The following is a 286,019-nucleotide window of genomic DNA, read 5'->3' as shown; positions in this document are numbered from 1 at the left end:
GAAAAGAAAACAACAGTGAACGGGTTAGTTAAACTTCCACAAATAAGCCTTATGGGTAAATTTTAGGTAAGAATAAAAAGTACATGTTAATTCAGTATTTTTGCTCTGCCTTTTTCTTCTCCAGTTCCTAAAGGATATGTTTAGGGTCTACTTTCAGTAGTGGCTCCGTGGCCTTGACCTTGAACTTTGGTGCATTCCCTCGCCCAGGAGTCCCTCCTCCAGGCATCTATCTGGCAGTCTGAAGTTCCTTAACCAGGACTAAAAAGGTTCCCTGAGATATCTACACGTCTATGCCAAATGGACTTTCTGCCAGCAGCTATTGAGAATTGGGGCCTCGGGGAGGGGGGATATGAGGAAGGCATGTTGCAATAAACTAGCTATTTACAGATTTGAAAGGTCAAGTTCTCACTGATTTGAAACATATCAATGACAACAGTAAAAAAAACAAAAAACAACCACGGAATTTTGCTTTGCAAAATCAACAACAGATGTCGTCTTGGAAAGTCAACCACAGCTGCCATTCCAAACGTATTTATTTCTGGTGGTAAATAGTGGTTTTCCAATATGAAAACATTCTTTGATAGAAGTCACACAGATTAAATAACTGCTATTAAAAGAAAATAGTAACAAGCTTTACCTTCCTTTGACCTGGATATTGAGAGAAAGGTAAAGAGCTAATCATATTATAAAAGATATTTGTCCCAAAAAGACGCTGCCATTTTGTTACATTGACCTATTTTTAACTTCTGGCTCTTTCCCCTCTCCTCCTGTAATAACCGGCATATAGATGTTTTCAAACACGTGGGTGACAACCACATTTTTTCGGGTCTAAATAAGGTTTTTAAATTTTTAGTATTTTAGAGAATTGTGTTATTAATATTTGTGTGGCTTGCCCAAAATTTATTCTTTCTTCAACCTTGGAACTTTGGGATTTCATATTTATACTATGGTAAATACATTGTATAACATTTTAAAATTATAAACCAATATTTGAATATGTACAGATTCAAATCCCCATCTACCAGAGTATTGCATACACCTTATTAGCTCTCACGGTGACATTGTTTTAAGTAAGTTTCTAATTTCCTAGGTAACCATTCACAAGGCTGTATTTGAAATACAAATGCTTATAAAATACTCATTTTTTAAAATAGCAAAGTGAATTTTTTATTACCTATCAGATAGTTCCTTATCAAAGTTAACCCAAAAGTTGCTGGCTAGTTTTTTTTTTTTTTTTTTTTTTTTTTTTAATTTTTTTTTTTTTTTTTTTATTTGACAGAGAGAGAAATCACAAGTAGGCAGAGAGGCAGGCAGATAGGAAGGGAGAAGCAGGCTCCCTGCTGAGCAGAGAGCCCGATGTGGGGCTCGATCCCAGGACCCTGGGATCATGACCTGAGCCGAAGGCAGAGGCTTAACCCACTGAGCCACCCAGGTGCCCCTTGCTGGCTAGTTTTTAACCTAAGCCTATAATTTCTTTAAAATTTTTTTCATTAGCCATGTGTTAAGTGTCAATCCTCAGTTTATGGGTTTTTAAGTTTAAAAATAATCTCATTTAAGCCATCTCAGCATTTCTAATTAAACTCTTTAATTTTTCCACAATTATATTCAAACTTTTAGTATATCTTGAAAACAATATAATCATACTTGCTAGCTAAAACAATATTGCTGAAATTCTTACCGTAGAATGATGTACACGGTTACCTTGCGTAACTTCTCCACAAATAAAAATAAATGTATTTAAGAATAAAAGTGAAGCTTGAGGAAGATACATCGTATTTTTCTTGGAGAAATGAAAAGCTTCTTCAAGTATCAGTCCGCTCTCTGTGGAAAGAGCTGCAGTGCATAGAGTCTGCAGTTAAAACCTTCTGGAAGGTGTTCAACAAAAATAGAAGCCAATACTTACTGGTTTCCATGCCCTCGTTTGAAACAACACCCTTCGTATGAAAAACAAGGTAGCCTGTTGGGATCCTGTCATTTTCAAGTTATACCACCTTTTTTTAATGACTGTATGCCTGCTGTTAGAATATAGGCAATAACTAGGTAAATAAGCAAATAGATAAAGCATGAATTTATAAGCCCACCTAATGTTTATGAGTTGGGTTTTGGGGGGGGGGGTTGGAAAAAAAACACCTTTGATAAAATATCCCTCAATAATTGTAAACCAGTTTGCATAAAATAGTAAGGAAGTAGACATGAATGATGGAGTAGGAAGAATGTTATATTGAAATTGTTTTTACAAAACACTAAGCAGAAATTTAATCAATGTGGACATCCAGGACACCTAATTCAGTATAAAGAAAGCTTCCCCCTGAATTTAGCTATCAGTGATGGTCATATTAATCACACAAATTCCAAATTTCTAGGACTCTGATTTGTATGTTTTATGTCTGTGTTAGTAAAACTTCAGAAACTCTGAATGTCAGGGAACTATCATTGAAAATTCCCACTCTCTGAGAGCTGATAGATCAATGAAGGTAATGAGTCCCCAAGAACCCCCTTTCATGATTCCTTCTTTTCATTATACACACATGCCTCAATATTCACTATACTAAAATAAAATAAAAGGATCCAAACCTTTCCTGAGTCTTGGTCCTTGTTCCAGATATTATGTTCGCCGCTCCCTTTCCCAGACGGAGAGCTGCTGGGCACCAACGGCACATGGTGTTTCTGGGGCTGATAATGCTGACGGGCACAGTAGGCACTCACATGCTGATTGATGAATTAAAATCTTCAAACAGTTATGTATTCTTTGATGGTCCTTCCTCACCACCCACTATTAGACCAAACGCTCTTCCTCTCACTCTCACAGTCTCTCCAGGGGACAGCATGGAGTGGCTGGGAGGATCGGCTCTGAGACCGACTGCCTGGGTTCCAATCTTGTTCCTGCCACGCCTTTGCTCTGGGATCTTGAGCAAAGATCTAATGTCACTATAGCTTAACTACTTCCTTTGTAGAATGAGGTTTATGCTGAGGATTCAGTGATTTAATATACATAAGCACTCAGCACGATGCCTGGAGAAAGCAAGGGTGACCATTATTACTACTATTTGACTTGATCTGTAATGAGGTTCTAACATTAATGACAATATCAATGACCTTTATAATCTGTATGAGGCGTTGATGAGCACTTAGCTTTAATCTGTGGTTGAAGTCTTACGAAACTAATGAAAATGGCAGGATTTTGTAATTTTAAATCAGCCAGATGTTAAAATTCTTTGTTCTTTCATAGCCTTCCCAGAAACAAATCCAGGAAATTCTTACTGGAGCAAGAAAATACTTCAGCAGAAGATGGAAAAAAATTGGTCTCAGCCAAGATGAAAGTGAAAGCTCAGAAAATGGTCCCTCACAGGCTGCTTTGCATAACTCACAAGGTTATCACGGTATTCAAGCTAGGTAAGTTATACGGACATGCTTTGTAACCACAAAGGGGTTATTACTGTTTCTTTTGTAAACAGAACATCGTTAACAATTTATGAGGCGTGTTAATGACGTGAGATGTCTACTAGGCATCTCCTCCCTAGCTCATGTCTGAAGCCCAAATCTTACTCCTTCCGCTTTCAACCTGTTCCTCCCCATCTCAGTACGTGGCAGTACCCATCGTCCAGTTGGTCCGGCCCCAAATCACAGAGTCACATTTAATTATTTTTTCACTCACATGAAACACAACCATTTCACCCCCTTGCCACAACCATTCATCAACACCTCTTACCAGCCCAAGGCTCAAAATTCTGAACACTTCTGGGGCGCCTGGGTGGCTCAGTCGGTTGTGTGACTGCCTTGGGCTCAGGTCATGATCCCACGGTCCTGGGATGGAGCCTCCCGTGGGCTCCTGGTTCAGTGGGGAGCCTGCTTCTCCTTCTTCCTCTGGCCCTCCCCCCACTTATGCTTGCTCTCTTTCCAATAAAAATAAAATCTCTAAAAATCTATAAAATTCTGAACACTTCTTAGCACCTCAGTTACCACCATCTTACTCCCAGCCTCCATTATCTCTCACCTACTATAACAACACTCAAACTAGCCTCATCGTGTGTAGTCTTATCATCTATGGTCTAAGCTTCCCTACAGTAGCTGGAGGGATTCTTTCTAAAGGTGAAGTTAGGTCATATTATGCTCCAGCTCAAAACTCTCCGATGGCTTCCTCTTCATCTGAGGTTGGATTTTACACCGATTCCTTGAATACCGTATCAGTCCCCGCTAAACCTGAGGTACATCCCCAAAGCAGTTCTCCAATCTCGTGTGTTAGCACACTTCCCTTCCCTCACCCTGTTCTAGCTGGTGTCTTCCTGCTGCTCTATGAATACAGTAAATATAATTCTGCCCTCGGAGCCTTTTGTGCCAACAGCATCCTCTGCCTGTAATATTCTACATCCGACTATCTGAATGGCAGCCTCCTTTCTTCATTTAGACTCTGCCCTAATTTCCTTTAATCAGAGGCTTTCCCTGAGCACCATAGCTAAAACAGAACTCTATCAGTCTCTAGCCCGCTACAGTTCTCCATTTTTCCTCAGAGCGCTTTTCACTACCTCATATATTCTGGGGGGAGAGGGGGGAGAAAAATGAATACAAGCTTCATGAGCATAGGGATTTTGAAGTTTTGTTCACCACTGTATCCCCAGCAGCTAGAAAGTCTTTGGCACATTCTAGATGCTCAATATACTTTTCCTTAATAGAAGAATGAATTATATATGTTATAAAAAATGAATAAAATATTTACAAAATAAAAATATTATTTAACATATGCATAGTGTTATACTGTGGTTTTAAAGTACAAAAGAATTAAGCATTATACTTAATTCAGATGTCTCTTCTGACAAAATAGAGATTTAGTGTAACATTCTTTTTTTATTGCTTGAATCATACTTGACTTTCCTATCAAGAGATGAAGTTTACAAATGCCTCAAATTATCTGTTGTCCAAATATCTAATCTTAAACCCTTTTTTTTTGAAAATCTAGGACTATACAACTAAAATAAATGTGGAAACTTGATTAATATTTTGAAGAAATAATTTAAAGGTTTAAAAGAAAACAGATCCTGTGATTTAAAAAAACGAACAATACTGTGTTTAAATTTTATCTTTTTCTTGGTCATCACTGCAAAGCAACATTTGAATGAAGAATAATTAGTATGAATGAACATTTCTAGGCACCTGAGAAACCAAGACATGCTTCCTAATGCTAACAGCCCATGCAACAAAGCAAGAAGGTGCCTAGTAATTACAAAATGCCCAACTAATAAGACAGTGAAAGGTGGACTTTGAGGAAGTCTAGGCATGCCTAACTACTCTCACCAGCAAATACGGTCTTCTCACTTTTGCGTGCACTTGGCCGTGCCAGCTTCTCTTACTCTGTTTGAACGAGGCCCTAGAGAAACAGACTTGTGATGACGGCAGTAGGAACAGAACCAAGGTCAACGCCACGGCTAGGCCGGTCTAAAATTTGCCAAGATAGCTAATGGTCTGTGTATACACGTTTAGCCTTTCTTTGCCAAAATTATATATTCCATCTTCTTGGCATTGTCCCGAGTATGTGCGTTAAATCAAAACTGGGTATGTCGTGGTACTTTACAATCTCTGTCACCAGATGACATTTCAATCTGGGTCACGGCATCCAACTTTGCAAAATCTGTCTTAAATAGTTCCAACGGGAAAGTTTATTTGGCCTCTAAAAATGAAATTAGTTCACAAAGGCAGCGGCATTTCCATGCTGGGGGAGTGATTTTTATTGGGTGTGTGCGTTCCGCTTCCAATCCGGGAGTCCCCCCCGCCATCTGGCTGAAGCACCGTCGGGATTGGTAGGTAACTTCCTACGGAGCTCCACCACAGTTTTCAGCCTTTTTTCAGATTTTCGCTTGCAAAGCCATTACGCGGACGGCTCCGAAGTCACCGGGTTTGCGCCCCTGCCGCAGCCGCGGAGCTCGGCGCAGCGCGTTGCCCCCACCGGGAGACCCCGACGCACGCGGACTCCCGACGCCACGACGGGCTGGTCCGAATCCCGCAGCCGCGGCAGGGCCCGTCGCGCCGGGGCCGGGTCAGGGCACGGGAGAGACCGCGGCGGGCCGGCGCGTGCGCAGAGCGAGGGAAGCGGCCCGTCAGGCGGGGGAGGGGCGGCGTCCGGGGAGCCGGACGCCCCCCAAGACCCCCAGCTCGAACCGCAGGCTTCGGTGGCCCCGCCGACAATCCCCGCCCTCCTGCCCTGAACGAGCCCCGCGGCAACCCTCCCACCGCTCGACACCCCCACGACGACGCCCTCGGGGCCAGGCAGGGAGGACCGAGCCCCCGGGGACCGGCGCGCCACGCCGCTCGGGGCTGCCGCGCAGACTCGTTCCCCTGGGCCGGGCCCCGCCCACGCCGCCTATTGGCCGCCCTGCGCTTGGCCCCGCCCCGCCCGCCCCGCCCCGCCCCGCCCCCGCGCCCGGGGTTCCGTCGCCAGGGACGCGGCGTCCGTTGGTCGCCAAGATGGCGGCGGCGTCGGCGCGGTCGCTGCCGCCCCCTCCGCCAGAGCCGGGCCGGGCCGCCGCCGCCGCCGCCCCCGCCGCCACCGCTGCTGCGCGGGAGCCGGGACCGGCGCGGCCAGCCCCTCCGCGCCCGTGACGCGACGCCTGAGGGACGGACTGGAGGGGGAGGAGGAGGACGCCGGGGCTGCCGCGAGGGAGGCGGCGCGGAGGTGGAGGATGCTGGCCTGGAGGCCCGGAGCCCGCAGCGTGGTGGCCGCACGCGGCCCCGAGTCGTCGGACGCCCGCGACGGAGCCCCCCGGAGCCCCCGCCTGGGCCGCGGGCGCTGCCGGCCTGCCGCCGACCTGTATCCTTCCCGGGGGTGGCGGCCGGGGTCGGGGCCTGGGCGGCGGACGCTCGCCCCGTGGGAGCCCGGACGTGGGGCAGGGCGGGCGGCGGGGTTCGCCGTTCCCCGCCGGCCGGGTCCGTCCGCCCCGTCCGCCCCCTCCCCCTCCCCGCCGCCGTCCGGGTCCGTGCGCGCGGGTCCCCAACCCCGACCCCGGCCGCGTCCGTGCGCCCCACCCCCAACCCAGACGCCGGGTCCGTCCGCCCCGTCCGCCCCCTCCCCCTCCCCGCCGCCGTCCGGGTCCGTGCGCGCGGGTCCCCAACCCCGACCCCGGCCGCGTCCGTGCGCCCCACCCCCAACCCAGACGCCGGGTCCGTCCGCCCCGTCCGCCCCCTCCCCCTCCCCGCCGCCGTCCGGGTCCGTGCGCGCGGGTCCCCAACCCCGACCCCGGCCGCGTCCGTGCGCCCCACCCCCAACCCAGACGCCGGGTCCGTCCGCCCCGTCCGCCCCCTCCCCCTCCCCCTCCCCGCCGCCGTCCGGGTCCGTGCGCGCGGGTCCCCAACCCCGACCCCGGCCGCGTCTGTGCGCCCCACCCCCAACCCAGACGCCGGGTCCGTCCGCCCCGTCCGCCCCCTCCCCCTCCTCCCCCTCCCCGCCGTCGGGGTCCGCCCAGCCCGGGGCCCCCCACCCATCCCGGCCGGGCCCGTGCGCGCCCCCGCCCCGCCCCGCCGTCCGGGTCCGTGCGCCCCGTCCCTCCCTCCCGACGGGTGTCCTCCCCGCGCCGGGCCCGCAGCTGGAGGTCCTGGAACGTCGGCGCGCGGACCGGCGTTGTGCTGCCGCGGTCTGTGCACCCCCGGCTCGCCGTGCCGCTGGGAGGGAAGACGCCCCAAGCGCGGGGTCTCCGCGTCCTCCGAGCGTCCCGGTGAGCAGGTGAAGCCAGCGCGGCCCGGGTCCCCTCGCGGAGCGGTCCATTCGCGGGCGGGTGTCCGGCTGTCGGGGGAGCGTCTTCCCCAGCACGAGTGCAGCCCCCTCGGAGCCGCCGTGGCTGCGCCGCAGAGGGCTCAGGACGAAAGGGTCGGGTGTGCGGGACGTGAGGGCGTGTGTCCCCCTTCTGAGGACGCTGGGACGGTGACACGTCGCGTGGGTGCTGGCGGGGCCGGGACGGGCGGGGACCGGCGGGGACTCCGCGCCCACTCCCGCCGCAGAATGCGGGGACTTCTGTCCCGGCTCTGCGGGTGCCCCTAACCAACCGCCTTCCCCGCAACCCGGCCCCCGCGCTCGGCCCGCGGGTCTGAGATGCTGCGCTTTCACTGCGGGGGAGCAGAGGCTCTGACAGCCGGTGCGGGCTCCGGCCGGCGCTGTGCTGGGTTCTGGGGTGCAGGCCCCGTGACAGTGAGGGCGGCAGGTGCGGTGGGAGCTTCCCCTGGCCATGCGGCTGCTGCCGCTGGCCTCCCGCCGAGCCTTCATTCATGCCGGCCCACGCGGGTCCCCGGAGCTGCGCGCTCAGACGTGTGTTCTGAAGTCAGTGGGATCCTTGCCTTTGCATTTGATCTTGTTCCCCTGACATTGTATTTTCGTGCACACGGAATCCCTGTTACACCGACCCTGATTTAGTCTGAATTGGAAAGGAGGGAAGCAGGGTCAATGGCTCATTGACAGTGTATCTTTCCATCATTTTCAGGAATGAAATGGTCATAGACTTCATTTTTGAAATTTATGTGGTAAGAACACTGGCTCAACATCAGAGAAAATATTTGTGAATAGAATTAGTAGTATCTCAAAGGAACAAAACCAAACATTAATTCCAGAATTGTAATCATAGTTTCTTGTAAAGAAATACATTACTAAAAATATACTTAAATACTACATCTATGGTTAAAATTAAGCAAGTTGTAAACGACTATTTCAATAGATGCCCCAGAGGTATTAATAAAATCCAACAAGTTATGCTAATACGTGTTTGTATATATAATATATGTAAATATGTACCTACATATCTATCTACTAGTTTATACATAAAATATATATATGGAAATTTAAATTGGGATAGAGGAATTCTTTTTGAACATAGAAAGGGCTATGACACTAAATCAAGAATATCATACTACCAATTGGAAAAACACTTAAGTACCTTTTGGAAGTATTTCAATGTTCTTAGTGTCTGTGATGTTTTCCACTGGATGCCTGTTACAGAGTAGGAGCTCAGATTTATTGGACAAATAACTAAATGGGGGGAGAAAAAATGAAAAAACTTTAGTCATGAAATAAGCAAGTGCCTTGGTAAAATTTCCACATGTAATTTCTGAATATGAATCCAATTTTCAGAGACCATCCAGCTTTCTGTTGAAAATGTTTTCTTTCTCGAGTCAGAATCCCCTGACTGTAAAGACTATGAAAGAACAAAACCCTATCAAGTTCGTCCACTTAAAATTAACTAAATTTCCATCGTTTCAATCTAGAATAGAAATAGAATAAATTTTTCTTTAACAATGTGAAAGATCTCTCATGTTCCCTTCACACTGGGCCTCTTTTTTCTCATAAATATCTCCTCTTCTCCCCTTCATTTTATTTGAGCGCACACCTTGCCTGTCCCTCTCTACCTGGTTTGTTCCCTATTTTTGATGACCTGCACATGTTCTCCCACCCACATCCTTGGTCCTTTGCACCCCTGTTCCTCTGCCTCAACCACCCAAAAACTACAGAGTCCTACTTCTCTGCTCCTTCACTCAAGTAATAAAAATGCTGTCAGAGAAAAACCACAAAACAATACAGACTGGCTTCACTCAGATGCATGGTTTCCAGCTTTCCCTGAACAGGAACAGGGATCTCTGCTGTGCCTCTTAATGCCCGTGCCAGATCTTTATCATTTCCTGCAGCTCTCAGTAGACTGTCTTACTGCGTCATGAGACAATGGACACCAGGAAGACTGTCAGGTCCCTCTTCACAAACAATACAAATCCACATACTACCAACCACCACTCCCTGCCGCCAACCACATCTTTTTTTCTAAGCTCACTGATGAGCTATCACTTTTACTATAGAAGATGAGTCTATTCCCCTGTGTCTTATTAATACAGCCTTTTTTCCCCTTCCTCTGTACCCCCAGATTATAAATTGTCCCACCTTATAATTTACTTTGAACTTGTAATGGCATTCTCTCCCTCCAGCCTAAAAACACACTGAGGTCTTGGCTATCCTTAAAATGAACTAAACTAACAGTCAAACCCTTTGATCATAAGAACCCTTTTAACTTTATTCTAGTATCTCCTGTCTCCATATTCAGAAAAAAGAGTAGTCTAGATTCACTACCTCTACTTTGAGTCACAGTCGGTACACGTTCCAAAATTAAGCTAATAAAATGTAAATATGAAATTGTAAAAGAATACTGACAGAAAATAGAATTTCATATTTTTCCTGTGTTCAAAGGTATAGTAAGTTTACCTTTTGAAAGGAGAGAAATTTTAAGGGAAAAATGTTTCAAAGGTGACTCATTAGTTTAAAACTTTAGTGGAAGGAGAAATTGTATAAATATAATGATCTGGGAAAAATGTTTAATACTATAACAGGATTAATACCTACACTATCTCTATTGAATTTATTAAAATTCATTTTAAAAATATCAAGTTCTCAGTAGATGAATGGCCAATGACTGAGCTAACAACTCACCAGAGAGGAAAATAAAAATTAGTAATCATACATGGAAAGTAGTCTGTTGTGCTAATACATGTATAATAAAACATGGTTTTCCACATGGTCTTTCTAGGAAAAAAAAATACTATCCTATGCTCATGAGGTTTTAAAACATATATGCATTTTTAATGACCTAAGTTTGTATAACCCTTTTAGAAATCTATTTTTGTCTATAAGGCACCAAAAGCTATTTAAAAAATGCATATATCTTTTGTCCTATGTATCTACTGCAAATTTTCTGCAAGGAAATTGTTCAGTGAGATTTTATTAAGCCATTATTCTATTTTAAGCACCGTGCCAGGCATTGGAGTTACAGAAATGTGGAGGAGACGTGTACTCATAAGATGTACTCATGAAGGTGTCGGGTCATCCAGTGAGGGTTTTCTCCTAGAAGAGAGGAGGGGAACTACTCCAGGTGGCCCTGAACCACGGGAGGAGTTGGCCAAGCTTGTGCTGGGAGATGATGGCATGATGTGCTGTGGCTGGTTCTGTTAGTGTCTTCGTGTGTGGGGCCGTAGGATTCATGCAGGGAAGTGCTGAGAATTGAAGTTGAAAATACAGACCAGATTATAGTGCTTTATGTACTAGGTCAGGAGATTTGGAATTTATCGTGAGTGTCACAGGGAGCTTTAAGAAAACAGCGAAGAATGAGAAATCCAATCAGATTTGCATTTAGCAGGTTTCGTGGAGGTTCATAATAAATGAGAAGATATATATGCAGTCTCCTTATCGGAGCTCATGATGTCCAAAAGTACAATTTTTTTTCCCCAGGGAAAGTGAGATAAATGTTCAGTTCTAATACCAAATCAGCTTTTTTTTTTACACAGAACATTTGCTGGTCACATACTAACATTACTGTGTACACCGATTAGTTGTTCCACAAAAAATCATCGCATCCTTAGTATGAGGCCATCATCATATTTATCAGGCAGCACTGACACTCATCCCCTGGAGGTCAAAGCCGGTGTCCTTAACTTCGTGCTATCATTAGAGATATGAAAATGCATCTGGAGAAAAACCTAGAAGAAGAGCGTCAAATATTACTGCAGCAACAAAAAATATGTCGAATTCGAGCACGTAAATATTTTGTGGAATCAAACCGGAGAAAAAAGTAAGTAATTGTATTTTCTTCAGAAGTGTAGAAATTCAGAGTCATTTTAAGTTAAGAGTTTCTCTACTTTGTAGCATTTTATGAACCTACGTCATGACATTGCTTTATCTGTAAAACACTGATCGAGATTTGTGTACCTTCATGAATTTTCTTACTGTGTCTCTGCCTAAAGCACGAAGGTGGTGGTGTGCTCATTCCACTGTGGGGGCCGTAGCAGTCTTTCTTGTCACAGAACTTCTTGTCGCACTGCCATAGGATGGCTGCAAAATGTGCTGTCTTCCTTGTTTTCTGTGTCCTTTCACGGTAAAGTAAAAGGTGACTAATTAGTGTTTAGTCTCTAATGCAATGTAATTTGATTTTAATTTACTATGCACTTCTGTATAATTTTTCTAGATAGCTATGCTCATTCATCCAATCAGAAAATGGGAGAAAATGTAAATAATGGTGGAAATAGGTTGCAAAGAATATCGTGACTACCATAAAAAAAAAAAAAAAGAAAGCAAGCTTTCTAAGCTGAAAGCCTAATAAAGTAGAAGTATGAACCATCCAGTCACTGCTCATGATTTTTCAAGATTTCTTTGAATAATTAGATTTTGTTTTTTAGACAGATTGTTAATAATGTTTTCGCTACCTTGTCCGGATTTCATCAGTACATCAATAGCACATCCCTAGAGTGTATAAACTACATCATTGGGCATGTGTTGCAAATCCCCTTTGGGGAATACAGAATTGTTTATCTGTAACTTTTTTCTGGCATTGTATTTCTCTTTAGGTTAACTCTTTCATTGTCTGCTGTAGCTGAAGTTACTTAATGAAGCTTGTGTTTTGTATTTGTGTCTTACTGTTTTTCTCCTACCTCTTATCTCTGGGGGCATATAAAAGGCACATGACAGGTGTTCAGTAAAGACACGTAGTCATATGTTGAATCAGTCATGTGCTCTGGAGTCAGAAATCTAGGTTTAAGTCCCCATTCCATGAGTTAGAGCAATTTAATCTCTTTGAGCCTCGGTTTCTCAGTTATGATTAGAATTAATAGCATCCATTTCAAGGGATTATTATGTAGAGCAAAAAGGTAGTATTAGGAATAGTTGAAAACATGTGGAAAATATTTATCACACTGACCAATAGTGCTTCTTCCTTATTTTGTTGAATAATAATTAATATTTGTCAATTGTGTGTTTTCTAATAATTGAGCTACTTTGTAAAATAGCACAAAGCTTCCTGTCTTCTCTCATCAAACACTTTTCTCTTTAAAAAAAGAAAATTCTAATGTAGAAAGAAGACAAATTTTGGTTTAAAATTCTAAGAGGCAGAACATTTTCCAATATAATTTATGTTTTATTTTTCTGTTACCCTACAGTGCTGTGTAAAGACACTTTAAAATTTCTTTTTAAAGCTAATCATTTTCCTTTTTAAAAGAGGGCCAAATTATTTGTGCACTTCCTAATTTCAGAATATGTCTATCATCATGGCCTTTTTGACCTTGCCAATATCTATCCATTTATGTTTTACATCATCTAAGCTTATGCTGTCCACTCACATTATGGTCACACTGTTTTTCTTTAAAAAACCATTTTTCTTACAAGCAGAAACGTTCTCCTTCCACTCTTAGTGAGTTATGTTTTGACATTAACAGTGCTGTGTCCCCTGTAGTTTTCAAAGGAAAATGTTCACAACATCAGCTTCTCTATTTATTGCCATCAATTGCTTAAAACTACACACATTGTAATTTTCTGGTTATTTGCTACTGCTTGGCCTTCCTATTTGCCAGTATTTTTCTTACATGTTTTTGTTACATTCTCAAGTTTTCTATTCTCTCATTCAGTATCTATAGAAGGGAGTCCCCTTTGCTTTACTCCCAAGACCTCTACCTTCACCCCTACCTTCAGTAGACACTGCCGCAGTATGTACGGATTATCTTTAGGCCTAATGCGTAACTGGCATTCCGGGACTTCCCTTTCTCGCTCTAGCCTCCACAGCATCCCTTTTGTTTTGTTTTACAAGATTAGTTCACTAGATCACGTCCTCCCAGAGTTCTCCAGAATGCTGTTGTGTATCTGTATGTCTATCTTCAGATAGACATACACGTAAAGAAATTAACTATTTCCTACATTTTTTAAATTTTCTATTTTGGAACTGTCGTTGGTCAGTAACTGAACGGGCATTTATGTACTGAATGAGCATAACTGGCTGAGTACCACCGATTAAGCATTGCATCAGGAAAAAAAATTGCTTATTCTATTATTAAACTTCAGAAATGGCAGTCTGATTTAATGTGATTTCATAAGGAAAAAAATTGAAATAAATTTTAAGAAGTATGCAAAAGGAGTCTCAGATAGTTTTTTTTAAGTTTGTTATAATTTTTTTTTCAATTTTTTTTTTTAAGATTTTATTGATTTAATTGCCAGAGCGGGAGAACACAAGCAGGGGCAGCAGCAGAGGGAGAGGGAGAAGCAGGCTCCCCGTGGAGTAGGGAGCCCGATGTGGGGCTCGATCCTAGGACCCTGGGATCATGACCTGGGCCGAAGTCAGATGTTTAACTGACTGAGCCACCCAGATGCCCCTAGATTTTGAGAAGTGTGCAAAAGGAGCTTCAGATAGTTTTAAGTTTGTTTTAATTTTGTTTCTTCAATTTGTTTTTTTCGATTTCAGATATGTGTGAAATCAGGTGGCATTTGTTTTTCTCCTTTTGGTTCATTTCACTTAACATAATACTCTGAGGTTTCATGCATGTTGTCACCAGTGGCAAGATTTCATTACAGTTTATGGCTGAGTAGTATTCCCATATATCATATCTTTTTCATTCATTCACCTACTGATAGGCACTCAATATGTTGACTATTTTAATTACTGCTGCAGTGAACGTAAGAATGCATATATTTTTTAAATTACTGTTTTTATGTTATTCAGACAAATATCTAGAAGCGGAATAGCTGGGTGGTACTGTAGCTCTACTCTTTATTTATTTATTTATTATTCTACTCTTGTTTATTGCGGAATCTACATGTGAGTTTCCATAGTGTTTGCACCAATTTGCAATCCCAGCGGTAGTGGGTGAGAGTTCCCCTTTCTGCGTATCCTCCCCAATGGCTGTGATTTCTCCTTGACGACAGCCATTCTTGCCGTGAGGTGGTTTCTTACAGGGGTTCTGACTTGAATCGCTCCAGTGATTAATGGTGCCGAGCATCTTATTCAGATGCCTGTCGACCATCTGTATGTCTTTGGAAAAATTTCTATTCAGATCCTCCGCCCATTTTTAACCAAGTTGTTCATTTTTTTGTTCTTGAGTTGCATGAATTCTTTACATATTTTAGATGTTAACCCCTTATTGGATATATGATTTGAGAGTCAGATAGATGGTGTGCAATTCAGCAGGCTGCCTTTTCATTTTGTTGACGGTTTCCTCTGCTGTGTGGAAGCATTTGGTTTGATGTGGTTCCATTTGTCGATTTTTGCTTTTTGTTGTAGTTGTTCCCTTTGCTTTTGTTCCCTTTGCTTTCAAAAAGCAATAGCTGTGACTGACATGAAGGAGCTTACTGCCTGTGTTTTCTTCTAGGAGTTTTATGGCTTCAGGTCTTACATTCAAGTATTTAATCCATTTTAAGTTAATTTGTGTGTATGGTGTAAGACAGTAGTCTAATTCCATTCTTTTGCATGAAGTTCTTCCGTTTCCTCAGCACCATTAATTGAAGAGACTGTCCTTTCTCCATTGTATGTTCTTGGCTTCTTTGTCATACATTAATTATCTGTATATGTGTAGGTGTATTTCTGGTTTCTCAATCCGGTTCCATTAATCTATGTGTCTCTTTTTATACCAATAACATACCGTTTTGATTACTATAGGTTTGTAGTATAGTGCAATATCAGGGGGTGTGGTACCTCCAGCTCTGTTCTTTCGCTATATTGTTTTGACTATTTGACATCTTTTGTGATTCCATACAAATTTTAGAATGATTCTGGTCCTGCAAAGTATGACATTGGTATTTTGATAGGGATTGCTTTGAATCTGTAGATTGCTTGATGTGGTGTGGACATTCTCCACACTCTATGTGGTATGGGATTCTTCTAATTCTTCTAATGTATGATCATAGAATACCTTTACATTTATTTGCGTCTTCCGTTTCTTTCACCAGTGTCTTAGAGCTTTCAGCGTAGAGGACTTTTATGCCCTTGGTTACATTTATTGCCAGATATCTTAGTCTTTTTGATGCAGTTGTGAATGGGATTATTTTCTTGATTTATCCTTCTGACACATCATTATTAGTGTATAGAAATGCAATCGATTTCTGTATATTGATTTTGTAACCTGCAACTTTACTGAATTTATTTATTCTAACAGTTTTTTTGGTAGATTCTTTAGGGTCTTCTGTATGTAGTATCATGTCATCTGACAATAGTGACAGTATTGTTTCTATCTTTGTGATTCGAATGCCTTGTTTTTTCCTTGCCTAATTGCCTTGACCGGGACTTCCAGTACTCTGTTGGATACTAGTGCCAAGAGTGAGCATCCGTATCTTCTCCTGTTCTTAGAGGATCACCATTATGATATTAGTAGTGGGATTATCGTATGTGGCTTTTATTATGCTTAGGTACTTTCCCTCTCTACCCACTTTGAGTTTTTATCATAAATGTTGAATTTTGTCAGATGCTGTTTCTGCATCTATTGAGATGATCATGTAATTTTTATCTTTCATTTTGTTAATGTAATGACTCTGTTTAACTGATTGCGGATGTTGAACCATCCTTACATCCCAGGAATACATCCCGTTTGATCCTGGTGTATAATCCTTTTAATGTATTATTGGATTTGGTTTTCTAAAATATGTTGATGATTCGTCCATCTATGTTCATCAAGGATATTGGCCTGTAGTTTTCCTTTTTTGTGATGTCTTTGTCTGGTTCTCTTATCAGGGCAATGCTGGCCTTGTAGAATTGTTTGGGCTTTCATTCCTCTTCAATTTTTTTGTAAGAGTTTGAGATGTATTCATAATAAATCTTCTTTGGATATTTGGTAGAGTATGCCAGTGAAGTCTTTTGGTCCTGGACTTTTGGAGGGAGATGTTTGATTATTGATTCATTCTCCTTACTAATAATTTGTCAGTTCTAATTTTTTATTTTGTTATGATTCAGTCTTGGAAGATTGTATGTTCATAGGAAATTATCTGTTTCTTCAGATTTTCCAGTTTATTGAAGTATAATTGCTCCTAATGATCTGGTATAATCGTTTGTATATCTGTAATGTCAGTTGTAATTTCTCCTCTTTCATTTCTAATTGTATTTATTTGGGTTCTCTCTCTCTTCTGTTCTTCGTTAGTCTAGCTAAGAGTTTGCTGATTTTGTTTATCTTTTCTAAGAACCAGCTCTTAGTAGTTTCATTGATCTTTTCTACTATCCTTTTAGTCTCTATGCATTTCTTTCCACTCTGAACCTATTTTCCTCCTTCTACTAGTTGGGACTTTGTTCTTTTTCTAGTTCCTTTAGATATAAAGTTAGAGTGTTTCACTTTTTTTTTGTATCTTGAGGAAGATCTGCCTTGCTATGAACTTTCCTCTTAGAATAGCTTTTGCTGTATATAGATTTTGGCATGTTATATTTCTGTTTTCATTTCTCCCTAGGTTTGTTGTTTTTTTTTTTAATTTCTTCTTTGATTTCTTCTATTACCCAGTAGCTGCTCAGTAACATGCTCTTTAATCTCCACATATCTGTAGTTTTCCCATTTGTCTTCTCGTAATTAACTTCTAGTTTTATACAATTATGTTTGGAAAAGATGTTTGATATGTTTTTAATCTTCTTGAATTTACTGAGATTGTTTTGTAGTCCAACATGTGATCTATCCTAGAGAATGTTTTATGTACACTTGAGAAGAATGTGTATTTTGCTGCTTTTGGATGGAATGTTCTGTATATATTAAGTCCATCTCCTCTAATGTGTTTTTGAAGGCTGATGTTTCCTTATTGATTATTTTGTCTGAATGATCTATCCATTAATGAAATGTGGGTATTGAAGTTTCCTGCTATTAGGGTATTGTTTTCAATTTCTCTCTTTAAGTCTGTTAATGTTCGCTTTATATATTTTGGTACTTCTATACTGGGTACATATATATTTATAAATGTTATATTTTTTGGTGGATTAACCCCTTTATCATTATACAGTGCCCTCTTTGCCTCAAGTTACAGTCTTAGTTTTAAAGTGTATTTTGTCTGATAATGAGTATAGCTACTCCAGCTTTCTTTTCATTTTCATTTACATGAAATGTCTTTTTCCATTCCTTTACTTTTCAGGTCCATGTGTGCTTATTTCTCAAGCTAGTCTCTCGTAGGCAGCATACAGATAAGTCTTGGTTTTTTTAATCTGTTCAGTTACTCTTTTGATTGGTGAATTTAGGCCATTTACATTTAAAATAATTATTGATAAGTGTGCACTTATTGCCATTTTGTTAATTGTTTTATGGCTATTTCTGTTGTTTCTCTTTGTTCCTTTCTTTTCTTGTCTTTTGTGGTGTGGCTTTCTGTAGTGTTATGTTTAGATTCCTTTTTTCTTTTCTTTTCTTTTTTTTTTTTTTTTTGGTATTTACTATACGTTGTTTCCTTGTGATTACTGTGAGATGCGTATTAAAATATCCTATGTAAATAGCAGTCTTTTTTTAGTTGATAGCAACTAAATCTTAAACACATTCCAAAGCTTTATCTTTTTATAACCCCCCAATGTTTTATATTTTCGATGACCTACTTTATGTCTTTTTATCTCATGTTTCCCTTAACTAATTATTGTACTTTTAATTAATTTTACTACTTTTGTCTTTTAACCTTCATGCTGGCTTTATAAGTGATTGATCTACTACCATTGTTGTATATTTACCTTTTCCAGTGAGGTTTTTACTTATCTGTGTTTCCATATTAATTAGTGCCATTTCTTTTCAGCTTAAAGAAGTCTCTCTAACATTTCTTATAGGGCTGGTTTAGTGGTGATGAACTCCTTTTACTCTAAAGCTGTCCTTCAAGTCTGAGTGATAACTTCGCTCTGTAGAGAACTATCAATTGAAAGGTGTTGTTTTGTTTGTTTGTTTGTTTGTTTGTTTGTTTAGCACCTTCAGTTTATGTCATGCCACTCTCTTCTGGCCTGTCATGTTTCTGCTGGAAGATCTCCTGAGAGTTTGTGGGGTTTCCCTTGTATATAACAAATTGTTTTTCCTTGCTGCTTTTAGGATTCTCTCTTTATATTTAACTTTTACCATTTTGATCATAATATGTCTTATATGGATTTCTTTGTGTTCATCTTATTTGGAACTCCCTGGGCTTCCTGGGTCTGGGTGTCTGATTCCTTCCCCAGGTTGAGGAAGGTTCTAGCCATTACTTCTCAAATATCTTTTCTGGCTCTTTCTATACGTTGTCATCTTCCAGGCTCTCTATAATATGAATGTTGTTCTGCCTGCTCTTGTCCCAAAGGTCCCTTACAGTGTCTTCACTGTTAATATTTTTTTAAATGATTTTATTTATTCATTGGCAAGAGATACAGAGACAGACAGAGGGAGCACAAGCAGGGGGAGAGGCAGAGGGAGAGGGAGAAGCAGACTCCCTGCTGAGCTGAGAGCCCCACATGGGGCTTGATCTCATGACCTGAGCCAAAGGCAGACGCTTAACCATCTGAGCCACCCAGGCACCCCTGTCTTCACCGTTCTTGATCCCTGTTTACTTTTACCGCTCAGTCTGTGTCGGTTCCCCTGCTCTGTCTTCTGGCTCATTGATTTGTTCAGCTTCATTCAGGCTGCTGTTGAGCCCCTCTGGCATAGTTTTCATTTCAGTTACAACTTCTGTTTGCTCCATGATGTTTATCCATTCTTCTCCCAAGTGTGGTGAACGTCTTTATAACCATTACTTTGAACTCTTTATCAGGTAGATTGCTTATTACCATTTCATTTAGCTTTTTCTAAGCTATTATCTTGTTCTTTCTTTTAGAACACATTCATCTTTCTCCTCATTTTTCCTAATGTTTTATGTTTGTTTCTATGTATTTATATAAGGCAGCAACCTCTCCCAGTCTTGAAGGGGTGGCCTCGTGTAAGAGATGTCCTATGAGGCCAAGAAGCACAGTCTCCCCTGGTCACCAGAGCAAGGCACTCAGGAACTATCTCCTGTGTGGCCTGTGTGCACTCTTACTGTGGTGAGACCATTGCTGTGCACCCTTGTGGACAGGGCTGAAGCTCAGTCTGGCTGCAGGAAGCACCTGAGACTATTGCCATGTTTCAGCAGGCTGGGATAGCCTCTGACCCCAGCTGTTACACATTCCTGACCATGCACATACTGTGGGCATGACTCTTGGGACACACCCACTGTTGCTAGCAGCAAGTTAGAGGGAGAATTCCAAAAGGCTGCTCCCTGGTGCTGGAGTTAGTGAGGTCAACTGAGACAGCAAAAATGGCCTTCTGCCATTGTCTCAGTCCCAGGGGAGGGTCTCTACTATTTCCCAACCCTCTGGCAGACACGTAAAGGTTCATAAATGGGTCACTCTTACCTCTTGTCTGTGCGCAGTCCAGATTGGTGTTTGAGTCCTTGCAAAAGCCTTTTAGAGTGAGTTTTCTCTCCCCTACAGTTTTATAGTTTTCCTGAACATAATCCCTGTTGATTTTCAACAACCGGTGTTTCGGGGCTCATCTCTCCTGTGCAGGATCTAAGGTTTGAGGCACCTGGTACATACGAAGCTGGAAGCTCTTATTCCTCAGGGAAACATTCCATACCTTTTATATCCCTTCTGATTATGACTCACAGCAACTGGGGTGCCGTTTTTCCCCTAGCAAATTTGTGTTTCTGCCTCTTTCCCTTACTGATGTTGTCCTTTTATCTTTAGTTGTGGAGGCTCCATTCATTCCATTTTCAGGTCCCTTTCAGAGGGAGTTATTCCATATGTAGTTGTAAATTTGTGTCCATGGGAGAAGGTGGTTCAGGATCTTGCTAGGGTTTTATCTTGAAACCAACTCAACTTTCAGATAGTTTTAAAATACTAAAGTAAGCATATAGATTTAAAAGTTCAGATGATGATCAGAAAAAATTTCTGTGTAACTAACCAGCAGAATAAGAGAGAAAAGGACAGAATGCAGAAAATTCCCCAAAGTTCCCCAAATTCCCCAAAACAAGTAAAGAGAAGAAAGACTACCAGGTAATAAGTGAGGGGCAAGGACTTGGGAAGACTCACTAAAATCTATGATAAAAAAAGATTCCTTAAATACCCTAAAGGCAGAAGGAAATTACCTAAAGAATCATGGAATGAATACCTGTTGATCATGAAATAATGGGGTATCTGCATTATCTATTTGTGAAAATGATGGAGTTTGAAGTTTCCCATGAAGCAGGAAATATGTACCCTTAGAATAAATAAGAAGGAATTATACTTTAAGCAATAAGTCATACTTATCACATTTATCACTTGGATATATATTGTAAGCTAAAAAATATACAGTGATTCAAATTAGGTCAGATGTCAGTATGTGTAAATGTCCCTGGGTGTATTATGCATAATATATTAATAGAAAATTAAAGGAATTTAGGATATTTACAAGTAATCTTTGGCCATTTAGCAATGTTCTAGAGGATAGCCATTTCCTCACCAAACTCAAACTCATATTTGCTGGGAGACTTAAAGATTTCATATACTAAAGAATAAAAAATAAAATGCATGATTCTTGCCCTGAAATTGCTACTAGTGAAGTAATAAAGGATGGCAACGCTGTGTATTAAATACTGTGACAGTCTCCTATGTGGTTCTGTGGGAGCACACTCACACGCTGCAGGACGAGAGAAGAACTCCGGGAAGAATAAAGTCTTATTGGATGACCAGGAGTTATCCAGGGTCCTGAGGGGTAAGCATGTTTAACACAAAGAGGACAATATGTGAAAAAGTTTAATGTTGTGAAATACAAGACAAAAATTTTATGTCATTTACACAGGAAAATGTGAAAAAGTATCAGGAGATGAGATTATAGAGTTGGTCGGAAACATTTCATAACATAACTCCTTTGCCAAGCTAAAGAAAGTAAACCCTGTCCTTAGTACTTGGGAGATGCTGTTGAAGGAGGAAAATCAGAGGGTGTCATAATCAGATTTATATTTTAGCTTGTCGCAGCAAAGGGTTGGAGGGTGAAATGAAAGCAACTGGTGGCAGAGAGAACAAGTTAGAAAGTTGTTTTAGTGACCTGGGGAGAACACGGGCGCAGAAGCAGGGTTGTGACTGAGTGGGTAGGGTCTGTAGGAGACCAAGGTCAGGTATGGGCGGTACATGGAGAGCATTGTCAGAAAGGGAATACTTACGGGTTATATTTTTATATTTTTCATATAAGTCTTTCTAAATTACAGTGCACATTTCTGTGATCTTTTATACAGATTATAATAAATATTGTTTGAGTTTTCCTTTATACCCTAGGATGATTATTATAAGCATCAAATATTCTTTGTTTTCTTGCTGTTTTTCCCTTGAGCTGTTAAGCTTTATTTAGTTCAAGATAGTGGCCTGACAGTAAGTTTGGTGCATTTATCTGTTAAAGATTTTCTCTTTCACTGTTAGCTGAAATTTCTCTTTTTTAAAGTCTTTATTTTAAGATAATTGTAGATTCACAAGCGGTTGTAAAAAATTAATAGAGATCCCATAGTACCCTTTACTCAGTTTCCCCCAGTGATAGAATCTTGAAAAATTATAGTTCAGTCTCACAACCCAAACCATGACATCTTCACAGTCAAGATACAGAACACCTGCGTCATCGCCAAGATTCCTCGCGCTGCCCTTTCATAGTGACACCCACTTCCCTCCCACTCCTGTCCCTGGAAATCACTAATATGTCCTGATTTCTATAGTTTTTTCATTTCAAGGGTGTTATATAAATGCCGTCATACTCTATGTAACCTTTTGGAATTGACTTTTTCCACTTGGCACAATACTCTGGAATTCATCCAGGTTGTCCTGTGCATCAGTAGTTCATCTTGTTTTATTGCTGTGTGTTTTCCGTGATACAGATGCACCAAAGTGTGCTTAGCCATTCCTTCATTGAAGGGCATCTGGCTGATTTCCAGTTTGGGTTACTATAAATAAAGCTGCTATAAACATTCATGTATAGGTTTTTATGTGACTATAAATTTTTATTTCTTTGGATGAATGACTGGAAGTACAACTGCTGGATCATATGGTGGTTGCATGTTACTGTGTTAAGAAATTGCCAGACTGTGTTTCACAGTGACTGTGCCCACTAACACTGACAGATTGATCCCAGTTTTCCACATCCTCACCAGCATTGATGGTGTTAATGTTTTTTTTTTATTTTAGCCATTTTTGTGAGTGTGTAGTAATATCTCACTGTATTTTTAATTTTCATTTCCCTAATGGCTAGTGATGTACCATATTTTTTCATGTACATATTTAGTATCTGCTTATCCTCTTTAATGACATTTCTGTTAGTGTCTTTTGTATGTTTTCTAATCAGATTACTTGCTTTTCCGCTGTTGAGTGTGAGAGGACTCTATACATTCTAGGTACTTTGACAGACATCTACTCTAGAGCTTCTCTTTTCATCTTCTTTACTGGGTCTTTCCTGGAGCGACTCTGACTATTTTTATAAAGTCTGGTTTATTCATTTTTCTTTTTATATATTGTGCTTTGGTGTCAAGTCTAAGAACTCTTTGCTTAACCCTAGATCTAGAACATTTTCTCCTGTTTTTTTCTAAAAATTTATATTTTTATATTTCATGGTTAAATCCATGATTCATTTTGAGTCAATTTCTGTATAAGGTGTAAGACTTGGGACCCCATCTTCAAAATTCAGTTGAGCATATTCATGTGGGTCTATTTCTGGGTTTTCTTTTCTGTTTATCTATATATTGTTGTGTCCACCAATACTTTAATTTTGATTGTGATTGTGTAGCTATATAATATGTAGTTACAGAATTGTGATTGTACTGCCATATCGTGTCTAGTTATGGAATTATGATTGTGCTGCCGTAGCGTGTGTGGTTATGGAATTGTATTGAGTGTAGTTATGGAATTGTATCGTGTGTAGTTATGGAATTGTGATTGTACCACCGTATCATGTGTAGTTATAGAATTGTATCGTGTGTAGTTATGGAATTGTGATTATACCACCGTATCATGTATAGTTATGGAATTGTGATTGTACCACCATATCATGTGTAGTTATGGAATTGTATTATGTGTAGTTATGGAATTATGATTGTGCTGCCATATCGTGTGTAGTTATGGAATTGTATCGTGTGTAGTTACAGAATTGTGATTGTGCCACCATATCGTGTGTAGGCATGGAATTGTGATTGTGTCGCCATCTCAAGTGTAGTTATGGAATTGTGATTGTGTACCTGTAAGGTCAGTCTCCAAATCATATAGACTGATTCCTCCCACTAGATTCTTTTTTAGAATTCTTTTAGGTATTCTAATTCCTTTGCCTTTATATGTAATATTTAGCATTCCTTTTCTGTATCTGTAAAAAATATTGATGAGATTTTTATAAATAGCCTTCTACCTTTATATCTACGTGGTGTGGGGAGAACTGACATGTTGTTTGTTGAGTTTCCTAATAAATTTACTGAGTTTTTTATTTCAGTTATTGCGTTTTTCAGTTCTAAAATTTTCAGTTGATTCTTCTTTATATTGATTCTTGATATCTTCTACTTTTTGAGACTTTGTATTTTTCCATTTGCGCACCTGTTCATCATTTCTCACTGAGCACCATTAGCGTGGCTGCTTTACAGTCTTTGTCAGATCATTCTAACATCTCTGTCATCTTGGTGTTGGCATCTGTTTTTTCACGCAGTTTGAGATCTTCCTGGTTCTTGGAATAAGTGGTTTTCTGTTAAAAAGCTGGGCGTTGTCCTATTAAGGAGTGTGGGGGCGGACACTGTGTCTGTGCTGACAGATGGAGGTGGACCCCCGGCTGCGGCAGGGTCCCCCTGACTGCAGCAGTAGTGGGCGCTGCACTGGCCCCTGCCGTGGTTCCCATGGACTCCCCAGTGCGAGTGGCCTTAGGACTCTTCCTGGGGAGGGCTGGGTGCCTCATGGCATCAGGACCCTGCAGGGGCCCGGGGGGCGAGGGGTGCGAGCCCACCACTCCAGCCGGAGTTCTGGGGGTGCAGGTCACAGCGGGCAAGTCCCAGCCCTGCACTCACCTGCCGTCTGCAGGCCTGGCTTCTCCTTGTCCCATCCAGGGGCACAAAGAGCAAGCTTCAGCTGCGGCTGGTTTGGGGGGCTGCGCCTGTTGACCAGTACCCACTGCCTGCTTCTTCCACTGATGGGCTATATGAAGTCCTTGGTCAGGCCCCACAGTCCCAAGTTGGTCTGCTTCCTACTTCCCCCCGTTTTAGTCGTCTTCTTTTTTCTTAAATCATGTCTAGGATTTGCATTTGCAGTTAGTAGGAAAACTAGCAAAAAGTAGCTCTACCTCCGTCTTACCTGGAGCAGAATTTGTTTCTTTTCGATGTCAGTATTTCTCTTTGAGAACTGGCTCCTCAGCCGGATGCCTGGGGAGCTTAGTGGGTTGAGCAGGGACTCTTGGTTTCTGCTCAGGTCCTGACCTGCGCTCAGCAAGGAGTCTGCTCCTCCCTCTCCCTCTGCTCCTTGCCCCTCCCCTGCTCACTGGTGCTCTCTCTCAAATAAATAAAATCTAATAAATAAATAAATAAATAAGAAAAGACTACGCTTTTCCTCTTTTATATTTCTAATACATTGTGGCCTAGTAAATAGAGGATCTTCTTAGAACTGAATCTGAGGTAAGAATATATGTGAATACTAATACGTGGAACATAAGAGATAGTGCGGAGGACCACAGGGGAAGGGAGGGGAGACTGCGTGGGAAGAAATCAGAGAGGGCGACAAACTGTGAGAGACCCTGGACTCCGGGAAACAGACTGGTTTTTGGAGGGGGGGAGAGTCAAGGGCTGGGGTAACCGGGTGATGGGCATGAAGGAGGGCATGGGATGCGATGAGCACTGGGTGTTACACACAACTGATGAATCACTGAACATTACTCTAAAAACTAATGGTGTACTGTATGTTGGCTAATTGAATTTAAATTTAAAAAGAAGGGGCGCCTGGGGGGCTCAGTGGGTTAAGCCTCTGCTCAGGTCATGGTCACAGTGTCCTGGGATTGAGCTCTGCATTGGGCTCTCTGCTCAGCAGGGAGCCTGCTTCCCCCCAGCCCCCGCCTGCCTCTCTGCCTACTTGTGATCTCTCTCTCTGTCAAATAAATAAAATCTTTTAAAAAAAGAGAAATATATGTGAATAAGAACCTAAGAGACTCTCTAATGATTAAAAGTTATAGCTCAGTCATTAAGCATCTGCTTTCGGCTAGGATCATGATCCCAGGGTCCTGGGGTTGAGCCCTGCATCAGGCTCCCTGTTCAGTGGGGAGCCTGCTGCTTCCTCTCCCGCTCCCCCAGCTTGTGTTGCCTCTCTCGCTGTGTCTCTCTCTGTCAAATAAATAAATAAACATTAAAAAAAGTTATTAACTTTAGTTAATTGGTACTGGCATGTTATTTTGGCTGACACATAAATCTGTAAAAGAAATGAGGTACTATTGTAGTAGTTTCCCTTTGTAGTATGTGCATTATTAGTTCTGTGTGGCAAATTGGAATATAGATGTTTGTCGTTTGGGTGTTTTTTCCTCCCGTAGTGTGTTAAAGGTTGTTTTAAAATTCTCACTTACTTTCTAGTCAAGGAAAAGATAATCAGTTGGAAATACAATTTGCAATATAGGTTTTTGGAATTTCAAATAATTTTAAGTGTTAGCAAGTATAGAATTAACAATCTGTGATACATGTTTCTTTGTCAAGCAGTGAAAAGTGAAAATATATTCTTGGGGTTAATTTTATTTCTTATAGGCTGTTGGCATTATTGTTTATTTAAAATGTTATGCTTTATTCCTGAAAACTATTTTTTCTCCAGTTGTATGTTTTTAATTGGAGTGATATTCTATTTTTAAAGGTCTTTAATTTCTAATTATCGCAAAATAGTTTTTAAACTTAAATATGATCGTATCTTTAAAAAAGATCATATGTCTAGAAATGTGTAACTACCTAAATCTGAAATATAGTTCCATCTAGGAAAAAAAATTATGTTACAAAAGGCCAGCTTTCCAGTTCTGCCTATGTCTCCTGTGGCCTCAGGAGCTCTTAATAGTATATGTCAGTTCTGTTGTTAAAGTTGTTGTCATTGACAGCTATTTCTTCACTTTTCAGCAGTATTTCCAGGAGATGAAAATGATATTGCATAACTCTGAATTCCTGGGAAAGCAAAACAAACAATTTGACATGTGCTGTCGTCGATGCGGGGCTCGCTTGGAGCCCAGGCGGCGTACAAGGTTAAGAGGCACAATTGCACGTGTTAAACACACCCTTCAAAATTTGCTAAGGAACATTATGCATAGTACGCAAGATTGGAAGGCAGTCGAAATGTCCATCACTATACCAAGAAAATGTGATAGGTACACACACCATGTAATGTGACTTCAGCCTTAAGGAGAGAGGGCTGTCCTGCCATTTGTGACACTGTGAATGAACTTGGAGGACATTAAGCTAAGTGAAATGAGCCAAAGACAGACAAATATCATAGGATCTCACTTACATGTGGAATCCAAAAAAAAGTTGAACTCATAGCAGCAGAGTGGAATGGTGGTCACTGGAGGCTGGGAGGAGGGCCTGGGGGAAAGAAGACGTGATGATCACAGGGTACAAACTTTCAGCTATAAGATGAGTAAGTTCCGGAAATCTACAGCGTGATGTACCAGCATGAGGTACAGTACGGCATGATGACTGTAGTTAATAACGTATTCTATGCCCGAAATTTGCAAGTTTTCTCACCACCAAAACAAACAAACAACTATGGGAAGAGAAGGATGTGTACACAACTTTGTTGTGGCAATCATTTCACAATGTATCCACATATAGACATATAGACATGTTGTACAACTTAAATATGTTGTTTTTATTTTTCAAAAATAAATGAGTTTTTTAAGTTGCAAAGACAGACCATTTTTCTTCTGCGAGAAAGGTTAATTCCAGGGTTAATGGGAAGCAGCAACATACTCTTCCAGCTCTGAATCCTGCAACGGCAGAGAAGCTGTCTTTCTTGTGTTTGTCACCAGGTATTTTGGTTCCTGTAGCACTTCCTGTATCGCCGGGCATATAACAGCATAAAGGGAACTCGGGAACTAGGGAAAGAACTCTATTCATCATCTCTACAGTTGCTTATTAAAACTTTTTTATTAGGTCCGTCATTGAGTTCAGGAGCAGAAACGTCTGCTTCTTGGTCATGTTCCATCCCTGGTTTAATTTTATTCAGTCTAGCACATGCTTTCTTTCCTATGGTCCTGGGAAGTACCGTGTGAAATTATTATTACGCTCTATATGCATTGGAGTTGAGAGAACAATATGAGGTAATAGTGATGATAACTTACTATCAAAACCACTCTCTGGTTATAGCAGGGAAAACATCACATGTTAGCTTTAGAGATTCATTATTCCTCATTACCAAACTTTGCTGAACTGGTATTATTTTCATTTTCTCAAAATGCTAGTTTCTCTCCTCCTCTCCCCCCCCCCCCCAAACTCAGGACCTCGACAATGCTGTTTCTTCTACCTAGAGCGCTTTTCCCTATCAACTTCTTTTCATGACTGGCCTTATTCTGAATTTTTAAACTTTTTAAATTGTTTCCAGAAATATTCCCTGTTTCACCTTAGATAAAGTGAGTTCCCTTGGCTCTCTGTCTTAGACTAGTGTTTTTCACTTCGCAGCACTTATGACAATCAGTAATTCGTTGTTCCTTGGTTTTGTTAGCTTGCTTCATTAGATTATGAATAACTGCACAGACCATATCTGTTACATCCCCAGCAGGTAATAGTAAGTCAGAATAATAGATAAGCACTGTTAAAGTGCTCTGATTATATTTGTAGTTGACATATGGTCAAGCGTCCATTCGGCAGTTATTTATTAAACATCTTTGAGGTGCAAGGCTTGGTGTTAGGCACAGAAATTCTAGAATTTAAAATTTTAGTCCCTGTACTCAATAAACTTATAGTCAGATGGAGGAGACAGTTAAAATGAATGACTTCTTTTACGCAGCAATTCTGTGTATTTCCAGATATGTTTGTTTCAAACACTATGTTTTGTACTGACACAGACATTATCCTTATGATACTTTGAGTCTAATAAGCAATACAGAAAAGTAAATAGTTACAATTGAGCGAGATAAACACTGTGATAAAGGTAAGCTTAGGGTCCCATGGGAAGGCGAAGTTGTGTTCTGTGTGGATGTTGGGGATAGAGATGCCTTAAAGAGAAGAGACGGGTTATGCAGTCTGAGTAAAGTCGTTAAAACCCAGGAAGAGTCAGAGTCAGTTCTATTTAGTGATTACGTGATCCTGAAAAACTAACCTTTCTAACTGCTTTTTCATTCATTCAACTCTCCGAACTGTTGTGGCCAAAGCAAGGTAGTCGGCATGAACTCTTTGTAGAGTGCCCGGCCGCAGTGAGCGCTTGTGAGAAATGAGTCCTGTTCTCACTGCGGCCCCACGGCTCACCCTCCGCCGCGAGGATCTGCGCTCGGCCAGCTGCCTTCTTTCTCCCTAGCTTTCCATCTAGATCGGTGCCAAGAATCCTGATTGCATCCCCTGTCCAGAAGATGGAAGTCAGCTATATAAACAGTGACCCATAAATATAGTGTCTTTGGAGAGAGAGCAGACATGGGAAGGGTTCACCCCCTAAAAAAGAAAAGTAAGGCCAAGCAGTTGAAGACATGTGGTTGTATCAGAAATTTACTAGAACTCAAATGGAGGTAAATATGGATGCAAGTAATTTTTAGGTGTGTAACGGATTCTTCACTTACAGCTTCTATTTTTGTCTATAATGAAGAATGTGAGGGGGGCACCTGCGTGGCTCAGTTGGTTGAGTGTCTGCCTGGGGCTCGGGTCATGATCTTGGGGTCCTGAGGTCCAGCCCTGTGTCGTGCTCCCTGCTCAAGAGAAGTCTGCTTCTCCCTCTCCCTCTGCTGCTCACCCGGCTCATTCATTCTCTCTCTCTCTTTCTCTCTCTCTCTGTCAAACAAATAAATAAAATCTTAAAAAAAAAAAAAAAAGAATGTGAGAGGGAAGTAGACGGTGGTATTGTGGAAACTGTGGTAAGACGGGCAGGTGTTTGACAGGTACGAAGGACGAAGCATGAAGAGTCATTACCGCTCGTCATTGTCACTTCTAACCATGGCTCGCTCTTCTTTAAAATCCATCACCTCTTTTATTTTTTAACATTCTTTTTACTGAAGTGTAGTGGACATATACAATGTTACATGAGTTTTAGGCATGCAACGTAATGATCGCACATCTCCATACCTTGTGTTCGCCACAACTCTGGCCACCATCTGTCCCCATAGGACCCTGTCACAGTGTCATTGACTCTTCCTATACTGTGCCTTCCCTCCCCTGCCTTACTCATTCCATAACTAGAATGCTGGGCCTCCCCCGCCCTCCACCCATTTTGCCCATCTGCCCGCTCCCTCCCCTTTGGCATCGACCAGTTTTTTCTCTTTATTTATGTATGTGTTTCTGCTTTGTTTGTTTCCTTTGTCTTTTAGATTCCACATATGGGTGAATTCATGTGGTATTTGTCCTTCTCAGTTGGACTTACTTCACTTAGCATAACACCTTCCAGTTCCATATGTTGTCGCCTATGGCAAGCTCATGCCTTTTTATGGTTAATGTCCCATGGTGTATGTGCGTGCGTGCGTGCGTGCGTGTGTGTCAGTAGACAGACAGAACGAACCCATCGTTATCCGTTCCTTTATTGATGCAGCTGAGGTTGCTTCCATGCCGAGGCTACTGTAAACATAGGGGTGCGTATATCTTTTTGAATTAGTGTTTTAGTTTCTTTTTTTATCTTTTTTTTTTAAGATTTTATTTATTTATTTGACAGACAGAGACCACAAGTAGGCAGAGAGGCAGGCAGAGAGAGAGGAGGAAGTAGGCTCCCTGCTCAGCAGAGAGCCCGATGCGGGGCTCGATCCCAGGACCCTGAGATCATGACCTGAGCCGAAGGCAGAGGCTTAACCCACGGAGCCACCCAGGCGCCCCTTTTATATCTTTTTGAATTAGTGTTTTATTTTCTTTTTTAAAGGATTTTGTTTATTTATTTTTTTTAAAGATTTTATTTATTTATTTGACAGACAAATCACAAGTAGGCAGAGAGGCAGGCAGAGAGAGAAGGGAGGAAGCAGGTTCCCCGCAGAGCAGAGAGCCCCATGCGGGGCTCGATCCCAGGACTCTGGGATCATGACCCGAGCCGAAGGCAGCGGCTTTAACCCACTGAGCCACCCAGGCTCCCCTAGGATTTTGTTTATTTATTAGAGAGAGACAGCAGACAGGGACAGAGGGAAATGGATGTGGGACTTAATCCTAGGACCGTGGGATCATGCCCTGAGCTGAATGCAGATGCTTAATCAGTTGAGCCACTCAGGCACCCCACGTGTTTTGTTTCCTTTAGGTATATATCCAGAAGTGGAATTACTAGATCATAGAATATTTCTATTTTTAACTTTTTGAGGAAACTCCGTACTGTTTTCCAGAGCGGCTGCACCAGCTGGCATTCCCACCAACAGTGCAGGAGGGTTCCCTTTTCTCCACATCCTCGCCAATACTTGTTTCTACGGTTTGGATTTTGGCCATTCTGACAGGTGTGAGGTGCTATCTCATTGGGGTTTTGGTTTTCATTTCCCTGATGATGAGTGATGTGGAGCATCTTTTCATGTACCTGTTGGCCATCTGTTTGTCCTCTGTGGGAAAATGTCTATGCAGCTCCTCCAACCATGTTTAATGGGATTGTTTATTTTCTTGGTGTTGAGTGGTATAAGTTCTTTGTTTATTTTGGATATTCACCCCTTATCAGATATATCATTTTGCAAATATCTTCTCCCATTCAGTAGATTGCCTTTTCATTTTGTCAGTGGTTTCCTTCACTGTGCCAAGGATTTTTACAAAAGATGTAGTCCCAATAGTTTATTTTTGTTTTTCTTTTTCTTGCCTAAGGAGACATATCTTGAAAAATGTTGCTATGGCTGACATCCTAGAGATTACTGCCTCTGTTTTCTTTCAGGAGTTTGATGGTTTCAAGTCTGACATTTAGGTCTTTAAACCATTTTGAGTTTATTTCTGTGTGTGATGTAAGAAAGTGGTCCAGTTTCATTCTTTTGCATGTAGCTGTTCAGTTTTCTGCCAGCTCTTTTGTTGTCGGGGAAGTCTCCTAAAGGTTCCCTCCCCTCCAGCAAACTTCTGGGGTTGGTCCGCAGGGCTCCTTCCTGTCTTCCCTGTCTTCGGGGCAGAGACTCCGGTCCCTATTGCCTTTGGGCTCTCCCAGAGCTAAACACACTGGTTTTAAAGTACCTGGAGTTAAGCCCCACTGATGGTAAAATCTCAAGAAGTTAAGCCCCACTGGTTTTCAAGGCCAAATGTTACAGGGATTTGTCTTCCCAGCACAGCACACACACACCCTCCCCCCGCCGTGTCTGGGTACCTGGTGGGGGGTCTTTTTTCCTCCCTTCTTTGTGGTGCTTGCGGTGTCCCTTCCATTTGTGGTTAATCTCCCTGGGAGTCTGGCTACTGACCACATCTCCACCCCTGCTGCCCTCTCTGATGGGGCCTCCTCTCTGCCATCAACTGTGGAGAGTCTGTTCTGCCCGTCTTGGGGCGGGTTTCTTGGTGGGTTCACTGACTGAGGTGGCTTGTTACCAAGGTGTATCTGTGGGATGAGGTGAGCCTAGGAGATCCTCCTCCTCCCCCATCTTCCCGGACTCCCACCTCGACTTCTATTATGAGGCTTGTCCTGGGTGACCGCAGGACAGCTCAGACGGTCTCTTCTGGTGTGTCTGACCACGCTCCCCTCCCCCCGCTGCTGCAGCCACACTGGCCAAGGCCTGCTTCTGAGCCCTGGAAAAGGACCAGTCTGAATGGAAATGTGTCTTCCTCAACTGGAGATGGTGAGGTCCGTCTGTCATCCCCAAGAACCCCAGGTCTCAAGTCCTTCGAGCTACACCCGCAGCTCAGCACTGATCACATGCTCTTGACACGGGGGGGGAGGGGAGATGGATCTCCACACAGGATCAAGCCTTCCCCCGTGGAAAAATTGGCCCCCACGGCACAAAGGGGAGGCCGTGAACCCTCACTCCCCAATCCTTGTTCTCTCTTGGAGACCCCCCTGTATCTTTTGATTGGAGCATTTAGACCATTTACATGTAATTATTGAAAGCTATGTACTTATTGCCATTTTGTTCATTGTTTTCTGGTTTTTACAGTTCTCTGTTCGTTTCTTCTTTTGCTTTCTTTCCAGTGATTGATGACTTTCTTTAGTGTTATGCTTGGCTTGCTTTCTCTATTTTTTGTGTCTATGATAGGTTTTTGGCTTATGGTTGCTGTGAGATTCATATATAACATCCTAAGTTTATAGAAGTCTGTATTAAGTTGATGTCACTTAAGTTCAAACACATTGTAAAAGAACTTTATTTTTACTGCCTTCTCCATGTTTTATGTAAATGTTGTCATATTTTACATCCTTTTTATTTTGAGTTCCCTTAATTTTTTAGACATAATAATTTTACCTCTTTTGTCTTTTAACTGTCAAACTAGCTTTGTGAGTGATTGCTCTATTACCTTTACTGTATGTTTTCTTTTACTCATTTTTTTCTTTTTATAATTTTCTTCTAGTTATGGCCTTCCCCTCCCCCAACCCCCGAAAGAAGTCCCTTTCACATTTCTTGTAAAGCTGGTTTGGTGGTGATGAACTCCTTTAATTTTTTTTTGGTCTGAGAAACTCCTATCTCTCATTCAGTTCTGAATGATAACCTTGCCAAGTAGAGTATTCTTAGTTCAAGGGTTGTTCCTTTTAGCACTTTAAATATATAATGTCACCCTCTTCTGGCCTACAAAGTCTCTGTTGAAAAAATCAGATGACAATTTCAGCTTATAGGGTTTCCCTTGTACCTAATTAGTTTCTTTTTTGCTGTTTTTAAAATTTTCTCTTCGTCTTTAATCTTTGACATCTTAATTATTGCATCATGGTGTAGACCTCTGTGGGTTCATCCTGTCTGGAACTCTCTGTGCTTCCTGAACCTGGATCTCTGTTTCCTTCCCCAGGTTAGGAAAGTTTTCTGCTATTATTTCTTCAAATAAGCTTTCTACCCCTTTTTTCCTCTCTCTTCTCCTTGTGAGATCCCTATGATGCAAATATTTGTTTGCTTGATGTCGTCCAAGAGATCCTTTAACCTGTCTTTTTTTTTCTTTTCATTTTGCTGTCCAGCTTGAGTGTTGTGTGTCCATTACCTCGTCTTCCAGGTCGCTGATCCATTCTCCTGCATCCTCTGATCTGCTGTTGATTCCTTCTAGTGTATTGTTTCACTTCAGTTATTGTATGCTTTGATTCTTGATTGGTTCTCTTTTATATTTTCTGTCTGTTTTTAAAGTTTCCACTGAGTTCATCCACTCTCCTCTCCAATGTGGTGAGCATCTTGAAAACCATTACTTTGAATTCTTTATCAGGTTATCTCCATTTCATTTCGTTCTTTTTCTGAGGATTTTGTCTTGTTATTTGAAGCATATTCCTTTGTCTTCATTTTGCTTGACTTTCTGTATTTGTTTCTATGAATTAGATGAAACATCGAATTCACCTAAATGTAAAGGAATCATCTTGTGTATCATTCATTGTCCCTTGTGTAGATTGGGCATGCCTGGTGACTTGGCTGGCTGACTAGAGTTATTATGGCTGACATAGACTGGGGACCCCGGGGCAACCTATGCTGTGGCGACCCTGGTGGGCTAGCCAGAGCTAAAATGGGTATGGGCCAGAGTGGGCAGAGGGTGCCCTGGTCCCCAGGATCTTTTAAAACATATGCTATCTAACTATACTGTTCACGACTATCTCTCATTATTACAGTGATCTATAGGTCCTCTGTGTCATTCCTTCAAAGTTTTAGCACCTGGCTCTTCTTACCTCCTTACCACCATTCCAGTGATCATTCTTGGTAATTTCAGTATCTTCATAGATCATCCGTCCGTCATAGTGACCCATCATTTTCTTGAACGTACCCCATTCAGTGGCATCTCACCTCATCTACTACCAATTATTCCTCCCCCTCCAAAATTTCAATTTCAGGAATCTCAGTCTGTGATCTGTACCTCCTATCTGTGTCACTTCTCTTAGTAACCTGAGTTTATCAATTCTAAGACCCCATCCCAGTCCATTTCTCTTATCATCTTAACTTTGTTGTCCTTATCTCATATTCTCACTTCTGTTCAAACTGAGCTTCTTACTCCGTGGTTTGCCGTTATCATTCCCTTGCATATACCTTCAAATCCCCTGTAGTTGTCTCCACCCCTCAGCAACCACTACTCTAATTTCTATCATCAGAATTTGTTTTGCCAGTTCCCGCACTTTTGTTAATGGTGTCTTTCACTAATATTGAAATTTATTCATGTCATTACATACATCAGTAGTTCATATTTTTTTTTATTACTGAGGGGTATTGCGTTGTAAGGATATACCATAATTTGTTTATCCATTCTCCTACTGATGGACTGTAAGTTGTTCTAATTGGAGGCTATTAATAAAGCTGCTGACTGAAAGATAATTCAAGCTGAAATTGTAAAGACATGAAAGAATCAGTAAGAGATCTTTTTAGGGACATATGTTTCATTTCCCCTGAGTAAAGGTAGAATTGCTAGATCCTAGGGCACATGTATGTGTCCCATATATGAACCTGTCAAAAAGCTTTCCGAAAGGACTGACCATTTTACCTACCAGCAGTGTACATGTGCATGAGCTCCTGTCACTTCATAACTTTCCCACTGAATCTTTTTAATTTTAGCTGTATAGTAAGTATGTAGTGGCTTTAATTTGCACTTCCCTTATTAGTGCTTTTTATGTGATTTTTGTGACATCTCTATTCAAATGTTTTGTCCATTTTTTCTTTCTTTTTTTTTATAAAGATTTTTATTTATTTGACAGATCACAAGTAGGCAGAGAGGCAGGCAGAGAGAGAGAGGAGGAGGCAGGCTCCCCACTGAGCAGAGAGCCCGATGCGAGGCTCGATTCCAGGACCCTGGGATCATGACCTGAGCCGAAGGCAGAGGCTTTAACCACTAAGCCACCCAGGTGCCCCTGTTTTGTCCATTTTTAATTGGACTCTTTGTCTTATTGCATTGTAAGATTTTTTTATGTACTCTGGATAGAGTTCCTTTGTCAGAGACACATATTGCAAGTATCTTCTTCCAATCTGTGGCCTGCCTTTTTATTTTCTTAATGAAATCTTTCAAAAAGCAGTTTTAAGTTTTGATGAAGTATAGTTTGTCAATTTTTTGTTCTGTAGCTAGTGCTTTTTCTGTATTCCCTAAGATGTTTTGCCTATCCCAAGATTATGAAGTGTTTTCTTGTTATTCTTCTGGAAAGTTCATACTTTTAGCTTTTGTGTATCGTCTATCTCAATTATTCGTATGTGGTGTTATGTAAGGTTGAGTTTCACTTTTTTAAGTTGAGTTAGTTGTTCCAGCCACATTTGTTTTAAAAAAAATCCATTCTACATTTAGAGGTTTTGTCACCTTTTTTAAAAAATCAGTGTACGTGAGGGTGTATTTCTGCGTTCCATATTATATTCCATTGGTCTGTTTATCTTATACCAATACTGCACTGCCTTGATTACTGTGGTGTTATGTCAGAAATTGTCAACAGTACTGTTGACATTTGGGGTAAGATTGTGTTTGTCATGGGGGACTACCTCCGTGTTGCAAGACGGTTAGCGGCATCCTGGCCTATACCGACTAGATATCACTAGCGCACCCCAGTGGCAGCAATTAAAACATTTCCAGACATTGCTCGATGTTTACTGAGAGGGAAAGGGACAAAATTGCCCCCAGTTGAGAACCACTGTTTTATAGGGAAATAATGTAGTGCACACTCTCCTGTTTTGTTTTAATTCAAGATTGTTTTGACTATTGTAAGTATTTTTGCTTTTCCATACACATAAACCTGCCTGGTTTTGAGTGGGATTGTGATGAACATACAGATCAATTTAGGGAGAACTGGTACAATATTGAGTATTGTAATACATGAAATTCATGAACATAGTATATTTCTCCACTTTCCTCCGTGTATGTGCGTGCAGTTTCTCACAGCTGTTTTTTCTCGGTATTATTGAAAAGTTCTTAACGTCTTTTGTTATGTAACTTAGCACTTCATATTCTGTGCTGCTGTTGTAAATTGATTGATTTAAATTTCATTTTCCATTGTTATGTAGAAATACAACTGATTTTTCTACGTTGACTTTGTATTCTGAGAACTTGTTAAATCCACTCATTAATTCTAAATTCCTTAGCATATTCCATTTGTATAATCGTGTCATCTGCAAATAAAAGGAATCTAACATCTGCCTTTCCAGTTGATGCCTTTTATTTTTATATTGGCCGTACTGAACTTTCTAGCACTCCAGTGTAATGAGCAGTCAAAGCGATCTGAGTGAGATTTTTTGCCATCTGTCCCTCTGGAGGGAAGTGTTAACTATTTTACTGTTAACCACCCTGCTTGCTACGGATTTGGGTAGATGCCCTTTATCAGAGTTTTGTTTCATTCCTAGTTTGCTAGGAATGTTCTTATTGTGAACATGCATTGAATATTATCATATACCTTTCTCCTTTATTCGGTCAGTGTGGTTAATTTCACTGATAAATTTTGCAGTGTCATGTCACCCTTGCCTTCCAGGGGTAGCTCTCATTTGGTAATGATATGGGAGTTTTTTAATAAACTGATGGATTTTATTTGCTAATATTTTGTGAATGATTTTTGTGTGATATTTGAGAGATGTTGACCTATAAATTCCTTATAATATCTTTGTCAGGTTTGGAAATCAGAGTTATTCAGGCCTTATGAAATATGTTGGGGAAGTGTTTCCACTACTTCGTATTTGGAAAAAGGTTGTATGATTGTTATTTCTCCTTTAAATGTTTGACAGAGATGATAATAAAATATGTGAACCTGGAGTTTTCTTTGTAGGAAGCTTACTAATTGTAGATTAATTTTACTAATAAGTACAGAGTTTTTCACATTTTATTTTTCTTTGTCAGTTTTGGTAAATTGACTTTTTCAAGAAATTGGTCCATTTTATCTAAGGTGTTAAATTTATTAGCATAAAGTTGTTCATATTATTCTTTTAATGTCTATGATACATATTTGTAGTGATATATCCGGTCTTTTATTCATGATAGTGATAATTTTTGTTTGCTATTTTTTCTTCATTATTCTTTTTTTTTTCATTCATCATTCTTGGTAGGAGCTTATCAATTTTACTAAAATTTTCATATACAACTTTAGTCTGTGTGGTCTCTATTTTTTAGTTAACTGTTTCATTAGTTTCTTCTTTATAAGTTCTTTTTACTTCAGGATAAATTTGTACATCTTCTAGCTTCTTAAGGTGGGAACTAAAATCATTGATTTTAAACTTCTCCTTTTCCACTATAGGCATTTAAGGTCATAAGTTTCCCTCTGAATAACTGCACTTAATAAATTTGGTATGCAGCATTTTCATTTTTGTGTAGCTTAAAAAGCTTTGCTACTTCCCTTTTGATTTCATTTTTGAACTGTAACTTATTTAGAAACTTCTTTTAAAATTTCCAATTATTGAGGTTTTCTAGATATTGTAATTGATTTCTGATGCAAATCTGTTTTGATCAGAGAAAATGCTTCTGTAAGATTTAAGTTTTAGGAAATTCATTGACATTTGTTTTATGGCCCAATATAAGATTTCTTATGTTGTACTTAAGAATATGTATTACAATTGTTGGTTGTAAATAGTTGTTCTGTAAATATCAATAAGGTCAAGGTAGTCGATACTTTTGTTCAAATCTTCTGTATTATGATCCTTTTTATCTGATTGGTCTGTCAATTACTGAGAGATGTTACGATATGCAACTATAATCGTGGATTCATCAGTTTCTCCCTTTAGTTCTGTGTTTGCTTCATGTATTTTGAAAGTCTCTTACTAGGTGTATACATACTTAAGATTTTTATGTCTTCCTGATGAATTGACTCTTCTATCATCATCAAATGTTGTTTTCATCTCTGGTAACAGCCTTTTCTTAAAGCCTGCCTTGATGTTAATATAGTCAAATACCTTCTACTGTTCGATCTTTTTGCTTTCAGAAACTACCTGTATTTGTGGAGGTCTTCCTGGGTCTTACTTTATATTCAGTCTAGCAAGAGCTGAATCGGAAACTGAAGAACTGTAAAGGATCTGAGATACCGACCTACATTCAAGATTTCATCTGTGCGGTGGCAGGCTGATAGAAAGCAAATCCCCTCATTCAGAGACAAAGACTGTATATTGTCTGGAAAAAGCAGCAGCCAAAGCTCTCCTGCATGGTTTCCTAAACTCCAGTCCCCAAAGGGCAGTGCAGTGTGGGTCAGATGGTTCCTGCACAGAGTAGGAACTGGTGCATTACAATATAGGAACCACAAAATGTGGAGACTCTGATCTTACATATCCAGAGAGAAAGAAACCTTATCTTTGCTCTGGGATACAAGCACTCTCTGAGCAGGGAAGGAGAGATCTTTTTCTTTACTCCCCCAGTCTCCAGGAAGGGAGAGCTCTCTAAGCTTTACTATCCTGGAATGTCTCTTTATACAAACACTTTTTTTTTAATTTAATTTTATTTTTTCAGTGTTCCAAGATTAATTGTTTATGCACCACACCCAGTGCTCCATGCAATACGTGCCCTCCTTAGCACCCACCGCCAGGCTCACCCAACCTTCCACCTCCCTCCCCCGCAAAACCCTCAGTGTGTATACAAACACTTTTAACTTGGCTGTGAGTGCCTTCATTTGGAGGATCTGGACTGGGTACAAACATGAAATATTTGTGGAGAATTGTCTCCCAAAAACAAGACTCTGCCTTGTAAATGGAGTGTTTAGTCCATTGACATCTAACAATTCCTAAAACTGTTTGATGTGGGTGTGTCATTTAGCTATTTGTTTTCTGTCCATTCTATATTTTTCCTCTTTTTCTGCCTCCCTTTCAGTTAGTTAAAAAAAAAAAAAAAAAATTTTACTTTTCTTTAGTGGCTCCTCTAGGGGTTACCGCATTCATTCTTAACTATTTAGAGTTATAATTGGACCATTTCACATAAATATAAAGGTCCTTCGACTTTACAATTCTGTCTGTCCCCCTCCCCCATCCTGATATCCTTTGTGCTAATGAATTTCTGTATATCTGCATGTTATAAAGTTCAAATACAGTGCTATAATTTCTGCATTAAACCCTCAGTTGTCTTTTGACCAGAGAGACAGACGGAAGAACTTGCTCTTTTCCATTCACCCGCGTATTTGTTGTTTCTGGTGGTGTTGGCTGCTGTCTGTAGGTCCGTGTTTCCGTCTTTGGCCCAAGAACTCCCTTGTGCACTTTTTGCAGGGCAGGATTGTGTCCATAAACACTCTGAGTTTTTACTTATCTAAACATAACTTTATTCTGCTTTTATTTTTGAAAGATAGTTGCACTGAATATGGAATTCTGAGTTCACAGCCATTGTCTTTAGCACCATCAAAATGCCATTCTGTCTGCTGACCTCCACCCTTCTTCTGAGAAGTTAGTAGTCGTTGGGAGTGCTGTTCTCCACATATAATATGTCTTTTCTATGACAACTTTGAAAGTACATTTTTTTTAATTTTATTTTTTTTCAGTGTTCCAAAATTCATTGTATTTGTACCACACCCAGTGCTCCATGCAGTCCGTGCCCTCCTTAATATCCACCACCAGACTCACACAACCCCCCACCCTGCTCCCCTCCAAGACCCTCAGTTTGTTTCTCAGAGTCCACAGTCTGTCATGGTTCGTCTCCCACTCCGATTCCCCCCAACTCACTTCTCCTCTCCATCTACCCATGTCCTCTGTGTTATTCCTTTTGCTCCACAAGTAAGTGAAACCATATGATAATTGGCTCTCTCTGCTTGACTTACTTCACTCAGCATAATCTCCTCCAGTCCCGTCCACGTTGATACAAAAGTTGGGTATTCATCCTTTCTGATGGAGGCATAATACTCCATTGTATATATAGACCCTGTCTTCTTTATCCATTCGTCTTTGAAGGGGATCTTGGCTTTTTCCACGGTTGGTGATTGCTGCTATGAACATTGGGGTACAGATGGCCCTTCTTTTCACTACATCTGTATCTTTGGGGTAAATACCCTGTAGTGCAATTGCAGGGTCATAGGGCAGCTCTATTTTTAATTTCTTAAGGAATCTCCACACTGTTTTCCAAAGTGGCTGCACCAACTTGCATTCTTACCAACAGTGCAAGAGGGTTCCCCTTTCTCCACATCCTCTCCAACACACATTGTTTCCTGTCTTGTTGATTTTGGCCGTTCAAACTGGTGCAAGATGGTATCTCAATGTGGTTTTGATTTGAATCTCCCTGATGGCTAATGATGATGAACATTTTTTCATGTGTCTGTTAACCATTTGCATGTCTTCTTTGGAGAAGTGTCTGTTCATGTCTTCTGCCTATTTTTTGACATGGTTATCTGTTTTGTGTGTGTTGAGTTTGAGGAGTTTGAGGAGTTCTTTATAGATCTTGGATATCAGCCCTTTGTCTGTAGTGTCATTTGTGAATATCTTCCCCCATTCTGTGGGTTGCCTCTTTGTTTTGTTGACTGTTTCCTTTGCTGTGCAGAAGCTTTTGATCTTGATGAAGTCCCAAAAGTTCATTTTCGCTTTTGTTTCCTTTGCCTTTGGAGACATATCTTGAAAGAAGTTGCTGTGGCCAATGTCGAAGAGGTTACTGCCTATGTTCTGCTCTAGGATTTTTTTTTTAATTTTATTTTTTTATTTGACAGACAGAGATCACAAGTAGGCAGAGAGACAGGCAGAGAGAGAGGAGGAAGCAGGCTCCCTGCTGAGCAGAGAGCCCGATGTGGGGCTCGATCCCAGGACCCTGAGACCATGACCTGAGCTGAAGGCAGAGGCTTAACCCACTGAGCCACCCAGGTGCCCCTGCTCTAGGATTTTTTTTTTAAGATTTTTATTTATTTATTTGACAGTCAGAAATCACAAGTAGGCAGAGAGGCAGGCAGAGAAAGAGAGGAGGAAGCAGGCTCCCCGCCGAGCAGAGATCCCGATGTGGGGCTCGATCCCAGGACCCTGGGATCATGACCTGAGCCGAAGGCAGAGGCTTTAACCCGCTGAGCCACCCAGGCGCCCCGCCCTGCTCTAGGATTTTGATAGATTCTTGACTCAACGTTGAGGTCTTTTATCCATTTCGAGTTTATCTTTGTGTATGGTGTAAGAGAATGGCTGGGTTTCTTTCTTCACATAGCTGTCCCAATTTTCCCAGCACCATTTATTGAAGAGACTGTCTTTTTTCCACTATATATTTTTTCCACTATATATTTTTCCTGCTTTATCGAAGATTATTTGGACCATAGAGTTGAGGGTCCCTATCTGGGCTCTCTACTCTATTCCACTGGTCTATGTGTCTATTTTTGTGTCAGTACCATGCTGTCTTGATGATCACAGCTTTGTAGTAAAGCTTGAAATCAGGCAACGTGAGGCCCCCAGTTTTGTTTTTCTTTTTCAACATTTCCTTAGTAATTCAGGGTCTCTTCTGGTTCCATACACATTTTAAGATTGTTTGTTCTAGCTCTTTGAAAAACGCCGGTAGAATTTTGATCAGGATGGCATTGAAAGTATAGATGGCTCAGTATAGACATTTTAACAATGTTTATTCTCCCGATCCATGAGCATGGAATGCTCCTCCATTTTTTTTGTCTTCTTCAATTTCTTTCATGAGTGTCCTGTCATTCTTCAACTACAGATCCTTTACCTCTTTGGTTAGGTTTATTCCCAGGTATCTTATAGTTCTTGGTGCTATAGTAAATGCAATCGATTCTCTAATTTCTCTTTCTATATTTTCATTGTTAGTGTATAAGAAAGCAACTGATTTCTGTACATTGACTTTGTATCCTGCCACATTACCAAATTGCTGTATGAGTTCTAATAGTTTGGGGGTGGAGTCTTTTGGGTTTTCCATATAAAGTATCATGTCATCTGTGAAGAGAGAGAGTTTGACTTCTTCTTTGCCAGTCCGAATACATTTTATTTCTTTTTGTTGTCTGATTGCTGTTGCTGGGACTTCTGGTACTATGTTGAATAACAGTGGCGAGAGTGGACATCCTTGTCGTGTTCCTGATCTCAAAGGGAAGGCTGTCAGCTTTTCCCCATTGAGGATGATATTCACTGTGGGCTTTTCATAGATAGATTTTATGAAGTTGAGGAATGTTCCCTCTATCCCTATACTTTGAAGCGTTTTAATCAGGAATGGATGCTGTATCTTGTCAAATGCTTTTTCTGCATCAATTGAGAGGACCATGTGGTTCTTCTCTCTTCTCTTAATTGATTTGTTCTATCACATTGATTGATTTGCAAATGTTGAACTACCCTTGCATCCCATGGATAAATCCCACCTAGTCATGGTGGATAATCTTTTTAATGTACTGTTGGATCCTGTTAGCTAGGATCTTGTTGAGAATCTTGGCATCCATATTCATCAGGGATATTGGTCTTAAATTCTTCTTTTTGGTGGGGTCTTTGCCTGGTTTGGGGGTCAGGGTAATGCTGGCTTCATAAAAAGAGTCTGGAAGTTTTCCTTCTGTTTCTATTTTTTTGAAATAGCTTCAGGAGAATAGGTATTATTTCTCTTATGAACGTTTGGTAGAATTCTCCAGGGAATCCGTCAAGTCCTGGGCCCAAAAACCTCTTTTTGGGAGGTTTTTGATCACTGCTTCAATCTCGTTACTAGATATTGGTCTATTCAGATTGTCAATTTCTTCCTGATTCAGTTTTGGAAGTTTATAGGATTCCATGAATGCATCCATTTTGTCTAGGTTGCTTAACTTATTGGCATATAGCTGCCGATGATAATTTCTGATGATTGTTTCTGTTTCCTTGGTGTTAGTCGTGATCTCCCCCTTTTCACTCATAATTTTATTAATTTGGGTCCTCTCTCTCTCTCTCTCTTTTGGGGGGGGATTAGTTTGGCCAATGGTTTATAGATCTTATTGATTCTTTAAAAAAAACCAGCTTCTAGTTTCGTTGGTGTGTTCTACTATATCTCTAGTTACTATCTCATTGATCTCTGCTCTAATCTTGATTATTTCCCTTCTTGTGTGTGGGGTTGACTTAATTTGTTATTGATTCTCTGGTTCTTTAAGGTGTAAAGAGAGCTGGTGTATTCTGGATTTTTCAGTTTCTTTGAGGGAGGCTTGGATTGCTATGTATTTCCCTCTTAGGACTGCCTGTGCCGTATCCCATAGGTTTTGGACTGAAATGTCTTCATTCTCATTGGTGTCCATGAATTGTTTAAGTTCTTTGATTTTCTGGTTGATCCAAACATTCTTAAGCAGGGCGATTTTTAGCTTCCAAGTGTTTGATTTCCTTCTAAGCTTTTTCTTGTGGTTCCAGTTTCAAAGCATTATGGTCTGAGAATATGCAGGGAGTAATCTCAGTCTTTTGGTATCAGTTGAGCCCTGATTTGTGACCCAGTTTGTGGTCTATTCTGGAGAAAGTTCCATGCGCACTCGAGAAGAATGAGTATTCTGTTGTTTTAAGGTGGAATGTTCTGTGTATATCTGTGAGGTCCATCTGGTCCAATGTATCATTCAGTGCTCTTGATTCTTTATTGATTTTCTGCTTGGATGATCTGTCTGTTACTGAGAGAGGCATGTTAAGATCCCCTAGTATTAATGTATTCATATCAATGTGACTCTTTATCTTCATTAATAGTTGTCTTATGTAGTTGGCTGCTCCCGTATTGGGGGCATAAGTATTTACAATTGTTAGATCTTCTTGGTGGATAGACCCTTTGAGAACGATGTAGTGTCCTTCTGTATCTCTGACTACAGTCTTTAGTTTAAAATCTAATTTATCTGATATGAGAATCGCTACCCCGGCCTTCTTTTGAGGCCTGTTGGCATGAAAGATGCTTCTCCATCCCTTCACTTTCAGTCTGGGTGTATCCTTACGTTCCAAATGGGTCTCTTGTAGACAACATATGGACAGGTCCTGTCGTTTTATCCAATCTGCCACCCTGTGCCATTTAATGGGAGCATTTAGGCCATTCACATTGAGAGTGATTATAGAAAGATACATTTTTACTGACATCATGTTGCCTGTGAAGTCCTTGTTTCTATAGATCGTCTCTGTAATTTTCTGTTCTATGACATTCTTGGGTTGGTTCTTCTTTTATAGAACCCCCCCTAATATTTCCTATAGTGCCAGCTTGGTGGTCACATACTCTTTTAAACCTTGCCAGTCTTGGAAGCTCTTTATCTCTCCATGCATTCTGAATGTCAGCCTTGCTGGATAAAGTATTCTTGGCTGCATGTTCTTCTCACTTAGTGCCCTGAATATGTCTTGTAAGCCATTTCTGGCTTGCCAGGTTTCTGTGGACAGGTCTGACGTTATTCTGATGGACCTTCTTCTGTACATAAGGAATCTCTTCCCCCTAGCTGCTCTCAAAAGCTCTTGTCTAAAATTATGATTCGTCAGTCTTCCAATCAGGTACCTCGAGGTCTTTCTAGATTCGTTGATCTTGGGGGGTGTTCTTTCTACCTCTAGGACATGAACGCTGGTTCCATTCCCCAGATTGGGAAAATTTTCATGGAGAATTTGTTCAACTATATCTTCTAGTCTTCTTTCTTTCTCCTCCCCCTCAGGGATCCCAAAAATCTGACGTTGGAACGTTTCATGGAGACATTTATTTCCTTAATTCTGTTTCTATGGCTTCTAAGCTGTTGGTTCCAGGCCTCCTCCTGATCCTTTTTCTCTATCAGTTTGTCCTCTAGATCACTAATTCTATATTCTGCCTCGGTTACCCTGGCTGTTAGAGTATTTAGATTAGATTGGATCTCATTGGTAGCATTTTTAACTTCTTCCCGGGCAGCTTTCACTTCTGCCCTAATTGATTCCATGCTGTCACTAATGGTTTTCTCCAACCTAGCCATTGCCTAGATAATGTTTATGTCCATACCCAATAGCTCTGATGGAGAGGGCACAGTCTCTGAATTTTTCCTCTGTTGGGTGTCCCTTCTAGTCATTTTGGTGAGAGGTGGTTGAGGGGATGTGTAGCTGAATGTATCAACCACGATCCAGGCAAGGTGCACCCTGGAATGCTTCTGAGCAATCAGAAGTCACCACCAAAAAGAAAGAAAAAAGAAAAAAAGAGAAAGAGACAAAAAAAAAAAAAAAGGGGAAGAAGAAGAAGAAGACCCAGCCAGAATGGGTCCCAAAGGTAAGATTCTTAAGGTATACAAACAAAAATGGACAAACAAAAAGACCGAATAAATGACAAGAAGAAAAAAAAAAGAACCCTGTCAAAATGACCCCAAGGATAAGATTTATATAATACCAGAACAAAAACAAATATAGAGAAACACTAACAGAAGACAAAGATGGGAGGAGGGTGGTTATAAATCCTCCGTGTGGGGAGGAAGCTTATTTCGGTGCTTCCTGGGTGTATCTTGATATCTTTGTTAAAGGACTCCACTTTCCAGAGATAAAGGGGGGCTAAAGCTGGTTTATATATAGGGGTAGTATTGATTAGGGAAAGAGGATTACCTTGAAGCTTATATCTATATGTATATTTAAAAAAATAGAAAAGAAAAAAAAACACAGGTATATGTATGCAAAAAGGTTATTATGGAATATGTTGTATTAAACCTCTAGTTGTAATGGTAAGTAAGTTAAAAAAATTAAAAAGAACAAGAATAGTGAGAACAAACTAAAATAAAAGTTGTATCTATGAAATATACAGGTTTTAGGGCAATACCGGGAGCTTCATATATTGTCTTCCCCTGATATTGGGGTTTTACAGCTTTATGGGGACCCTGTGGTAGTTGTCCTCTCGTTCTTTTGGCTGGCTTTGGTGCGGGGCGGGGGGGGGGAGCTGCCTCGTTGTTTTTCAGTCAGTCTTGGTTGGGTTGAGTCCTCTTGCCCCCCTATCAAGGGGCTGGGCTCTGGAATCCGGTTTTTCAGGCTTTTGTTCTCAGGAGGTTTTTGTTCTTTGGTGGCTTTTTATGGCTTTTCCGAGGTTGAGTGGAAAGCAAACTGCACCCAGACCTCTGTCTCAGAGAGAAGCCTCAGTCTGCTCCCCTCTGGGTGGTCCAGAACACACAGACTCCCCCTCTGTAAACTCTGCTGAGCCATGCAACCTCCCACAGGCAGTGCACATCCCCAGCCATCGTCACGGGGGTCGCCCAAAGCGCCTGCTTCTCTCTGCACCTGCCTGTCTCTGCTACTAAGACTGTGAGCGATATTGGTCCAGGGCACCTGCTTCTGTTGGCTGCCTTTGCCGCGGCTGCTGTGTGGGGTCCAGACCTCGGGGTTTCGCAGGTTGCCGCCCAGTGATCTTACGGAGTTCCTGGGAGCGTCCAGCCCCTCCGCTGGTCCTGCTGGCTAGTGCCCGCAAAGAGCCCTCTCGGGCGCGGGCGGGGGGCGCCGTGAGCGCAGAGTGCAAAAGGCTGTGGTTCTAGAGAGCACCCACCAGGCTCCCTCTTGGGGGGGCGCAACCCCGCCAAGCCCCAGCCAGTGAGGCAAGCTGCGCAACCCTGGGGGCTCCGGCCGGGGAGCTGGATGCTCTGCCGCCGCACTCTCTCTGGCACAGGTGGTCCCCGGCAGTGGCCATCCGAGGATCAGGGGCTTAGGCCCGTGCCCGTGACTGCCTGATTCCACCAGCTGCCCTTTAAGGTCTTTTGCTCTTTTTGAGTGCTTTTAACCAGACTGCAAGTTACTGCTGGTCCCCAACCACAGGGCACTTTCGCACCGCGGCATTACTTTCCAACGGGTCCCTCCCCGTTCTGTTTATCCTGTTATCAGCCCGAACTCACTCTGCTTTATCTCTCCACTGAGGTCTTCTGTCCTTGTAGAGATCCAGAAGTGTATAATCCTACATCTCGGGCTGATTTCACGGGTGTTCAGAGTGTTCTGGTGGATGACCAGCTCGCTTTAGGGGACCGGTTGAAACAGCCTCCGCTACTTCTCCGTCATCTTGCCCCTCCTCCCTGAAGATACTATTTTTATCTTTTGTTCCCAGGAGTTGGACTAAAATCTGCTTAGGCCTACGTTGTTGGTAATTATCGAGTAGTTCACTGAGATTCTCTCATCTGTGATTTAACATTTTTTCACCAGATTTGGGAAATTTTAGGCCAGAGTCTTCAAATGTTTTCTGCCCTACTCGCTTTTTCCTTAATTTCTGGGACTCCAGTGACACATATATTGTACACTTTACACAGAATAATGACCACTGATCATTCAGTGACCCATGGGTCACTAAACTGCTACATGTTCTTTTCTCCATCTTTTTTGTTCTGTTCTCAGTTTAGATAATTTCTGTGAATCTGTCCTCAAGTTTACATATTTTCCCCTGATATCCCCAATCTGCTGTTCACCTACTAGGCACATTTTTATTTCAGATTTTATAATTTCCATTGCAAAATTTTCATTTGGTTTTCTTCTTTTTTTTTTTTTTAGTAATTTTCATTTCTCTTCTATGTTTTTTGTCTTTTCAGTGCTCAAACTGTAACAAGTCCTCACAATTTACTGTTTTACATTTTCTAATATAAAACCATTGTGAATATCAATTACATCTCTCCTATTCTAATAATAATGGATAGTGTGTAACAAATTTTTTATTGTTATTCCTTCCTCACTGGAATCTTCTCAGGATCTCTTATCTTTACAATACCTATGGGATGGTTATTCATTCATTTTGCCAGTTTTGAGATACTAAACAATGAATAAGTTTTGCTTCTTTTATTGTGTGTCTGATACTCCACATAAATATTTAATGTCTTAATTTGATGACTCAGGTAAGAGATCTAACTGAACTAGTTCAGATACCTGAGATAGAGAAAAGTTTACATAACCATTATTTAACAAATTCCCTTAAGCATTTAGACAGCCCTGGATTTCTCAAGACAACTCACAGGTATATAATTTTTTCTAGAGTTAGATTCGTATCAGCTCTCAAAGAAAGCATTTTCCCCAGGGTTGGGGGAGAATCTAAAAGGATCACTGAGGCATCACTAAAATAAATCAGTAATATATACCAGCTAAGATTTCCTTCTTATCTAACTAGATAAATGTAAATTGTTCTTATTACCAGTGAAATGGTACTTTAGAAGAAAAATACAAAAATAAAAAGAAACCTGAAACAGACTTCTCTGTTTAAAAAAAAAAAAAGATGTGATAAGTGTAAGGAGTTTTGTACAGTTCCTTGCTGCACTCTCAATGGTGCGACATAAAGATGACAGCCGTCTGCATTGGTGGCTGTAGTTCACTGACACTCTGAAACTGAATTCATGACCTCGTGCTCTTTACTGAGAATACTCCACTATAAAAATACTAACTTCCTATATGCCCCCTAAATTTTCTTAGTCAGAAAAGTGTATATAGTAAGTGGATTAGTAAATCCTTTATAATTAGCATAAATAAGTTAAATAATTTTTATTAATAAAGATTTATCCCCATCCTCACTAAATAAATGTTAACTGGGGAAAAGAATTGGTTGAAAGTTATTATTCTGGTCATTTACTGCTGTATAACAACGCGCCCTGCAGTGGAGTGGCTTCCGATGACAGTTCATTACCGTCGTGTATGTACGCAGTGGCTCACTCGGAGGTCCGCTGCTGCCGCCCCGAGATCTGTGCTGTGAGCGATATTACCCGAAGGCCTGCTGAGCTGCGCACCTGAGATGGCTTCTGGTCATTTGCTCCTGGGCTTGGGTGCCAAGGACAGCTGGAGGATAGCGAGGCCTCTCTTTCCATGCTCCCTCTCCCTTTCGCTAGCGGGGCCTTACCAGCGTGGTGATGTCACGGTCGCCAAATTTCTTACAGGGTCTGGCTTTTCCTAGAACAAGCATGCCACAGACCAAGTTGGAAGCTGCAAAGTTTCGAAGCGAGCATCACTTCTATAAAGGTGTTTTGGTGAGCAGAGAGTCACAGGACCAGGCTGATTAGAGCAGAGAGGACTGCATGATCTTGGTTCTTTGGAGACTGTCTTTGGAGATGAGCTACCAGAGGGGTGCACTCACGTTGGAGTGCCCTTGACACTGCCGTCTTAGCCTCAAGGGAGAGCATATGAATTTAGAACATCCCGAGTTCACTCTGTTGGCTTCTGCCCAGAGCAGCTTAACCCTCTCTGCATAAAGGAAACTAGAATACTAGTTAATGCCTCCATTTAGTTGCCTCTGTTTTATCTCCTTTCAAAGGCTGCATCAAAACAAATGAATGGTCTGCCATATATTTTATTTTTCTTTTCTCAACTCCCAATTCTCTCTTTATAGTTACTTCCAATTTAGATGTTGTAAGATTCATGTGCGACTTGAACCTCTGCCTTTCTCCCTCAAAGGTTACCTTCATCTAATCTAGTGGAAATCAAGGGTGGGAGTAGGAAAGTAGGTTTTTGTCTTACCTCCCACCCTAATTGTTCATATGGTATCATTTCCCCACATTTCCCCAGCTGACCCTAGCTGTCCCCAGTGTTGTTGGGGCTTGCTGCTAGTTATTGCCCAGAATTTTTGGATTGGTTCCCTTGATAGTCTGCCTGTGTGGCAGCAGAAGTGTCAGGGTCTGGCAGGTCCCCTGGTTCCAGGATCCCCTCACACAAGGCTGTAGGGGAATGTCACACTTTATTGAAAGGGTTGAATGGAAGAAGCTTTAGTTTTCGGAGTGAAATAATTCCTTCTTGGGTGGACATGTCTCATGTGTTACGTAACACTCAGCATCCCTGGTCCTGGGGAACTGAAATCTGGTAGCCCACCCTAATTACTGTGATAGTCACAACTCTTCCGGACGTTCCCAGGCACTCCTGGTGAAGGGCAAATGTTCCAGATTTAAAGCTACCAGATTAGAGTCATTAAAGAAAACTCTATTTAAAAACAGAAAAATTTCATAAAATTGACAACTATATGTTTTCCTATAATCAAAGGGAAAACTATTTACGAAATTATGTGAATCCCTTTAAAGGCCTTCTTAGTTTTTAACCTGGTTTCCTTGTCTTTCCCTGTCTCTAAAATCCTTTCCGTCTTCACAAAACCATACTGCCTACCAGCAGATTCTAGTCTGCTAATACAGCCACTAACCTCATGTGTCTGCTGAGCAGTTAAAACGTGACTAATCCAAACTGAGATATGAAATACACTTAGTACAAAAAAGATAAAATATTCTAATAATTTTTATATTGATACATTTTGAAATATTTTTGATATAAGGTAAATAAAATGTTGAAATTAGTTTCTACCAGTTTTTTTAATGTGACTACCAGGAAATTTTAAATTACATATGTAGCTTACAGGTGTGTTTTTTTTTTAAAGGTTTTATTTATTTATTTGGCAGAGAGAGCACAAGCAAGGGGAGCAGCAGAGGGAGAGGGAGAAGCAGGCTCCCCACTGAGCAGGGACCTGGGGTCGTGACAGGAGCCAAAGGCAGATGCTTAACTTACTGAGCCACCCAGGCGCCCCTGGCTTATGTTCTGTTTCCAGTGGGCAGTGCTGATAAATTATGTCTCACTGTGGGGCCCAGGGGTTCAGTCTGGTTGGATAAAGGAGCTTAAAGCTGCACTTGCACTGTACATCATATAAAGTTGAGGAAGCACAGTCAGTCTGAAAGACCTGGGGGATTCTTATTTTATACTCTGATAAAACACACTAACACAACATTTACCATTTTTTTTAAAAGATTTATTTATTTATTTATTTGACAGAGAGAGAGAGATCACAAGTAGGCAGAGAGGCAGGCAGAGAGAGAGGAGGAAGCAGGCTCCCTGCTGAGCAGAGAGCCCGATGCGGGGCTCGATCCCAGGACCCTGGGATCATGACCTGAGCCGAAGGCAGAGGCTTTAACCCACTGAGCCACCCAGGCGCCCCAACATTTACCATTCTTAAGTAAGCCACTTAAGTGGTACTAAGTACATTCACATTGCTGTACAACTGTCACCATCATCTTCCCCACTAAATATACCCATTAGACACTTAACTCCCCACACCCTTTCACCCAGCCCCTGGCAGCCACCTTACTGCTTTCTGTCTTTGAATTTGACTAGTCTAGGTAATATGATTGTGGAGTAAGAGAATATTTGTCCTTCTGCCATTGGCTTATTTTACTTAGTGGAATGTATTCAGGGTTCATCCATGTTGTAGCATATGTCAGTCTTTCCTTCCTCTCTAATTCTGTTGTATGTGTATGCCACGTTTTGTTTATGCATCTGTCAAGGGACGCTTCAGTTGCTTCCACCTTCTGGCTATTGTGAACAATGCTGGTAGGAACATAAGTACACAAACATTTGTTTGAGCCTCTGCTCTCACTTCTTTGGGGTATGTTCCCAGGAGTGGAAATGCCAGATCATACTGTAATTCTCAGTAATTTTTTGAGGACTCACCATACCCTTTTTACAACAACTGCCTGTTTTGCATTCCCACCAGCTTACAAGGATTCCACTTTCTTCACATCCTCATAAGTACTTATAACTTTCTGGTTTTTGTTCTGTTTTATTTTTAACAGTGGCCATCCTAATGGGCATTGCAGTTTTGATTTGCATTTTCCTAATGATTAGTGAAGCTGAGCATCTTTTCATGTTCTTGTTGATATTTGTATATCTTCTTTGGAGAAATATGTGTTCCAGTCCTTTGCCTGTTGTTAAAGCAGATTATTTTTGTTGTTGTCCAAATGTGGGAGTTTTTTAATATATTCCTGAATCAATTGTTTATCAGATATATGATTTGTAAATATGTTTTTCCATTCTCTCAGTTGCCTTTTCACTTTTGATAGTGTTCTTTGATGCATAAAACCTTTTAATTTTGATATAGTCCAACTTACTTTTTCTTTTGTTGACTATGCTTTTGACATCATACCCAAGAAATCATTGCCAAATCCAATGAAGCTTTCTCCCTATGGTTTTCTCTAAGAGTTCATAGTTTTAGCTCTTATGTTTCAGTCTTTTATCTATTTTGAGTTAATTTTTGCATATGTTGTAAGATAAGGGTCCATTTTCATTCTTTTGCACATGGATATCCAGTTTTCCCACCATCATTTGTTGAAAAAGACTGCTTCTTCTTCATTGAATGGTTTTGGCACCCTTGTGGAAAATTATTTTACCACACAAGGGTTTATTTCCAGGCTCTCTAATCTATTCCACTGATATATCTGTCTTCATGCTGTGGCTGTACTACCTTGATTACCATAAATTTGAAGTAAGTTTTTAAATCAGAATGTTGTGGCTATTTGCGGGTCCCTTGAGATTTCATATAAATTTTAAGGTGACTTTTTTAATTAAGTCTACTAATCCATGAACATAGGATATCTTTCCATTTATATGTATTTTTTTAAAAATTTCAATATTTTGTATTTTTGGTGTCCAAGTCTTTTACCTCCTTGGCTAAGTTTATTCCCAAGCATTTTATTCTTTTTGATGCTACTGTAAATGGGATTGCTTTCTTAATTTCCTATCTAGATTATTAATTGTTAGTATATAGAAATGCAACTGATTCTTGTGTATTGATTTTATATCCTGCAACTTTGCTGAATTTATTTACTAGTCCTAACAGTGTTTTTGTGGAACGTTTAAAGTTTTCTGCGTATAATATGCCACCTGTGAACAGAGGTAATTTTGCCTTTTTTCTCTCCATTTTGGATGCCTTTTACTTACTCCTCTTGCTCTGACTAGGACTTCCGGTATTATGTTGAATCAAGTGCTGAAAGCAGGCTTCCTTGTCTTGACCTGCGGGGGCTCTTGACGGAGATTATGTGGGAGCGCCTCCCTGTGGCACTGCTTCGCTATCTCCTGCCTGCCACAGGGTAGGACTGTTTGCAGATTTGTAGCCCTACTTCCCAGAATTGTAGTTCCCTAAATCTCAGTTACTTGGACAATAATAATGCTCAGGCCAGTGAAGGTCTTTGGAAGGATGGTTACTAGTAATCCATGACACTAAAAATCTTGAAGAGTTTTTATCTACCACTTCTCAATCCCATACATTCCAAAGAGCAGAACCACTTGGCAGTTTCTTAACCAGTGAGTCACCAGCTTCCTTCTTCAATTTTCTCATTGTCCAGTAAATAATTACTGAAACACACATACACACGTTTTCCACAAACAAAATTAATTTTCTGAAACAGTTGAAACTAGAGAACATGAACTCAAATGCCCAGGCAATCAGAAATAAATGAAATAGGAAAGTTGAGAAAAATAGGGACTGATAAAGGTTATGGGCAGGTGTTTGTTGTCATGTCTGGGTAGGAGTTCAGGGTTGACAAATCTTGCAGATTTTCAAGAGAAGGTGGAGTCAAGATTTTTATGTAAGTTGTATGGATTTCTAGCATAGTTCAGACTTAATATGATAGTCAATTTTAAACTTTTGGTCTAAAAGAAGAAGAACAATCTATGGTATTATCTTTTTTTTCCCCAAAGATTTTATTTATTTATTTGACAGACAGAGCTCACAAACAGGCAAAGAGGCAGGCAGAGAGAGGGGGGGAAGCAGGCTCCCCGCTGAGCAGAGAGCCCGATGCGGGGCTCGATCCCAGGACCCTGGGATCATGACCGGAGCCGAAGGCAGAGGCTTTAACCCACGGAGCCCCCCAGGCACCCCTATGGTATTATCTTAATTGCCCTATGATTTGCAAGGCTGCTGCTTTCACCAATGGGTTTATTTTTCTCATTCCAGAAAATAGTGTAGCTTTTTAGTAAAGAATTCTTCCATAGCAGGCTTTCAGAGGTGAGAGTATGGATGCAGGTCTGCCAGAAATTAGAAATAAGAGCCTTCCCTTAGTTGCAAAAGGCCTGGATAAGGTTCTGGAATTGCTACATATAAAGATACCAAGATTGTTAGTGAAGAGCCTTTTTTTTTTTTTAATTTAAAAATGTGTTGTTTCTAAGTAAGTGGACTTTTGAAATATGAAAACACCATTACATAACAAATCATTAGTTTGAAACTATTTTCTGTGTTCAGATTTTTAAGACTTATTCCCTCATTGAGTTATCTACTTTGTGTTTCACATATAGAGCTTTTGAAGAAAAACGAAAAGAACAAGAAGAAAAAGAACAACAAATCAGAGAACAAATACTTCAACAAAGAAAAGAGAAGTTTGAAGAAGTCACTGAAAAATTCCAGCGTGCTCATATTCCTCTTTCACAACGGAGGAGAGCAGGTATCTGAACTTCTAGAACGATATGAGGATAAAAATGAAAATGAGGGGCTCCTGGGTGGCTCAGTTGGTTAAGCATATGCTTTCAGCTCAGGTCATGATCTCAGGGTCCTGGGCTCAAGCCCCACATGGGGCTCCCTGCTCAGTGGGGAATCTGTTTCTCTTTCTCCCTCTGTCTGCCTATTTGAACTCTCTCTCTGTCAAATTAAAAAAAAAAATCTTAAAAAAATGGAAATGTTATCATATTCAACTTGTGTAGACAACAAAATGGTAAATTGAGAAAAAAAAGTATAAATTCAAACTAAAAAGCATACCTTTTGAGCAATAAGACTTTAACCAAATGAAAAATTATAATTTGATTTAGGTTTAATTTGGAGAATATATTGTTGGCTCTATTAGTAAATTTTGAAAGTTGACAAGTGTGATTCTACTTCATACTGGCTTACAGTGTTTTGTCTTTTTTAAAATTGATGTAGTAAACAGAAAATTTAACATTTGGGTTTGGCGAATTAGCGTCACATTCATTCTGGCATTTTATTCACATTTTGGTTCAAATTCTTACCTAAGAGACTGACAAAAAGAAATTGTACAGAGTATTATAATCTAACAATCTAAGGCGAGGACAATTAAGAACTTAAATACGATTATAGTTGATTCTTTGGTACCATATCTACATTTTTTATACCTTAAATAGTAACACGGAATTAAGTACAAAATGTCAAAGCTTCAAAAAGAAAAGGACAGGGGCACCTGAGTGGCTCAGTTGGTTAGTATCTGACTCTTGATTTCAGCTCAGGTCATGATCTAAGGGTCATGAGATTGAGACCCATGTCAGGCTCTGCACACTGGGCATGGAACCTACCTAAGATTCTCTTCTCTCCCTCTGCCCCTTTCCTAACCCCTCCTTGCACACATGTGCTCTCTCTCAGAGAAAGGAAAGAAGGAAGGAAGGAAGGAAGGAAAGAGGGACAAGCAGAACCTTCATGTTCAGCAAACGTGTGTTGTACTGTACTGTGCTTAGCCCTGGGCTGAGATAGAAAGATAACCATTCTCTACCATTAAAGATCTCACAGCTTATTTTGGAGATGAAAGTAATGTAAACAATATCAATAAATATATTGAGAATCTCTGTGGTAACAGAATGTGTAAATTTCTGTACGAACACAGAAGGAAGAACGCTAAACCTATACAGGGACATCAAGGACACCATCCCTGGAAAAATGACTTAATTTGCATCTTGAAGAATGAGCATTTTGCCAAGCAAAGAGAAAAAAAAATTAAAATCCCCAACAGGGGGCGCCTGGGTGGCTCAGGGGCTTGAAGCCTCTGCCTTGGCTCAGGTCATGATCTCAGGGTCCTGGGATCGAGCCCCGCATTGGGCTCCCTGCTCAGCGGGGAGCCTGCTTCCCCCTCTCTCTCTCTCTGCCTGCCTCTCTGCCTACTTGTGATCTGTCTGTCAAATAAATAAAAAAAATCTTAAAAAAAAAAAAGCAACCTATTACTGTGTCAGTAAGAGTCCCTACTGTACTTGAAAAGCTTCTGATAACATTAAGTGAGGACGGTATGAGACAGCTAGTAATACCCCTAAAAATAACAATGGCTTAAATACGATATGGGTTTATTTTTCTCTTGTATAATGTGAAGTCCTGAGGTAGGCAGTCACAGCTGGTTTGAGGACTATGCTGTGTCTGTCACTGGGAGCTCGGATGCCTTCTGTCTCTCGGCTCAACTATCCTTAGTTTGTGATTTTTATCTTCACCGCCCTGGTCACATTTTAGCTACTGAAGCTCCAGCATCATGCCAATGTTGTAGGCAGGAAGAAGGGAGAATTGTAAAGAACAAAAGGTTGTACCTCTGAGCTCCTTTTAAATTATTTTCCTAACAGTGTCCATCTGTTTACTTACGTACAGTCGGCAACGCCACGTGCGGGGGAGACTGACAGAACAAAAGTGTTGAGTAATTCTGCATCACTGCCCTGACTGTGAGTGTGCGGTCTGTTGCCAAGGAAGGAAGGGAAGATGGAGAGTGGTAGGTGGGAAACTTGAGGGTCTCGACTACAATTAGATCTGTTTATGAGAAAGGTCATTACAGTGACAACATGGAGGTAGATGGAAGTGAAAACAAACTGAAGCAGACGGACTAGCACGAGACTGTGCCAGTACTTGCGGCAGGAGGGGGCGAGCTGTCCTGCACAGGGAGAAGAGTGGTCGCATATTCAAGAGGTGGGATCAGTAGACGTCAGTTACTAATTGATGGAGAGTGGGGAAAGTCTAGATGGAGAGCACTGCCCCTAGGACTTAGCAGAGAGTCTCACATATTTTTATACTTTTTAAGGAATTAATTATTTTGAGAGATGATGATAATATTCATCAAGATTATGGATAAAGAAGGAGAATCAGATTAGAGGTGTGAACGATCATTAAGTTTTAAATGCATTGATTTTGAGCCTTCTGTGGCTCCTCCAAATGGGGAAATCAAATCAGCAACTAGAAATATGGGTCTGTGGGGAACCTAGGGGACTCAGTCGGTTGGGCGTCTGCCTTCAGCTCAGGTCATGACTCCAGGGTCCTGGGATCAAATCCCTCATTGGGCTCCTTGCTCAGCAGGGAGCATGCTTCTCCCCCACCCTCTGCCTGCCGCTCCCCGTGCTTGTGCTCGCTCACACTCTCTTTTCTCTCTGTGTCAAGTAAATAAAGTCTTATTTAAAAAAAAAAAAGAAAGAAAAGAAATATGGGTCTGAAATTTAAGAAAAAGATGGAATAGAGATGTATATTTAAGAGTCACTAAGGGGGGCACCTGGGTGGCCCAGTTGGTTAAGCGACTGCCTTCGGCTCAGGTCATGATCCTGGAGTCCTGGGATCAAGTCCCGTCTCAGGCTCTCTGCTTGGCGGGGAATTTGCTTCTCCCTCTGACCCTCCCCTTTCTAATGCTCTCTCGCGCGCTCTCTCTCTCTCTCTCTCATTCTCTCTCTCTTTCAAATAAATAAATAAAATCTTTTAAAAAAAAGTCACTAATGAGTGATATATACTTGATAAATGAAGCCATGGGAGAGATACGCTAAACCACAGGGTATAGACCACAGATTGAGGGTAGGGCCTAACATAGAATCTTTTTTTTTTTTTTTCTAAAATAGAATCTTAACGTACTCTACTATTTACTGTAGGTAGACAAGAGAAACTAAAAGAGGTTTTGAGAAGTCCTTCTTAAGAATGCACAATGGCAAAGACAAAGAAAATAATGTATAAGAAGGCATAGGAGAAGGTAGTTTGAAGAAAGAGGATGTGGTCAGTTACTGTAAATGCCTGAGAAAATTACTTACCACTTATGGGAATTATTTGCCCCAAAGAGGGTGCCAACTACCAAAAGGTCTAGGTACAAAGAGTCAGGAGTTTTAGCAAAAACAAATGACACACTCACACAATGGAATAATATACAGTTATTGGAAGAAATGATGGAGAAACTTTGTGGACCGATATGGAAAGTTTTCCAGCAGGAGGAGGTTTACTGTGAAGTTACTGAGGCTTGAGTTTCATGAGCCCTCACTGTCACAGCCCCTACACCTAATTTTATATGAGTACTTTTGCATTCTTTTTTCTTTTTTTTTTAAGATTTTATTTATTTGACAGAGGTCACAAGTAGGCAGAGAGGCAGGCAGAGAGAGAGGAGGAAGCAGGCTCCCTGCTGAGCAGAGAGCCTGATGCGGGGCTGGATCCCAGGATCCTGAGATCATGACCTGAGCCAGAGGGAGAGGCTTCACTCACTGAGCCACCCAGGTGTCCTTGCATTATTTTTTCTTAACAAAGTCCCCCAAGTTGCATAAGCCCTATGCTCATATAAAACTTGTGTCTGTCCCTGATTTTCAGGACATATTGTTAGTCATAAAAAAACGGTCCAGATCACAAGATATAATATTCTGTCTTCCGGTGAGAAAAGGGGGAAATTAGAATACATATTTATATTTGCATAAAGAAACAGTTATTGTATATACAAATGATCAAGAACAAGACTTCCAAATGTGTATTATGTATATTTTTAACTTCTAATATGGATATATTATGCAAAATACCAAATTAATATTTTAAGGAAAATTCAATGCTGTGAATGCAGAGCAGAGACAGCTATGAGAGACAACTGTTAGGTCACTGTCTTACTCGTTTAGTTTATTCCCAGACCCGAAGGTTAACCGAGACGGTCGGGAGGGGTCGGTGCAGAGCTCGAGCGTCGGCGACCCCGCCTCCGCGCCTTGAGTTGTGTGCGGCCGGTGACTGCGGGGACCCGAGCCTCCGCTCGAGCAGCGGCCGCGCGGCCCCTGGAGCGGCGGGGCGGGAGGAGCCCCGGGCCGCGGAGCACGAGCCGGGCGCGGAGTGCGGGGCCCGCCGCAGGCTCGGGGGAAGCGGGCACGCGTGGGAAGGCGCGCTGGTTCGAGGATGTGCCGCGTGGACGCGGACAAACGTCCGCGGAATCTGTGACCCTGAACTGGGCCCCAGTCTCCTCCGTTGCAAAATGGACATTGAAATAGCGTCAGCTTCCTGGGCCGCAGTGAGGGTTCAATTAGTCACTAGAGCTTGAAAATAATGTCTAACAGTAAGCGCTCCGTGAACAGTAGTTGGTGGCTTTTACACTTCCCATTTTCTTCTTAAAAATATCCATAAAGTTGGGGGCACCTGGGTGGCTCGGCTGGTTGAGTGGCGACTCTCGATTTCGGCTCAGGTCACGGCCCCGGGGTCGAGGGATGCAGCCCGCCTCCGGCCCCGCTGCGCGCTCTGCAGGACGTCTGCGCGGGAGCCTCTCGCTCTCCCTCCCTCCGCCCTTTGCTGGTGCACTCTTGTTCTCTCCCCACCCCAGATGAATAAATCTTTAAAAAATAATAAAGAATATTCGTAAATTTTGTCAGAATCAAGCAGAGAGGGGTTTGCATGCCAGAATGAAGAGCCTGGACATTTCTCAATGTCTTTTCCAGTTAAATATTCTCAAAATTGGCCATGGAACCGTTTCTATGTGGGAAATTAGAGATCTAAACTTAAAATATTTACACTATTTTAAAAGATACTTTCTTTCTACAAAAGCTTTAAAGTACTATTTTATTATTGACCAATCTTATATAAGAAAGAGAGAATTGAAGATGAAGTGATTCTGTACTATTTGATTTTTCTCTATTATCCCTTTAGTTTTTCAAAAACGAGTTCCTCTGTTGGAAGAAGCCCTCAAGCAAATTCAAGAATCCAATTTAAAATCAGAAATAAACCTCCCTTCCTACAGACCAGCAATAAATTGGAGGTAAGTAATTTATTATTACAATGTATAATTATTAATATGTAACAATTATACAGCTTTCTGCTGAGTTTGTAGGCCTTTTCATCAGTTACTTCTCACCTTTGTTGTAGAGTTTACTATTTTATTTTCATAGATTAATTTGAGGTAGAGGAGAATATAAATTGCCCAAGAATAAGGCAAAATTCTCATTCATCTTTGGTATTACAGTGCTGCCTGTATTGAATAATTTTTTATGTAAGCCATCACTAAAGCCGTTTTAAAATACTGATGTTCATTATTTATCTTTACTGAGAGGAAAACGTGCTGAATTGTAGTAATATAAGTTGAGATGAAAGGAGTAAGTTATGGTAGAAATGGGTTTTTCCTCATGGAAAAATCTTTCTTGAATGTCTTGAAAAAGCTAATGTCTCCTGGTTCCTCTCCAGAGTAGCTTAAATGAATCATAAGGAGCAGTACGATGGATCAACCAGAGCGCCCTGGACCATCTTATATTTTCCATTTATTTATTATAAATGTTTATTGAAGCTACAACATGCATAGCACTAGATCAGGCATTGTAAAGGGGATGTGGGGAGTTTAGCCCTGCAAAATCCAATGCCTAGTACACAGTCTAGGAAAGAAGCGAAAGTGCTTCAAAAAGTATAGAAGGGTACGGGGGCGCCCGGGGGGCTCAGTGAGTTAAGCCTCTGCCTTCGGCTCAGGTCATGATCTCGGGGTCCTGGGATCGAGTCTAGATCAGCTTTTCTTTTTTAATATGTCATTCCAGTCTACTGCGAACAAATGTGAATAATGGATTGAAAGAGGACAAAACAGGAAGCTATTTCAATATATGTCATTGAAAATATGTGAGCTCAGAGCTCTAGAGAAAGAGGTGGGCTTCTGGTCACAGAACACCGCACAGTGGATGGGACACAGCCACGAGGGTGTGTACCGTGATGACAGATCTAGGACAGAGCTCCGAGAACAGTCACATTTAAGGAAGCAGAAGACAGAGGCCTCTAGATAAGAGCAGAAGGGTTGATGCAGGACTAGGAGAGGGTTGTATCACGGAAACTGAGGAAGGGTAGAGTTTCTTGGGGAAAAAAAGCAGTTTATAGAGATCAAATGCCTCTAGGGAGTCGGTAACATAGTTGTTATCCTGCCCTGGAACAGGTGGCACATTTAAGAGGGGTGATGGGAGAGGGGTTAATGAAGGAACTGGAAAGCCAGAACAGGTTGGAGGAGCTCCCCAAGAACTGACCACCACAGAATCAGTATCACCCCCACAGACCTGCTCTGGAGACATGTATCCCCACAGAAGAGGGCTGCCAGACAGACCCTTGTGTCCTCAGTGGAGGAGCCCAGCACAGTGCCAGCTAGAAGACTAATGATCAAAAACGTCTTTCTCCTGTCACCCTGGCTCTTTCTAGTGCCTTCCATTGGCCAAACCGAGCCATAAACCAAAAGACAAAGGATCATTTCATCTCTGCCAAGCAGAGACGAGTGGAGAAGCGTGGAAAGTGAATCTGGAAAAGAGGGTATCCAGGGCAGACGCAGTGTGTCCCCTCTGTTGCACAGGAAGCAGCAGCCTGGGACTGCTGTCAGAGGAGTGTCAGGGAGGGCATGAGGACAGAAAAGAGAGTGCCGTGGGTGGAAAAGAAACAGAGTGAGAAAGTAAAGATGGAAGTTTGTCTATGAAAGGAAGAGAGTGATAGAACAATAGCCCAAAAGGATGACATCAAACCGATGAGTCCCAGAACTGAGGCCAGAAAGACAGAGGAGGAGACCATGCTGAGTGCCTTACATTCCTCTCTTGAGCATGACAGTGACCGGCATGGTTGACCCTGTGAGTGAGCTGAGTGAGCCGCGGTTCTTCTCTCAGGACAGGTCTGCAGCTACCTTATAAAACACGTGTAATCCGTGTCAGGGGGTCTATTACAGGAATATTAGCAAAGCAATCGAGTATGAAATGTAAAGTTGGGAAGAAGCTTGAAGGGCGAGGACCAGGTGTCTAATGAGGGGGCGTAGGTTGGGTTGAGCACCTCCAGGCCCGCAGTGTGGTAGAAGACACGGACCCCTAAGGACGTAGAGCTTGTCCAGAGTGACAGGACTGTAGGGTATGTTGCTAGTGGGAGGAGATAATCTAGAAATGTAGATTGAGATACAATGTGAAATGTTTTAATGGCTAGCTGGGAAGTTTGAAGTTTGTTCTTTAACTGGTAGAGAAGCAGTGAAGGTTTTTAATCAGGGACTGATTTTTTTAAAACTTATTTGAGAGAGAGAGAGAGCAGGAGAAGAGTGTAGGGGAGGAGCAGAGGGAGAGGGAGAAGCGACTCCCCGCTGACCAGGGAGTCTGACTCAGGCTCTGTCCCAGGATCCTGGGATCATGACCCGAGCGGAAGGCAGACGCTTCACTGACTGAGCGCCCCCAGCATTCCCAATCAGGGACTGATAAAATCCTCTTTGTCATTGTAGAAAGATATTGGTGTGAATGTTGGGAAACGAAAGGATGGAAAGAAGCTGAAGGGGACGAGAGATTAATGGGATAATCCAAAGGATAGATCACTACTGCTTAAACTGGAATAGTACTGTTTTATATAGCGGGAAAATGATAGCTCTGTAAAGGAATAAAAATATTGTGAGTGGGTAGAAGGAAAGGATGAGAGAAGGAATGACACACATTTTCACAGCACAGAGAAGTGATGTGAGAAAGAGGATTTAAGAATGTTGACCAGGGGTGCCTGGGTGGCTCAGTGGGTTAAGCCTCTGCCTTCGGCTCAGGTCATGATCTCGGGGTCCTGGGATCAAGCCCCGCATCGGGCTCTCTGCTCAGCAGAGAGTATGCTTCCTCCCTCTCTCTGCCTGCCTCTCTGCCTACTTGTGAGCTCTGTCTGTCAAATAAATGAATAAAATCTTTAAAAAAAAAAAAAAAGAATGTTGACCAGATAGAAGGATAAAATGTGGAACATGGAGTGATTAATGGCAGGGAAATCAGGAAGTATCCAGCCATGAATTTAAAAGGACTTACTTTAGGGACGCCCAGGTGGCTCAAGCCTCTTTAGGGACGCCCGGGTGGGTTAAGCCTCTGCCTTCTGCTCAGGTCATGATCTCAGGGTCCTGGGGTCAAGCCCCGAATCGGGTTCTCTGCTCAGCGGGGAGCCTGCTTCCTCCCTCTCTCTCTGCCTGCTTCTCTGCCTACTTGTGATCTCTCTCTGTCCATGAATAAATAAAAATCTTTAAAAAATAAAAAAAAAATAAAAGGACTTACTTTAAAAGGATAGTAGTAGTGAAGTCGGGAAGAAGGATAGAAGGAAAATACATTTCATAGAAATAGATTATGGAGGGACACCTGGGTGGCTCAGTGGGTTAAAGCCTCTGCCTTCAGCTCAGGTCATGATCCCAGGGTCCTGGGATCGAGCCCCACATCGGGCTGTCTGCTCAGCGGGGAGCCTGCTTCCTTCTCTCCCTCTGCTGCCTCTCTGCCTACTTGTGATCTCCGTCTGTCAAATAAATAAATAAAATCTTAAAAAAAAAAAAAAAAAGAAATATTTTATGGAAGTTAAATGATGAGTTTGGTGTATGAGAGGATAAAGAAAATGAAAAAAAAAAAAAAAAATGATCCAAAGAAGCTGAAATTTTGAGTCTTGATGATTGAGAGAATTTGTTGACTTTAAAAATAAAAAGAAATGAAATGGTACAAGTTTGGCAAGATATTGCTACATTTCCTTGCAAGTGTCTGAATTGAGGGGGTACATAGCCAAGTACAAATGTATAAAAACAATTGGACCTAAAATGAAGTGAGAGACCCAGACTATGTAAATACAGTTGAAAGTCATGAATTGTTTATGTTGTTGCTTCGTTTTTATATGTGGTTATGTCCCCCCAGCCCGACTGTGATATTCTAGGGAACAGTGGCTAAATGGTACACAAGCAGGTACTCCCTGCGGCAGACCACAGAGCAGTCAGTCCTTGCTATGCCCCTCTCCCCACACGTGACAGCTCAGCTACGAGCAACAAGATCACGGGCGTGGGTGTGTAGCCACCTTCGCTAGAAACCCCATGTTCCAAACAGGAACCAGTATTCCTGGTGATGGCTCCATGTGGATAATGTCTAGGTCCATGGGAGAGACATGTCCAGTCGTGAGAATTCCCATACTTGGGCAAAACCAAAGCTGTAGCTTCGTATCAGTTCTCTGTGGTTGATGCAGTCCTCTGGGTTACACAGAGCGTGGGTGGATAAGCAAAGAGGAGGGTCCTATAACCCTCACAAATTTCAGCACAGTAATTAAAAGTGATTCTTCAGGTCGAGTGCACCTTGTAAAAACTCACCAAAATGTATAGTTGTTTTGTTAAGTTAGATGAAAGTTCAGAACTTTACGGATTTCAATACATTAGCCCTTTTTAAAAATTCTTTATTTATTTATTTGCGAGAGAGAGAATAAGCAGTGGGATGGGCAGAGGGAGAGGGAGAGAGAAGCAGACTCCCACCTGAGCAGGAAGACTGATGCAGGGTTTGATCCCAGGACTCCAAGATCACGACATGAGCCGAGGGCAGATGCTTCACCAACTGAGCCACCCAGGCACCCCAGTACATTTGCTTTTACACCAAAACTTTACAGATTAAAACTGCAGTTCAGTCAGTATCTTCTTAACAGAATTACCTGCAGTAAGGAGATAAAATAATTATGTCTCTTTTGACCTTTTGGAAGTTTTTTTTTTAGTTTTACAAGCATATTTAATAGATCATTTATAAAGCAAGGGTCCAATTCAATGTTTGGCTGCTCTCTGGATTTCGGGAGCAAAGCACCAAGTCTTCGTAAGATGGTGCCCATGTAGATGAGCTTCCCCTAAGGGCGTGGGGACCAACGGATTGAGTTCCTAATCTTGATGATGCTTGAGATTTGCCCTGCCGTGTTAGGTCAAGCAAATCACATTAATTTTCTTTGGAACTTAGTCCCCCAGCACTTAGTATGATTGCACAATATTTATCAGATGTTTAACGAGGTGCTCTGTTTGGGAAAAAACACCACTTATTCAAAAACACTATTGATGTGCAATACCAGATTATACTGTGTAGCTGTCAAGCCCCTTCAGGTTTAGTTTTGGTTTTTTTTTTTTCAATTGTGGGCCATTTTCTGATTCTCATTTTTGGGGTTCTTAAATCTTAGCAAACATCACCAATAATAAATACCAAGAGGCCATTTAAACTTTTTTTTTTAAGTTGCAGCAATTATCTGTTACGATAAAATAAAAGTGACCATCAGGGATGGGGCTCTGAGCGCCCAAAAGGAACCCGTGCAGGTCCTCAGTCCCCTTTGTCTTTCCGAGACCTGCAGCTTTCCCCCACCCTCAATAACCAAGATAAATAAGTTAGAATGTGGCCGTTTTGTCATGCATATGGGACTACAGTTCTCAATTTGGGGTTAAAGGTTTTGGCTGCTATAAAAATGTCGTTTTAAAATACATTTTGAATTGTAAGAACAAAAGAAATTTTTTGTATTTTTTTTTCATTTATTTGGAATAATTTTCAAGTTTCTACATATAGGGTAGTTATAAATTTAAAGCGTTAGGCATTTATTGGTGAATAATGTATATATCCCCATTCAAAGAAATATAAGTAAATGACATTGAAATAAAGTCTGGAGTTTACTATAAAAAAGAAATTCCAGGGATGCCTGGGTGACTCAGTTCATTAAGCAGCTGCCTCTGCTCAGGTCGTGATCCCAGCGATCGACCCTTGGGATCCAGTCCCACATCTGGCTCCCGATTTAGCAAGAAGCCTGCTTCTCCTTCCCACTCTGCCTGCTGCTCTCCCTGCTGGTACTCTCCCTCTCTGTTAAATGAATAAATAAAATCTTTAAAAAAGAAAAAAGAAAAAAGAAAGAAAGAAAGAAAGAAATTCCAGCATAGAAAGGACCTGCAAAGAAAGGAGCTCAAGAAAGAACCTGAGAAGCAACAACTAGAAAAGTAGGAAGATAACCAGGAAAGCATGGGGACATGCAAACCAAGGGGATTAAAGTCAGAAAGACAGCAGTGGTGCAGAAGTGTCTGTTTTTAGTTAATCTCCAGCAAAAGCAGTACCTCGGGCAGGGAGGAAGCCGGGCAGCAGTGGCTGAGGAAGCTGGGGGGTGAAGGCCGCATAGCTCTCGAGTACTCCGTGGGGAAGGCAAGATGACAGACATTGAGAGGGGGAGTTCAGAGTATTAAAATCCCACATCACTTTGTGTAAAAGCGTCGTGCGCTGCTGTGTACGGTTTTCCGTGCTCACAGGCTTCTTTCTCTGCGCCTCAGTTGTCAGCCTTCGTGTTGTCAGATATTTTCTTTTCTTTTTTTTTTTTAAGATTTTATTTATTTATTTGACAGAGATCACAAGTAGGCAGAGAGAGAGGAGGAAGCAGGTTCCCCACTGAGCAGAGAACCCGATGCGGGGCTCGATCCCAGGACCCTGAGATCATGACCTGAGCCGAAGGCAGAGGCTCAACCCACTGAGCCGCCCAGGTGCCCCCAGATATTTTCAGTTTAAAAAAAGGCTCTGTAGTGCTAGGAATGAAGGTATGGACATTTTCGCTCGACACTGTACATTTCCTTAAAGTCTTAGAAGAGATGAAGTGTCAGAACAACTCTGATTTCCCTGTAGCACCCAAACGTACAGTAGCATTATCCAAATCTGTGCTGGGGCCGCTGAGTAACATACATAGTTTTGTTTTCCGAGAGATGGCCTCCATTCTAAATTAGAGTACTTAGTTTTCACTTATTATTGTAATGTGCTATTTTGACTATGACAGTCTACACCTATCTGTATGTATACACAAACACATGAATGTTATATATTTGGAAAACAACAAACATATAGAATTTACAGAGAGAACACTATGACTAACTTATTAAAACATTGAATTTCTCTCCACAGATAACTAAGTGTTCAATCACGTGTATGAAAATGCTTTGTAAATTATAAAATGCTATACAAATATGAAATATTAGAATATTAAGGATCAGGTGTTAGGTTAATAGAAATACATTTTTTATTTATTGAAAATATGATTAAGGTACAATATTGATAAGCTATTGTCACATTAAAAATCCACTATATGTGGAATATAAACCTAAAATGTGCTAAGGAATAAAGTAATGGCAGGAAACAGGGAGCATCCAAAGTAGTTGATGCTATCAGTACTCGTAAACAATTGTTCCAATATGGAAAATACTAGTGGCAGATAAACATAATTTAAGATATCAGTAATACGATCATCTAAAGGCAAAAAATTGTATGAAAAACTAGAAGGCATTTAATGCTAAAGCCTCAAGAGCAGTCAGAGAATAGATCCAGACGAAGATAGAACCTGCCTCAGGAAGTAATGAGATGCGAGAATGTTAATAAAGAACTAACATTAAAAATGCAAGTAATCGGCCTTCCGTCACAGCCAAATCCTTATCACGTTTGTGTAATGTACTTCACCCTTCTGATAGATGCAAGGGAGAAGAAGCTGTATTTCCCCCATATTAAGTTTTTATACTTTAAAATGATGTTGTCAGATATCTATCTCCAATATCCATGTATGTGTGGCGACACAGCTGATCTGAGCCACAGGCAATCCTGAGAGATCTGGCCAGAGCTGAGCAGTGATCTCTTTGACCTCTGTTTCTCCTTTGTACCAGTAATTTAAACCAGATTTTCTAACCCACATGCATTACCTATATGACTACCAGACTTCTAAAAGGTGAAAATACTCTTGAGAGGAGTCAGAAAAAGGGAGTGTGAGCAAGCGGCACACATGACTCAGCATATGCGAGACGACACTGGTTGGTCAGAAGAACACACGCACGGACCCTCAGGACAAAAATATACTAGGAGTCAAAAGCCTAGAGGCAGCCTAAAGAGCGTCCACAACAAAAAGAACCTCTTAATAAGGCTTTCTCTCTACCTGCCCGTCCAAACGCTTTTCGACCTGTGCAGATCCATCCCTGCCTGTCCGGCTGTCTCCACGCCTTATCCCTACTTAACTGATCAGCTCCCTCCTCCACCGGCCCCGTTGCTATCTCACCATTCCCACATTCTTCCTAGCTGTCCAACTGTCTCTGCCCCCCACCCGCCCCAAACCTTGCCTGTCCGTCCATCTGTCCCCTCTGCTCTCCCCGCGACCTCTTTACCGGCCTCGGTGCTGTCCTACCCAGTCAAATATCTTCCTCACCCTCCAGCCCCGGGGACCCCCAGCTTCCCCAGCAGTTTCCCACATCTACCAGCCCCGGTTCCTTCTGGCCCACCCGACCGTCTGCCCCACCCACCCCGAAGTTCCGCAATCACCCCTCATCCTGACCCACAGAGCAAGTTATTTTACAAAACTTTCAGACCCAAACATTGCCCTCCGCAGCGTTCTACTGCAGCCACTCTAATGCCTGCCCTCATTCGTCGTTCCCTTCCAGCTCGACTGGTTGTTTCCCCAACCCCTTTGGAAGCTCTCCCCGTTCTGAAGCCTTCCTGTTTGTCCGCTCACCCCCCTCCTCAGCCGGTCCCCACTCTTCCTGATCTCGGCCCGTTGCCTGAACATCCCGCCACCTTAGATCCTCTTTGGTCCGTGCAGCGGTCTGTCCCGCAGACCCCCCCAGTGTCAGATCTGCCGCGGGCCTTCGGAGACCATCCGCTTGCCTCAGCTCGCTGCCACCCACCTCCCTGTCGCTCCCCAGGCTCTTCCTTGTCTTCATCACCTTCTGCTTCCACGCCTTCTTCGTCCCCTGTGCAGTCCTCTTCCTCTGTCCTTTCCTCTTCTTTACCCTCCTCTCCTGCCTCTCCACCCTTACCTCCTCCATCTGACTGTCTGTTTTCTTCTCCTCTGCGTTCAGCTCCCTCTCTAGTCCATCCTGTGTCTTCCTCCTTTCCCCCCACGCTTTACTCTCCCTCTCTTCCTACTTCCCCATCTTTTATTCCTGGTCATCCCCTCAACCTTCCTCACTGGGGGAAGAAAGTAGAGACGAGAAGAGAAGCAAGTGGAGTAGAGAAGAAAGAAATAGAGAAGAAAAAGTTGAGAGACGTCAACTTTAAAGGTAAATAAATTGGGTTTATTAGATATTTTGTAGATCTAGCAATATTTTGTTTGGGAAAGGTGACTGAAGGGGAAGAACTCTGTGAGAATAGGAAAACCTAAAAGGCAGAGAGAGAAACATACTCTCAGCGTTCAGGAATTTGTGTTAAATGCCTTCTTGCTCTCCATGACCTCCCTGTGGTCACAAAAAAAGATAGGCTGGAATCCAGTAACCATCGACCTTGACTATTCCCGTTTGTCCAAATAAAGATATATATGTGTATTGGAGATAGGTATATGTTACATGTGGCTATGTATCCTCCAGACGTTTTTATCCTCATTAAAACAGGAGTCACTGAAGTGAGCCGGGGCTGAGTGCTCTTGGGAACCCCGCGGCCGGTGCAGCGCAGCCGAGTCAGCTGTGTGACCCCCTTCCCCCCAGCCCCCGAAACAGTGCTGCTCGGCTCCTTGCTGCTCACTCTGTGCCTGTGCTGAAGTAGAACTTGCTAGACCTTTCCAGAAGACGCAGAATTCTGATAGAAGGTGGCGTCGCCCACTGACGTCCTGTGGGTGGTGGCACTTCAGCACACTACAGGCAGAGCCTGCGCTAAAGATACCCCTCGTGTGGCCTGAAAACCAGCTTGTCTTTGTGACACAGCTGAAAACAAATGTGATCATCCTCCTCTGTCAAGGACCATCCAGGCTTCCGAACCTAGTAAAGTAGGATGGAAATTCCTGTCTGCCCCAGACAGACAGTTTTCATATTTTCTATCTGCTTGACTCTTCAACCAACTTTAAGTTGCGGGAATACCTACCAGCGATAACATCAGCTCAGAACTAAGGGTAGTGCAGCACATTTTTATCCAGATAGGAATGCTCTTGCAGAACTAAGGAACGACTCTCCATATCTACAGGAGTTCCTTCTACATCTGGCCCAAACAGTAAGAGAAGCAGGACTTCGTAATCGAAGCCACGAATAATTGGGTATTCTTACGTGAAGGTTGGGTGCTTTATTGGCACTATAACCCCACAACCATTTTTATTCTACTAGTGACTGTCTTAAATTCCCTTTCCAATATCCTTAGATGTGATTATCTGAACACAGACCCCCCCACACACACACACCCATACAACATAAATGTGTCATTTGTATAGATAGGGAGAGGTTAACTTTATTTAAATGTACTAAATATTTTTTATGTGTGGTTCACAGAGCTATAGATAATGCCTTGCCTTCATCATTGTCAAAAAATGATCACAAGCATCAGAAACATCTCTTATCCAAAATCAATTGTGGTAAAGAATTGAAGGAAAACACCAGGGCACACTTGGCTCCTAACAAAGATGCGCTCCAGCTTAAACTGGAAGAGACGCAGAAACTCCTAGAAGATCAGCATCTAAGCAGTTTGCAAGTATGAAACTATAAATACGTTAATAATATTTTAGTATCTAGTGATCTGTCCCATCTCTGCAGTGATTTACACTAAAGAAAAGTATGCCATTCACCAAGGATAGGATGTGGATGAGTCAGCACAAATTCATCATGGATACTACAGAAATAATTGTTTAGATTCTCTACCTTTTCGATCCTTTCTCACTCTGCTTTCTCTATTCTTTTTCCATCTCTTATATTTGGAAAAATATGCTCTATGAATGTTATTTTCTGATGAAACATGAAAGCTATTTAAAACTACAATGTAGTATAAGTATCATTGTTAGAGACTGGATTATAAAAAGCATCCTGAAAATTATAATACTCGTGGACATTAGGTTCTTAATGAAAATATATCACAGTTAGCTAGAAATGGCATTTCTGTTCTATCTCTGGTCATGCCTTCACTTAGGTTTTTTTTCCCACAAAGTCTGGATTTCACCTGATTTTCCTGAAATGTTCATGTACTTTCTTTTTCATGAGTAATTACACACATTTATGAGATTCTTAGTAGGCTGATATCAAGATTAAACTCATAAACTTGGCCTGATTGATCCAGTAACTAAATAATAATGAAGGCTTTTTTAAAAAGGAAAGCAGGAGGCTACTTCTGGCTACGATGAAATGCCTTCCTGTCATAAACAGTGATAATTCTGAATAAAACATATGAAACAGCTGTTTTTAGACATTAGGCAATAGACAATATAGGACAGGATCTTGAAAAAAGGAAAACCAATGAGATAAGCCCTATAATCTCATAGGCTTTCTACCTGGACATAACCTTTGGCCAAGCCTCAGAAAAAATCCACACCCCCTGCAGAGGCACATGAACATTAAATTAAGCCACGCAGCACAGGGAGTGTGGTCGGTCAGTGGTATGGTGCAGGGACAGACACAGCCACACTTGGGGTGAGCAGAGCGTGGTGTGTGGGCCTGTCAAGTCCCTGTGTTGCACACCCGAAACTCAGGGAACATTGTGTGTCAGCCAATCTCAAGTCTAAAAAATTGAAAAATTTGAAAATTTATCTAGAGGGGAAAAGAAAGATCCATAGCACGTGAGTAAACAAAGATAAGACAGACCACATTAAGGTTGGGCCAGAATACAGTGAAGTATTTTTGAAGCTCTGAGATCCAAAAACTCCCGGCCTAAAATTCTATATCTAGCTGGCAATATCCTTCTGGAACGAAGGCAAAATGGGCCTCTTCCGACAAACAGAGCCTACCAGCCCGCACTCCCGGGCACTCGCCCAGTATCCGCACTATACGAAATGCCCCTGGAGGTTTTTCAGGCAGAAGGAAAATGGTATCAGATGAAAACTCAGATTCTGTCGTGATAGCGGGTTAGTGGTGGTTAGTGGTGGATAGGTGTGGACTTCCAGCAGATGGTTCTGGATTGTTTGATAAGGTGGGTGTGGGTGACCGATCTGTCAAAATCCATCAAACTATACATTTAAAATGGGTGCATTTGGTAGATAAGTCTACCTCAAGGACGTTGATTTTAAAAAACTGAAACAAAGACAAACTAAAAGTGTAAACCAGTACAGTTTGCGTATCAGTAACTTACAAAAGACACCAAAGCACCGAGGATGTGATAAGTAGGTGGTAGATGCTAGTAAAGTCAAACTCTCATTTCAAAACTTATTTTGTTTTAATATGTCAATAAGCATTAACTATAGAAACTAAAATGTTTTATTCTGGAATTGATTTACTGGGCTTCTTCATTTATTTAATGGGCTAGAAAAATAAGATATTTTTGTTTAATATCAGAATATTTAAATTTTCCAAAATTTGTAAACAAAAAAAAAGGGACAGTCATTTCCTTTCTTTTGAGTCCATTTAACTTTTTGACAAGATTTACAATCTGAAATCCTCTTGAATATATTTATTTATATGTGATACTAATTAATACATTCTAGGTGTATGTGAGAAATTAGAAATATCTTTAAACACATACCATACTTTGAAGTGATGATGAAATTTTATTAAAGACTGATAAGTTTCATGAAATTTCATTGAAATAGTGATGAGAATGTCTATGAAATTCATAGAAATTATTACCGTTCTAAGTCTCAAAAAAGGACTCATTAAAATCAATAATTGTCAATTCTACATCCTAATTAGAATTGCCTGGAGTACTTAAAAATACAAATATATGGATCCCATCCAGGTAATAAATCATTAGGACCCAGCGTAGTTTTTTCTACAAAGCTCTTCCCTGATTGTAACCTGCAGTCAGAGTCTAGAACCCCACAGTGTAGGCCACGAGAGTCCCTGCTCTCAGAGGATACGTCCCTACCAGCGGGAACCTCACACGGGGGTCACAGAGCTCTCCGAAGCCTCATGCAAGTGCAGTGAAGCTTTCAGGAGAAAAATTACCTTTGTAAATAACTATTTTTCACATGGTGTTATAAAACCTTCAAGAAATTCAGTACTCCCGATGGACTAGCTATATAGCAAAATTATTTTCTAAGCCATAAACATGGTTCGAATAAAGAGGTAGTTGCTTTAGGCACAGAAATTAGAGCAAACACAATTTATCCTAAGTCTTCGCTGGTTCCCTCCTCTTCCCTCTGAGGACTACGCCAGGAATACAGATCATTTAGACACTTACGCTGTTGATAGTCATAGTCCTTTATGGTTTCATGCCAAGGGCAGTAGGGCTCAGTACAGTGGTGTATCAGCTCATTAATTTGGGTTGTTTAAAAGTTCTAAGCTATAGAACAATGTTCTTTTTTTTTTTCCTCTTTCAGATATTTTGTGATGAAGTTAATCAAATAACAAATTCTGAAACCCTCTCAAGTATCGACAGTCTTGAGGCTGGGGAACATGAAGAAATACACTTAACTCTTGAGGAGGAGCTCGGCACGTCGCGCCCGGAGAACTCCGGTTCTCTCCGACCGGGGCGTCTGCAGTGCGCCGGTCGGCGCGGCGGGGATGCAGACGAGCTGCCGTTCTCCAAGACTCAGCGTGGGAACAACGGGCTCTTAAGCGTGAATGACCCGAAGACTGAGACCGTCACATCTGTCTCACATATTTTAAGTAAAGCGAATGTCCTGCCTTCTTGTGAATGTCCGGACGGTGAGGAACAAGATGCGCCTGCGGGGAGAGGGGCCGAGGGCGCTGAGCGTTCCGTAGCCCCCGTGTTCGGAAGGGACGGAAAACGCACGAAGGTCTCCGAAACGAGCGCTGGGAGGACAGCCGGCCCCTGTTCTGGCACATTCAAAAGGGGGAGACCCTTCGTGGCTGAGAGCCCAACCTTTAAGTTCAGCAGAGTCGGGACCGCTCCAGGTCTTCCCGCACGGGAGCCGGCGACGTCGGCGTTAGCCGCGGAGCGCGGAGCCGCTTCGTTGGTGCCCGCGGCGACCCGCACCGCTGTGCCCTGCGGCGGCCCGGCGGCGAGGCCCTCGCCAGAGCGCAGCCTGCGAAGCCCGGTCGGCCCGGCGCCGGGTTCGGACACGTCGGGAGGCCCGGCCGAGGCCGAAGATGACCCGTTACGGGGCGTCCGCCGCAATAAGGGAGACCCGGCCCCGTTCGCGGACGGCTTCCCCGTGGCCGGCACACCTCCCAGCGCTGCTTCGGCCGCGGGCGGACACGCACGAGCCCGAACGCCAGCCTCAGGGCGCCCCGTCATCTCGAAGTGCGGCGCGGTCGGACCGCGCAGGGCGGGGGAGCGCAGCGGGCGCGTCCGGAAGGGCATTTTGAAGAGAGACTCGAGGTGCGGGCGCGGCCGTGCGAAGGCGCTGGGGGCGGACCGCAGCGGCCCGTGCGGGAGCGCGCGAGCGGCTCTCCGGGACGGCGCCGAACTCACGAACGAGAAAGGTACAGAAGCCGCAAAGACGGCGAAAAAACTGAGGTGGTTTGACGAACCTGGAGGTGCCGCGGGCCAGGCGCTGAAGAGCAGGACGGAGCCGTGTCCACAGCGGGGTCCGCCCTTCCGCCCGCAGCCGCGCGGGGGAGCTGTGGGCCGGGGGGCAGCGCGGCCGCAGGAGGACGGCGTCCCGGGGACGGCCGCCGCCCCCCGAGCTCCTGCGGCAGCCCCGGTGCCTCGCCCCTGTTTCGTGCCTTCCGGCCGCGACGCGGCAGGACCAGCCCGGCCGGCCTCCGGAACGGGGGGACGGCCACCCCCGCGGCCCCGGGGGGGCTCCGAAGCTGAGACGGCGAGGCCGCGCGGTGCCGGGGCCCGCGGGAGGACGAGATCGGCCCCTGCGCAAGGCGCGCTGTCGTGCGCGCTTGGAAGGGACGCCGCGCCCCGGCCGCGCTCGGCGGGCAGAGCCCGCGGCCCCTGGGCAGCTCAGGGCGCACCGCCCGTGCCTCAGCCTCCGCCCCGCAGCACGAGCGGCGGGAGCCCGCCGGCGTTTGGCCGCCCTGCAGCGCCGCGTGGAGAGCCGCAGCCGGCGACGGCGCCGGGCTGCCCCCGCGCCAGCCCCGTGCTTCCCCCGGAGCGCGGCGGGCTCGGCCGGGGGGGTCGGGAAGGTGGCGGGCGGCCCAGCCACGTGCCTTCGGGGCCCGGGCCTGCGACGCCTTCTCCACCGCGTCGGTCGCGGCGCCAGACGCGCGCCGAAGCAGCCGGCTCGGTCGGCACCGGGGCTCGTCCTGCCCGCGGAGACGGCCCCCGCCCGCCGCCCCTCAGGGCCGTCCCGGAGGCGTCCGTTCCCCGGCGGGAGGCGCGCGGTGACGCGCGTGGCCACAGGGAGTCGGAAGGCGGTAAGCGCGCGTGTCCGCACCGAGCGCGCGCAGCCTTGGAAGTTCTGCGGGGCTTTCCGCGTGCAGCGGCGGCGCGGTGTCCCCTGCCGACCCCGCACGGAACGGGACCGGCCGCGCAGAAACGTGCCTCCGCACCGTCTGTCCTTGTCTCTGTCGGCGCCTTGCCTTTTCCCGTAAACGCGGGCCAGCTGCCTCGTTACCCGCTTGTGGGACGTGCGCCCAGCCCTCCCGCTCCTGCCCGAGCCCTTCTTTAATTAGACAGATTTTAAGGACGGGGGCTTTCCTTGTCATTCGTCGCTGTCTGCCCAGGTCCTGGCGGTTGGTAGTCACCCACACTTTTCTTAAATTGAGGGCACGGAAGTCATATTAGCAGATGGGAAGCTAAATGCAAAGACTGTAAAAATTTACAGTACTTGTCTGCAAAAATATTTTTTTTTTCATTTTTAAAAAATATTTTATTTGTTTGACAAAGAAAGACACAGCGAGAGAGGGAACACAAGCAGGGGGGGTGGGAGAGGGAGAAGCAGGCTTCCCGCTGAGCAGGGAGCCGGGTGCAGGGCTCTACCCCAGGACCCTGGAATCATGACCTGAGCCACCCAGGCGCCCCTTTTTTTTTTTCCGTTTTTCATCACAAGTGCCCTCCTTCTCCCCATCACCTGTTTCACCCATCCCCCACCCACCTTCCCTCTGACGACCCTCAGTTGTATTCTTTATAGTTAAGAATCTGTTTCTGGCAAAACCCGAGATTTTTAAAAATTATTTTTCTAAGGATTTTATTATCTTTTAATCTAGGATTTTACAATGTAACTTTAGTTTTCACACTACATCCAAAAAAAAAAAAAAGAGGGGGGGAAAGAAAGAAAGAAACCATATAGATTGAGTAAAAACCCTTGTGTACCTGTAGGTATGTCTGTATGTACCCCACGTCCCACCAGTTTGTTCTCTAGAGTTGAAGAGTCTGTTTTTTGGTTTGTCAACTTTTTTGTTTGCTGTGTTTCTTGAATTCTACATACGAGTCAGATCATATGGTATTTGTCTTCCTCTGACTGACTTATTTTGTTTAGCATTAAACTCTCCCGATCCACCCCTGTGGTTGCAAATGGCAAGATTTCATTCTTTATATGGCAGAGTAGTATTCCTCTGTGTGTGTGTGTGTGTGTGTGTGTGAGAGAGAGAGAGAGACATCCTCTTTATCCCCTCATCTATCAGTGGACACTTGGACTGCTTCCATAATTTATTGGATCACATGGTAGCTCTGTTTTTAATTTTTGAGGCATCTCCACACTGTTTTCCACCGGGGCTGCAGTAGCTTGCACTCCCCCCAGCAGAGCACCTGGGCACCTTTTTCTCCACATCCTCACTGGCACTTGTCCCTTGTGTTTAGTTTAGTCATTCTGTCAGGCGTGAGGTGGGATCTCGTTGTGGTTTTGATTGGCATCTCCCTGACGATGAGTGACGATGAGCGTCTTTTCATGTATCTGTTGCCATCTGGGTATCTTCTCTGGAGAAAATGTCTCTTCATGTCTCCTGCCCATTATTTAACTGGCTTATTTGGTTTTTGGGTGTTGAGTTGTATCAGTTCTTTATATATTTCGGATACTAACCCTTTCTTGGAAATGTCATCTGCTGATATCTTCTCCCATTCAGGGCTGTCTTTTAGTTTCATTGATTGTTTTCCTTTGCTCTGCAGAACCTTTCTATTTTAATGTTGTCCCAGTAGTTTATTCTTGCTCTTGTTTCCCTCACCTCAGGAGACAGATCTAGAAAAATGTTGCTGCAGCCAATATCAGAGAAAGTAGTGCCTGTGCTCTCTTCTAGGATTTTTGTGGTTTCAGGTTTCTCATTTAGGTCTTTAGTCCATATTGAGTTTATTTCTGTGTGCGGTGTGAGATGCTGGTCCAGTTTCATTGTTTTGCATGTGGCTGTCCAGTGTTCCCAGCACCGTTTGTTGATGAGACTTTTTTCCTATTGCATATTCTTGTCTATTTTGTTCAAGATTCATTGACCACAACATTGAGTTGTGGGTTTACTTCTGGGTTTTCTGTTCTGTTCCAGTGAGCTGGTTTTGTGCCTGTACCACACTGTTTTGATTACTGTAGCTCCCTAGTATATCTTGAAATCTGGGATTGTGATACCTCGAGCTTTACTTTTCTTTTTCAAGATTGCTTTGGCTGTTGGGGGTCTTTTGTGGTTCCCTGCACATTTTGGGATTGTTCTGGCTCTGTGAAAAATGCTGTTCTTATTTTGATAGCAATTGCATTAAATCTGTAGATTGCTTTAGGGAGTATGGACATTGTAGTAACATTTGTTCTTCCAGCCCATGAACACGGAATATCTTTCCATTCATTTCTGTCTTCAGTTTCTTCTATCAGTGTTTTATAGTTTTCAGAGTACAGGGCTTTCACCTCCTTTATTAAGTTTATTCCTAGATATTTTATTCTTTTCGGTGCAGTTGTAAGTGTGTTTTCTTCATCTCTCTCTCTGCTACTTCATTATTAGGATGTAGAAATGTAACAGATTTCTGTCTGTTGATTTTGTATCCTGCAACCTTAGTGAATTCATTTATCAGTTCTAGCAGTTTTCTGGGGGAGTCTTTAGAGTTTTCTATATGTAGTATTATGTCATCTGCAAATACTGGAAATTTTACTCCTTTCTTACTGATTTGGATGCCTTTTATTTCTTTCTGTTGTCTAATTGCTGCAGCAAGGACTTCCAGTACTGTGCTGAATGACAGTGGTGAAAGCAGACACCCTTGTCTTATTTCTGACCCTAGGGGAAAACCTCTGTTTTTCCCCACTGAGTAGATGTTAGCTGTGGGTTTTTCATATCAGGCCTTTATTATGTGGAGGTTCAATCCCTCTAAACCTACTTTGTTGAGGGTTTTTATCTTGAATGGATCTTGTACCTTGTCAAATGTACTTTTTCTGCATCTATTGAAACAGTTATATGGGTCTTACCCTTTATTAATGTGGTATATCACAGTGATTGATTTGTAAATATTGAACCACCTTGCAGTCTAGGAATAAATCCCACTCCATCTCAGTGAATGGTTTTTTTTAATGTATTGTTGGATTCAGTTTGCTTACGTTTTGGAAAGAAAAAAGATAACTGTGTTGACAATGTTTATTAAAAAAGAGGGAGAGAGAAAAAAAATCCACACAAAACTAAACCCCCCAAAAAGACGATGCCGTAGCTATTAAAAATTTAATATAATTTTAGGCAATAATGAACAGATCTTTGGAAGTACTGCTATAGTTTGCCTTATTTCTTATATTGTCTGTGTATTTCAGTGCTTATTTAAACAAACTGGGGTGACACAGAGCTCTGGAAACTGGGGTTACGTCCAGTGAAGGAGCACAAGCCTGAGAGATGTGATAGCTGTGTACAAATATTTGAAGGTTTACTGTATGAAAGAAAGAGAAAACAGAACTACATGAAGGGTAAAACTCGCAAGGATGTTTTCAGCTCAGTGTACGGAAGGGTTTGCGCTAAGACCACCAACCATGTGAGAGGCCGGGCCTCCCCGTTGCTGAACTGTTTGAGCAGCAGCTGAATGTCTGTGGGTGAGGAAGGTGGATCTCCAGGGAAAGGGGGACCTGTCAACTTCCAGGGTCTCTTCCAAAGCCATCATTCTCGGAACATCTCCAGAATTTGTCCTGATGTTTATAATTAAGAATACTATACATTTTAAATAAGTAATAATTAATGATTAATAGCTTTATTTTTAGTTTTGGTAGAAAATCTATTATGTGTAGAATTTTCACATGAGAAATTTGGCCAAAGATGCCAGTGTAAACTATATATTTATATTTTGCAAATATACCAAAGTTCTCAGCTACTATATTAATTATTAGATAGTATTTAACTGCATGTATATGAATGGAACAATACACAGTTTTAATCATATACTGTTTGTGTTCCCGGAATCAGTAATTTACAATCCACAAAGCTGAAATCTACACAAAGAACAATAAAGCTCACAAACAAATAATTATGCTACAAATCAAGAAAGTACAAAAGTGTTGGCAGCTCTTGACTCCAAAAGATTTACAAACAGGCTGAGGGAAGGGAAAAATTCTTGACACGGCAGTCATGTGGCCAAGAAAATGTTCACTTAAAGTGTTTTTAAAGCTCCTCAGAAATGGAAAGATAGGGACTGTCCAAGATCTTCTTATGCATAGAAAACAGTGTAGAGACTCTTTTGATGCCCGAATGATCTCGCTAGAAACTGTAATATTTAGCACACATAGCCTAGCGTAGTTAGCATCTAGCTTACCCACATGGGTGGGGATGAAATAATGCAGAGCTTCTTAAGCCGTAGGTTGTGTCTCATTAGTGGATTATGAAATCGACTTCATGAGTGGTGATCAGAATTTTTTAAATAAAATACAATTTTAGTATCAGAATGTTCTAAGATAGAAACTACCGGAGGGCATCATATATTGTAAAGGTGTATGTGTTCCACAGAACTGTGCATCCATCCTGGATCACAATGCAAAATGGATTTCTTTCTGTGAGCCCCAGTCAGATCTGAAGGAAAGTTACTAGCAGAGAGGGAAAGAGCTAGAATTTCAGAGTTCAAGATCAGCCGCTTGGAGGTAAATTCCAGCTTTGCCCTTTACTGACTCTGTGACTTCAGGAAAGTTACTCTTCCTTCCTCGTGCCTAATTTCTTTATCTGTAAAAATAGTGATGATAATAGTGCCTACAACTTTTAAAACAATGCCTGGGCAGTTACAGATGTTGAACTGATCTTAGCTGGAATTATGCCATTACTTCTTCTCTCAAAGGTCAGGTGTTCAGTTACTAGGCAACTTCCAAGAAAGTTGCAGATGTGTTTTTATATGGATGTACAGCTGTGGTTTTATATGGATTCTTACAGTGTATGTATATGTATGTATAAGTATACATATTATACATACGAATATGTGTACTTACGGTGTCTGCATTTAACTATATGTATATAGTCAGATATAGAACGTATACCACTATTAGTAAAAATTTTGAGCACACACATTCATGCCATACACATGTATTACTGTACTAATATATAACCTTAATCAGAAATAGAAATATTTGAAGAATGAGATAAAAATGAAATACAAACTTTTAAAATAATTAAAATTTTATATTTTGTAAGTAATACATTTTTAAATAATTTTTAAAGTAATTTTATGTATTCTCTAAAATACTTTTTCTCTAATGTATTATTAATAATGCTCTGAATGTTTAGTTTCAAATGTCTTACCAATTATGATGACTTCATTTCATACACCATTATTAGCTAATATCTCAACGTACAATGTGCATTTAGGTTAAGTTTATTTTTATAATTTAATAATTTTTCAATTTGTGACTCTAACTTTCTTAGAAATATAATTATACTGCCATTGTCATTATGTGGCAAAGAGTTTATAAGGAGAATAAGAGAGAAATCAGCTCTTGTCCTATTCACTGTGTTATCTTTGATCTATGGTTTTGCAAGAATAAGTTTTTTTGCAGAAAAATACTTGTTTTTATTGTGAGATAATTGACATGACATTGTGTGTAAGTTTAAGATGTACTATGTATTGATTTGATACATTTATGTATCACAATATGATTACTGCCGTAGCTAGCTAACACCTCGGTCAGTCACATAATTGTCATTTCCCTGTTGTGGTGAGGACATGTAAGGGCTGATCTCTCAGCGACTTTGAAGTGTGTGCTGCAGTGCTGCGGACTGTGAGCGTGGTGCGTGGGCCGGAGCTCCGGAGCTCATTCATCTTCTAACTGCAAGTTTGTACTTTGACCAGCGTCTCGATTCCCACACTCCCTAGCCTCTCTAACCACTCTTCAACAGTTTCTGCTAGTTCAGCTTTTTACATTTCTTGTTTTAAAGTAGGTACCGTGCACAACGTGGCGCTTGCACTCGGGACCCTGAGATTAAGAATCGCGTGTTCTACCACTGAGCCAGTCAGGTGCCCGTAGTTCAGCTTGCTAGGTGGTGATACTGTACAGTATTTGCCTTTATGTGACTTATTTCACTTAACGTAATACCCTCAAGGTCTCATCCATGTTGTCACAAATGGCAGGACCTCCTTCCTTCTCATGGTTGAATAACATTCTCTTTGTATAAACCATGTCTTCTTTAGTCATTCATCCATTGATGGACACTTAGGATGTTCTGTCTCTTAGCTGTTATTAATAACAGAGCAGGAAAATACTTACATACCCCACAAACTCCCATGTTTGACAGATGATTGAATAATCAATTTAACTTCCTAAAGAAATAGCATTGCTATTAAAACAAGTTAAATCATAAAATATTAACAGTCGAAGAAACTTCTACATCATCTAGTCTAGGGGTCTGCAAACTACAGTCTATGGGCCAAATCCAACTCGTCACCCATTTTTATAAATAAAGTTTTATTGGCACAAAGCCGCAATCATCTGTATACATATTGTCAGTTTTCACTCTTTAAGTTTTTATTCAAATTCCAGTTAGTTAACATACAGTGTAATACTGGTTTCAGGTGTAAAATACATTGATTCAACAGTTGCATACAACGCCCAGTGCTCATCACTACTACCTGTGTCGTCCTCCTCCAACCCCATCCCCCATCTAACCCATCTCCCAGCCTCCTCCCCTCTGGTCACCTGCAGTGTGTCCTCTGTAGTTGAGAGTCTGGTTCTTGCTTTTGCTTCTCTCTCTCTCTTAGAATAGGTTTTTGATTAGTCATACAAAAAGCGTAGAAAAAATAAATATCCATATGTGCACTGCTCACCTTAAATAATAAAATGTTGCACATACAGCGGAGGCACCACAGAAGTCTTCTTCGGGCTCTTCCATTTTGGGAGGACGCATCCAGATGAGATGACCACACGTCCCCTCAGCGGGCACACGTACCACTCACAGCACAGGAGGCAGGGGACCGCCGGCGACCGGTAGTAGCGCCCGTCTGTCCCGGGGAGCCCGTGCTCTTGTCCGAGAGAGCGTCGTTCAGGGGATGCGGCCCGCCGCCGCCCACCTTGCAGCCGAGCGAGGTGCCAGGGTCGAGCCCGTAGTCGCGCAGGGAGGTCGAGATTGACCAGAAAGCGGGACCGTCGTCGGTTCTTCCGGGCAGCGTGTGTTTGGCTGTCCTGGCCCTGCGGCTCCACACTCGGGAGGCCACCGGTGGGAACCAGGGACCCTTCAGAGCAGAGGTTTTGTGTGACTCGTGACTGTCACTCTGCCGTGCGTGGCACGCGTAACGGGAACTCAGCGTTTTATGACCAAACGAGTGAACGCATCGAGGGCGATTCGTAAGTTCGTGCTGTAACGTCCGTGGTTAATTTGGAATTTTTGTGGCATTGTCGAAGGCCCTCCTGTTGTAAGAAGAAAGCGGATTGTTGCAGATAAGCAGAGAAGCCTTTTAGAACAGAAAAGACAAAACCCTGGATCTGCAGGGAAGAAGTGTGACGAGCTCGCGGGTGGAAGTGTGGTGTCAGCAGCGGTGTCCGCTCGGTCGTGGAGAGTCGCCGGGAAGCCGTGTTCTCCGAGGACTGTGGTTTTGCTGTGAAGGGTGGACCGCGACGCAAATGTAACTCGGGCCGGGGTCGGTGGGAAGCAGCCCGGGGGTCTCCACCCCGGGGCGCAGCATGCGGGACCTGTTTGTCCTCCTCTCGCCGTCCGACCGGCCGTCACAAACCAGCCTTAGTCTTTCCTTTATTATTGATACGTGTTAGTCACAACCAAGTTTTTAAGGATACACGAAAGAAGGAAAACAGAAAAGCAAATGAGAGCCCCGGACGGAGGCAGTTAAGTGTGAATCATGAAGCCTAGGTCGTGTGTTAAATGTGCTCCGTGGACCGACCGGAGCTTCCCGCCCGACGCGGCGGTCAGCAGGGCGGGGAGTTGGCTTCTCGGGGGCCCCGACCGCGATGCTGTTTGAGGCGCCCTTAGGGAGACAGAGCTCCCCCGAGGCCCTGGGGACGCCTCTTCACGGTCCACGGCGGTCGAAGCAGGAGCTTCGTGTGGCTGTCTGAGACGGAGGGCTTCAAAGTCAGACGCTTAATAGAAGTCATTTTAAAATTAGTGGATGTCACCCTTTGAGAGCTAAGTAAATGTGCCCTAAATATGACATTTTCTGGGCATGTAACCTCATCCGAGAATTGAATTTAAAATATTAAAACAGGGGTGCCTGGGTGGCTCAGTCGGCTGAGTGTCTGCCTTCGGCTGGGGTCGCGATCCTGGGGTCCTGGGGTCGAGCCTGCAGCTCCCTCTCCCGTTTCTGCTCTCTGTCTTGCTCTGTCAAATAAATAAAATCTTAAGTAAATAAATAAGCTATTAAAACATCTAGATTTACTTATCCAAGTAAATAGCATTTCACTAGAATTTCTACTCTAAATAGCACTTCTGACGTTTGATAGCACTGGAATAGAGTGCCTTAGGAAGAATTTATATCTGGATTCGATTATTTGTATATTATAACAACTATTGTTTTATATATAAATGAGATGTTTACTGTGGAGGAAGATCAACCATGACGTGTTCTTTTTTTATTAATTATTTTTATTAACATATAATGTAGTATTTGCTCAGGGGTACAGGTCTGTGAATCATCAGGCTTACACACTTCACTCACCGTAGCACACACCCTCCCCAATGTCCATCACCCACCACCCTCTCCCTACCTGCCCCCAGCAACCCTCCGCTGGTTTCCTGAGATTAAGAGTCTCACATGGTTTGTCTCCCTCCCAATCCCTCTTGTTTCATTTTTGCATTCCCTACCCCCCAGATCCCCCACTTTGCCTCTCAAATTCCTCATATCAGATCATATGATAATTGTCTTTCTCTGATGGACTTATTTCACTCAGCATAATACCTTCTAGTTCCATCCATATCATTGCAAATGGCAAGATTTCATTTCCTCTGATGGCTGCATAGTATTCCATTGTGTATATATACCGTGTCTTCTTTATCCATTCATCTGTTGATGGACATCTAGGTCCTTTCCATAGTTTGGCTATTGTGGACATTGCTGCTGTAAACATTCAGGTGCACGTGCCCCTTCACGTCATTACATCTGTATCTTTAGGGTAAATACCCAGTAGTGCGATTGCTGGGTCATAGGGTAGCTCTATTTTCAACTTCTTGAGGAACCTCCACGCTGTTTTCCAGAGTGGCTGCACCAGCTTGCGTTCCCACCAAGAGTGGAGGAGGTTCCCTTCTCTCCGCATCCTCGCCAACATCTGTCATCTCCTGACTTGTTACTTTTAGCCATTCTGACTTGTGTGAGGTGGGATCTCATCGTGGCTTTGATTTGTATTTCCCTGATGCCGAGTGATGTGGAGCACTTTTTCACGTGTCTGTTGGCCGTCTGGATGTCTTCTTTGCCGAAATGTCTGTTCATGAACATGACGTATTCGTAACAGCAAGACAAATATCATTCAGTTCTGTACGATGTAGTAAAGTTGCATGTGACCATGCTATTCTGTTTTTTTTTTTTTCAGCATTGCAGAATTCATTGTTTATGCACCACACCCAGTACTCCATGCAATAGTGCTCTCCTTAATACCCACCACCAGGTCCTCCCAACGCCCCACTCCCCTCCCCTCCAAGACCCCCAGTTTATTTCTCAGAGTCCACAGTCTCTTATAGTTCGTCTCCCTGTCCGATTTCCCCCAACTTCCTTCTCCTCTCCATCTCCCAACGTCCTCCGTGTTACTCCTTATGCTCCACAAGTAAGTGAAACCATATGATACTTGACTCTCTCTGCTTGACTTATTTCACTCGGCATCATCTCTTCCAGTCCCGTCCTTGTTGATACAGCAGTTGGGTATTCATCCTTTCTGATGGAGGCATAATGCTCCACAGGATATATGGACCATATCTTCCTTATCCATTCGTCCATTGAAGGGCATCTTGGTTCTTTCCCCAGTTTGGCGACCATGGCCATTGGTGCAATGAACATTGGGGTACAGATGGCCCTTCTTTTCACTACATCTGTATCTTTGGGGCAAATATCCAGTAGTGCAACTGCAGGCTCATAGGGAAGCTCCATTTTTAATTTCTTAAGGAAAAACCATGCTATTCTTTTTTTTTAAGATTTTATTTTTTTATTTGACAGAGATCACAAGTAGGCAGAGCAGCAGGTGGGGGAGGGTGCGGCAGGAAGCAGGCTCCCCGCTGAGCAGAGAGCCCAATATGGGGCTCGATCCCAGGACCCCGAGATCATGACCTGAGCCGAAGGCAGAGGCTTACCCCACTGAGCCACTGAGTGCCCCAGTACCGTGCTATTCTTAATGCTTAGTGCCCCGGCACTTACTCACAGATCCGCCTCCTGGGAGTCAGTGCGGTACCGCCCGAGGAGGCCATCCTTCAGCCACCGTGTGGTTCACGTCAGACGTCTCAGAACCTGTCAAGTGAACGAGGGCTATTTGTGTAAATGGATTTTAAATGCTAAAGCAATATATAGTTGTCATAGCAACCACAAAAAACAGACTAAATTTGAAGTGCTCCGATGAGTGTGCTCCCTAAATTCATCTTTACCTTTTGGGTCTGACTCTGCCCTGTGTGTGCCCCTTGGCATGCTGGAGGCCTGCTTCCGAGCCCCTGTGTGTTCCTTCCAGAGGCCCCACGTCCGCCTTCCACTCACACACCTGCCTACGTTTTCCACAGCCTTGTTCGCTTCAGAGGAGGTCGGTGTCCCTGAATCAAAATCATCAAAATCGAGATTTGAAGGCTAATTTGTTTCAGCTCTCTTGTTCTGTTTTGATATTTGGTGTTTTGTTTTTTAACTGAAGAGCTGCCGCAGGCGTGCAGTCGCCTTGTAGCAGGAAATGTATTTAATCAAACTTCCGCGGGGAGGGAACCTGAGAGTGATCTGTGAAGGTGGGAGAAGCGCGTCCCGCTTGTGCCAGGACTGTGTCCGCACGGGGGACCTCCAGCCTCCAGGGGAGGCCAGGCGCGCCCGAGAGCGCGAGGACGGGGCTCTGGCAGACAGCTGCACCGGCGACTCGGCGACTCGGGATCCGGCCGCCGAGGACAGGCCAGGGACCGGGGGTAGCCAGGCCACCAGGCGAGCACAGGCGTGCGGCAGCCCGGCCGGCCGCGTCCAGCCCACACAGCACTGAGGAGCGTGCCCGCGGCCTGGCCTGCGAGGCTCCCCGCTCGCGGCTCTGTGCAAGTCTTGTCCTTGACACTAGTCCCCGTCGGAGCCTCTGCCCTTACAACGAAACACCGATTCGGTCATAAACCTTACGTTAATTGTTGCTGTTCCTTTAAGTAGCACCCCACTTCCCCTCTTCCAAAGACCCAAGATAACAGGGCAACCTGAAACTTTTCCAAAATTGACAGAAAACATTTTCTTAAACATTCAGGTATCCTAGAAAGGCCTTATCCCAGTAATTTTTGATTTCTGTTCCATGAAAAAGGAAATATACAGTTTACATGAGCAGCGATTACTGAAACTATATAGAGCGCATATGTTTCTTTTAATAAATGTATATGATGAGTATTTAAATATGGAAACCTATTCTGATATAATATTATATTTTGTAGAATTTGGAGCAAAGTGCCCAGCCAAGTTCAAGTGAGCCAAAACACACTACAAGGTGTACTTCTGATGTTGAAGAAGGTATGTTTCCGTTTAAAGGTGTTCCCTGAGCTTTGTTCCTAATGATTTCATTTTTTGTTATGTGTGTTTTCCCAAATACACACCATGTGACAGGTAAGCCACCATGTGGGTTTCAAGCCCTTTATCCTGCACATGTAGACTGTTGCCAGGTGTGTGCATTCTAAGTGATAATGTATTGAACATCTTTCTACATGAAGCTTTTCCCTGACTTTTCAATCATTTGCATAAGACAGAGATCCCAGGGATCACAATTACAGTATTTGACATGTTGTTGGCACCTGATAACTATTTGTTGAATGAATCTCTGTATTAAATGAATACTGGATCAGAAGAAATAAGCATTGTTACAGCTCCTTATGCAGATTCAAAAGTATTTTTCTGAGAAATAACATTTAAAACTTTTCTGGGATATATGCCAACTTGACGTAGAATTATTTCTATAATTTGCTTACAAAGAAATTTTGCATGTATCTTTACTTTTGGTGAATTGCTCCTTCATATGGTTTTCTCTATAGATATTGGAGTTTTGTTATTTCCTTACTGATTTTTGCAAATTCTTTAAATATTAAGGGTTCTATTATTCATATTAGTTGCAAATGTTTTTATTACTTTATTATTTGCATTTTATTCTATTTATGTGTTTATATTTAGAAGACTTCCTTTTTATTGTTTCATTCAACAAATGATTGAGAGCTAATTTCCTGCCGACAGCTACATATTGGGTATGGAATAATGCACAAAGCACACGGAAGTCTTGCCTTTCAGAAACTTCAAGTCTGCTAGGGAGGACCACCCGTTCAATAAACACGTCCTCTGGTTTGCACTTAGTGATCTCCCCATGGCTTTTAAGATCGAAGAAGCTTCCCGACCCAGAAGTCCGGAAGTGCTTCTTTGTTTCTCCTCTAGACTGCTCCTTGAGTTCTTTACTTTCCTTTGAATTTGTTTAAATGGATGATGTACAGGAAAACTGCAAATTGATTCTTTTATAAGCAGCAAACTAATTTGCTGAGTCATCCTTCCCTTTCCTCAAGGCTTGGAGTCTTCTTGGATCATACGTCAAATCCTCGTGTATTCGTGGGTCTGTTCGTAGGCAGGCAGTTCTGTTCAGCCCGTCATCTCATTTTCTAACTCTTCTTTGCTTTCCTTTTATTTTACTCTTTTATTCGTAACTTATCTTAATTGTTGCTCTAAAGACAATCTATTTCAACTTCTCTTTGAATTACCAATGGATAACAAAAACACAACACAAACATAATCTAAAGGTGATATGTTTTAGCTCAGATAACATGCGAGGGGTTTTTGTGGCCTCCCTGTCATCATCTTGAATTTCTGATTTTTTAATCAGGGATGAGAAAATGCTAGCTGCAGATAATCCCGATAAATAAAATGCAAAGTAACAGAAGATTTACTGGGTTTCTGTTTGTGAAATGAATACACACAGATGCATGTCAGTTAAGCAGGGATGTGGGAAGATCGCAAAGACAAAAAGGAATCAAAGAATACTTAATGTAAAGTTTCTGTAGTTTCAGATAGTACTTCTCAGTTTTTGACGGCTGAAAACCTAGTGAAAGCTTCAGTGCCTGAGGATGAAATTCTCACTGTCATGAACAGCAAGCAGCTACAGAAACCAAATCTGGCTTTAAATAAGACCCAGCCATTCAACATCTGTGCGCTCTCGGCTGCAGAACAGAAGATCCTCCAGTCCCTCGGTCACCTCAATGAGAGGTTGCACTGTGAGTACGGAAGGCCACCTTTCATAAGAAATGTTATATTTCGTACTTAGACAATTTTAATTTAATTTAAAAGTTGGAAATAAAAATACAAAATGTGGGGCACCTGGGTGGCTCAGTGGATTAAGCCTCTGCCTTCAGCTCAGGTCATGATCCCAGTGGTCCTGGGATTGAGCCCCACATCAGGCTCTCTGCTCAGCAGGGAACCTGCTTCGCCCTCTCTCTCTGCCTATCTCTCTGCCTACTTGTGATATCTCTCTCTCTCTCTCTCTCTGTTAAATAAATAAATAAAATCTTTAAAAAAATACAAAATGTATCCAAATTATTAGGTACTTAAATACATTAACAGTTAAAAAATATTTTTGAGCAGGGGTGCCTGGGTGGCTCAGTCAGTTAAGTCTTGATTTCAGCTCAGACTGTGATCCCGGGTCCTGAAGTTGAGCGTGCCATCAGGCTACGTGCTCAGCATGAAGTCGGCTTGAGATTCTCTGTCTCTCCCCCTCTCCCCACCCTCTCCCTCTCTCTAAAATATATATGTACATATGTGTGTGTGTGTGTGTGTGTATTTGGGTACACCCTACTATTTCAAGTGTACCATACTCAGGTCATTTATGATGATGTTAATTTCTTTGACAGGCTTGTCTGTCTTCTAGGAATGTATGAATTCTCTTCTCTTTCAGCAACGTGACAGGCTAGGTATCTTTACTGACATCCTTCAAAAACAACCATAAATTCCCGATTAAGTATTTTTAAAAATCTTACATATAACAATAAACTGGTAAGAATATAAGGAATTCCTTCGGGGGAAGGACAGAGGAAGAGGGAGAGAGAGAATCTTGAGCAGACGGTGCACTTAGCACGGAGCCAGCCGTGGGGCTCGATCGCACGACCCTGAGATCGTGACTTGAGTGGAAATCAAGAGTCAGACACTTAACTGACTGAGCCCCCCAGGCGCCTGAACATAAGGAATACTTAAGACTAGGAACTGAATATAGATAGAGCCCAGAAAGCTGAGAACGCTGCATCTAGCTGGTGTCTGGAGGTTTCTTTAACCCCCACGATGAAACTGAGCTTTGCTCTTCACGGCTTCACAGAGGGAGCGGGCGTCAAAACCCGCCCAAGCCGGTGGCCTCGCAGGAAGCCCGTCCGCCCGCCCCGACGTGAGCCTGCGGACAGACGCGCGCTCCGGGACAGGGAGGGCCGGCAGAGGCTCGCACGTCTTGAGTTTCAGGATTGAGCAGATGAGGGAGGAAGGCGCACGGGCTTTTCTCACCTCCCTCCGTGTGTCTGTGCAGGATGGAGCACTTTCTCTGTGAGGTTTTGTTAAGAGCACATTCTTACCAAAGGAAACTCTAAAGACTGCGTTTCAGAAGACCAAGAGTAATCCCAGGTGGACAGTCCGAGAGGGGAAATTTGGACCAACATTACATAAAACAAAAAATTAATAAAGTAGTGTCTGTTTCAAAGACAATAATGTTAGCCTTAAATACCTGTTAAAAGTAGTGTATAAGTTGGGAGAACACAAACGGTGTTAAAGTGTCGTAGGCTTCTTCTTAAGGAATTCGGTACGGTTTAACTGCTTTTATTCAAGTACAACTAACATACAGTGTTGCATTCGTCGCAGGTGTACAATACAGCGATGCCACATGGTGTGCATAACTCCGTGCTCATCACTATAAGTACGTTACTCGTTCCCCTCACCCTGCCCTCCGCCCCTCCCATGACCGTCAGCTTGTCTTCCACGGTTCAGTCTGTTTCTTGGTTTGCCTTTTTTTTTCTTTGCTCATTTGCTTTGTTTCTTAAATTCCACATATGAGTGAAATTGTACACTCTTTGTCCTTCTCTGACTGACTTATTTCACATAGCGTTAAACTCTCTGGGTCAGATTAACTTTAGATATTGGTAAAGGAAGTATACGTCTGATAGTTACAAGGGTCACAATGAAAGGACTAGAATAAAGTATACAATTTCCAAACTGGTGAAGAAGAAAAGTGGCAAATTGATTCAAAATAAGACAAAAATGGAGAGAAAAAGAAACACAGAAGACACAGGACGGATAGAAGTACGGTGCTATAAAATGCCGAGTACAAATGTACTTACAAGGAATGTGTGGATTATATGTTAACAGATCTTTTTAAAATCTATGCTTTTATGACACAACCATATTTTGTTTATAAACTATGTACGTACAACATACAGGTATAGAAGAGCTGAAGATAAAAAGTTGGAAAATATGTACCAAGCAAATTCTAACCAAAAGAAAACTTATTTCAATGTATTATTATCAGACAAAATTGACTATAGTGCAGAAAACATTAGTAGACATAAAAAAGATCATGATGATTGAAGCTTTAATTAAGGAGAAATATATAAAACATTTTCATTTTATATGCATTTAGGAACATGCCTCAAAATATGTAAAATGTGTTTTGGCCATGGTGGGAGATTCCTTTTTCTGCGCTGCTAGTAACCGATGGAACAAACAGACAAAGTAAATCAATAGATATGTAGGAATCAACCAGGGTTCCAAACTTGATTAAAGGGACACATTCCTTGTAAGTATACATGGATGATTTATTAAAATGAGCCACATATTATATCATAAAACAAGTCCGAAGCATTACAAAGGATTAGAGTTATGCACAGACTCTGACCACAATGCAATTTAGCTAAAAATGAATAACAAAAAGATAACCATTAAGAAGCACATTTCTAGGGGTGCCTGGGTGGCTCAGTTGGTTACGGGTCCAACTCTTGATTTTGTCTTGGGTCGTGATCTCAGGATCATGGAATCGAGCCCCACGTCCAGCTCCCTGCTCAGCATAGTATCTGCTTGTCCCTCTCCTCCTCCTCCCCGCTTGTGCTTGTTCTCTCTCTCTCTCTCTCTAATAAAATCTTTAAAAAAAAAGAAGAAGAAACATATTTCTAAATAAACTGTGGTTCAGAGAAAATATCATAATGAAAATTACAAAACAGTCATTTATTTTAGAAAGAGAACACAACCGTTAACTCACCTGTGGCAGAGTATGGAAGAAAGAAATGCTACGTTCCATACAAGCTGATATTGGGAATTCTGCTTAAATTTTTAACGAAGTGTTGAAGTATAAATGTGAACTAGAATGGGAGCCACAGACAAGATGAATTCATACCTACTTACAGGTTCTTCTGACCCTCCACGTTTTATGAGAGAACTAGAGTGCAGAGCAGGAGACCTGAGAAAGGGCTCAGCAGTGCGGGGGCAGAGAGCTCCACGGCCGTGGAAAGGACCTGAAGCTGCAGAACCTTCTACAGGACAGAGACTGCCGGGGGGGAGGGGGTGGGGAGGAAAAAGCTTCCTCCCTGTGGGCGGGGAGGCAGGACAGGCTGGGCCCGGAGCCTCAGAAGTCTCCACTGTCTGTTGGAGGACGGGCACAAAAGTCTCTTGCATAAAACTTGTCAGAGATAGAAGACAGTTGTGACAACGATGAGAAGAGACAGCTTTCCTGGCAGCTCCAAGAAGGGAATTTCCTTTTGGTTTAAAGAAAAAGAAGAAGGAAGACAAATGGAAAAGAAATAAAAACCCAGTATTTGTATAAAGATTGTTATAGAATGGTCAAAGTATTAGGAATTCCTTTTTATCAACTTAAGTTTTATGTCCTTGTTCTTAACCAAACTACTTCTGTTTCCTACCTAACATTAGTGTAAACACCATTTCTGGACACAATAGAAAAAGACTCTTAACTCAGTTTTAGTATTTTGTTATACCAGAATTTAATATCTGATTCTTTAGTGGTTCTTCTTGGTCAATATACATAACTAAATTACTTTTGTATCATGGCATAATTCTTTCAGATGTACAAGAAGCCATTTGCAAGAATCCATCCATCAAAAATACCTTACAAATAATACCACTTCTGGTAAGCATTTTAAGAAGCTTTTTTTTTTCTTATTTTAGGAAATGTCATGATTTCATGTGTAAGCACCTGTATTGAAATTAATTTTTCTCGAGATTGGCTTTTAGCAAGTTTTCCGCCTCAGTTAACTTTCAATTATGACATATTTTGTTAGAATCAGCAAATATCTTCTCATTTAAAACGATCAAAATACAAAGTTTTTTCTACATCCAGAATATTCCGTCATTCACGGGAACAGCAACAGGGATCAGTGTTCTACCCTCCAGATAATTCTGGATGTGTAGCCCAGCTGGAAGATTACTAAGAATTCTACCTTGGTAGGGTTTCCACCCTTGCTTCCGTCCCTTTCACGTCTTCGAAGTTCAAAACTAGACATTGTTATTTGGAAGTTTTTTTATTTTTGGCCTTAACAACTGAATTCTGGTAAATGTACACATATAAATGGCAATCTATTGCATTAAGGAATTTTCAGGCTAACAGGGAGAAAGAGCCCGTGGAGAGTGCACACCAGTCACTGTAATGTGACTTGAGAGCACGCGTGGGCGGCACGGCCTTAGGAAATCACAGAAGGAGGAGATCGTAGTGGCCAGAGGTGACCAGAGACAGGTTTCTGGAAAGGGCATCTGAGACTACGATGCTTTCTGTAGGGTCACGATCCTCAAGGTAGGTGTTCAACAAGGAGATGTTGGTTAGGGGATTAACTGGATGCTCGCTCGGTTCTGAAATCTGGAGGAAAAAGTGAGATTACGCAAGTCTGCTCCATTGTATTTTCTGTCACATAAACAAAGGGATCTATTTCTTACACGTTTTAGATTTTTGCTTATGTCCCAGATATGGCTGTAAGTAATAAGAACGAGGCTGCTTTTTCTTTCCCTCTGGGCAAATGGTTCTCGGAAGCGGCCTTTCTGCTGCCCTGAGTGGTGCACAACAGCGCCTGTGACATCTGTCACTTCGACCCCTGACAGATGTGGACACGGTTGCTCGTCACGTGCCAGCTGGCTTTTTGCTCAATTTCTCACCTCTGTCGATTCAGCCACTTCAGTAATTCTTGCAGCGACAATTTTCGTGTGTCTGACTGTGTGACAGTTTTGTTGTTTATAGCATAAGTGGTTGTCACCTCACCCGAGCGAGAGAGCGCCCGCGGTGAGGGAGATCCCCTCTCTCCACGGCCGCTCAACCTGCAGTGGGACCCTGCAGTGGGACCCCACAGCGCTGATGGCCCGACCGCAGACACTGCCGAGTGAGGAGAGGTCTCGGAGTCCCCAAAGCACTCCGCGGGCGCGCCGGTGCTCCGCCGGGTCGCGCAGCACCGTGTCGCGCTGAAGCCTCGGCTCGTGCCTGGAGGGCTCCTAGGGTAGACGAGGGGCCGCGGATAGGCTGGACTCGTTTCTCTGTCCGATCTCTCACACCCGCTAGGACGGTTGGTAACCGTGAGCTTCTTGTAGTCCCTTCATCTCCAGACGTGTCCCTCTTCTTACTTCGTCATCACTGACCTCGGTCGGAGACCTTCCATTTATTTTCAGGAGAAATGGTCTAAAATCACAGACGTTAACTGCTTGTTTGAACAGCTGACGAGAAAAGCATCCACCCCTCCCCCATCAGAATTGCTTCATTTGCGTGTTTTGCAGGGGTCGCAACATTTATTTGCCCTTTTTCTACTATTTTTGATTTTTACTTTTCAGTTAGATTTGCTGATTGTTGACATTTTGTCATACTTGCTCATCCGACAGATGGAAGGACGGGTGGACGGATGGAGGGAGGGAGGAGTAGAATAAATAGAAGAGGAAAGGACAGGAGAGAGGCGTGCGCGCGTGCACGGACACACGCACACACACACACACACACACCCCCCTCCGTGCGCTGTTCGAAAGGCAGGTACAGACATGACGCTACTTCTCCACTAAACCGTAAGCATCCGTGTCCTCCTAAGAACAGACGCTGTCCTGCGTGACCACAGCAGCACCCTCCCAGGGGGCGCGACACTGACTCACACTCAGATTCAGATTCTCCCGCCGGAAAAGAAAGTGTCTCCTGTGGCTGCTCTGCTCGTGCGAGGCCGGACGCAGCCCGGGGTTGGACGCCGCGGTGGGTGTCCGCTCTCCTCCCTCTGCAGCCTTCGCTGCGCACCGACGCCTCGCCGGAGGCCGAGCCCGGGGCCTCGTGGCTGTCCCACGACGGGGAGGCTCCCGATGGTTTTCTCAGTAGATACGGCTTAACGTTTATGGTGGACGCAGAGTTTCAAGGTTTGTGTTCTCAGAGCTGTTTGTTTTTATCACCTGCTCGATTCTACCCGTATCTTGGCTTCAGGTGTTCTATTTAGCTGCTTTTAATTTATTTTGAATCCAGAAGACAGATGTCCAAGCTTTGGGAGTCACGTGTAAAGCGTGCATAACACGTGCTTCGTGCCTCCCCCAGGAATAAAGTGAATGGGCTTAGCTCGTCTTCGGTCTTTTGTTTTCATCACGATAAGTGTAGCCTTTAGTCCCGACCCCCCGGCCTCGGGAGGCTTTCAAAATTTGTTCCTGTCTCTCCGTCACAATTTCAAATAAGTAAAATTATTTAATATGCATGTTCTAGAAAGGCACTATGTAATCATGTTCCTATACTTTGTGTGTGACATGCGTCTTGTGTCTTGCATGACACAAGAGACCACCAAAGCTACCTCGTTTTTACCAGGACACTAGTGCTATGGCCCAGTTCTCTCCATATAATGGCAGAAATATCTGTTCAGGAATATTTGTTGGTTTGGAGATGTTGCAGGTAAGGTTTTTATTTATGTTTCTTACTTTATTTTACATTTCCACTCCAATGTTTTCATACCCATATGAACTTATAAGAATTTCTTTTCAAATGATAATGTATGTCATATGTGTCCAGCTTTATAATTAACAAGCATTATGTAGTTAACTCAGGAACTAAATTACTCAGCAGAGCAACACTAATCATGTGAAAAATCTACCAGATGCCCCAATATAGAAAACTCAAATGTTGTTGGTTTAAGATTTGAGAATTTATGTTTAATTCTCAAAGATCATCCATCTCTCTGGAAAGTGCACAACCGGGGCAAAGTTTACACATTGATGCACATTAATTAATACTCTTTGGTGGCAAGTGGACCTTATTGTTGCCAGATGGTTTCACACACACACTCTTGTGTAATCTTCTAAGTGAGGGACACCAAGTAATTCTCTCGAGTCTGAGAAACGTTCAGGGGCAGAGCCAGGACTGGCCCTTTCCCCTGTTCCCCCCCAAATCTCTTCTCCCTTTTGTAATTCTTACTCCAGTTGATGCCACCATCGTCCTCCAGATTTCCCAGTCAGAGTGTGTGTCTCACCCAGGCTTCGCGTGGGCCCGCAGCCCCGGCCGCAGACCGCCCTAAGGGCACTAAGTGAGCCTCGGCCGCCCCCGGGACCCTTCCCTCCTGCGGCGGGTGTCTTCGTCCCGCCTCGGGGGTCCCGGCGTGAGCCCCGCAGCACCCTGGGGTGTCCTGTGAGCCGCCGCTGCCTCTTCTGGAGCAGAGGACGACCCCTTCGGACCGCTTTCCCGGCGGCTGATGACAAGGGCAGCTCCTAAGCACGTTTCCGCCGACAGAAGGAGTGGCGACGACGAGTTCTGTAACGAGCTTGCTGCCTCCCACCGGCGACTCGTGGGGACTGAGGGCTGTGGAGCCTTACAGGGACCAAAGTACCCTTTCGTGCCACGCGGTCTGTGATCCGTGAAGAGAGGCCCGCGGGAAAGCCGGTGCGTACTGGCGTGCAGTGACCCCGTGCCCTTGTGTTACAGAACAGCCGGCCGAGAGGCAGCCCGTCTCCGGGGGTCGGGTCCAGGCTGCAGAGGAAATACTGACGGACCGCGACGGCGAGTACTACTGTTCTGGCGGCCATTGGCAATGGCCTGTAAATAGAGCATAGATTTCCACATTTGTTAAGGATTTAAATACTACAACCATAAGATAAAGGTAAATCATAACATGAGTAATGGAGATAAATCAGCTAGTTTACATTTATGCTACAAGGTTATTATGTATTTTATTGATAATACATTTTTAGTGAATGGAAATGCTTCATTGTTTTTAAGGAGCATGCTACTGAAAACACATTCATTATATTTGAAAATAAAACAGGGTATTTTGTTATTCAAATTATATATTAGCTATAGTTGTGAAGCTTTGTTTTTCTGAAATTCCTAATAAATTCTATTAAATTTTGGTACAGTGGTGTAAAAAGTTCATGATTAATCAGTAATACCCCATATAAACAGTAAAGCCATCGGTCTAAGACTTGGAAGGATCGCTGTACTTGGAGGTGTTACCAAAGGGTGTTAATTACGAAAACCAAAAGAAACTCCTTGTATAATCATGAAACTCCTTCTATGGTTTTAGAAGGTTTTTGGTAGAATTATGATAATCTCATATATCTTTTTACTTTCCCTCACCCATTTCTACTTCAGGCTCTCATCTAGACAGTCCGGGAAAGCTGACCGATGGCATTTCTAAGTGTGGTGGGCTGGCAGAGTAAAATCTGTCGTATCAATCCCGTCTTAGGGGCGCCCGGGGGGCTCAGCCGACCGAGTGGCTGACTCTTGGTCTCAGTTCAAGTCTTGATCCCAGGGTCATGAGACCGCATTAGGCTCCTATTTTAAAAGTCTTCAGCTCTCTCCTAGAGGGACCGTGTGTATAAGGTTCTCTGTATCCTGAGTCCTCCCTGCTTGCACTAATGCCCAGACCCCTTGCGGGCCCCCAGCCTGCTGTCCCATGCCTCTCTGCCCGACTGCACACCGTCCCCCTAGCTCGGAATGCCTTCGTCAACCTCCACTGACATCTGCCTGAATCGCGTTTACTCGTTCTTTTAAATTCTACTCAGGTTGAACGTTCTCTAATGTTTCCTAATAATTCTCTGCCACCTTTGTATAAATTATGTCCTTTGCATTCTGAACCACAGTTATTTCTGTGTATATACCCCTCTTCTAGATAAAGTGCTCCTGGCAGCTAGCGGTTGTCACTGGTGTCTGTCCCCTGAGGAACTAAAGTGGGGGACACAGCGGCAGATCAAAATAACGAAGGAAAGGAAAAGACTCAGCTGTGCGATTTGTCAAGCCCCAACTATGTGCCAGGTGCTGCTCCGTGTGTTAGGGAGACAGTAAAAACAAAAGCAATTATTTTCTTCTATCGTGGACTTACATTTTAGTCAGGAATACGGATTTCCAACATAAGCATCCACCGCCGGGAGGTCAGAAGGCACAGTGAACGGAAAGCAGAGCGTGGGCAGGGGCGGAGCACTGGGGTAGACGTGAGCCCGCTGGGGTGGCCAGAGACGGTGTCTGAGGACTGAAGGGAGGGGAACCAGCCCCGGCAGCCGCGGGGCAGCAGAGCGGCCAGAGGGCAGGAAAGTAGGCTGTTCTCTTAGCGAGGACTGGGGAGCCGGCGGGGGTGTCGGGAGAAAAAGAAAGCGAACAGAGGATTGGAACAGGGCTTCCTGTCACCCATGGCTGGTGGCAAAATTCATTTCCTACTCCGAGAGGTCCAGGGTAGGACCGAGACCATACCAGGGCTGCTGCTCCGTGGACCCATTTGGAACCACAAGGGTCTGGAACATAACCTTGGCCACATATTGAAATCACATGAGGAACTTTAAAAAAATCTTGATGTCTGGGTTACCCCCGGGTGGGGGGCGATTTGAGCCTTGAGATTTTTTTAAAGCTCCCCAGACAAATTATAATGAGAAGCCAAGAGTAAGAAACAGTGGTCTAGAAGCAGTAATGCAAAACAAGTAATGGGGCCGGGGATCGAATCCAGTCTGGGCGCCCTCTCCGGCTGGCCGGCTTGGGGACCCAAGGGCAGCAACCATGCTGCGGACAGTGTCTTTCTGGACCCGCCTCGCCCCCCGTCCACCGCAGAGGTGGCCGTACACGTGACTGGCCGGTACTGGTGGCCAGGAGTGCGGGGAGAGCTCCGTGGGGCTCCGCCGGGAGAGGCTCTGGCTTCCCTCCTCACCGGCAACAGATACAGGCTTTTCCCTTCCCTGCTTCCTGGGTTCGGGGTTCAGGACTGTTCCCGCGGAGGGTTTGCTGCTCACTCAGAGTCCGCCCTGAGTACTGAAAAGCCCACGGAGGAGGGGACAGACCGACACGGGGCACCCAGCTTCTTCGCTCCGCAGCGTCTTCTAGCCGCAGCCCCCTGACCTCAGCAGCAGCCCCCACACCCCCGGCCACCGCAGGCGGCATCGGCTGACAGCCACGGGGACCTCGTCACCCAAGCCCCCTCCTCCTCACTGATGCAGGCTCTGGAGTCTGCACCTCTGTTGTCCCCTCCCAGACCCTCCTCCTCCAGCTCCTCCCGCAGGGGGTCAGATGTCATTCTTGTATCCCCTAGTCCCACGATGCTTAACAGCGGCTGTGTTGTCCTGACTGATACAGTCTGATGGAGGAGACACACATGGGAGATGAATGCGATTCTGAATTTTGGAAAAAAAGCTTCTGAGTTAGCAAAATGGATAGCACTCTAGAGAATGAAAAGGAGAGAAGAGCCTCCCAGGTCTAGATGAGACAGAACCAGGAGACAGGGAGGAAGCAGGGTGCGAAACGCCGTCCTGGTAAGTGCCCCAATTATCTAGAAAGGAATTTCAAACAAGGAACTTGAAATACAGATGCTAAAAAATTAGGACTTATAACTACGCTCTCACCTCTGAATTTTTAATGAAATTATAAAATGGGCATTTCCAAAATGGGAATCTTACCTTTTGAGTAGGATGGTACTGAGGAAAGTAACACGAGGATTGAGGCCAGTGGTTCTGGGAGAGCTCAGCAGGCCTCACTGAATTGGGTCGTTTCTGACATGCCAGCCCCGTGCGTAGCTGCAGGGTCTGGGCAGCTGCGCGTCCGCTGCCGCTTCACGTTTCCAGGAGGAGAACAGGGACAGGACTAGCAGCCGCAGGGACGAAGCGACTTCTCGTCTCTTCTCTCTAGGACCGGGCGCACCCACTTGCCAGCACCATTCCCAGGAAAGCGAGGGAGCCACCGGACTGCTCCTGAAGTGGTGTCCCAACCCAGGCTTGGAGAGCAGCGAGGTCCGGCAGGGCTCCGGGGAGAGCCGGCCCCGCGCTCAGGTGCAGGAGACCCGGCGCTGCTCCTGGGGCTCGAGCGCACCCCCGTCCTTCCCGGAGCACCAGTGCTGGGAGCAGCTGCAGAGGGACGAAACAGACGTGAACTAGAAATGTCTGTTTATGAAACCTCTTACGGTAACTTGCGAGGGCATTTTACCAAAAGATGGTATTTGGGTTTTTTTTAATTATCCATTTTGGTATAATATATAGTCCCAAAGTTACCACAGCCCCCAAAATGGCCCTTGGTGGCAGCATCAGAGCCGAGGTCAGCTCTCTGTGTGGCAGAGGGAGGCCCTCCTGTGACCCTGGGATCGCACTGTCTTCCAAATCGAACGGTTGGCACTTTGGGACTACAAAAAAACTTTTTTTTACATTAGAAGGTAATGAATCAAAATTAGAAATTGCAAGATTTAAGGGAGCAAATTCTTGTGGCCTTTTAATGACCCTGCTCACTTCTGGTTTGCAGAGCCTGGCCTGGGAGGGGAGGGACCGCACCCTGCCACACACGGGCACGTGCTTTACTTCACCCTGAGGGACAGCCGAAGAGCCACGTGTTCATCGCCGTTGACAGAGGAGCGCAGAGGCTCAGAGACGAGCCCGCCGCCCGCGCGCCCGCCCCCCAGGGTCACGTCGCTGGTCAGTGGCAGCGTCGCGGTGCACACCCAGGTCTGTCTGGCTGCGGCCCCCGTGTTCTTTCTGCCATGCTCTCTGGGGGAAGTGGGAACTACTAGACCAGTTAGGGAGAAGGGAAAAGGAAATGAAAAAAAGGACGGCAACAGGAAACATGTTGTACTTTCCTATTTGGGGAGGAGAAGCATAGGACTTAGGAAAAGTTAAAGCTAACAGGAAAGTTAAAGCTCAGGTTTTAAAAAACAGAAAGCTGCATGCCTCTACTAGTAAATATTTGGGGCATTTTTTACACATCAAGATACAGTTTTGTGAATTGGGATATTATTTATAAAATGACTTTCCAGTGGGCGAAGCAGGCCAAAGGGCTACGCCTTGATTTCTGTGGAGCCTTCCAAGCACCTTGGATTCCAGCTCAGCTTTTTTTTTTTTTAGCAAGGATTTGTACTTAGGTGTTACTGTCTCTGTACTCGGCATCAGCCCACGTGCCAAGCCCACGCCACAGCTGGTAGTCCCTCTTACCTTTTATCTGTGTCCCCAAGAATGTCTCTACAAGCAAAGTGTCGTTTAAAATAGTTGAACTCTGGTCGAGTCTGAGCAAACACGCCTCTCTGGTGAGCTTAAAAAGCAGGACAAGTCTTTATTTTTCTAGTACTTGAACATTAGGACGCCATCGTTTCGTAAAACTGTGGGGCGACCCAAATCCCAGTGCAGCGCTGGCCATAACGCCTCCATAGAGGGGCACTGGGACCTTAGCGGAGCCGGGAGGGGCCACTGACAATGACAAAGGTTCGCAGAAATTGTTGGGAATTAAAGCAGAAGAGAATATCTATAGAAGCGAAAACTAGTGACAGTGTTACCATATATAGACAAGGAAGAAAAATGCCTTCCACACTGACTTTTACGTTTTAGAAAAAAAGGACCTCTTTCCAATTGAGAAGGTAAGTTTTCTCAAATTTGCATGGAGATGAATTTCCTCCCAGTGGTGCACGCTGTGTGGGCATGGTCAAGGCCGGGAGCCTTGCGTGTCTGCCGCCCCAGCAGCCTGCGCCCCGCGTCTCCTGCCGGTTCTGCCCTTTCCGGAAAGGGGCACTGCTAGGACTGAGCCACCAGCATGAGCATGAGCATGTGCATGGGGTTGGATCCAAACACACACACAGACCTTGTGCACACATGGGCCTCCTCACTCTGCCCCCCCTGAGAGGACCGGGCACTCAGCCCTTGTTCCCTAATGAAAAGAACTCGGGTTGTGGGGGAAGTGACCGATTCCAGGACTGTGCAGAGAGAATACAACATGGGTTTGGAGTAAGGATGCACTAAATGAAATAAATAGAAGCAGGACATTTCAAATGTCCCGCCTGTCCACAGGGACCATCCGACAGTGATCCCAGCAGAAACAAAATCAGGTGTGGTATCAGATTACAGCCCAAAGAATAAACCAGAAAGAAGTCCATGCTGATACAAATAAATGATCACATAAGTAGATGGGGAGGAAGGAACGACTTCTTTACACAAGGGACCCAGCACGTATGGAAGGGATGAGGACACAGAAGAATCACCGTTAGCCACACGGTTGTTGCAAACAAGACCCGCAAACGGATGTCAAAATTAGCTTGGAGGAGAAACAGGACATCTACATCGCCTCAAAGTATGTCCCCCCAAAAACAGACTGAGGGTTGCTGGGGGGAGGGGGGACGGGAGAGGGTGGTGGGGATATGGACATTGGGGAGGGTATGTGCTATGATGAGTGCTGTGAAATGTGTAAACCTGGCGATTCACAGACATGTACCCCTGGGGATAAAAATAACATTATATGTTTATTAAAAAATTTAAAAATTTTTTTAAAGTAAATAAATAAATAAATAAATAAAAAACAAATTAAAAAAAATAGAAACATTAAAAAAAAAGTATGTCCCCCAAAATATTTAATGACAAGGAGAAAAATTCCTTTTACACTAGGGGACCTGGCAGACCTCACCCATGAGTAAACAGTCTAGGCCATGATTACCATAAGAAAACATGTTGAAATCCTACTGTGACCCTTGATATCATGCGGTGAAGCGGGTATGACTTCACTTCAGTCGGGGGGAAAAGCGTCACACAAACTCAAGGCACATTCCACAGAATGCCTCGCCGGTACCTTCTAGAAGCGTCAAGGCCATGAAAGAAAGAATAAGATAAGAACTGTCGCAGATGAGAAGAGACCAGAGGACATAAAATACAATATGACAGAGTGAGGACAGAACTGCTGATTTTTTTAGTTCGTTAATAGTCTTCCAATAATGTTTGTTTCCGAGTTTTGATGCCTCTGCCCGTGGTTATATGAGAGGCTAACAGCAGGGACAGCTGGGGCAGGAATACAGCCACTCCGCAGGTGACGACGAGGCCTCCGCAGGTCTCAGATTACTTCAGAAGAAACCGTGACCGCGCGCCTGTGTGGCTCAGTCCACTGAGTGTCCAACTCTAGATTTTGGCTCAGGTCATGATCTCAGGGTCATGGGCTGGAGCCCCAGGCCAGGCTTCGCACTAGCCGTGGAGTCTGCTTATAATTCTTTCTTTCTCCTTCTCCCCTGTCTCTCTCTTTAAAAAAAAAAAAAAAAAGTTTTTAAAAACTCTCAAAATATTTAAAATGTTTATTGTACTGTATGTCCCAGTTTTAGGTTCAGAACAGATACCTCTATAATTCTATAAAACATTAAAACATATACTTCATAATTTCTTTAAAATGTATTAAGCACTTATGTACATATGTGCCATTTTGATATGGATTATATAGAATTAGCCATTGAGGTCATCCACTTGAAAGCCAAATTCCAAGTCAAGGTGAGGGATATTGCAGAAAAGCGACAGGTGCTTCCTGATGAGGCCCGATGGGCCAGTGCGTCTCCCGGGGCAGCCGAGGTGAGTGCCGGGGGCGGGAGGCCCTGGGAAGGGACCCTCAGGGCTCTTGGAGGCCCCGGGGCTGTAGCCTTCCGCACAGCGGGCTTCTCTCCTGCTCCACAGGGTTCCTGCGGTCACTAGCGCTCATTAGCTTCTGGCATAAGTCGCATCAAAAAGTAAACACAAGCCCTTTCTCAGGAGGAGAAAATCCCTCGTGTACTGATGGACTGAAAGGAAAGCCTACATGCCAGGAAAAATGACTTTGTCTCGCAATGGGGATGCCTCCCCTGGAATGAGAGCTAGCGGTTTCTGGAAGTTTCTGTCAGAGGTTGTGCAGTGCTGCGTATGAGCAGGATCTCCTCTCCTCCCAGCAACCCAGTGAGCCCGGAACCAAGTTGTGGGCACGCTCCGCACGGAAGAGCTGAGTCATGTGCCCAAGGTCGCGGAGACAGGAAAGGACATCTCTGGGAGTGAAACCAAGGTCTGTTTGACCTCAGTGCTCACTTACCCCTGTCGTGGGCAGCCGGCTCCCATGGCAGAGCAGAAGTTTCTAGATGATTTTTGGGCATATCTACAAGATCAAAAACTTTTACCAGAAAACGCATATGCCATTTGGATGGAAAACTGTTTAATTAGCCGCATGAGTGGGTAGGGCGGGTTGAAACTTGAGCCTGTTAGCTTCATAGACCCCAGGTGGAATGTTCTAGGCACCCTGTGTCCTTCGTGCTAATGGTGTCACACTGCTTACCTGCTAACTGGATTCCAAGCAAACTCTGCCTCTTGGGCGAGTTCAGTAAGAAAGGAAGAACGGGGATGAGCTAGTTTCAGCCTGCATTTCTCAAGTTCTCAGCATTCCCCAAGTTTTCCCAGAGGAAAGATCTGGAGACCTTCTCTGAAGGTTACCCTTGGAAATCCTGTCCCCTTTTCCTGTGTGGCAGGCCACGTGTGTCCCTCGGCCCGACCGGTCCCAGCAGTCTGTGTGGGGTTTGCTCTGGGGGCCAGGTGGCTGTTTTCCTTCGGCCCCTGCGAAGCCCAGGGTGTCAGCAAGCGCGGAGACCGAGTCAGAAGGGATCCCACTCCAGCACCTTCCCCGAATGCACACGTGCTGAGGTGTGACACGTGCCCTTTGAGGCCCTGTCCGTGGGACAGGCCACAGCTGGAGGAAGACAACGGAGCTTGGCCTCCTAGGGACTGGCCGTAAAGGGACCGGCTGTGGACTCCGCTCTGCTGGGAGAATGAGGGGCTCGCGGTGTGAGCCAGGGCTCTGCGGGCAGAGGGGAGAGGACGGGCCGCTCGAGGGAGCGCAGCGGGACTGCAACCGGCCGGGGCGACCTCCTGCACTCTGTCTCAGCACGTGACTCAGTCATCCTGGGCCACCCAGTAGGCCCTTAAATAACGGGAAATCCGCAGTCAGAGAATACGTTTAACTGCGATTTCCTATCTGCCATAATCAGTTGTAGAACTAGGTCCTTGGCGTTAAACCCTTTGCTGTGACATTTCTGTACAACTGGTGTGACATCCCGCCCCCTAGTGGCTCCAGAACAACGGCCTTTGCACCACTATCAAGGCCAGTAGCTTCTACTCTAAAATCGTGGGTTTATGTTTTTAATTTAAATCCAGAGAGCCGACCTGTAGCAGGTCCCTGCTTTCAGACGGAGTGTGCAGCGGTCCAGCAGCCGCGTGTAACGCCCAGTGCTCATCCCATCACGCGCCCTCCTTCACGCCCGTCACCCGGTTACCCCAGCCCTCACTCCCTCCCTTCTGTGACCCTCAGTTTGGTTCCCAGAGCCCATGGTCTCTCGCGGTTTGTCTCCCTCCCTGGTTTCTCCCCCCTCCGTCTTCCTCCTTCCCCCGCGGTCCTCTGCTCTACTCCTTACGTTCCACCTGTGCGTGACGCCATAGGATACGTGTTCTCTGCCGGACTGACTTCACTCCGCATGACCCCGTCCAGCCCCATCCATGCTGGTGCAAAAGTTGGGTGTTCATCCTTCCTGATGGCCGAGGAATAGTCCATTATGTATACGGACCACATCTTCTTTACCCATTCGTCTGTCAAAGGGCATTTTGGCTCCTTCCAGTGTGACAGTTGTGGCCATTGCTGCTGTCGACACTGGGGCGTGTGCCCCTTCTTTTCCCTCCATCTGTATCTTCGGGGTAAATGCCCAGTAGTGCGATTGCTGGGTCATAGGGAAGCTCTATTTTTAGCTTTTTGAGGAACCTCCACACTGTTTTCCAGAGTGGCTGCACCAGCTGGCATTCCCACCAACCGTGGAGGAGGTTCCCCTCTCTCCGCATCCTCGCCAACATCTGTCATCTCCTGACTTGTTACTTTTAGCCATTCTGACTGGCGTGAGGTGGGATCTCACTGTGGTTTTGATTTGTATTTCCCTGATGCCCAGTGATGTGCAGCACTTTTCACGTGTCTGTTGGCCATCTGGATGACCTCTTCTGGAGAGCGTCTGTCCGGGTCTTCTGGCCATTTTTTGATGTGATTATCGTGTTGAGTTTGAGGAGTTCTTCACAGATCTTGGATATCAGCCTTTTGTCTTTAGTGTCACCTGCAAACATCTTCTCCCATTCCATGGGTTGCCTCCTTTGTTTTGTTGACTGTCTCCTTTGCTGTGCAGAAGCCTTTTATCTTGATGAGGTGTCTTTTCCCCTTTGTTTTGCACTCTTAGTAGCTCATTTTTGCCTTTGTTTCCTTTGCCTTTGGTGACATGGCCAGCAAGAAGTTGCTGCAGCTGAGCTCAAAGGAGTTTCTGCCTGTGTTCTCCTTGAGGACTTTGATGAATTCCTGTCTCACATTTCATCCATTTTGAGTCTGTGTTTGTGTGTGGTGTAATGAAATGGTCTAGTTTCGTTCTTCTGCATGTGGCTGTCCAGTTTTCCCAACACCATTAATTGAAGAGACTGTCTTTTTCCATTGGACATTCTTTCCTCCTTTGTCGAAGATTAGTTGACCATAGAGCTAAGGGTCCACTTCTGGGCTCTCTATTCTGTTCCATTGATCTATATGCCTGTTTTTGTGCCAGTACCATACTGTCTTGATGATGACAGCTTTGTAATAGAGCTTGAAGTCAGCCCCCCAGTTTTGGTTTTCTTTTTCAACATTACCTTGTATTCAGGATGTCTTCTGGTTCCATACAAATTTTAGGATTGTTTGTTCCAACTCCATGAAAAATGTTGATGGCATTTTGATAGGGATTGCATTGAAAGTATAGATTGCTCTAGGTCGGACATTTTAACAATATTCTTCCCTTCCATGAGCATGGAATGTTTTTCCATCTCTTTTCATCTCAGTTTCTTTCTAAGTGTTTTGTAGTTTCTAGAGTACAGCTCTTTTACCTCTTTGGTAGGTTTATTCCTGGGTATCTCATGGTTTTGGGTGCAATTATAAATGGGATTGATTCCTTCATTTATCTTTCTTCTGTCACATTGTTAGTGTGTAGAAATGCAACTGTTTTCTGGAATGTGAGAGTGGTTGACATTTGCAAATCAATCAACATGATATCACATTAATAAAAGAAAAGACAAGAATCATATGATCTTCTTGATGCAGAAAAAGCATCAAAGTTTGGGGCGCCTGGGTGGCTCAGTGGGGTAAGCCTCTGCCTTCGGCTCAGGTCATGATCCCAGGGTCCTGGGATCAAGCCCCACATCGGGCTCTCTGCTCAGCGGGGAGCCTGCTTCCTCCTCTCTCTCTGCCTGCCTCTCTGCCTACTTGTGATCTCTCTCTCTGTCAAATAAATAAATAAAATCTTTAAAAATAATAATAAAATAAAATAAAATAAAATCGTTTAAAAAAACTATTCAAAGTTGGGGATAAAGGGAATATACCTCAATATCATAAAAAGCCATCTATGAAAAGCCCACAGTGAATATCATTCTCAATGGGGAAAAACTGAGAGCTTTTCCCCTAAGGTCAGGAACACGACAGGGATGTCCACTATCACCACTGCTCTTCAACATAATACTAGAAGTCCTGGTCTCAGCAACCAGACAACAAGAAGAAATAAAAGGCATCCGAATCAGCAAAGAAGAAGTCAAACACTCTCTCTTTACAGATGACATGATACTCTGTAAAAAACCCCAAAGACTCCACCCCAAATTGCTAGAACTCATACAGCAGTTCAGCATTGTGGCAGGATACAAAACATGGGTTTAGACACATGAAAAAGTGCTCCACATCACTCGGCATCAAGGAAATACAAATCAAAACCACAATGAGATACCACCTCACACCAGTCAGCATGGCTGAAATTAACAAGTCAGGAAACGAGAGATGTTGGCGAGGATGCGGAGAAAGGGGAACCCTCTTACACTGCTGGTGGGAATGCAAGCTGGTGCAGCCACTCTGGTAACTGTATGGAGTTAACTCAAAAAGATACAAATAGGGCTACCCTATGACCCAGCAATCACACTACTGGGTACTTAACCCAAAGGTAAAAAAAAAATTGATTCGAAGGGATGCATGCACCCCGATGTTTACAGCAGCAATGTCCACAATAAGCAAACTATGGAAAGAGCCCAGTTGTCCATCAGCAGATGAATGGATAAAGAAGAGGTGGTTCATATATACAATGGAATATTACTCAGCCATCAGAAAGGATGAAATCTCAGGGTGCCTGGGTGGCGCAGCTGTTAAGTGTCTGCCTTCAGCTCAGGTCAAGATCCTGGAGTCATGGGATCAAGTCCCGCATTGGGCTCCCTGCTCAGCGGGGAGTCTGCTTCTCGCTCTGCCCCCACTCATGCTCTCTGTCTCTCTCTCAAATAAATAAAATCAATGAAATCTCGCAATTTGCAAAGACATAGAGCTAGAGGGTATTATGCTAAGCAAAATAAGTCAGAGAAAGATATACCATATGCATGTGTGGAATTTAAGGGAAAGAAACAAAGAAAAAAGAGGGATAAACAAAAAGCCAAACTCTTCACTCTAGAGAACAAACTGATGGTTACCAGCAGGGAGGGGATCTGGGATGGGGGAAATGGAGGGGGCAGAGAAAGGCACCTGTCGTGATGAGCACCGGGTGATGCATGGAAGTGTTGAATCACTGTATTGTACACCAGAAACTAATACCATACGGTATGTTAACTTACTGGAATTAAAATTTAAAAACTTAAAAAAAAAACCAAAACAGTGCTTGTTTTCTTGTCTTGGCTTTTGTAGGTAAAGCTACCGTGAACGTGTGGCGCAGCTGTGTCCGAGGTGGTCGCTCTGTCTACTCAGGTGAGTTCCCAGACGTGGATTTGCCAGATCCTCGTGGTAGTTTGTTTTTAATTTGGGGGGAATTGAATGTTAGCTAAATTTACTGTGACCATCATTTTGCAATACATAGATACATGACATCATTATGTCATATACCTAAAACTAATACAACATTATATTCTAATTATATCTCAATTTTTTAAAATGGTAATTACAGCAATAAGGTATCTTCCCTTACTGATAGCCTGCCACCCAGTTTGAAAATCAGTGGCCTCTGAAAACATTTTTTTTATTTTAATGTATCATTGTAGAGTATGGTTCATGATATCATTCATTCTGAAAGTAGAGATGATCTAACTTTTTCTCAAATAGTAAGTTTGCATAAGTATAAAATACAAATAAAATTCCCTGTACCTATAACTTTTAATTACACCAAGTAAATATATTTCCTAATTTAAACGCATTTCGCATGTATAATGTTAACACAGTCTCTCCTACAAACCTCTCTACTTTTAGTCTTCAGAGTTAAAGACTGAATTTCGTCATGTAAGGATAACAAGATACTAACAATATGTAGTAAACCTTACGGTTATAATAGGAAAATTTAATAAAACAATCTACATGACAATAAGGACATTGTTAAATTGTGTACATTCACATACGCCTTTATACAATCATTACAATCACGTTTTTAAAGAAGACTTAACGGGGACACCGGGGGGGGGGGGCTCAGTGGGTGAAGCATCTGCCTTCAGCTCAGGCCTTGGTCCTGCCACAGAGCATCGGCAGTAAGGGTAGTAGGATTTCAGGGGGTTTTTACTTTATCCTAACAAATTTTTATATGTTTTCACACTGTGTATTTCATGCATTTATTATCATTTTTATCAGATAAGGTCCAAACCCGTAAAAGTGTCTGAGATTGTCCCCTTTGGTGAAAGTGTGCAGGAGAGGAGAGTGGGCCCCGCCAGGTCCTGGGGCTGCAGGTCTCCCATGAGGCCGAAGCCCAGCCCGCAGCGCGGAACCCCCACGAGGAGCTTGAGTCCACGCGCCCCAGGGGCACCTTCTGAGGCATTTCCACCACTATTTTTGAAAGGGCTCCTGTACCTCCAGAATGGAAGACGAGTGACCAACACATACCCCTGCTTTCCTTCCTCCTGTAACTCAGCCCAAGCTCTTAGCAGAGGAGGTGCCGCGGGAGGGCAGACTGGGTAAGTCAAGGGCGGCCTCATGACTGCTATTGCTTGTAGGTCCAAAATTTGGGTTATGACCCCAAAGTATTTATGAAACACCTCAAATGGTTCTAAGTCTCCGTCTGTGGTATTTTACCCTCATTGTATTGCTTATATAGTCATCGTCCTAATGTCTTTCTCTTGAGATTACTAAAGTCCAGATATTTTTTTTAAAGATTGTATTTATTTGACAGAGAGAAATCACAAGTAGGCAGAGAGGCAGGCGGGGGGGTGGGGGGAGTGGGGGAGGGGGGCAGGCTCCCTGCTGAGCAGAGAGCCCAATGCAGGGCTTGATACCAGGACCCTGAGACCATGACCTGAGCCGAAGGCAGAGGCTTAACCCACTGAGCCACCCAGGCGCCCCATACTGTCCAGATAGTAAAAGAAGTTTGTGCAGTAAACTTTCAAAGAGTTTGCCATTAGTGCAGCTGACACATGGTGTCACAGCTGTGTCAGGTGTGTGCACGGTTCTCTGAGCCCCCATTTGTCCCCACACAACGCAGTGACACCACTGCCTATAACTTGCAGAGAATTCGAAAGCACGAAGGAACTTGACACATCATCTCTTCCAGACTCCTCATGGAGTCATGGAGACAACCCAAGCACTTCCCAAATGACCTTGATTAAAACACTGACGTCTATGATTCCAATGTTCATGAGAATTAAACTAGTATTTTGCCTCTTTGCTTTCTAAATTGCATCACAGAAAGAGAAGAAAAAAATAATTACAGAAAAGTGAAAGCTTTGCAAGTTAACTGTATTTATTGGAAATCAACTCAAAGCTACGTGACTGATGTGTGCATTCAAGCAACACGTCCGTACTGAACACCTCCTAAGTCATCACTGTGCCTGGGGCTTCAGACCAGCAGAGACCCCGTCCCGTCCAGCTGTCGGTACACGTAGAGCCTTTGAGCTCTTAAGGGCTCGTCCACAAGCAGTTGCAGCAGAGTGTGGTCAGCGTTACAGCAGGAGTAACCCAGATGGTGATGGGGTCGCAGGTCTAACCCAGGCTGGGGGGGTAGGCAGGCTCCCTGGAGCCCGGGGCTGCAGCCGCGAGACCTGACAGATGGGTCACACAAGCCAAGGCGGGGAAGGAGAAGGGGGGATCTCAGGCCACACCTGCTCGACTTTGCCCCACACACCTCCCAGTCAGACCACAGAGCAGGCTTCCAGGTGAGGAAGCAATGGAACATTCACTTTTTACCTCTGCTCCTTCCTGAACCCAACTTCAGTGACAACTAAAGGATGCGAAGGAGAGGGTACCCAGACAGACACAGGAGAGAAGACTGCACCAAGTCTGCGAAGGCTGGAGAGCAGGTGGTCAGGTGCTCACTGACCCAGGTGACCGAGGCAGGCCGCAGGAGAAGCCTAGAAGCGCGCTGGTCTGGCTCGCACAACCACAGAGAAGCTCGGGTTTAAAGGACAATAGGGAACCCTGGAAACGGCGGGCTTGGGGGGTGGTCAGTAAAGTGAGGTCAGAACAGGATTAGCTGAGAGTCTATTTAAGAAGCAAGTAGACCCCAGATGCAGGTCCCCCGCCGTACAGCTGGGTGGCCCCTTCTTTTACCAAAGCAGAAACATTTAACAAAACTAAGAATAAAAGAGCCTTTTTTTAACCTGTTAAAGTGCACTCAGTGGTCACTGTGCACCTAACAGAAGCCCCTTCAGGACAGGGTGGGGGGCTCGTGGGCCATCTGGCTGGAGTGTCAGCAGCCGAGAGCCCCCTGCGCTCAGGCCCAGGCCCCCTCACACATGGGGTCACGCTCAGTCCCTTAGGGCAGCCTCACCCCTTGCCTGGTCGATGTGGAGGTAAAAGACGGGCCCCTTTCACCCCAGCGGCTCGGTCAGTGAAGCCTCTGCCTTCGGCTCAGGTCGTGACCTCAGGGTCCTGGGATCGAGTCCCACACTGGGGCTCCCTGCTCAGCGGGGAGCCTGCTTCCCCCCGCCACCTGCCTGCCGCTCCCCTGCTCCGGCTTGCTCTCTCTCTCAAGTAAACAAATACAGTCTTCAACAACAACAACAAAGACAGACCCCTCTGCTTCAAGACGGGACAAGTCTGAAAAGCATGACCATACAGCAGCGAGGAACAGAAAATGTCAGTTTTTTAAATAAAAGATATCAAAGGGGTGCCTGAGTGGCTCAGTCAGTTAAGCTTCTGAGTCTTGATCCCAGCCCAGGTCTTGATCACAGGGTCGTGAGTTCAAGCCCCGCACTGGGGTCCACAAACAAACGAACGACACCAGTTGCATCAATGACAAAGATTTTAAGTACCGATGACGAGTCTTTTAAAAGATATGCACGCGTCTTCTGGAAATAAAATATTTCATATATATTTATACATATACATGCACGTGTGCGGATATACCTAACACGCTGAAAGACCTCTGCATAAAGTGTCTTGTAAGATCTCGCGCTCCGGGAGACGTGCGGCGTCCCTGGGCGCGACCACTCGCGCCGTACAGAGGCCACTTCTTCTCATGGACCTGAATTATTCAAACCTTGGCTCTTTGTGGGGTTTGACAAGCGGCTGCGCAAATGGACGAGAAGAAAGAAAGAAATCCCGGAAACAAGGCCGCCCCGGGGGCCACGAGCATGCGGCCCGCCGCCGTCCACCGTGGGAGCCCGACTGACCCCAGGCCCTGGGGCGCTGCTCCGTCCCCCGCCCGGCCCCGCCCGCCGCGCACGGGCCCCGCAGGCGCCACACGGTTCCGACAGCGCCGCCTGCTGGACAGACGCGCCGCCGCGGGGCCGCTCGCAGGCCCTCCCGCCCCGCGGTCCTCCCCTCGGGCCCTCCCGCCCCGCGGTCCTCCCCTCGGGCCAGGCCTGCCGTGTGCGCTGATGGGCGCCTCGGCCTCTCACTCCATTTTTTGTTCACAGCCGTTTCCCTAATAGAATCTTCGCTCACGGACCCCTGACTTGGCGTCTGGCTCCACGAGGACCCAGCGCGCACGCAGGATGAAGTCCCCAAGGTGCTGATAAGGACTGCAGCTGAGCACCAGGCCTGGGAAGCGCTGGGCTGTGAGAAGATGAGAGCCAGGGGAGCTCGCGGCTCTTCCCTGGTACTCCGGCCCGGTGAGGGCAAGAATGAAAGACGGATGATTTGTTAACCACCGAGATAAAAAGCTGGACAAGACAGAAACAGATTCATGGTATACTCCGTACCAACAGCAAAAATATGTATTTACCTAGTCATAAGCCTGCAATTATTAAATATTAACATAAAAATGACACTATATTGGTGAGTATTTCAGTAGGCTGAAAGGAGGGGAAATGCGGGGAGGAGAGTGGGGAGTGGGAAGAGAAACGGCACAGAGGAGTTTCACATGCACAGACACGAACTGAAAAGAAAGGATGAGAAAAGGTCGAGAAAAGAAAGGATGACAGTCGAGGCACTTTGTTTGGAAATACGGGATTAAATACAAAAGCTGAATTGGGACGCCTGGGTGGCTCCGTTGGTTGAGCCGCTAGCTGCCTTCGGCTCAGGTCATGATCCCGGCGTCCTGGGATCGAGTCCCCGCATCAGGCTCCTTGCTCGGCAGGGAGCCTGCTTCTCCCTCTGCCTGCCACTCTGTCTGCTTGTGCTCACTCTCGCTCCTCTCTCTCTCTGACAAATAAATAAATAAATAAATCTTTAAATACAAAAGCTGAAGGAATTAAAAGTGTGTCTACTGAGAGGGAGTGGAGATTGGTGCCACTGACTTATCTCATGACAATACTTGTAGATTTTTACCTGTAACTTTGGTACAGTTTAAATGAAAAATAATTATTAAATGTGAGATTGCAAAATATGACAATCCTATGTGGCAATCATAATTTGACAAATCAACCAAAAGCAAATACTACCATGTAAATAAAGAGGTGATTCATAAGAGAACTAAAAATGTGAATAAGAATACAAAGACATTTCATTTCAGAATTAGTTAAATGGAAGTTAAAATAGAAAAAGCAACGAAAGCGCTTCTAGATCTCTCCCGGAGAATCCAAACATGTCCACACAAAAACCTGTACCCAAATGTTATCAGCGCTTTCTGTAATAGCTTTCTCCGGCAACTGAAGAATGGATAGATAAAAGGTGGTACATCCGCATAACGTAATATTATTCAGCAACAGAGAAGAATGACGTTCTGACACGTGACAGCGTAGAAGAATCTCGAACACCCACCTCGTGCCAAGTGAAAGAAGCCAGTCACGCGAGGCCACGTATCTTATGATTCCACTTGTATGAAATGTCCACAGGAGCAGAAGAGAGCTTAGTGCCGGCTAGAATGAGTTGCCAGAGGCTGGCAGAGGGAAAAATACGGAGTTGCTGCTAGTGGGTGTGGAGTTATTTTATGCAGTTCTGAAAATATTCTAAAATTAGATAGTGGGGATGATTGCACAATTCTTTTTTTTTTTAAGATTTTATTTATTAGAGAGAGAGAGAGCACAACTAGGGGGAGGGGTGGAGGGAGAGGGAGAAGCAGGCTTCCCGCTGAGCAGGGGTCCCGAGGGGACTCGGTCCCAGGACTCCTGGCAGACGCTCAACTGACTGAGCCACTCAGGCGTCCTTGATTGCACAATTCTGTGACTGTATTAAAAACCATTGAATTGTATACTTTATATTATGGTATGTGAACTACATCTCAATAAAACTTGTCAAAAATAAAACCACACACAAAAAAAAACCCATTTAAAATATTTTTAAAAATGAGAACGGTAGAGCAAAAGAAAATAGTACGGTTAAGAGAAAGAAATACAGGGGCGCCCGTGTGGCTCAGTGGGTTAAAGCCTCTGCCTTCGGCTCAGGTCATGGTCTCAGGGTCCTGGGATGGAGCCCCACATCGGGCTCTCCGCTCCACAGGGAGCCTGCTTTCCCCTCTCTCTCTGCCTGCCTCTCTGCCTGCTTGTGATCTCTGTCTGTCAAATAAATAAATAAAACCTTAAGAGAAATAGAAGAAAACCAAAAAACCACAACTGTGTTTCATGGTTAAATACATGAGTGACACATCCCCGAGATCCTCACTCATGGTGTCACAGACTGAAGTCTGTCTTGCACTTGGACACAGGAAGTATGAGTCACATTCTTTTCTTGTTTAAAGATTTTTAAGTAATCTCTACACCAAACATGGGGCTCGAACCCATAACCCGAGATCAAGAGTCACAAGCACTCCTAACTGAGCCAGCCAGACGCCCTGTGTCATATTTCTCTCAATGTGTTATTTATATCTACAAAATAGTTTTTCTTATATACCAGTTACCCTCCACCCCCTCCCACACACACATAGGAAAGTTCAGATAGCTGAGGATAACATTTTTAAGGTCTAGGGATTACAATAAAGATCTGCCATGAAATCTATTGTATCAACATAGAGAAGTAGAATTGTTTCCTCCTTGGTTTGAGGGGGGAAGAAAAAGAATAAATGGGATTTTTAAAAAAACAACTATTGGGGCGCCCGGGTGGCTCAGTCATTTAAGTGTCTGACTCTTGATTCCAGCTCAGATCAGAATCTCACAGTCCTGAGATCGCGCCCCACGTTGGACTCTGTGCTCAGCGGGGAGGTTGCTGGAGACTCTCTCTCCCTCTCCCTCCTGCCCATTCCTTTTCTCTCTCTCTCAAATAAATCAACTTAAAAAAAAAAAAAAGCTATTAAAGCTACAGGCTTAACACGCCCATACTGTGCTTCTAGGAGAATCGAGCTGATGTACCCCAGTGCGAAATATCCGTGTACTTATTTAGGTTGCTTTCCAAATGTGCGTTACTACCCCAAGCGAATAAGGTTTTCAAATGGCATTTTACAAAATGGATCTGGAGGCAAAAATACCGTCAAAGGCCCAGAGAGGCCATCCGAGCATTACAAGACGAGGCTTGGAAGGTGTGTGTGGCCAGGAAGCCAAGGGGACCTTTCATCCAAATGAATCATGAGCCATGAAGCTGCCTGTTGAATGGGGGAAATGACATCAGCCTGTTACGTAAAACTCTCTCCTCACCTTCCAGTTTATTTCCATGACAAGCTGGGAATGACATGGGATTTAACTGGCAGGGTTTGCTTTTAATCGTTGGAGATTTGTAAGTCAGATGGAAACAGAAGGAAATCTCTCCCCAGAAAGCCCCGCTGAGCGCCCCTCATGCACATGCTCTCGCTCACATCGGTTCCTAAAGAGCTCCGTAACCCCAGTTCTCAGCTTTGATAACTCAAGAAACAGCAGATGAAACACACTTTTTAAAAGTTTTTAAAGAACTTAAGAACAAAACAAGAACCACAGTAAGGGGCAGGGTGTTCTGCTGCTCGCTCCGGCCGTTTGGGAGGTGGGGTGGGCACCGCACCCAGCCAGCAGGTCTGCCTCGAGCCCGCCGTACTGGCAGCGGTTAGAAATGCTGGCCCCTCGTTCAAGTGCGCGTCTTGCGTCTACTCTCTTGCGAAATAACCTCACTGTAGTCTTGTGCGGACGTACTACTTTGAGGACTTCCCACTTTCAAGAAGAGCGATCATTGTCATGTCCCACAATCTCCGAAATACATGTAGTTTTAAGGTAAAATTCAAACATCCTGTTAATGAAATATTTTGATACACCTTTTTTAAGATTAAAGCAGTCAAACAAAAGTAAGTTAACATCTGTGACTTGACGACAGATTCAAGTACCCAGAGCTTCTGTGAGGACCCTTGCCCCAAGCCTTCATCAGTGAGGGTACTTGGGTAATCCTCCAGAAGCAAACAGTGACGTGCGGTCTGGGCAGCTTTTGAACAAATTGCAGTAATGACAATTTCTTGACCTTTATAATTAATGTCAATTGACGCTATGATAATTCAATGATCATTTATCGAGCACTTGCCACATGCCAGGCATACGGACACAGCATGAGAACCTCACTCGGTGCTCTCAAGGCCTTACCATGCAGGTGCAGTCACCCTCCCTTTACCCCCCGGGAACAGGGGCCGCCGAGACGTCAGAGCTGCCCACAGGCACACACAGATAAGTAAAGCCGGAACCGCAGGCCCAGACACGGGGCCCAGAACCTGCACTCTGAACTGCTATTCTGCCTCTTAGAACGAGCGAGTTTCCTCTGGCCCATATCGTAACTGTGACCAGTCCATAAAGGCCGAGAAATGTGTCCAGACCACAGACTAGACACACCCGGAGCCGGGCTGTAAGGACACAGAGGAGTTGGTCACTAAACGAGTGTTTTAACTCTCTTTTGAGCAATGGTCATTTCCTCGGGGGGAGAGAAAGGATTTCAAACATTGTAAAGTCAAAGAATCGCGTTGGCAAGTGTGACCGTAGCCTGTGCTTCGATTTCCCAGACGGGGAAGAGTGGCGCCGCTTCCGCAGAAGCAGGAAAGGCAAAGCCGCACTCGCCTTCCTCCCCAGCAGACCCCAGACTCGTCCCAAGATTTCAGGGGTCCATGGAAGACAGCCTGGGAATCACTGAGGTCGATAGATTGCCATAGACCCGACAGACCTTATTCTCCGAAAATCACTGGACAAAATGTCTAATGTTCTTGTCGACAATGGAGGTAACTACAACCCAAACGCTACGGGTAAGCGACAATACGTCTTCCTGTCTCTGCCTGACAGCTCTGCGCGGGGTCCCGCTGCGCCCGGCAGCTTTCACGGGCAGCTCAAAGTCGTCGACGACGTGCCCAGGACACCAGCGGGGGCCAGCGGCAGAGCCTGGCCAGACGTAGTCCAAGAGCGCGTGAGCGGCAGGCAGCTCGGGAACACACATGTCAAAACGCGGAATATTATCCATAGAAATCTTTTTGGAAGGACTCCAAGGACTCAAAACTTTGTCTTAATATAAAAAACCCCAAAGTTAGCTCACCTAGCACGGAGTTAATTTTCCAGTTGTGTGAATTCCCGCCCTGCTCCCCAGGCTGCAGAAACGGATGACTCCCCAGACCACAAGGTCGCGATGCCAAAATTAGAACAGGAAACCAAACTTCAAGAAGCCAGAGTGAACTACAAATTAAATAATCTGAAAACAGATACTAAAGCCTGTGTAAGGAGCCAAGATCGCAAAACCTGGGGGACAGGTGTTAACTGGTCCAGGGCCCCCAAAGAGAGGTCTGGGTCAATCGCTGTTCTTGGTTTCACTTACGTACACGGCCAACGTGCGGAGCCTGGCCTGACAGGCAAGCATAAAGGTCCAGGGTGGGGATAGGCACAATTCCCTCCAAGGCAGGACAGAATCAGCATTTTCCTGGTTAACCCAGTGAGTGGGAAATGAATGGGGGTTCACATGACCTCTTTCAGCTTCTAAGCACCCTTGCATATATACCAGATCCTTGAACTGAGTCGGCTTTTCCACTTTTCTTCGTGCTTTTCCACTCGGCATGTGATGTGCGGCAGAGGGCAGGGTTGCTGGCCCCCTTGACAACAGGACATGGTGGCACCTGGGGCAGGCTGCCTGGAGAGACCGGCTGTTGCAGCCTCTGCTGGTTTCTGGGAAAGCGTCGCGAATGCGCGGGAAGGAGAAGGCCCAGCAGTCCCGACTCACCTCACAGAATGAAGTGACGGCCCATGGAGAATGTCCAGAACGATGTGCGGTGAAACGGGACATGTTCCAAAACACTAGGCGTTACAGGTGACCCTGGGACAACACTGATTTGAACTATGTGGGTCTGCTCATACGTGATAGTTCTCAATAAATATCGTACGGTAGGTGCTCTGAATGTATTTCTCTTCCTTTTGCTTTTCTTAGTAACGTTTTCTCTAGCTGACTTTCCTGTAAGCATAAGGACTCACAGAGCGAGCAGACACTGTGCCCAGTGACCACGTCACCGGTAGGGCTCCTGGGCAACAGAGCACCCTTAGTAGTTACGTGCATTTTGGGCGCAGGCTGTTGGCGCCCCTAAGCCTCTCTCTGTTCGAAGGCCGGCTGTGTTTTATTACTACGGTATTACCACCGCGGTCATCACATCGTCCCAGGGTTATTATCCTGCCACCTGCCTATCCTCCGGGTACTGGTCAGCTCCCAGGTGTCGAGCGAGATCATGGCACCATGAAGTGGGAGTGTTTCAGCCCAAATCTGGAATAAGGGCAAAGCTAGGTCTAGAAAGTATATGAATGCCATCTTATTTTTTTTAAGATTTTATTCATTTGAGAGAGAGAGAGAGTGAGCGAGCATGAGCGGGGGGCAGGGCAGAGGGAGAAGCAGGCTCCCCGCCGAGCAGGGAGCTGGACTCTGGGCTCAATTCCAGGACCCTGAGATCACGACCTGAGCCGAAGGACATGTAACTGACTGAGCCACCCAGGTGCCCCGCATATGTGGAATTTAAGAAACAAAACAAACGAGCAAAGGGAGAAGAGAGAGCAAGGCAAACCAAGAAAGAGACTCTGAACTACAGAGAACACGCTGCTGGTGACAGACGGAAGGGACACAGGGGATGAAGGAGGGCACCTGTCGTGCTGAGTGATGTATGGAAGTGAAACTAACATTACACTGTATGTTAACTAATCAGAATTTAAATAAAAACTTTAAAAAGAGAATTTGTAGTATTTCTGAAAATGGATGTAAAAAGTAGAGATCGGCGGAACAGAGGGACCAACTGAAGATCCACTGAACGAGCGTTCACAGCGCCAAAGCCCCTCTTTACCCCAGCACGGTGGGCGCTTGCCATGTTTATTCTCGCCCGGAGAAGGCTGACGGTTTACTCTCTAGAGACGTCTCTGAGGGCAGGATGCCAAGAATGCCAACCCTAATCTCAACCCTGACCCTAAAACTTCACGTACCACTAACCCCTCACGTAACCAGTAACCCCTAACCCTAACCTTAAACTTATCCCTCTGGAGAGGTCTCTGTAGTGCAGGCCAAAAGATCTCGACCCTCACCCTGCCCTAACTCTAACCCTAACCCATGCTCTGGTCCTAATCGGAACCCTAATCCTGGGGGAAACAACAGATTTGGGACCTATGTACAACAGAGTATTACTCAGTCATAAAAACAGAAGGAAACTTATAAAAATATATGTAGAGCTAGGTCAACTCGGTAACCATATGGGGAAAAAATGAGTTTTAAAAAATATTTTGAGATGGATCATAGACATAAATGTGAAACTATTGCCACAATTCTGTGTAGGCAAAAAAAAAAATTGTACAAAAAAAAAGAATTATTTGTACTTCATTAAAATTTGAATTTGTGAGTATCAAAGTTATAAGCAAGCTATAGACAAAGGTGAAAATATTTGGGGAGTGCCTGGCCGGCTCAGTTGGTGGAGCATGCTCCTCTCGATCTTGAGGTCATGAGTTCAAGCCCCACACTGGGCTTAGAGCTTACCTAAAAGAAAAAATATTTGCAACACATATAGTTGGCAATGGACTTACATCCAGACTAAACATTTTCTAAAAATAAATTTTAAAAATATGGACAATGCTTCATGGACAAAACTCTTAAATAAGCACATCATTAAAGAAAATATTCAAATGGCCAATATGTCTATTAAAAAAATTGCTCGACAACAACTATCAAGGAAACCCAAATTCAAAATCACAACGAGAAATATAACCTCAGTAGAGAGCCTAAAATTTTTAAAAACTAATGCTATGTGTTGGCAAGAATGTAGAACAACTGGAAATTTGATGCCAGCTGGTTGGAGTATAAATTCATCTCCTTTAGAAAATGTTTTGGCAGTATCCAGTACGGCAAGACCTACTTAGACCCTATGACCGAGCTCTTCCAAAGTTGTATATATTTCCAAAAGGAATAAGCGTGAATTCATCAAAAAAAAAAAAAAAAACAAACAAAAAAAACAGGCCTCAAAATGTTCCTATCTGCTTTCAAAATAGTTTCACAGTGTAAACCCAAAAGTGTCAGCGGTGGGCATCCTCAGGCAATGGACAGTAATCAGTAACAGAAAATAACACACATCTTCCCCAACTTACAGTAGGATTCAATCTCAACAAGCCCATTATAAACTGGAAATGTCAGGAGTTAGAAACGCATTTGCTGCATGGGGCCTACTGAACATCATAGCTCAGGGCCCTGCAGCCTACACCGGGCTGCTGAGCATCTCGCACAGACCGACACTGTCGGGACAGCGACAGGGCGGAGCGGCAGGACGCGTTCACACGGGCGCTGAGCTTAGGGGCTCTTCACCCTCGTGATCGCGTGGCTGACGTGGCTGATGGGACGGCACTGGCCCAGGAAAGACCAAAACTTAAAATTCCACCCGCCTAGTTCCTACTGAATCAGTATTGCCTTCACACCCTCCCAAAGTCGAGAAACGGTTCAGTCGAACCATCGTAAGTCCAGATACACTGCTGTTAGACAAAACAACAAAACCTATGGAGAGAAAAGTTAATTTTCAGTAGAAACTAGGAGGTATTTGTTTAGGCACCTGTGGCTCAGCTGGTAAAGTGATGGGACCCAGTCTCACGGTTCTGAGTTCAAGCTGTAGGCTGGGTATAACGATCACTTAAAAATAAAAAAATTTTAGAAATAAACGTAATATAAATAAGCGTGTACTTGTATCAACCTGCACTCCCTACTGGAGTGTGTATGGAAGTCTTGTAGCCTTCAGATGTAAATCGAAAAGAACAAGAGCCAAATGGTAAAAGAGAATAGTTTTCCAACTAGTCATACAGACTTGTGTCTTCCAAAATAAACCTACTTAACTCAAAAGAATGTCTTCAGAAACGTCTGAGTCCTGCAGCTGAACCAGAAAACTGAGATAGCAGCCTTCGGGTTAGGAAATCAGCCTGCGCTGAGTCATTATGATTAGGAGAACCTTTCAGCAAGAAGGCACCTGCCCCCTCTCCCACGGGACCGCTGCGCCCCGAGCAGGAGCAGGAGCAGGAGCCTGAGCGCGGGGCTGCAGGATGCCCCGGGAGAGGGGGAGGGGGTACCCTTCTCCGCCTGGCCCCGCCCCGCCGAAGCCCGGCCTCCTCCGCGTAGCCCCGCCCCTGCCGTCGGCTGTACCTCTTCCGCGTGGCCCCGCCCCGCCGAAGCCCGGCCTCCTCCGCGTAGCCCCGCCCCTGCCGTCAGCCGTACCTCTTCCGCGTGGCCCCGCCCCGGCCTCGCGCCTGCCGTGAGGCTCGCCTCCTCAGCCTGGCCCCACCTCCATCTCGCCCCGCCCCCACCACATTCCCGGCCTCCTCCGTGCGGCCCCGCCCACACCGCCAACCTGGCCTCCTGCGCCGGAGCAGTCCCGTGGCCCCGCCCCCACTCCCCCTCGCCCCTCCCCGCCGCGAGCGCGACTTCCCCGCCCCGAGGATCCTCGTGGCCCCGCCCCCTGCCGCACAGGGCGACGCCTGGCCTCCGCGTCTCCTTGGAAACGGGCCCCACTTCCGCCGAGCGAGGTGGGCGATGGCGGCCGGGGAGCCGGGGGACTTGGGCGGCTACTACTTCAGATTCCTGCCTCAGAAAACCTTCCAGTGTCTGAGCTCCCCGGAGACCACCAGCCGGCTCCGCCAGTGGTGAGAGGCCGAGGGCAGGGCTGGGCGAGCCCCTGTGCCCGGCGGCGGGGTCCGAACCGCGCGCAGCGCCGCCTCCGCGGGGATGGGGGGCAGGGGGGCGTGCCGGGAGCGCGCCTCGCCGACGCCCCGCGCTGACCCCCCTCCACCCCCAGCCCTCCGCTCCCGCTCGGGGTCCGGCCGCGCGCTGGCCCCGGCCTGTTCCCGCCCCTCCCGCCCCCTCCCGCCCCCTCCCGCCCCGCGCCCGCGCTGGCCCCTCCCCCAGGCTGATCCCACCCCTTCCCGCTCCGGCCCTTCCCTTCGCACCGCCTCACGCTGATCCCGCCCCTCTCGCTCCGCGCTGACCGCCCCCCCATCCCACCCCCATCCCTCCGCTCCGGCTCCGGCCCGGCCGCGTGCTGGCCCCCGCCCCCTCCCGCCCCGAGCCCACGCTGACCCTCTCCCGTACCCCGAGCCCTTGCTGGCCCCTCCCCCAGGCTGACCCCGCCCCGCTCCGTCAGTCCCCGCCCCCTCTGACCACGCCCCGATCTGGCCCCTCCCACCGCCTGCCAGTGCGCTGACCGCCCCCTCCCCCGCAGGTCCATGCTGGGCAGAGTGGCGGCGCAGGCGTTCGGCTTCGACCAGACGTTCCAGGCGTACCGCAAGGATGACTTCGTCATGGTTGGTGTGAGGGTGGAGGTCCCTGGGCGGCCGGGCCCCGGCTGGACACGGGGGAGCTCGCCGCGGGGGTACTCCCCGCCTCCCAGGCAGGTCGGCAGAGGTGACCGCGTGGGGAAGGGGAGCTGCCCGACCGCAGGAGTTCGCGGGCCGTCGTTAGACCCGCAGGCACACGGGACAGGGTGCTCCGTCCGCGCTGCACTGGGGGCTGCGGGGGCTGCGGTGCGCGGTGGGGGGGCTGCGGGTGAGCGCACAGCAGGGCACTGACAGCAGGTAGACTCCCGCGCGCGTGCGCGTGGGGAGGAGGGGGCCTTGCCGTCCACCTTGGCCGGGGGAGGGCCGCAGAGCGAGCAGGGGCTGCTTGTCCGGCAGGTGCGGGATCCAGCTGTCCGTGGGGGTGGTCCTCCTCCCACCCGCTGCAGGGGCTGCTGCTCCCTGCGGTCCCTCCAGGTGTCCTGGGCCCCTCTGCTCTTTGTGCAGGATTGGCCGCGGGCGGAAGGACCATCCTGCCCCATGTAATCTCTTTCCAAATAAGGACAGCCTCGTGGGCGCCTGGGTGGCCCAGTGGGTTAAGCCTCTACCTTCGGCTCAGGTCATGATCTCAGGGTCCTGGGATCCAGTCCCGCATCCGGCTCTCTGCTCGGCGGGGAGCCTGCTTCCCCGTGCGCTCTCTCTGCCTACTTGTGATCTGTCTGTCAAATAAATGGATTTTTTAAAAAAAATCTTAAAAAAAAAATAAGTACAGCCTCGTTCTGAGGCTTCAGCAAGGACAGAGACGGCGGGTGGGGACGGGCACTTCTCAATCCTTGATACAGGGTAAGGTGGTCAAACGTCTTTCCCTTTCCTGAAGATACTATTATAACAGTAAGATAACATAATTCTGTTATGACCACGTGACATTTCTCAAGTTATCATGGTTAGGTTTTTCATTCATACCAGCACTGGCTTTCAAATTGATAGAGATTTTTAAAATCAGGACTGTAATCCACTGAGTTCAAGTGCTACAGAAATTTCCTTATGAATCATCTATTCAATAAATGTTTGTTGAATGCTTAACTAGTTCCCTGCTGGAGGATGTTGAGAAGACAGAGAGACCTGGTCCCAACTTGCAAGGCACCGAAGCTGGAAATGTGAAAAATTCTCTGCAACACAGTAAAATAATTGCTACAGTGGAGGATACAAGGTGCCTTCCACACAGAAGCATCCCCTAACGGAGGGGCATGGGCATCAGGAAAAACTTCATGGAGGAAGCCATAAAATAAATTAGGGTTGTTCAACAGACACAGAATTCTTCAACAGGTTCAAAATTTATCCATAAAGCACAACAGATTTTCATAATACCGGGCTATTTTTTTCTAAATTTCAAGATCTTCATGTTTATTTATAAATATCCCCATATTTTAGTTCAAAGAAATGTACCTAGAGAATCATTGTTTTTGCTCACGTAACTGAATTGGAGGCCAGGGAGCATAGTGGCTCAGACTGTGGCCCGGGAGGGAATCCGCCCTGAAGCCCATGAACCCTCGGGCCTCCTCGCTGGCCAGGAAGGCCTTTCCAAGGAACTCAGAGGGATCTAGCAGTATGTCCCATAGTCCTGTGCTTCTGAACATTTTCTAAGATAGACACGTTTGTACTCTGGGAGTTCCTAAAGCTGTATACGCTTAGGGCCAGAGGAAACCCAGATCCTCCCCTGATTTGGCCTCTAGCTGTCAGTTCAGATCCGGCCACTGCCGCAGCCTAGCTCTGTGACACTGGCCACGTCCCTTTACCACCTGAGCTTCCCTTTGCTGTTCTGCAAAATGATCCCAGTGCTTGGCACATAAATACTTTTGAGTATGAAAATAATGCTGAGTATCTGATGGCGTAGAAAGAAGATTAAAGGAGATGGGGGCACCTGGCTGGGTCAGGCGGTAGGACGTGCTTGATACCAGGGCTGTGAGTTCAAGCCCCATGCTGGGCATAGAGAGGACTTAAAAAATCAAATCTTAAAAAAAAAAAAGGAAGTAATATATCAGCAAAATGCTTGGCTCATAATAAGTAATATTATTAATATTTGTTTACTACCTTACAAAGTGTTTTTCCTTTTTTTTTTTAAGCTTTTATTTGAGAGAGTGTGAGTGCACAAGCAGAGGGGAGGGGCAGGAGGAGAGGCAGAGGCAGACTCCCCGCTGAACAGGGAGCCCACAGTGCTGGACTCCATCCCAGGACCATATCCCAGGACTGTGGGATCATGACCTGAGCTGAGGGCAGACATCTAACTGATAGAGCCCCCCAGGCACCCCACAAAGTATTTCTCTGTAGCAATAGTGACTCGTGGGTGCCAGAGTGAGTTTCAGTGCTGCTTAGACATTTGTCACTAATCTTTACAACAGTCTAGTAAATTTGGGGTTCTGACCCCCATTTTACAGCTTAGAAAACGGAGGCTTGAAATGGTTGAATAATTTGTGCAGGAATGCCCAGCAAATGGTAAGACCCAGGGGCCTCGTGACACAAGCTTCTGTGTCATTTCTACTACAAATGCTTGTAACTGAACGAAGGGTATTGCTTAAACCTAGAGTTCCAGATTTAAAATGTTCCCTTTCAATTTTAAAAACAAATTTAGAGGGGCGCCTGGGTGGCACAGTGGGTGAAGCCTCTGCCTTCGGCTCGGGTCATGATAACAGGGTCCTGGGATCGAGGCCCGCATCGGGCTCTGCTTAGTGGGGAGCCTGCTTCCCCCTCTCTCTCTGCCTACTTGTGTTTTCTGTGTCAAATAAATAAATAAAATCTTTAAAAAAACAAAAAACAAATTTATGTTCCCAAAGTTCATTTGTGAGGGAGTAAAGAGCTGGAAGGAAGGAAGGAATCATTCCCTCCACTAGCATTTCCGTGGTCTCCAGATCTGTACAGAGGAAACAGACACCATGCAAGAGAGGGAAGCAGTCCAGGCTGGCGCTGAGAGCGAGAAGGCAGGTGGCCCGTGGCCCAGGCCGGGATGCAGACTCCCTGGTGGCACAAAAGAGAAGGCCGTCTTGGTTTTGGTTTGGTTTCCACGGAGGCGCTCAGAGGAGGGTTTACAAAAGACAAGCTCCTCGAGATGGGCCCTGAAAGATAGGTGGGAGTTTGTTAGGTGGACAATGTGGGGGATAATAGGAGATGGGTGGGAGGGTGCGTTAGACGACCTATGCCGTGCAGAGGAGTGTGGGCTTTACCTGGCTAACAAGGAGTTGCCGAGAGGTTTTCCGGAAGCCAGTGACACTCACAATCCTGCCGTCACCTCGGCGGAGCTGTGGAGGGTAGCTTGTTAGGACTGAGTCTGGCAGCAGTGAGGCCGACCTGGCAACTTCTCCCACAGACAGGAGAGTATGACAGCAGCACAGGGATGGCCTGGAGAGATGCTTCGGAGGAAGGCAGTATTCAAGGACTCAGGATATTGAGGATAAGCGGGGAGGTGGGGGGAGTTGCAAAGGATGAACACGTTTCTGATTGAGCTGACCGGGGTGGTAGATGATGCCATTAAAGCCGCAGAAAATACAAAAGAATAAGCAAGAAAACTGAGTTCAGTTTCAGGCATTCTGATCTTGAAATGCACGGAAGTGGCAATACCCTGGATTGTTGAATCTTAGATCCTGCTTTGAGTCTCAAGAGAGAGGTCCAGGCTCAGTGTGCGGTGTGGTGTCCCAGTGTCCGTGGGACGAAGGGTGGGGAGGGGACTCTTCCCCATAAAGCAGGGAAGCGAGTTAGACAGCTTTCTCAAGGTCTGCTGACACTTCATGGCCTTGTGTCACAGGGGCTAGGAGGGCAGGCTTCGAGCTGAGCACAGCGCTGTCCCAGATAAAATTGGATTCCTTAAGGACGAAGAGAATGGATATTGGCTGAGAAGCCAGCAGTCTGCGGGACAGATACCAGAGTCAAGAATCTACCTCCATTTCGCATGGGTGGCGTATGATAGATGTACACTGAAAAATCTATGTTACATAAAAGAACATATTAATTTAGAAATACTTTTCCCACTGTCCCATCTTATGAAACAGGTTTATTCTAATCTCTACATGCACTTGGCCGTCGGTGTCTTTATTACCAGCGTGACTTGTTTGGGCATCATCTACTGTGTTTCCAGAGCACAGCAGCTCCCCTGAAGTTGAGACAGTCCCATCTAATGCCTCCCTGGAAATTCTGTAACAAACCCAAGATGTCATTTACATATATTAGGGCAGGGCTTTTTAGTGTGTTTGGTTTTATTCTTTAGGTGCATAATTAGCCCCAACAACATAACAGCTATCATGTTGCTTTATTTGAGGGGCCTTTAGAAAGACTCACCTGCCTTGGCTTTGGGTCAATTCACTATTAGACTGTTTCCATTACAGCGGCCTATAAAATTCAGTTTTAAGTCGATACTAAAAAGATTGAGTTGATATTCTTTCCCCCTAGGAATAATTACTAAATCTGAATTAAATTTCCCTTTTACTGATTTTTCCAGAAGACATCTAAAAAACATTCAAAACCAGTATTAATTGAGCTTAATTCCAGGTTATGTTTCTTTTCAAAATGTATATTACACAAATTAAGTTAATTGCACAAATGCTCTTTAGCTTATAAGGCTTTATAAAGTTATAAGACAACTTGCTTTTCTTTGCTGAGAAGTAGTTTTGGGGAAAAGTTATTTTTTTGTAAGTGGCCATATATGATACCTGTGAAGTGTTTACCTTTATCCCTCCACCACTAGAATGTCAATGCCGTTGAAAGGGAGTTTCTGCCTTGCGTAATGTCGGCGTTCACACTGATGTCATTAATCTTCACGCTGCACACTTGGTCCTCTTCACTGTTCCCTTTCTCATTAAATAACATTCATTCTGCCTGGAAATGACATTCATGAAAAAATTGCCGGGTCATCTGTGGTTCCTCCTCCTCTCTCTGCCCCGCCCTCCTGTGCAGTCACTGAGTCCACTCCCTTCTCCACCTCCCTACCCGCTTCTGTCCTCTTGACTCACGGGGGCATCAGACCTTCGTGGGTCTCAGCAGTGCCTTCCCTCTGCACTGTTCTCCTCAAAGCCCTTCCGGTCATTCTCCACACTGCTGCCAGAGTGAGCTGTGAACAACAGGACAAATCAAGCTTTCCTTGCTGAAATCTCTGTAGTGTCTTCCTGCTGCATTAAATCCAAATACTCACCCACTTAAATCTGCATTACATCAAGATTGAAATTTGTGACTAGACCTACAAGGTCAATGGTTTAAAAACCAGCAAACAAGGACTCCTGAAAGTTGAGCACTCAGGCTGTCCTGACTTGGTTCCAGCATGACACTAAAAAGACTCTTTCTTAAAGGGGAGAAATTAGCAAGTTTAAAGTCTGTGAGAAAGGAAGGGACATCCCATTCAAGGAAACTAGAGAGGCTCAGTGTGACCAGAGTCAGAAGCAGGGATGGTCTGATGAGGTTAGAAGGTCAAAGCTGTCACTTTTCTGTGTGTCCCTTCGTAGAATTCAGTTGCTGATGGCTTTTAGATTTAGCTGTAGTTGGGGGGGAGTGGGAGTGGCGATCCCTAATTACCTGGGAAAACAAAATTCTTTTTATTAAGTCCCAAAGATACCCGTACTTGGACGTACAGTGTTGTTCATACTCGAAGGTAACAACTAGAAGTTGACAAAACTTCATTTCTTTCTTTTTTTTTTTTAAGATTTTGTTTATTTATTTGACAGACAGAGATCACAAGTAGGCAGAGAGGCAGGCAGAGGGAGAGGAGGAAGCAGGCTCCCCGCTGAGCAGAGAGCCCCATATGGGACTCGATCCCAGGACCCTGGGATTATGACCTGAGCTGAAAGCAGAGGCTTTAACCCACTGAGCCACCCAGGAGCCCAAAACTTCATTTCTTTATAAAAGATTTATTAGACATTTTACCCATTTAAAATTGTTATCCCCAATTTGACTTAAATGAGATTTTATTATAGTTATTTTAGAAGTTAACTCTTGCTACTGTTCATAATAAATTATCTAACTGGCTTCCCTCAAATTTGTCTTTCAGGCTTTCTTCAAAGACCCAAATGTTATTCCCAATTTGAAGTTACTTTCAGATTCTTCTGGACAGTGGATCACATTAGGTAAATAAAACTGACCGTCATCTTCTCAGGTGACTGTTTTATTATTGTGACACAGTTTTGCTCAGGCGTTTCATTATCCGCATCCACACTGCAAGTAATGACGGGCTGGTTTGCTCACATCAAGGTCTCCAGGGAGTCCTTGCTCCTGTCCCGGCCCGAAACACAAGTCTCGTTCTCTCTTTGCATTCGCTGGGGAAGTAGTTCTTGTGCCTCCTGTGGACTCTGCGAGATGCAGGGGACGGTGAGGGGAACTCCAGAAACTGGCCGACATGGACAGACCGGTGCAGTAGTTCACCAGCAAGAGGACAAGGGCATCACAGAAGATTCTACTGATGTGAGGGTGCCACCGCCCTGTCTCTGGGGACTGAGGAAGCAGCTGCCACGAAGCGTTCCTAAAGTAATACATGAAGCCACGGAAGAGAGTCTTAAATTCTCACGAAGACAACTTTATATACGTAATAATTTCATAGTACCTTGAAACGTAGCTAGAGATCTTTGAAGAAAATCACCCAGGGGTGCCTGGGCAGCCGAGTCGGTTGAGCGTCCAGCTCTAGATTTGGGCTCAGGTCGCAATCTCTGGGTCCAGGGATCGAGGCCCGCGTCATCGTCATCGTCGAATTACCCAAACACTTAATAACATTCGAATCTCTTAAATAGCTCTCAGGCCAAGGAATTAACCAGAGTTAATAGAAAAGGCTATTCTAAAAACAAAAACATGAACAGTATATTTCAAATTTTAGATTGACGTGTTTTAACAATAGAACAAATTGTTCCTTTTAGGAGGAAAATCTGGCTAGTAATGTGGCTCTGTGCTCAAGAAAAATGTAAGTGGATTTTAAATGAGATGGGTTGTTTTGGTAAATTCGTATATTGCGTGTTCATGGAATTCTAGTATTACACAAAAATTACTTAAAGTATTAGTCAAGACCAAGGTGACCAATAGTTCATGATGTTAGAATTTGTGGGTCACATTTTATTGCTTTTAGCTAAAGACCACTGCAAAATTTATAAAGGAAAAAGCTGGTACAGTGTGATCTTAAGAGTATTACACAGTTAAACTATCCAAGCAAATGTACCCACCGGTTCAGAATCTTCGAAAGGAAATCATCAGAGGCGCCTGTCACAGTGTTTGGCGTCACTTCAGTCAATTCCTTTATAAAATAAGCTTCGTTTAGAAAAAATCCAACCTTCCCCTGTATTAGCAGACCCCTTCACAGAGCGGTGAGACTGTCCCGACTTTGGTCCTGGGGCTTAGCAAAGGCCCCGCGCACGGAGCGCTTCCGAGATTCCACATGCGCGCGGCAGAACCACTTAGAGGCCCGCGACTAGCGGCCGGGGCGCAGCGCCCCAGTCCGAGGCGGACGTCCCCAGGCGCGCGCGGGAGCCTTCTGGGCCTTCTGCCGGCTTCTCTTGGTCTGAATTAGGGACCGTCTTCCCTCTTTTTCCTCTGCGGGCCTTTAGAAGCAAAATAAGCACCTTCTCAACGTGAGACAGCAGACAGTCTTCTCGCGGGCGACCCGTTTCGGAGAGCGTCCCTGCCGGCTCTGGCGCCTGGCCGGCTGCTGCCGGGGCCGCTGCGTCCCCTCCGCCAGCGGCCCCGGCCCCGGCCCTCCGCGCACGGACACGCTGAGCCCTTTCCTGGCTGACACATGGTGGATGCGTCCTCTGTGCTCAGGGAAGGGCGTTACAGTCGTTCCCTCCTTTAATTCCCAAAACAAGTCCAAGAGGTGTTACTGTTATTATAAATCCGTTTCACAAATGGAGGGTCGGGTTCGGGAGCTCAGTCATTGGCACCGTCTTAAGGCTGGCTGGGCTCAGCAGAGCTGAGAGTCAGATCCGGGCCCCAGACTTCCAGACCCTGACCTCTGCACTCTCCTGCCTCTGCCATTTCAGGTTTGAGACAAGCACTGTCAGAAAAGCAAAAAATAAATAGGAAACCCCCTGTGTATGCTGGTATCAAGGGGGAAAAATATGTTCTTCACTTTGTGTGTGATCCTAGCAGTGCAGTACGGATCTCACAAACGCTGGAGACGGAAGTTTACTGTATTCCTGCGTGACAGATAGCATGTGCTATGGACTGAATTACGTCCCCTCCAAATTCTTGTGTTAAGCTCTAACCCCCGGTGTTACGGTATTTGGAGATGAGGCCTTTGGAAGATGATTATTTGAAAGTGCAGTGGGGATCGGTTGGGAGGCTTCGAGTGCCTCCTGGCCCAGATATATGGACGGGAAGCTTGATTCCGGTGAGGTTCATGCAGAAATGAGGACCTTATATCAGAAACAGGAGGAAAGGCAGCCCATAGAATGGCAGAGACCTTGGCTGGATGATGATGTAGTGTTTTGCAGAAGGTAGAACTTGGAAGTGATAAAATTGTGTGTTTAGCTGAGGTCTCTAAACCAGGTGGTGGGGGAGCTGCCTGGTTCTTTCTGGATGTTTATAATAAAGCAAGAAAGGAAAAAGATGGGTTGAAGAAGGAATTGTTAAGGAGGAACCAGAGCTTGAAGATTTGGAATATCCTCAGCGTTTTCATAGTGTCAGGAAAGAGAGAGAGAGAGAGGGATTCGTCTGGAGAGAACAGATGCACCTGGATGACCATGTGACACGGAGAGAGTGCACATAACTGGGACTCACCCAGCCACTCCATCAGAAGCCCTGGATCGGGGTGGGGTGGTGCCCGCAAAGACGCTGCCAGTGTGAGGGACGGGACAGACCATAGATCCTATAGGACCAGACCAGAGAGCCGCTTGGCTGCAGACACCGCTCTTCTTCAGGAGCAGAGAAGGACCGAAAGGCGGCTCAGGTCCTCAGGGCCAGCCTCATGCCAGGAACACCGGAGGGGGACACCTCAGAGCCTCAGCCACCGTCCGCAGCAGGTCGGGAGGGCAGAGCATGGAACCAAAGGGGAGTATTCTTGAGGCTTAAAAATGTCAGGAAATTTCCCTTGCCAGGTTTCGGGCTTGCTTGGGACCATCACCCCCTTTTTTTCTGCTTCTCCTCTTTGGAATGGACGTGTCTGTTCCTTGTCTCCCCATCGTATTTTGGAAGCATGTAACTTGTCTGGTTTCGCAGGTTCCTAGCTGCAGAGGAATTTTGCTCTGCGATGACTGACCGTCCGGTCTCGCCCATATCTGATTGAGGGGATCTGTACGGGAGACTTTGGACTCTGGACTTTAGGCTTGGTGCTAGAATGAGGTGAGACTTTGGGGGCTGTTAGGATAAGTGTGTTTTGCATGTGAGAAACACATGAGTTGGTGCGGGAGAGGCAGAATGCTGTGGACTGAATTGTATCCCTTCAAAATTCAGTGGATGAAGCTCGGACCCACCCAAAGCCCCCATCTCAAAATACCGTTGCACTCGGGGGTTAGGAGTACAATATGTTTTTGGAGGGAGATAATTCAGTCCATAGCAAATGCTATTTCTATGCTTCTGATCAAGTGGTTTGAATTTAATGACGTTTCTCGCCATCCAAGCCCTCCTGCCACTCGCCCCATCAGAGCTAGGACATGTTTATGAACATGGCCTGTTGCCCAATGTCAGCCCCTCCCCCGCTGGCCACCAGCCCGTCTCTGAAGACTGGATCCACGTGCTCCTGCTCAGACACAGTTTCTGTCTCCAGACACCCATCGTGCCTCCCACAAGCCCGGCTCAGGACCGGAACGAGGCAGCAGGTCCTGGCCGGACTCCGGGTGGACAGCCGAGGAGGAAGTGCGATACTCGCCAGCGCTACTCTTCTCAAGCTCAGGCTCCTCTTTGCGTCGGAGATGAAGCACGTGTATCAGGGAAAGGGAGGACGGAGGGCTCCCCCACCAGGGTATGCTGTTCTAGGGAGCACCTGCAAAGAAGAACACCACTCCTTTATAGCTGAGGGTGTGTGCGCTTGCACATGAAAGACAGAAAAATTGGGGCGCCTGGGTGGCTCAGTGGGTTAAAGCCTCTGCCTTTGGCTCAGGTCATGACCCCAGCGTCCTGGGATCGAGCCCCGCATTGGGCTCTCTGCTCAGCAGGGGGCCTGCTTCCCTTCCTGCCTCTCTGCTTACCTGTGATCTCTGTCAAATAAATAAATGAAATGTTTAAAGAAAAAAAAAGAAAGACAGAAAAATTGAGTGATTCACTGAGATGATAATAAAAATATTCATTTTAATCTCTGTGTCTTTCTGTAATATAGAAGAACCTCTAAAAATGGAAAATCCGTTCCTAAAGGACACATTGAGGAAATCGGCTTGGGGTGGGGGAAGGTGTGGAGGGGGTGAGAACTACAGCTGCAAGAAGAAAATAGACAAAACACGGTGGTTGCAGATTTCTCTAGTTCCAGCCTTGCGGTGACTCCATCAGGGCCTGGTCTGAAGCTCCCCTTGACTAGGAAAAGCTAGTTTTCATAATAAACGCTGTAAATGAGATCATAAGGGAGAAATTTTTAAATGGAGAGAAAAAATTTCCAGACCTTCTCAGGACTTTAGAAACACCCGTTACTTAATTAAAGTTTTTGTAATGTGAATTATAAGGCATTGAACATAATACAAATGCAAAATCATTTCACAAAGGGGTTCCTATGCTTTTATAGGCACTTCTGACATATGGGTTAAAAGGGATGTAAAAACACCTACACAAAACATGTATCTCATGTTCAAGTGTTTTCTAATTTACATATCCTTCATGTAGGCCTGAAATATTCAAATTTTGTTACAGACTTTTAATGATTAATCAAAATGAACAAACTGCAAAATTAGAACTTAATAAAATCCCTAAACTTTTAAATATATCAGGATATATGTCATATTTGGCTACTCAGAATTTCTGCATGGTGATACTTATTTTGGGAATAATTGAGAATACTAAACTAATTTTTATATCTCTATAAAATAATATTTTCCAGGAACTGAAGTGAAAAAAATTGAAGCTATAAATGTTCCTTGTACACAGCTTTCCATGTCGTTTTTTAACCGGTTGTATGATGAAGATATTGTACGAGACAATGGACATATTGTTAAATGTTTGGATTCTTTTTGTGATCCCTTTCCTGTTTCTGATGAGTTACGAAAAGTAAGTATAGATTTTTAAAATTTCACTAATGGAATTTTATTTCAGGAAATGCTTAATGTCAAAAACTTTTGCCTGCCTAAAATACATAATCTCTTATCAACAATAATGATCAGCAAGTCATTCATGGGACTTTTCCTATCGACTTAATTATTTGTATATTTCAGTTTTCACCAGACGCTACTGACTTTGATGCGTACAGGCCAGAGATGCTGCTGGACGCCATACAAGGTGCAGGACGGCCCCCACAGTGACTTCTCAGACCCAACATGTCCGTGGTGCTGGGGTCAAGAGATCCCCCTGCTCAATATGGGGCTCCTAACATCACATGAATATATAAAAACATCCCTGTAGTACAAATCCTTTGATCTCACTGGTGAGATCAAAAAAGCCATTTGATTAACTCATTTCGGTTTTAGTGAGAGGTGTACTGAATTTGAATCAGAAGACCTAGATTATTTACCTAATTCCTGAGTTGTTATTCATCAGAGAGTAGTAACATTAGGCAAATCACTCAATATCTACAGTCGGAAGATCTTACCTGCACCACACAGAGATTAAAATGCCTAGGCGGGGGCACCTGGGTGGCTCAGTGGGTTAAAGCCTCTGCCTTCAGCTCAGGTCATGGTCCCAGGGTCCAGGGATCGAGCCCCGCATCGGGCTCTCTGCTCAGCGGGAAGCCTGCTTCCCTTCCTCTCTCTCTGCCTGCCTCTCTGCCTACTTGTGATCTCTGTCTGTCAAATAAATAAAAATTAAAAAAAAAAATGCCTAGGTGGGGGAGATAGGGCTTCTGGGTGGTGCAGTGGGTTAGGCTAGTGGGTTAGTCCGACTCTTGGTGCCACTCAGGTGGTGGTCCCAGGGCTGTGAGATCGAGTCCCATGTCACACTTCACGCTCAGTGCAGTCTCAAGATTCTCCCTCTGCCTCTCCCCCCACAATGAAGAAGTCTTTTAAAAATGCCCATTTGGAGCGCCTGGCTGGCTCACTGAGAAGAGCCTGTGACTCTTGATCTCAAGCTCATGGGTTTGAGCCCAACGTTGGGCATAGAGAGTACTTAAATAAATAAAAAAATAAAGCTGCCCATTCTACCTTCTTTCTGAAATTATTGAGATAATGAGTTGAGAAAGCATTTAAATGCACTTTTTTAAAAGCGTGAAATGTTAAGATGAAACGTATTATTGTCATCGTCGTTTTAATTTGAAGAAAGACTACAAAGTGGTTAAAAATTAGGGTTTTTTTTTTTAAGATTTTATTTATTTGACAGAGATCAGAAGTAGGCAGAGAGGCAGACAGAGAGAGGGAAGCAGGCTCCCTGCTGAGCAGAGAGACCCATGTGGGGCTCGATCCCAGGACCCTGAGATCATGACCTGAGCTGAAGGTAGAGGCTCAACCCACTGAGCCACCCAGGCGCCCCAGGGCTTTTTTTTTTTTTTTAAGGTTTTATTGGTTTATTTGAGAGAGAGCACAAGCAGGGGGAGAAGGATCAGAGGGAGAGGGGGAAGCAGGCTCCCCGCTGAGGGAGAACCAGGGTTCGTGGCCTGAGGATTAACCGACCGAGCCACCCAAAGTTTAGGCCTTTGGTGTCAAATGGACACAGGTCGCACTTGGTAACCGGGACGGTTGGCCTCTCTTCTTGAGTAAAGTCGGGACCGTGTGGAGTTCTGTAGCTCAGTGCCTGGCGCGCAGTCAGGCTCCGGGGCTGCTCATGACTACTGGTCGCGAACGTTATTCTCCGCGCGGGAGAAGGGGAGTCGGAGCCTCGCGTCTTGCCAGTCCGGATGGGTGTGAGCCGGGGGAGTCTGCTCCGGCCTCCGCATGCAGCAGCTCAGGGTGCGGGGGTCCAGGCGGCATCCCGCGGGGTGTGCGGGCATCCTCGCCCCAGAGCGCCTGGAGGAGGTCGAGGCCCCGAGCGCAAGGTCGCACGCGGCTGCGGAGGCCGCACGGGGCTGCCCCGCGCACTCGGGATAGCGCGGGGATAGCGCGGGGACGGCTCGCGGAGCCCCCGCTGCTGGTTTCTCCTCTTCCTACCCTGGCCGGGGACGCGCCTCTCGGCGGGGTCGCGAGTCCCGTCCGGCTCTGCTTCCTTGGGGCCCCGCGGGTGTCCGCTCCTGGGCCTCCGCCGGCGCACGCGCCCCTCGGAGTCCAGGCGCCGCCCCCGCCCCCGCTGCGGGGAGCCTGCGGCCACGGCCTCTCCCTGCGCCGCGCGTCTGTCTCCGGCCTCTCCGGGAGCCGCCCCGTGCGCAGGCCGCGCCGACTCGGCTCTCCCGCGCGTCGCCCCTCTCTGCGGCTGCCGCGGTCCGTGCTGCTCGGCGGCCGCGGGCGAGGGTGTGACCCGGCTGCGCCCCGGCCGGAGAACACGATCGATCGCAGGCCTCCAGCGTCCCCTCGCCGACAACCCGACAACCGCGTGCTTCCCCGCGGGGGCACAGCCTGACTCGTTCAGCACCGCCCGCCTGCCCTCGAGGGCCCTGCGGCTGCCGGCCGTGCGCGCCCGGAGGGTCAGAGCAGCCAGCGCGGGCACTGCTGTCCCCCGCGGCCCCAGAGCCCTCGCGCTCCAGGATCTTCAGACTGCGCGGCCCCCTCGGTTCAGTGAGGAGGGCGCTCCCCGAGGAGCGTGTGACTTCGTCATTCCTGAGCGCTCCGTCCCTCTGGGGTTAAGCCAGATGTTTGGGTAGCTGCGAGCAGGGGACGCCCGGGAGCCCGCGCGGGGACCTGTCTTCCCGCGGTGGAGATGGGCTGCCGCAAACTCATGGTAAGTCACCTGTGCATGGACAGCACCACGGACTTGATTGTTTTTTTAAACGCCTCTTGCCTGGCGACCTTGTGATGAGTATTCATTAGAGACCCGGGTGTAGACCATTCGATGGAAGAAACGTAGGGTGTGTTGCACACTCGTCCCTCGTGTGTAGCTGCCAGGTCAACAAACGAGTCAGTTGTGTCACGCCCCGCGGTATAAGGACATCCCCCCGTCTCACCCAGTCCCGCTGTTTGCTGAAGGAGCAGGCGGGGTGTCCAGAGAGCAGGAGTCAGTGTAGACTGGTGGTGGCAGGAAGCAGAAGTGTGAGCGGGCCGGGGAGGCCAGGCACATGCTCAGGGGGGATTAGGATGCCACCACTGGGGTGGCCTCCAGATTGACGTGAAGGCTGTAGGCCTTACAGGATGGAGAGGCTTGTCCACTTACTTAGGGCTCCTTGACTGCCCAGAAGTTTCCTGGCATGTCCGTGCTAGCAACGCAGTAGCACGGGGACTAGGGACAGAAACGAGTACGAAGGTGCAGAAAGGAGGAGAACGCTTCGACCTCCTTTTACTCCTTCCGCTGAGCCTCAGGACATCGGGGGAAGACAGGGAGGACGGGAGCCGGTCTCACAGATCACTCGTTTCAGTGGTTCCGATCGCTTCTTAAAATAGGCCTAAGATTATCTGTAAATGAGTAAATTGGAACTTCTGAAAACAAGACTTAGAACCTCAGATCACGTTACGTGAAGATGAATTTTATTATCGTCCGTAGGTGCTGCTTGTGGAAGATTCCGAGCGATATGACATATTCAGCCGACCCGACAGAGAGGAGTTTCTGTTCCGTCTTTTCAAACATCTCTGCCTGGGCGGAGCCCTTTGTCAGTACGAGGACGTGCTTCCCCCGTACCTGCAGACCACGAAGCTCCTCTACAAAGATCTCGTGAGGTAACGTGGCCAGAGCGCAGCGGGCACATCGTGGGTGGCGGGCTCGCCTGCGTCTGCTGGGGTCCCATTAGCTCCTGATCGTGTGAGCGCGGCGCCCCGGGGCCCTCCCACGGCCACCCACCTGTCCCTGTGTCCCCGGCTGACGCTCACAGGTTACTGTGGTTCCCAGGAGGGGGAAGGATTCCCATCTGGCCGCAATGTCAGTCCAAATCCCAGTCCATTTGAGGTATCCTGCTGGGGAACTTTTTTCTTTTTGAAGATCAGACTGGGGTAAAAACTTTATAAATCATTTGTTTCGACTTTCATTGGGTTGGGTTTTCAGTAATGCAGACCCTGCTTCACCTTCACAGGCTAAAGCGATAGGAACAGTGAAAGCAAAGGGTCCCGGGGTTTAGTTATGAAATTGTACTTTCCTAGGAAATCAGCAAAATTAGCTTCTCATCGGACTCTTGACTGTTGCTTATAATCACCCCTGTTCTCACTTATACTCCGTGTGCCTGACGACTGCACAGCAAACCGCATGATTTCGGTGTCTTGCTTCGTGGTTTTAAAAGCAGAAAATTTTTTTCTTTAATGTGTCTCTGATTTTTGTGAAAAAGTGACTGTATCTGTTCATAAAGATGGAGAAAAGAGCTATGTTTGAAACAATTCAGAAAAACATATACATACTTCCATCCCGAATATTCTGTCCTTGTCATTTGCAGCTCATGACAACATCAAAGCTGGCTTCTGGCACCGCCTGTCGCGTGCCTCGTGCTGCACACGTGGGCACACACACTCGCACGCACCGTGCTGCCCCCGCGGTGTGCTCGGCTCCACTGGCCACACGAACTGAGGAGTTCCTCACCACCCTGCGCCGTGGTGGAGGGGATTCTGCTGGGGGTGTTTGAAATAGAAATAACTGCAGACCCACGACCTTGAGAAACTGATATTTTCCCCAGCGTCCCCTTCCCTGGATTCTCACCTGTGACTCACTCCTATGCTCCTTGGGTGCTAAGAACAGGTACGGCTCTGGGGGGGACAGCCACTCGTCAAAGTAGGAGTCAAAACACAGAGCATCTTACAGAAAGAATAGGAATCGAGTCCACAGAATCATTGTAGCAGGCAACGGGCAGGTGTTAATTTTGTGCATGGAGCCAGGCTCCAGAGAGACCAGAGGAGCATCAGACAGTCCTTGACCTTAAGGAGATTATTGGAAACTAACATCTCATAAAGGAATTTTTAAAAATATTTTATAAGTAAAAATGTTATGAAATCAAGTGTTCAGTTTTGTGTAGGCAGATCTTTGAAGCCCTTGATACTGCAATAAATGCCCCAGAAGTGCGAAAGGGGAGATTGTCAGAGTGGCTGTGAGCAGTTGGGGAGTCTGGATGGGATGGAGACCCCGAGGCTGGTGCAGAGAAGGGCAATCTGTCCCCAACCCTGACTCCCCGGGCATCACATCCCAAGTCACATTTACAGCATGGCTCTTACTAGAGAACCAATAAATATTTCTCTTGATGATCCGAGTTTAAACATGCTTACGAATTTTGTTGCTGAATGAGGAGGAGATGTGGAATTGTCTTCCCAAAGCAACTTTGGTAGAAAGTTTAGATTAGAATAAATATTGGCTTAAGACGGTGGAAGTACCAACAGCGGGCAGTTGGGTGGATTAGGTGATCGCAGCCCCTTCAGAGCTCTGCGCGTTTGCGCACCCCTCGCACCACCTGTGGCCTTTCTCACTTGAGTTGTGCTGACTCGGGTCAGGTGCCCTGTCATCTGGTTAAGGGGAGGACAGAGCGTGGGTCGCTACCGCTCTTACCGAGGGACGTGGCAACTGCAGGTGCTGTCGGCAATTTCAGAATCCTGAGCCACGTATACGAACAGGTTGTTGGTACCAACGACAGACTCGTTTTCTCCCGTTCCTTCCCTTGACTTTTGGGGGTTTTCACATTTTTTAGAGACCGTCTGCTGTCTTTCTAACTGTACGCACAGTAGTGGCTGTACCTCATCTCCCCTGTCCCGGCAGAGAAACGTCACCACGAGTCCCCTCCGGAAAAGCCCGTTGAGCCTCTCGTCTGCAGCGCCGCAGGCGCACCACAGGGCTGGGCGCTAGCGGCCTCTGGCTCACCCGGAAAGCTCGAAACATTCTCCAAATGGTTTCTTCCCTTCTCCGTTATTACACGGCCTATAAAATAACACTTGTTAAATGTCCTGGGAAATGCCTTCTCCTCAAGGATTATGGTTCTTCTAAATGACAGGGTGGCACCTGAGAACCATTCGTTAAGAGAGCGGATGACCAGGGGTTTCCTTCCCCTTCCGAAACGTCGACGCAGAAGTACCCGCGTGGTCACTAATGCTGCTTTTCCCTTTTCGGCTTCCGGTGTGAAACACGTGCTTAGCCAGAGTTTTTGGAGAGGCTTTCTCAACTGCGCATCTGCGCCACAGGGGACATCGCAGGGTCTGAACTGAGGCTGGACTGTGGCTTCCGACGGCGGCGCCGCAGAGGGATTCTTGTGCCCCGAGCTGAGCGGCTCCGAGCCGGGGCACACCGTGTGCGGTCAGCGTGGGATCCCGCCTCGGAAACGAGCACCAATGATTTTAAGAAACCGCTCATTACTTTATTTCTAAACCATTAGTGTAAACACACTTTTAAACAGAACTCTAGGGAAATAATGTTCTCGCACCCTTGAAAGCTCGTTGGCCTGGAGGGAGGGGCTGCTGCGGGCCCCTCGGCCTGGAGCCCGGGTGGGTGTTGCCCCTTCCTCTTCGAGTTGGCGAGGCGATATCTGGCCGGTGATGCCCTACTTGAGCTGTAAAAAATAAGAAATTATTTTAGCGCTACTTTAAAATAAGAGTAATACAGGATCAGAGGGAATAAAATGGAATAATACCATTTATTTCTGTTAGGAACCAATTTCTAATAACGTTCAAATCGTAGATCCTTTTTTGTAAGTAACACAGTTATGGTGCATGTTAGTATGTTTGAGTGATTGTTAAATACTAAATTTTCTTCTAAGTTTATTTGATAAGCATGAACTTTTATAAGGGATTGTTTGGGGCTTTTTGGGTAATAGTTTTAAACTGGGCTGATTTACATACAGTCAAGTGGACAAACCCTAGTGTACCTACAGCGTAGTGAATTTTTATATGTCTCTGCCCCTATAACTACCTGCAGGTCAAGACTTAAAATTAGTTATGACCATAGCTGTGTTGTGTTTTGATTCAGGTGTTACGTAGCTATGTGCACTGTCAGTGTTTTGTATGTACTGGTTACAGCCATCCCTTGTGTAAGCACAGAATCTGGAGTGTAATCTTCGGTTTTTAAGCAGTCGGTGTTAAGTATTGGAGAAATAGAAGAAAATGACGTTGGGCCGCTGGGGCGGCTCAGTCTCTTGAGCGTAGAACTCTCCATCTCAACTCAAGTGTCCGTCTCAGAGTCGCGAGTTTAAGCCCCATGTCGGACTCTGCGCTGGGCATGGAGCCTGATTTAAAAAAGAGAGTGACTTCAATCCGTGTCAGAGAGATACAAGGAAATTAATTCCATGATATCTGAGTTTAAATTTGAATGGAATGCTTTCAAGATAAAAACTGCCTAAGAACTTTGAACCCAGAAATGAGTGGAGTCTGGCCACCAGTAGGGGCACAAGCTGACACACACTCACATGCACACTCACGCTCCACACTGCGCCCCTTCCTTCTCCTCATCTCTCCCTCCCTGTTACTCTTCACGTGTAGGGAAGGAGAAGCAGTACTTGGGTCTCTAAAGTGAAAAAGACAGATGTCTTCTGTTAAGTGTCACCTACACGTGTCCCCTGTGAGGCGTGCCATGTGTCAGCGAGTGCAAGGGGAAGGACCGCGTGCCGTGTCACCTGACTGTGCTTCCAGAAATAAATGCCTTAAATACCTTGCTTAACTTCTCCGGTTCTGTCGTCTATAAACTTGGTAGAATAGTGCCAACCCAGCCCCTCGAGCTGCGTGACCTTCATACGAAGTCTAGCACGTAAGGGCGTTCGGCAGATTGTGAAGTGTCACAAAGATCACGCGTCTGAGTGTCTCTCTGTGGCTCATCCCCCGTGTCCCAGCGCGGCCCCCACCACACATGCCACCGGTGGTTTTTCACGGGGAGACTGAGAAAAAACGATTGTCACGTGATAGTGAATAATCCATATTTAACAGTGCTCTTCATCCCGCTCAGTTCTCTGGGTAATCCTCACGGGAACTGTGGCTTGCCCACGTCACATGGGAGAAAAGTGATGTCCGGGGGGCTGGTGCCGCCCAGTGTGCAACGGTCACTCGGGGGCCGAACTGCCATGTGCGCCGAGGTGGTTAGACCCAGAGTGCACATGTTCGTCCCTGCCCCGTGCAGCTGTCCACACTCCAATCCCACTCCTACCGGCTCCTCGTTTTCTAGTAACTGTCTCTGGCCTGGGAGACCTTTCATCACCAGAGCACAGTGCCTCCAACCATCCAGGTCCATTTGCTGCTATTCGGCTGGGTGACCTTGCCCCGTCCTTGGATGAAGCTGCAGACGCCGTCCGTTTCAAACCCGTCTGCGTGGACATTATCTGTTTGTTATGTATGAATAAGAGCACCCGAATACTAACACAGACCAGTATTTTAAGTGTCTCATGCCAGTGCTTGCTGTATTTAAAATGTACCCCTTTCCCCCTATTTTAGTGTTCGGAAGAATCCTCAGACCAAGAAAATACAAATTACTTCTTCCGTCTTTAAAGTCACGGCGTATGTAAGTGTGGAGGGGGGACTCGCAGGCGATCAGTTTAGTGCTTGTTACTCAAAGGGCTGTTTCAGCTGCCATGAGCACAGCCCCTTCAAGGCTACGCCTGGGGGAGAAGACGAGGGTCGTTAGTGCTTTGTTAAAAGTGAAGGTTGATGAGGTATGGTTTCTGCGGAGAGTCACCCGGACTTCTCCCCTCCTTTCTGTTGTCCGCGACTGACAACCGTCCTCACGCATTCACGACCCGTGTCTGCCAGTGGGACGGAGTCGGACACGATTCTCTAGGCTCCAAGCCACAGTGCAGATGGCAAGCAAGTAAGAAGGCCCTAAATGCTTGAAGTCTAGGGCCCTACAAAGATTATTTGCATATTTGAAGCAGTTTCTAAGTTCCTTTATTCAATCACTTAACAAATATTATTGACCATCCATTGGGTATCAGCTACTGTCTTGGGCTAGGGCACTTTTTGTTGATAAACAAGAGAAACATAATTGCTTCCCTCATAGTAGGGAAGGACCACATTCTGAAGGAAAGCAAAGATGGGAGAACATGGCAAAATAGAAATTTTTGCAATAGTGACACTTTAAAAACACTTTTACAAAAGATAAGATTTCCTTTTGGGCTATAAAATCCTTAAGGTCAAGAATTATGTGTGTGGTACAGCATATATGTACAGTAAACTGTTCCATCAACAGATATTTTAAAATAGCAATTTTTTTAAAAGATTTTATTTTTTTATTTGACAGAGATCACAAGTAGGCAGAGAGGCAGGCAGAGAGAGAGGGGGAAGCAGGCTCCCCGCTGAGCAGAGAGCCCAACGCAGGACTCGATCCCAGGACCCTGGGATCATGGCCTGAGCCGAAGGCAGAGGCTTTAACCCACTGAGCCACCCAGGCGCCCCAAAATAGCAATTATTTTTTAAAAGATTTTATTTATTTATTTGACAGAGAGAGTACAAGCACGGGGAGCAGCAGGGAGAGGGAGAAGCAGGCTCCCCACTGAGCAGGGAGCCCGACGCAGGGCTTGATCCCAGGACCTCGGGATCATGACCCAAAGAGAAGGCAGATGCTTAACAGGCAGAGCCGCCCAGGCGCCCCTAAAATAGCAATTATTTACTAAATTACTGTCAAAGATTTGATATGTTTCATGACATTTTAACAGAAAATATAGAATAGTCAAATATGTTGGCAATTACTTAAATGTCGTGACAGACTAAGTCATCTATAATGTAGCTTTATCTCTTTCAGGACTCCGCTGGCGTGTGCTACCCTTCGACCAAGAGTCACGAGCAGACCTTCTCTTACTTTATTGTGGATCCGATCAAGCGTCATGTTCATGTTTTATACCACTCTTATGGTGTGGGGGAAATGTCCTAACACTGTTCTTTCAGAGTCTCTATTTTGATACTGTTTTGTATACCAATTTTTAATCTTAATGCCCATTTATGGGTAAACATTTACTTTGCAAGTTAATTCCAGTAAAATACAGAGAACCTGCTTGGAGCAGAAGGAAACGAATACCAAGAGGCCTTCCTGTATGCGTATCTGCAGCCGTAACGTCAGGACTGAATTCCATCCCGAACACAGTCGACACTAGTACAGTCATGGAATTTTTACAGAAAGTTAAAAAAACTAAAAATCTAGTTCATATTTGTTGCATTAGGATTCACGTAAGGCCTCAATTTTCCATGTGTTTTGGTTTAGAAGCCAGTTAGTTGTGGGTTGAAATCGTGGCGGGAAACCTGAGATCGCTCTGTTGATCATCGATATGAACGGTTTGCTTTTTAAATCTGAGTTTCATTTCCTTACACTTCTTTATTGCATAAAGATTTACATCTCTAGGGCTGTGAAGTGCCTCATAATTCCTTTGCTTCATTTGTCCCACTTTAAGATCCTCAATAAAAAAGTAATGTGGAAGTCATCGCCAACTCTGCTGTCACATAACAAATTAAAGCTGCAGCTGTCCGTCTGTCCCTCTGTCCGTGCCCCCACCCCCTCCCCCATGGCTCTGAGAGGAGCCGCCCACGTGCAGGGAGAGCCCTCCTGATGGTATCAGGTTGGCGGAGGAGGAGAGAGCAGGCGCCTCACGTCGCACTCTCCTGGGCGCCCGTTCCATTCGTAAGAGGAATATGTGACTTAAGATTTTTAATGGAAAGAACGACGAGGGGTGTCTGGCTGCCTCAGTCCTCGGAACAGGCTCTTGATCTTGGGGCTACAGGTTCGAGCCCCACATTGTGGGTAGAGATCCCTTAAAAATAGAATCTTGAAAGAAAGAGCGAGGGAGTGAGGGAGGAAGAGAGACGTGACTGGCGTGCGCCCGAGGCGATGCCGCGCGGGCCGGCCGTGCTGACGCTCTGGGGGGAGGCGCGTCTGGAACCTGTTCCTGTGTTGGGAGGATAGGGACGGCAACCTGGGGTGCGTCCCTGTGGATGGATCTGGAAAGCTGCTGGCAGTTGGGGTAGGGCGTTCAGGACAGCTTGTCTCACTTCCCATGCAGTGCTTGGCACATTAAATGTTGGTTGAACGAATATTTTCCAGACACGCTCCTAGTATCTGTAGGTATTTTTAAACCATATGAGAAATAAAATGAAGGACTAAACACGCCAGCCCTGCTGCGTCCCGCGCAGACCCTGCAGCCTGGGGGCCCTGTCCTAGGCGTGCGGCTGGCCAGTCAGTGCGGGGCGAGGCCACGTCCTGCTGCCTCTGCGGAAACCCGCAGTCTCGGCCGGCAGGGCCGGGTCCTGCCAGCCTGTGTCTGCGGCACCTTGGCCTGGCTGCCTCGGAGGAGAGGGTGCGCTGTCAGCTCCTGCAGAGGGGGGCGTGGGGGCAGGAGGCAGGAGGCCCCGGGGCCCAGGTCCAGAGCCCGAGCTGGGGACTGCTCCTGCGGGGGGGCCGCTGTCCTCTCTCTGCTTCAGAGGCCTTTGAGGAGTGTGGCTCCATTGTCCTGGGATCGTCGTTTTCAGGACCCGTCTGCGACGGGGCACGTCAGCAGCACTGAGGACAAGAGGGTGCTGGGGCCAGGTGGCCCGACGGCCCGGGCTCTCGGTCCTGCCCGTGCTGGCGGTGTGACTGAGCTCGCTGTCATGTCTCATGCCTGACTTGCCTCATCTGTAAAATGGGGACAGTAGGGCTTTCCTTCACAGGTTCCTGTGAGAATCACGTACATTAGTCGTCTCGCTGGGCTCAGGATGGCGCCAAGCCCCGTGGCCTCTGTGTGCGTTTGGGCTCTTCTCACTCGCGAGGGAGGAAATACGAAAAAATCGGGAGTGAAACTGCCTGCATACAAAGGTAAGAAACCGTCTTCCCTAAGGTCAGAGTTGCTTTTTCATGGGTTCTGTTATTATGGGTTTGAGCTGAGTGGGTACAGGAGGTCAGGAGGTGGGGGGCGGGGGACGAGTCCCCTGCTCTGGCCCCAGGGGACGCAGAGGATGTGCTTGTGTGTCCGAGAACCTCTGTGGCAGCACTTTGCACACACAGAATGATTTGCCCGCCTCACCTGTTTGTAGTTGTTTAAAAGGTGTCATGAAAACAGGACTTGGTTGTCTGTGGCTCACCCCGAGCCCCCTGAGCGCCCTGTGCCCGGTACGGTGCCTCACGCTCAAGGGACACTCAGTGTCTGTTCTCCGGGGGATGGGGAGAAGGTGGCCGTGGAGGGATGACTGCAGGTTTGGGGAGGGCGGAGGGGTGGGGGTGGAAGTTCCCAGAGCATCCTCACACTCAGGCTATCCCACACACTGTTCTGACCCTGACAGAGCCACACTGGGTGGGACTAGACCCCCAGCCCGGCCGCGACTAGACCCAAGCCCAGGCACGGGACAGCAGCAGCCCTGGGGCCCGCTGTCACCAGGTGGAAACGGAAGCTGGGGCCCGGCGACGACGGAGCAGTTTCCTGAGACTCAGGAGCATTCTCCGGAAATTCCGAATGTTACTCAAGGGAAGGAGACTCACCGGAGTATAATCTGGACCAGTCTAAGGTGTCTTAGGCTGAAGACCAGAGAACTTGGGACGCTGGGGTCCCGTGAGCAAAGACCATGCAGAGGTATGAATCACAGGTGGTTTGGGGGACTAGCAGGGGCTGAGAAGGCCGGGGCAGGACTTGCGTGTAATGACCCAGAGGAGGCAGCTTGACCTGGTGGCTGTGGGGACAAAACCAAGAGATGGCGACACAGAGCCTTCGTTAAAGACTTCTGAGCAGGGCAGTAGCATCACGAAAACGCTATTCTGGAAAGATGAGTCTGGCAGTGACAAATTGGGGAGAAGAAAGTCCAAAGTCCAGAGATCAAAGAGAAGATTATCACAGTTGTCGAAGCACAGAGCTGTCCCGTGTGAGCTACTAGCGAGGGAAACCTTTCTGGGCACCTGAAGTATGTGACACTGGAATGCTCAGCAGAAAAAAATCAAATATGGCCCCCAAAACGTTAGCAACGGGGTGAATTATGACGTGTTGAGTCTTTGAGGTACCAAGGACTGGGAAGTAGGAACTGTGGTAGGAAGTTGTGGTCGTGGAGGGGAAATCCCTTGTCCTGCCCTGTCATTCGTGTCCCGGCCCCAGGCTCAACCAACTTCGGTCGGTCACTGCAGCTTTGAAAACCTGACTCTGACGGCCCTAACAGCTGCCTGCAGGGGTCTTATCCAGGGAACCCGCCAGGACCCGTCTTTCTCCAAGTGTCAGTGGATTGCCTGCTACATGCTGGGCACTTCCCAGGCACTTGCAGCAGATACAGCAGCGAACAAATCGGACAGAACTTCGACGCACCGGAGAGTTTCCGTCCAGGTGCCCACAACAGCGTTAGGTGCAATGAGATACACGAAGAAATACCCAGTTGCTCTCAAGAAACTTCAAGTTTTGTTGGAGTCATGACTCACAGTTGTCAACTTTTTCAGTCTGGTGGATGTGAAATGGTATTTATGATTTTACTTGGTCTCTGTATGAGCTGGAGCATTATTCCGTGTATTTCCTTGGCCACGGATACGGATGTTGGTGCAGCCGCAGTGCTCTGCTCTCCACTTCTTCAGTTGAGAGAGAGAGTGGATAAAAGAACAGAGCAAAGAACAAGTGGGAAGTCTGCGGTCGCACAGTAAAAACCACACTGAGCAGCGCCGGACCCGCAGCCCAGCCGCTGCCGTCCCTGACACCCTCCTTGTCCTGACCTGGCACACGAGTAAAGGTCAAAGCGACAGACAAGGCAAACTGGGTTTGTTTGTTGTGGTTTTTTGTTTTAGGTTTTGTTTTGTTTTGTTTTTTTAAGAGGAAAAAATAAGTTCCTGGGCTTTAGCAAAGACTAGGAACCTGCAAATTATTTTTCTTGCCCTTTTCAAGACTCGAAAGCTGTGTGAGAGAAATAGTAAAGTGAAAGCCAGTTATAACAACATAAATTAACTTTTATTCAACCAGATTCTTGATCAACTGTCACCCTGTATTCCCGTAACATGGGATAGAACAGTTGTGCTGCTTCAAAGTACTTCATCCCACGGGGTCAAGCAGGGCAGCGGAGCTCCGAGGGGTAGGGCGCGGAGGGCGCCTTACGGTCTTCCGTGAGTCGAGCAGCCGGGCTGCTAACGTCTGCTGGACGCCAGGCTCAGGGCGAACCCTGTGGACGCCACGAACAAGACACAAAATCGCCGCTTCTAAAAAAAACACAGGCCAGTGAGGAAAATAAGTAAAGTTTTTCTAGAAAATAAATCGCAAGTGATTAGTGTGAGGGGCGCCGGCCTGGCCCGGTGGGCGCAGCTCCGTGGGCGCAGCTCGGGGGGTGCGGCTCGGGGCTCTGCATCCTGGGGTTGCGCGTTTGACCCCATGTTTGGACCCGGAGCGCACTTGAAGAATAAGAAAAACAATTTCTTTAAAAAGAGTGGTTAGTCTGAGAAGACTCCTCCGAGGAGGTAACATCTGAACTGAGATGTCAGCGTTTGAACGTTCTCAGCAGAACAGCACAGGCGCGGGCCGAGGCGGGAGTTTAGCGTGTCCCCGGCGCCGACAGACGTCCCTGTGGATGGGCATAGCGGGCGAGAAGGGGTGGCCGGAGTCGAAGCTGGCGGACAGATCACGCACATCTTAAAAGCCAATGAAATGAGTTTGGAATTGAATGGTAGTGCCATGGGGAACCACTAGAAGGTTTTAAGCAACGGGGTGGTGGACATTTTGAAAAGCTACGAAGAGCGCGGTAGCTACTGTCCGGTAGATGGAGCGAGAAGACCGGGAACCGCTCACCGTCTCGTGAGACGTGAAGGCAGTTTGGGCGCAGATGGTTTCGGTGAAGGCGGAGCACGATGGGCCCAACTGTGTCCTCGCCAAAAGCCGTATGTTGAAGAACCTCAGAGTGCGCCTGTGTTAGGAGAGGAGACCTTCCAAGAGGTAATTACGGTGACATGAGGTCCTACTGGAGGGCCTTCATCCAGTGGGACTGGTGTCCTGATGAGAGGTTAGGACACAGAGGCCCCGAGGGACGGCCGTGCGAGGACACCAGCAGGCGGCCGCCTCCAAGCTGAGGGAAACCTCAGGAGAAGCCGACCTTGCTGACACCCGGAGGCTGGACTTCTGGCCTCCAGAGCCTGTGGGAAAATTAATTTCCATTATTGTGCTCTGTGATACGTTAGCAGAAGCGTCGCCGAGGAACATATGAGGGAGGTGGACGTGTTCGGGCGGATTTTTGGACCCAGAAGCGGTGTTGCTTGATGGACTGAGCTGGAGGTGGGGAGTGGAGATTAGAGAAGTCGAGGCTGCGTCTCGGTGCCCTGGTGTTAGAACTTTTAGAACACGTCTACGCAAAAACGTGTGAGGAAAACATCTTACGAAATAAAAGGGCAGCAGTTGAGTGAAGGTCCTGAAGTCTGGCAAGGAAGATGGGAATTTCGCGGGCTGGGGTAGGGGCGGCGGGCTGCGCGGTGCCTGGATTGCGCCTCCGGCCTCGTGCTGGGCGGGCACGGCCCGCACCGGAGGGCGCGCTGGAAAAAGAAAGGAGCTGATAACGCTTGTGCAAGTGAAAGTGTCAAGCAGAAGTCGTCGGCGGCGGTTATCCCAGTTGGCGATGGTGTGCAGGACACTTCGGTCGGGTGAGAATGGTGGGGGGGGGGTGTGGACACGGATGGGCGGGAGTGAGACAGGCTGGATAGGGCCTGGGGACTGGCCGGAACCGGCTGTGGGAGTCAGAGGTGAGCGGAGCAGCGTGTGACGTCTCTGGGAAGGTCGCAGGGGTCGCAGACGCTTTGCAGCCGCGCGCATTCGCGTGTGTTCCTGCATCCAGCAGCGGGAGCCACAAAGGACAGGCGACCGGGACACCCGCCATTTCCGGCATGGGCGGCAGTCTCTCCTGGGGTAGTTTCCTTTAAGACCTTCTTCGGGTCAAGATCCATGCCTACCACAGTGCTTTGTACAAAAACTTAATAAATATTGTAGATAGGGTAAGTAATCTATCACATTTTACTTTTTTCGTAAAAGAGAGCAGTCTGGCGAGGTGGGTGTGGGCCCGGAACCAGAAGGTCCCGCTCTTCCACCAAGTTGCTGTGTGGCTTGGGGCCGTTTAACCGGGTGCTGCCCAGCAGAGCTTCCTGCGGTGAGGGGAATGTTCCAAACGTGTGCTACTACGTCCCGGAGCCGCTCACCCCAGCTGAGCAGCTGAGCACAGCAGACGGGCTCGTGGGCTCACAGAACTGGGGTTTCCCTTGACCATGTGGCTGCGGCTGCCACACAGGCCCACCACACGGGCAGCTCTCTCGAGACGTCAGGCTCTGCTGTAAACAAGGAGACCGGGCTAGGTGATCCCCTTGGCTTCTACTTGGAAATGCTGTAATTCCAGCCAACAAAAGAAATTCCTATGCACATTTTAAGAGTTCAGATTTTGACTCCCAAAAACAAAATATCACTTCTAAAGAATGTTAAATTTTACACCTAGAAAAGGCATAAATATGTAAATATGTAAACAGTATAAAATAAGCATGCAAATACTGATGTTCACAAATGTTAATCTCCTACGTGAGGTTTTGGGGAGCGCACAGTGTTTGTCGTATTGTGACATCACCTGGAGAAGAACGCAGGGCACTTGGAGGGACACAGAAGCCTGTTCCGCGGTTACTGAGCTGATGAAAGAGACAAGACACTGAGTACTTGGGAGGAACTGGGATCGTTTGGAAGAAGAGGCAGAGGGCAGACGGATGAATTGTATTCAAGCATACGAACCGTTCCCAGGGATGGTGTCCAGATGTTCTCCGCCTCATGGACAGAGCACAAGAAAGACGTCAGCTGGGTATGGAGGCGCCTCCAGAGAGTTTGGCATATTAAATTCTCAAAAGAAATTTAGTTTTTGTTTTTTTTAAAAAACATTGAAGATACATGTACCTCGAAACAGTAGCACGGAATGTTAAAACTACAAACAGATTGGAGTCAGGACTTAACGGATTTTTTAAGACCCGACTCATCGTCGGCTTTCAGATAAGATTCTAGACATCGCTGTTTGAGGTCCTTCAGAACACGAGTTTTCAATTGTCCAATACATATTATATGCTAGATTCTGATATTTATAGAATAAATAAGAAGATTAAGGGGACACTTATCTACAAAACGGTGAAGATATTTACCTTGCATATGTACAAAGCATAATACTTATTATTTATAGAACAAAAACAGAATGTGGAGTATAATATCAAGTAGTGGTTCTCAAGCATTAGTGTGAATCAGAACCAGCTAGAGGGGCTCGTTAAGACCGACAGCTGTGTCCCCTGTGGGGTGTCCATAGGTATGGGTTGCGGCCTGAGAACGTACGTGTCTTATCAAATTCTCGGTGATGCTCACGGGGGTCACACCTTGAGAACCGTTGAGACAGAGAATGTATTATTCTTCGTATTTTCAGAAGTTGCCTTTATTGATAGCATAGTTTAGTAAAGTATAGGCAATGATGAGCTCTGGTAGCCTCTGCTTTCAAGCCGGGATGTGGAAAGCAACTCTGTAGAGGGCACAGCCCTGGACAGGCTCCCCGGGGCCTCCAGGATGTGCTCCACATGGGTCTGCCCTGAGCCTGGAAGGCTTTAGACTGCAAAATTCTTCACGTCGAGCTCTCAGGACTAACTTAAAGTTCTCCCATATGAATAACTTCAGCTAGATTTTAGAATAAAACAAATCTGACTCAAATGATTTTCTTTGTTTAAAGTGGGCTCCATGCCCCCCCCGCCCCCCCGTGTAGCTCAAACTCACGACTCAGATCAGGAGTCACCTGCTCCATGCCTGAGCTGGCCGGGAGCCCCTCCTCTCGGGATTCTTAATCCTCATGATACTGTAATAAAATCTCATTCATTCTTCTTATTTGGGGTACTCTTCATTATCGTCCCGCAAAATAGGCCTTATTATACCGATTATCGCCCAGTCCTGGCACGAGATCGGTGCCGTAAGTACAAACACGTCCTTGGAGCTGCACCTGCTCCGAGCCGGACGCACCATGAGCACCAGGAGCGAGACCCAGAAACAGAAGAGGAGGAACCTTAGCTGTGAGAGCACTGGGCCATTTTTCCTAAACAAACCCTTTTTTTCCATGAGAGAATTTGTGTCTTCATACTTTCCATCTGACTTCCCAACGATCAACCCAACTTTGTCTTTAACATTTTTTTAAGATTTTATATATTTGAGAGAGAGAGAGCATGAGTCGGGGCAGAGGCACAGGGACACGCAGACTCCCGCTGAGCGCAGACTCCACAGTGTGGGGACTTGATCCCAGGACCCCCAAGATCAGGTATGAGCTGAGCCGAAGTCAGATGCCTCACCAACGGAGCCACCCAAGCGCTCTTGTCCTTAACATTTAACGTTAAAACCAGATCGCCCTAAACTGCCACTTATTGGTCGATAGAAATAAATAAAATTTTCCTGAAATGACAGGGTTCCTACACCTCTTTATCATCCTGCGAGCATAAATTTGTCAATAACCATTTCGGACTGCCTGACAGTGAGCATAATCTTGCCAGAGGAGAGTCTGAGCTCTGGACTCCTAATCGTAGGCTCCCAGGCGACCCCACCGACACCGGCCCGGCAACTTCAGACAAGTTATTTGACTTCTCTCTGCCTGTTACAGGGGCACCTGGGGGGCTCAGTCGGTGAACCATCTGCCTTCAGCTCAGGGCATGATCCCAGGGTCCTGTGATCGAGTCCCGCATCAGGCTCCCTGCTCCGTGGGAAGCCTGCTTCTCCTGGTCCCTCTGCCTCTCCCCCTGCTTGTGCTCTCTGTCTGTCTCTCCCTCAAATAAATAAATAAATAAAAATACTGTGAAGCGTAAAGTGGCACGGGAAGTTAAGTTGCCACATGATCACAGAATTTAAAAAAAAGAGAAAAGCTGCCTGCAGATACAAGGAAATGTGATTAGAGACCATAAACATGGGGTGGTACCCGTCCACGCCCCAGCAAGATTCCCTCCAGTTGTCCCTGAGAACCTGGGCGTGGCCAGGCTCTCTGGAGGCCGGCAGAGGCCTGGACACTTCCTCTTTTTCAGCCCCCAGTATATTCAAACATGCTGCGATGCCAAGAGAAGGGTTGCGACACACGCAGGCTATGTCTCAAATGTTTACATTGAGCAAACTAATACGTTTAACATGGAATGATTACAGTCTGATATAACTGCATCCACAGGTATACCTGTGGGTATAAATTCTGTAGAATTTATATAAAATATTGATTCACAAAGCATTGCAGGCAGCGTCATTTGGTAATAGGACAAGGTTTAGAGTCGTACAAAGAATGCGTTCTCGTAATCGTGTAGATACACCTCTGGGATGCTGGTATAACCTCACTTGCACACAAGGTCAAAGCTTTGATTGACACTGTTAATGAGTGTGGGGCCTGGCCTCTGTTAAGCATCGGTGTTGGAATGGAAAAGAGAGATGACCAGGCTCACCGGGTTTAACAGATCCAGTTCTGGGAAACACACACGGCATGGAACGGAGGGCAGAGATGGTTATGACAGGTTGAAGCCATGACTTATGATTTCTTTTTTAAAAGATTTTATTTATTTGTGAGAGAGCGTGCCACGTTAGCAGGGGAGGGGCTGAGGGAGAGGGAGACGCTCCAGCAGACCCCCCGCTGAGAGCAGAGCTGCACAGCAGCTCCATCTGTGACCCTGAGATCATGACCTGAGCCGAAATCAAGGCAGATGCTTCACTCACTGAGCCCCCAGGCGCCCTGAGCTACAGTTTCTCAGCTGAATCGGGAAAGAAGTGGAAACAAAAGGGAGTGACAGGTTGGTAGAAAAGAGATGAATGTCCTGTGAGGTGTAAGTAAGGAAACCAGGGAACCCAGTGGCTAGTAAGGGAGTGGTACCCAGAGACTCCTCTTCTAGTGGGGGCATTTCTGGGTGGGACAGAGTGTGGAGGGACACAGGAGCCTGAGTCCCCACTGCAGCGGAAGTGCGCATCCCTGGAACATTAGGAACATTAGCACTTTGAGATGGTGATCCACAAGGACGTGAAAGTCAAGGTCTTTTATGAAAAGGACTCAGGTGCCTTAAGGTGGTAATTGCTTTGAAAGTAGGGCTGAGGAGGAGAGGGGACTGTCCTCTTTATCCCTTACTAACCTGTGACCGAAATTTTATAGATAAGAAGTTGTAAATTACAAAATCTTGGGTGGTGCTGCAGAGGTCCTTATAGGACGTAAAGTCAGTCCAGTCTTTCAACCCAGTTATCAAAGTAATTTTGTTCTCCACGTAATGGCAGGTGTAACCATATTGAACAAAGCAGTGCCGGCTGTGCCCTACGCCCTTGAATTATAGTGTTCCCAGCAGTAAGTGCTCTAGCTGAGGGACGGCTTCCATGCAAGACCTAGGTTTTCTAGCACTTTCGTTCTTAAAAAGTTTTTTCCCCCCCAGTTGAAGTTTCTAATGCACAGTTTCTGCCCACAGGCTTCGTTTGTGTGGACTGACTGTTGGAAGTGAGAGGGACTGCTGGTAGGTTCTCCCAGGGGGTTTCTGCAGAGAGACAATGTCACAACATGCGGTCTGTGAACATGGGACAATGACAGCTACTGATGTCCACGCAGAACTCACCACATGCCCCAAAACTGGGCTAAGGGCATACTTTTCGTCCAATAACTCATTTCAGGCCCTAACACATGAAGCAGGTGTCATTACCCCGACCCCAATATTAAACTAGAGAACAGCAAATCAGTCACATGGCCAATGTCTCACAACTACTAAATGGTCAAACTGGGATCTGAACCCACATCTCTTAACTCTGGAATCTACAAGTTTGTGCTTAAACAGCCCTGACATCTGGGGCTGGGGCTGTGAAGAAGTCTGAGACGCAGACAGGGACTCACTAGACTGCAGAGCCTTCACCCGGAAAGCAAGTTCCAGAGCAGTTGGCTAGAGTCTTTTTTTTTTTTTTTTTAAGATTTTATTTACTTATTTGACAAAATCACAAGCAGGCAGAGAGAGAGGAAGGGAAGGAGGCTCCCTGCTGAGCAGAGAGCCCCATGTGGGGCTCGATCCCAGGACTCTGAGATCATGACCTGAGCCCAAGGCAGAGGCTTAACCCACTGAGCCACCCAGGCGCCCCAGTTGGCTAAAATCTTGCCTTACAATCTCCAGATTTCTGCAGCCTCTCTCCTCCAGGCCCTGCCCTGCACACAGAGGGATCCAGATCCCTGTTCAGAATTCTCCTGGGCATGTCCCGGCTGGAAGGAGAGATTATCTTTCCGCTCAGGAGACCTTCAGTTGCTCAATGCTCTTTACACATCTGCTTCACTAGCATTACAGACAAAATCATTAAAAAGCTAGATTTCTCGAGCGGGGCTAACCCGGGCGCTTCAAAGAGTGCTGTTGCACAACCCGCGACTGTCCTGAGCTCCCTCAACGGCTCAAGGGCCCAGCCGGGCGGCCTGTGAATCCCGGCTCAGTAGAGCCGCTTTTAGAAAAAGGTCAGAAGGCATGAACTTGTATGAATTTATAAGAAAATTCGCAGGGCAGCAAGGGCGGCTCGGTGTGGAAAGCCGTCTGCCTTTGGCCCAGGTCGTGATCCCGGGCGGACCGAGCCTCGCGTGGGGGCGCCGCCCCTGCCCCCCACTCCCCCCCCCCGCTCCCAAACACACAAAATCTTGAGGAATCAAAGATGATAAAAGCGAACGTCCACGGCCGCTGCGCGACAGGGGCCTCCTTGCAGGTGGGACAGGGACCCCGCGCAGGCGCCCGCAGCCCCCCAGCCCCGCCCGGGGTCAGGACCGCGGCAGGTCCGCAGAGCCGCCCTTCCGCCGCCGAGGGGTCGGGACCGGGCCGCGGGCTCCAGGGCCCGGGGGAGAAAGTTTTCCCTTTCCCGGCGGCCCGGCGCTGGCTCGCCGTCCGCGGGGCGGGCGCGGCTCGGGGTGCGGGGGACCCCGCGCCGCCCCCCGCCCCCCGCCCCCCGCCCCCGCCCCCGCCCGGCCCGCCGCGCCGCACCTGGGCGCCGCCCGGCCGCCCCGCCTCCCCGGGGGCCGCGCGCGCGGGCGGCCGGGTCACGTGCGGCGGCGGCGGGCGGGCGGGGCGGCGGCGAGAGCGCAGGAATGCGGCGGCCCGCGGGGGAGCGTCTCTGCGCGCGCCGGCGGCGGACCCGGGGCGGGCGGGCGCGCAGAGGAAGGAAGGGCCGCGAGGAGGCGGGGCCGGCGCGCCGCTCGGGCGGGCGCTTCTCTCAACTTTAGTTTTGGCGTCGGCGGCGAGTTTCTGCCTCAGTCGGGCGCAGTCGCCGCCGCGGGAAAGAAAGGGAGGAAGGAAGGGGCCCCCGGAGGAAGCCGGGCAGCGGGGGAGGGGAGGCCCCGCGTCCGTCGGGGGAGCGCAGCGGCCGGGGGACAGCGCCGGGGGCCGCGGGGCGCGGGCGGGCCTGCGGCGCAGCCTCCCCCCGGCCGCGACCCCGACCCCGACCCGTCGCCCGCGTCGCCCGCGTCGCCCGCGTCGCCGGGCAGCATGGATCCCGGGCCGCCGCCTCAGCCGCCGCAGCCCCCGCCGGCCGCCGCGCAGGGCCAGGGGCCGCCGGCCGCGCAGCCCCCCTCGGGCCAGGGCCCCTCCGCGGCGGCCGGGCCGCCCGCGCCCCCGGGGTCGCAGGCGGCGCCGCAGGCCCCCCCGGCCGGCCACCAGATCGTGCACGTCCGGGGGGACTCGGAGACCGACCTGGAGGCGCTCTTCAACGCCGTCATGAACCCCAAGACGGCCAACGTGCCCCAGACGGTGCCCATGCGGCTGCGGAAGCTGCCCGACTCCTTCTTCAAGCCGCCGGAGCCCAAGTCGCACTCCCGCCAGGTAGCCGCCCCGCCGGACGGGCCCGGGCCGCGGGGGGGCGCGGCGGGGGGGCGGCGGGAGGCGCCTCCCGAGTCCCGGGCCGAGATTTGTTTTCCCTGAGTCGCTCGGCGCGGCCGCGGCCCGGGGGGCGTGCTGGCCCCGCTCCCTTTCTTCCTTTCTTTCTTCCTGGGGCTCCCGGGAGGTTGGCGGGAGACGCGGGGGAGGGGGAGGAAGGAAGGCGGCGGGGGGGGCCGGGTGGGCTCGCACAATGTGCGCGCGTCCGCGCCCCGCACCTCGGCCGCCGCCGGGACGGGGACGGGGGCGGGGGGGCGGGGGAGGGGTGGGGGGTGGGGGGGCCCGGGACCGAGGGGGCGGGGGAGGGAGGGAAGGGAGCGGTGGGGGAGGGGAGGAGAGCGGGGGGCCGGGGGGAGGGGCCGCCGGCCTCCGCGAGGGGTGAGTGGCCCGCGGCGGCCGAGATGGTGGCGGGGAGCCCTGGGCCCCCTTTCCTGCGGGGCCTGTGCGGCCGCGCGAGTGTCCTGGGGAGTCAGATAATTGTTCTCTTGTTCAGCAGGGCTGACCAGGGTGGGGGTTGGAGCGGTGCGTGGACTTTCTGGCTCTTTCTCCGCTCCCGCTCCCGAGAGCGCCCGGCGCCTTCTGCGGGCGGCGTCCAGGCTTTCCTGGAAGGCGCTGCGGGGTCAGCGCCCGCGCCGGAGGAAGGGGGGGTCCGTGCGGGGACTCAGGGGGCGCCCTTGGGGAGGGGACTCGGGGGACCGGTCCCGGGGCGGCAGTGGGGAGTCTGGGGCTCCTGCGGGGACTGGGAGAATCGGCTCCGGGGGGGAAACACTGGGGACGGCTGGCTCCCCCGGGGGGGGATGAGGGGGGGACGGGGGGGCCGGGGCTCCTGCGGGAACTCGGGGGACCGGCTCCCGGGGGGGAACACTGAGGACGGCTGGCCCCCGGTGGGGGATTGAGGGGGCCTGGGGGGTCGGGGCCTCTGCGGGGACTCGGGGGACCGGCTCCCCGGGGGGGGACCCCTGGGGACGGCCGGCTGCCGGGGGGGACTCTGGGGTCTGCGGCCCCTGCGGGGACTCGGGCCGGCTCCGTGGGGGGACTCGAGGGGCGCCTCCTGGGGGAGCGGGACCTCGCGGGGCCGTGGGGCCGAGGGCCGGGGGCCGGGGCTGCGTGGCGCCGCCGCGACCCCGCGCGCTGCTGGGGAAGCGATGACTAATCGGCGGCTCGCCCTGCCTCCGGAGTCCGCCCCGGGGCCGGAGCGCGGCGGTGGCGCAGGGCGCCGGCTCCGGTGCGATCCGGCTCCGGGGAGAGACTGTCGGGAACGGGTTCGCACTCCCACCGCCCCCCCACATCTGTTGGCTTAGGCCTGGCTTGCTGCTGCTTTTTCTTTTTGAAAAGAACTTGCTTCAGGCTAAACTTGAGCATAGGAACTTTGCCCAAAAGTTAATTGGTTTTCCAAATACTGCGATGCAGTTGGTCCAGTCGGGCTGTAACTTGAGTGCGAAGAAGAGTGAGCGCCCCCCTTCCGCTTCCCCTTCCGCTCCTGCTTGCCAGGCCTGTTGGGCGCCCTCCTGCCGCAGACCCGGGGCTTTGGGAACCTGCTGGCGAAGGCCGGCTTGGGGAGCAGGAAGGAGAAACCGGGGAGCTGCGGGCCTGCGCACTGCAGCTTGGGGGGGGGCGCTTTTCCTTCTCCCAGGCCTGGAGGTGGGTCCCTGGACTCATTCCGGGGAAACGTGTGCTGGCGTTGCCAGTTACTGACGACGCAGTGGGGTGCGCGCTCCTCGGTAGGGTTTGGAAGCAGAAGACACGTAGGAGAGTGAGTTTCTCATTTTGTGGCATCTATAAGCCATAAAGACCCGCACCTGAAACGTTGCAGAATTCTAGTAAATAACCACGAGAATTATGTCCAGCAGTTTATGGATTCATACTCTATTCATAATCTCTAGTTTTGTTTTTAATAAGTTTCTGAAGGAGGTGTTGTGCCTCTGTAAGTTTGATTTTTAGTTCTGCTAGTGATGTCCTAATTCAGGTTTATTCTGATTGGAAACTCAGCAGTGTGGCTGACTTTAGAGCATAAATGCCTCTGCTGATTGCTTCTGGTCTCCTTCCCCATTATCAGTCAAGAAAATTCTTACTTTAATAATCAAACCCTAATTCTAATGAGGAATTTAGATGGCTGTGCTGGGTTGTGAATGGTGTGAATGTGGGTTATAAATACTACTGTCCACAGACGGTTGGCTTAGGTCCATTCGTGTTTATGTATGTATGTACATATATACACGCACACACACGTACGAGAGAAGCTCTCACACATGACGGAACTGAGGCTCTCAGAGGTCGGTATCTGTTCACTGTCACAGTAGCCCGTGCGGACTGGAACTCCCATCTTTGGGGTCTGGATGCAAACTTTTTTCTGCCCTTACACCATTGTAGTTACATGTGTATATTTTAGTTGCAGTTCAGCTGTTCTCATTTTTTTCATCTACATAGGAATACATGGTTGGGTTTTCTTTTCATTAGATGTCTTAAGAGCATTTGAATGATTCTGAATCTCTTGCTTTCATTAAAAATCACATAGTTTGGCATTGGTCCATGCCGTTGGTCCATGGTGAGAAAAAAATAGCAGTTGTCCAGTGTTTAGGGTTTGGCCTGGAAAGAAACATTAACTACTTAAAAGCTAGCTGAACAAGAAAAGAGAAAGGGTATAGTTATCGTATTCCCTACGTTGTGTTATACGTGGGACATTTCAGAACTCAGAATAGCACCCATACTACCCAGGTCTTTTTAGAAATTAAGTTTTAGGGGCACCTGGTGGGGCTCAGTCGGTTGGTTAACCATCTGCCTTTGGCTCAGGTCATGATCTCTGAGTCCCCGGATCTAGCCCCAAGTGGAGCTCCTTGATAGCCGGGAGCCTGCTTCTTCCTCTGCCCCTCCTCCCACCCCCGCTCGTGCTCTCTCTCTCAAATAAAATCTGTTTAAAAAAAAAAAAATTAAGTTTTGGGGCACCTGGGTGGCTCAGTCTTTAAGCATCTGCCTTCTGCCTTCAGCTCAGGTCATGATCCCAGGGTCCTAGGCTGCGTCCCCATGTCAGGGTCCCTGCTCAGCAGGAGGCCTGCTTCTCCTTCTCCCTCTGCTGCTCCCCTATTTGTGTTCCCTGTCTTTGGCTATCTCTCTGCCAAATAAATAAATACAACTTTTTAAAAAAACATTACGTTTTAAAATCCACCATACTGTAGAAATGTTCCATTCATTTTGTTCTCTTTTCCTCTAAAATATACAGAAGGCACATCTAATGTGTGCTAGGTAGAGCTTAACTTACATGGAGTGCTAATCTGTAAAATTATAAATGTTTGTGTGAGTACACATTAAAATCACACAAGCCATTCAAAAATACACACCTATAAACCTGTATTCCTTTGTGTCAAACTTTAATTTTTGCATTTGGTACTTAGACATTTGGTTGCCATGAAATCCTGTCAAAGATTAAAGAGACCCTCTTTAAAAATAATTTCTAAGAAATTTTTATCTTATTCTTCCCAATAGGCCAGTACTGATGGGGGCACCGGAGGAGCCCTGACCCCGCAGCATGTTCGAGCTCATTCCTCGCCTGCTTCCCTGCAGCTGGGCGCCGCGTCCCCAGGGAGCCTGACGCCCACCGGGGTGGTCTCGGGCCCAGCAGCGACCCCCACCGCTCAGCACCTTCGACAGTCTTCTTTTGAGATCCCTGATGATGTCCCTCTGCCGGCGGGCTGGGAGATGGCAAAGACGTCCTCTGGCCAGAGATACTTCTTAAAGTGAGTGAACATTGTGGAAAGCTCAAGAAGGGGGTATCAGGATATAAAAGTCATTTGTTTGTATGTTTTACTTTATGTGAAACTTAGTTTTATCTTAATATAGAAATCCATGATATGTACATATACATACACATGCACACATAATTTTTTTTTCATTTAACATGTAATAATTACTTGCTTCAGCTTGGGTTATATCTTAAAAGCTTGATTGATTCTTGGTTCAGAGCCTTTTAATAATCTTTTCTTTTGTGGCAATTTGAATATTCTCATTTTGACTTTGTTCCAAATCTGTTAATTAGCTTAGCTTAAAACTGAAGGAATACTATGAAACATTTCAGATTGTGGGAATTACAGGCTGACATCTCTTTAAATGAACATTTTATTGGCAGAGAAGAACTACAAAATAAGTAGGTCTTCTTTGGGAGTCAGATTTTACAATAGTTGAGGTTGTCAAATGACACATCCTTTAGCCGCCCTCTGATGTGATCGATTCCCCCCCCGCCCCCCCACAAATGTAAAGAGAACTAAGAGTTTTCATGTTTATACAATCGCTCCACGGCAAACTTCTTTCAAGCTAGCAGGTTCTCAAGACAGAATCCTCTTCTGGGAAAACAAAAACAAGGCCATTGTGGTATTTATTTTTATGAGACTTCTTGTCTTTAACAAAATGGCAAAATTTCATTCAGGCTGAAAAGATCAAAGTAGAATTTTATCCTTTCTTACTTTGAATTTGTAGATAATACCTAAGTATTTTTATCTGGGTTTTTGGATTTAAGTGTATAAAAAACGTTTTCTTTAATTATAGATTGAAACTGATGTTTTTAAAAAGTTCCTTCCATCTTTTTGTTTAATCAGGTTGAGATAATAAAGTGAAAACCAATCCAAGTTTTGATTGAGATCGGTCTTGACAGTCGACTTGTCCAGCAAATGTAACATCTGTTTATTAGATCAGATAATACATTTAGTGATCTGTTTTGTTGTGTGAGTCTTAGTAAGTATATTGCTTGTCTTCTGGGGCAGTGGTGTGTAACGTAATATAGGGTTTTCAGAGAGGCTTGCTTAGAAGAGTGGAGAAAAAAAGTTTCATCTTCAAAAGTTTCTACCGTTTTTTGCCCCCCTCTCCTGTAACATTTTTCTTTTTAAAATTCGTTTTCTGGTGTCCTGGTATCCATTTCAAAGGGTCAGGTTTCAGCCAGGACAGTAAAGGGCCTGAGACTGGAAAGTCCACATAAGTCTGGCAAACTCATCTGCGTGAGCAGGATCGTTTGTTCTCAAGCAGACGGCCAAAGTCCGTGATTGAAAGAGCTGCTAGCTGTGAGGGATGTGCCTTGAAGGGACAGACCAGGTCCTTGGAAGGAAAAAGAAAGGCTGTACTTTTTTGAACCTCTCCCTGCTGGGTCACATGCCGACCTGGGGAGGTTTCTCAAACAGCTTAATAGCGTGCTTGCCTCCTTTCTTTGGCTGATGCTGTAGCTAAAAGTATGAGGTTAAAGAGCAGCGGTTATGTTCTTCTTAGTCTTTTGTATCTTGTAACAGTTGCTTACAGGTGACATCTGCCTATGTTTTCGTTATTTTGAGTGATTTTGTTATTTTGACCTGAAATAAATACTCTGTGTGTCCTTTTTAAAGTTTTTTTTTTAATTTTTTTTTAAAAGATTTTATTTATTTATTTGACAGACAGAGATCACAAGTAGGCAGAGAGCCAGGCAGAGAGACGAGGAAGCAGGCTCCCTGCTGAGCAGAGAGCCTGATGCGGGGCTCGATCCCAGGACCCTGGGATCATGACCTGAGCCGAAGGCAGAGGCTTTAACCCACTGAGCCACCCAGGTGCCCCTGTGTGTCCATTTTAAAAAGTTTCCAGTGGTTTTTCCTCTGAGAAGGAATGTGTCTCTTAATGATATTGATGAAGGGTAGATAAGGAAGGGTAGACACGTCTGTACCACACCACCTAAATACCCAGTTGAATGGGTCTGTAGGGAAGGTAAACCAGGCCAAAATGATAGGGAAAGTTATGCCATGTGAAAAATGGTTGTAGGGGGTGCGGAGAAACTTACCTGGGAAAGAAAAAAGAGGAGAAAGAAAACATGATTGTTCTTACCAGATGAAAAGGAGAAAATTAAAAAAACAGAAACCAAAAAGCATGGTTGTTCTTTAGGATTTTGGGGGGACTTTCACACAGAAGTTAAATTGGGCTTATTATATGATAAGAAACATGAAGATTTGGGACTCCATGGACAAATTTTCTCATATCAGACCTTTGAGAAATACAAGGATTTTTCCTGAGGGATAGGTGAAGCCATGGATTAGTTGGTAGTTGTGAGGAATTGTAGAGAGGGCCCCTAAATGTTGGTTTGTGGACGATGGCTACTGTGGGCTTATAAAATTTTGTATTCTTCTAAAGGGTATGTGCTTTATGAATAATACGTAATTTGGAGAAGTTACAAAAAGTTTACATCCAGTTGTTAGCTATTTTTGTGATTTTATGGGTTGTATCAGTTGCCATGAATGAGTTATTTTTGTGTACTGCACAGGTAAATGAGCTCATTGGTATCTGTCCTGACTATGAGTCAAAGATGATGGTAAATGAACCTTCTTTTGGAGCCGAATTCCTGTTGTCTGAGTTCGTTTTTATCTTGGTTGTGATGTTTCCAAGTCAGGCTCTTTTGGGGACCAATATTTATATTTTTCTTGTGTCTGCAGAAGATTCTGTTGCCATCAAGATGTAGAGTGCAGATTTATACTAGTTACTTACTTTCTGCTCTTTTAATAATGAAAAATTGTATTTTACTATATATACCTTTTTATTTTTTATTTGTATGTACATCTTTTTAGATAATCATTGGAACTAAGTCTTAAGTTACAAAGTATACAATTTTTTGAGGTTTATAATTGGCATGAAGAAATCTGTGAATGGTTCAAACTGTAAGTTGATGTAATTTGATTGAAAACGTAGAAATGTTGACTTTGGAAACCAGGTGTCGCCTTGTGACCATAGATGGGTGACTTTCTGAAGCCTGTCGGCCCGTCTTCTAGTTTCAAAGCAGCATAATTACTGAAGGGTTATAGGCAGGTGATCATTGCTGTTTTTGAAGCCCTCCGTAGCTCAGTGAGCTCTGGAGAAAAGATGGTTCTTAGCTGGCAAGTGGTAAGGTAGGAAACCACATTTATCACCAACACGTATTTGAGCTCTGGTTGGTTGTGAAGTATGTGAAAAACTCTGCATATTACGTGTAATATTTGTGGTCAAGAGTTTTACTGTTTTAAAACTGATCTTGTCAACATTGTATATGGAGCTTCTGTTTCAAAAGAATTCTCTGTATTACTCTGAGAATTATTGCCTTCTTCAGCTGTCTTACAGTTTTCCTGCAGGAAATGGTTCTTCAAGTAGGTGGTCAACAACTTCCTATTTCTTTATAAGCTGCTGAATGACTTCCTGAATTAGTATTCTATAATATTTCTGGTTACAGGGAGTGTTTTTTACTTCTCAGATTTTATTTTACTGAATCTGATACCTTGTAACTGTTAATGGTAATAGTTAACAAGGAACTTCTTGTACATAATGTACCATATAGAATTATAATATGGTTTAAGGAATCTAAGTGATCTTGAAAGTTTGTAAATTTGCATTGCCGTAATCACGTTCTTCTAATTTTTAAAGATGATTTTGTTTCATTTCTGTTGTCATTCTCTGAATAACTGGCCACAGTGTTTTTAGTCCTTGAAGACTGAAGGTTTCTTGTGGCCGTGATTTGATTTAAAGTTATACTGAGTGTCTTGATCCACATTTCAAAAAAGTATTTTTCCAGATATTTTCATCATTGCACAGTATATAACTTGGGCTGTATTTCAACGGTAAATGAACTTGAATTGCAGATGTCACTGATCACTGTAATTGGTTGTTTCTTTTTTTGCTACGTTATTTCAGAAGTGAGTGTTCCGCTGCCCTAATTAGAGCTACCTCAGAAATGTATCGATTAAAGGAGATGATTAAACCATTTCGTACTATAATTTGACGTGTGCTTCTCCTACCACTTGCCCAGTAGGAGACTGGAAACAGCCTATGTTACCATAATACAGATTGGATGTTTTAAAAAGGGATGTCTTCAGAGAGAATAAGGGTATCCTGTTTTCCGGTTTCTTGATACGACCAGGGTCACCCCAGTGACTTCCCATTAGAAGCGGGAAGCCTGTAATATTGCCATTGAATGTTGAACAAGCTGCAGAAAGCAGCAAGTTCAGGTTGCCATCACAGAGTGTTTTGCTGGCTGAGGGGAGGGCGGCGTGGGCCCGTCTTGCTGGAGAGGCGCGGGGAGGGGGGCGGCCCCCAGGGAGGGATGCCGGCCCCTGCTCGGGGTGGGCGGCCGAGGAAGAGGAGCCCCGGCCCCAGGCACCGGTGAGGGCGGCAGAAGGCCGGCGGTTGGAGGGAGCGGATGTGACAGTAAGTGGAACGCGGCGTCGGGTCTCTTTCCTGAGGAGGATCCTGCGCGGCTCGTGCGGGAGCGGGGAAGGCGGCGGGGAAGGCGGCGGCCGAGCGAGGGGCGAGGCGCACGCTCAGTCGGGGCGAGGCGAGGCTCGTTCTCCGCGAAAAGTGCCCTTCCCCGGAGCCTCCCGCTAACCGTGGCCGACCGTGACAGCTGGGATGCCCGTGAGTAGCCGAAACAAGGAACGGGCTTTGGACTCCGGAGAGGAGTCGGCGCGCCTCGCGCAGACGCCCGGGTGTCACCGCACGGGTCGGAGAAGATCGCGGAGCGGCCGCGCGGTCGCGCCGGCGGGGGTCGGAGTCGCCGTCAGCCCCGAGGGCCTGGGGGCGGCGGGCTCCGGGCCCCTCCTCTGGCGGTCGGCGGGCGCAGGAAGCCGGCGCGGGTCCGCTGTCGAGCTTCAGGACCGCGCGCTCGGTTCTGCGCCTCCGGGAGCGGCGTCACGGGCCGCTCGTTGCCTGGCGGGTTGAGAACAGGTGAGCGGCTCGGGCGCAGGGAGGCCCGGCGGAGCGCGCGCGTCCCCCGGCCGGACCGCGGGCCCTGGCGGGGCCGGAAACGCCGCTGGCATCGGCGCCCGCGCGGCCCGGAGCCCGCACGGCTGGGGGGGGGGGCCCGCTGCCCTTTGCCAAGGGCTTGACCCCGTCTGAAAGCGGACAGAGGAGTTCGGTCTCCGTCACGGTGGTCCTGTCCGTCCTTCCCTGGGACGGTTTCAGACCAGGAGAAGCGTCCGTTTAATCTCACTGGGCGCGTGGCACGAGGAGAATCAGAACCCCGAGCGCACCCGTTGGTGGCACGTCGTTTGTCCGAATCCTGTGGACAGTCCCGGGACAGCGCCGGTGAGGGCGGGTGTTACAGTCGCCGTCGCCAGACGTGCGCGGGGCTGCGCTCGCCCCTGGGCCGCGGCGGCTCCCGGTGGCGGTGGTCGCTGCGCGCCAGCTGGGCGCCCCCGGGTCCTGGTGTGGCGGCGCGGAGGTTGGGGCTTGTTACATTGTTACAAGCTCTTTGCTTCCTCTCGCGGCCGCTTCCTTAACCTACGGGGGGGGGGGGGGTTAAGGTGAGGTCTCTGTGTGACCGAGAAGGACCGTCAGGGAGGTGCGCGCTTTGACGAAGACGGTGCGGTTTGGGGTGTGCAGCGGCGATGGCTTCGCTCAGTGCGGGTCGAACTTCCCGCGCATCTGGAGGTGCCTCCAACGCGAGCAGTTCTGGGGAGGAGCTACCCCCCCCCCCCCGCCGCCCCGGTCTGGGAGGTGGGGGGGAGGTGGGGGTTGTCCTCCTCTGTAGGACTGTGACTGGGGGGTTGTGTTTTACATTTACGAGATGGTGCTCCCTCTCCTCCTCCTCCACGTAGCAACCCGAGGTGGTGGATGTTTAGTATTTTCTTTTATTATAAAAGTGACGTGTTCATTAGAGTGAATTGGAAAATTCAGGAAAGGAGAAACTAGGGGCAGAAGCACCTAGATTCTGCCAAGGAGAGGAGTTTGAAGAGTCTCATTATCAGCCTCACATATAAATTTGTGTTTTGATATTTAATTTTGAGGGAAATAACGTATATATAGGTTGAGAAAGTCCCTTACTACTGTAAGGTTTATAAAGAAAAAAAGCACTTCTGGCCCACTTTTCTCTATCTCTGGCTTGGATTCTTCCCATGCAAACACTTGGAACTCCTTCGAGATCTTTCCCCTCCCCCGCATACTTAAGAAAACTCCGTATTCCTAAAATGTGCGGCACTGCTGTTTCTTAAAGTTTCTGCACCTCCTAAAATCCTTCTTTCCTTAATCCCCCTAGTATAATTTCTGTAATTTTCTTGTTAGGTACTTTTACAGTGTTAAGGCTCTTTCTGGCTTGCATGAAGCTGAACTGTATAATGTATATGAGTTTCTGAACAGCTTTGGTATTTTCTTGGAATTGTTAATTGCCTTCTTTTTTCATTAGTGTTTCTGTTTTGCCCCCTTGGAAACAACCCGGAGTCCTTCCTTTGTCTTTGCGCTCTGGATTAGGATGGTTGCTTCAGAGTGGGGGGCTCCCCTCGATCTCCTCCTGGCAAGTCCCCGTGTCACTCTGGTCTGCTGGGAACGGTGTTGACTGTTTTTCTTGGTTTGCCCACTCTTACAGTTGTCTCGTCCTTTAGGACTTTACTGAGAAGAGGGGTGGATGGTAGGTAACTGCACTGAGATCCTCTGTGTCCAAAAATAATTCTGTCTGTTGACATTTGATGGGCAGTAGGTTGTAGAATTCAAGGCTAAGATTATTTTCCCTTGGAGCTTTGAAGGCAGTGCTCCATTTTATTTTAGCTTCCAGTTTTCTCATTGAACAGTTAAACCCATTTTGGTTCCTCTGGGGATTTTAGTATTTTTTCTTTTTATCTTTTGGTGTGGGGGGGTTCTTAAATTTCAAGATATGCCTTGGTATGTACATTTTTTTATTCAGTGTAAGGATTTCACAGCTTAGAAAGTCAGGTGTCTCTTAGGTCTGTGGTGCAGGTGCCCAGCTCGTCCCTGGGTCCTGGGAAAGATTTCTTTCATCTATTCTTGGATGACTTCTTCCAGTCTCTTCTGTTTTCTTCTCCTGGAATTCCCGCTCGTCAGAATAACTCTTTAATTTTATCTTCTCTGTTTTTCTTCCCATATCCTTTTGTTACACCTTCTGGAAGTTTCCTTTAACTTTAGCTTTCAATTTTTTAATCATTGTTTTGTTTTTTTCCCAGAAGTTCTTCATCATTCTTAATTTCCAGGGATTCTTTTTCTAAGCTCATTGTTCCATTGTGATTTTTAATATCATGCCGTTCTTAACTTCATGGGTGCAGTGATAGAACATCTCTCTGGGGATTTTATAGTGGGTATGGTTTTTTGGTTTTGTTCTTTCCTTTTTTTTCCCTTTCTGAGTATGGTTGACATAGTGGGTGTTTCTTTATTTTTTTTCTTAAGATTTTATTTGAGAGAGAGAGCATGAGCTGGGGAAGGGGCAGAGGGAGAGGGAGAAGCAGACTCCCTGCTGAGCAGGTGGACCCACACGGGCTGGATCCCAGCAGCCCGAGATCACGAGCTGAGCGGAAGACAGACGCTTCACTGACCGAGCCCCCGGGCGCCCTGTTTTTTGTTTTTGTTTTTTTTTCTTTTGTTGCTTTTATTTCTTAAGTGGGCTTCACTGTAGAGTCATATAACTGGGACCAACCAGGCCCTCAAGTTGTGTAGGGCCCTAAATGTCCCTTCTCCTGTAGTGGCCGGTTTCTGCAGATGAAAGCCTGCCATCCTCTTCCTAGCAAAGAGCGCTGATGGTGGTGGATCAGAATGATGCCTGTGTTCCGGGGCACAGTAGCTTGCGGCTTCAGGGGCTTCATCCCTGCTCTTGGCTGGGCCGGGTATCTGAATCCAGAGCCTCTGGGTCCGTTTCTCTGTGACATAAATTTCCATCTCCTGCTTGGGTTGGGAGGAGGGTGTGCAATAGTTTTTTTAAAAGTTGTAGGTAGAATGAATTTTTGTGAATCCAGTTTGTAATTATTAGGTTAACTGTAAAGTTGCTGTGTTTCTAAGCTCTAGTCAGTGACTACTAACAATTTCATATGACTTGACCTACATATTACAGGATCACTTTTTTTTTTTAAGATTTATTTATTTGACAGAGAGAGAGACAGAGATCACAAGCAGGCAGAGAGGCAGGCAGAGAGAGATGAGGAAGCAGGCTCCCCGCTGAGCAGAGAGCCCGATGCGGGGCTCGATCCCAGGACCCTGAGAGCATGACCTGAGCCGAAGGCAGCGGCTTAACCCACTGAGCCACCCAGGTGCCCCAAGATTTACTTATTTGAGAGGGAGAGAGCATGAACAGGAGGGGCAGAGGGAGAGAGAGAGTGCCCAGTCAGCTCGACTCTGAACGTGGAGCCCGATGAGGGGCTCGGTCTCACAACCCTGAGGTCATGCTCTGAGCCAAAACCAAGAGTCCAGTGCTTCACTGACGGGGCCACCCAGATGCCCCTGCAGGATCACTTTTAACGAATACTTCAGTAAGTGCTATTACTAGACAGATGATAATTCAGTCACATCTGTCCCCTTAGTGACAGTTGTGCTAGTTTACGTCTTCCTGTGTTAGAGGGAACAGTATGCTTTGACAAGGGAATAGGCATTTTGCTCAGAGGGCTCGGATTCTGAAACCTTGTGCAGGGAGAGAAGCATGAAGACCTCGCTCACAGACTCACAGCCTGTGACTGTGGCCATGCTCCTGCTTGTAGGTCATTTCCAAGTTCTTTGTCTGGTGTACACGGCTGTAAAGTAAAACGGCCTCACACAATTATCTCGTGTCTTCCCCCCCTGGTTTGCATCGGTATAGATGGTCTTAGGGTAAAGAAAACATTCGTGGATATCTAAACGGCTTAGATACTATTGGTGTACTTGGGTTGGTTCACCCCAGAGGTATATAACTTGGTTTTATCTTAGTTTCGGCAGGTGCTTTTCCCTGGCAAGTACTCATTTTTCAGTAGGTTATTGTAGATGTCTGTCATAAGACAACACAGAACATTTTCTACCTGTGGTTATAACCATGGAGTGGTTAGAATTTCATGCAAACTGGGTTTAGTTTTGAATAGATTCACCCACAGTAGTGACCGAGATGTGTGTAAGCCCCTTTGTCGCTGACGTCATTGAATTTATCCAGATCCACTTTTTCAGGAGCTTCTGCCTTGATTAGGTAAAAATCAGTTACATATGGAAATCCTTTGTGGAAGACAAGGAAGAAAACCTTTTTAAAAAACCACATAAAATCCTACATGAGCAACACAAAACCAGACCAGAGCACTCTAGCCATCAGAGAACAGTGTGAAATGATGCCAGAAAAGAATAATTCTGGATCGGAAAAGGTATTAAAATGTTGTATGGTGTAGAAGAATAGAGCAGAATCAATGTATCTTAGTTTAAACGTGTAGAGTCAAGATGTATATTAAAAGTAGCCAAGTGCTAAGGTTAGGAAAGAGCTTTAGGACTGGAGATTGCTGAGACCTGCCTGGAAATAATCCTTACCAGTAATGGGGGTCACAGTTAAAATATACTGAACCCTCCTGCATAACTTTTTTTTTTTTTTTTAAAGGCCCCTCTGGGGAAGAGTTGGCCAAAATACAGATGTTTCTGTTTTTCCTCTACACGTGTTCAGACTGATATAGGTTATGTTTCCGAAATCATGTCGTTTGGATGGGCTCCAGATGATGTAATAGGGTCATTTGTAACCCCTCCCAGCTGCACATGCAGACTTTGTGTTAGGACTGCTACACCTCTCTTCTTCGGGTGACAGAATGAACACTGTTACTAGACAGCGCTATGTGAAAGTCAAGGTCACCGTCCTCTGCTTGAAGACAAAGCATGCGCTTGGGGTGCCCGTGTGTGGGTTTCCAGTTCGTGTCTGCCACACTGTAGGTGAGAACTGGCACAGGCTGTCAGTAGCCCGACTCGCTCCCCTTGTGTAAACACAGTGTGATTTTTCCCCCGGAAAGACCCCTTGGCTCTGGATGGTGCGTGTTGGGTCGCTTGCGTTGAAGTACGTAACTGCCTTTCTCCATGCGCTTCTTCGTCGTCGTCTTCGAGCTCAGTAGACGCTCTTAGAGTCTCTTGATTTCATGAGCCACTGCCTAGTGGATTTAGGGAGCAGACGCTGTTTTAAGGGTTCGCTGGGTCCCACTCTGTGGAGTTGGGGACCACCTTGGGGACTGTGTCAGTCAGGGCCGGATGGGTCCTGTTTCCTGCCTGTGTCACCTCGTTAGCCTTTTCCTTGCTGAGTCTCTCCCTGGAGAACCCGCGGAGGTGAACTTAGCGTGAGCTCCGTGAAGGTGGATGTTCCGGCTTTGTCCCGGCTGCATTTATCGACGACGACGACGACGTCTGTCAGATGCTCACTGATGTTAGAGCCTGTTGCTTGATGCCAGCCTGAGTGATGCCTGTAATCCCTGCGCGATTACCGGGGCTCCTCACCTCCACCCCAGAAAGATGCGAGAGGATTGACTTTTTGTATTCTGAAGTTAATTTTAGAGGCTTGAGATTGCTCTTAAACTCAGATAACTGGGGCCACTAGAAAAAGCCGGCGTGTTTTCGGGGTGCACATGAATAGCAGTTCTACCTCAGGTTCTTCCAGGCTGGTTCCACGGACAGTGAGTAGCCGAGTGCTTTTGAAGTAGATGAAGAGGGAGTGAACGTGCTGTTGGAAAAGGAGACCAGTGAGAGGACGCCTGGGAGTCCAGGGGAGTAGTGAGGAGGTGGTGGCACGGGGACCCTGAACAGGCCTCCCGTCCGTCCCGCGGATGCAGTCAGCGTTCTCTCCGCCACGTCTGCGGCGCGGGTGAGTGCGGAGTCGAGGCGGAGCTGCGCACAGGTGTTCCGGGAGCTGCCGAAGGGTTCGCCCTTCTTTTGAGTGGCGTTTGGGTCTTTGACAGACTCCCTCCCTTCGTCAAAGTGAACCTGTTAACGAGTTAAATCTGTACCATGACTTTGGGCATTAAAACAAACAAAAATTTCCCAAACCATAACACTTGAAAAACCATTAAATGGTTGGTCTAATTCACTGCTTGGAAAAAAAAAGTTTTAAAAGTGAGGACCACCCGTTACATGAACATTGTCAAACACAGTTTCAGCCTGTATGTGCTGTGAAAGTTTAGTTTGATGTTGCAGCCTATTTTAAGACTTTTTGTTGCTATTTTTTTTGACAGTATTTGTTAGAAAATGCTAGTTGAAAGAATTTCTTTCCAATTTTTGGTACCGTTTAAATGCAGCTTACCTTCAATTTGCTTACCACATAAACTTCATTAGCGCATGGGGAGTGTGGGCCCTTCTCATATGTTATTTCATATGCTGCACAGACGGAATTAATAGTAAAGTACTGTGTAAGCAATTACCCTTTTTTACTTTTTATTTTATCATCATTACTATTTTTAATTTTTATTTATTTTATTTTTTAAGACATTTATCTATTTGTTTATTTATTTACTTGACAGAGAGGGCGAGAGAGCACAGGAAGGCAGGGCAGCAGAGGGAGAGGGGGAAGTAGGCTCCCCGACAAGCAGGGAGCCCAATGCAGGACTCGATCCCAGGACCCTGAGATCATGACCTGAGCCGAAAGCAGAAGCTCAACCCACTGAGCCACCCAGGCGCCCCTTATTATTATTATTTTTAAAACATTGTATTTGTTTGACACAGAGGGACAGAGAGGGAGGGAGGGAGAGTGCAAGCACAAGCAAGGGGAGTGGCAGGGAGGGGAGAAGCAGGCTCCCTGCTGAGCAAGGAGCCCCATGGGGCTCCATTCCGTGCTCCTGGTAACAGGACTTGACTTGAGCCTACTGCAGATGATTAACCAACTGAGCCACCTAGGAGCCCTTATTTTATTATTTTTTAAAGAAGTTTCATTTATTTAAGTAAATCGCTACACCCGTGTGGGGCTCAGACTCACAAATCTGAGATCAAGGGTCACGTGCTTCATCAACCAAGTCAGCCAGGCGCCCCTGGTTTTTACTTGTTAAAGTTGCATTGTTCTTTCAGAAATTTGAAGAATTATTTTAAATTAAACTTAAGAGTTCATTTTAGATAAGCAGAATCAGATGGTTTAGTCCATTTTATGCTACCAAAACTAAATAAACATTCGAGTGCTTGTTTCTCAGTTTATTAAAATGAATTGTAAAACAGGGGCACCTGGGAGACTGAGTCAGTGAAGCGTCTGCGTTTGGCTCAGGTCATGATCGCAGGGTCCTGGGATGGAGCCTCGGTATCGGGCTCCCTGCTCAGTGGGGAGTCTACTCCCCCCCCCCGCTGCTCCTCCCCCCGTTCATGGGTGCTCGCTTGCTCTCTCTCTCAAATAAATAAAATCCTTTAAAAAAATGTAGAATAAATCCGATAGTCTGCCTGTTATCGGTATAAGTTACTGTGGAAACTGAGTTTTACTTTTTTTTTTTTTTTTAAGACTTTAAAATGTACTCATTAGAGAGTGTGCGCACGAGGTGGCTGCCCTCCTGCTGGTGCTCCTGCGCTCTCTCTCGCGATCAGAGGCTCCAGACCAGGTCAGCCCAGACTGTGCTCCTTGAAGGAAGGAGCTGCAAGGCGCCTTGCCCGTGTGTTGTCCACCACACTTCGATGGGAAGATTTAAAATAACAATGTGTGGGATAGATGAGTTACCATCTAGGGCCAAAAAAAAACTCCGGGTGGAGCACAATCTCATTGGAAACGGTTTCTTCTGTAAAGTGAAATCTCGTTTTCTGTGAATGATGGAATATAAGTTGATCGGTGTTTCCTTTTGGGTTACCATCTGGTCAGCCCGGTTGTTTTGAAACCACTCAGTGGGTTTGACAGAACATGGGCTTTCTGGTTACACGAGAGGGTTTGTGTTCACAAATTAGCATCTAATTCGAATCATCCTCTAAAACTTGCCTCTTGTATTTTGTCAAAAAACAGTCTCATTTTTAAGTGACTTATCTTGGGATTCACGAGGTTCTGGATCGCCACGGAGAACCACGGCAGGAGTGAGCGCGGGCTGCAGGTGCTGCCTGCTGCTTGGTTTGATGGCCACGCTGCACACCCCCCCGCCCACCGGGTTCCACGGGGTGAGAAGGAGCCTCTCTCTTCCTGCTCGTAGATTTGGCTTTGTTCATTGAGGTTTTGGTATGTACGGACAGGGGAGTTGTCTGCATGGTCAGTCCCACGTGTGTACGTGACTACCTGCAACGACGAGGGCCGGGGGCCGGTCGCTGGGCTGTGGCCCCCACACCTGTTGTCTGAGGCAACGGGGGCTTTCCGAGCCCGCAGTGAACACATCTCCTACGTTTAATTTCAGAACCGAGGACTCTAAAAACAGCAGGTTTTTTTTTTTTTTAAAGATTTGATTGATTTATTAGAGAGGCAGTGAGAGAGGGAACACAAGCAAGGGGAGTGGGAGAGGGAGAAGCAGGCTTCCCTCTGAGCCGGGAGCCCGATGCAGGGCTCGATCCCAGGACCCTGCGATCATGACCTGAGCCGAAGGCAGACGCCTAACAGCTGAGCCCCCAAGGCGCCCCTAAAAACAGCAGTTCTTTTCTTCTTCATGACATTGAGTAGTTCATCTATTTTGATTTCTGGAAGCTAAAAGTTGAAGTTAAATAGTGAATCAGGTTCCAGCCCTGTGATTCATACTCCCAGAATGAGTAACGTGGTTCGCAGGACATCCCTAGTTGTTCTCTGGACTTGGGAAAAAGGGAGGAGGTCTGTGGTGACCCCTCCATTTTTGGTAGCGGAGCTGCATTAGGCCTAGGAGGAGGTTTCCCAAGAAGAAAGAGCCGCTATTTATGGAGCCTTTCCTCAGGCCTGCAGTCTGAAGCCGGCAGAGCAGGGCCGCCTAGCGCGGCCGGGGTTCTGCCAGGGGCCCCTGCACTACCCCCCACCCCCCCGCCGGCCTGCCGCAGAGCTCCGGAGCTCGGGCCTGCTGCTGCTGCAAGCCTGGAGACGGAGGGAGGCAGCTGTGGGGCTGGTAGGGAACCGCACCCTCCGGGAGTAACCGTGACCCCTGGCCCCCGCCCCTGTGCTTGCTTCGGATCAGCTCTTCTGAGCACACGCAGAATGCGCCTGGCGGTTTTGCTTAAGCTCGCAACACAGATGCTGGTAGTTGTGTGTATCAGAGGAATCGTGATCCGAGGTACACATCCTGCGGACCCAGAGTTTGTGTTCGAGAGGAGTTCGAGTTTGGATTTTATGTAGCTTCATTGCTTACCTGTAAAACACTCGTTTCTCCAGAGAGTTTTGGGGTGGGTTTTTTTTTTTTTTTGATGTGTGTGTGTGTTTAAGATTTTATTCATTTATTAGAGAGCACAAGGAGTGGGGGGGAGAGGGAGAAGGAGACTCCCCACTGAGCAGAGAGCCTGATATGGAGCTGGGTCCCAGGACCCCAGGACCATGACCTGAGCCGGAGGCAGACGCTTAATGACTGAACCACTCAGGTTGCTGCTTTTGGGGGTTTTTCAGTAGTGGTAGAAAATAAACTTGTCTGTGGGTTTTTTGGTCCTCATTGAATGAAATTGCGTTATCCAGATGTTGGAAATTATATTTGCTTAGATGACAGCAATAATGAACTGAAAACGAGTGAGCTTCCTTCTTCTCAGGATAAAATTAATAGCAGTTTTATCTTCAACAAGATACTTCTAATCTGTGAATTTTACAACCTTTCTACTCTTTTGTGTCAAACTTCTAAAACTTGGTAGCTTTTCTATAAAAATTCAGTCACTGTTCCACAGTGATCTTCACCCCATTAAAAAAAAAACATTTTCCCACTGTTCTGCATTCAATTTCAGGAAAATTTTAAATGAGAAAAATGGTTTTTAGTAATGCCTGTAATTTTCATGTCAAGAAAGCATCAATTCATAAAGTCAGGATTTATGTTATGAGAATTGAAATCTCCTTTTAATTCAAGTTCTCTGGAAGTGTTGATGTTTGTAGGTATGATAATGTAGGCTATTTGAGATGGGTTTCTAGTCTCAGACCTTATCTGTAGGAGATAAGTATTTTCTAACTTTCTGAGTCTGCAGCTGTCCCCTCCCCCCACACATCCAGAGAAATGTCTTAGTTTTTTTTCTTTTTCCCCCCAAGATTTTTTTTACTTGACGAAGAGAGACACAGGGAGAGAGGGGAACCCTGCTTGTGTTCCCTTGTGTGGAAGAGGGAGAAGCAGGCTCCCTGCTGAGCAGGGAGTGCAATATGTGGGACTTGATCCCAGGACCCTGAGATCATGACCCTAAGCCAAAGGCAGAGCCCTAACCCACTGAACCACCCAGGTGCCCCCTAATTTCTTAGTTTTTAACCTAAGCTGAGATTTTGGACATTTCTGTCATTAGCAAAATGGTGGCTTTTGGGAAGTGCTTTTTGGATTTCTAGGAACTATTTTGATGAAACACACATCCCCTCCTAGAGTGTCTCTCCAGATTTTTCCTACCTCAAGTCTCCCTTATGGTTCCATCTTCTGCCTCCCCTGGGCCTTGCTGGGAGTCGGGTTGCACCTACAGACTTGCCACACCCCCACACCCACCCTGGTGCCAGCACATAGTAACTGCTCACCAAAACTGGTTTTCCCAGTCATTTCAGAAACACCCGAGTTCTGTTCCTCCGTTGTGCTGCCTTCGGAAGGCTCCAGCGCCCTGCTCAGGGTAGGAACAAAAGGATTGAGAGCCACAGGGTCCCTGTCCTCAGGAGGCAGGGTGTGTGGGATGAGCTGAACAGTGTGAAAGGCCCGAAGGCATCTGTGTTGGTCACCCAGAAAAGGAGAGGTTGCCGTATTGGAGGTTTGGGGGCAGTTTGGCCTGAGGTGGTTTGGAAGGGTTTTATTCCACACTGAACAGTGACTCCTTTTGTTGACTTCACTCTATTTGTGGTTCAGTAACTTTACATTCTGTGATTTTAGTAGATCCTACATCTGGCTTAAAACACTTTGGCCTCTTTGAATTTCAGTTGCCTGATTGTTTGCTGCCCCCCCCCCCACCCCCAACCCCGGCCCTGTCTCTGTGGCAAGGCCCTTTCCAGCTCAGCGTTCTGTCTCCAGCACGTAGCGCGGGGCGGGCCTGTAGTGAGTATCCAGCGGTGTGACTGATGGGCGGACTCACCTGCCCCCGGAGCGTTGCTTCGTCCTAGGTGGAGTTAGTGGAAAGCCCTGGGTGATCTCAGGTTCTGTGAAGATTAGTGGCGACCTTCATGTGACTTCCCAGGTCTTTATATCATATTTTCTGAAATGATGTATTTATGATGCTTTCCATTTAGCATGAAGTATACCACGTTTACTAGATAATTAACCACTGTTCAGCAAAAAACACTTAGTAACTTGGGCAACAGGAGGGATGTTTTTAGAGGAGGGATTTTTGTTATTGTGACTTAACTCTGGAGGAAAAGGAAAGTAAAAAAGCTGGAGGCTGACGTGAAGGGACTTAGGTATGAATGAAGATGGAATTGATACCCTGGGATGGAGTTAGGAAAGCCAGGGCTGACCTTCCTAGATGGAGAGTCCGTGACTCGTTTTGGCTATTTAACACTGACACGTCACAAGTTGCTTCTTGTCTAAAGACACTAGAAACAGGCATTGGAGATTAAACTTGGACTCCTTCATTTGTGTCTTCTCCATCAGCACAGAAGCCGCGACTTCGCGGCCCCCCCCGGGGCCGGGCCAGCGCCCCGCAGCGCCGCGCTGTCTCTGCACCTTCGGGAGCTCGTCCTCGCCGTCTGCTTGAATTTTATTTGGGCTATTTCGGTTGTCGCGTGTAACTCCGTTGTCTCCGCACGCGCGGTGGGCGGTGATGCGGTTCCCATGGGGTTCCGGTGCCTGGCCCTTGCGGGGCGACTCGCAGGGCGCTTTACTCCGCGAGGACTTGGTGAAGACGCTTCCCTTCGCGCGCGTGGAGCTTGGGTTTTCTGCGCCGCCTCCGGCAGCCGCGGTTCCTGCGGTCAGAGTCGTGGGGTCTGGAGGACCCACCGCGGGAACCGTTCACCAGCCCGCGACCGTGTCGTGTGTGTCCCGTCTGTGCGGTCTCGGGCTGTCGCGCGGGTCGCGGGCCTTCCCCGAGGGGTGGGGAGACATCCCGGTTCGCCCACAAACCGGTTCTGTTAAGTCTGGGGCATCTCCGCAGGATTATAGAAGTTCTGTCGTTTCTGTCCCACCGGCAGGTTTCTCTGTCCGCCCCGTGGCCCCGCACAGGTCGTGCAGTCGTGAGCGCTCGCATCGGGCTTAATGCGCCCTGGCGGAGCTGGTGTAGGACGCCGTGTTCCTGCACGTGTCGGTGCCGGGGAAAGAGGTGCTTTGTACCGCCTGTGAGCGCGCACCGGGCCGCCCTGGCCGGGGAGGAGGAGCTGCCGCGGCTGCAGAAGCGTCCAGTGTCAGGGCGCGGGCGCGCCCCGCTGAAGAGGGGTCGGGGGAGCCCAGGAGACCGGAGATGGCACCTGCTACCGGCGCCTCCTGACGCGCGCGGCCGGGGTAGTCCCGCGTCGGAAGTCCGGCCCGCCCTTCGCGCCCCGCCCGTGCCGGCGGCCGCCTCGCCGCGCGCTGTCCCCGTGCCGGGCGCTGTCCCCGTGCCGCGCGCTGTCCCCGTGCCGCGCGCTGTCCCCGTGCCGCGCGCTGTCCCCGTGCCGGGCGCTGTCCCCGTGCCGCGCGCTGTCCCCGTGCCGCCCGCGTGCGGTCGCCCGCGTGACCTGCCGCCTTTGCGAGCAGGAGAGGGTGGTGCGGTGTCGGCGCGAGGACGGCGCGGCTCGCTCGGGCGTCGCGCTGCATCTGGAAGTCAGCGATTCGGCCCAGCGGAGGATGCGGCGGTGCTGCGGCCCGGGCCGGGCTCGGCGGGGTCTCCGTGGATTCGTGCCGCGGGGACTGACGCACGCGGGGGCCCTGGTCGCGGAGCCGGTGGGACGGCGGAGCGGCGAGGGCGGGGATGGCGAGTCTCGGCGAGGCTGTCCCGTGCTCTGGGCCCCGAGGCTGCGCCAGCCCATTGGGAACGAAAGCGGAAAATTCATGACATTATATAAGTGTGTTTACACCCACGCACACAGAATTTTTTCCCAACTCCGCCCCAGATTAGTTCAAGGGATAGAGTTTTTAACACGAGCTTAGGGCTGACTGACTTCCATGGGAGGGAAGTATTTCATTATGTAACTCTAAGTAGGGAAAACATAGTTTTATTTTTTTTATTTTTTTTTAATTTTTTATTTATTTTCAGCGTAACAGTATTCATTGTTTTTTCACCACACCCAGTGCTCCATGCAATCTGTGCCCTCCCTAATACCCACCACCTGGTTCCCCCACCCTCCCACCCCGCCCCTTCAAAACCCTCAGGTTGTTTTTCAGAGTCCATAGTCTCTCATGTTTCACCTCCCCTTCCAATTTCCCTCAACTCCCTTCTCCTCTCCATCTACCCTTGTCCTCTATATTATTTGTTATGCTCCACCAATAAGTGAAACCATATGATACTTGACTTTCTCTGTTTGACTTATTTCACTCAGCATCATCTCTTCCAGTCCTGTCCATGTTGCTACAAAAGTTGGGTATTCGTCCTTTCTGATGGAGGCATAATACTCCATAGTGTATATGGACCACATCTTCCTTATCCATTCATCCGTTGAAGGGCATCTTGGTTCTTTCCACAGTTTGGCGACCGTGGCCATTGCTGCTATAAACATTGGGGTACAGATGGCCCTTCTTTTCACTACATCTGTATCTTTGGGGTAAATACCCAGCAGTGCAATTGCAGGGTCATAGGGAAGATCTATTTTTAATTTCCTGAGGAATCTCCACACTGTTCTCCAAAGTGGCTGCACCAGTTTGCATTCCCACCAACAGTGTAAGAGGGTTCCCCTTTCTCCACATCCTCTCCAACACACGTTGTTTCCTGTCTTGCTAATTTTGGCCATTCTAACTGGTGTAAGGTGGTATCGCAATGTGGTTTTGATTTGAATCTCCCTGATGGCTAGTGATGATGAACATTTTTTCATGTGTCTGGTAGCCATTTGTATGTCCTCATTGGAGAAGTGTCTGTTCATATCTTCTACCCATTTTTTAATATGATTATCTGTTTTGTGTGTGTTGAGTTTGAGGAGTTCTTTATAGATCCTGGAAGCTAAAGACCACCTTGCTTAAGAATGCTTGGATCAACCAGGAGATCAAAGAAGAACTTAAACAATTTATGGAAACCAATGAGAACGAAGACACTTCACTCCAAAACCTATGGGATACAGCAAAGGCGGTCCTAAGGGGGAAATTCATAGCCATCCAAGCCTCCCTCAAAAAAATTGAAAAATCCAGAATACACCAGCTGTCTCTACACCTTAAAGAACTGGAGAATCAACAACAAATCAAACCAACTCCACACGTAAGAAGGGAAATAATCAAGATTAGAGCAGAGATCAACGAGGTAGAAACCAGAGATACAGTAGAACGTATCAACGAAACTAGAAGCTGGTTTTTTGAAAGAACATAGTTTTATTTAAGGAAAGTTACCTCTTCACGTTTTAGGAACTCTAGTGTTCTTTAAGTTAAGGTATCTATTGTGCGAATTTTAAATGAGTCTTACTGATTCTGCTAGGATGCCTGTTTTATTTATTTATTTATTTATTGTTTTTTAAAGATTTTATTTATTTACCTGACAGAGAGTGAGAGCACAAGTGGGCAGAGCAGCAGGCAGAGGGAGAAGCAGACTCTCCACTGAGCAGGGAGCCTGACGCGGGGCTCGATCCCAAGACCCTGGGATCGTGACCTGAGCTGAAGGCAGAGGCTTAACCGACTGAGCCACCCCGACGCCCCTGGATGCCTGTTTTAAAGTACAGAATCAGCTTCTGCTTTCAGGAATTCAGCCTGGTGTTTCAAATGAGAGCGTGTGTATTGCAACATTATTTATCTATTTTTGTAAAGGGCTGTTAATCGCTTGGTGCCGCCCTGTCTGAGTTGTGTGCTTGTGGATTGTCTCCATGAAATCTCTGGATAGGGCCTCTCATTTCTGCAAAAGTTTTCCTATATTTTTAGCCCACCACCCTAGTGTAACGCTAAATTATTTAACAGAATATTTAGATACCAGAGCTGACTTGTAATGAGGTCGTTACTGCACACACCGCTCCACTCTCTTTGGAACCAGGGCAGTGTTCAAAAGCAAATGCCAATGTTGTTAGGAAATCTAATTCATTTATCCTACGTTTGGCCAAACCTAGTCACTCAAACTGTCTTTCTTTGTTTCTCTCCTGTATCTAAGCACGTGGGCTGTTTTTTAAAGGAAGAGTTAGTGTGTCCATTTTGTTTCCACGTTGTATTTCAAAGTTTGAAGTTTTGCGGGATACTTGGTTTTTGATGGGATTGTCATTTAATGCCTCTTGAATGATTCCGCAGGAGTGTTAGCACGGGTTGTAACCTGGAGTTGTTGTGTGAAATGTGAGACTGCAGCCTCTCGATCCAGAGGTCAGGAGTGTTGCCAACTGAACCAAACTGTGCTGTTTCCTAAGAATAGAGGTACTGTGGTTAAGGATTGGAGTTCTGCTCAGTGCTTACCATGTTCTCCAATAATTGGTCAGAATCCCAGATAACCTGGTTGGTTTTGTATGTCTTTTGAGTGGACGGGCAACTCTTTCTTTGTGGGGAGGAGAGGGGAAATGTGCACGATTTCTTCAGAGTTTGGGAAGGAGTTCTAGGGGACCAGCCCCACTGATCTGGGAGATGTGCCCCTACAGAAGTTGTCTCTGGTGTGGAGAGAAGTCTCTGTGGTAACATTAGCCCTAACCAGCTTGAAAAGAAACATGTCGAAGGCTTTTCATTCTTGCAGACTTAAACCCTAGAAACCATCAGTACTGAACTGAGAAAACAAAGAAGGCACAGAGAAGTTGGTGGGAAGTGCGAGAAGTAGGTTTGTCTGGGACGCATGAAGTATTTGTAAAAGGTTGACCACATCTTTCTTCGTTAGCTTGAACTGTTCACCGTCCAAACACAGCCTTGCCCGCCTGCATTTGACAGACAGAATTCAAGGTTCTTGTCCTCAGACCCACGCTGCCTTCTGTGGATTCCTACTTTTTCTATTCCTTTGCTCATTCACCTTTTCTTTATGCTTTTCAAAATTTGTGGTGTTTTGATGTCCAGATATTTTGGAGTCTTTCAGGACAAAAGTGGTTGCAAAATCATGGTCCACTAGAGAGTGACAGAAGAGAAGGCCTGTTCTTACCTGACCCTTGTCGTTAAGATAGGTCACTTATTTTTGCTAAGCTTGGCTTAATTGAGTCTGCTATGTGAAAGAATTGGTTTGCTTGGTTATAAATTAGTGAAGACGAGTATAAGCAGTGTGCAAGTCAGCGAAACCACTCACCTAGAGATGCGGGTCCAAAGCCGGGCTCCCAGTCTGCTTTCCAGCCTTGTTTCGGTTTACCACCTCCCCCCACCCCCAGCGTGCACCCCTAGTGAGTGTGAGTTCGGACAGCTGTGCCCACTGTTAGGGCTGCTCACCTGCGGAGGCCTCCTCAGCCTCTGCCCATTTTTTATTTTAGTCATTTACGGCCCAGACACTGGCCCAAATTCTTCCCAGGCTTGTATTGACGGTGTGGACCTCCTCATGTCAGCTGCTATAGTTTTTTTCTTGTTGTTGTTATTGTTTTTAAGTTCTACCCATTTACATTAGCATGAGAATGCAGGGGACATGGGCACAGAGAGAGAGAGAGAGTTCCCAGCAGACTCGTCATGGAGCCTGAAGCATCGCCGGGTCCCAGGGCCCTGAGATCACAACGGAGCCGAAACCAAGAGACGGACGCTTAACTGAGCCCCCCAGGAACCCCTGAGCTCTTAGGTTTGATCAAAGAGGGTTTGCGGCCCAATGAGAGAAGGTTCTGTGCTAGGACTTGCACACACAGCTTGTATGCTTTAGTGGGGCTGTAGCTCTAGTTCCCCTCCCGACACGGCACCTGACCCGTGACCCCTGATGCTCACACAGTGTTGCATGAGATCGAACACCTCATCTGGCTCTTGTTCTATCCAGGTGAGTTTCTCGGGCGTGATTTACTTACACATCCAGCCGCAGTAATAGCAATGATGAGTAGCATTTGTCGAGTGTTTATTGTGTGCCCGGCACTGGCTTAAGTCCTTCCCATGGAGCCGCTCAGTGAGTCCTCACAGCAGCTCTATTATCCCCATTTTATTGATGTGGAAACTAAGGCACACTTCCACCCAGGTCCTGGAGCACATGGGTGACACGGTGGGTTCCGGCTCTGTGAGGCTGGTGCTGGAGTCTGTGCTCTTAGCCGTTACTCCGTCCTGAAACATAAATGTTTCAGCAGGCATCATGCTGTGTCCTTTCAGCTGCTTCTCATACAGTCTTCATCCTAGCTCTGGGGGGGTCTGTAATGCAGGATAATAGAACACGCCCACTGGTCAGCTGCACACGGAGATTTTAGTCCATACTCTGACACTATAAAGAAATAATTTCCTGTAAGAAACAAGTGTCCGTGAGGATGTGGAGAAAGGTGAGCCTCTTACACTGTTGCTGGGAGTGCAGACTGGTACAGCCACTTGGAAAACAGTGTGGAGGTTCCTCAAAGAATTGCAAATAGAACTACCCCAGGACCCAGTCATGCCACAACTGCTGTGTACCCAAGGAGTATGAAAACAGTAGTTTGAAAAGATACATGCAATCCACTGTTTATAGCAACATTATCTACAATAGCCAAATTAAGGAAGCAGCCCAAGTGCGCATCAACTAGTGAGTGGAGACAGACACACACACAGGGACAGACAGACACACACACACACACACACACACACACACACACACACACACAGGAATATTACTCAGCCATGAAAAAGAATGAAACCTTGCTCTTTGCAATGACATGGATGGAACCAGAGAGTATTATACTAAATGAAAAAGTTGGAGAAGGACAAATACCATATGATTTCACTCGTGTGGAATTAAAAAAAAAATGAACAAAGAAAAAGAGACAAAAAACCCCCAGACTCTGAACTCCAGAGAACACACTGATGGTGACCAGAGGGATAAGCAAGGGGCGGGGGGAGGCGGGATAGGGATGAAGGGGGCACTGACTGTGATGGGGACGGGTGACCCACAGAACTATTGAATCACTGTGTTGTATGCCTGGAGCCAATACAACCCAGTATGTTAACTACTCTGGAATTAAAAGCTTAAAAATTCATTAAATTTAAAAGAGAGACAATAAGTTAGAATGAGAGAGTTTCGCTTTAATAGTGTTTAATTCTAAATCAGTCCTATAAAAATAAGCTTTGTGTGATAACTGCTTAAGGGGTTAGGTACCCTGAGATTGGCCCTTCAGGCAGTGATAGGAAAGTCCTTATGTATGTGCACAGGGGAGGTCCATTTAATGGATAAATTATGTTTCTTTGAAAGGAGAAAAACAGGGGCGCCTGAGTGGCTCAGTGGATTAAGCCTCTGCCTTTGGCTCAGGTCATGATCTCGGGGTCCTGGGATCGAGCCCCACATCTGGCTCTCTGCTCAGCGGGGAGCCTGCTTCCCCCTGTCTCTCTGACTACTTGTGATCTCTGTCTGTCTCTCTCTCTCTCTCTCTCTGCACCAAATAAATAAATAAAATCTTAAAAAAAATAAAAAAAAAAAGAAACATAATTTCCTCCCATTAGGGAGTGTACATGCTAGAGTATGGACTTCATTAATACGATCTTTCTGGGTCTCTCCTATCTTTTGATATCATTAAATCCAGTTGCTAACACAAATTCCTGAATGACACAAACTACACCGCGTGTGCACAGAAGGAAGATGGGCGTCTGGGCCCCTGATGATCAAGGAGCACGAGCTCTTGTCAGCGCGGGGCTCTTTCTTACCCCCAGAGGGTCCCTTGCGGTGGTGTTTTATCTCAGGGTTTTTAGGAAGTCTTTTTTTTCCCTGCTGTCCTTTTATTCTACAGAAGAATTACTCTAAAAATTATTCAGTAGCTGTTAACAAAAATTTTATAACTTTGTATTTATATTTAATAGTAGTTTTCTCTGCCAGCCACAACATAATTTAAAAAATCAGAACGATAGTCTATGAAAAAAGATATGGGACACGTGTACTGTTTCAGATTTAGAAGTTGTCTATCTTGTGGAATTGTAAAACAAAGCTTTAGAAAAATCTTTAAAAAGCTTTAAAATCATCCTTGTGACTTTTCTAAGTGTATTGTAACTATGACTGTCTTTGATTATTTAGAGTAATTAGTGTAGAGTACAGTCTGTGTTAGGAATAAGAATTTTTAATGGTTTTAGTTTGTTGTAAATTGTAGCTGTTTCATAACATAAGCAAACACAAGGGCGTGCATAAACCTGGGACATTTGGTTGTTCCTTGGCTGACTTGTGAGTGAGATTGCAGCTTTGATCTCTAAATTGCAAGCAAACATCCTGACTTCTCTGTCAGTACCTGGTGTGAGACTCTCAAGAAGCTTGAGAAGAGCCCAGTGGTTTGAAAGCTGGGAGAAGTGTAGGTTTATGACAGTCTGTGCTTTGCAGAAGAGGGCAGGTTTGGAATTGGTTTATCTGCCTGGAAAATCTTGTGTACTAGATAAGAACCGACAGAACAGGACCAGCAGCTGAGCCCTGCGTGGCTCAGCGGGGGTTCATGTGGTCTGGTAGGCCCCATGTGCTCGCCGTGTGCCGCACACTGGTGGTTTTGGGAGGGCCTGGGTGTGCCTGCCTCAGTGCTGGTGTCCGAGCAGGGCCACTGTAGGGAGATCGGAGAGGCGGTCTGATTGTGCTCGGTACAGCACGCTGATGTCTGAAATGGCTGTGCCAGCTTCCCACCATTTTATCAGTCCGTTTTAAAGAACAAATACAAGTTATATTTTCGATTGCACAGGTGGTGGGGGTTCAGTGAAGGGGGAGAATGAGAAAAACAGAATGGCCAGAAAAACCCAGATAAGTTGCCCAGGATGTCAGTAGCTGTTGGTAACATTTGTCTCTATGTTTTCAGGATCTCTGCTCATGTGCGAGGGCGAGCAGACCACCCTCCAGTAAGGGGGTAACCATTCGCCTCCCACGAGTAGCGCAAGACAGCCTGATTTTCCTGCTCTTTGTGGCGTTCTGGTAGATCGTCTTGTACCTCCATACATTGCTGTGCAGTTTTATCACGCTTTGAAGCGTGGGTTTCTTTAAACTGTGTAAGTGACCACAGTGGGCAGACACCAAACTGGATGGTCCGGAGGAAACTTGAGGTTGTTTCCCCAAAGTGGTGTGTTACAGGAGCGTGAGCCCGTTCTGGTGGGACAGCCGCCGGCCGGCCGGTTGCCTCCAGCTTCCTTTTTTTTTTTTAAAGATTTTATTTATTTATCTGACAGACAGAGATCACAAGTAGGCAGAGAGGCAGGCAGAGAGAGGGGGGGAAAGCAGGCTCCCTGCCGAGCAGAGAGCCCGATGTAGGGCTCGATCTCAGGACCCTGCTACCATGACCTGAGCTGAAGGCAGAGGCTTAACCCACTGAGCCACCCGGGTGCCCCTGCCTCCAGCTTCTTGAGCGAGCAGCTGCGGGCTCCGAATGGAAGGGGCCGCGGGACCAGGGCAGAGGCCTAGTCTGCGCACGGAGCTGGAACCCTGGGAGGGCGACGTGTGCGCCGCGTGAGAAATGGACCGCCTGGTGAGATATGTGGGGGGCGGTGGGGGTCCCTCCAGGGGAGGCGTGAAAGGGGAGGCCCGATGTGTTGCTCTGAAGGGAAGGGAGAGACTGGACTTGGGTTTCAGGAGTCCTTGTTTGGGAAGCGGAAAATGATGACTTTCGTTTGCGCCTGCGTAAAATACTACACTACATGCGTTTCTGTTCAAGCTCTTGTCCTGCTGAGACCTGGGGCTGGGGTTGGGGCTGGGTCTTGCAGCTCAGGACCATTCAGGGACTAACTGCTCCATGAGAAAGAGTATGGGGGGGCATTGCAGCACTGCGGCGGTCCTGCTGTGCGCCCTGAGGCTGTCACAGCCTCTGACTTCTGGAGGCTGAGTGACCAGGAAAAGCTGTCGGGAAGGAAGGGAGAAGACAGCCAGAAGACAGCCGTGGGACCCGGGCACGAGGGCCAGGGAGGACCGCTGGCCCCTCCACAGTGCCCAGAGTGGAGGAGAGCGCACACACGTTCCCTGCACGCCTCATTGGGTCAGCTCCCCTCTGGCTGTTTGCCACGAAAGAGTGCAAGCAGTGGGCTTGGGAGTGGCACTTCGGTGTCTCTTGTCTTGTGTCTGTCAAATGGAAGTCTCAGGGTGTTTTCATCTTTGGCCAACTGAAGTATCGCCAGCCAGCAGTTGCGGAGCTTTTGAAATGATGGGTTAGTGCTCAATTACCTCGCTTGGCAAATTGTTGAGATAGAAAATCTCATGACGACAGCTTTAGCTACCAGGTTCAGCCTGAATTACTGCGTGTGTGGTGGTCCAGTAGCTTGGTCTGCTCCCTCCCCCTTGGGACAACGTCCCCAGGAGAGTCGGGGTTGCACCTGGCAGGGTTTATTTCCCAGCTCCCACAGTGTCTGCAGACTTGTGCCATGGCCTGCACTGATTTAAAAATACCATGTGTACTGGCCTGATTTTAATCCTTAAAATATTTTTATTTCATCCGATTAAGAAAAACCTTTAACGGGTGAGATAATTCTTACGCATGCAAATCTTTTTTTTTTAGTCTGCATTTCCTCGTGGAAATACATATATCCAAACCGTGTTTTCTTTTATATGGTTGTAATCCTAGTGTGAAGTTTCATTTTCTTGACCTTGCTGAAATTACCGTTTTTCAGTGTTCATGATCTGGGATTCCATTCAGGAGCTGAGTCCGTGATTGTGACCGTGGTGTGGGGACTGCCCTACAGCGGTGCACCCAGGGCTCGCCCCGCTCAGCGTAGTCTGCTGCTTCACCTGCTGCCTGAGTCCGCTGTTTGCAGAGTCTGTTAAAATGACGCCCGTTGGGAGTACGGGATGCGCTCTGGAGCCTTTACCTGAAAGGCGTCCCTCTCGGTGCTGCGGGCCTACAAGGCTGGTCCATCGCCTTCTGTTTTGTGACTGGAGCTCGTGGGCCGTGGCTCCGCTGCACTTGTGGGCCCTCCCGGGCCGCCTTGCCCGCTGGCTGCTAGAGCCTGGGCCTACGGGAGCTGTCGGTGCGTGTGGACAGTCTGCACACGCTGCACACGGATCTTGTTTGCTTTGAATTTTTCCTTGTTTGCCGGTTCACTGAACTTCCTTTGAGATGAAGCTGGTTACAATTCTGGGAAGACACAATTGAAAATGTGATTCAATAGCATGTTTAGAAGAATTTTCACCAGGTGTTAGGCTGTGAAAGAGAAACTTCCAGTCGTCTGTGTGATCAACTTATTTGCCTTGAAAATCATTTCTTTCAAATTGTGGCACATCGCACGTACATCCATACTGTACAATTTCCCGCGTAGACATTTTTAAGTGTCTTTTGCTGGCATTAATTACACTCGCAGGATCGTGCAACCATGACCCGTCACCGTTTCCAGTCTGTTCGTAATCCAGCAGAGATGCTGTGCGTGTCGTGCTGAACAGTGACTCTCTGTTCTCCTTTCTTCCGGCCCCTGCTGCAAACCTGGATTCTCCTGTGTCTGTGCATTTGCGTATTCTAGATATTTCCTGAAAGTAAAATAAGACAAGATTTGTCCTTTTGTGTATTAGACTTTCGGTCTTGTGGCTGAGAATTACTCATTGTTGGTGTTTTTGTGCATTCGTGTGTCGGTGGGCCCTTAGATTGTGTCCACCTTTGGGCTGTTGGGAATAACGCTGCTCTGAATGTTGGTGGACACGCGGCTGCTGGAGTCCCTGCTGTCACTTCTTTGGGGCTTTTGTCTCGACCTGGAATTGCTGGCTCACAGGGGAGCTCCGTGTCCGTGTTCTGCGGGGCCGCCGCCGTGGCCGTGGGCGCTGCCCCATCCTGCATTCAGCGTGCAGGGGTCCTTAACGGCCCACAGCCCCACCCCGCTCGTGCTCTGTGTGCGTGGTGGCCCCCGCGGGCGTGAGGCGGCGGCTCAGTGTGCTTTTCACCTGGCTTCCCGCGGCCGGGCGCAGCGCGTCTTTTCCTGTGCTCGGTGACCTTTGCTGCTTCTCTGGTGAAAGGCCCACTTCGTCCTCCCTCGCCCGTTTCATCCAAGGCCGCACCACAGTGAGCGCGCGGAGCCCTTGTTTCTTTGTGTGAACCACCGGGCTGGAGCCTGGGTGGCGGAGCGCGGGCGTGCGGTCCCGTGCGGTCCCGTGTGGTCCCGTGGTCCCGGCTGCTCTGTCCTCCGGGCCGCGGGCTGCTTTCGGTGGCGCAGGCCACCCTCGGCCCGAGCCCCTCCCCGTGCGCTGGAGCTTCTGCGAGCCGCCGGCTGTCCCCGCCGCTCCGTCCCCGTGCGGCCTCGGGCCCCCAGGTGTACCTCAGGTGACGCGGCTTGTTGCCCTTCAGCGTCCTCACACGAAGGCCGGAGGGACGTGCGGGATTCCCAGCCGCTGCGGTGTGGGCTTCGGCTCTCGTGACCTGCGGGTCCGAGCGAGCGTGCAGGGGCATTTGGTGGTCAGTGAAAGTCTCTGTCACGGGAAGATCACAGAGACTTCAGGTGTGGGGTCAGCGTCCTTCTAGCGTCTGTACTTGGGGCACAGTGTTTCCCCATGTCTCTGCGGCGGTCGTGGCTCCAGCGGCGTCCCCCTGTTGATGGCGTTGGTGTCCTTGTCTGCTCCCTGGGGACGAGGTAAGACACGATTTGTCCTTTTGTCCCCTCACGGGGACGGCTGGGGCTGTCCCTCTCCTGGTGCTTTATGTAGTCCCAGGTCTGGTCGCACTGCTAAAACTGTTTGGTTGCCTCCATTGGCCTGGTATTTGTGTTTTTTGCTTATTCTTGGTTTATTTTTATTATTATTTTTGTAAAGATTTCTTTCTTTGAGAGAGAGCAGAGCAGGAGGGAGCTGCAGAGAGAGAAGCAGGCTCCCTGAGCAGGGAGCCTGATGCGGGACTCGATCCCAGGACTCTAGGATCATGATCTGAGCCACCCAGGTGCCCCTGTTTTTGTTTTTTTTTAAAGATTTTATTTATTCATTTCTTTGAGAAAGCGAGGAAGAGCACGAGTCGGGGGAGGAGCAGAGGAAGAGAGACAATGAGCAAGGAGCCTGATGCGGGTCTCTGCTCCCACAACCCCTCAGGTCACGCCCTGAGCCAGAATCAAGAGTTGGACTCCGGTCACTGAACCGAATGAGCTCCCCAGGCGCCTGGTCTCGTATGTGTTCACGCAGCTCGTCAGCATGGGGTGCCCAGGAGGAGAACGTGATCTTTATTGAGACTTAGCCGTGGATGGTGTAGTCCTCACTCACTGGAGACATTTGGTAATGTCTAAAGATATATTCGATCATGAGTATCGTGTTCATCTTTTCTAGCTAGAGGGGGTTTTGGGGCTCTTTTACTGAAGTGGACGGAAGCCACCCTGGTAGAGCTCATGTTCGCCCCTTCTTTGGGGAGGGTTTTTCTTGCCTTTTTAGCCAGCTCATCGCACATGTTGGAAGTTATCTGCTCTGTGTCCTCTGTGTTCCCACCTGGACCAAGAATCTCTGTAAAAGTGCCGTGAGCTTCCCTCTCTGTCCTTGTTTATTTCGGTGTCCTGGTGGCTCGTCCCCTCTAGGAGGAAACTTCTCCGGATCAGGAACCATGTCTTACTCATTTTGATGTCAGCCGCACTTGGCCCTTGGTATGTGTTCAGTAAGTGTTTTAAATGAACTAAATACTGTTCAGTGTGGATTTAGTGTTTTTGTGTGGTATGGAGAGGTTTGGGGTTGCAGAGGAAAAAGCTGATTGGAAGGGGACTTGAATTCTAGTTCTCCCTCTTCCGGATACTCTGTGTCCATCATGAACCTCAATCCTGTCCTCTAAAAAGCGAGGGAGTATTGGACTTAGTAGGTCAAGGACAGTGCTCACCCTGCAAGTGTCATGGCACCGCCTGCCTAGCTGGAGGCCAGACCGCCTTACTAAACGCAGCTGTGTGTCCACGAGTGACCGGCGGAGGCCTTTGCATAACTTCCAGGTGTTTTCCCTGTAGTTTAAGGCAGTTATGATTAGTAGTTAATAGTAAACAAATACCAGGCACTCAGAATCCCAAGGAGGGCCCTTCGCTTACCCGTGAAGGGACCTGTGTGGTGCGCACGCTGCCGACCTGGCCACGAAGCGTCCCGCTCAGTGTAGGTCACATCCCCGTGCAGTGAGCGCCTCTCAGCCGCCTGATGAGGAGCTTCAAGATGCTGATAAAATGGCTTTGCTGGGAGTTGGTTTTTACCCTGTGAGTCATCAGCATCAAAGCACTCGGAGCTGCTGCTTCTCCCAGTGACCTTGATGTTTGCAGGTGTTGGGACGGTGGGCAGGGCCCACACCTTTCATTCCGGCCTCTCTAGAGCGGGCTCTGTCCATCGTGCCTTAGACCAGTCCCGGCGCTACCCCTTGAGTCAGGAAATGTGTCTCAGCGCAGCCTCTCAGGGTTATGCTCCACGTCCTCATCTGTAAAATGGGGCCGCTGGTCTGCAGGTTTCCCTCTAGTCCCGACACTGGGCTTTTCCATGCAAGTTTACCTTTTGATCTCCTCGATTCTTTAATTTGTGCTGACTGAGTCACCAGGGACTGACGCAGGAGACTCTGGCTGTGCCTGGGACGCAAGGGGATGATCTGAAAACAGTCCAGAGTCTGCCTTGACCGGTACGAGTGCGTTTTGACGGGAGAGAGGCTTGGATAGCCCGAGTCAGAACAGATGGTGCCTGTTCTGCTTTTCCTCCCAGTGCCTGACTTAAGTTTGTTATTCTGTGTCTTAGTCTATAAAAAGAAGGAAAACAAAGCAAATAATTAGAAACATTTTGTAGACTTAGGATCCCTGTAAACTGAAATGTTTCTAACCATCTTTGTTTTCTTATACCTAGTGTCATGATCATTGTTAGGGATCTGGTTAGGAACTTGATCTAGTTAGGAACATGATCAAGTTAGGAACTTGAATGATTAAAATGGGTAGTCAGTAAAACACTGTAACTACTGTAACAACCTTGTAAAAGATCATTAAGACTGCTTCATGAGACCTAAACTGGTTATTGAAAGAACAAAGCGTTGTGGGATTTTCCCCGCCAGTTTTAGTGAGGTAGAACTGAGGTACGGCAGGGCACAAGTCCAGTTCAGGTGTGCAGGGCCAGGAGGTGACTTACAAGTAGTGTGACGCGGTTACCCTAAGTAAGTCTGGTCGATATCCACCATCTGAGGTAGATACAAAATACGAGAAAAGGGAAAACTACCTGGCAGGGAGAAGCCGTGATCTGAGGGTGGTTCTCCTAGGGTAAGGCTTGTCCACTGCCCTCGGGTCTTTCTGATGCCTGTGATTTGAACTCAGCTGTACAGTTTCTTAGTGGGGAACCGTGGGGGGGGGCATAGGAAAGAAAAAGAAGGGGCACCTGGGGGCTCATTCCGTTGAGCGTCTGAGTCTTGGTTTCAGCTCAGGTTGTGATCTCAGGGATGTGAGATCGAGCCCCACGTGGGACTCCGCGGTCAGCTCAGTCGCCTGAGTGTCTCTCCCTCTCCCTCCTGCTCACACATTTTTTCTCTCTCAATAAATAAACACATTATTTAAAAAAACAAAAACCAAAAAACATTTTTTGCTTGTGATGAGAACTCTTGGGACTAAGTGTGTGAACCATCCCGTCCTGCGCCCCAGAGTAGTGCTGCATGGGTCCTCCTGCCGTTCCTCCCACAGCGGACCTCACACCTGATGCCCCCGCCTGCCTCCACTCACCAGCCCTTCGTCCACCACCTCATCTCTTTTTCTGTGAGTTTAGTTTTTTCCTTTTTAAGATTCCACGTCTTAAAATCTTACACATCTTACTGTATGAGATCATATAGTCTTTGTCTTTCTGTGTCTCCCTTACTGCACTTAGCATTATGTCCTCAAGGTCCCTCCCTGTCACCACAAAGGACAGAAGTCCCTTGGTTTTTTTGGTGGCCAAGTAATACACCATTGTATGTGTGGAGACACCCAGCTTCTTCGTCCGTCCGCTTATAGATGGACATGTGGGCTGGTGCTGTGTGTCGGCTGTTGTAGGTGGTGCTGCTGTGAACTTGGGAGAGCATACGTCTTGTTAGTGTCTTAGAGGTTTTGTTTGCTTCATGTAAATAACAAAACATGGAATTGCGGGATGACATGGTGTTTCTGTTTTAGCTCTTTGAGGGCCCCGTGTGCTGTTTTCCGTGGTGACTGCTCGGTTCACAACTCCACCGATGGTGCGCGAAGGCTCCCTCTCCTCCACCCAAGCCCACACTGGCTGCCTCTCGTCTTGGACACTAGCCGGCCGTTCAAACAGGAGTGAGGTGCCAGGCTCATTGTGGTCCGCACGGCTCTACTGATAAGAGATACTGAGCATCTTTTCAAATACCCGTTGGCCATTGGTGTATCTTCTTCAGACAAATGCCTATTGAGGTCCTCTGTCTTTTAATTGGATTAATTTGGCTGGGGTTTTTTTTTCCCCCTATTAAGTTGTATGAGTTCCCGGTATACTTTGGCTGTTAACTCCTTATCGGATATCTGGTTTAGCAAGTATTTTTTCCAAATCTGAAGGTTTGATCTTTTCATTTTGTTCATTGTTTCCTTTGCCGTGCAAATTTGGGATTTTTTTTTTTTTACCTAATATTGGTGATTTTCTCCAGGCTTTTTCTGCATAGTTTTGGAGGTTCCTTAAATTAGCAGTTTTTCGTTTGTGCCTTACTTCCCTTCCTCAACTTCCCTGCCTACAGACGCCACCACGTTTTGTTTATTTGGACACTTCTGTTACAGAAGAGCAAGTCCATTTTACCGTTGGTTGGCCATTTCCCCAGTCTGTAACATGAATGTGTTGGATTAAGAAATTCTGAGATCTTGAGGGGCTCTTTGAACAAATACTGGGTCTTCTCCCTGATGCTACTTTCTTTCCTTTTTTTTTTTTTTTAAAGATTTTATTTATTTGACAGAGATCACAAGTAGGCAGAGAGACAGGCAGAGAGAGAGGAGGAAGCAGGCTCCCCGCCGAAGAGAGAGCCCAATGCGGCGCTCGATCCCAAGACCCTGAGATCATGACCTGAGCCGAAGGCAGAGGCTTAACCCACTGAGCCACCCAGGCACCCCCTGATGCTACTTTCTTATCACATACAAATTCTCCTGATTCCGATGTATTTTTTTTTAAGATTTTACCTATTTATTTGGGAGAGAGTGCAGAGCAAGAGAGACAGAGCATGAGCAGGAGGGGGAGCAGAGAGGCAAGAGCAGACTTTGATCGGAGCAGAGAGACTCAGTCCCAGGACCCTGCGGTCATGACCTCAGCTGAAGGCAGACACCTAACCGGCTGAGCCACCCAGGTGCCCCTACAGATGTGTTTCTCCTTTAACTCATGCATCTGAAATGATCACGTAATAGATTCAGAGTTTGGCTTAATATTAGCAGGGAGATGAGTTCTCAGGTCCTTGGATTTCTTCTCCGCCACAGTACTTGTTATGGTTGTCTGGTCCTTGTCCCCACGATGCTTCAGGCTTCCAGAGAGCGTACTAAATCTGTACGATTGCACGAATGTTCTCCTTTATTCTGTAAGACACTTATGAACGTCAGTTCTGTGTGGCGAGTCCTGAGCCTGCGCCAGCCTGTGCTCTAGTGGGGCCTGAAGAACACGCGGCTTCGCCGTGGATCAGCGTGGTGGCGGTGCTCAGAGTCTTCAAGGAGAAGGGCGAGGGCAGCTGGAGCTCTTAGGGGCTGAGTGGAAGTGGGGTGAGCCCCGGGGAGCCATCCTGGGAGTGGGCACGGGGGCTGGCCTCAAAGGCTTTTGCCAGGGTGGGGGTCAGGGGCTCGAAGGCCGGGGCGTGGCGAGTAGAGACAGGGCGGCGTGAAGTAGTCAGTGGGTGAAGTTTTCCCTCAGGTGTAACGTGTGTTTTCCTATTTTGAGAATTTTAGAGTGCTTTTCCGCTGGTGACTTGAGTGCTCTCTCCGCCTGGACTCTATCTGGGTAGACGGGGGCTCTCCAGGTAGGCCTACTCACAGCCGTCCCTTTGAGCCACTTTAATGGCCGGGTGTCTGTCCCACAGCCGCACTCTTCAGTCCCGAGCAGTGGTGCCGAGCGCCGTCCACGGCTGCACCCGAGGCCTGCTCGGCCCCCGGCCCTGCCCCTCCTCACTGGGGCTGTGCTGGACAAAGGCTTTATGAAACCCTCGCATAGAGGTCTTTTTTTTTTTTTTCTTTTTTTGGATACAAAAAAATAACTTTTATTTCAGCTTTCTCACCTTAAAAATCTAGTGGTTCTGACACCACTTTAAAGAATCATTATTTCTATGTAAGTACGTTATATGTGAATTACAAGTCTAACAAAATGAGTTCCATAAATAACCAAATAAAATGCCTGCTTTTGTGAACCTCTGTCAGTTATTAATCATTTTGGTTAACAAAAGAGAATTTTAGTGAAACTCCCAACCTGGTTACCAGCGTCCTCCTGTTTTAGAGCCCTGGAGCTTGGATTTGTTCTCAGTAAACCGGTAGGTGTTTGGCGTCTTCATCCAGAGTAGGGATCCGGCCCCTCCCCACATAGGGGCTCTTCCTGGACCCCTGAGAACCCCAGCCCGTTCCTTGAGCAGCGTCTCCTGTGAAGTCCCGAGTACAGCCCACTCACCTGCTCTAAGGGGTGGTGCCTGCGGCTCCGTGTTTGCAGTAGAGCCTCCGCGTTAACTTCCTTGTAAGGACCGTAACTGTGACTTTGTGTGACCTATTCTACCAGCATCCAAAAAAGTCCCCTTCAAGACGGTGTTAATATATTTCATAGTATAACTGAGTTTCATAGTCATTTAACTTGAAAGGTTCAAAGAAGAAAACGATTTTCACTGACAGGATCACATTTCAGTTGCGACTTTAAAAAAGCAAGTTGAATGCTAGTTTTCAGCCTGAAAAAATACTCTCATTTTGGTGGACTGGGAAATTTACACAGCGAGTTTTCTCGTTTTAATGAACACGTTAAGTCCAGAGGAGACCAAAGGGAGGCATTTAATCTGGATTTATAATCCAGAGTGGATAGACTGCTGCATTTTCTCTGTACTTATTAATAAGGTCAGCGTGGCTTGGACAAGTGTCTAGCTTTCATTTTCTTAAAAAAAAAAAAAACAAACCAAACCAGCATGGATGGCGTAACTACAGGAAGAGAACCTAATGGGTAGCGGGAAGATGGGTGGTGGCTGCTTGGCCCTGGGTGGAGGAATCCTACTCCCTCTTTGCCACATTTAAAATACGTAGGCCTGGCCAACCGCCTTATTAGTATCTGTGGTAGTTCTTCATGTAGAGTTTGTTCATGCCTTCATTATCAATTAATACCAATAACTGGAGTTTAGCTGAGTGGGTCTTTCATGCCATTCAACATAAATGTTCTCCTAGTGTCCCATCAGCTGATGAATCAAGAAGGAAGGTGTGGTATATAGTCCAGTGGACTGTTACTCAGCCGTAATACATGAAGTCTTGCCACTTGTAATGACGTGGGTAGAACTAGAGAGGATTGTTTTAAGTGAAATAAGTCAGAGAAAGATACCATATGATTTTATTCGTATGTGGAATTTAAGAAACAAACGAACAAAGGGAAAAAAAACCGAGAGGCAAACCAAGAAACAGACTCTGAAGTACTGAGAACACAGTAATGGTGACCAGAGGGGAGGTGGGCGGGGGATGAAGGAGGGCGCTTGTCGGGTCAAGCCCCAGGTGATGTGTGATGTGTGGAAGAGCTGAGTCATCGTATTGTACACCTGAAACTGATACTACACTGTGTGTTACCTAATTAGAATTTAAGTAATAAATTTACACAATTAAAAATTTTTCCAGGAGCTGCCATCACGTATTTATTTCCTTTGAAAATAGTTATATGAATGAATGGTTCAGTAGACATTCAAAAAGTGCGGTGTCGGTTCTTATCTGTTGGAAGCTGAAGTTGCGGTCGAGAAACCTCACGGGACTTGACCAAGGTTAGGTACCTGGAGTCTCAAGTGAGTAAACAGAGTGCCTTTCCCGCAGCGTGCCGCGTTCTGTCTTCTGATCCCGGCGCCTCTGGAGGCATTCACAAAAAGTTCAGAGTTAGCCAAGTAATATCTTCTAAAGTGACAGCTAACTGTGAAGAAACATCAGAATAAGATAATTTCTGTATAACATTTAGCGAAAGGCAGTTAAGGCCCAGTGAGACTCTGCCTGCTGCTCATCTCTGGAGGCCGTCGGTCCTTGCTCGCCGCCGTGGGGCGGGAGGGCCGCGGAGAATGTGCCCGCGCTGACTGGCAGGCTCGGAGTCCCTCGCCTAGTTATTTAATTTAGATGATTGGAGACATTCTGCATGTTACTAGACTATTGCTTAAGGCAAGTGGTGATTAAAGAAAAATGTATAAGGTAATGGTATTATTTTCATCAAAATGTGGGGGTAGACGTGCCCAGCAGTTCATGTTACAGGGTCTGTGGGTCTGTTTCAGTAGGCCCGTCTGCCGACTTTGCTTAGAAGGGTCTATTGTGGGTTTTCTTTTTCTTCTTCTTTTTTAAAGATTTTGTTTATTTATTTGACAGAGAGAGCATGAGCGGCGGGAGGGGTGGAGGGAGAAGCAGGCTCCTGGCTGAGCGATGAGCCCGATGCAGGGCTGGGTCCGTGGACCCCACGATCATGACCTGAGCCGTAGGCAGACGCTTCACCGACTGAGCCGCCCAGGCGCCCCGTACCGCGGGTTTTCCTGACCGCCTTCCTGGCGCTCGGGGGTCCGGGAGCTCCTCCCCGCACCGTGGGGCCGGCCCCGGGTTAATCTTGCGGGCAGCTGAGGTTCCGTCGCATCCACGCGCCGAGCCCGGGGCTGGGAAGCCGGTGTGGTTCCCTCACGGTGGACGCGGGAGCCAGCACAGGCAGCAGATCCTTATTTGGAAGCCGCCGGTGTCTGGTGAGACGCACAGCGCCGATGATGGCGTCGTCTACTGCCTGAACCCGTGTCGTGTGTCCGTCCCCGTGCGAGGCCCCCCGGCCTCTGTCCCGCTGCGGCTGCTGAGGGCAGAGCGGGCGCTCAGCACACCTGTTCGCCGTCTTCTCGGGTTTTCTCCCGCCCCCCAGATGGACAGTTACAAAGCGAGAGGAGAGTCTTGCCGGGTCTTCAAACGGGGTACAAGAAAGGCCACTTCCTGACCTCCGACCTGTCGTAGTTTCACTTAATACAGTATTTGCTGAGGAGTGTCAGTGTGAACACAAGGGGCATGGGAGACAGCCAGCCGTCATCTTCTGAGGAGAAAGGATTCTGTCTGGTTTTCTGGGTAAACATGAATTCTTATTCTCTGTAGGGATCTCAGATTGTGGAAGAGTATGGAAGTTGCTAGATCGTTTACCCTCTGGTCTCCCTGTGCTTGTTAAATATTAAATACTCCAGGTGATTCTGATGTCAGTGGTTGAAGGGCTGCATTTTGAATAACATTTGTCTCTTTAAATTTCTCAGCTTTTTTTTTTATTCTTAAAATTTAAAAAAATTTTTCCCCCTGTCTTTTCTCTCCATCTCTCTTTTTAAAGATTTTATTTAAGAGAGAGAGTGTAGTGGGGTGAGGAGCAGAGGGAGAGGGAGACAAGCAGGCTCTCCCGAGCGCAGAGCCCGGCCTGGGTCTCAGTCTCCCGACCCTGAGATCACATCCTGAGCCGAAACCACGAGTCGGCCAGCAGCCAGCTCAGCCACGCAGGCGCCCCTCTCTTTTCAGGTGACTCTGAAGGAGGGAGCTAGGTAGACCTCCTGATTCCGAATCCCGAGACTTAAATTCTGGTCTTTGTTCTTCTCACACAGCTGTGACTCTCAGTAGGTCTGTGACCGCTGCTGTTGTCTGTGTCATGAAATAAGGGTACAGAAATCTTTCTTTGGAACTTTTGGGGGAGAATGTGTTCAGTCACTGTGGCATTATGAATAGAACATCATGGCCGTAACTACAGAAAAAAGCCATCTGGGATTGGGATTCGGAGAATTTGGTGTTGGCTTCAGGAAGTGTCCACTTGAGTTCTGGCTTTTTCTCGTGACCCCTTCCAGGGGAGCCGCATTTCAGCATGTCACTCTTCTCAGGCAACGTGGTTAAGTCGTGTTTAAATTGATTTCATACTTGTGAGCAGATGTTAATTTTATTTATCCTGAGGACACGGGGTCAGGTTACAGCGGTGTACAGTTTGTGGAGAATCATCAGTTGTCACGTTTGTGTCTCTGTGTTTCTGCCCACACTTGTTCATATTTTAGCCCAGTTTTAATAGCCTCTAGTGATAGCTCAGTTTAAGGTTCTACTTTTCCAGTAGTATAAGTGTCTTGTTATCCAAAGGGCAGAGTATGTAAGTCTTTTCATCCTTATCAAGAAGTTACAGTCTGTGCACATCTCTGACTTTGGTGGTTCTGAAACTAGTCGGTCACATCTCTGACTTTGGTGGTTCTGAAACTAGTTGGTGGTAGATCTATACAGTTACAAAAGGATATGGTTGTGGCTTAGGAATTGTAGCTCATAGAAGGATTAGATTGAACACAATGTGTCATTGTTCCTAGAATCAATTAAGCGTGTAGGTTTAGCTAGCTGGGAACAGCGTCTAGCATGTGACTCTATAAATAACACTTGCAGGACAAACATGGGCTTGATAAGTGAGCAATAAATCCAGGCTGACTGCCCACTCTTCTAAATTTTAAAACCAGTCCTGCCATCATAGTATTCTGAGGGCCTGATGGCAGTAATAGAACTTTTAAAATTAAAATGTTGCTCACGTCTATTTTGTACTATTCCTGGTTTTCCAACTTCAATCTTATTTTTGTTATTTCCTAAAAGTCAGTTTTTCTTAATTAAAGGAATCCTTAGTTTGACTACTTGGCTTTTCATGAGATATTGAGTTTTATGGTCTTACACATAGGTTAGTACGAATTGTCTTACTTTAGGAATGATAGTGACTTGCTTGTGCAGATGTCTTTAACATGGGAGCAGAGCACACGTCTGTCATTTCATTTTTTTGTTTACCTTTGTTGGGAATAGTTAGCAATTTCTTTTCTTTCTTTCTTTTTTTTAATGAGACTGGTTGTTTTGTTTCAACACTTTTTTTTTTTTAACTTATATTTATTAAGGAATCTCTGCCTCCAGTGTGGGCTTGAACTCACAGCCCTGAGATCGAGAGTTTCATGCTCTGCTGAGCCAGCCAAGTGCCCCGGAAAAATTAGGAAATTCTGTCCCTTCCATTAACAGTTGAATTACAAGCCCATGCAGCAAAGATGATTTCACAAAGATGCGTTTGATTGGGGGTTGCTATAAGAAGGTCACCGCTGCTAGATTTTGTGGTTTTTCCCTATTGCAACACAACAAAGAGGGTCTGAAAGATGTTTTAGGAGGTTAAACACTTGTCAGATGTATTTCTAGAAAGTTTCCACTCATATAGTTTATTAATTATGTTGTTAAATTCTTACAACTGATTGGTGGCACCAGACATCACAGAATCTCAGCAGAGTTGGAAAAGAACCAGTTTGGTGGGTAGCTCTGGGCAGGTACGGACACTCTAAGACTACCCTTTTGGGGGCTCCTGTCGGTGCCTTCTGCTCGGGTCCCGCATCGGGCTCCCTGCTCAGTGGGGAGTCTGCCTCTCCCTCTCCCTCTGCCCCCCTGTGCCTCCCCTCGTGCTCTCTTCTCCTCTCTCCTCTCAAAATCTTAAAAAGAAGATAATAAAATTAACTGCTGGGATTTTGTGAAAGGTGGGTTTTACTGGTTTAGAAGAAAAACATTTCAGAAATGTCTAGGAAAGGCGGTGAACAGTCAGGATGTGGTTAGTTCGTAGCAGCCTCATTTTTGATACTCGTTCTGGATTTTAAACTAGATTGTAGCATGTTACAGACCCAGGGTTGGAGTGACACTTAGGAGACACTGAACTCCTCATTCTCTGTCTGCCTCTGTCCCAGGACACCAGCAGCTCTGTGCCCTCACCGCCGTCTCCGTGCAGCTGCGGTGCCGCGCTTCGCACTTGGTGTAGAAACAGTGCTCTGGGTCTCATTCCCCAACAGTCACGGGCACGAGATTTTGGGCTCTCAAAATTTTGCTGACTCGTGACTCACACGATGCCAGGCCCCGCGGGACAGTTGACCCTGTTTAGGATTTAGGTCACAGTATTTCTTGGTGGCTCAAGAACGAGCCACTGGAATGAGCTTTCAGTTCCTCACGTGGTTACTGAACACGGGCGGGCAAGCCCCGCACTCATGAGAGAGGGCGCGAGGGCAGCTCTGGGCCCCGCGGGGGAGGTGCGTCGGAGACCCGCTTTCTCTGCCCAGACTTCGTGCTGCTCCTTTTTTTTTTTTTTTTTTAAGGTTTTACTTATTTATTAGCCCAAGCAGGTGGAGGAGCAGAGGGAGAAGCAGGCTCTCCACTGAGCAGGGAGCCTGACGTGGGGCTGGATCCCTGGGACCGTGACCCGAGCGGAAGGCGGACACTTAACCCACTGAGCCCTCAGGCGTCCTGCCGCTTGCGCTTCCCAGCGCTGTCTGTCCTTCAGCCTCTTTTAGTAGGAAATTATTAGGGAAGTATTTGTTATTTTAAAATAAAATTTGTGAGAGACTCCTCTAACGAGGTTGCTGGAGGATGGGGGGTGGGGAGATGGGATGGCCGGGGGTGGACATGACGGAGGGCGCGGGACGGAATGAGCACTGGGTGTTGAATGCAGCTGATGAACCTCTAGATTCTACCCCTGATAATACAGCGTATGTTTGGTTAATTGAATTTAAACAAAATAAAATTCACATGACATTAATTACATAATTTTATAAATCAACAGTATGTGATATGGAGGGAAATAAAGTAATTTATGGTACAGTGATATGTATATTAACATACATGCTTGGGTATGACTGTTTGAGAAGTTGTAATAAAGTGGTCCCCTGCTGGCATCTGTGAGTTCCCTGAGCGTGACAGTTCTGAATAAAGACCAAGTGTGTTGAGTTGGCAACTAAAAATACCAGGGGGTTTTACTGTCAATAATGAGATTATCCAGAAAGGATATTACTGTTAAGAGATTTCCTGGCAAAACTAAATGTAGTTAATTGTCTTCCAGAAAGTTTGGCATGTAATTAAAACTGTGCAAAATATATTTTATGTGTGAAGTGGAGTTTTATGTGTAACTACAGCTTTTGCCTACGTGAGTGTCTGGTAGGGCCTTCTGAAACTGGTGAAGACGGCATTGCAGAAAGTCAGGCGTCCAGCACTCTCCTCCATTACATGTTTGCAGGACTGGGATAACCAAAATGCCATCCCCCCAGCCCCGTTTCTTAAATTGAGAACCATTGCTCTGAATAAAAATGTTATTACATTATTGACTCAGTTGTTGAAAGTCTACAGTGCTTTTTGTTTTGTTTAGTTTTGTTTTAAATTAAAGGCATGGAGTGGAGAGGACCATGGCCAGTGCAGCCCGTGGTGTATGTAACACACAGATCTAAGGGTCATGAGATCGAGCCCCACTCGAGGTCTGCTTGAGCTTCTCTCTCTCCCTCTCCCCCCATCCTCCTCCTAAAAAAAAAAAAAAGAGAGAGAGAAACTCATCAGTATTTTTTTTATAGCTGTAAAATTTGTTTCTCATTATGTTGCTCAGGGTCCCTTATAAGGAATATGGATTCAGTATTTGCTAATATAGCCAAGAATTTGAAGAGCATCTTAGAATTTATTGGAATGGCTTTGCTGGTACATAAGAAATGTTGTCTCCCCCCCCGCCCCACCTTTTGTCTTGGTTTATGTCAACAGACTTGAGTCTCTTGTGGCTTATGTGAAAAAACAGTGTATGAAGAGATCTTCACCAGCGACTGTCTGAGACGTCTGGTCGCAGGGTTGAACTTTCTTTTATTCCCAGATTTCCCTGTCGCTCCTGTCCCGGGAGCCAGGGCGCCTATACTTGCGTGGTTCCCTCCCTCGTTCCTTCTTCCTCTTAGCGGGAAGCCCTTTGCACAGTGAACTGACGGTATAGAGACATTGTCGTCATTTCTGTCTCCTTCCCCGAGACCCACTGTCCTCGCTTCACACGACTGTTCGATCGCTGCTGATCTTCCTGACTTGACCCGTCCCTGCACCAGGGTTTTCTGTCTGTGTTGGACAAGTGCGGGGATGAAGTCAGGAAACAGACTTGAGGGCTGTCCGTGTGTCCGGTGCCACAGTGCTAGGTGCTTGCAGACCTGCTGCTGTGTTTAACCCTTGCAGCCCTGGCGAGTGAGGAAGTAAGTCACGGTGACGAAACCGTTGGCCAGAGTGACCTGCCTGTACAACCCAGGTTGTCACTGTCAGAGCTGGGACTTGAACCCCTGTCTGCCTTCTTTTTCTTGCCGTTCCACAGAGAAGCTTCTGAGAGGAGGGATTTGGGTCTTGAGAAGGTTTGGTAGAATCAGGTGTTTTATAAAAGGCCGGTTGGGGAGGAGATGACCTGAAGTAGTCTTGAGAAACGTAGCAGATGTTTCAAAAGAATCAGATCCGTATTAGGCTTCTACGGCTGCTGCTTATAGGGCGCTGACAACACTTGACTTGCGTAGGGGATTTTTTAATGAGATACGTGTTGTCTGAGCCATTCTCCTAGGATGCAGTTCCAGAGCGGGCTCCCTGCTGCTCCGGGAATGCGTTTGTGTGTATGGGCCGTGTGACGGGACTTGTTGACGCGAAGACTGGAAAGAGCTACTTCCCGGAGATTCCGAAAGACCGTTTGGCAGGAGCCTTGGAAGCCGACACTCAGACACGAGGAGAAGACAGTGCCTAGTTAGGGAGGCAGCTTGATGCTACCCTTTCCGCACCTTAAGTTAAGAGTCAGAAGTCTTGCTTCTAAATTAAGAAACAAAGTAGGAAAAACCAAAAGCAGCGTACATGTTTAGAGTCCAAACCACCAGTTTAGAGGAAGAGAAATAGTAAAGCAGAATAGCCCATGACCAGTTGACGTCTCTCCCAGTGTCAGCAGTGACCGATCGCTGACGTCCCCTGGCGACGGGCTGTGCGTTCTCTGTCGCGGCGACCGCGTCCTGTTCTCACGGCGGGGCTCAGTGGCTCTCCTGGATTAGTCTTCATAGTTGATGAATTGGAAGAGAAAGCATTTAAAAGGATTCTGAGACTCTTCTTAAATTAAGTTCCTCGAAGAAATTCTGTTCTGCTAGAGTGGTAGTTTAGCATTTTTAGAAAAACCGTTTCTAGTCGGAGACCAGTGAGGTGGGGTGAAAAGCTGAGCTGGAAGCGGAAGGACGGAAGGACGGAAGGACAGAAGGACGCGTCCACGCAGGCTGCGCTGCTTCCTGGCCGCGGGCCCAAGGCCCCTCTGTGTTCCTGCGCCCCCTGTCCTTTGTTCAGCGGGACTGTCCGGGCGGTGAACGAGAGCCCTCGGGCAAGGGTCCACTCTTTGGGAGGGAGGTCCTGAGTGCACCCACCCCCAGGCCCCTCCCGTGCCCGTTGTTGGCCCTGTCGGCTCCCAGGAGGGGCTGCAGACCCTGAGGGCGGTCCGCAGAGCTCGGCCCCTTGGTTCTGCGCAGCCCATCCCAGGGTTTCCGTGGGGAGGCAGCACGTGTGTCTCACTGTGGGACAGTGACAGTGAGACGTTTCTTTCTCTTTTTTTTCAGTTATCTCTACACCCACCGTGGGCCTTGAACTTACAACCTTGAGATCAAGAGTCGCACACTCTACCCACTGAGCCAGCCAGGCGCCCCTGTGGGACGTTTCTTGACATTCAGAACCAGTATAGAGGGTTTCTCCCTGCCTCTTCACCTAGTGTCCTAGGATCTATGAGAAGTTATGTTTGTGTGTCATTGATCTCATCATCTGAAAGGCCCGGGAACTTTTCCTCAACTCCCATAATCCCTCCGTATTTGAGTGGGAGAGATGCAAAGGAATGCGGTCCAGGGTTTTTGTGCTGCGTGTTGTTGCAAAGGTTCTGTCTCCTTGTGCTTCCTTTTTGCAAGAGTTAGCGCAGGGATGGAAAGGTCAGTCTTAAGAAATCTGATTACCACCCCAAAACGCTCTCACAGCAGGAGAGGAAGTCTTCTGGAGGACAGAGTACAGATTTTGCATCAGTTCTGAGTTAAAGCCCAGCTCTGCCACGTCCTGGTCCTTTGCCCCCCGACAAATCCCTCCTTCTTAATACATTGCAGGTTGTTTTGTTCTTCAGTGAAGTTGTTGTTTTCCTTCCGAAGGAGTCCTGAGGCAGCGGCACAGTATCATCCTCCCTGCTGAATAGTGGTCTTGGGGAGGTGAGAGTTTGGGGTTTCCCCATCGAAACTGCACGGAGCCTTTCATGTTCTTATGGTTTCCTCAGGAATTTGAAGATGTGACAATAATACTATTATTCTTTTTTTTTTTTTTTTTGACAGAGATCACAAGTAGGCAGAGAGGCAGGCGGGGGGGGGGCGGCATGGGGGAGGGGGGCAGGCTCCCCACTGAGCAGAGAGCCCGATGTGGGGCTCGATCCCAGGATGCTGAGATCATGACCTGAGCCGAAGACAAGAGGCTTAACCCACTGAGCCACCCAGGCGCCCCAATATTGTTATTCTTTATTAGGGCAGAATCCATGCATGTTCAAGGGCCAGGTTTGAGCTTCGTGAGACGTGTTTCCTACGGGAGAATGTCAAGCCCCTGACACGGCAGCTGCACTTAACTCAAGGGACGCTGCAGAAAGTCTGCTGCTCACGGCGTACTTCAGGATGTCCGCTCTTTTTTTGGTTCTGTATGCACTTTGCTAAGCCATCCAGTGTGCGAGAGCAGATTCCGCAGCGTAAAATAAAAAATACAGAAGCCAGTGGGAGAGGTGGCCCTGTGTGCGCGCGGGAGAGGGAGTCGCCCGCATGGGCCTCGGTGCCTCGGTCGGAACACAGCCGCCCCTGTCCCACCTGCCAGCCGATGGCCAGTTCGTCGGCTGCCCCACCGTAAGGTCATCGCACTCGTCTTGCTCACAGATCCAGCTGCTTTTTTCCGAGATAATATGAAGATTTATGTACATTGTTTGAAGGGGCTGTAGGATTTCACACTTCTTATTTTCTTGTAGTAAGTTCAGTATCTTGACTGTTCTTAGGGACAGGATAAGCTGAATCTTCAATTTGTTTCCATGCTGTGTGTAACTAGGCATGTTTCTGACTCTGAAAATACTGGTTTAGGAGTTTTGCTTGATTTCATCTCCTTGGTTTATATATTTTCATTCTGTTATTTATAATTTGGCATTTTTAGAAGTAGAATAGATTTTTTATTAACATGCAGTGTGTTATTTGCCCAGGGTACAGGTCTGTGAATCGTCAGGCTTACACACTTCACAGCACTCACCACAGCACATACCCTCCCCAGTGTCCATCACCCAGCCACCCTGTCCCTACCCCTCCCCCCCACCCCCCAGGAACGCTCATTTTGTTTCCTGAGATTAAGAGTCTCTTATGGTTTGTCTCCCTCCCAGGTCCCATCTTGTTTCACTTTTTCCTCTCTTCTCCTATGATCCTCTGTCTTTTTTCTCAAATTCTGCATATCAGTGAGGTCATATGATAATTATCTTTCTCTTATTTTGCTCAGCGTAATACCCTCTAGTTCCATCCACATCATCGCAAATGTCAAGATGTCATTTCTTTTGATGGCTGCATAGTATCCCATTGTGTGTATATACCACATCTTCTTTATCCATTCATCTGTTGATGGACATCTAGGCTCTTTCCATAGTTTGGCTATTGTGGACGTTGCTGCCATAAACATTTGGGTGCACGTGCCCCTTCGGATCACTACATTGCTGGGTCATAGGGTGGCTGTATTTTCAACTTCTTGAGAATCTCCACACTGTTTTCCCGAGTGGCTGCACCAGCTTGCATTCCCACCAACAGTGCAGGAGGGTTCCCCTTTCTCCGCATCCTCGCCAACATCTGTCCTTTCCTGACTGGTTAATTTTAGCCATTCCGACTGGTGTGAGGTGGGATCTCACTGTGGTTTTGATTTGTATTTCCCTGTTGCCGAGTGATGTGGAGCACTTTTTCATGTGTCTGTTGGCCATTTGGATGTCTTTTTTGGAAAAATATCTGTTCATGTTCTCTGTCCATTTCTTGACTGGTGGAATTACTATAGTTTGAGTGACAAAATTCCTTTCAGCTGTTTTCAGATTAGCATTTATAGGAAATCTTAATCACCCACGTTTTGATGTAAGTCATTAAAATCAGCACATACTCCCTGAACAGTGCTGGGGTCCAGCAATCTCCCAGGTACATCTACTTCAAGAAGCTAATACTCTAGCGGTAAAAGAAATTGTGTTTCTTAATATTCCGGCTTTTTTTTTTTTTTTTTTTAGGATTTTATATATTTTCTTGACAACAAGAGTGCAGAAGCGGGGGCAAGTGGCAGAGGGAGGGGGGAAGCAGACACCCTGCTGAGCAGGGAGCCTGATGTGGGACTTGATTCCAGGACCCGGAGATCATGACTTGACTCAAAGGCAGATGCTTAACCGATTGCACCACCCGGGTGTCCAAGTGCCTGCACTTCCTCTTTGTGTGGTGGTGTTACCAGTAACACCAGCCTCGTGAATCAGCCTGATGTTTCCCGGGAGACTTGAAGTCCTCACACCAGAACTCACTCTGCTTTCACCAGCCAGTGAAATTCTTTGCCTCTGCCCCACACCTGGTGTTCCAGTGGAAGCAATGTCCCCATTCTGTGCCTTCCCACCCTCTGACGGATGACACCCGACCCTTCAGGGATCCCTAGCGCGCGCTCAGCTAACCTGTTTCTGTTCACCTTGAAACTTGTGTTTCCTAGTCTTGAAGAAAAGAAAGGGTCCTTTGCATCTGGTTGTGGTTTTCCTTTCCTCCGTGCGCACGGCCACACCCGTCTGCTTCCTTGCCTCTCCACGCTGCCGCCAGGACTCCCCTTACTGCCAGTTGTAGTGGCTCTATCATCCTGACCCGTAATTTCATTTTGGGGTAAAGTCAGTAAGGCTACAAGGACTTTGAAAGAAAGCTGGGTGTTCTTAGGGCAAGAAAGAAAGAAGGCTTTCTTTTCATTAATTCATTGACAGATACTATCAAACACTCTTCTAATCAATGAAGATACAGTAATTAATAAAATGAGTGAAAGTGCCTATTTTTTCTGGAGGTTTTGTTAGTTGGAGTTTGTTGGTCAGAGGAAACAGGCAAACAAAGTTAAATAGGTTAGATAATGATAAAGGATCATCAGGAAAAACAATAGAAGGGGAGTGTACCTTTCAGTAGGGTAGATTTTAGGTTATGTGGAGAGGGAAGGGTTCTCTGAGATTACGACACGGAGCAAGGCCCAGAGGAGATGAGCAGAGGTACCGAGAACTGTCTAGGGGAAAGCAGACCTTGCAAACCATTCATGTGGTGTTAGCAAGAATGCTTCTTTGAGGTATGAAATGTTATGTGTGTGTGTGGTTTTTTTTTTAAGATTATATTTATTTATTTCACAGACAGAGATCACAAGTAGGCAGAGAGGCAGGCAGAGGGAGGGGAGGAAGCAGGCTCCTCGCTGAGCAGAGAGCCCAACGCGGGGCTCGATCCCAGGACCCTGGGATCATGACCTGAGCTGAAGGCAGAGGCTTTAGCCCACTGAGCCACCCAGGCGCCCCAAGCTGTGAAATGTTTTTACGAAGATTCTTGTTCTTATGGTAAAAAGGAAAGCTGGATATTTTGGGGCATTCTGTTTCAAATTGACTTACTAGGATAAAACAGTATTTTTCATGATTTAATCTTATAGAATAAGACCAATTCTAAGTTAATTTTATTTCACATTTTCTTTGGCATCTAAGTGATTGCATGCTTTTATAGTTGGACAGTTTAGATAATAACATCTTTATTCCCTAAAGAGCTGTAGGTGTTTTTAAGTAACTGTGTCATTAGCTGAGGTGACATAGATAGCTGTATGGGGCTGTCAGCTGACTTACTGGGGCTTAACGGCTGTTTCAGGAAGAGAAATTTTAGCATTTGTATGCTTATGGAACATTTCAGTAAAATAACGGAGCTTCTGAGGCAGTAAGACTGTATGTTCTCAGTATTCACAGCCCGATTTATTTTAGGGAGAAAGAAGTTCTAAGCACAAACGTACAGATTCGTGTCCATATTCCAGAAGCCATCAGAGTGGGGTCTTGCTCAACCCTCAGGTGGAGCCCTGTTTACTTATGAACAGATTAATATGATCTGTGGAATTGACTCATTTTCAAAGAGGCCCAGCTGTTGAGTATTGAGAAAACTGTCAGCAGTCGGCATCTTGACCTCGCTGAGGTCTGTCTCCCTCCTCACCTGTACCCCTCACGGGGGGCGATTTTAGGAAGTACTAGACACAGGGAGTAGGCAGGGCCACATGCTTTGAAATTTAAGAGCCAATAGTAATCACTTGTCCATTTCCTTTCCTAGTTTCTTGACATCAAACAGGCAGTGAGAAGCATTTCTCTCCATTTTGTTCTCCTTGCGGGCTGTAGGCTTCTTTCCAATACGATTTGTGTTAACCCCTGTGCGCGTGTCGCTTGGGATCGAGCAGCCTATCTAGAAAGTGTGTTTTGTTTGTTTAGTGGCTCATAGGGAGGGTTGAAAGGGAAGAGGAATGGGCTCTTACTGGGTTGGATAAGGACCCAGTCTCCTGGAATGGGGTGCTTCCACGGCAGAACAGAAATCGGGTTTCAGTGCCTTGTCGGGGCCTGCCGGAACGCTAGTGCCCGTGTTCAGAAGCCGCAGATAACTGCTGGGAGAGTCTGGGCCCCGCGGAGACCTGAATACTTGGAGCACCTTCCGCGGGCGGGCGTGCGGGCGTGCGGGGCAGGTCCCACTGCCGTCCGGAGGCGGACGGGCCTTCCTCTTCTCCTCTCCCTGTTTTCATCCCCTTTCTTCTCCTCGGAACTTTCTGTTTGCTAGTAGATAATACTTGAGTTTCGTGCTAGCCAGCGTGCAGTGATCTTTCTCACGGTCTTACTGACCAGTTACCATTCTAGTTCCATTTCAGAAAAGTTAGCGATAGAGTGTCATTTCCTTAAAGGAGAGAGAACTCAGATTTGAAATTCAAACAGCCATGTGGAAAATGATTGCAGAAGAGGGGACTTCTTAAAAATAACCCTGATTTTTGGCCACTCCCCTATTCAAAAGTAGTGTTAGTTTGTGATTGCTTAATAATAGGAAAACCTAGCATAGCAAAGCAGAGTTTTGTAATTTTGTCATCTAGAAATAAATATTGAGGGAACATTTTGATGTTTGTCCTTCCCATGTTTTCTGTGCGTGCACAAACACACACACACACACACACACACACACAGGCTCACACCATACATGCTGTTTTACAAACTACTTTAAAAAGCAATATTACAAAAATAAATAAATAGCAGTATTACAAATATTTTCCATACGATTAAATATTCTTCTAAAATATTTTCAGTAGCTGCGTTGTGGTCTGTCATACATTATAATATTTAATTGACCAATCCCTTTCATTACATGTTACCTGGCTTTCAAATCCTTGCTTTTATAAATTATACAGAGAGAACTTTGCATCAGTGTGTGAATACTTCTCTGGCTATCTCTTCAGGATAATTTCTTAAGTAGTTTCATATACTTAGTGTTTTTCGTTTCTGTTTCACTGAAACAAACTTTGCTGGAAGAAGGAAACTAGTATTTCTGAAAGATGCCATGCCAGCTTCTATGCGGGATGCCCAGGAGTCTTCGAGTTCACAGAGTCTTTGACCCTTTTCAACCAGTTTTATAGATGAACAAATCTCTGTGCAGATGTAATAAGATATTTTGTAGTAAGTTAACAGTGCGCAGTATTTAACATTCACATGTTTTGTTTAGCAACTAACAAAGACCTTCGCCAGTCACGGGTTCATGCAAACTTAAAGATGAAGGTTTTAATTCTGTTTTGGCTTTAGAGTATATATTTATAATAAGACTTTTTCATCCTTTTGTGTTTTACCTAAGGGACTTCAGATCTAAAAAGCACATGTTAATTGGCATTCTTAGGTCCCAGAGAAAAAAAAGTGGGCGATTCCCTTGTGAATTCTGGGTTTCAGTTATATGACCGCTGTCATGGATGAGTAATTTATAAATCACCTTTTATCTGTAAATTAGAAGCAGATAATAATAGTCCCTGGTGGAAATGGTTTCCCGTCGCTTAAGGTTGCAGGTGTGGCTTCTCAGACCTTGCTTGGATAGGCTCTGGCTAATGAGAGTGGACCACATGGCGCAGGGGTGAGGGCGGACCAGGCAGCGGCGGGGGTGGGGGCTGAGGGCAGGCCATGTGACGCATGGGTGAGGGAGGCTGACGGAGGAGCCGAGGGCTCTGCTCAGGGGCTGGGGCTGGGGCTCCGAGGACCTGGTGTCTGTTGTCTCATGCAGTGGTTTGTTGTGTCTCAGTCACATAGATCAGACGACAACATGGCAGGACCCCAGGAAGGCCATGCTGTCCCAGATGAGCGTCACGGCACCCACCAGCCCCCCAGTGCAGCAGAGTCTGATGACCTCGGCCTCAGGTGAGTGAGACACCGCCGTCCCAGCACGCCCACAGAGGCCTGGCCCGTGTCTGAGTCTCTGCAGAAGATGGTCACTACGTACTCTTTTAAGGAAGCTGGAGCACGGCTGACAGTTCATTCCATGTGGTTTTCTTTGGGAGCCCTGCCTTTTCACAAAACTGTGCTTCGTCCAAGCCTTGTTCAGTCTTTAATTCATAAAGGGGCTGCCAGCTGAAACCCAGCATTTTTAAAGTTTTAGTTCTGAAGTCACTATCTCAGATTCCTCATTTGGTTAATTTTGACCTGCTGGTGTTGGACTCTACTGCTTTCTTTTGTCTTAAAGTTGGAGGTTTCTTCCCTTTGTGGTTTGGACGGGAAGCCAAGCTATGGTGTTCTTAACTACCATTTATTTATTCATTTATTTATGATTTATTTATTTATTTGAGAAAGAGTGAGCAAGAGAGAGAGAGCAGGAGTTGGGGGGAGGGAGGGACAAAGGGACAAACAGACTCCCCACTGAGCAGGGAGCCTGACATGGGACTCAATCCCAGGACTCCGGGATCCTGACCTGACCCAAAGGCAGCCGTTAAACCCACTGAGCCACCCAGGCTCCCCTCTTTACTATCTTTTAAGTTGCATACTTATTCTGCCTTGAAGGTAACTGGAGAACAGCAGCGTATAAACCCCAGGCATCTTTCGGAAGTTCAGTATGTGTCCTTGAACACATTTCCACCCTTGCCACAGACAGCAGACTTGAGTATGAATCCTTTTTCTTATTTGGCAATGTTTCCAAATCTGCTGTTCTTCTCGTCTACGTCATGCGGATTAAAATGCCCATTACTAGAGAGTGAGAAATATTAAAGGAAATAAAAGAGTAAGTATGAAGCCTTTATTTACAGTTTCAGTGCAGAACAGGAACTCCGTAAAGGTTTCATTACTTCTCTAGTCCTCCGATACCTTTGTTCTGTGGGCCCCATTCTGCACCTTCGTGTGCAGCAGAAAAAGGCGCCCCTGCTCTGGGAAGATGCAGCCCCAGGCCTGGCACCAGGGATTGGAGCCTTCAGGCCGACTCTGACCACTTGCCTGCGCCCCACACTTGCCCACTTTGCTGAGTGTCCCGGTTCTGAGCACAGGTGGCAGCCACAGGCACAGGCAGCCCTGGGGCCTCGATGGCTTTCTGCTCAGTGTAGCCGTCCTCCTTGTCCAACACACTGACCAACACAGTGTGTGCAGCTGCCTATAGATACTCTCAAACAGCGGCCTCTTGCAAGGGGCTACCAGCTTGTGGGGTCCACACGGCAGGTCGGCAGAAGGGCTACTTGCCTAGGAGGGCTTGTAGAATTTGTTACGTCCTTCTGCCCCCAGAGATGATGCCCATGTGTGGAGTGTCTCTGCTGTTTCAGGACTCTCTGTTCTTGCCTTTGGTGGGCTGAACACTTGAATTCTAAAGAGTTAAGTGCTGAAAAGAAAGATAACGCCAGATTCAGGACTAAACTTGTCTTGTCATGAACTGTCTTTATAGAACTCTTGAGAAAAGGTAACTCCCTAAATCTTCCGTTTTAGCTTATTTTAATAAGAACTTATTTATTTTCAGAATCTGTTTTGTATGTGATACTTAGATCAAAAGTTTCACGGCAAGATATTATGCAAGTATTTGACTAATATTTTTACTCGACATCTAGGGTTTTTTTAATCATCAAATTTCCAAATAAAAGTTGTGAAAGCTTTTTTGTACGTATAGTCCAACAAGATGATTCACATTACTCATTTTGTCACGCTCCACCTAAAACTATGCCTTGGAAACTAGTAATAAATAACTCATTAATTTAAGGTTTATTTTGGAAGATTTAGGCATTTTGCATCTAACAAGGTTGATTGTGTTTCTTTTAGAATATTAGTTTTTTCTTTGTTTACTTACTAAATTTTCTAATGGTAATGGCCTTAAGAAATAGGGAGAATTTGTATTCAAATTTGTGTTTAAAAATCAAAAGTATGTATCAAATTATTTTTAGTGGGTTTCAGAATATTTGCGTTTATATTTCCAGCTCTTCTGTAAAACATAAAGTGTGTTTTATACACTGCATGTAAATTAGTAGGCATGCTTACTTGTAGTTGTGTTTTGTAAACGGAGGTGACATTGGCAGGGACAGTTGGAGCAGAGTGGCCTTAGCAGCGGAAGGTCTGGATAGAAGGTCGGAAGTGCAGGATTGGCCTGAAAGGGGACGAGCCGCCCAGAGAAGCGTGGGCCTGTGTCATGGTCGGAGGAGCCAGTCTGTAGTCCAAGGGAGCCTGTCGGACTTGCCGCTGGGGTCTGCGCGCTCTCGGTCATGGAACCCTCATGGTGGCCATTGAAGTTCCGTGCCGGTTGGTTTGTTGGTGGTTTTTTCCCTTTCTTTTTTTTTTTTTAAGATTTATTTTACGAGAGAGTGAGTGAGCGCAGAAGCATGGGGAGAGGGAGAAGCAGACTCCCTGCTGCACAGGGAACCTGACGCGGGACCGGACCCCAGGACCCCGGGATCGCGACCCGAGCTGCAGGCAGACATTCACTGACGGAGTCCCTGGGCGCCCGAAGTTCTGTGCTGTTGTGATCAGAGTTACTTAAGTGAGTTTCCCCAAATCACGCAGCTGTCCGTGGTTGAAGCCAAGACTCGGTGCTTGGTGATGGGCTCCGGAGCCCGTCTTCTTCCTCTGCGTGGGAACCAGCGTCAGGACAGGGACGGAGAGGAGCCTCCAGGCCCATGAGGGGACAGGACCTGGGAGTGCGCGGGCGCCCTGGGGAGCTGCTTCTGCACGAGGGGAGTGTGGGGGCGCTTGGTGAAGGAGGGTCTGTGGGTCATCACAGCACACCGCGCCTTCCAAAAGAGGCGTCCTGACGAAGACGGCGGTCATCGTCTCTGCTGGGCCGCTGGGGCAGCGCGAGGAGTTAAGGAGGGAGGAGACAGATGTGGCATAACTAAGACGTTTTTTTTTTTAACCCCAAACCAAAAACCGATCCTAAAAAGGAAGGGGAGTCAGTAGAGTTTGAGAATGAGAATAGGCTGTGAAATGGCGGCTGTGGAGAATTCTTGGTAGGTGTGGAGCGTGGGGCGTGCGGTCGCCGGTGGTCGCCGGTGCACGCTGGCGCGGGCCGAGGCTGCGGAGGGGCGGGAGGGCGGCGGCCGCGGAGCCCGTGCACTCGAGTCCCGTCCCTCGTCGCTTCCAGGTTAGTACCCGTCCGGGAACACACAGGACTCGGACACAGTCTTGAAATGCTTTAGAAGGACTGTCGCGGGAACCGCGGCCTCGCTGTTCGTCACGCTCCCGTGAAACGACAGCTCACGTGTCCCCGCAGGACGGTCTCCGGCCAGGGGTCCCTCCTTCCTCTGGAGGCGCCTGCAGGGCGTGGGGGCCGCGCGCTCCGCGGGGCGGTCAGAGGAGAGGCCCTCCTGCGCGCGGCTTCTCCGCCTCATCTGGGCGTGGAGACCCCTCGCTTAGAGCCTGGAGACTGCGTGCGCGAGGACGACTCTGAGGGCATGTCCGTGAACGTGAGGGTGTCTCCTGCAGCAGAGCTCGCAGCAGCTCCGCCGGGTGGTCACAGTTTTCACCCTGAAGGCAACTTCACATGGAAGGGTAGCCCCGCTCGTCTCTTCGGAAGCACTCACTGGGTCCGTTGTCCTGCGCGCAACTTTTGATTTACATTTTTATTGTTAATTATTTAAGCAAGAGCTTTCGAGTTTTGCTTTTTTGTTTTTAAAGAATGAATCTAGCTCTGTGTTCAGGTTTGCTTCTGATCAGACCCTACTTCCTTAAAACACAGTCATTTTCTTTAGACTCTCCAGACCTGTTTTCTAAGTTTTTCTAAGTGGTTCATGGTACTGACTAGTCTTTTAAAATTCTAATTCTAAGATTTTATGAAATCCTGTTTCTTTCATTCACTCTAATTCAGTTAACAAAGTGATCAGTTTACTTCTGTTTTTACAAGTCCTTTTTCAAAGTATGAGGCTGAAATGGTGGATTTCATTGCTGCCCTGGATATCTGTGGTTTGTAACTGGCCACCAATTATTATGTATGATTGAGAAATCACGTATTTGCCACTTAAATGGAAGACCTGGAAAGGGTTCTAGAGGCATGACTTACTAGATTCGGTAAAGTAGATTGTATCTTTTAATTGTCCATTTAATGGGCAAATAAATGACACTGAACCTTGTAAAAGGAATTTGAAAGGTGAAGAACAGAAAACGAAGGGACACCTGGCTGGCACAGTCGGCCCCGGGCGGCTGGCTCTGTAATGACCTCAGGGTCCCCTGGGCATCGGGCTCTGCGCTCTGCTGTGCAGGGCATCTACTGGAGATTCTCTCTCTCCCTGTCCCTCTGCCCTACCCCCACCTCATGCTCGCTCTCTTTCTTTAGACAAATAAATAAGTGAAATCTTAAAAAAAAAACTAAAAGGGAACTTGACTAATTCAGTAATAGTCCTGTTTTACTTTGCATTAAAATATGTAACACGGTCTTATATAGAAGTGCATCTAAGCCCTGTCCTATTGAATTACTTGAGATGACGGGCACCTGGCTGGAGCGTGCGGCAGCTCCTCATCTCGGGGTCCTGAGTCCCAGCCCCACGTTTTGGGTAGAGATTACTTTTTTTTTTTTTTTGACAGAGAAATTGAGCACAAGCAGAGAGAGAGGGAGAAGCGGACTCTCCACTGAGCTGGGAGCCCAGTGCGGGGCTCGATCCCAAGACTCTGGAATCCTAAGTTGAGCTGAAGGCAGACACTAACCTACTGAGCCACCCAGGCGCCCTGGGTAGAGATTTTTTTAAAAGCTAGTTCAAGTACTTGAGATGATTGCCCTTCAGAAATTCTATTAAGCGAATTCTGCTACAGCACGTGAGCAGCCTTGCAATGCCTGGTTGGGAGCGATACCAAATTGTCCTACATTCTGAGAGTTTGGCCAACATTAGTGGCTGTGTTTATTAACGTTAGGAAATACGGACTTGGGGAGAGAAAGTGTGATCGTCTCCTTTGACCAGCTTTATCTGTATGAAGATACTAAATTTTTAATCGTCGTTTGTTAACGACGACCCACAAGATAGCTGAATCTCACAGCAGTAGTAAAGTCAGGAAAGTGTCCTCTGTGATGACCCTGAGATAACTTGACGGCAAAGGGCTGCTGCCCGTTTATAACTGTTCAGAATCCTAAGCCTTGATTTAAATTAAGCAATAACCCAATTTTCTGCTTTTTGAAAACATGCCTTTGATAACAGTCCAAAATCAAGTGTCTTCGTATAGGTACATTTTAAAGGATTTCTTGTTTCTATGTTTTAGAAGGAGGCATTTATTTGGCTAATGTCCACATGTGGCACGCAGTGCAGCACTTTCAGACTTCCCTCTTACGAAAGCCTGCACGGGGTCCTGGGGAGTACGTCTCGCCGGGTGGAGCCGATGCCCTCGATCCTGACAGATGGTGCGGTCCAGGGAATGTGCCCGGCACCTTTCTGCGGCGGGCGGGCGTTCGGACACTGGGTGAGGGGAGCCGAGCTCCCTGCCTACCCGCCCGCGCTGTGCCATCTCTGTGCCAGCACCAGACACCAGCGGGGCAGAGATGGCTCCCCAGAAAAACGGCAGGTTGAGAGGGGATGTGAAATGGGAAAGGGACAGGTAAAAGCAAAAAGTAAAAACCTTGAAAAGCGAAGGAAGGGTGAGGGCGTGGAATACAGTTTCAGAGCTGACGACAGGTTTCAGAGCTGGTAATTCCTGCTTCCTGTGTGGTAGCTCACCAGCTTTGAATTCTGCTTTTCACCTTGGGAGTGGAGACGGGATGGGGAATAAGGGTTCACGTCAGCTGGACAAGGGTTTGAACTGCAGCTGTGTCACTGCTGCGTGCCTGTGCGACCTTGGACGAGGTCCCGCGCAGGCACGTGGGAGCTCCCTGTGCTGCGTTTCTTCATGCGGGAAACGGAACTTGGCATAGGGCTGTCCCGGAGACGCGCTGCCACAGTCGTGGGACAGGGTCGGAGATCGGGGCGTAGTTACAGATTAACCACAGCACCCAGTGCTCTGTACGTATGGTGGATAGAATAAGGAAATATCATCTGGTCCCACAGTTTACATTTTACTCCATTTATACTAACAGGTACTAACAGGTAGCCACTTTTCATTTAAAATAATTTCTTATCACCAAATACGGGTCATTGGCCCTTTCCCAGTTATGTGTTAACTTCTGGCATTTAGGTTCTTACACATTCTCTGTTTGGTATATATTGGTGGTAGAATGTTAAATATAAATATGGTTTTCTTCTCCTACATGAGTTAAAATTTTTTTGGTTCTTCTGAAAGTTCTTGACAGTTCTAAGATGGATATTTTGTTAACCTGAGTCATAATAAATGGAATGAGATACACTTTCCAGTGAATGGAATAAGAGAGATGCTGTATTTTATTAGTTACTCTCAAGCTCGTATCCCAAATATCTTTTTTTAAACCCAAGTTGCTTTCTTTTTGGAATGTACGTCAATTAAGAAAAGATGGCCACAGGGAAAGGGAAAATAGTAAAAAAACAAAAGCATAATAATCAGAACCAATAGAACTAATTCTCAGGAAACTTGGTTTGTTTTACATAGTTTGTGTGTTGATTGCTTTTGGTATTTACGCTCCTGAAGAACGGTTAGTAACATGGAAAGAAGAACCGTGTTTCTAGCGTAGAACCATGGAGCAGCCGGCTCCGGAAGGACCGTTGTGCGTGGACAGTGCACGGGGCCGCAAAGACCGGAGTGCCGGGGAGTGGAGTGGACATCGTACGTCGCGCAGGGCGTCCGGCCTCTCGCTGAGGACCGTGGCTGCCGCCACCTGCCTTCTCCCACGCTGCGGGTCACGCAGCGCCCGCGGCACCGTCGATCGCCGTGGTTTCAGGACTCGGTTGTGTCCAGGAGTACGGCTCCTGCCAGGGCCGCCCGTGGCCCCTGTCGCGCTCCGACAGTCAGAGCCTTTCTCTTCGGGTCATTGGGGAGTGCTCTTTGTGGTGACCCACTCCAGTCGGGACTGTTGACTTAGGAATATTTTCTAAACAGTAGTAGGACTGAGGACTGCCTGAGCAGGGCCGCAGCATTTGGCAGACAGAACAGTAGATGCTGGCTGCTGGATCGTGTCTTAATGCTGAGTCTAAGGACCCCTCTGTCCCCAAACACAGAAGCAGAACTTTTAAGTCTGGAATTGAGGGACGTGTTTACATATTAATGTATTGGCCTCTACAGTTTACAGCATTTTGAAATATCTATTTCCTCATTCCTTTATTGAAGAAATCCCAGCTAATCATGTCGGGAGGTAGATAGGGAGAGTTTCTCCCTCTTCTGGGAGCTTGAGAGCAGTAAACTCCATTTTCAGAAAAGTACTTCCTTCCTGTCTTGTTTGCTTTATGCTTGAGGCTGTCTGGTACACTGACGGGGGACATGGACAGATGCGGGGCTGATCCTGACCTGATCTTAGGGAACAAATAACAGATGTTTTTAAAAATCGAGTTTTTTGAAGGGACTGTTTGGGAGAGTAAAATTCATTTGAATTCTGGAAGTTACTAAGATTTTTATGCAAATACTGAAGCTAATGTTCTGTCATTTTAACCAACAGACTAACTTAGAGGGGAGTCAGGATATTATTAAAGAATATAAAGAAACAAGTGTCGTTGTCTCTGGCTCGCTCTGGGACATGAGTTATTACAAATAGAAGTGTCTGTGCTCAGCTTTCTTTTCAGTGATTATTTGTAGAATTTTGGAAACTTTGTTCAGCTTTGGAGTAGAGAGGAGGAAAAGGAGATTCAGTTATTTACATTTAAGAAAAAAAAATAAATGCCTGTTTTATTTTTTCTCTGGATAGTGATAGAATATTATTTTTGTCTTTCCCACTGATTTCTAAATACTTCTGGTTACTCTATTGCTACAGTAATTTTATGAGTCATGAGAGGAATATTTGTGTGAAAGATTAAAATGCTAATTCTTTAAAAATGATATCCATAGACTACCATATATAGGCAGCATCAGTGAAATAAAACAGAATTCTGCAACAGTAAACAGAGGGGGTAGCAGAGCTCATACTAGGTCAAACATTTTTTCAAAGGTGGTTTCTTCAGGCATTCTAAAGTCTGAACTTACAGAAGCTAATCTCTCATAAATTTATTATAGAAAGTCTGAACTATTATGTTCAAATATAGAAGTCTGCAGTTGCCCTGAAGAAAGTTTGAAGGGTTGTGTACTAGAAAGTTCTCTGAGCTTGTACTTCGCGTTTTCCTCTAGTACGCTCATTCTTTCAGCTATCACAAAGATGAAAATAAAGTTTTTAATGTTTTTTAAAGGTTTTATTTATTTGAGAGAGTGAGAGTGTGTGCGCGTGCGCGCAGGCAGAGAGAGAGAGGGACAAGCAGACCCTGTGCTGAGCAGGAAGCCCGACACCAGCCTCAGTCCCAGGACCCTGAGATCACAGCCAGAGCCAAAATCAAGAGTCGGGCGCTCAACTGACGGAGCCACCCAGGTGCCCCAAACATGGGAATGACTTTTAACAAAGTCTCAGTTTTCCCTTGAGACAGTTGTTCCCCTTCTAAATTTTCCCACTTTGTACCAAGCACCCAAATGGCCGCTGAGACTGCAGGGTCAAGTTAGAACAGATTTTTCCCTGTATAATGACAGCAGCAAATGTGAGGGCAGGCGTAGCCCTGAGTGCCGAGCAAGGAGAGGGCCATGTGAAGGTGTTTGGGCACGGTCGGGAGGTAGAGAAGGCAGCTTAGAAGGCAGGCGTTCATCCATCCCCTCAACAAACCCCGAATACCCAGCCTGTGCTGCGCACTCTCGTAGATGATGACACACACACACACACACACACGAGCAGCACATGTGCAGTGTGTCATGTAGTTGAAACTGGCAAGAGAAAAGTCAGTTACGGGTCCAAGAACACTTGGCTGGGCTGGAGGGGGGTGGTGCTATGTTCGCTTTCTAGGCCCAGATGCCCTGTAATTGAGCAGAGATGTGAATGAGCCCAGGGCTGTGCAGCTATCTGGGGGAGAGGAAGGAATGTGCCTTGCGTCACCCAACAGCCAGGTCGAAGTTGCGGAGGGATGTTGGGGGAACAGATTCGGGGAAAGATAGCCCAGAAGCTGTATCATATAGGAGCTTACGGGTCTTGAACAGAGGTGTTCTCTAACAGGAGGGAGATGTGTCAGGTGCCGGTGTAGTGACCCAGGGGGCTGGAGCCGGGAGCCATGGTACTAAGCAGCTGGATTCAGTACCTGAGCTAAGTGAGTGTGAGCTTAGGTGTGTCCAAGAAAAGGGAAGGCAAAGGAGCTTGGAATCCCCTGAGCCACAGAACGCGTGCTGGGACAGTGTACGTCCTCAGAAGGCCTTTGTGTGGTCAGCCGAGAAGCCTGAGCTTTATCCTGACGGATTTGGGAAACCACCAAAACCATGACTCTTCTCTGGGGCCCTTTGGCCGTGGCAAAGACCTGGTGCTGCTTGTGTCATCTGATCATTTTGTCTCTGAGACCCAGGTTTATTTTCTGACCAACCTGTCTCTTTGCATTGTGCATGAGTTTTAGTAAGTTAAACACATGACTGGATCAAAATTGCACAGCTGTTCCAGGAGAGTAGGGAACTGACTTTTTAAGAGGCCGACTACAGGGCCGCCTGGGTGGCTCAGTCATTAGGCGTCTGCCTTCAGCTCGGGTCGTGGTCCCAGGGTCCTGGGGTCCAGCCCCGCATCGGGCTCCCTGCTCTGCAGGAAGCCTGCTTCTCCCTTTCCCAGTCTCCTGCTTGTATTCTCTCTCTCTCTCTCTGTCAAATAAATAAAATCTTAAAAAAAAGAAAAAGCACCGACTATAAGCCCTGCCCTCCGTCAAGCGCTTTTTTTGTGTAGCCTCTCTGCAGTTAATCGGCAGGAGCGCTCCTATCCACTGTGTGGATGAGGAAAGTGAGCACTGGGTCGGTTAGGGAACTTGTACCAGGTTAGAAGGACATGAGTATAGGCTCCAAGAATTGACCGTAGGTCCCTCGTGTTAACATCGGGTGAGCAGACAGAGTGGGAGCTGAGCTCGTGCACAGTGTGGCGCATGCGCTGAAGGGACGTGAGCGTCGTGGCTGGGCCCCAGCCTGCATGTGGTACCCGGGCTGTGGGCTCCCCAGCCTGGCCGCTGGTTTGGCAGAAGACTCTTCTACCTCCCTGCGTGACCCAGGAGTGCACCCCGACTTAAAGTAATAAAAGAAATGGACTGGTCACCATCTTGCCTTTGCTTTTGTGAAGCAGATTTTAATCAGTATGCTCATAATCTCTTTAGCTTCTAGGCCTGTACACAAGAATGACACAGCCTTGACCTTGTGACCTGGGGCTGCGTGCTTTAAGTCACTTTTTACCCTAAGAGTAAAACTGTTGCAATGGAAACCAGAAGAGAAATCCTGTTTCTTCTCCCACAACTAGATTTCATAAATGGCATTTCCGTCCACTAATGCATTCACGAATACTTGCCCCACATTGAGATTATTGAAGCCACAGAAAACTTAATGACAATAATAGTTAATACTGATGGCACATGGCAACTGCTTCAAGTATGTCTACTTGAAAACTTTATTCAGGGCAGCATTTCAGTAGGGGCTCTTAAGAGCTCATGAGATCAAACATGTGGCTTGGGATGCTCACGTCCGTGGATACAGAAGTGCGGAGGAGTCGGGGTGAATATGTGCGAGCTCCCGTGTTCAAGAGCCACATGTCTGCAGGTCATAGTGTCACTAACCCCGGGGGCAGTTTCTGGTGGGCGTTGCCATGTTTGTTCTGATCGACCTTGAACATTGAGCATACCCATTTATGAAAAAACCGAGACCTCTTTTTCTATATTCTGGGACGGAATTATAAATTCTTTCCATGCTACTACCTGATCTGCAGTTAAGCTCCATGTAAAAGAGCACATTCAAGACAGTCTGCAGTAAAAAATGAAAACAAATGTAATTTCAGTACATCCGTGGGGAAGGTCTTACTCATGGAGTAGAATTGAGGAAATTTTCCCAAAGCTATAGTGAGAGAAAGCGGTAGAATTTCAGTGGACCACCACGGTGGCGGCGACGGGCTTCTGGGCGGCTCTGTGGCTTAAGCGTCCGCCTTCAGCTCAGGCCCTGACCCCAGAGCCCCTGCGTCGTGCGGCTCCCTGCGTCGTGCGGCTCCCCGTGCGGCTCCCCGTGCGGCTCCCCGCTCGGCTCCCTGCTCGGCGCGGACTCCGCGTCTGCCTTTCCGCCTGCCCCCCCCCGCTCAGGCCCCGGCGCTCTTGCAAACAAATACAGATCTTTACAAAGCGGGGAGGGCGCCCGGGGGCTCGGGTGAAGCCTCTGCCTAGGCTCAGGTCGTGATCTCCGGGTCCTGGGATCCGGCCCCGCACCGGGCCCCTGCTCAGTGGGACGTGTGCCTCGTCTCCCTCTTCCTCTGCTGCTCCCCCCGCTTGTGCTCACTCTCTCTGTTAAATAAATAAAATCTTAAAAAAAAAAAACGAGTAAAAACTCGCTGGGAGGGCTGACAAGGAGCGGCTCGCGGCGCCGCCGGCGTGGTGGAGTCCCGCGGAGGACGCAGGGACCTGGTGCCGCGGGGGAGGCGGCGCTCGGCGGGCAGAGGATCCCTGGCAAGTGGTGTCCCCTGCGGAGGGAAGGGGGGGCCGGCCGCGCGCGGGGCCGCCCCGTGCCGCCTGCCTGTCGAGGGCCGTGGGCAGCGCCGGGCCGCCCGAGGACTGCCTGCGGGCTCCGGGGAGGCCCGAGTCGGGGAGCCCCGGGCCTGCGGCGAGCGCGGTGGCGGCGGAGGCCGGCGGGAGGCCGCAGCGTTCCCCGGGCAGACGCGTCGAGGGTTTACAGCGAGCCCCAGTCCGTGGGGACGCGTCCTGCGAGGTGTCCGTGCGCGGCCGGCGGAGGAGAGCGGCCCGGCGGCCGCGGGAGGGGGCGTGAGGCGTGCAGCGGCCCGCGGGGACGCCACGGCGGCTGCGCGGTGTCTCGGGCGTCGCGGCGGACGTGCGTCTGTCAGGGCGACCCGAAGCCCGCGCGGGGACCGGAGGGCCGGCGTCCCCCGCTGCTGCGGCCGGGCTCGGCCTCTCTGTGCCGGCAGCGGTGGCGCCCGCACGGCGGGTCCTTGACGTGAGTCCGGGGACGCCCGCCGAGAGCCCAGGCCGCCTCGCGTGGGCGGGACGCTCTGTGGCCCGGCCCGAGTGCGCGGTCGCGGGCGCCTGCGAGTGCGGCCGGGCCCGGTCCGGCGGCCCCTCCGCGCTGTGCGGAGCCCGCGTCACTCCGGAGTCGTGCGGCCGGGGGCGGGGGTGGCTCCTCGGGGTTTCCCAGCTGGCGGAGGCGCCGCTCATGCGGACGCGGCGGGAAGTCCGGCCGGAGCCGTTGCCGTGGGAGCCGCGAGGCCACCCCCCCCGCCCCCCGCGCAAGGAAACCCTCCCGAGGTGAGTGACCTCCGTGGACGAAGCACTCCCGTGGGGCCGCCTCTCCTTGTCCTCTCACCCCGGTTCGAGCGTCTCCCCTTGACGACACCGGCGGGCCCCGTCGCTGGAGCGAGCGACTCTAGGTCTCGGCGTGCGAGCTCGAGGCCCGCGGTGGGTCGGAGGTCGTCCAGGAGACTTCCTCAGCCTCCTCGTCGGCCGCGAGAAGGCCGCCCGCTGTCCCTCCGCCTGCCCGGCGCGAGGCTCGTTCCTCAGCCCTCCCGCTGCCTCCGGACCACGTGGGGGCGGTGGCGCCCCGCCTCGACGGCCGCCCCGCCGCTGCCTCCGCGCTGGGCTCGGGGTGTGCGCGCGACGCGGCGCCGCCGTGCTCGGATCTGGCCCGGCCGGCGCTCCGCGGCTTGGGCAGTGCTGGGAGTGCGCGGGCCGGGTCGCCCCGCCAGCCCCTCCACGCTGCCCTCCGCACCGTGTCCCTGCCGGGATTGGTCCGCGGGGCCCGACGGGCCCGTCCTCCGCGCGCCCTCCCCGGGCCGCGCCCGTAGAAGAGCCGCCCGTTTTGTTGGCGTTTGCGTCGCTTTCCGCCGCCCGCCCGCGGCTCCGGTTCCCCGGCTGGAGCGGGACACCCGTCCGCGGGCCGCTCGGCCCATCGGTCGCCGCGGCTCGGAGCCCGGAGGCCCGGCGGGGTGAGTCGGCCTCAGCGGGCGCCCCCGGAGAGCCGCGCCGGCCGTGGCCCTGCCTTGCGCTTCGGTCGCGCCAGTGACGGAGGCGCCGCCCCCGCGGGAGGAGGAAAACGCAGACGTTTTATCTCACGAGCGCAAGGATTTTGAGTTTCTTGTCGGTTCGCTTCAGCCAACACTGATCCCCGCTTCCGAGTCGTGCGCGCTCCCCGGACCGTGACACGGGGCAGCGCAGCGCACGCCGGAGAGGAAAGCTCCGGGCCCGCGTCTCACCGGCCGGCCTGGAGGGAAACGCGCGTCCCCGAGCGGCGCTGTGGGACGCGGGCTCCTGCTCTGAGCCCAGAAAGTCCAGACTCGACCCCGCCCGGCCTCCAGGGCCCGACGCGCTCGCCCGCGGTCGTTCGCGGCCGGACCGCTGCGTCGTGGCCGGCTGCTCCGTCCCAGCCGCTCCAGCCGTCCGCCGTGGTCCCGGGCTGTCCCCGGAGCGAGAAGCCGCTCTGGGGAGGACGCGCGGGGTCCCCGCGGCCGGGGGCCCACCTCGCCGCCTGCTCTAGGGACCGCGTGCTGGTGGTTCGCAGACACGCGGCGCTCCGGAGCGTGGTCTGGGAGCGGGCCCTGGACGGCAGCGCGAGCCGCGGCGGTCGTGCGGGCGCCGGACGCCGGACGCCGGACGCTGATGCCGTCAGCGGGCTCCGCCGGCCGCACCCGCTCCGGACCCCTGCGAGCCGGCGCTCCTCAGGGCGCGCCCCCGGGGCGGCGGCGGCCCGTTCTCCTCGGAAGTTCCGAGGGTGGGACTCGGCCGAGTCTTAGGCGTTTTAACAGACCCTCCCGCGGACTTCGGTCACAGATCCCAAGTCGTCTTAGGTAAAGAACGTTTCGCTCCTGACGTTTCACTTCCTGTTCCGTTCCCGTGGGCGCCGTGGGTCTGTGACTCACGCGGCCGGAACCCGGGCCCGACTCGGAGGCGCTTGTGCTGGACCGGCCCCCGCCGTCTTCTCCTCAAAGCGTCCGGAGCCCGGGTTTCCCCTTGGACTCGGGGCCGTGTTCCGGGAGCGCTCGCCGAGCGCCTGGGACTCGACGCGCAGTGGCCTGTGGGACCGAAGGACTCCAAGTCTGCGCTCTTCGTGGCCCTTCAGCCGCGGGCTTGCTGCGGTAGCGCCGGGACTTGGAAGCCCGCGGCCAGGGTCAGGGCGCTGCGCTTCCCCACAGGCCCCCGCACCTAAAATCCTGTGTTGTGTGTATGAAGCCCGGATGGAGTTGGTCGGGTGGTCCCGCACCGGGGGGAGCCCCGCACCGAGCCTGAACCCGCAGCCCCGACGTCAGCCGCGAGCTGGGCCCAGGAGGCGGCGCTCACCCGCGGAGCCACTAGGCGCCCCTGGATCTGTGTCATTTTAGAGACTCACATTTAAGGTGGAAGACTTGTTTCCTTTCCGTGTCCTTTCTCTACTGCCGAGGATTCGAGTGTGGCCCGACGCTCTTCAAAGGTCATCTTTCCTCGTCTTCTCCTTCGCCTTGGAGGAGCAGCTTTCTCTCTCTGTAAAAGAAACGTCCTATCTTGAGCCTCTTTGTGTTTACCCAAGCGTTACACGAAAGATACACATGAATATAGAAAGCATTGGTTTTTTTTCTGTTTGACTTATTAATTTGAGTGCTTATAAAGTTAATGTATGGGAGTTCTATCTCATATGCACCTCATTTAACTCCTTAAGTAGAAACCGAGTGTGAAACAGACAGCTGTCACCGTGCAGATGGCAGTAGGCCAGCTCCCGTGGTGTCTTCGTGTCTGAAGTCGGTGCGTTCCCAGCTCTGGTTCTGGTGTTTACGGCATATGAGAAGGGTGTTAGCGAGAAGTGTCCTGAGCTTCCTTTTTGAAGGCTACTGTTTTTAGTGAAATACTAAATAATCAATGATTTATACATAACGTATTTGATGTTATATGGTTACATACAATAAATACTTACTGATTTAAACTTACGTAAAAAGGGGTAAAGTCACTATTTCTACTTAACAAATTTAACGTAGGAAATACTTTCCTAAGCTTTGGGGAATATGTTGCTGTGTTTGGGAGGCAGCGTATTGTAGGGTTTATGTCAGAGACCTGGGTTCACACCTTTACCTCGACCAGGTTTCCTGTCCCCTGGGTGGATAACATCCCTGCACAACCCATAACTCCTCCATGTGACACAGATGAGAACGGTGCCAGGTGCGCAAGGCTGAAAGTGGCCACGTCCTCAGAGTGCAGTGGCCGTGGACGGAGCCGTGGCAGTGGGGGCTGTGTGCTGTTCTGTTCCTTAGAGCAGCCACACGAGTTAGGAACCCCTTGGAGATCTAACACAGGGAAAGGGATTTGTGAATTCTCACACGTTCTACTTCATGGGGCTTCCCAGAGACTGGATTTTGTACAGACTGAAGGTTTGGGGCAACCCTGCACCCATCAAGCCTGTTGGGGCCATTTTTCCAACAGCATTTGCTTGCGTTGTGTCTCTGTGTCACTGTCACATCTTGTCGGTCCGCGTAATATTCCTTACTTTTTCGTCACTATACTAGTTACTTTGATCTGTGATCTGTGATGTTCGGGATGCCATGAGCCATCCACGTGTACGGTGAGGAGCTTAATATGTACTATGTGTGTGGTGACCGCCCCAGGGCCCCGGCTGGTCCCTGTGCCACACCCCCCGACCTTCCTCCTGACACATGGGGTCTTGACGATAGGCCAGTCAGTGGCCTTGCCGTGGCCTCTAAGTGTTCAAGTGAAGGGAAGAGTCGCATGTCTGTCCGTTGAAGTCAAAGGCTAGAAAATGATGAAGCCACTAGAGTGCTCTTGTCACACAGTCCAGTTGTGAATGCAAAGAAAGTTCTTGAAGGAAATGAAAAGTGCTACTCCATTGAGCACACAAATAAAGGAAACCAAGCAGCCTTATTGCTGACGGGGAGAAAATTTTAGTCATCTGGATAGAAGGTCAGAGCAGTCGCCACATTCCTGTAAACCAGAAGCTGATCCGGAGCAAGGCCCTGACTCCGTTCAGTTCTGTGGAGGCCGAGGGAGGTGTGGGAAGCTGCAGAAGACAGGTCGGGAGCTGGAGGAAGTTGGTTTGTGAGGCTTCAGGAACGTGAACATGTGGGTGAAGCAGCGAGTGAGCCCGAAGTTCCCGCGGAGATCACAGCACATTTCAACATAGAAAACGCAGCCTTCTTCGGGAAGAAGGTGCCTTCTAGGACTTTCGCAGCCGCAGGGGAGAAGTCGATGCCTGACTTCAGAGCACAGGCTGATTCTGGATTGAGGCTCATGCAGCTGGGCACTTTGAGTCGCAGCCGCTGCCGCTGCCCAGTCCCAGACTTCTGCGGGCCTCCGCACAGAGGACACTCGGTCGGCTCCGCCTGCGCCCTGGAAGTGGGACAGCGAAGCCCGCGTGAGGCCACAGCTGTTGACACCGGGGTGCACGGAGTCTCTCAAGGCCGCCGGGGAGACCTCCTGCTGCACGAGAAGGTTCCGTTGCAAATGTTACCGCTCGTGCACGGGGCACCGGGTCACCCCAGAGTTCCGAGGGACACGGACCGTGAGGGGACTCTCGCTCTCGGGCCTGGAGCCGTGGATCCAGGCGTCGCTCTGACTTTCGGGCCTTACCACAGAAGAAACGGGTTTTGTAGGGCGGCAGCTGCCGTGGGTGGTGGCTCCTCTCGCGGGTCCGGGCGGAGGAAGGAGAAGGGATTCCCCGTTCACGATGCGGTAAGGAGAGTCGTGGCTCAAGAGCCATCAGGTGTACAGCAGAGCTGCGGCCCAGGCGGGACTTCGGGGCGATGTGGGTTCCCACCCTGAGGAAGGCTCAGAGGGGTCAGGAGCGCGGGGCGGGAGGCGGCTGCAGACGGGGTGGACGCAGTGAAGGAGAGTCAGAAGTGGGGCCTGGACACGGGCCGGGCGGCGGCCGTCTCGTGAGCAAACTCGGAGGAGGAGGAGTTGCTGCTCGGGGCTGGGCAGAGACGGTGGTTTCTCGGGCTGGAACCTCCCGGGGAAGGCGCCGCGAAGATGGTTGAACGGGCAGCAGAGGGCTCAGTGTCGCGTCGGCTCTGCTGATGGGGCAGCGCCGGGTCTGAGCGGGGGACCCCCGTCTGGAAAGAGGTTCTCCTGCGGCAGAAGGCGCTCGGCCGGCCTCCGGGGCTGCGGGAACTCGATCCTGACGGGAGAGCGGATCCGCGCAGCCGCTGCCTGGTTGTCTCGGGAGCTCGCGGCGGCCGCGCCGGCCTTCTGCAGCCCGCAGCCCGGCCCGGCGGCGCCCTGGGACTGTGGGGGGACCCCTGCCCGCCCGGAGCGCAGGCCCCACGGCCAGCTCAGATGGCGTCAGCAAATTTAACAATGAACTATTTTCAAATTAAGGTATGTACATTATTAATTTTTTTTAGATATAATGCTAATTCACACTTAACAGTATAGTGTCAACATAATTTTTTTTTATTTTTTTAAAAGATTTTGTTTTTATTTATTTGTCAGAGAGAGAGCACAATCAGGCAGAGAGGCAGGCAGAGGCAGAGAGAGAAGCAGGCTCCCCACTGAGCAAGGAGCCCGATGCGGGACTCGATCCCAGGACTCTGGGATCATGGCCTGAGCCGAAGGCAGCGGCCCAACCCACTGAGCCACCCAGGCGTCCCATAGTGTCAACATAATTTTTAAGTGCACTGGAAAACCAAAAAAATTCATTTGAGTCACTTTATTCTAGTGGTCTGGAGCCAAAGCCACAACATCCCAGAGCTCTGCCTGTACGGTAAGGTGTATGAAGCCATTAAAAGGAAAAAGATCTATGGGTCGTGTCAAGAAGAGATGCTGTAATCTGTTAGGTGATGAAAGCAGATGAGGGGCAGGTGGAGCTTGGCCTCGGTGGGTATGAGTGTCTTAACAGCAGCAGAGGCACAGAAGAGGAGTCCGGGACATAGCACAAAACTGGAGTTGTTTAGCTTTAACCCCCGGGGAGCGGGTCAAAAAAAACGGACGCTTTTTCCATTCTGTGTTTCTGTAATTTTTAACATTTCAAAAAAACTATGAAAATGAATATGTTTATGAACAAAAAGTTTAATAAACAGAAGGCACTGGGTTTAATAACATGTTATTTGTTATTATTCATAAACATGTTAATTGAAAATTGTGTACATACTACATGATTTTAAGCTTATTTATAGAAAGCTCCGACTCCTACATTGGCAGGGCCTTCATACTGAGCAAGTTCTCAGCCCTGCCGGCCCGTGCGTGGAAGCACGAGGGGGCCGTGCCGCCAGGAGGACAGGCGTGTGCACGGGCGATGGCGGCCTGCGCGGTAGCTGTCGGCGCAGAGCGGGAGAGAGAAGTAGGGGAAGGCCGGCTCGAAGAGCTGACCTGTGAGCTGCTTGCAGGACGAATATGAGTTCGTAAGGGTTAGGGTCAGGGGACGTCTGTGTAAGAGGAGCAGGAGGTGCAAAGGGGTGGCCTTTGTGCTGAGTTGGGGGAACGTGGGATCAGGCGTGTGCGGGACCTGTTAAGAAATGAGCCCAGCAGGCATTTTCCTTTTGATGGTCGAGAGGAAAGGAACTGCTTTTGCAGGTAACAAGTTACCTAGAGGAGTTGATGAGATGGTGTTTTAAGAAGAAAGTCCTGGTGGCTGTCTGAGAGAGGACGGTGGGCTGAGGGGAGGTGATGAGCAGTCAGGCGCCAGGGAAGGACGCTTGGTGGCGGCTAAGGAAGGGGAGCTGTGACCCACGCTGGTGGAGCCCTAGAGGCGCCCTGGGGCGGGGGGTCAGAGAGCGCGTGAGTGTCATCTGGAGCACGGGCTTGTGCCTTGCGTTCAGAACACGACTTCGGGTTCCGCCTCAGGCTGCCGGGGGGGGCGGCTGGACCAGGAGAAGAGGCAGGTGTGGAGGTGGTGCCGGGCTGTGGCGGCCTCGGGGGGGGGGGGGGAGGCGTCCAGAGCCGTCCCACGGCTGCTCCGACTGCTTCGTCGTCACGGTGCGCTAGGCGCTTGGAATGACGGCTTCCCGGTGAAAGGTCGTCCCCAGGCACTCGTACTGCGTCCCGGAGGTCCTGTCTTCCTGAAGTGAAACATCCCTGGTGACAGTGAACACTACCGAAAGCGGGTCCATCTCCGGGCGTTAAACGGGCTTGCGTCCCACTCACCGTTAGTAAACGTGGGGTCCTTCCGGCCGGTTCGCTTGCACTGTGGACCGAGCTGCCAGAGGAGGACAGCGGGAGGGCCTTCCCCGGGCCCCGCGAGCCGTGCGGGGCCCTCCAGGTGCATGTGTCTGTGTCCTGACAAGATTGTGCCCCTGTCGCCGCAGACCTTTGACAGTGGCACAGCAGCGGATTGGTCAGTTTCTGCAACAGAGGGAAGTGGCCTGGAATGAGGGCTTTGGGTCCCCTGGGCCTTTGTGACTGTTTTGTTCCAGCAGCGCTCCTCAGCACCCCGCAGAAGCTGGCTGCGACTGCCCGCTGAGGGTTCAGGGACCCGGCTGCCGGGTCTCAGTGGCCTCTGACCCAGACCGCGCGGCATCGGACCACACGGAGCCCCTGTGTGCCAGTGTCTCGTTAGAGTGGAGCGACGGCCACCACAGAGGTCGTCGGCGGGCCTGAGGGTTACATGAGTTGATGCATGTCACCTCCAGCCAGGGTGCAGGCCCCCGGAGGCGCTCAGGTCGTATGGATCCACAGATGGCAAAAGTCTGGGCACTCCCTCGAATCGTCTGTGTTCTTCCGTCCTGCCTCGCGTTGGTGTTCCCTCACCCTGTGGCTTTGAGGTTGTGTCCTGCTTCCGTTGATTGCTCCGGTGCCCACCCTGCCCTCCTGGAGCCCGGGGTGGACTTAGCACTCAGCCACCACCCGCCCTCCTCGCCGCTTTCAGGCTGCCTGAAAATAAGCGTTTCCTGGAGTAGAGTTTTCTCTGTGGTAGTTTTCTTGTTGAGAGCCAGTCTTGTAAGTCATAGAAGTAAATGGATCTTGGCAGACTTAGCTGAAGCGCGCTTTACATGAAACCGAATGCGTGTGACGCTTCAGATGTGCCGAGCACGCTGCGTGTCCTTATTGAAGAGCCTTGACGTCCGTAGGAAGGCATCGTCCCCAGAATTACTGGGTGGGGGGCTCCCTGAGCCGTGGCACCGAATGTGGTGTATTAACAGTGAGGATGATTGTTTGGGTCATGACTTCCGAAAGGATGTTTCACGACTCTGGTTTCCTGTCTGTGTCTCTGGAGATACAGATTTTGTGAATTAGTGGTTTCTTTGGTGAGGTGGAGAAGAAACAGGTATGTAGATTTTCTTTTCTTCTCTGAACATATGCTTAATTCGGTCTTAATAAGTTTTGCCAATACCTGTTTTCTTTATAAATTAGCACCCTTCCCACTTACTTTAGTCGCACCAAGTAAAAACCAACCATGATTGTTTTTTCTGTATTTATAGGTCCTCTTCCTGATGGATGGGAACAAGCCATGACTCAGGATGGAGAGATATACTATATAAACCATAAGAACAAGACCACCTCTTGGCTAGACCCAAGGCTTGATCCTCGTTTTGGTAAAGGTTCATTTCAAAACCTTTTTAGACATTTTTTGATAACGTGTGTTTATGTGTGTGTGTGTATGTGTGTGTGTGAGAGAGAGAGAGAGAGAGAGAGACAGACAGGCAGACAGACCTTGGGAAGGTACACGGAAATAAAACTGCATTGCTTTACAGTATTAAAGGCATGACCGCCCACCCAGCTTCTCCAGGACTCTTTTTATACCTTTCCCTCTGCCCTTGAGGGAGAAATGCAGATCTAAATGCGCTTTGTAGGTTGGACCCCTCGGGGTCGGGTTGGGGGAACGTTGTGGCGGTGTACTGTCCAGAGTTGCTGTCCCTTTCACATTTTTGGGAGACATCGTGATCTTGCTTAAAGTGGTCTTTCTTGCTGCACTAATCATCAGGCTGTCAGCTGCTGGGAAACCTGGGGCACCAGCTTTGGTCCATGCCCTGTGTCTGCTTTTGCTCAACTTGAGAGGGCGGTCAGCCCTGAGCCCGTCCCATGCTGGGCGCTGCTGTGTTTGCTGCCTCTGCTGGGGAGGGGGTGTCACCTCTCTCCCTTCTCTCCTCACTCTGGCTTGCCTTTTTTTGTTTGTTTGTTTTTTTAAAGGAAAGGTCCTTAGTTGTTTTTTGGCGGGGGGTGGGGGGGGAAACAAAAAGCAAAAGCAAAGCACTTTCCCCTCCAAATTGCATGACTGACTCAGCCTTTGCACAAGAGAATACTCTCCATAAAAGTACACGTTTTGATCATCGTACACAAGCTCCGTGTGCCTTTTTATCCATATTTTTTCACTCTTCTCAGTTTCTTCAGTTGGGTTTCTGAGATACTCTTCCAGAGCCATGGAAAAATGAGTCTAAAAAGGAGCAAAGCGTTGTGGTTTTGAAGTTTTCTTCTTTGGCCTGGATGCAGCTAAGTGAAAACAGTGTGCACGTCACTGAGTGGGTCAGACGGGCGGGGGGACTGTGAAGCCCTACAGGGGTCGGACTGACAGCCACTGCGGGGCCCTGACGGGAAAGAGGATTTAACTCTGCGAATGCCTTCCAAACACAGAAGAGGAAGGAGAACTCTGCCTGCCCGCAGCTGGGTGAAATAGCGTCCCCGTCAGAAGCGCTGTGGACGGTTGTGCTGCGTGTATGTCGGCTCTGTCGGCCGCGGCCTGGGGCTTGGCCTGAGCTGCCCGAGCTGCCCTGGATGGACAGAACCCCCTGTGCAAGGGGAGTTGGGGGGGCGTTCAGGGCGGAGGCCATCATCCTGACAGATGTCCCATGTGGCTTCAGCGCTAGCCTTGGGAGCTTCCAGATCTGTTTGGGTGTTAAAAAGTAACGTGGTGTGTTAATAATTTGCAGCTTTGGGTTTTATTTCATACTTGAATAAGCCCTCGTGGTTGGAATAGGAAACCAAGTAAGGTACAGGATCTAATCCATGCTGCCATTTGTACGGACTGGAATGACAAACACCATGTTTCCTTGAATCATCTTTAATGAAATAGATCAGCTTGTCTACATTTTGGAAATTTTTAAAAATGGTCTGTGGTTTTTTTTTCCCCCAACATGAAGTTATGAAAGATGATGATTAACTCTTAGTTTACTGCCAAAGTCAGGAATTAGAACAGAGTTGTTTTGTTTTTTGTGTAAGTACTTTCAGGTTAAATAGTGAAGTAAAACAGCTCAGCTGTGGTCCTCAGTAGACCCATTCTTCATATCACCCAGCGTGGTCTTTTGTTTCAAACGAGAGAAAGTACTAGAAGAATTCTCCCATCCTGCCTTGAGCACATACGTACATGCAAACATTACAATTAGGTATGCCAAAAAAAAGTTCCATAAAATTCTCTTACTGCCTTTCGTCTCCCGTTTTGGGCCCACTGTGTGTGTGTTCCAGACAGGCTTGAGAATAGGCCAGAGCTTTTTATTTTGTGGCCCGACGTTTAATCTGTTCCAGGCCTTTTCAGTCCGAGAGCGCAAGTGTGCCTGGGCGGTAGCAGGGAAGGGGAGCACGTGGGCTTCTGTCTGGACTGACAGCAAATAGAGACGAGCTGCTCACCTCTGCGTTTGAGGGAGCTTTCCCTGAAGTCCCGAATCCTGTAGTGGATTGTGTTTGATCTCTGCCAAAAAACTCTAAACTGTCCTTTTTGGGACCCTCTGAACCGTGCAGACACAAACGAACGGTAGGTTATTTTCATGGTGGTGAGCTTTACTCCCCTGTATTTCCCAAATTTGTATAAAAGCGTTTACCCATGTTTAGCTTAGGTCACATTGATGGACGTCTTTTGACATTTTGAAATGGAAGACAGAGCTCTGTGTAAGCTCGACGTTTTCATTCTCCTCCTCCAGGCAGCCTCTCCCATTTCTTTATCAGAGGCTTCAGGTTAATTATATATATTTAGAATAGTTTATCCATCCTTCATATCCTGCAGAAAGCTGGTAAATTAGCCATTTAATTTCAGGAAATTAAAGAGTAATTTCTTGTGGGTTGGTTTTCTTTTATCTGACTTTCCTCTTTAGCATTTTAAAAACTATATATTTTTGACACTTATATTATTTTAGAGAGTCCTTTAGTAATTTGTATGAAATCATGAAGTGTGACATCCAGTGGCAGTAAGCGCTCCCTGGTATTTATTGGCTTTGAGAAAGGAGGGCTTTTGTTTGTTTTTAAGGAATCCTTTTAGGGATGTTTTGATCCTGGATTAACGAAAATTGGTGCTTGAGTGTTATGTAGGCCACTAAATTCATATGAACAACCTTTTTTCCCTGCAGACTTTGTATTGTAAATATAAAGAGTCTGAAGTTTTAAATGTTTACTTGTATGTTGTAGAAATACCGTCTTATGTAATAGTCCTAGGAATAATTTCTGGTAAAAGCCCTAATGAAAACACCCCCAAAAGTAATTTCTTTTCTTCAGAACGAAGAATCTCCAAAATGCTAATCATGATTGAATTCCTCGTTTATGTGCTCTTACTGTCCTCACTGTCCCTGGGGAAGGACATACAAATAGTGCTTAGCGGTTGTTTCTGGAGATCAGTGCTGATGCCGCTGAGAAAATAAATGGAAAATCATGTTTGGTGTACATGAAATATTGGGACCAGAGATTTGGGCTAAAAAATACATCTTTTGAGTCTTAAAGGATGTAGCAGACAATCTAGTGTGGCAAAAACACAATGCCCTTTAATCGCTAGGGCTGTGTGCATAGAAGCTCTGTGTGTGGAGATGGAATTAAAGCCCAGCATTGCCCCAGACTTGATGTGTGTGTGAGTTACAGAGAAGATTCCTGAAATAATAATAAGTAAGATTAAAAGAACAAAAAATACATAATTTATTAAGTCCCCAAACCAGAAGTTGTTCACTTCTTTCTTACTCAAAAGTTAAATGTTTTGAGTCAAAGCCTAAAGGTCTTTACAAATTTTACTTTTTAGATATTTGTTAACCTTTTTCTTCTAACACCAAATATTCTCGATCGCTGTTCTAAGTGAAGTGATGTTTTACTCTTGATGAAAACGTACCCAGTGACCGACGTATGCCCAAGTCTGTTCTGGTGGCGCTGGGAAAGCACACGAAGGCTGTGAGCTCTCCTGGCGGAGTCTTGGGTGGACGGAGCGCCAGCGTCTCGTCATTGGAATTTTATTTTCATGAGTCTCTTGATAATCATGCATTCAAAAAATAGGTATTTGTTTCTTATCCTGTTTTAAATCCTTCCTCCTGATCCTAAATTGTAAGTATTTGGTTGTGGACTGTATTACTAACTACTTAGGATAGCCAGGAAACGGTAGTTCATTGTGTGTTAGGGAAGAAGAGCTGTGGCTAATGACAAATTTTTAACACAAAATTAGGCTCTGGAAAGAACTTGTAATTCCTCTAACCAACATTTTTCAAATGGAGCTGGGTGGTGAGAAGTCTTACGACACTGGGGGACATTGACACCCATGGCCCTTGCCCCCGGAATGCCACGGAGCCACTCAGCCACCGTGGACTCCCCACACCAGCAACAGAGGTGGTGTTGAAACCACAGAGATGCTGGGGCAGTGGGAGGAGTGCCCCACATCAGGCTTCATCTCAGATCCTGGGAAAGTATGATCCGTCTGAGGTCATAGAGTTAAGTGACAGAACTAGAACCTGAACTCTTTTCTTTTCACACCTAGAATTTTTTGGAAGTTTAGATCGCGTGCAGTTGGCTCTTACAGGAACACCCCTAATTCATTCAGCACCAATACCTGGAGGTTTCAGAGGGAAGATGACCGAGGGCAGCGCAGTGACTTGGATTATGTGGGGCCTCCCCTTGAGGACAGTTGCCGAAGGGAATGGTTTCCGTGGCAGAAGAGAATTAGGATGTCTCTGAGTGGCACAGACTGTGAAGCGGTCCTCGTGAGTTCTCGTGCCTCGTCTCTCGTGTTCTTGAGAGATTGTCCTCCAGCTTCAGTTTTGACCTTGCCCTACACGACAGCGTAGCGGTTTGTTCTATTGAAGGAGAGTTCAAACGGCCAGAAAGTACGTGTCCCTTTATTGCCTATACTTCTCTTCAGATCTGTGACCGCAGTTCAGTCCCAGAAGCGTTCTTCTGGAGAAACCACAGGGCTCCGAGCACTCGGCGTTCTGGGATCTGAACCAGTCCGCTCCCCTGCTCCGGGGATGCCCTGCGTTTCACGAGCGCCTCTGTAATGCCCCATGCGGTGTGTTCTGTGTGTGATCCCCGCAGAGGAAGCTTGGCGCGGCTGTGCGCGCACCCGGCATTTTACATGCCTTCCCAAACTCAAGTCTGCGAAGTGACCTGGCGTCCCCTTTCCTGTGTCGTATGTACCGCGTGATGCCCTGGGTTCAAGTGCAGTGTGACAGAGAGGATTTTACCTGCTCAGCTCGGAATCCAGAGACCTGAGTTTTTTCCTGAATCACAATCTAACCAGCTCATTCGGAAGAACACCTGACTTCTCTTGACTTAAATTACACTGGAGGCTTTTTTGAGGATGATTTCTAGTCTTAATTAATTTGATGCAGTGTGCTGGATTACGGACCAGTGGCTGCTTTGCCCCTGGCTTCCGGGTTTGAGCACACTGGGACCGGTGAACTTGTCGTTGAGTCATTCGGGGTCAGCTTTTGGTCCTCTGGGCGCAGCTGGGAGTTACTTGTGAGGAGATGGAAATCTTTCAACCTTTAAAGATAAGCCTTTGTCCTCACTCAGTCTCTTGGAAGCAGGTAGGAGTTTAAAAAAACCTTCTATGAGCAGGATTTGGCTTTATTGCCTTAAAGATGGTGCCTTTCTGGCATGCTTTGTTTCTGAAATGTAGCTTTCCCGTTAAGCTGCCCTGATGGAGAGCAAAGGCCTGCTGGGAGCTGAGCTGAGCCGTGGCTCCCGGCTGCCGGCGCCCCGGTGTGGGGCGGGCACTTAGGGAAGTGACCATTTTAATGCATCAGATTATGGAATACGGAACTCGCTTCAGTCCTGGCGGTCTGCGCTTCTGTTTGAGCCTGTGTGGTTTCTGTCTCGTTTTCAGTGTTCCTTCAGGAGGACGGAGCCAAGAGAGTCTGTCGGTCCCGGTCAGCAGTTTGCCCTGCGCCCAAGTAGGGCGGGCCTCCTTGTCCTTCGTGGCTGCTGCTGGCTCAACAGTGCCAGGAATTACAAAGTGAAGGATTTTTTTTTTTAACGGAAGTTATTCATATTTAAAACTTAAGATCACCAAAGTCACTGAACAGTAATTTAAATTAATGGTTTATTTATGGTACTATAAAGGCCCTAACATCAAACACCAAAACAAAACAAAAAACAACAACAAAAACCTTAATTAGCTTTTAAAAGAACAACTGCTTGGAGCTGTGTTTTACCAGCTCTGCGTCCATCGCAAGTCCCCCGTAAGACGTGCTGGTGGAGAAAGCCGGTGTGAGCACCGCGTCGTGCCCCGCAGAGACTCCCCGGCGAGAGACGGGTTGTAGACTGGCCAAGGGAAGAGTCAGGTGGGCTCCTGTGGAAGTAAGGCAGAGCGACTTCGGAGCAGAGCGGCGCCTCTTCTTGGTTTGGTTTTACGCTCGCTCTGTTCTGCTGCTCCGGCTGCTGACGTCATTTTGTGGCTCGTGCTGGACTCGCTTCAGCTTGGAGAGTGTCCTGTGAGTTGCACACAGCATCGTGCTGAGCAGGGATAGGAGCTGGTTCAGGATTGGATCTTCCGACCTGCGCCCGAGTGCCGGTTCCGGGCCGAGCGTAGCGGGAGCCATCGGGAAGGGGCCGTGGGCCGCGCCATAAATAAGTCACCCCCAGACGTGTTGGGTCCGGGGAGGGATGGAGGACTGGCAAGGCGCTCCGGAGGGGAGTGACGTGGGATGGAGCGTGCCTGGTTGGGGGCAGTGGGGGAGAAAGGAGCGTGACTGGCTGGGGGGAAGGGCTGTTCCAAAGAGGGACACTGAGGCACGAGAAGAGCCCCATCGAGCTCTAGACTAGAAGGTCCAAGTTTGTGCTTGTCAGCCAGGACTAGAAAATGCACCCTTCTAAACTATAGATTCCCCTAGAAAAAGAGCCTTAATAGTAATAAGGTACATGTGACTGGAAATGAAGTTATTAATGGCAGTATTTATTCATTAATTGAATGACTTCATGATGCCAGGTGCATTTTAAAGTGTAATTCTCCTTCCCTTCTAGCCAGTAGTCTCATTACCCGAACTTTCTCTCCCAACTAGACTTCAGACTTCATTTCCGTAGTAAAGGGAAAACGTGGCTGGGCTCCGGGGACAGAGAACTGAAAGTTGGTTACGACACTTGCTCCCTTTGCTTCTCAGCTCGGTTAGCAGCGCCTGTGTCGTGCCCCAAACTGTGCAAAGACGTGATAAGGGGAGCATGTGCTGTTGGGTTTTTATAAGTTCCATCCACAATTGTAGTTTGAAAAATACTATTTGAGTGAATGTTCATGCCAGTCTTTTGATAGATGTTTGAAAGAAGTTGAATGGACCTAACTAATGGTGTTTGTTGTCAGTATTTTTTTTTTTTCAACAGTTTAAGGATTTAAAAACTAGAGCCCAATTTTGGGGGTGTGTAGGTTGGGTTGGTACTTGGGAAAGGAGAGAAGTGCAAAATGTGGGAAGGGGGCGTTTCTGGGCCTGGGACAAGACCTAGAGCAGGGGCTTCAAGGAGACCCACTGCTGCGACCTGACAGAGTCAGACCATGGCGCAGTCCCACGTGATGCCCCGTCGGATGGCTAAAATCAAGGGCAGAGCGTAAGTGTTGACCAGAGAGTGCCGAAATTGGAACCCTCATACGGTGCTGATGGGATCCAAAAACGAGGCAGCCACTTTGGAAAGCAGTTTGGCAGATGCTCAGAAGGTTAAATACAGTCCGCTCAGGACCCGGCAGCTCCTTCCTGGGCGTGCGTGTAAGGGACGCCGAGACCGTGCGTCCACACAGAAACCTGCATGTGAGTTTTCACAGCAGCCCTGCTCACGATAGTCCTTGTCCATCGATGTGTGACTGGACCAGCGAGGCACGCTGTACCAGTGTCACGACATGATAATTGGCAACAAAAAGGGAAGGAGATGTCAATACACGCTAAACATGGTTCAATCTTGAACATGCACTAAGTGACACAGGCCCGTCGCAAAAGGCCACGTGTTGTTCTATTCTGCGTATGTGTTCTGTCCGGGCTGGGCTTGTCCGTAGGTCTGAAGATAGATGCCTGGCCTCCAGGGGTGGGGGAGGGGCACACTGCAGAGGGTACGGGGTTTCTTTGGGGGATGAACAGGTCCTGAAGTCAGTGATGGCTGCGCAATTCTGTGAATCCGTGAGAAGTGTTAAAAGGGTGAAATATCTCAGTAGAACTTGCTGTTTTCTGAAAGGTGGTATTTTTAAGTAATGTTTGCATCCGGTGTGGGATCCAAACCCACACCCAGAAGACCCGAGAATGGCATGCCCCCACCAGCTGAGCCAGCCAGGCGCCCCAGGAAAAGTTACTTTTAAGAAAGTCCTTCCTGGCCTGCCACTGTTGTTTAGGTCCAGAGCTCAGTGGAGTGATGGGAAACTCTTCTGCGTATTGATGGTAAAAGGATTCGGAGGAGGGGACACTGGGCTGACCCAGAAGGTGGACCGCGCGCGCAGCTTGGTCTCGGGGGATGAGTTCAAGCCCCACCTGAAAATAAAATCTTTTAAAAAAGAAAGAAAAGGGGGCGCCTGGGTGGCTCAGTGGGCTAAGCCTCTGCCTTTGACTCAGGTTATGATCTCAGGGTCCTGGGATTAAGCCCTGCATCAGGCTCTCTGCTCAGCAGGGAGCCTGCTTCCCACCCACCCCCCTCCTGCCTCTCTGCCTACTTGTGATCTCTCTCTCTGTCAAATAAATAAATAAAATCTTAAAAAAAAAGGGGGGGATAGGTTCAATCATTAGATTAGGACTCTGGTTTTTTGTACCTTTTATAAGAGGCAGATTCTCAGTATGAATTGAACAGTAATTGTCACTGAAAAAAATCATTTTGTATTTAAATGCATAAATTATTGTGCCAATTAGTAGCCATTTTTTGTGGATGTGGATTCAGCCTCCCAGGCTGTGTAGTGAACACTGAGCTGGCGTGGGTGTTTTGTGTTTTGCTTTTAGTTTTCAGATTGACAGATGGCCTGTTCGTTTGTGTTTTTAAAAAAGTATTCATTTTTTAAAATAGATTTACTATTTTATAGTCTTGAGCATCCCTGAAGGTATGTGCAAAAACCAAGATTTGTTTCGGAATGTTAGGGACAGGCTAACAGGGAGGCGTGCAGGGTTGAGTGAAGACGCACCTTCTCTCAAGTTAGCAGGATTCTAATTTTAAATTCATGCTTGATGAGGTTACTAGTTTTTAATTTACTATCACCAGGTTTATGGTGATTACTGGATCTGGAATACTTTGTAATATTCCAAGGTTGAGGTTCTATTACAAAACTGAAAACCTTCTGAAGCTTGAAAGTGCAGATGTTGAGAAGGAGGTCTGGGAACAGACGCATCCGTGGGGGTGACCTCCTATTTTGTGGAGACGGTGGGCTCTTTTCAGTAATTGTTGAGTCTGAAGTTTGCTACCATAAGGCTGACAGGACTGATTTGTTCAGTAACACTTGAAAATTACTGTTTCATAGTCCAAGCAGCACAGACTCTGAATTTAAAAAGAATAGCTCTTTAAAAAGTTCTGTCATGTTTTAAGGATTGTTTTCTCTTTATCTTCTAGAAATGTTATTAAAACTGGAGAAGTTGGTCATGGAGGGAAGAACTGGGTACTGCTGGTCTCTCCTTTTCTAGTTGCCCTGCCCCCTTTTCCCAGGAAAACAAAGCCTGTTTTGTTTCTTGCCTGCTTGTGAGGTCTCTGCTGTGCCCCATGTGGGCGCACTGCTCGCACTGCTCGTGCTTTGCGCTTTGTTGAAAGGCTTGAGATGCTCGAAGGTGAAGCGAGGGATGCTTCCGGAGAGGAGTCTCCCCCAGCTCCAGGGCATGAACAAGCTTGTGTGAGCGGGTGATTTACATGAGCTCTTGAGAGGAGAGCACCCGCCCCCTGGTATCCATAGGAACTGTGGCCGGCAGACAACCCTAAGTGCTCGAGGCGTTGAACTGTTTCCGCTGCGGATGTGGCACGGACTTCTGTTTAATTCTGCAGAACTAGTTCTTCTCTCATCTCTCGCTCTCCTGTTTCTCCCTTTCTGTGGTTTTGAGTAGTTAAACAAGCTTAGTTTTTAAAAAGTCTGTACCAACCAATTCATGATGCCTTTAGCAGTGGTCACTGTCAGTAATCATTACTCCTTACGGTGTTTAATTCTGGGAAATGGGTGGGAAGCAGAGGATATTTACCTCTTTATTTTCATGCAGTTACGTTGTTGTCTAGTTAGTTTTCACAAAGACTACATATTTATATTAACCTTTAAATGTTCTGTAACTGAGTAAAGATCCAGTGTGGAAAGCTCAGAAGCTTTCTGGATGTTGCTTAGAGATGAAATATGGACCACTGTACAGCTCTAGAGTCTGTTTTGCAGTTAATCAAGTTTCATATTCCAGCACTCCTCAACTCACTAATGGCTGTTTCCTAGCAGTTTCTTTTTAAAATCGATTTACGTAATTGCTTGGAACTGGAAACATTCTCCCCAGTAGCTGTTTGTTCTAGGGTGCAGTTTATGGGGTGGGCACCGCGTGTGATGGAGTCTCAGATGAGCTCCCCAGCTCATGTCGTTGAAGCAGATGTTCACGGTGGATGAGACATGTCCATGGGGAAGGACACCAGGCCTTGTGCTGGACCGCCAGGAACGGGCTTCTGCAGAGGAGGAGGATGCCTTGGAGGCTGACTTGAGGCTTGATCTCCACTACCCATTTTGTTCCATTTAGGTTTTATTGGAGAAATATGCATATCTCTGTGAATCATAGCACGCCTAGAGACGCAAGTGGCCTGGAAAAGTGGGAGAAGGCAGGGGGCAGAATGGTTATCTGTAGGAGGAGGAATCTTAAAGCTTAGAAAGAATTGGTCTGGAGAAGGAGCAAGGTGCCCTCTGTGGCTCATCCCCTTTTCTCCAGGCCGTTATCTCCACAGCTCTCCTGAAGGGGCGTGGGAGCACGCCCAGAGTAGCTGGAGAAGCCGAGTATAGTGGACGAGTTCCTGGGTTGTGTCTGACTCTAGTCGTGGTCGCTTTGACGGTGAAGACCACGACGATCGATGCCTGTCAGTTGTGCGTCTCGTGTCGGTGGCCAGTAGATGTAAGCAGTTGTATTGAATGAGGTTGTTGATTGGTGCCTGGCAAATCTTAGTTCTTAAAATTTTTGGCTTTTTTTCCTATGCATTTCCCTACAAAATTAACTACAAACATGATTATGGAATTGTAAGCCATTTATTCTTCGTAAAGACCAATCATACATATTTTCATGGGGCCTTCTAAGAGACTAATAAGACTTTCCAACAATATGGGACAGCAAATCCTGTTTTGATGTCCCTTCTCTGCTCTGCCAGACAAAATACTAAAAGCAGATAACCAGAAAGACATAACTGGGGTCATAACTTTAAAAAAAAAATCTCTGTGGGTCAGAAAATAAAATCCACGTACTATACGGTGAGCAAGGGCAGGCAGGGCCAGGGGCCTGCCAGGTTTAGGGACCTCCGCTCCTGAGGATATCGGGAGCTCCAAGTGGTAGGAACAGGGGAGATAGGACTGAAACAGGCCCTGGTGCCAAAGTGAGGATTCGACCCTGTGTCGAGTCACACATTTCAGGAATCGATGCACAGAACTTGTTCTTTTAACCACAGTGCCGTTAAATTAGACCCCAGTAAAATAGTTAGCTTCAAAAAACCGTGGTCTGCCTTCTTGGGTACTACATATCATTAATGTTGTGATTAAAACTGTGGTTCATGGTATAGCATTAATGAACAGAATGGAAAATCCAGGACCACAGAATCTAGCCGTTTAGTCTGTGATAAAGATGTTTCTGGGGGAAGGGTATACTTCACATGCATGGTGTTGGGACTAATAGGCACAAAAACATAAAATTTGATTCATTCACACCACATTCCAGGATCAGTTCCAAATGGTCTGGATTGAATTGCCAAATAAGTATATAAAAAGGAAGCATATAGTTTTTGAATCAAAAAGTTGATGAATTCCTTTGCCATCTGGGCATGGGGAAAACATAGCTCAAATTTCAAAAAGATTGATAAATTTGCTTAAGAAAGAAACACGGGGGGGGGGGGAGAAGAGGCAAACTAAAGAAACAGATGGAAAACAGGGCAATTATTTGTGGCTTGTGTACGGCCCCGTGTCTGCCCCTGCCTGTCAAGACCGTGTAGGCGCGCAGGGAAAGACTAATAACCCCATCGGAAAAGACAGGGAAACAATTGACGTTGAAAAAACACACGGTCCTTAAAATAGGGTAATTGATCAAACTTTGGTGATAAAAAAAATAGCAAAGTGAAATCACACAAGCCGTTTCTCGTCTTTCAGGCTGGCAAAAGTCCCAAAGTTTGGCAAGGATTATCGAGGAAAGCCCGATTCCCTTCCGCGCCCCTGGGACGGTGCGTGAAGCGCCCGCGCCGAGGGGCGGGAGGGGGGGTTGCCCAGAGCGCCCGGTTCCAGCCACTAACTTGACCGCTGTCCCCGCCGGGCCTCCGCCCCGGGCGGCCGAAGGACACAGGGAGGCGCGGCTGAGCCGCCGCCGCAGTGCGCGCCTGACAGGTCGCTGGGGGAGCGCAGCCCTTGTTAGCTATTTTTTTTAAAGGAAATGAGAGAAAACCTGGATATTGTGCTTCGGCGTGGCCCCAGGGAATGTCCGTGAGTGAGAAAAGGGGCCCGGAGTGAAGCAGTCCGGCGCGGGCGCCCCGCAGGCCCCGGAGGTCGCGCGTCTTCGCTTGGGCGTTTCCAGCGCCCGCAGCACCGGTGACTGCCGGGGCGGGGAGAGCCGTCTCGGGGGCCCCCCCCACCCCGGCCACCCTCGACGGCGGGTCGGTGGCCGAGGCACCTGGAGAGCGGTTCCTCCGCTGCCTTGGGCGCGGCCGCGGACCGCTCGGAGCTTGCGGCCGTGGTGGGGCGATGCGCAGCCCGTGCTGGGCGCGGCCGAGGGACGGCGCGGCCTCGCGTGGGGGGGGGGGCGCTCGGCTCAGCGGAGAACGTTGGGGGGCCCAAGGGAGAACCGCGAGGGGTCCCCGTGGAAACTGCGCGAGGGAGCGGCTGCACGGCCCGACCGTCGCCCCTGAGACGGGGGGCCGGGGAGAAGCAGAGTGAATCGCTGCTGGTCGGAAAGCGCACAAGCACGGGGCGGTTTGTCCGTTTTTCCTGCTTCTCCGTGTGTCCCTGGCGGTCGTTTGGGAGCTTTGAAACGTGCTTGGAAGCTTGACCGTGTGCTGAGTAGCTCATGAGTTAGACGGAAACCGGAGCAGAAGCTACAGGTGTTTGGGAGAGAACAGGTGGGAATGACACTTTCAAAAGGGAGGACCCAGGAAGAGCGTCCCTTCGAAGTAAATAGACTGATTTTCAATGCTTCGAGAAAAGATTTGGACTAAATAACTTGAAGTCAAGAAGTTAGAAACACAGGAAGCCTGGAGGGAAAAGGCGGAGCAGGAGTGGAAGCCAGCGTGGGCGCGTCTGCGAGGGGCCTGGGAGGCTGGACTGAGCGGAGGCCGCGGTGCTGTCCTTGCTTCTGTCTCACCGGCGACTGGCGTCACGGCAGAGTTGGCCAGTCTTTGGTGACGCGGGTGGCAGTATCTGTGACTTGTCAGATCCCAGATCATTCCGTTCCTGCTTTACTGAGAACTCAGCTCAGGTTTTTTAGCTCCAGCTTCCGGCCGGACACTGAGCGGGGCCGCAAGACCATGCACATAACTAGGGTCCTCGACCCGTGCCCATGGCAATATCAAGAGGGCAGGGCTCTGGGGCGCCTGGGTGGCTCAGTTGGTTAAGCAGCTGCCTTCAGCTCAGGTCATGATCCCAGCGTCCTGGGATCGAGTCCCGCATCGGGTTCTTTGCTCAGCAGGGAGCCTGCTCCTCCCTCTGCCTCCGTCTGCCAGTGCTCACTCACTCTCTCTCTCTCTCTGACAAATAAATAAATAAAATCTTACAAAAAAAAAAAAAAAGAGGGCAGGGCTCTGGGAGAGGCGGAGCCTTGTGCTCCTGTGTCCCAGGCCTGTACCAGGGGTCCACGAGTAACCCTCACCGGGGGGTCAGGCCTGTACCCAGGGACCCCAGGAAGTCACGGGAGTGTGGTGGGACAGACAGATGTGTCATTGCTCTCCTCCCGTCCTGGGCTCAGGGTTGTGTTGGGGGGTTGTGGGACGGTGCTGCGGTTCTTGCAGCGTCTGTGAAGGTGTTAGGGCCTGAGGTTTTCTTGGTCGGCGCGTATTAGACATCTAGTGGAAGCAGGGACCCAGAATGTCACCTGGAACAGCTGGTATGGGTCTGAAAGGTGGTTTGTCGTTCTCGTTCCGTTTTCCTGGAATAACGCTCTCTCCACTCGGGAGGCTACCATGGGCCATGGTTTGGTCCAGGTGGGGTCAGTGACAGAAACTCCCTGGTGGGAGAATCCACGGTTCCTGATTGTCACGTGGTCATGGAGGGCCCAGCACAGGGCCCGTCCCCACCACCGGGGGCCAGTGTCCTGTGCCACAGACCTCTGCCCACCGTCCAGGTGCGCTTGGGCTCTGTCATTCATCACTGTCACCTGCTGGCTTTAGGAGAGGTTCTGTGTATGTTTCAGTCATTTAAAAATGTTTGATCATTTTATTTATTTTTTAAGGTTTTATTTTTAGGTCCTCTTTCCACATGATGTGGGGCTGGGCTCCAGTGGCGCGCTCCCCCAACCAAGCCAGCGGCGTCCCAAGGATGGGTCGTTACAGTGGGCTTTACTGCTCATAGTGCTTTGTGTCATTCGCTTTGGGAGCTGTATTTTTAATTAAATCTGTATATATTACAATTTTATAATAAACAACATGTTCACATCATTCACATGTCGAAAGTCACCCAAAATGTCTCTGCAAGTCCGTCCTCTCGTCACAGTTTCCCCACTGCAGAGCCGACAGAGGTTAGTTGGTTCTGAGCCGTCCGTCACTTTTTCGTACTTCTGTTCCACACTCGGCTCATAACCTCCGGCGTCTGCAGCCGCTGCGTGTCCTCCTCCCTCGTGTCTCCTGGCTCTTGTCTTGGGTCTTGTTTAAGGACAACAGGGGCTGCGACAATAATGACCAGTTAACACAACCCTTGTCCTAGGGATGGATTTTCAGCTTATTTCCAGTGCCTGCCAAAAAGGTGAAAAGGCCGTGTTGACTATTCCTAGTTGCTTTTGAAAAACTCCTTTCCCTTGGCTACCAGTTTTTTAGGCCAGATATTTTGTTTCCTTGCAGCCATGAACCAGAGGATCAGCCAGAGCGCCCCGGTGAAGCAGCCCCCGCCCCTGGCCCCGCAGAGCCCTCCGGGGGGCGTCCTGGGCGGCGGCGGCCCCCCCGGCCCGCAGCAGATGCGGCTGCAGCAGCTGCAGATGGAGAAGGAGCGGCTGCGCCTGAAGCAGCAGGAGCTGCTCCGCCAGGTGAGGCCCCGGGGGAGAGGCCGCCTCCGCTCCTCGGGGAGCGCTGTTCCGGACCCGGCGGGGGCCCCGAGGGGCCCGTCCACAAGGTCTTCCCAGACGAGCGTTGTTGAATCCCAGAGACCCCAAGCTTAGGAGATCCCGTAGTGCCTTCCCGGCGCCCGCTCTGAGCGGTCCTCAGGGGGCAGACAGGGCCGGGCTCTGCTCCCGGAAAGTGCCGTTGCGCTCCAGGACAGCAGACGGCCCGTGGCAGAGCCGGGGGCTCCCGGAGGGGAGGCTGAGGCCAGGGACTGGGGATGCAGCCTTACCGGAGCAGTGCATGTTGTCATTTTCCTAGAAGTTGTTCTGACAAGAAAACAGTGCGATTTTGAAAGGGGCAGAAGGTGAAGGTGTGTGAAGACCGAACCTCCCTCTCTGTGTCCCGAGTCCTCCCCTTGGAGTGGCCGGAATGGTCAGCTTCTCACTTTCGTTGTTCTCCGACATTGTTTCTGTCCACAGACGCAGAACACATGTATCTCCTGTTTTCCACTAAATTGTAGCCTCCCAAGTGTAGAAATTAAAACATCATGACATTCCATGTTTCTGTTCCCCGGAGGCAGGACCTTGGCTCAGGCCCGTTAGTGATGTGGGCTGCGTCCCAGGAGGGTCACTGGACGTGCACAGACGTGGTGCCGTCCCCGGACTCTGTCGTGGGATTGGAGAAACTGGGCGCTGGGGATGGGACTCGGCCCTGGAGGTCCCAGACAGACCCACCTCTCAGCTGTCTGTGCTGTCCGTTGTCCGTCCGTGTAAAGCCAGCGCGCCGAGCCCCGGCCCTGGACCTGGATGCCAGGGAGTGCTTGTTCAGGGTTCGAGGCCACGGAGTGGTCGTCACAGACGGCTTTCTTTATCTGCCAGGAAGGTGTAGAAAGGAGGCACATTAACTCAATGTTCTGTACCTCTGGCTAACAAATGTCTGTAAAGGAAAGATATTTCTCATTTAAATAAAAACTCGATCATCAGAGCAAGGTGGTGCCATCGAGAATATGACGATGGAGCTGCTAGAGGAAACAAAGTGGCCTCCGGGCCTGTTTCCGACGGTGCCCCTGAGCACACGCCAGTCCCGGTTCCACATACGAGTTGAAGACTGTCAAAACCAGGAAATCTTACTAAGACTGAAGATCTGTTAACGTCACCGTTCATCATTTTGGTGTATGCCATCGATCAGCCTGGGATTTTGTTCGTTTTGTTATTTGTAATGTTCTGTTCGGGTGGGCAGTGCTGCTGTTTGTGAAGCTCTTCCTTCTGGAGTCTTGTCCTCCCTCCTACTGTGGGTGACGGGTCCGAGACAAGCAGCTTAACTCCCTTTAAAGGCAGCTTTGTTTCTTCCTTATCACCAGCTGTGTTGTCTTTCTCACTTCCAAGTGACAGGCCTGCTCTATTTCATACTAATAGTCTGTTTATCAGGATTTTTTTGGTTTTGTTTTTTGGCAATCAGTATAAATTCAGCAAGTCTCAAGTCTTTGGCTTCCTGTGAATTTCTTCCCTTGTAAGTTGCTCTTACCACTGAGCATTGAATGACACTTTTCCTGCTCCTTCTAATACTCAGAAGCAAAGAACCTCCCTGACCAATATCCAGTTTTGTTTGAGTCCTGACGCCTGAAGCCTGCTGTCCTGTCCTCCGTGCTGTTCAGTGCCCCTGAGGTTTCAGTTTGTTACGTGGTGACCCCATCGGCTCCTGTCTTCCTCGGTCTGCTGCTTCTCGGGCTGGCTTGGGAGTTCTCTCTGTGGTGCTATGTCTGGATGAAATTTGTAAGTCAGCCTACATAGCCAAACCATGTGGCTTAAAGTAATTTTTATCCATCTTATTTTTTACTCTTAGGCAATGCGGAATATCAATCCCAGCACAGCAAATTCTCCAAAATGTCAGGTAGGCTCTTATCTGATGTTTTAGCGTTAAAAAAAAAAAAAAAAAAAAAGATATTAAATTAGGAAAGCAAGAAACTTGTGCTCCAGGGTCCTGTCCTTACTGAACGTTAGCCCAGGGTGTGACTGTAAGCCATCTTTTCCCAAATACTTAGTTAACATTGCCGTTCCCAGAAGGTCTACACTGCCTGCTTCCCTCCTGCTCCTTCCAGAGAGCATCTAGCACTCAGTTTGATCACGGAAGTCTTGTTTTATTCCATATTTGAAGTGTATTATGTCCCCGTTGTACATCCTGCCAGCCTTGAGCTGTGTGTGATTTTCATTTACGTAGCTTACAGTAGTGTTTGTAATGATGGATAGGAGCTACGCACCTGACAGGGACAGACCCCTGACAGGGACAGACCGGCACAGCTTATCTCCTTGGGCGGCTACTTGGGCGGTTAAGACCTCCTAAGAGAGTCCTAGTAGTAGTCTTAGGGGAAAAAATTCTTTCCAGGGCATCCCAAAGGAAGAATGTCACAATTATCAGAAGAGGGAAGGGCCTGCTTGGGTCGCATTTGGGGTTTCTTTGTTGACTTTATCAGCTTGTCTCCCTGATGAACCCCAGAGAGCACTGGTTGAAAAGGAATCTTATGTAGATGGAGAGTTTGTAGCCATTTGTCCTAACTCGGGCACTTCCGTGATTGAAGGGAAGACTCTCAGTCTTGAAAACAAACAGACTCTCTGTGCTCAGGGTTCGCAGGATGTAAAGGACTGAAGACCTGGGGGGTCACCGCACTTTTCGTGGGTGGGCAGATGCTACCACGTGCCCCTCGTGCGCTGCGGGGCTGAAGGGCGTGCGTCTGAATGAGCTGTAGAAGCAGGAGTCGGCAGAGCTCTGCTCGTTTTGGACGCTGTCATTGTGCCGTCAGAGTCCATGCTGATCACGTCAGAGTTAGTCCCCGTAGAGACTGTTAACTTGGGGAGGGAAAACTCGCTTCCTTAGCCCATAAACGCCTTCCTGAAGCAAGACGTCAGGTGAGGGGCTGACTCCCGGAAGTTGTCTCCGGTGGGGAGAGCGCGTCCTCGGTGAGGGCTGCCGTCGCCACGGAGGCCCGGCCAGAGCCCGGAGCGCAGGTCTTTAAGAGTGAGGATACGTCCCGTGCTTTAGCCCTGAAGTGTTTCTGAAAGAAGGCTTCTCTTTGTGATAAGTGAGGTGGGAACTAAGGTAGGAGCAGAAATTGAATGAGACTTGGGTTTAAGCAAAAAGTCTTCCCTGCCAAAAGTGTTTTGGGTCGTTTCTTTGTTTTCCTACTGAGATCTTAAACCATAAATCTGATAAATGAGTAGCTTAAGGTCTTTCTTTCACACTTGAGTGCAAATGTAAATAGTAGCCCTTATTAAAATGATCAGGCATTCTTAGATTTTCTTTTTAATAGTTTCAGAAAAGGTGAGACTTACAGAAAGTCCGTGAAGTTTATATGGTGTTAAAATTGCGGAGTTGATTCCTTAGATTTATTTAAGCCAGAACAAGAAGCCTGAAAGAGGTTTTTTAAAAGTCAACTTTGGATGTGTTGGAGAATGAAATACTGGTTTGTTATATAAGTTTTTGTTTGCCAGTGTGTTCACCTGGCAGGTGTGGGAGTGTCAGTGAACGTTACGAGGTTTGGCACGGGGTTGCATTTGGAGTGGCTGTGAAGCAGAGAATGTGATGGGGTTTGTGTCAATCAAGCCTGTGTGTGCCGCCGTGTTTTCTGGGTGACCTTCAGGTAGATGCCAGGAAGCAATTTCACAAAGAGGGGTCTTCTCTGAAGGGAAGATGTGGCTTTGTGGAAGGTTGCCGGGAAAGCTGGGAAGCGCTTTCCTGTCTCAAGGAACAGAATGTATGAAGGAATAATGGAGAAAGGGGGACAGATCCAATATTTGAGTCCTAAATGCTGTTCAAAGTGCCATTTTACTTTTTTGATAGGAATTAGTGCACATGAGCTAAGCAACACGAAATCCGTGTCATCGCTCTGTAATTAGATCGCGATCGTACACTTCAGATGCTGTGGTATGTGGGAAGGTGCCATACTTCAGAATGTTTACAAAGGTAGTCATCTCAAAAGCTATCTTTTAATTTTTACCAAATAGGATTAACTACACGGATCTGTGTTCTGGTCACATAGACTGATGTCAGTATGGGAGAGGTTGATGTGGAATTCTGAAAAATTAAGACCACTTTAAAGGCATTTTGTATATCTTAGTTAAAGGTGGACATTAACAGCTTACTTTGTTAGGGTTTGTTTGCAGAATGTTGGAATAACTTGTCTTCAGAGAACTTAAAATTTTAAATTGCATTGTGATTATTCATGACTTTCATGCTTCAAAAGCTATTTTTGTTTTCAGAAGAAACTTTTTGGAACTATAAATGTCATCTTCACTCCCATAGGTCAAGTCTTTACTGTTCAATTTTCTAGCTGTATCTCTTTTCTAGTACATCAATTACTCCTTTGTAAATTAGGAGACCTTTAGAGAGAGTTGGTTAGGAACACGTCACAGTTTCTGTTTCAAAGTCTTGTGAAACGAAACACTTTGAGAAAGATGGCACCCCCCAAGTGTGAATGTTTTTACCTTCTCTTGTGCCTGAGAATCTGGTTCCCCAGTACGGGTGAGATGATGAAGTGGGATTCTAGAGCCCCCGCGCCCCCCCCCTCCCCCGCCCCGGGTGTCTTTAGTTGCCTCCTCTCCCTCTCCGTCTTCCTCTGGCTACGAGCATTCTTCTGTCCTCTTGCCCTGATTCTGGTCACGAGCACGTCCCCTCCCTCTTGCTCACCAGGGTTCTCCAGTTCCTTTATAAGGCCTAGGTCAAAACCTGTCCTCATTGGCCTTCTTAGGATTCTTGAAACGACTCAGAGCGTAGAAACAAGACTGCTGTGTCTAGCTGGAATGAGTATTAGTTGCCATTCCCAACGTCGTACACATTGTGATCAGCCTCTGGTTCAGTGAGGGGTACAGCCCGTCGTGTGAACGTGCAGGGACTGTATCACACCGCTAGCCTGCGGAGGTGAGGATGGTTGGATGTCCGCAGTTTCGGCCAAATGGAGCAACACAATAGCACTGTTCAGGGCAGTGTGAGAGCAGTGGCCGTCAGTCTTGTTTTCCCTGCGTTTAATAGCAGTAAAGAATTTGGCTTTTTGTTGGTCCAAATTGTCTTTCCTGTTAGCAGACACTAGAAAAGCTATTTCAGAGTCCAGTTAACTTTTCCCAAGATTCTCTCTCCTCTTTTTGAAGTCCTAATACTAAATAAACTGCAAATTCATTGAGGTGTTTTCTCATGAATAAAGAATTTCATGTTTTCTTTTTAATAGGAAAGTTGGAAACTCTCTAAGCCTCATACCCGCATAGGTTATCTCATTTGTTTTATTCATCGAGATGTCTATAATTTGAAGAATGTTAAAAAAAAATGTATTCCTTTGACATTATAATTAACAAAAATTATAGAAGACCTAATTCTAGAGATCTTTCAGAAAGAGTGTTGAATCCCAGGATAGTGCTGGAAACACGAAACTTAAAGTCTGCTTTCGGAGATCACCTTTCATAGTTCAGTGTCAGAACAGTCCCTAGATCCATGTGTACACATTTTTTAAGTAAAAAATGTTCTGAAGTTGAAGATAATTTGGTAAAATGGCACACACATTAAAAAAAAAAGAAGCATTCTAAACACTGGCCAAATGTTTTAAAATCCCTGCTGCTCTAATGAAATGTTCTGTGCTGGGAAGTAGGGCACGGCAAGGCCTGTCTGGAACCGCTAGAAGAAATGTGTTTCTTTCTCCTCTGTTTTTAAAATTGTGGACATACACTGCTGTCACTAAGACAAACTGTTATAATGTGTATTTTTAGTTAATCTCCATTTCTAAATTTGGATTTGTAGTTCACTGAACTAACCTTCCTTAAGCAAATCGATGACCCAGAGGAAAACAAATGAACCTTCAGTCGTGTGTCGCATGTTCCCTAAAATGGACACCCCATTCCATAGCTTCCCGTGCGCTAAAGACAGAGTTGCCTCAAAAAAGGGATTAAGGTTGACATCGTGTGTTCATAGAACCTTCTATAAGTGGAGTCATAATTGTTCACCTACCACAATTACTTTGGGATTCATTCATGTGCGTTCATTCTCTTTATTGTTAACTGGTGTTCTGTGGTGGGGCTAGCTTGCGGTACTTATCTTTTCACTCATTAATAGACTTTGGGCTTGTTCCAAGTTTTGACTTTGGGGGGTACATGCTTTGATTTCCCTTGGATACTCTAAGAATTCAGTAACCCAGGAATATTCTTTTTTTTTTTTTTAAAGATTTTATTTATTTATTTGACAGAGAGAGACCAAGCAGGCAGAGAGGCAGGCAGAGAGAGAGAGGAGGAGGAAGCAGGCTCCCCGCCAAGCAGAGAGCCCAACACGGGACTCGATCCCAGGACCCTGGGATCATGACCCGAGCCGAAGGCAGAGGCTTAACCCACTGAGCCACCCAGGCGCCCCAACCCAGGAATATTCTAAATGTTGCCAGACTGTGGACTACTTCTGCCTTTCTCCTTATTTTTCTAAATGATGTGAATCAAAGTACTGATTTCATACGGGTCCAAAATACTTGAACTATCAGATACGTATTCAGGTATCTTTTTACCCTGTGGGAAATGGTACTGCTCTTTAAGTGAGAGGAGGGAAGTGCGGAAAGGAACAGTGGCTCACGGCTGGATCCCGAGTGCGTACAAGTCCACTGTATGAAGCAGGCAGACTTGTGTTTTCCCTCATAAACCATCCTGGAGAGTTCCCTTCAGACCAAGCTGGGACCATCCGTTTTACTTACGGTGCAGAGAGCTGTGACTCCAAATGTGTCCCAGATTAGCTAAGATTTACAAGCTCAGTGGGAAAAGCTGCCACATTTTTGTGTTATTACGGAAGAATATGAGCTAAAAATACTTGCTTCATTTAGAAAAAGTCAAATACTCCAAAAGAACTTTTTGACCTTTGAAATACAGAAGCATTATTAAATTTTGGCCAAATTTCCTATAACTTGCCTCTCCGTTTTTGAAAGTCTGTCAAACTATTTATTCTAACTACCTTTGGGAAAAAGAGAAGCTTAACAAACTTGTATTTTTAGCTTAGTATTCTAATTTTAGGCATTTGTTCAGAGTAAAAAAACTCCTTAGAGATAGACATAACTTTCAACATGAGCTGTTTCCACTGAAATCCGTTTTTAGAGACGATCCGGTTAGGTCCCCAAGCTTGTTTCTGAAGCAGCTGTGCCAGATTTACCCGGTTACAGCGTCATGTCCATATTCATCCAAAGTGTGTTCTGCTAAAACTACTGTAGCGCCCTAGAGCAGACTTACTCTGTATAGTTTTATATACATATTTACAGGCTTTATTTTTAAGTGCAGCATAAAAGAGAAAACATTTCTATGGAATGTATTTTTAGGTTAAAAAATTCAGATTATGTAGCTTCGTTTTATACTTATGCATATTATAATTATTTCTCTCTAACGTCACCAGTAAAAGGTCTATGCAGCTCTGAAGCAAATCTTGAGTATTCTTCTAAAATTCTTAATTTTATGTAATCCTGTCCACCCTCACATTTCAGTTCTCGGCAAAGGATGCAAGGAGTTCTGATGACTCCTGACAGTGAAATGTCATCGCACGGCTCCTCCCCGGGAGCTGGACCGTGTCTGGAGGGGCTCCCTCTGACTCCGTGCTCGTTTTCCTGTGGGACCTGATGAGGTGGAGCGTGGAGGAAGACACTGCTCCCGTCCCCACCTCTGACACCTGCCTGCCTCGAGCTCTGTCTCCGCGCTGTGTGGTGCACGCGCATGTGTGTTTGTGCGGGAAGTGCAGGGGTTTGTTTTCCTGTTCAGTTGAAGCCCAGTACTGAGTCAGAAGGGGAGAGTAAGGCATCAGTGCATACAGTTTCCTTCCCCTGTTTTCGACGGTTGGTTCCAAATATCGACAGAATTTTTCCATCTTCCGTGTTGAACCCAGTGAAATAAATTAACAACAGATGAAAATATTAACATTAAGGATTAATGACTTGAGGAGGGGCCACAAGTCAACTTTAATTACAGCAATTTTGTCTTCAAATACTGAGCCGTGTTAAGAAAGTATCCGTTTGGGGTTAATATGTGGGTGAGATATTATACCTAGCTGTTCAGAAATTACTTAGGGGCTTGTATCAGTCGTGTTCTTTTTGGTGTAACTAGAAGTTTCCAAAACCGAGCTGAGTATTCATACCTTGATACGGTTTCTACAGCCTGTGTAGAAGTGTCATTGGCCTTCTCACGTCATATTTGTTTGCATGCCAGGTTGGTCCCTGTTTGGTTGATCACCCTGACGGCCTCCCACTAGCACCAGTGGAGTAAAATGACATTTTCCTTGACCCTTTCAGGCTCACGTTAGATGAGTCCCTAGATGACTCTTAGTCATGGCTCAGACACAGGTTTGATAGGAAGTTTGTCTCTAGGCCTTTGTGGTCCTCGGGCATCTCCAAATTACTGTCCTTTGTGAGTCTGGATAGTGGGTTCTGCACTGTGTGCAGGCAGAAATTCATTTGTCAAAGATAGCAACGGGTAAAAATTGGGCAGCTTTGAACAAGCAAAGTGTCAGAATCCAAAGTAGCACCTGACAGCTTTAACTTTAAAAGATAATCTCAAAAAAGTGGGAACTTTGTCAACAAGAGAAAAATAAAAATTCATAAAAAACATTGTAAAAATAATAACCAGCTTATCGGTTATTTTAGTAACGACTTACTAGCCAGTGTCCTGTCCTGTGCTCGCTCTGTAGAAATGGGTGGGTGCCTTTGATGGGAGTGGGGCACGGACGGGGCTCTTGGACGGTGCCTGCAGACGCTCCCAGAGTTCGGGAGACCTGCAGCCTCTGGTTCATCAGAGCCCGGGCTTCGACCTTGTCACGTCTGTTCCTCTTTACGCCCTCATGTTCTAATAGCAACGTAAATTCTTCAAGCATCGCTCTTCTTTGCTCCCAAACCGTCCAGTCGTTCATTTGGTGTGCCCTTCAGGCACAGAGAAGGAAGAAATGATTACAGTATCGCGTGATCAGTGCTAAGCATGTGTTCCATACATGCCCAAGCCTGGTAAAATCCTCATGGAGAGTTACTTCGTGGAAGGGAACTGAGTCTGAAATAGGAAGGAAGAAAGACGTGGACGTGGTCTCGTCAGAAAGTGCGTGTGGAAGGTCCTCCCGCAGGCCCATGGGGAGGGCACGCGCCCCGGGCTGGAGAACGCAGAGGTGGGGTTGGTCCAGGAGCGGATGGAGAGAAGACGCGTGACAGGAGTCCCCAGAAGCCGCTGCGCAGCCGGTTGGCTTTAGCAGGGAGAGGGGAGAAACCCCTGTTTTCTGAGAAGTTACAGAGACGGGTATGACTGAGGGTAGCTTTGCGGGGAGAAAGAGGGGATGGCAGGAGCCAGAAAACCAGATTCCTCGCTCGCCTCCGTGTTCTCACTTAAATGGGAGCGAGGTGAGAACAGGCTTAAGAGCATGTGCCAGATGAGGGGCGGTCGCCCTGGAGATGAGAGGAAGCACTGCCCAGAGGACAGAAAGAACAAAACCCGGAGTGGTACTGAGCACCCATTCGAGGCCAAAGACCATTGATTTGTAATAACCGTGTGGGTAGCTGTTCGATTTTTCTCTAGCATTTCTTAGCAGTCTCGGTATAGAAATGAAGGGAGCACTTTCCTAACATTGGTTCAAGGTGGCAGTTTGCTCCGTTGAGATAAAGTTATGTGCGTATTTCAGGACGTGAAAGGTGCTTGTGTGTATTTCACATGTTCCGCTCAGAGGTCAGGCTCCTAGGGACAGAGAAAGAGACCAGGAACTGGCCCATTCAGAGATGCTCAGCATTCCTCATCATCAGGGAAATAATAATCAGAGCCGGGATGAGGCGGCTCAGGTTGTGATCTCGGGGTCCTGGGATCGAGTCCTGCGTTGGGCTCCCAGCTCAGCGGGGAGCCTGCTTCTCCTTCTGCCACTGTTGCTCCCCCTGCTTGTGCTCGCTCGCTCTCTCAAATATGTAAATAAAATCTTTTTTTTTTAAAGGTTTTTGTTTAATTAAAGATTTTATTTATTTATTTGACAGACAGAGATCACAAGTAGGCAGAGAGGCAGTCGGGGGGGTGGGGAGAAGCAGACTCCCTGCTGAGCAGAGAGCCCGATGCGGGGCTCGATCCCAAGACCCTGGGATCATGACCTGAGCTGAAGGCAGAGGCTTAACCCACTGAGCCACCCAGGCACCCCTGTAAATAAAATCTTAAGGGAAAAAAACCCACGAGATACTCCCTCACACCTGTCAGAATGGCTAACAACGTGACACGGGAAACAGGTGTCGGCGAGGATGTGGAGGGAGGGGAGCCCTCGTGCGCTGTCGGTGGGAGTGCAGAGGTGCAGCCCCGTCCAGAGAACAGTGGGGGGGGTCCTCCGCGTCAACTACAGAGCTACCTCATGACCCTGCAGTCCCGCCTCTGGGTCGTTACTTGAAGAAAACAAAAACCACTAATTCAGAAAGATACACACACCCCCTCTGTTGGCTGCAGCATTATTTACAGTGACTGAGATGTGGCCGCGACCTCAGTGCCCACTTAGCTGTCTGTCACTTACCAGCCTGTGTCCATCGGTGTGTGAACGGATGAAGCTGTGCCTGGCCGTGTGTGTCTTTCCGTTTGTGACAACGTGGGTGAACCGTCAGGGCCTTATGCTAAGGCAGAGAAGTCACAGAAAGACAAGTACCATGTTACATCACTTAGAAGTGGAACCTAAAAAACAAAAAACCAAGCCCATCAACAAAGAGGACAGATGAGTGGTGGCTAGGGGCGTGCGGGAGCGGGATCAAAAGGTTCAGACGACCAAATTACAAAATAAGTAAGTCCTGGTGATGTAACACACAGCATGGTGACTGTAATTAATAATGAACTGTAATTATTAGCTGTAGTTAATAATGCATAATAAATGCGAATTTAAAAGTTGCTGAGAGAATAAATCTTCTAAGTCCTCATTCTAAGAAAGACAATGTTGTTTAACTGTGGTGATGAACGGATGGTTGTGGTGGTCACTGCCCGGCATTCACAAACACAAGTCCTTGTGTTGTCCTGTGGGGAACTAACGCAGTCGTGTGTGTTGCTCATGCCTCAACGTATTTTGTTTAATTTTTGAAAAAAGATTTTATTTATTTGAGAGAGAGAACAAGCAGGGGGAGGGGCACAGAGAGAGGGAGAAGCAGGCTCCTCGCTGAGCAGGGAGCCCGATGCGGGACTCATCCCAGAACCCTAGGTTCCTGACCTGAGCCGAAGGCAGACGCTTCACCGACTGAGCTGTCCAGGTGTCCCCTCAATGTTTCTTTAATGGAAAAAAAAAGCCAGTCGACCAGGAGGAGAAAGAAGACAAGTACTGAGTCCTTGAGGTTAGAGGGCCGGCAGAGTGGGACTGTGCTCATGCGAGAACCGGGCAAGAGAGAACAGCGTCCCAGAAAGTGGGACAGGCGTGTGCAAGGTGCCTGGAGGGGACAGCGTGGAGCCCGTGCCAGAGTGTTGCTGAAGCCGCCAGCGTTGCTGTGTGCGGATGCGGCACCGTCAGAGGCAGCTGGTCGTGTGGGCTTGGCGCCACGGTGGCCAGAGTGGTGGGCTGTGCACACAGGGGTCTCCGTCCAGACTGAAGCCTCATGGTCTCAGCCGGCCCAGTCAGGGGTTCAGGTGGGTGGAGGAGGTGCAGGTCACTGGGACCCAGAGGGTCGAGGAGCTGTCATGTTGCGTGAACCCTTCACCTAGTAATTAACGTGTAGGTGACAGTGTCTACCGGCGTGTCTGACAGCTGCTGTGATACTGAAGTGGTCGTGAACGTAAGTGGTATTTCCAGATACTGCAACTACGACAGGGTACGAAAATGCTGACCACGGATGGAACGTCAGAGGGAGAGCAAATACAACTGTTGGTCGTCTGTACTTGTGCTTGAAGGGAATGCTGAATTTCAGAAAGAAGTTACTGAGAATGAAGGTGAATCTTAATCACCCAAGTTCATGGACCCTCTGCATTCTGTCTCGATCCTCTGATGAAGAAATCCTGCTTAAAGGACGGTGTATTCAGCGGGCATAAACCTGAGTAAAAAGCAGTGGTTTCTACAGGGGCGGAGCTCCTGGGGTTGGGGTGAGGGCGCAGAACTGGGCCGTCTCCTTAGTGGGTGTGCCTTGGGCATGCCTCCGTGAGTAGCCGCCAGTTTCCTGAGCAATAAAAAGCCACATTTAAGTCAAACGAGAAAAGCCAAGGGAGAGGGAGCCTGTGCTCCCGCAGACGGGAGGTTCGTGGGATGGTGAGAGGCCCGGCAGGAGCGGTCTGGGAGCACGGGGCAGGAGGAGGCGAGCGAGGAGCAAGGAAGGGGGTCAGGACGGTTGGAAGGAGGGGACCCAGCTTTTCCAGGTCCTGCCGCCCTGGTGGCTGAGGCCGGGGCCGTTGGGACGCCCAGGCAGGCAGGCCCTCGGGAGGCTTTGGGGCGGTAGCGGGCCCCGGCTTCGCCAGGCAGTCCAAGTAGAGTCCTGCTGGGGGACCGTTGGAGGCTCCGAGCACAGCTGCAGGCAGCGGAGGTCGCTGGGGACACGCGGCAGCCCGTGTGCAGCGGTGGGTGTGCCGGCGGCCCGCGGTCAGTGTCTGGTGTTGGTTCTCCCACTTGGCTTTGAGTGCGTGTGCGGAGCACAGGATGAGGTGGGCGTTGGTGAGGAGAAACAAAGTGTGAAGAAGCATTCTTCTCTGAACGACCACGCTTGCCATCCTGCCCCATGGGATGGGTTTGGGAGGGTCTGCGGAGTAAGAGGAGTAACACCGTGAAGTCAGGTCCCGCAGTGTAGGCTTTGTAAGGACGTAAGGATCTGGGATGGTTCACGATAAACCTCGAATGTGTGGGACTGAACGGGAGAAGCGGTGGTCTTCGCGGGCAGGTAGCATGTTAGCTTGGAGCAGGTGCTGGACGCCTGAGCCCCGCGCGCCCTTGCACTGCCAGCGGCATTTTGTTTCTGTACGTCGGACAGTGAATTTGTCATCGGTGGGCTGATTGTGTTTGTGTTGGTTTCTCCTAGGAATTAGCTCTTCGTAGCCAGTTACCAACACTGGAGCAGGATGGCGGGACTCCAAACCCGGTGCCTTCCCCTGGGATGTCTCAGGAACTGAGAACAATGACCACCAGTGGCTCGGATCCCTTTCTAAACAGGTGGGTGGGAGCTGCCCCGGCCAGTGTCCGAGAAAGGCCGTAGTTGCCCGCGCCCCCTCAGTGCTGGGCACACCCGTGGGTGGCCATGGGGGCCACGCCCCATGTTGAAAATGACCTTCTCGGCAAACGGTGAGTCCCACTGAGCTCTGGGCTCCTGGGGTAGGACACGTGATACGTTCACGGTCACGTGTCTGCTTCTGGTGCGTTCCCACTGCACAGTCCCGAAGGGGCGCGTGCGTGCCTTCCGTGGAAGTGTCGTCCTCGGGCTCCCCGAGGCCAGCGTCCGGGCACCCCCTCCCCTCCCCACCGGGCAGCAGCCCACAGCCTCCCCGTCTCAAGGGCTGTTGCTCAAGGGCACGAGACGGAAAGCCGAGCCTCCTTCCGAAACACCCCCGCCGCGGGCAGGATTTGCTTGCAGATGCCTTTGAGCGAGTTCACACAGACCTCGAGTTTGAGCAGAGCGAGGTCGTGCTGTCCCCTGCAGAGCTGGGCTGGAGGCTGTGGGCTGACGGCCCTTTCCTGGAAAACACTTAAAACTAAGGTTTGACGACCGTTCATCCTTTTAGGTTGTAAAATATTGGTGGAGTTTCAGTTTTTAAAATATGGAGCAAATACTTTCTTGTCTTTGTCCTTTTAGGTTTGTTTTGTTTGTTGTTTTTTTTTAAGATTTTATTTATTTGACAGAGACCACAAGTAGGCAGAGAGAGAGAGGAATGGAAGCAGGCTCCCCGCTGAGCAGAGAGCCCGATGCGGGGCTCGATCCCAGGACCCTGAGATGACCTGAGCCGAAGGCAGAGGCTTTAACCCACTGAGCCACCCAGGCGCCCCCAAATACAGGTTTTTGTAGTTGTTGCCTCTGTCCCCAGAGTGTGGGCTGGTTCCTGTCCCACGTGTCTGTGGGATGAGTAAGCAGGGAAGTGGCCCCTGTGCTCATCCCGTGGTGTGGACAGAGCTCCACACCAGGGTCTCCCGTGGCCGGGGCAAGCCCTGCGCTGCGTGGCGGAAGTGGCAATCAGGCCCCTGTCCCATCTCGGGGCTCTGGCAGGATGAAGACAGACCGCATCCTGAGGCCTCCAAAGCAGCACTGTTGTGTCCAAGTGGCCTTAGGGGCACATTCATGTTTTCCTGGGTCATTGTGAGGCTTCCGACCTTTGCCAAAATCTGGCAGAAGCCTGAGAGTAATGTAGGGGTTTCACTGTAACCGTGAGGGGAGGGAGGACAGAGCCACTCCCTCAGGTCATTAGGGAAGAAGTCTGGGCCATTGAGGTTTCAACTTTGAGCAACTGGTAAAGCTTGTTTCTGAAACTTAGCTGTTTTTTTTTTTTTTTCTTTTTTAAACTTTTGTGTGAGCTAAACAGTTGCTTATGTGTCCGAGCTTGGAGGAGAGTTGAAGTTGGCGTCACGGTCAGAGACCGTCTAGAATACCCGTCACCTTGACCACACACTTGGCTGTCAGATTTTCTAGAATTCACAGAACCCCGAAGTGTACAGCCCGGGCCAGGTTCAGGATAGTGTTGTGTGTGTGCGGCAGGATTCTTATCACATGTGGGTGTGACTTTGTTTAGCCAAAAGTTAAAAATCTGTCTTCACTCGTATTTTCCTATTTTCCTTGAAAGTGTGTGCCTTGTAGTCATTCCTGTTGTTTTAAATCTCTGTCCCTTAACTGGAACTTGTAGGACTCCTCTCATGCTGAGCTCTTTCGGGCTTTTCCCTTTCGAGTTGGGACAGAGGGAGAGAAGGTCAAGCAGGCTCCCCATGGAGCACGGAACCCATCACAGGGCTCGATCTCAGGACCCCGAGATCACGACCTGCCGCTTAACTGACTGAGCCACCCAAGCACCCCAGGGGACTTCTCCCTTAGGGCCCGACTTTTGGTTCTTTTTTTTTTTTTTTTTTTTTTAGATTTTATTTATTTATTTGACAGAGATCACAAGTAGGCAGAGAGGCAGGCAGAGAAAGAAATGAAGGGAAGCAGGCTCCCTGCTGAGGAGAGGGCCTGACGCGGGGCTCGATCCCAGGACCCTGGGATCATGACCTGAGCCGAAGGCAAAGGCTTCGACCCACTGAGCCCCCTGGGCGCCCTTGGGACTTCTGGTTCTTTGATTGGAGTTGATTGTTCCTTGGCTTGAACTCTGCCGATGCTCCCCCACCCCGCCGGCCCCCGGCCTGTGGAGCACCACTGGGATATGAAGATCGTGAAATGCGTGGGCCCTGTGGCTCCCCCAGCTTCAAACAGTGCCACAGAGAGAACGCCCACACAGAGAATTTTCTGTCCACTGGGAAAGCCGCCAGCCTGTCGTTTTTCTTCTCTTGCCACCAGAGCCGGCACCGGAGGGGAGATCAGGGCCCCTTCAGGCTGCCCTCCTCTCCCTGCCAAGGGACAGGTCTGAGTCCCGGCCAAGGCGGGTGGGTGCTTGTGGTGTGCACCGTGTCCACCGTGACCTTGGAACCCTAGAAAATGCTGGTCTTGGACCCTCCTGTTTTGCAGTGGCACCTACCACTCGAGGGAGGAGAGCACGGACAGCGGGCTGAGTATGAGCAGCTACAGCGTGCCTCGGACCCCGGACGACTTCCTGAACAGCGTTGACGAGATGGACACAGGTGGGCGGTGGGGGTCCTCCGCCGGTCTCGGTGGGCCGCCTTCAGTGACACAGCCGTGGTCACCACGTCCAGGAGCCCAGCTTGTCGGGAAGAAAACCCGTCACGACCCCATAAAGTTCATTCTGATCGAGGCTGCTTTGTTTCTATATATGTAGTTCGCAGTGAAAGTGTTTTCCCAGATGTTAAACGTGGACAGTGCCGCTCCCTTCGAACAGCACTGACAGTGCGACTTCCCGCAGCACTTAGGACCCTGGGCTGGCTTGCAGGGGGTGGAGGGCCCTCGCGCACGTTTGTGGTCACGGACCTGTGTAGGTTCGGTGTCCGCGGCCCTCTCCCCTGAGGTTTCTGGCCCAGTGTGGGTGTTGGGGGCTCAGGAGGGCAGGGGACTCGGAGCGGGCTCCTTGGGGCTCGCCCGCTGAGCCCTGGCTGGCCAGCTCTCTGGCCCACAGCTTCTCGGAGCGCCGGCCGCGTCGTCTCTGCTCGTGCCCCTCCGGCTCTTGGCTTCGCTGCTTGCTCGAGTGCTCGGCAGCCCCTCCTCTTTGCTCCCCTAGATCTTCCCGCCCCGCAGGTGCCCCTGCACACCTGGCTCTTCCCCACACGCTGTCTTTGCTCCTGTCCCCCCACTGCTCTGTTCTCTGAACCGCTGTGGCTCTCACAGGTTTGTCGGTTGAAGCTTAAAGGAGTGTGGTGCTGTCATGTTCAGAAGTGTGTCCCGTCAGGTGCTCGGGGGACTCTGGGAGGAGGGCTGGTGAGCGCGTCTAGTCCCAGACCTCAGGGAGGCTTGTTCTGCGGCTGGGATGCAGCTCTCATCCGGAGTCTTGACGTTAGTGGTCCCCAGGGTGGTGTCAAGGGAAGAGGGTGTGCAGCCCTGCTGGTATTCAGTCTCCGCGCAGTGGCGGGGGGTGGGGGGGGCTCTGCAGTGGTGCTCTTGGGCAGTGTCCTTGCTGGAAGGAAAGTGTCGCGGGACGTTCATTTCTTTCACAAGCCCCTTTAGTGCCGAGTATCTAGTAATAAGCACCTTGTGCCGTAGCTTCAGGATCTGAATAAATGTTGAAGCAAAAGTTACCTTGGCATTATTGTGTCTTCTGCAAGTTGTTCAGCCTGAAGGAAACTCTGGGCGTTGCCTCAGGAGGTCAGTGGGGAGAGCTTTTCTCTTTCTCTGATTTCCGAATGCTCTCACAATAGAGCTCTGATGGTAGCTTTCGGAAGGGACCTTACTGTCTTTTCTCTGTCCCCACCAGGCGACACTATCAACCAAAGCACCGTGCCCCCCCAGCAGAGCCGTTTCCCAGACTACCTAGAAGCCCTTCCGGGGACAAACGTGGACCTTGGCACGCTGGAGGGCGACGGGATGAGCGTGGAAGGGGAGGAGTTGATGCCCAGCCTGCAGGAAGCCCTGAGCTCTGACATCCTCAGCGACATGGAGTCCGTGCTCGCCGCCACCAAGCTCGATAAGGAGAGCTTTCTCACGTGGTTGTAGAGCCCACAGGCAGACCGAATGCCACGTCTGTGAAGGATCCAAGGAGAGGTTCCCCAGTAAGCCAGTCGCGGTCTCCGGGCTCACGCCGGAGAAGAGGAATAGACGTCCAGCAGGATTCTTCGATCCGTTGTTTCGCTCTTCTTGTCCGTTGCTGCTGTTGATATATTGCTGACCTCTTTCATAGTTGGCTCTAAAGAATCAAAAAACACGTTTTTGGTTTCTTTTGCTATTATAACTACTGTTCGTTTGGGGGCTGGGGGCAGTGAGCCTGTTTGGGTGACGGATGCCTTTCCTTTCGCCCAGTTAGGTGTTCGCCCGTCGTGTCGAGCAAACACGCAGACTTGGGAGTCAGATGCGTCACGTCACAGCATTTCATTTGTGCGGGCGGTTATCTGTCCAGTGGCCTTTGGCCGGTGGGAAAACATGACTTACCGGTCAGTCAAGCCAGAGCGGTTGCAGCACCGCTCAGTGCTTCGTGCTGATTCGATGAGCTGAAACCCAGGCTGGAGGCCGCTTCACTTTCAGTGGGTTCCCTCCTCGCGCTGTCATTAGTCACGTCGTGACCTTGATTTTATTTTAGGAGCTTATAAGGCATAAGACAGTTTCTGTAGAAATGTATTAATTATTGCCACATACTCTAGTATAGGTTTTGCTGGGTTTTATTCTGGGTTTGTTTTTGTTTTGATTGGTTGGGCTGTGTCTTTTGGTTTTGTTTTCTGTTTTAGTTTTTGTTTTTTTTCCAGAATCTAGACAAATTATCATAGTAGCGACTCTGTAGTTGTAGCTGGGGGCGACTATTAAAATCTACATTTCCTGATTTTTTACCATCTTATTTAAATCTTGATTATCTGCTCTATATATACCCACACACACACTTATAATGTTTATGATAGTGTGATAGCAGAATGTATCTTTTTTTTTTAAGGTTTCCCTACTTTCCAGGTTATTTTAACACGGTAGTTTTGAATGTGTGCGTTTAGAATATGTGAGTAGTGGTCGTACCGCACTGGTGGTTAAATGTGTCGGGGCAGAGTGCGGACATTAGAGGTAGTTTAGTGTTCTAGAAAGGGCTGTTGTCACGGAGAGCGTCTAGAGGACTGTGTGCTCGCTGGGCACGCAGCGTTGTCTAATGAATTTGTTGAAAGAAGCAAACAAGATAAGGCTGTATTTTCCCCTTCACACTCCCTTGGACTAATTTTGAGCCTTGATGGGAAATCACTAAGGAAGTTCATAATGTACATGACAGAAGTAAGCTTTACATGTGGTTTACCTTTCTTTAGCTCTGGAAATTTACCTTTGCCCTAGTTTTGGAGTCAGTTCTAGTCTCTCAGTTCTCGCTTGTAACAAACGTATTGAAGACTGCATGAAAATATTGCCTACAAGATTGTTCTTACTTAAAAAAGACGTGCTCCTACTTCTACATGGTGAGAATTGACCCTGGACAGCATATAGGATCCTGCCAAGGTGGTGAGTTAGCTGGTAAGGTGATCAGATTAATAAATGTATATCGGTAGTTGAATTTAGCAAAGAAATAGAGATAATCATGATTATACTTTTATTTTTACAGGAAGAGATATAACTAGAGTATGTCTACAGGAGGAATAATAATGGTTTCCAAAGAGTATTTTTTAAAGGAACAATATGAGCAGGAATCAACTCTTCAGTATAAGCTATGAAGGGAATAGTTGGCCGTGAGTCATAGTGGTACCAGCTGGCACCTCTGCGATTGAGGGTCTTTCAGTATTTCTGGAATAAGCCCTTATTTTCAAGGGTTTATAGAGATTTTAAGAAAATCTTTTTTCTTGGCTAAAACTGCTATGAAAAGCCTCAGCTTGGGCAGAATTTTTTTTTTTTTTTTAATTACAAAAATCTAAGTATTTTGGCCCTTTGGTGGAGAGGACTACAAAAGTTGGGAGTGAGAAGTTTTATATTAAGTACTTCCAGTGCTCAAAAATGAGATGACTGTGTTGTATATAATGACTCATAGATCGATCATTCGTTACTATTGACTCTAAGACTTTTTGTTAGGAAAGTAGCAGAAAGAGTAAATCTTGAATTAACTCTGAGGGGAAATGGCCACTGTGGAGATTCCTTGACTTTTTTTTTTTTTAAGAGCAATAATGAAATTGTACCCAGAATGCATAAGTGAGTGTAGCGGGTGTTGGTTTCCTCGTACAGAGGTGGGAGCTGCGTGGAGGGGGTACCTGCCGTGGGCCAGGAAGCCGCCGGCTGAGGTCGTGTCTTCAGCCTCAGCAGAGTAGCTGTAGGCTCGGGCGGCTGGGGACGTGGGAGGGGTTGCGAGGACTTGTGGGACCTTGATAGAGAACTTGATAAGCTCCACTTTTTCCCTGTAAAGACTTGGCTTGCATCTCGCTGTCACCGAAGGCCGTTGTTCCTCTGAGTTCCGTCACTTGAGTGTGCCCACGGAGCGGGGACCCAGGGTTCTTCCTGTCCCCCGGACCCTGGCTTGCCCAGTCACCCCGCAGCGTCCTTGAGGTGCTGGGGACCCGGACCGCACCCTCCACTCACCTGAAGGGCACGGAGCAGTCCTTCCTCTTTCTGATTTGAATCACAGCCTGGATGTGGTCTGTCTTGTTCTGTGTCCTTGTTCCTAATGTTAACGTGTGTAACTGCTTCTTGGTTGTACTGGGTAGCATTGGGGTAAGATTTTAACTGGGTATTCTTGAATTGCTTTTACAATAAACCAGTTTTATAACCTTTCAGTTTATCAGCTTTTTACATCTTGTGTTCTTTTCAGTTAGGGCTTCTTAGATGTACTGACATTGGTGGGGCGCACTGGTAGGGACTTTCAGATTCTCCCAAGCGCTGCCTGAGGTCGTAGCTGTTGCTAAACACAGTCAGTGCCTTGTTTAGAAAAGGAAGAAAGAACATTAAGGAAGTGACTTTTATGAACAGACATTATTGTTATTTTAAGTATTCACAGTAAATAGATGCATTCTAAGGGAAACTGGCAGAAACATTAAAAAATAACCCTAATTAATGCTAGCTCATAATTCATACCAGTCAGTGCTGAAACCCATGGTGCAAAAGTGGGAGGTGGTACCCAGTGGTTGACAGCTTCGTAGGTTTTGGATATCTAAGACAGGAGTGCTCAGATGAATTTTATTGTCGGCAAGCGTATTTTTATAAGAATTGTTGGGTGTGCCTATTTTAACAGTTGTTTTCTGTATCATGAAAAGTATTCTCCACAATTTAAATGTTTTATATTAGAGAACTCTTTAATGCACACTTGTCAAATATATATATATAGTACCCATATCACCTTTTTATTTTTTGTTTTAGATGTAAGAGCATGCTCGTATGTTAGGTACTTACATAAATTGTTACATTATTTTTTCTTATGTAATACCTTTTTGTTTGTTTATGTGGCTCAAATATATTCTTTCTTTAAACTCTTCTTTGTTGTTTTTAACGACTAATATGTTTAGAATTTTTTGGCTGCTTCATGGTCCTCCAGTGGAACAAGTGCATCATGAGAAGGAAACGAAGGGTGGGTGTGGTCATAACTGGTCTGCAGGTTTGAGGCAAAGGTTGGTCTGGCACTGGGGACTTTGGAAATACGGAGGCCCTTCTTCAAACCTGATGTTCTGTGCCCCCCCCCCCCACCCCCTGGGCAGACCGTCCACACTGACGGTGGTGTGTGACGGTGTGTCTGCAGAAGACAGGTCACCCATGGAGAAACTGAGAGGGACGCCCCCGTCTTTCAGAACAGCCTGCGGTTCCATCTCTCCGGAGCACTTTCTCATGGTCCCCAAAATAGAGCACTTAGGTTGGTGAAAATAGTTAACAGATTTAGGTGGTGGGTCCTGAACTCTGAGTAAGAAGTAGATTTGACTGTCTTTGCTTGTACAGTATCTCCAATCCTTGATGCATATCAGCTCCATCGAGGGAGATCTGAACGTCCTGTCTCGTTACGTGTACCATCCTCACAGTAGAGGAACATCTGTCTCGCATCCTTGTCCGAACCGCAGTGGAGCCATTTGGCTCAGGACCACAGCCCATGTCCACGGGCAGTCAGCTTCCCGTGGGGTGGTGGGACCCTCCTCCTGACCCCGGGGTCAGACCTCTACACCCTGCAAATAACTGGTCTGGCCAGTGTGGGTCTGCAGAGTCCACACGGAAGGCAGTCAGTTTGGACGCGGGGCACGTACCCCCTTGAGAGAGCGAGGTTGCACGTTCTGAACGTTTGGCAAGTGTTAGTCCTCTTACTGTTTGTTTGTTTGTTTGTTTTAAAGACCCAAACTATAGTAAAGTAGCTCCGTAAGTGAGTAAAGGAATTGCTCAGCTGGGGTAAACAGAAAAATGGTTTTCCAGAGACAGAGAAAGCATAGTAACTAGTGAAGCCTTGGGGTGACGGGGGTAGCGGCCAGTAGACCGTGAGTTCCACCTCCCGCCTCTCTGCCCTCCCCTCGCCGGCACTGCAAAACAAGAGCCTCCCGGCCCCCCCACCCCACCCCACGCCACCCCATCACGTTGGCTTGGGTTGTGTGCACGCAACCGGCTGCCCTGGTCCTGGCAGCTACAGATTGTGTTAGCATCGTGTTCGCTTCTGGTGAGGATCTGGCTTCTGGGTAAGCGTGTGTGCCCCGGGGCTCCGGCCTCCGCTCCGGCAGGACACCTGCCGCGTGGTCCCTGTCCCACTTCAGGCTGTCGGTGTGGAGTTGCTCTGTGTCACTAATCACAAGAAACTTGACGAACCGTCTTCTTTGATGCAAAGTCTGATTGCTGGCTTAGAAACCAATCCCGTGACATCTGGTACTGTCGTTTTTCCAAATCACACATGCAATGTTTTTGCTGTATTATCTGGATATAAAAAAACCTGTGTCTAAAATTGGTTCTAAATGTACGTACGGCCTTGAGGTGGCAGGTTTCATCCTGTCACTAGAGAGACAGGTGCCGGATTGAGGCGTGAGCGAAAGCAAGATGGGACTGGGAAGATCCGTATTTTAACAGAAAATGAACTTCTGACCCAGGAGACCTGACATCCAAGCTACTAGGACCCTGTCAGAAGTGTAAAAAACAGCAACGAGAAAACCAAAAGAAAAAAAAAGGAAAGAAATCGGTATCGGTGCTACTCGAAGCGATATTTGGAGCTAACGGAGCAAAGAGCCAACTTTGCAAAATTCCTAAACAGCTAATCTGGTGCTTGGAATGGTTTTGCCAAAAAGGGGGCAACGATTAAAAACCAGTTACTGTGACTTTGTGAACTTGATGATAGTTCATACTCTGAGTGAGTGAGTGGACAGGGCTTGGTTCTTAGTAAAGGGGCCCCTTCAAGAAACAGAACAGGACTTGAACTGGAGGACACGCCTGACCAGGCTGCAGACCAGCGTCTCAGGGACAGGATACCCCTCCCTTGTGCTCTCCCCCCACGGATGTCTCCAAGTGTCTTCTAGAGTGAAATGAGTTCCTGGGACCTCACAGAACTGTCCTGCTGCATGTGATGTTCCCCGTGGGCCACCGTCCCTCCGAAGGCTGCCGTCTGTGCCGGTCCAGCAAGCAGCCCTCTGTCCTGAGGACCGGCGCCGGGCGGGCAGCCGGGGCTCCACGCGGGCCTCTTGGCTGGGCTGGGGTCAAGTCAGAGTATCACGTCCGCACAGGACTCGGATCACTAGGTGGCCATGAACCGAAACCTTTGATTTTTATGAAAGATACAACGTCTTGCTCCCTGAGGAGCTTGAACCCACACCCTGCAGACATACACATGCAGATTCCAAAGAGGCCGTTTGTCCACTGTTTCCTGAGCTCTGGAAAGTCACAGGCCTCGTAAAATGATCGCAGCGGCATTGTGCGGAGGAGAATGGGCCCTTTAGATCCGGTTGTCTGTGATAATCCAAACCATGAGCGGCAGTGTAGCTCTTTCTGCATTCTGAGCCGAAGGAATTTCTGTGGAATTCTGCAGTGGGGTTTGCAGAACAGCCTGAGCCCGTGTGGGGTGCCGTCAGAATTCTGCTGATGCCCCATAGGGCTTGTGAGTGGGAGCCCGCCCAGAACTCCCCTGGAAAGACACCTCCCTGGTCGGGAACAGATTGGCAGGCCCGGGCCGAATCGGGAATATTGCTTAGGAAATTGAACACGCGTTCGGACTAAAAACTAACTATTGGCCAATCTCCGGTCCAGTCCTCCAAAGTCATTAAAGCAGAACTCTCAAGGCCTGAACATTTCCAGTGGTTTCATTGTTGCGTTCTGCTACATGTGGCAACTTTCAAAAGCAAATGAGTCCAGTTTTTACTGCCATCACTTACGTAGGACCTGAAAACAGAGTTTTTCCATCAAGAGTGAAGTGAAAATACTACAGTCCACACAGTCGCCCAACACTGGCTATGGAGACCAAAACCAGATACTCTCAGAATAACGTAAACCGACATTCCTTGGAAGCAGTGTTGTTTTTGAACCACGATCCTTCTCCGTATGCCCTTATGCGGAGACACATGACTGGTTCATTCAGAGCCGCAGCGATCTGAGTAAGTCCGCCTGGCAGTGTAGATCCGTGAAGCCCTCCGTTACTGACCTCAGTCTACACACCGAGCGCCCCCCCCCATTCTTCTACAAGTGTGCTGTGCTTTTGTGAAGATGTTATTTGTTAGTTATTAGCACACAAGCGATCGGTGGGGGAGGGGCAGAGGGAGCAGCAGGCTCCCCAGTGAGCAAAGAGCTGGGCACGGACCCTGACCCCTGGATAGGGACCTCAGCCGAAGGCAGATGCTTTACCGAGGGAGCCACCCAGGTGCCCCAACAAGTAAGCTGTTCTCAACAGCAATATGTTACGGCTCCACAATTTATCAAAACATGTCTACATACGAGCCCACTCGATGGTACCACATCCTTTAAATTGGAGGTGTTCTCACCATTCATACCGTGAGCGTCAAACTCAGGTCCAGAGCCGGCAGGGTGGCAATGAGGTGACTAGAAGCTGAGCCATAGCCCAGCCCCAGGGAATGTTTGTCTGAGGCCAGTGAGACGCCCTGAGGCCCCGGCCATCTTTCTGCCACCCTGGCCTCCCTGCTGCCCGTGGCACTGAGCTCTCCAAACCCCAGGCGTTGGGTCTCCTGCCCTCTCTTCAGAAGCTGGTGTGGTTGGTTCAGCACACACGCTGTCAGGGGCTCCTCGGCTCACGCACCCCCACCCGCACCCCACCAGGGTCTGGGCACCTTCCTCACGGGGCTGAGGAGCAGGAGGGGAGACGGTGGGGACGGGTGGTAGTGGCGCTGACGTGGCCTGGAGACGACGGCAACGAAGCCAAGGCCTCCGCTGGGAAGAGAATGGGGGTGGCCGGGCTGCGCGCCGGACAGACCCGCTCCACGTGCGCCCGGGTCCTTTCCGTGCCGGGCTCCAGCGCCGCGGGCGCACACACACTTGGTCCCTGTTGCTGGGCGCCCGCTCTGTGCCGGGCACTGGCCACAGTTGCGCAGGCTGTCCGGCCAGCAGCCCCGAGGCCTGGGTTTTACAGGTCCCAGTGGCCTAGAGGTGGTTCCCCTTCGGCCCCACACAGACCTCGTACCCCCTTGGGCTGCTCGGGGCTCCCGTCCCGGTTGGGAGTGGTGTGCCCAGTGAGCGATAGGGGCCTTTGCAGGTCCCCCAAGAGCTGAGGGCCTGGACTGGGCGCAGGGCACGGCACCTCCCGGGGCACCGAGGGCAGGCAGGTCTGCATGGCTGGGGGCGGACCTCACAGACACACAGGCCACTCTTGCCCGCATCCTCCAATGGCCCCCATGGCCCCTGGTACTGTGCAGGCCAGAGGTGGTGGGAGGTGTAGGCGGGTGGTCAAGAGGCCACGGGGGAAGCAGGACCCCAGGGGGCAGTGCTGGTGGGTGCCCAGCTAGCTTCACCCCTGCAGGGTCCCTCTGATGCTGCATGCGGAGGCCGAGTTGTATCACAGGGAGGCTGAAGGAGGTCATAGACTGAGAGCAAGCCCACTGTGTAAAAGTGACGTCTGCTCTCGGTCCATGTGGATGGCACCCGCGGGGCACGTGGCGACGGGCACGGGGTCACAGCAGGGACAGGTCCGCTGCCCTCCCCACCTTGCGGAGCCTGCCGGCCGGCGAACCCAACCTAGAAGACGGTGTGGTCCCCAGACTGTGGTCGCTGCTGGTGCCCTGAGAGTCTGGGGGCACGAGGGGGCCTTTCCCAGGACATACAGGCCAGGACCGGGACGGGGGCAGGGGCCACGCAGGCCACCGATGGCACAGCTCCATCCTGAAAGCCATGGAAGGCCATGCAGACATGGGTAGGGGCGGGTGGCAGGTGGCCCCAGGGGCCGGCTGGGAAACCCCTGGCGTCTGAGATGGGGAGGGATTGGGGCTGCGGCAGGAGCAGGCGCAGGTTTGGGGGACGCCTCCCCGAGACATCTGGTTACTTGCAGCGTAACTGGGTGTGGCGGTGGCAGGACGGGCCAGCGGGCTCCACGGACCCGAGGGGCAGCTCTGCCGTGACACCCTGGAGACCACGGACTCTCCCGCGACACCCATGAGACCACGGATGTCAGGACCAGTCCAGAGCAAAACCACCCGAAGAAGCGACAGGTCCCCGCGGCACCCTGGATTGCCCCAACGGGCTGCCCCTCCGCGATTTGTAAGTGCAGGTCAGATCCCACGCTCACATTCCTGTGCCTGGTTCCAAGGAAAACCCCGGGTCCTACCCACACTTGCGTTGCCAGTAACCTGAGTCATGGGGAGGCTGGCAGGCCCTGATCCCACCCCGCAGGAACCAACCTGGTTTGTGCGGTTGGCTCTGCCGATGGACCAGAAGGCCCCGAGGGTTTGCTGCAGCATGCCAGGGGCACCCACGCGGCCGACCCCAGGAGCTGCCCGGCCACATCCCCCGAGCAGGACCAGGACCTGGCTGCGTCAAACATCACATAGTCCTTTTTTCTTAAAACCAAACCAATCAAACCCGCCCACAGCCAGAGGCAGACTCTCCGAGGGCTTGGTGGCAAGGCTGGGCACTGGGGAACCAGGAGATGGTCTCTGGCGGAGCAGAGTGCGGATCCTTCGGGCTCAGAGGCCCATGACCCCTGGTTTCAAAGACCACTCCCTCGAGCCCTCGGCTGCAGGGGTTGGGGGGGCTCCGTGGGACACCGGCTGCTTGGCTGGGCAGGGTGGCCGGGGGTGAGGCCCACTGTGTCATGACAGGGGAGTCGGCGACAAGAGGTCGCAGGGGGCGACAAGCTGGGGTAAGACTGGGTGTGGCCAGGTTTCCAAAGGATCTCTGGAGAGAACAGGACCCAGGGCCTCCAGGACACTTGGCTGCGAGCCGTCCAGCTGGCACGCGGCAGAGCCTGACTGTTGACGCTCATGAATGTATTCCTGAACCACACAGCAAGAATCACAGAGAGCCAAAATGACAATCCAACACTCCTTCAACTGTGTACATACAGTGCAGCAAGGTGCTCACACTCCGGAAGGCCGGGCGGGCCCACAGCCTCCCCAGGGGTGACTCGGACACACGGTGGCATGTCCGTGCAGGCGCGCGGCCCTCGAACCCGCTCGCCCTCTGACTTGTGCTCAGCAGGCGTAGCTTGCTTTGTGCAAGTTCACGGGGCAGGTGGGTGACTGGGTCAGGAGCTGTAGGGGCCCATGGGCACTTACTACGCCTCCTGCCCTTTAACAACCTGCATTCCCAGAGTTCTGACTTTGACTTTTTAGAACCAGGGAATCTGGGCTAATTCATCACGAATTTGGCAACGAGTGTGATCCGACTTTGAGTGTGGCTTCAGGCACCTTAGCCCACACGTCCAGTCGGTCCCAGGCATAGAGGGTCTCTGTTCTCTGCTGGTCCGTGGCCAGCAGCTGGGCACTCGAGCCGTCACCAGCCCTCTTCCCCTTGGCTCCCGCGTTCAGTGTCCGTCCCCACGTGCTTCCCCATGGTGAGGCCGCTAATGAGCACTCGAGATGTTTTCTGCTGCACAGCTGCCCTCCGTGCGGCTCAGGCGCTCACAGCGTCGTCCATTCACGCTGGACGGAAGCTCACGGCGGTGGCCAGCGTCCGAACGATGAATCCCAGAGTCTCCTTGTTTCCTAAGAAGCGGCTGCCTGTGGTTGTGCCTGTCCTTGCTTTCTAGAGGAGTCCAGGGTCTTGTTATAAGCAACAGAAGCAAACAAAGCTATTTTACACAGAATGTAGATGAAAAATACGTGTTTATGGAGGGGATCACAGACTCTGCAGGAACTAGAGACTCAGACAGAGGCTGCAGATGCTCTGGGAATTATGCCCAAACCCATGCGGCCGAAGGAGTCACCTGCCCCTTGCACCCCCCACATCACCGAGGACAAGGACACAGAAGGTCAGTCACGGCTGTCCCCGGGAGGTAGTCCTGGGAGCCCCCACCCTGTGTCAGAGCACAGTCATATGGTCCCTGCCTCTCTGTCTTAGGTTCCAACCCAGAGTCCTGGAGAGGACATGTTCTGGGGAAGACGTGGGTTTTGCGCCTCCCCTCCAGACCAGAGGAACTGAGGAAAGCTCGTGTCCAGCGGTCGGTCCACTGCTGCGGTGGGCGCCGCCGTCTGCAGAATCAGGAAGCCAGAGGAACAGCGATTGTCCAGCTCAGCTCCCGAGATCAGCTGGCATTTCCAAAGAGACTTCTCTACCAAAGCCCTCAACACTAAGAACAAGGGGCATTTCAGGGGCGCCTGGGTGGCTCAGTCGTTAAACGTCTGCCTTCGGCTCAGGTCTTGATCGCAGGGTCCCCAGATTTGTTCCCTGTTCAATAAGTGTCTGCTTCTCCTTCTCCCTCTGTCATTCCTCCCACTCGTTCTCGCTCCCAAATAAATAAATAAAATCTTTAAAAAAAAATTTTAAAGGGCATTTTAAAGTCTCCATTTTATGGTTTAGAGTGTACTTGTGCTCATCTTTCCCTATTTCCCCTAAGTAGAACAGTAGGGAACACGAAGATCCTAAAACCAAATGAGTATATTCCATTCCATCTTTGTGCTTCCCTGGTATCCTGGACCTATCCCATTTTCGAGTATTAGATTTTATACAGATTAATTCAAAACTTTGATTATTTCTTACATGTTAAAATGTTTGAAAAATAGCAAATAGTTACAAAATAAAATAATAAAAACAGACTCCTTAAAGAAACTTTTACTCTTGGTATTTGTTGGTACAATACACGAAGCCTCCCTGAGTTTGTTTTGCTCTGTTCTGTTGTAGGAGAACCGACCACGGTCCTGTCTCTGCACCGGAAGCTGGATCTGTGTGTGGCAGCCCCAACCACGTGGGAAGTCCCTAAGTGACAGTGCGTTTCTACCGCTGAGCCTCTGGACACCACACAGAGCCTGATGGTATGAGAGAAAGAGCCAGAGCAAAGCCCATCAGGAGAAAGAAAGGAAATAATCTCCAACGGTTCCTTTGATCCCGTTAGGCTATTCGTAGAGATCCCCTCTGTTTAATCTAGAACTTTCTGCCCAGTGTTGGCAAGGCATAGTGGCACAGCTCCTGGGACCCACAGTAAGTCACTGTGCACTCGGACAGGGAACACCTGTGTCTTGCCGTTGAGGCTCAGAGTCCAGTCTGGAGTCCTGCGTTCTCTGCACTTCCCGCAGGCCTGACCGCTCGCCCCTTGTAGATCACGCCTGCAGTGGGCGGGGGGGACCAGAAGTCCGTCCGAAGGCAGGTCTGCTCACCTGCTCTGCTCTCTTTCTGGACACAGCCTTTCGATTCCCTAGGGCGTGCTGCGCAGTCTTTCCTCTCTCAGTGGCCTTCCTCCCGCTCCTGTGGTGGTTAGGTGTTTAACAGCACGGTTGACCCTTGAACAGTTTGAACTGTGAGTCCCCATGTGCACGTTGTTTTGACTGAACACGGATTTTTCTCTCATCATTCTTAGTCACATTTTCTTTTCTCGAGCAGACTTTATCCTAAGGATGCCATATCCAGTACATGGAACACACAAAATACGTGTTAATTGACACTTTATATTATTGGCAAGGCTTCTGGCTGGCAGCGGGCTATTCATAGTTCAATGTGGGGGGGGGGGTCCAAAGGCAGACACGGATTTCCAACTGTGCGAGAGTTGGTGCCCGCCCCCCGGCCCCCACGTTGTTCAAGGGTCATCCTTCAGACGATCACCTCTATCCCAAGTGTTTTTAGAGCATGGTCCTATTTGTAGATGATATAAAGTTTCTCTTAGAGATTTTATCAAGCTTTGTGCAAAAACTGGAGGAGAGCTAAGTCACTGAAAAGGATCAGGCAAGACACAGGGCTCGAAAGTGACGTGAGATGGCCCCAGGAGTGACGTTTGCCTTCAGCGGGCGTGTGAAATGCTGCGAGGCCGGGTCAGATTTTAGCAGAGAATAGCTCCTGCTTTCACCTGCTGTCTCTAGGGGAAGGCAGAGGCAGTGGGACCTTGGCGGAGAGAAGCAGGGGGGCGTAACCACAGGTGCTGCAGGGAATGTGGGGCTCTGCAAGCCCGTGTGAGCGCCGGCGAGGGTGCCACATGGGTCTGAGATGTTGCCAAGGCCAATACCCAGCACCGAGGGGCTCTCTCAGACGCGCTGTCTCCGTTGGGGAAGCCTAGTGCTTTAGTTCCAAATGTGGTGTCCGAAAATATCGTGGTTTTCAGGAAGGTGTTCCACCATTTAGCCAACTATGTTAACGAGCTGTGGAGACCCAGGAATGGAACTGTACGCTTTGGCCGGCCCTGTCCCATCAGAGCCGGCTTCGGAGGATCCCTTCCGGCAGGAGCTGTCCACGCCACACATCACCCCGACCTGGAGTTCGTTGCAGACGCACCACGTGGTGGCAATGGTGAGATGAGGCCCGTCGTGTTCCTTTTTGGTTCAGAAAAGAGTTTAGTCCGCTCATCTTGAAAGAATGCTCACTGGGAACTTAAGAAACTCGGAGGGGCGTTCCTGCTCACCTCGCCTTCACATTCTGGGTGTTTGCGGCGTGCTTTGGTCGTGACCTCAAATATGCCAAAAAACGTTTTGAGAAATGGCAGCGTTGCTGGGTGAACGGGAAAGGCAGCGCGCGCCGAAATACCCAAGCCAGACGGGAAGCACCGCGAGCGGCAGACGGAGCGTCTCGGACGCGGTCCGGCAGGAAGGCCTCGCTCTGCGCACGGAAGCACCGGGCCCGGCTCGCCCGCGCGGAGGCGGGGAGGAGCACGGCCCGCGGCGGCGCCCGTGACCGCGCCCGTGTCCGCGCCTGCGCTCGCGCTGGGGCGCGGGGGAGCCGGAGGAGACGCGGTCGGCGGCGGTCACCTGCCGCAGTCGCAGCCGAGTGGCTTCGGCGTGAAGGACCCCGGAGACGGCGGCCTGCGCGGTGCGAGCCCGGGGTTCCGACCTCCGCGGCCGGCCCGGGCCGCCGGGGAGGCTGTCCGCCGTGACCCCGCGCGCCGGGGCCGTGAGCGCAGGGCAGCGCCCCGGGGGCAGCGCGCAGCCGAGCGGGCGCGGGGAGGGCGGGCTCCGGCGCGAGACGCGGCCCGGCGGAGCGGGACACCCCGTGTCGTGGCGGCGGGGCCGCACCCGCCCTCCGTCGAGCTGCGTGTCCGCGTGGCTCCCGGGCAGGCCGAGGCGGCGCCGCGCTCCCGGGTCCGCGCGCTTGGTGGGCGGGGCCCCCTCGGTGCGGGCGGGACCGTGGGGCAGGGCGGGCGCGGCCCCGGGTGAGGGCGGGACCGTGGGGCAGGGCGGGCGCGGCATCAGGGTGAGGGCGGGCCCCTGGGCAGGGTCCGTGGGGCATCTGGCTGGCGCAGGACCTTGGGCTGGGGTGGGTGAGTACGGGGTGGGGGTGGGGCGGAGCGTGTGCGGGCGGGACGCTGGAGCGGGGTGGGCGGGGCCACGCGGCTTAAGGGCGGGGCCAGGATCGGGTGGGCGGGGCTTGCGCGCACGCCGGGCGCCCGCAGGAGCTGCTGCTGGGGCCGCTGACCGCTCCGTGCCTACCTCGTGGACTTGCCGGAGTGAACTCTGGAGACTCAGTTTCGTTATCCACAGAACGGGGCTCATGACCCTTACATAGAGTGTTTGGGGGTTAAAAGAAAGATGTACCTGAACTACCTACGGACCTAGCTCCGGTGGGTGCCCGTTAGCCTTGGTTCCTTCCCAGACTCAACTCCTCGCTGCCCAGGGTCCACTAGGTTCCCGGCACTGGGGCTGTGATGTAAAGTAGCCCTCAGGAAGTATGTCTGGTGCAGAGCAGGCCAGGTGAGTGGCAGCGAGGAGAGAGGCCCCTGCCCAGCTTCAAGATGCCAGGAGGGCTTCCCGGAGGAGGAGAAGCTAAAAAGGCCGTGGCCGCCAGCCGGTGGCGGTTAGATCAGAGGCAGGATGAGGGGGAGGAGTTGGGACCCTTGGGGAGGGCGAAGCTGGAAGAACCCCCAAGTTGTGCACTTTCAGTGGCCGTAGATTTTTATCTTTAGAAAGAGTCCCCTGGGGAGAGACCACGTGGGTGCCGCTTACCTTCCACGGCCACCGTCAGCAGCTCCACCGGCCCAATCAGGAATTCTTCTGGAGTGCTAAAAAGACTATTTGGAATTTTTCAGGTCGGGCCATGTACTCCTGAGTTCTCAGCAGTGACTGCAGACTGCAAGGGTGAGTTGGGCTTTAAAATATCCCCTCTCTGAACCGAGCTTGGTTCCAGGGTGAATATTATTACTCAGATGGAAAAAAATTAGAACGTTTATACCTATGTTACTCAACCGCCTCTGTGTACGTGGGTTTCGTCCCTCACCTTCATGTGCCTTGGGGCTGGGAACCAGAAGCCAGCAGGCAACGAAGTGTTGTCTGCCTTGCACAAGACCGGCCCCTCCCTAAAGATGTTCTGGAGAAAAAGGGGAATAAGGTGGGGTGGGGCGGGGTGGAGTGTTTAGGCCTGGGCTTGCAGCCTGGCCCGGGAGATGCCAAGCCCTGGACAATTTGGTGGGGTGGTTCCTCTCCCTTTGTTTCCTATTAGATGGTCTGTGAGTTGTGGGTTGGCTGGTTTTGTTTTCATTTCGGGGACTGGCCCCTGAATATTGCTTTTGAAACAGCAGTTTTCAGGATTAGCTAATAACCATGCTGTCATGCTTATTTAGACCCAGTGAACAGTGATGTGATCTCAGCTGCTGGTCTGTCAGCACGGCCCTGGCCTGGCCTGGGGAGGGTGACCTAGCAGGTTTGGGGATGAGCTGTTCGGTTCCTCCAGGTAGGGGACTTGTCCGCATCACCTCCTGTCCACCCCTCCCCCGTGATTACAGAGGACACGATGCAGATCTGGAATGTAGCCCTGAGCTGCTCCCCGTTTGTGGTGTGATCTGTGCCCTGAGGCTGAATTATAAAATGAGGGTTTGACTAAATGCTGGAAGTTTCCTTCCTGCTCTGGGAGGGTGTGGGTCATCTGAGCAGTATCACATCCTGGCATTTAAAGGCAGAGCCTGAAACTGTGAACCAGTGACTTCTCCTCCTCAAACACTCCTTCGCATCTGTGTCCTTGCCGGCCCATCAGTCTTCTTGCCATTGGAAACTGATACCTTTTTTAAAAAAGATTTTACTTATTTATTTACTTATTTGAGAGAGAGAGTGCACAAGGGCGTGGGAGTGTGGGGGGAAGGGAGAGGGAGAGACTCTGGAGCAGACTCCCCACTGAGCTCGACATGGGGCTTCATCTCAGTACCCTGAGATCATAACCTAAGCTGAAACCAAGAATGGGATGCTGGACCCTTAACCGGCTGAGCCACCCAGAGGCCCCATTGTCACTGGAAATTGATTTCTAAATGACATTGTTAATCTCGTCAAATTCACAGGATTCCGTACTTTCAGGAAGGAAGGTAATGTTGGAGACGGCAGAGTGTTTGACAAACGGGGTTGAGCTGGGTAAGAATACATGAAACCTGGAGGCCAAAACCAACAAAGCTAGATTCCGTGGAGACCTTCAGGGGAAAACGGTGAAGCCCTTTCATATTTTCATACAGACGGTCGTTTCTGTGATGCTGCTGCAGAGGTCAAACATGGTGATGAAGGTTCTCAGAAAGTGATACCAATAATACAGTAAATTCTTGACTTTGGGGAATCACAAACTAAGAGAAAAGATATTTCATTTCATTATGTTTTTCAAAATAAAATGCGAAAACACTTATTTTCTATGAAATTTTGGTTACCTGTTAGAGTTCATTTTTGGATGGCTCCTTTTGGATTCCGGTATCTCCTGTAGTTGCTAATTTTCCATCTTATTTCAAAAAGGATTTAAGATACCTCTTGTTCTTTGTTGAACAGCAGTATATTCTGAATTCTTCCCCACCAAAGGGATCCATGTCCTAATACCTTTCTCATGTTCCTCATCTCTAAGATCCATTTTGCCTACTAATTGACATGTTTTAAGTAGTATCTTTCCCATATTAAATAAAATAGTATATTACTTATTTTATAAATTATATATTTGAATTATACATATAAATTTTGTACATATATGTGTGACTACTGGTTATAGACATGACAATTTTATGTATTTGTTTATATATAAATATATATGTATATTTAACAGTTTTATATACTCAGTTCTGAATAGTACCCTGAGTAGTTGCCATAATCATAGCTAAAAGTCAAAGGTGTCCAGGCACTGCCTGGCTTAGCCGGTAGAGCAGGTGACTCTTAACCCCAGGGTTGTGAGTTTGGGCCCCATGCTGGGCGTGGAGCCCACATTAAAACAAAATTAAAAATAAATAAATAAAAATAAAAGTTAAGGTGTTTGTTTGACCTCCCCCCACCCTTCTCAGTGATGGACACCATGGCTCTGGAAGCGCCAGGACAGGTGGGTGTCAGAGGCTTGGTCAGGACGTGGAGGAGGAGTAGGGAGGGAGATGATAAGATAGGATCCAGCAGGTGTGACTGACCTACCCAGTAGGAGGTCTGAGAAGGTCTTTCCAGGTCTGGGCAGTAGAAGGGAGTGGGGACATCCTGAACTCAGGCCTAGCCTGCATCAGTCCTGGTGTGGGAAACAGTTGGGGCCTGTGTCCCAGTGAGAACAGGGCAGGAGAAGACAGTGAGTACAGCTTTCAAATATTTATTTATTTATTTAAAGATTTTATTTATTTATTTGACAGAGAGAGATCACAAGTAGGCAGAGAGGCAGGCAGAGAGAAGGGGAAGCAGACTCCCTGCTGAGCAGAGAGCCCGATGCGGGGCTCGATCCCAGGACCCTGAGATCATGACCTGAGCCGAAGGCAGAGGCTCAACCCACGGAGCCCCCCAGACGCCCGCTTTCAAATACCGAATTAGAGGGGCGCCTGTCGGGCTCAGTCAGTGGAGCAGGTGACTCTTGATCTCAGGATTGTGGGTTTGAGCCCCACGTTGTGTGTAGTAATTGCTTAAAAATAAAATCTTAAATGTTTAATAATAATCAGTAATAGTGACACATTTAAGGACACTTAGAGAATAGAAAGAATAAAACAAAAATTACCTAATAATTTCATCTCCTTACACCACAATCATTGTTATGATTTTGGTGTTCTTTTTCTATTTTGTATACTTTTTGCTTTCCTATAAATTTTTATCATTTCCTTTCCTTTACTGTTCTACAAAACCACATTTCCATGCTGCACTATGGTCAGAGTGATCTAGTGGCCAAATAAATTGGTTTTTTAATTTTATTACTAGACATTTTGATGGCTTTGGATGTTTTGTTTTTGTCTTTTTCAGGTACCGTTTTTATGGACTTTTAAGGTGTATTGTTTTTTGGAGTGGGAGGAGAAAAATCATGTTGTTCATTTGTTCACAGAACAAGGACCAACTGAAGACAGCACGCCAGGCCCAGAGAATGAGAGCCTTTGAGGAGAGGACCCTCTAGTTTTGGTTATTGCATGAGGGATGCTCAAGCCAGTCTGAGCCTCAGCCCTGCTCATCGGTGACCGCAGCCCTGCAGGCCAGACGCTGGGCCAGCATCACACTTGTCCGGTCCCCACGCAGCTGCAGCCGGCCTCACTGACCAGTGCCCACCGCCGCCGGCGTCAGGCGCTCTCTCCCCCTCCGCATGTATGTAAATGACCACGCCACCCCTCCAGAGGCCCGAACCAAAAACCTCGGGGCCAGTTTCTTTCTTTCGGCTCCAGCCCTGGCATTCTGCAGGCCTTAGCTCCCGTGTCATCTGCCCGTGGGCCTCCTTCCAGACCCGGTGTTTAGTCTCAGCCCCCTTCCCTGAGTTCCTCTCCTGCAGCCCATCTCCACCGGACCGGGAGTGCTCAGGGACAGCCACCGCTTTCCTGGGCTCCGCTTGGGATCTCGCCTGGGAGCGAAGGCTGGGCAGCTCTAGGCTCGAGCTCCGACTTCTGCACCAACAGTCCGCGCCCCACAGGCCAAGCGCCCGACGGGAGGTTCTGCAAGTGTGTCCGGTGATACCCCTGGGGCCGAGGGCCGTGGACACTGGGGTGTCCTGCGGAGCCGGCGGGCCCACTGCGAGCTGGACCCCATGCGTGACGTCAGGGCTGTAGGGGTCCATGCTGTGGCTTCCGGCCGCCGTCGGACCCCGTGTCCAGGGACTCGGGTGCCTCTGGCCCTTCCCGGGCCTCAGTGTGCAGCTCCGTGAGCCCGTGGCCACGGGCGTCTTGGGCCGGGGGGCCGCTGCCCCCTGGATGTGCTGTGGTGTTCCCGGGCCCTTCCTCCTGGGGACTGGCCCTGTCCTTTCGTCCCTGGGGTCCAAGCTGGAAACCGGGCTCGGGTGCAGACGGGGACAGAGGGCCGGGGCTGTTGAGCGCGCGGCGGCCTTTACGCCGTTTCCCACCCGGACCTCTTGCGAAGAGCTAGAGCCAGCGGCCCCCACTCCCAGGGGGTCCGGCGTCCCTCGCTGCCCGCTGGTCTCGCCGCTCAGGACGGTCGGTCCGGCCGCCGGCCTTCCCCGAGCCCGGCCCTCCCCGCTCCTGTCCTCCCGCCGGCCGTGCCCGTTCTGTCGCGACGCGGGGCCCCCACTCCATCCGTGCTCCGGGAGCCCTTTTTTTTTTTTTTAATTTATTTATTTGACAGACAGAGAGATCACAAGTAGGCAGAGAGGCAGAGAGAGAGGAGGAAGCAGGCTCCCCGCTGAGCAGAGAGCCCGACGTGGGGTTCGATCCTGGGACCCCGGGATCATGACCTGAGCTGAAGGCAGAGGCTTAACCCACGGAGCCACCCAGACGCCGCTCCGGGAGCCCTTCTTAACCTCGGGGAGTGCGAGCGTCCCCTCGAGCCGGCCCCCGTGTCCCCCGTGTCCCCCGTGCCCCTGTCCCAGCCCCTCGAGCCGGCCCCCGTGTCCCCCGTGCCCCTGTCCCAGCCCCTCGAGCCGGCCCCCGTGTCCCCCGTGCCCCTGTCCCAGCCCCTCGAGCCGGCCCCCGTGTCCCCCGTGTCCCCCGTGCCCCTGTCCCAGCCCGCTCTTCTGCGCCGCGACTTCTCGCCGCCGCGGGCCCCAGCGCGCGCGCAGCCTCCGCCTTCTTGGCAGGCGAAGCGAGCTTGTGAAAGCGGGTCTCGGCCTCCGCCGACCCGCAAACTGGCAGAAATCACTTCACAGCAGTGGAAAAGTACAAACGCTCTTTGATGCCGGAAAGTGGTGGTTTGGCCAAATACGTGCTCACTGCGCCTGCGCAACGCGGCCCGCGGGGGGGGGGTGGGGGGGCGTCCTGCCTGCGGAGTTCACTGCGCCTGCGCAGAGCTGCCTGCGGAGCGCTGCCTGCGGGAGTCCTACCTGCGCAGTTCGCCGCGCCTGCGCTCAGGCTGCTCCGGCGGATCCTGCCTGTGGCGTTCACTGCGCGTGCGCTCAGGCTGCTCCGGCGGATCCTGCCTGTGGCGTTCACTGCGCGTGCGCTCAGGCTGCTCCGGCGGAGCCTGCCTGTGGCGTTCACTGCGCGTGCGCTCAGACTGCGGCAACCCGTGGCCGCTCGGGCCGGGGCGTGAGGACAGCCGGTCCCACACGACGCGTGGACTGTGTTCCAAGGAAGTGCTTGAAACTCCGTTTAGCAGCCAGGTCCGTTTCCCCATGGAAACAGTGTAGTGAGTGGAAGTCAAGTCAGCGGGCTGCCCCCGCAGTCTGCTGAGCGCACGCGGCGCTGAAGCCGGGCCCGCGGTCCCCACCGGCGCCCAGTGCCACCTGCTCCGCACGCAGCCGGGGCCGCGACCTCCCTGCGGCGGCCCGTGTCGGCCTAGGACGCGGTGCCGCAGGCCCGCCTCCACCCCGAGCCCCGTGTCACGGCAAGTCTGCGTCTTGTCCTGCAGGCACGGTCTCCCGCTCTGCTTTCCTGCGTGTCCACTGCGGCCCGCGCCGGGACCGGCTCCGGCCCGCGCTCTGCTCCCGGCCCCGGGCGCCACCGGCCCTGCTGGTGCTGGGAGCTCCTGAGAACCCCCGGTCAGCCAAGGGTCCAGCCCCCGCAGCCGAAGCACCGAGCCCCGGCTCCTCCATGCCGTCCCCACGGCCCACCCTGCATGGCCGAGAGTCCGCGGGCCATGAAGACGGCAGATGCCCGGCCCGTGCTCCCCAGAGCCCCTCTGGACCGAAACAGCTGCCTGGTCAGAGAACGCTCGCTTCGCCTGAGTGCGTCACTTCGCCGCCCGTGCGGGGACCAGGGCGTACTCACGGTTCCCGAGCGGGGCCTGGATGCCACTGAAGGTGTGATCTGAGGTGATGCTTGAAAGGCGCCTGCCTAGCCTGGTGGGAAGGGGTCCTAGGGGAGAGGGCTCTGCGAGCGGAGAGGCCCGTGTTTGCAAAGCCGTCGGAGCCTGGGAGGGTGAGGATGTTGGAGGATTGCAGACGGGGTCCTCAGGTTTCAGGCCTGAGGGTTGCAGGTGGATGGAGAGGGGGAGGCCAGCCCCAAAGGGCAGGGAGGCAGGAGAGGAGGCTGCTTTCTGTTAGCCACACCCCGCTGCTGATTTGTGTCCCTCCTTGCAGGCCTTGTAGTTCATGATTTTAAAAATAGCTTTTATGATCTCCTAGTGATAAAATCTGGGAAAATGTAGGCAAAACTAAAACTCAAATCTAAAAAAATTTGCAAACACACTTATTTCCATACACTTGCTTTTAGTATTTTAATATTAAGTCAAGAAACACAAGAAAGTGGGCCATGACTTTTCCCCCTTGATTCTCTAGGTTTCTGTGTAATGTAAACATTCAGAGAATCAGGTTCATGTACCTTTCTAATTTAAAAAAAGAGTTTACGGGCACCTGGGTGGCTCAGCGGGTTAAGCCGCTGCCTTCGGCTCAGGTCATGATCTCAGGGTCCTGGGATCAAGTCCCGCATCGGGCTCTCTGCTCAGCAGGGAGCCTGTTTCCCTCTCTCTCTGTCTACTTGTAATCTCTGTCTGTCAAATAAATAAATAAAAAATCTAAAAAAAGAGCTTACATTTTGTTAATTAAAGAAACAAACAGGCCTACATGTTCAAGGTTGAAAACTGATTTCCCCGCTCACTTCATTTTCCTAGGGATTTATTGCACAGTAAATTAGTTCATTGCAAACCTTCCAGCAATGTTTTACTCTATTATAGATTACTTAAAAAAAAAGAAACAACAGAAGACAAATTTGAGTTTTCCCCTTTGAACAATGAGTGGTTTATTTTAAAGTAGGTGAAAGGTAATGTGAAGGAAAAAAAACCCCAGCTTCACAGATGTATGGTTTAAAGTTTGCCAAGTACTTAGCGGAGGGTTACACTGACTTCAAACGACTGGAAAGTGTAATGTAACATGAGAACACTAAGGTCCTGTTTCTTTCTCAGCCTGTTCTGTCTGGTTCCTGCAAAACGTCAACATAAGAGCAGGGATTTTGAGAAATCGCATCCCCTGGCGGTGAAGCGAGTGAGCGGAAGGGGAGGGAAGTGCAGCGCGTGCTGCGTGAACGCCACTGTATCTGCAGTCGGGGTTCTCCGTCTTCGGACACGAGCTTTCTGATCGCGGGTGCCAGAGAGTCTGTGCTCTACTCAACTGTGTTGCTCAGCGAGAGTGGCAGTCCCAAGCCCGTGAGGGTGGGCAGAGCAAGCATTTCTCACTGGGTTGAGTGCTCATTGGTGTATTTTATGTACCTTACAAAAGTCCGACTAAGTTAGAGTCAATGATAGAAAACTCAATACCCTGCTTTAGTGGTCAGCTATCAGCCAGGTCCGTCGATCCTTTCCCTTTGTGTGTTGGGGCTTGAAAATCTCAGCAGGGAGAGGGCCTTTGGTTCCGCGTCTTTGCGGGCAGCATTCGGGTCAGACGCTGTGTTTCCTGAGATAGGGTTTGTAGCTGGAGACCAGGAGTGCAAGAGCACCGTGTCCTGGGGCCCCCAGACAGGCCGGACTTGGACCCTCGCTGCTGACAGTCTGAAGACAGAGACAGGAAGGGGTCTATTTCAGTGAGGCCGAGAGGGGAAGACGGTGGGCTGGCGTCTCCGAATCATGCAAAGACGTCCAGGTTAGATGACAGTGTGGGTAGAGGTCAGCGGGTCCCTGCAGACGGGTAGCCAAGGTCAGGTTGCTGGTGGTCATGCTGGCGTCAGGACAGTCTCCGCTGCTCGCAGGGTGGTCTGTGTGCTCGCCACGGGGTGCCTGGCATGCCCCACCGCACCCCTCCCGTCTTGTGCCCGAGTGAAGCGAGAACTTAATTAGGAAGTATACACTGAGGTCATAATGGAGGCGGTTGAAGTCCTGGTTCAGGCTCAGCATGTTGGCGGGAAGGAAGCAGGATCAGCCGCCCCAAAACCCGCTTCTCTGGCATCAGCATTTTCTTGAGCTGATCATTTTGAGAAACAGCAGATGCAGAAGTTAGTCTCTGGTGAGGGACATTGACGTTTATAAAGGAAATCCCCGTCCACTCCAGGAAGCCAAAGGGGGACTCCGTCACAGGACGTGTCTAAGGAGGAGGACAGATGTCCCCCGCAGCCCCACACACCCCTTCTCCGTCTGTCCTGAAGATGGTGTTTTGGCTGG

At 47.9% G+C, this 286,019-nt stretch overlaps 4 protein-coding genes across 7 annotated transcripts in view; 3 read left to right on the top strand and 1 right to left on the bottom strand.

Moving 5' to 3' along the window:
* Positions 1 to 1,771, bottom strand: part of ANGPTL5 (angiopoietin like 5) — a gene marked incomplete at both ends in the record, with an annotated part of 13,658 nt that extends 11,887 nt beyond the window's left edge. Inside the window, one exon of the mRNA XM_080817733.1 lies at positions 1,679 to 1,771. Within this exon, the coding sequence (XP_080673859.1) occupies positions 1,679 to 1,771 (93 nt within the window). The remainder of the gene's footprint in view (positions 1 to 1,678) is intronic.
* A 4,718-nt stretch (positions 1,772 to 6,489) lies between these two features.
* On the top strand, positions 6,490 to 96,573 carry CEP126 (centrosomal protein 126). Its single transcript, XM_080815719.1, is given in 11 exon segments — positions 6,490 to 6,799; positions 11,460 to 11,579; positions 54,685 to 54,830; positions 59,996 to 60,104; positions 70,314 to 70,512; positions 73,283 to 75,009; positions 75,011 to 75,236; positions 86,760 to 86,835; positions 88,359 to 88,568; positions 92,397 to 92,461; positions 96,242 to 96,573. Coding segments are annotated over 11 exon segments (3,069 nt in total). The 5' UTR covers positions 6,490 to 6,671; the 3' UTR covers positions 96,305 to 96,573.
* Positions 96,574 to 121,687: 25,114 nt separating this feature from the next.
* Positions 121,688 to 143,979, top strand: CFAP300 (cilia and flagella associated protein 300). Its single transcript, XM_080814943.1, has 7 exons — positions 121,688 to 121,893; positions 122,469 to 122,550; positions 128,546 to 128,621; positions 133,496 to 133,662; positions 137,167 to 137,339; positions 141,999 to 142,065; positions 143,302 to 143,979. Exons 1-7 carry the CDS (start codon positions 121,784 to 121,786, stop codon positions 143,428 to 143,430), a joined length of 804 nt encoding a protein of 267 aa, XP_080671069.1. The 5' UTR covers positions 121,688 to 121,783; the 3' UTR covers positions 143,431 to 143,979.
* An 11,976-nt stretch (positions 143,980 to 155,955) lies between these two features.
* On the top strand, positions 155,956 to 266,596 carry YAP1 (Yes1 associated transcriptional regulator; the record flags this gene model as incomplete). 4 transcript variants are annotated; one of them, XM_080814940.1, is made up of 9 exons in its annotated part: positions 155,956 to 156,288; positions 159,823 to 160,073; positions 210,320 to 210,435; positions 230,918 to 231,031; positions 245,802 to 245,983; positions 247,842 to 247,889; positions 258,967 to 259,097; positions 261,586 to 261,698; positions 262,940 to 266,596. In XM_080814940.1, 9 exons carry the CDS (start codon positions 155,956 to 155,958, stop codon positions 263,176 to 263,178), a joined length of 1,527 nt encoding a protein of 508 aa, XP_080671066.1. In that variant the 3' UTR covers positions 263,179 to 266,596. The 4 variants fall into 4 exon arrangements, with proteins under 4 accessions (XP_080671066.1, XP_080671065.1, XP_080671068.1 ...); XM_080814939.1 differs by having other exon boundaries at positions 230,918 to 231,037; XM_080814942.1 differs by lacking the exon at positions 247,842 to 247,889.
* Between the last annotated feature and the right edge of the window lie 19,423 nt (positions 266,597 to 286,019).

Source organism: Martes martes (assembly GCF_963455335.1).
Source record: "Martes martes genome assembly, chromosome: 10".
Classification (NCBI taxonomy): domain Eukaryota; kingdom Metazoa; phylum Chordata; class Mammalia; order Carnivora; family Mustelidae; genus Martes; species Martes martes.
This window is presented reverse-complemented; position numbering and strand designations above follow the sequence as displayed.

What these genes read in the sequence shown, in the direction of transcription:
- CFAP300 (XM_080814943.1), top strand. Translation starts at nt 121,784, where the DNA reads ATGGCGGCCGGGGAGCCGGGGGACTTGGGCGGCTACTACTTCAGATTC. An exon ending in GCAAGGATGACTTCGTCATG is followed by an intron (nt 122,551 to 128,545) that starts GTTGGTGTGAGG and finishes TTTGTCTTTCAG; the next exon opens with GCTTTCTTCAAAGACCCAAA. An exon ending in TTTCTGATGAGTTACGAAAA is followed by an intron (nt 133,663 to 137,166) that starts GTAAGTATAGAT and finishes TATCGTCCGTAG; the next exon opens with GTGCTGCTTGTGGAAGATTC.